Source organism: Mustela erminea, chromosome 13 (genome assembly GCF_009829155.1).
Source record: "Mustela erminea isolate mMusErm1 chromosome 13, mMusErm1.Pri, whole genome shotgun sequence".
Taxonomy (NCBI): Eukaryota; Metazoa; Chordata; class Mammalia; order Carnivora; family Mustelidae; genus Mustela; species Mustela erminea.
In genome coordinates this window covers 77402098-77647850 of record NC_045626.1, presented here as the reverse complement: position 1 = coordinate 77647850, position 245753 = coordinate 77402098, and the positions used below count along the sequence as shown (strand labels likewise).

Genomic DNA, 245753 nt, shown 5'->3' with positions numbered 1-245753 from the left:
AACAAGAACTCTATGATACTCTCAACAGATGCTGAAAAAGCATTTGACAAAATACAGCATCTTTTCTTGATCAAAACTCTTCACAATGCATGGATAGAGGGTACATACCTCAATATCATCAAAGCCAACTATGAAAAACATGCAGCAAATATCTTTCTCAATGGGGAAAAACTGAGAGCTTTTCCCCTAAGGTCAGGAACACAGCAGGGCTTTCCATTATCACTGCTGCTATTCAACGTAGTACTAGAACTCCTAGCCTCAGCAATCAGGCAACAACAACAAAAAAATAAATAAAAGGCATCTGAATTGGCAAAGAAGAAGTCAGACTCTCACTCTTTGCAGATGATAGGATACTTTATGTGGAAAAGCCAAAAGACTCTACGGCTAAAACTGCTACAAAACTGCTACAGCTCATACAGGAATTTAGTAAAGTGTCAGGATATAAAATCAATGCACAGAAATCTGTTGCATTTCTATATACCAACAATAAGACAGAGGAAAGAGAAATTAAGGAGTCGATCCCATTTATGATTGCTCCCAAAGCCATAGATACCTAGGAATAAACCTAACCAAAAAGGCAAAGAATCTGTACTCTGAAAACTATAAAGTACTCATGAAAGAAACTGAGGAAGACACAAAGAAATGGATTTTCATGGATTCTCATAGATTGGCAGAATAAATACTGTGAAAATGTCTATGCTACCTAAAGCAAGTTATACATTTAATGCAATCCCTATCAAAATACCATCAATTTTTTTTTTTCAAAGAAATGGAACAAATAATCCTAAAATTTACATGAAACCAGAAAAGACCCTGAATAGCCAGGGGAATATTGAAAAAGAAAACCAAAGTTGGCGACATCACAATTCCAGACTTCAACCTCTATTACAAAGCTGTAATCATCAATACAGTATGGTATTATCACAAAAACAGACACATAGATCAATGGAACAGAATAGAGACCTCAGAAATGGACCTTCAACGTCACGGTCAACTAATTTTTGACAAAGCAGGAAAGAATATCCAGTGGAAAAAAGACAGCCTCTTCAACAAATGGTGTTGGGAGAATTGGACAGCCACATGCAGAAGAATGAAACTGGACCATTTCCTTACACCACACACGAAAATAGACTCAAAATGGATGAAAGACCTCAATGTGGCATAGGAATCCATCAAAATCCTTGAGGAGAACACAGGCAGCAACCTCTTCGACCTCAGCTGCAGCAACTTCTTCCTAGACACATCACTAAAGGCAAGGGAAGCAAGGACAAAAATGACTTGGGACTTCATCAAGTTTAAAAGCTTCTGCACAGCAAAGGAAACAGTCAACAAAACCAAAACACAACTGACAGAATGGGAGAAGATATTCGCAAAAGACATATCAGATAAAGAGCTGGGATCCCAAGTCTATAAAGAGCATATCAAACTCAACACCCAAAGAACAAAGAATCCAATCAAGAAATGGGCAAAAGACATGAACAGACATTTTTGCAAAGAAGACATCCAAATGGCCAACAGACACATGAAAAAGTGCTCAACATCACTTGGCATCAGGGAAATCCAAATCAAAACCACAGTGAGAAACTACCTCATACCAGTCAGAATGGCTAAAATTAACCAGTCAGGAAACTGACAGATGTTTGTGAGGATGCAGAGAAAGGGGAATCCTCCTCTACTGTTGGTGGGAATGCAAGCTGATATAGCCACTCTGGAAAGCAGCAGGGAGGTTCCTCAAAAAGTTGAAAATAGAGCTCTCCTGTGACCCAGAAATCACATATTGGGTATTTACCCTACAGATACAAAGGTAGTGATCTGAAGGGGCACATGCATCCCAATGTTTATAGCAACAATGCCCACAATAACCAAGCTATGGAAGGAACCTAAAAGTCCATCAACAGACGAATGGATAAAGAAGATGTGGTGTGTGTATATACAATGGAATACCAAGCAGCCACCAAAAGAAACAAAATCTTACCATTTGTAATGACATGGTTGGAACTAGTGGGTATTGGGATGCCTGGGTGGCTCAGTGGGGGGAACTAGTGGGTATTATGCTACGTGAAATAAGTCAATCAGAAAAAAACAGGCATCATATGATCTCTCCGATATGAGGAATTTGAGAGGCAGGGCAGGGTGTTGTGGGGGAAAGGGAGGGGGTAAAAATGAAACAAGATGGGACTGGGGAAGGAGAGAAACCATAAGGGACTCTTAATCTCAGGAAACAAACTGAGGGTTGCTGGGAGGGGTAGGGGGAGGGTAGGGATAGTGTGGTTGGGTTATGGACACTGGGGAGGGTATGTTCTATGTTGAGTGCTGTGAATCATGTAAGTCTGATGATTCACAGACCTGAACCCCTGAAGCAAATAATACATTGTATGTTAATTTAAAAAAATGTTTAAATAAAAATGGGGAGGGACGCCTGGGTGGCTAGTGGGGTAAGCCTCTGCCTTCAGCTCAGGTCATGATCTTAGGGTCCTGGGATTGGAGCCCCGCATTGGGCTCTCTGCTCAGCGGGGAGCCTGCTTACCCCCACCCCCCTCCTGCCTCTCTGCCTACTTGCAGTCTCTCTCTCTCTCTGTGTCAAATAAATAAATAAAATCTTTTAAAAAAAATGGGGGAAAAAAAGGTCAGCTCAGGCCTTTTTTTTTAAATGTCTTCTGTATGATTCATGGAATAACAATAGTCGGAATGCCAGTTTTAAGGTACTTGTTAGCTAATTCTAACACGGGTGTCTGTTCCGCGTTCATTTCAATTGACGGATTTTTCTCCTCATTGTTAAGTTGTACTTTCCTGCTCCTTGCCGTGCTCGGTAACCGTCCACTCGATGCCAATCAGGAGTAGTCATGTGACCTAATTTTGTCTAACAAGTACTGGTCGAGGCCCATAATAGAAGTCCTATCCCTCTAGCAAGTGAGTGGCTCAGGAGTGAGCACGTAACCCAATTCTGGCCAATGAACCATAAGGGAAAATCTGCAGGGAGACTCTTGGAGAAGGTTTCCTCCTGTGTAGAAAAGAAACCAGCTGTTCTGGATGTGACCATTTCCAGATGGAAGCCTAGGAACCGCTCCATTACTGAACACTCCGAGTGTGCCAGGCCCTGTGAGAAATGCATCCAGTGTGACCCTCACAACATGCCTTTGCGGTATTCATTACCATGATGATCATTTTAAAGATAAGGAAACTGATGTTCAGAGTGGCAAATGCCCTTTCCCAAGGTCACATGGGGAGCAAGGGGCCAGGTCTCTGACTGCAAAAGTACTAACCTTAAAATCCTACTCTATACTGTCTCTGTGTTTAAAAAAAAATAAAAATTAAATAAATAAAAAAACAACACCCTAATCCACATGATCCCACTCCTCCCGCTGATCCATATTCATGCTGCTCAGAGCCGGGTAATTGGGGCTGCCAAAGGGTGCCGAGACACCATCCTAATGAGCTTTGCTCAGTTCCTCGGCTGAATCTGCAGCCCCTGCCGGGCAGTGGGGCCTCTCCTGTCAATACTGATGCTTCTCTGAGACACTCAGAACCCGCCATGGACGGAGGAGCAGCTGCTGCTGAGATTTAAAAAGAGAAGGGAAAAGAAAAAATACAAATGCCCTCCAAAACCTCAGCATAGCAGACCCAGAACTGGGGTGGAAAGGGCCAGAGCGCATGCCCGCTGACCTGCAAGGTATGCGGCCAGGCTCCTACACCCAGGGTCTGCTCACCTGCCTGTCCAGCGGCCCCATGGAGCGCCAGGGAAATCTGCTCCGGCAAAGGGATGATACCTCCTTGCATGGCATGCCTGGGGGCAGCTGTGATTTTAAGCTCCTGGACCTGCTCCCAGGCCCCAGCCAGCCTGCAGCCCCCTGAAGAGAAAAAGTCATGCGCCGGGGGGACCTGTCTGGGTGGTGAGAAACCGGGGATTGGGAAAACAAGCCTCCTTTTTGAGAAGGACATTGCAACCTCAAAAGCACTGGTTGTAAAGTCAAATGGTCCCAGGTCTGAATGCCCTAATAAGCGGCAAGTGGGATGTGTTCACTCAACGAATATCCATGTATCTGGAGACAATGACAGTCCAAGGTCTTGCAATGTAAGTAAAATGCCAAGCATACAGCCTGGCACTTACTGTGTAAGAAATCCAGGAACTCCAGATGGATCATACAGGTGTCACCAGACCGTGGCTGTCTTGTCCAAAGGGACAGTAACATGTCTGCATGAAACCAGGCTTGGAGACAGCCTTCGTGCTCCAGCCCTGTCACCAACTGGCATGCAACCCTGCATAATTACTCCCTGCGATGTTTCCTTTTACGGGTCTGCTTGACTGGGCCACTGGGTGCACAGACTTTTCGCCAGATGTTATTCGAGGTCTGTCTGTGCGGGTGTTTCTGGATGAGATGAACATTTGAATCAGCAGACTCAGTTAAGAAGACTGCCCTCCCCAGTAGGGGTGGGCCTCTGTCAGCTGAAGAGACGAATAGAAGAAAAGTCTGTGTGTTAGAGGAAACTTCTCCCTGCCTGACTGCTTGAGCTGAGATATTAGTCTTTTTCCAGCCTTCAAACTTTACAGAAACAGCAGCTTTTCTTGGATCTCAAGTCTAGCAGCTTTCAGGCTAGAAATGTATCATTAGTTCTCCTGGTTCTCTGGTCTTCAGACTCAGATGGGAAGGACACATCGGCTCTCCTGGGTCCCCAGCTGGCCAACTGCAGATTCTGGGACTTCTTAGCCTTCCTAATTGTGCAAGCCAATTCCTTATATCATCTATCTGCCTATCTCCTTCTGATTGTTTTTCTGGAGAACGCTGACTAATATGCTCCACTTCCCTAGTTCTGTTTCTTCCTCTGGCAATTGATAATAATCAGCCCTGCTTAGTGGAAATCACAGTATACATTGCAGTATATACAATGTATTTTGCTGAGCACTAAGAAATGGATAAGTACAGATGGCTGGGGAACCCAAAGGAACACATGAGCCAGGCTTAAAGAATATCTTCTTACAGGAAAGTAGTTAGTTGATACCAGAAGAGGGTACGGAAAGGAATTTCAGGAAGATAGAACAGCATGTGCAAAGGCCCAGTGGCCTTCTTGGGACACTGAACATAGCTCAATATGTCCAATGCCAAAGCACAGGGCAGTTTTGCATCACATTAATAGCCTGGCATTTGTTTTAAAGGCAACTAGGAGCCACTGCAAATTTTTTAGGCACAGCCGTGACATAAATCTATGGGACTTTCAACAATTCATTTTGACCTCTCAGAGTATCAGTCTCTTATGACTAACATCAAATAATTCCACCTGCCTCACTGCGTTTTTGTAAAGCTCAGCTTGAAGCTATGTACCATAAAAGCCCTTGTAAATCATTGAGTGCTTGGCAAATAGAAGGCAGGGTTATCAGCCAATAAGTCAATATTGTTATATCAACTTCAAGGCTTTTGTGTCCTCGGCAGTTTCTGTAACCAAAGCCACAAGTCAAATAAGATATGCGGGAAGAACTTATGGAGCAAACCCGAGAACTTTTGTTTAAAGGCAGAGATTTGTTGGGGTGGCTCCAACGGTTAAATGTCTGCCTTCGGCTCAGGTCATGATCCCAGAATCCTGGGATCAAGCCCTGCATTGGGCTCCCTGCTCAGCAGGCAGTCTGCTTCTCCCTCTCCCTCTGCCTGCTGCTTCTCTGCTTGTGCTCTCTCTCTCTCTCTAATAAATAAATAAAATCTTGAAAAATTAAAAAAAAAAATAAAGGTACAGATTCGTTAGTTGCCTCCCTAGGTACCTGTGTTATTCTGGGTCTTCCAAAAAAACCATGCTAAAATGGGGTTAAACGTGCAAGAGATGTATTAGGGGAAATGGAGAGGGAGGCCAGAGAGGCCAAGAGAAGCTGGGAGAGCCATCACCTTGATACAGGTCAAATGCCAGGTGAGGTATGGGGAGGAGGAAAGAAAGAAGGGTATGGGGAAGATCTCACACTGCAATGCAAAGACATTCAGTAAGGTCCCTGGGGAGTCCTTGAGCCAGAGGCACGTGCGACAGGAGGCCTGTGTCTCTGGGGAATGGGCCTGCCTTAGTATTCCTTCCTCACTCAGCCGCCGGCTGGGAACAGCCCCAGGGAAACATGACCTCACACCAACAAGGCAGTGGGTTTCAGAGCACAGCCGCTGAGGCCTCCATCCATCATGTTTTCTGTAGCCAGAGGTTTGTTCTCCACAGTCTGCATTGCCCTTCTTGTGACCACACTTCTGAACTGCTTTAGAAATCCGTCCCCTTTCTGCTCTTGCTCCACAGGACTCAGATCTGAGACATTCTGAGCGTGGTGGTTTCCTGGCTGCAAGGCTGGAGTGTTCACGGGCATGTGACCTAAGCTGGCCCGATTAAAGTGAGGTTCAGAGTTTCAGGAAGACCACAGGGGAAAACATGCCGATTTCATCTCTCTGGGTCTGATCATAGAAGGATCAAGTCCAGGAGTGGTGGCAGCCCCGTTGGCCACATGAGGACGGCCCCCCTGAGAGAGGCCACACAACCAGAGAAATTACAGAAAGAAGATAGCTTGTGAGCTCTTTTTCATTTTTTTTCCCAGACACCCTTGACTGTTCAATTTTTTCAAATCTGTGTATTCACACTTTTTCTTTTTTTAATTTAAGGGCTCTATTGAGATATAATATGCAATAGCCAGCACAGACTTAAAAAGCACAATTTGAGATTTAAATGTATGTGTACACCAGTGAAATCATTACCACAATCAAGATAAGAGCATTATCCATTACCTGCCAAATTTCTTTCCTCCACTCCTAATCCTCCCCCACCCCTTGCCTTAGGCCATCACTGATCTGCTTTCTGTCACTAAAGATAAGCTTTACATTTCCTGAATTTTATTTAAAGAATCACACAGCATATACCTTTTTTTTTTTTTTTTTTTTGGTCTCACTTCTCCCACTCAGCACAATTATTTTGAGATTCATCTGTGTTGGGTGTATCAACACTTCATTCCTTTCTATTGTTAAATAGCATACCATCATATGTATATCCCGGTGTGTTTAACCATTCATCTGTTGATGGACCTTCAGCTGGTTCCCATTTAGGGCTCTTACCAATAAGGTTGCTACAAGCATTGTGTGCAAGTTTTTATATGGACATATACTTTCGTTTCTCTCAGGTAGATACTTAGGAGAACAATAGCTGAATCATACAATAGATATAATTTTTTTTTTTTAAGACTGCCCAACTGATTTCCAAAATAGTTGTGCAATATTCCATTGCCAAAGGCAGCATCTAAGAGTTACAATTCCTTCACTCCTTGTCAGTGCTTGGTAGGGTTGGTCTTTAAAATTGTAGTCATTCTATAGCTGTGTGTCGTGGTATCTCGTGGTTTTTTTTTTTTTTTTTTTAGCTTAATGACGAATGATGTTGCGCATATTTTATTGTGATTCTTTGGCATCCCCATAGCTTCCAGGTGAGCTGTCCAAATAGTTTGTCTATTTTTATTTATTTATTATTTTTAAAGATTTTATTTATTTATTTGTCAGAGAGAGTGAGCACAGGCAGACAGAGAGGCAGACAGAGGCAGAGGGAGAAGCAGGCTCCCTGCTGAGCAAGGAGCCCGATGTGGAACTCGATCCCAGGATGCTGGGATCATGACCTGAGCTGAAGGCAGCCGCTTAACCAACTGAGCCACCCAGGCATCCCAGTTTGTCTATTTTTAATTGGATTATTTGTTTCCTTATTATTAAGTTTTGAGCGTTCTTTATATATTCTGGGTACAAAGCCTTTATCAGATATACGATCTGCAAAATTTTGTCTTCCAGTCCGTGGCTTGTCTTTTAATTCTTGTAATAGTGCCTCTGAAAAGCGTGCAAGCATCATCTCTGTTAAAAATCCCATGGAATCTGCCAAAAAGCTACTGTATCTAATAAATGAGTTTAGCAATGAATTATTTTTTTTTAAAGATTTTATTTATTTATTTGAGAGAGAGACAGTGAGAGAGAGCATGAGCGAGGAGAAGGTCAGAGAGTGAAGCAGACTCCCCATGGAGCTGGGAGCCCGATGTGGGACTCGATCCCGGGACTCCGGGATCATGACCTGAGCCGAAGGCAGCCGTCCAACCAACTGAGCCACCCAGGCGTCCCTAGCAATGAATTATTAATAACAGCAAAGAATTATCTAACCCAACATGTCAATAAAAACTGAGTGTTTCTGTGTTCTTAAAATTCGTATGTTGAAATCCTAAGCATCAAGGTGATGGTATTAGAAGGTGGGGTCTCTGGGAGGTGATGAAGCCAGGAAGACATGTGGAGGTTGAGAAAGTCAAGGCCATCCCACCTCAGGTTTAGCCTTAGCATAAGTACAGTCATCTTAGCTCCGACAGCCATCTCAGACCCCTGTGCCCAAGGGCTGAACTTACCCGCACCCTGCTTTAGTAACCCCCACCCTGTTTTGGTTTCAGGAAGCCCCACAATGCTTTAGTTCCAGAGACACCCCCCCCCCCACCCTGCTTTAGTAAGCCCCACCCTGCTTTGGTTCCAGAGACCCCCCCCACCCTGCTTTGGTTCCAGGAATCCCCACCCTGGTTTAGTAACAGAAACCCATAAATACCCCTGCCTTAACTAAGCTTAGGGTCCAAGTCCCTACTCCACTGCTTCGAGTATACGTCGGCCCAAGCTTAAGCATGTCACCTTGGGGTCCAAGTCCCTACTCTGCTGCATCTGGTATACTTGGGCCCAAGCTTAAGCTTGTCGAATAAACCTTCGTGTGATTGCATTGGTGCTTGGCTCCTTGGTGGTCTCTAGAACGGTAAAACTTGGGCACAACAAGACAGAGCCCTGTTGAAGGGGATTAGTGCCCTTACATCAGCCCAGAAAGACAGCTCCCTCTCCCCTCTTACAGTGGGAGGACACGAGAATGTGCATTCTATGAACCAGGAAATGGGTCCTCACCAGACACTGAATTTGTTGGCACCTTGATCTTGGACTTCCAGCCTCCAAAACGGTGAGAAATAATTTCTGTGGTTTATAAGCCACCCAGCCTGTTGTACTTTGTTACAGCAGCCCCATCAGACTAGGAGCAGAAGATTTTAATTTTGACATGAAGTCTAATTTGCTCATTTTAGGTCATGCTTTTATGTCATGTCAACGCATGTTTTGCTTAAACCAAGGTCACAAAAGTTTCCTCTTATGTATTCTTCTGAAACAAGAGTTTCTCTACTTTCATACTGTTGACATGTTGGGTTAGATAATTCTTTGCTGTTATTAATAATTCATTGCTAAACTCATTTATTAGATACAGTAGCTTTTTGGCAGATTCCATAGGATTTTTAACAGAGATGATCCCGTTGTCTGCAAATGAAGATCACTTGCTTCTTCCTCTCCAATCTGAGTGGCTTTTATTTCTTTGTCTTGCCTGATACTCCAAACTGTGTGAGCTATGATGTCAGTCCAAAGAACATCAGGATCAACAACAATTTAATTTATTTGATCAAAGCAGAATACAGAGACACAGGATCTGGTCCCGTGTGGATACGTGGGCTCTGAATTATTCAAATTCTTCGATTGGACCATTGTGCTGAGGATGTCAATCATCGTGACTGCCCAGCCACAGAGCCTCAGAAAGGCAAATGCCTCTCCCCCATGCCCTGATTAAGAGATGGCCCCAAGGCAACCTTGATCTTGGCCCAGGGCTGATTGGACCACACTTGACTAGACCCACTTTATCTGATCCTATAGACTGGCTGATGACACAGGCCACAGCCTCCTGAGAAAGAGACAAGCCAGACCACTCATCGTCTCCCTCTGGGAAGTGCGGACTGAGGTATATCCAGAGACCAAAATAGTCAGAGGGGGGCATTATAGTAGCAGGGTAGGTCTCTGGCAAGTGAGGCTCTGATGGACCAGGAGCAGGAAGAGGCTTTGGGGAAGCAAAACAGAGGGTGAGTGGAAGGCAAAGTGTGAGTGGGGAAGAACCCAAAGAAAAGAAGCCATGCCCGAAGAAAACCCAGCTAGTTCCTAAAGCAGCTTCAATTCCCAAATGTTCCCATTCCATTTCCGGCTGCAATTCACACGTATCCCTTTTGGAAATAACTTTTTTCTTTTCTGAACAGAAAAAAAATCGGCACAGAAAAAGCTCAGAAAAGAATGTAAAAATAACCCTCATTCTCAACTCCTCACACTGCTTCTATATATATCCCCCCCCCCAATAAAACTGAGATCATACTATCCGCTACCCTGTTTGGTTTCTTTCACTTAACAATGTATCATAGACATTTTGCCATTCAATACTCTTCTCAAATATGCTTCTCAATGATCTTTTTTAAAAAAGATTTTATTTATTTATTTGACAGAGAGATCACAAGTAGGCAGAGCAGCAGATTGGGGGGGCAGGCTCCCTGCTGAGCAGAGAGCCCGATTTGGGGCTCGATCCCAGGACCCTGGGATCATGACCTGAGCCAAAGGCAGAGGCTTAACCCACTGAGCCACTCAGGTACCCTGCTTTTAAATGATTTTATTCAAAGGCTATACCATCATTAATTTATGTAATTCCTTGTCATTGATGATTAGGTTTTTCAAGGCTTTTTGTTTTTTCCTTTGCTTTTACAAATAATGTTGCAAAGAACACAGCTGTAGTTGTCTTCAAACACGGTTAAGTGATTATCCTCTTATAATAAATGATTAGAAGGCTAATTGCTGGGTGAACGGGCATGCACATCTCTTAAATCTTTTGATAGATATCGTTACATTGCACTCCAGGAAGGCTGCAAAAATTTATATTCCCACCAATAGTGTATGAATGTGTCTGATCCAAGTTGTATTTTCATTGATATTACCAGATGTTGGACACCCTATGGCCACTGTCTGGCTAGGTGTCTTGGTATACATCAAGCACTCAATCCGTGCTTGATGGCCCAAACTTAAGTCACAAGGAGTGATTGAAGAATCTTGTTTCTTTCAAGTTTGGTTGATGATGGCTCTTGTATTTTCTGCAGCCATCACCCAGCTCCAACACACTTACTGGCCAGGTCTTCTCTGGGAAAACCGTTTTTAATTTCATCAGAGAATGTAGAACCCTTGGGCAGAGACCCTCCCATCCAAATTTGAGTCCATGGTCGCCTAAGAGTGGAGCCTATCCTTTCTTCTCCACAACCCATGACCGGATAGAGAAAGACAGAAGAAAATAAGACAGATGGAGGGCTCATTAAAACAATCAATTATTTTGATGCATTTGGACATGACAAAGTACACCGGGGCGTGTGGGTTTTTAATAAGGCCTATGCCGGGAGAGCAGCCGCAGGACCGACTGGCAGAGAATGAGACATTGCTTTCTAGAAGGCACCTACTGTGATAATGTTACCTGCCGTTTATGCTGTGGCAGAAAATAGACACGGAATCAGAGAACGTTAAATCTGAGATAATGGGTTTTTTAATTGTTTTCAAATTTTGGATGAGCATTTTAATTGAAGTGGTTGGGAGGTTAATATAACTTTTGTATTTGATTATCTGGCAAGGAGAGGGGGAAATGAAGAAAAGTGGGGTAAATGGAAGGAGTGTTTTTTTTTTTAAACAAAACCTCTCATAACACATAACATGATAAATTCCGTTTTTGTACAATCATTTTCATTATACGTGGCAGAAGCAAAATGATTTCTGTATATAATTAGTGCCAAGATTAGAGAAATGCTAACAGCCTGAGGTTCTAAGTTAACCCTCTGCCTGCTGGGAAGAAGAAATGTTCCTTCTCTCAATTTTTGTTAAGTGTTGAGAAGGATCTGGTATTTTGGAGTGGCCACTGTTGACAGACACAATGCCAGCCAACTTCCATATTTTCTTTTCCTGTCTCTCACCAAGTCAATGAGATGTCTTATTACTCTTATTCTATAGATGAGGGAAATGTGGCTCAGAAAGGGTAAGCGAATTGCTGAAGGTCACACAGCAAGTAAAAGCTCTGACCCAAACCTAGCTGACTTCAAGGTCAGCATCCCATCAGAAACAGAGGGGAGGGCCCGCAGCCTGGGTTCAGATCCCCCCTCTAGGTCCTCTGTGACTTTGGGCTTTACTTACTCAACTTTTCTGAGCCCCCAATTTCATCTTCTATCAAATGGTAATAACAATAGAAAATTATGATAGCATTTACCACCTGGGCTTTGTATTTCCCTTTGTTTTTGAGGATTTACTGAGGTAATGATTACTAAAGCCCTCAGCGTGGTTCCCAGAATACGGCAAGTAAACAGTGGCTGTGAGTATTAACAGGAATCTGCCTGTCTCTGTATAAAGCGTCTACCTATTAAGGAAAAGAAGTTTCTGAAGGCATCGTTTGCACCCTGGGGGAGTTTACAGTATGTTGAGATGGTGGACCAGATTCCCCAGATTTCCAGGCAGGTCCTGTCTGGTGAGTGGACAGGAGGTTGACAACCAAACATCCTTCCCCCAGTTTTTCTAGAATGTCAAATAGTCTATTTTATCATCAAAACATGCCTGCCCCTACCCGACCCTCATGAACTGCATGGATCTCAATTCTTCATTTTGGAAAAATATGATCCTTTTCTAGGTGATTCCATTCTGGCTTACTTTAACGAATGGCTGCTACAGACAGAGCCACAGTGCCCATGCTCTATTTCGAATATTCTGTTCTATTAGCAAGGCATCTTTTGCCATTTTGGATGGGGGTGGGGAATGGGCACGAGGGGGCCTGGATCTTTTATGTTGCAGAAGAAAAGGGAATACTAGGGTGCTTGAATGCACAAGAGATGGCCTGGGGCAAATCACTTAACCTCTCTGAGCTTCTGTCTCTTCCCCTGTAAACGGGGACGAGAGCTGAGCAAACGCCCACCTGGCACCCACGGCTTTCTTCGCTCCCAACATACGACACGCACCTTCCCTCTCTTCCCTTCCCTCTCTCTCTCTCTCTTTCTCTCTCCCTCTCTGCTGTCCTCTAGGATCTGTTTTGGTCACACCCAGGGAAGCAGGATGAGGTTAACTGGGGAGGAAGAGGGAGTGAATGGAGCCCAAACCTGGAATGAGCTCCCAGGTCACGAGAGGGAGTGAGGGCCAGCCGGAAGCCGATAGAAACATACATGGGACTCTTTGTGCCACATGGGCACAAGCAGAATAGGGGAGAGGCCTTTCTCCTTATCACCGCAGGGGATGGCACCCCTGAGATCATCAGCATTACAGCGTCTCCCTGGCACGGACACTGGTGTTCTTGTAATGAGCACAGCAGGGGCCATGTCCCCACTCCGAGTAGCTTCAGTGACTGAGGACGTGTGGAACCAGAATGGAATAGGACAGCCTCACGGCATGTGTTGGGTGCACCCGCCTTTTGGGCTTCTGGGCACAACTGGGAGTTGGAGAACATGGGACGGGGGCCTTCCATCATGCATGAGCAGGCTGGGAATCATGCCAAGCCAGGATGGATATGGAATCCCACCACTTCTCACCAGCCCCACGGTTGCCCCCTGGTCTGAGCCACCATTGTCTGTCATCCGGATGCTTGGAAGAGCCTCCTGACTAGTCCCCTGCTTCCCTCTTTTGCCTCCCAGACTGTTCTCAACACAGCTGCCAGAACTGTTAAACCTAAGTCAGATAGAATGACTTTTCAGCTCCAGACTCTGCAGTAGATAACCATTTCATTCAGAATAAAAACCAGAGTCCTTACACTGGCCATGAGGCCCACATGATTCAACATCTCTGCCTTTCCTGCTCCCGTCTACCTTTACTCTCCCCCTCACTTACTTAGCTCCTGAACACTGGCTTTCTTTCTAGTCTCCAAACATACCACAGGGCCTTTGCCCCTGCTATTCTTCTCTTCTTGTTATACTCTTCTCCAAAATTTGCGCATGGCTCACTTTTTGCCTGCAATATTGTAATTTATAATAAGAAATATATATTTGGTCTTCATCATTTCTGGCACAGAGCTCCTAAAACCCTTGGAATTTCCTAAGTAATGAGAGGATACAGGTGCTTTTGTCATGTTAATGAGTGGCTTTTGGATATCTCTATCCACCCACCTAAGGATGGGGGCTGGTGGCCAGGAGAACCAACCCTGTCATTAGAGGGTTACAAAGTTCAGTCCCACCCATGACCTCCCAGAAGTGGAGAGCTGAAGTTTGAATCAATCACCAAAGGCCAAGGCCTGGATCAATTGTGCTTATGTCATGAGGCCTCCATAAAAATCCAAAAGGAGAGGGTTCAGAGAACTTCAGGGTCAGGGAACACATGCAGATTTGGGGAGAGTGGTGTGCCTGGAAAAACCATGGAAACTCCACACCTTCTCCCCATACCTTGCCCTATGCATCTCTTCCTGCTGGCTGTTCCCTCAATTATATCTTTTCGTAACAAACCACTGATCCCGTAAGTGAAACGTCTTTGAGTTCTGTGAGTCGCTCTAGAACCTTAATCAATCCCAAGGAGGGGTTCTTGGGAAAGTCGGGTCCACCGAAAGTACAGTTAACAAACTAGGCTTGCGCCTGGAGTCCAGCGAGGGGGTTAGGGGCACTCTCGAAGGACTGAACCTCTAACCCCTGGGATCTGATGCTACCCCTGGTAGACAGTGTCAGAATTAAGTTGAATTCTCAGACACTCTCCTGGTGTCTGTGAATCGTGTGGTGGTGTGGGGAAGCCGCCAACCACATATGTTGGAACTGCCACAGAATCCCAAAGAATTGGCTTTTTTCAGGTCTTTTCTCAAATGTCACCTTTTCAAGGGAGGCTTTTCCTGACCACGGTTCTTAACATTGCAAGCTCACCCTACCACACCCTGGCCACCCCCCTCCCAATGCATCTCTTCCTGCTGGCTGTTCTCTCCTCGTCTGACACAAAAGGTGGACTTACTTGTTAGCTGCTGTGGACCCACAGCCTTTGAGAACGCAGAGTGTGGTCTTTTGGTCTGTCTGCTCTTCAGTGGGATCCCCAGCACCTAGAACAGTGCCTACCATACGCTGGGTGCCCAGGCAATGTCTGTTGAGTGAGTAAAGGAATGTATGAATGAATACAGAAAGTGTGACCTTTCTGATCATCACAGGGCAATGAGGCCTGACACAGGCGGGCTAGGCTGCCTCTTGGGTCATCAGAACATCAGCCGGGCTAAGGGGCGTGAATGTGGGTGCACAGTAGGCACTCAGTGAGTGGGAAGTATTATTCTCCCTGTCACTGTTATTGTCCCTCTGTCCTGGACACTCCCTGGTCCTATCCTCTCTGCACAATATTCCCAGCTCCCCTTATCCCCTGAACTTGTTCTCTATGGGTCTCCTCTCCTCATTTATCAGCTCCTAGCAGCCCTTCAATTTTCCTCTCTTTCAGCTACTCAGGGAAGCAGGCCAGCCCAGCGGGCTCCTGGGACCTCATTCTGTGTCTCCGCTGGGTCTGTCTTGCTCCCTGGGAAAGCGAATCGTCGTGAATCACTTCCTCCCTGGGCCAGAAACCCAAAGCATCCTTGACAACATGCACTGGTGCTGGCTACCGACAGACCTTTTCAGATGGGACAAGCTTCAAATCAATTTTCATTTCTTCCAGGCGAGAGAGAAAGGCTGTTTGGTGACCCAGGGGGCCCCTGTGAGCCTCCAGCAAGAAATCACTTTGGCTTCTACTTTTCTGCTTAGGTGAGCTGCCGGCCTCTCTGCAAACTCGGATCTTTCTCCAAATGATTCACAGAAACAAATGCTCCCCGAAGGCAGAGGCAGGCCCATGCCTATGTGCTGTACGGGCATCCCAAAAGAGAGCGGCCTTATTACTTATATTTAAGACAATCACTAAGTAATGGTGGTAATCATGAACCCTCACAAGCACTAACCAGGTGTCAGGCCCTCAACTGGTTAATAGTTGCTTATTTAACCCTCTCCACACCCTATCTCTTCATAGAGATAGGCACAGAAATGTTCAGTAACTTGCCCAAGGTCACACAACTAATGAATAGAGAAGCCAGGATTTCAACCGAGTCAGTCTGGCTACATTACGGAACACGTATTCTATGGCCAGACGCTGCTGGGTGCTAGGAATGCAGGAAGGAAGAAGAGAAGACACAGTCCCGGGGTGCCTGGGTGGCTCAGTGGCTAAAGCCTCTGCCTTTGGCTCAGGTCGTGATCCCAGCATCCTGGGATCAAGCCCCGCATCAGGCTCTCTGCTCGACAGGGAGCCTGCTTCCTCCTCTCTCTCTGCCTGCCTCTCTGCCTACTTGTGATCTCTGTCTGTCAAATAAGTAAATAAATAAAACCTTTTAAAAAAAAAAGAAGAAGAAGAAGAAGAAGACAGGGGCTCTCATGGAGCTTATGGTCTACTGGAAGGCAGGGGCATGAAATTCTTGTAGAGCTACAGGTTGTCATGAGGCTGGGAAGGGAAAAGAGCCCAGCAGTCCCTTGGGCATCGTCTTGGAACAAATGATAACTGGAGAGTTCACTTTCACCAGGGCCCACCGGTAGCTTTTAATCCACAAAGACCTGGGCTCAGAGAAGCTAAGTAGCTCTATTATTTCTTGAGCACTAGGTAACAAAGGGCATGATTCCTACCCAAACACCTTTCATTCATTTCATTTTCATCCCCTTTGACAGATGGGAAACAGACTCAAAGAAGTCCAGGCCTTCTACTTCAACAGTCAGAGCCAGGGCTGGATGCAACAGAGTCCAATGTTTTCTTCTGGATTGTAGATCTGATTTCTCAACCTCGAAACCAATGACACTGGAGACCAGATAATTCTTCACATGTGGGACTGTCCTGTGCATTGCAAGACGGTGAGCAGCGTCTCTGGCCTTTACCCATTACAGGTCAGTTGTAGCCTCTCCCCAATCATTATGACTAAAGAGGCCTCCAGACTCTTCCCAGTGTGAGGGGTGGGGGTGGGGATCGGTCCTGTTTGAAAACCATGGCTGTAGATGCCCACCCTTCCCTACCCCGTGAAGACTGCCTTCTTCATCCTCGACAACCTAACACCCAGCACAGCGTCTGGCCCACAGCTGGTGCTCAACAAAGTTTGTTCAATAAAAGGAAAGGAGGCAGTGAGACAGGGAAGAGGAAGGACAAGGGACGGAAGGTGCCCTACTACGGACAGTCTGTAGATGATTCAACGCCAGTTGATTTTTTTTTTTTTTTTAATCTGACACAAAGAGATCACAAGTAGGCAGAGAGGCCTCTCTCAGAGGAGGAAGCAGGCTCTCCACGGAGCAGAGAGCCCAATGCGGGACTGGATCCCAGGACCCTGGGATCATGACCTGAGCCGAAGGCAGAGGCTTTAACCCACTGAGCCACCCAGGCGCCCCTCAACCCCAGTTGATTTTGTGACCCAATCTATTCGAAGTACCCTGAGGGTAAAGTCAAGGTTTTAGAGAGTCTTGTGAGAAATTCTTACATGAAATGAACAGTCTTTTCATGATATGATTTGGTGCATATATACGAACACACACACACACACACACACACACACACACAGGCAAAGTTGCCTTGCAGGTTTGACTTTCCTGCATGGTTCAGCCAGGGACCACCACCCTTGGCTCAAAGTGGGTTGAGCCAAGCCATCGCCACTCCGTTCAATGGGAATTCAATTACCCGTTTGGCAGAACACCCCAGGGCTCATGGAACAATATTTGTCACTGATTGCTATTATGACCAAGAGGGTCCCAGTTGGCCTGGGAGATGTGTCTCACCACCCAGGTTCTCCCACTTCCAGGATATGGCTGGTCATACCACAGTCTCCGCTCAGAATGTCCCTGGACGCAAGGACAACTTTTCTGTTTGCACGTTTCAATCAACAGAACCTCCACTATTTCCAGGGCAGATGTTTCCTGTCCGTACTTTCTGTGTCCTGGGCGGGTGGCCTGTTAAGACTGCATTGTTGGACAAGCCTTTCAATCAGTTTTTTATTCCTGGATATGAGTGATGGGCAACAGGAAAGGCCATTCTGATGTCAGAGCCAGGCAGGAGAGAACTGTGCAATCCACCGTCTCCGTGTGCTCCCACATGAGACCAAGACACATCCCTGCCTTGGGCGCCTGGTGAGGAGCCAGGCACGTGAGAGCACGCACGTGAACTTAAATCCCAACTTCAACATCTAGTACTTGAGTGGCTAGGAGAACATAGAAAAAATAGATATATATTGGCCTCTGCCCCTGGTTCCTGACACAAGAGTCCTAAAACCCTTGTAATTTTTTTAAGTGTTAAGAGCATGAGGAACATCTTTTGCTCTGGTAAGGTGACTCTGCATGGGGGTTGGTCCCAGAAAGACCAAGCCATGATTAGAGGCACCCCCCCATCGCCTAGCAAAGGGAGAGGATCTGGAAATGGAGTTAATGATTAATCCCACCTATGGGAGGAAGCCTCCACAAAAATCGCAATAGCATGGTTTTGGGGGAGCTTCCAGGCTGGTGAAGACATCACATACCGATTGGGATGATGAGCCTCAACTCCCCAGGAACAAAGCCGCTGCGCCCAGGATCCTCTCAGATCTCCCCCTGTGTACATATTCATCTGGCTGTTCATCCGTTTCCTTTATCTTGTCTTCTAACAAGCTGTAAACCTAAGTGTTCCCCAAGTTCTGTGAGCCATTCCAGCCAATTAATAGAACCTGAGCAGGGGGTCATGGGAACCTTCGATTTGAAGCCAAGTCTGACAGAAGTTGCAGGTAACCTGGGAACTTACTATTTGTGGTTGCATCTGAAGGGGTTGGGGGCCAGTCTTGGGGGACAGAGCCCTTAACCTGTGGGATCTGATACACGATCTTCAAGTAGATCGTGTCACAGTGGAGTTAAACCACAGGACACGCAGCCGGTGTTGCGGAGAATTGCTTGGTGTGGGGGAAACCCTCCACATGTTTGGCGATCCCAAGTGTCTGAAGTGAAGAGTGGTTCTGTGTGAGCAGTAAAGGAAACACACAGGAGGGGAAAACTGGGTTTTGTTTAATGCAGTGACTTCAGAGTGGCTGCTTTAGCTCTCTGGGTCACAGTGCCCTTGTTTATAAAATAGAAATGCTAATATTACCTACCTCATAGGCGGCTAGATATATTGTTAGCCAGTTCCAGGTGCTGTAGGCATAAACTATTTTTATGGAAATGAATTGGAATCCTGGAAAAAGCAGTGTGGCCAGAGTGGGGAAGTGATAGTCACAGTGATTTGATTTCTGACACAAGAATTCACTTGCGTATGTTAAACCTGAGTCAGCTTGACTTAGAAGGGTGTGTGCAGGGCCTTGAACAAAGCACTTGAAACTTGCTTCCATACAGCTATTTCCCCTAACAACACTGGAATTCCTATGCACTCAAGACAATGTCACGTACACCATCGCTTCCTCTGTTATCTGGAGTTTGGGCTGTCTGTATTGAATGGGCATGGACAGGAAGTTCCTGGCTCAGAATGATGGGCAGGAGTTTTCCGGTGTTTTTTTTTAAAGAACAGAGCTAGTAGATTAAGTATGAAGAGTTAATTCTCCAGATTTTTTTTTTTTAAGATTTTTATTTATTTATTCGGCAAAGAGAGACACAGCGAGAGAGGGAGTACAACCAGGGGGAGTGGGAGAGGGAGAAGCAGGCTTCCCCCTACAGAGCAGGGAGCTGATGCGGGTCTTGATCCCCAGACCCTGGGACCATGACCTGACCTGAAGGCAGACGCTTAACCACTGAGCCACCCAGGCATCCCTAATCCTCCAGGTTTCTAGAGAAGCCTGGCATTTATCACATTGGATTTGAGACAGAAACCCTGAATTTATATCTTAGTCCTCAAAGTCGGAGTCTGTGTGATGGGCAACAAGCCCATATTTGTCACAAAGTTAGGTCTCCTAACGTCTCTGAGCAGACACTTTGGGTTGTTTCTCCATACCACTTTGCCCTTTTCCACCAGAACATTCACATTTTTTTCTGAGTCACTCCTTCCAGGCCATCTTCAGCTCCCTTGCTGTCAAAGGAATTGATTCGGCCCTCAGCTCTGTGGTGGCCTCTGATTGGCTTAAAACAATTAGTGCGTATTATCTGTCATCCACTGTGATTGGTTGAAGGATAGGTCTCTGACCAATAAGACATGAGGACAGGTTTTCTGAGGTTTGGGGGATGAACAAGTGCACTGCTCTACGTAAGACTTATTAGACATCATCTGTGTTCCTTTGGGGCATTGTCATGTGAGGATATAAGAACTGGAGGCCTCGGGGCACCGAGGTGGCTGAGTCAGTTAAGCATCTGCCTTTGGCTCAGAACATGATCCCAGGGTCCTGGAATTGAGCCATGCCTCAGGCTCTTTCTCAGTGGGGAGGCTGCTTCTCCAGCTCCCTCTGCTGTTCCCCCTGCTTGTGCTCTCTGTCTCTGTCTCTGTCTCTATCTGTCTGTCTGTCTGTCTCTTTCTGTAAAATACATAAAATCTTAAAAAAAAAAAGAAAAAGAAAAAAAAGTGAATCAACTCGAGAAGGAAGCCAATGAGGCAGCAGAGATTCATCCAGAAACAAAGCCAGAGTCTTAATGACAGTGTGAAGCTTGGGATCAAACCATTCTTGAACCAGAACATCCCAGGGCAATTCAATTATATGAACCAACAGTCTTCCCAGCCCCCTCCCCAATTTCTTTCTTTCCTAAGCTAGTATAGGTTGAACTTTCTGTTGCTTGCAACCACAATATTCCCAACTAGAGCACTGTTTTCTCTGCCTTACTCCCTCCTTAACTTTCTGGAAAAACAAAATAAGATAATAAGGTATGGAAAATGATCTGTAAACTGTAAAGCACTGTACCAAATAGATGTGACAAAAATCAGAACAATTACTGTCACTGACTCAAGGACTTCCTAGCCCAGAATAATTCAATTTGCAGCAGTTGTGGAATATTTCCTCCCATTCCTCTGAAATATATTAGTTTCATTATGTTGAAATTATTAGATCACACATTGATAATGGTGCTTAATGGGGCCAACAGTATTATTCTCCTGTAAACAGAAATGTATGTAATTAATAACTCTTTAAGACTTCTTCTGTTCATGGGTACTAACTACGACTCAGTCTTTATTGATGTGAGTCTAATCTGAGTATTCTGCATGGAAATGGACACCCCATCCTTGAGGAGAGAAATATGAAGACTGCACATTGGCACTGACTGCCAACCGGCAGCTTTGTCTGAAGTGGAGAGCACAAGACTGTGTTCCAGCTCTGCCACTGAATCTCTCTGTGACCTTGGACATGCCCCTTAACCTCTGTAGGCCTCAGTTTCCCCAACTACAAAATAAGGAAGTTAGACTTACTGGAGATTTCTAACTTTCGGTGAACACCCGCGAGAAGCTGCTGAAAATTCTGGGTCTTCTCCAGAGTAATGCTCTTCTGCTTTTTATTTATGGAATAATATTATATTTTATTGCAGAAGGCCCATGGAAGCTTTATTCCCTCTCTCTTTTTCATCAAGCCAAACCAACAAGAAATCTAGATAAAATGGCCTCTAGGGGCCCTTTAAGCTGTATTAAGTGTCCATAATTCCATGATTCCCAAGTAGTTATATTTGGGTTTTAGAAAGATTACTTAAAAAAAAAAATGGAAATTCTCTGGGCATAGGTGTCAGTGAGGAGAAGTTAAAATGGGAAATCAATGAAGAAGTTGCAGAAGAAGAAGAATGTTTCTTTCTCAGGGTAAAGACATCTGGGGATAGACAGTCCAAGGCTTTTGGGCAGCTCTTCAATATTTAGAGAACTTGGTTCTTTCTACCTGTTCTGCCACCCTATCACATAAGTTCTAGCCTTAGGGCACAAAATGGCTGCAGGAGTTCCAGCCATCACACCAGTGTTTCAGAGTATATGAAGAAGAACTAGTGGAAGTGTAAAATGGAGCCCCCCTAAACAGCTTTCCAGGAAGCAAAGTTTCCACTTGTACCTCACCATAGAATAGAGTCATGTGGCCACACCTACCTGTAAGGGAGGTGGAGAAATGTAGTAATTAGTGAGTTGCTAGGCATATTGCTCAAAAGGGAAAAGGCTTGAACCAGAGCTAAAGATTTGAGAACCACTAGGATAGAAAGGACACATGGAATGAATCATCTCAAAGCAAACCTGATGGTCTCAAACTTCCATGCCATCCTCAAAGGAGTTCATGGTCTTCTCCCAGCTCTCAAAGGTGAAAAATCCTTCAGGTCTTCTACATTGATTTGTCATTTTCCAGCCCCAACCACTTCATGCCACTTACCCCTTTGCTTTCTAGAGCCAGGACACGGTCATCCCTGCCAAGGCCCTTGTGAGTGTCGGCCAGCCCCCCTCCTCCATCTCCAGCTCTCACATTCTACTTGAATCACTTTCGTTGACCTTTACGAGCCTGGTGGAGTTGGAAAATGAGACTACTCTCCCCATTTTATAGTAAGCATAATACCAGCTCAAAGAAGGACAGGCTATCTCTAAGGTCACAGAACTGGTAAACAGCAGAACCAGAAATCAAAGCTGAATCTTCTAGCAGGTGGTACCCTGTTATCTGCATCCAGCATGCCTGACTGCTACCATTGGGGGCCTCTCCATTCTCTGATAAGAAAGGATGGACAGAGAGAGAGAGAGAGAGAGAGAGAGAAACCCAGGACATTCAAAGAGCTGATTCCAGTGATGAGCTTATTCAATCAGTCTGGACAAAACCTTGCCCCATCACTCTCTTCCCCGCCCCCTGCCCCCACCCACCTTTCCTTCCCACTTCCCAGAAAAACTTGATTAATCCATTAGGTTTAACCTCTCTTTAACTTCCTGATTAGTTACATTTATAAACTCCATTTGTTTTTGCTTTCTCATCAAGCCAAACCAACACCCCCAGAAAAAAAAAAATAGGCCAATTTTCAGTGCCACTGATTTACTGCAATTTCTGAAAATCAGACCGAACTGAGGAGAGACACGACTGGAATTTCAATTTCTTGTGTTCACATTGCAGGGCTCTTTCCTGAATGCGAGGTAAGAACAACAGAGAAGAAAACTCAGTGATGGCAGGATCCCAGATTTGACCAAGGCAGCAAAGGACCAAGCCTGTTCATAAGGCAGATGAATTAATTCTGTAATATCCACCTCCTGGTTGAGGGACAAAGCCACAAAGTACAGTAACAACCACAACAGCAGCTAAAGGTAAGAGATGATATGTTTTCATTGGCAAAGCAAAAGACTCAAAGTGGTGGTTTGAATGGTTGGACGGATGGTTGGTTTCCCTGCCTCTATTTCCCTCCCTGCAACCCACGGTGCCCACAGCAGCTAGAGGGGATATTTAAAAATTAAACTCGTTCATATTTTAACAAGAATGATGCATGTACATAAAGTCCAATTTTATTGTAAAATTAATGACAAACTTTCAGAAGTCCCTTCTACTTCCTCATACACCATCTTTCCCACACCCCACTCCACCAAGGCAATACCCTTCAGTCCTCTGCGCTGTCTTTCCTGGTACTTAGCTCCATATTTTAAGTAACGTACCAATACTGTTATTTATTGGCTTATCACTTGTAAGCACTATTATAGTCCTATTATGAAGAATGAGAATTTGATTCTCTTATGTCATGATGACTCCCCCTACATCTCTCTCTCTATATTTGTACATATGTAATAGTTTAAGGCACTGATGCATTTATATCCATCTTCTAATATTACTGTTAGCTGACTGGTGCCATTCAGATTCTTGCATGTAACCTGTATTTCAATTTTTCTTCCCCTCTGGATGCTTTTATGATATTCCTTTTATTCCTTCCGTTTGAAAACAGCACAGTCGTATGCCTTAGAGTGGATATATTTTCCCTTTCCTGATATAGATCGCTCAAAAGAGCCTCTTAATCTGAAATCCCATACCCTGTGGTTCTTGAGCATTTTCTAGTACTGTTTATTTAATGATCTTACTGCCTCTGTATTTTTTTTAAAGATTTTATTCATTTATTTGACAGAGAGAGATTACAAGTAGGCAGAGAGGCAGACAGAGAGAGAGAAGGAGAAGCAGACTCCCTGCTGAGCAGAGAGGCAACTCGGGGTTAGATCCCAGGACCCTGAGACCATGACCTGAGCCGAAGGCAGAGGCTTAACCCACTGAGACACCCAGGCACCCCTACCTCTGTATTTTAAATATTCTCTTTCTAGAACTCCTTTTATTCACATTTTGAACCTCTTACACCAAATCTCTAATGTCCTTACCTCTTCCTACTTTCCAGTTCTCTTTTTGTCCACCTTATAATATATTTTTTTCAACTTTTCCTCACAACCACTGTATTGATTTTTTCTTAGCAGTGTAATTTATTTTATTCTATTTTTAATCTTTTTAAGTTGTAAAATATAATATATATATATATATATATATATATATATATATGTTGAATAGTGTACAAAACAAAGATTGTACCCCCAGTGATTTATCACAAAACATCCATGTTCTCTTAAATTATTTTAATAACTCATTCTTGGGGCACCTGGGTGGCTCAGTGGGTTAAAGCCTCTGCCTTCGGCTCAGGTCATGATCCCAGGGTCCTGGGATCGAGCCCTGAATCAGGCTCTCTGCTCAGCAGGGAGCCTGCTTCCCCCTCTCTCTATGCCTGCTGCTCTGCCTACTTGTGATCTCTGTCAAATAAATAAATAAAAATCTTGGAAAAAAAAAAAAAAACCTCATTCTTAACTCTTACTGTCCCTTTTGATAGTGTCCTTTTCTTGTTTCATGGATGTAATAGCTTCTCTGAACTCAAAAAGGATATTATGTATTTCTTTCCTTTTTGCTTTACTGTAGTTTTCTGTTCCTCTATCATCTGTTTTCATCCAGTTTCTGATTTCTGTGTGTTAACTTTGTATGATTCATGTTAGAGATTTTTCTTCAATGTTGGCCAATCATTGTATGTCCTGACTTATAATGTCATGTAACATATTTATCAGTTTAAAATAAACTAGACAGCCAGTTGGAATTCTTTCTTGTTCACAGGATTTTTCAACCCATGGACTTTATAAAAAGTGTCTAGATAGGAATTGGTCCCATCTTCTGGGTCTGTGTGTTGGAGGTATGGGGTGTCACCCCCGGTGCCTGATGCATAGTTGATTCTCAACAATTACTTGTTGAGTGACTAATATTAATTCCTGTATTGTTTATGTTGGTGAAAAGTTGGAATTTTAAAACTTCTTTTTTACCTTTTTATTATGGAGATTTCAAAGATACATAAAAGAAAGTTATCACGAATGCTGTGTATCCATCAGATTTTGACAGTTTGTTTCATCTGTATTCCACTCTCCAGAGGATTTTCAAGGAAATACCTGACATCAGATCACTTCACCTGGAAATAGGAAACCCTTTTTGACATGTTGCCTTTGCACATGGGAGGAATATCTCTGGTTAGAACTCAAGATTGTGGGGATTTTCATTCTTCAGTTACCCCTGGTTTCAGGGGTAGCTCTTTGTCTCCTTCTACAATGGTGGGCCAACCCCACCAATGCCTTTGGGCTCAACCCAAGGAACAGTCTTAGGAATATTAGCCCCAAGGAAATAATAATTCATTTCAGCAGAATCAAGACCTGTCCTTACCAGGTCTTGCTCTTTGAGAAATAAGGACAAAGGAAACCCTGCTAACAGAACTTTTGGAAGCTTTACTGTCCTCAGGAAAGCCCACGATATCATGGCAGCAGGCGATGAGATGTTTAAATCTAAGCTCCCACAAGGAAAGTTAAACCAACTTTTGTGAAGCTTAATCTGCAATGCCACCTTGCACAGTCCCCTGTACCTCTCCTGCCACTTTAGCAACCCATAATAAGTAGTCAGGACATTATCAGAAGAGACAAAAGGAGCTAGCCTGAAAATCTAGACTTCATTCCCGATCATTCTCGATTCCTTGATGCTTTCTTCCTGTAGGTGTTTGGCATCTTGTGATCCACAAGACCTACCTGTTGGTGTCTGGAAACAGCCCCAGATGAGGAAGGATGCTCATAGCATCTCTGCATCAGGCTCATTCAACCCAAATTTCCCAGTCCTACACCCATTAGTATTACATGATTCTTAAGAGTTTCAGCTCGGACTTTCCAACCTGCTAACAGTGGTCAACCCACAAGGCACAGTTTCTAACCCAATGCTTCTCAACTTATCGTGAAAGATTAATTAGTTTTCCTAATCCTTCATAAGCCAAGACTTGTGGTCTATACTCTGTTCAGTAAGATGAATTTACTTATCACACACTTGGATGTTGTAATAAATGTTAAATTGCTCTGTAAGTTTTTAAATGCTTACCCTTGATTTCTGTGTTTATCTTGTCATGGCAAATAACAAACAGTTCATGAACCAGTGTACTCTCTATCAGTGTGTTCTGCCATTCGTGGATGGAGTGGGCATCCATCATGTGGCCAGGCTATCCCAGCATCTGTCTCTTCCTCCCACTTCTTTCCAACAGCTCTTAATTCCCATTTGGGGATCCACGTTTCTCTGGGGAGGATGACACCATTCCTGGCTATAGGCATGGGACATGTGACCTAAGAGAAGCCAATCAGTGAATTCCATCCCTCTGGCCTCAGAGATTGACTCCAGGGTTGATACGTGACCCGAATCGGTCCAACTGGCCAAGTGGAATGAATCTCAAAACATTGCGTTGGAAGGCTGGGGAAAAGATGCTCTCTTCCCCTTCCCACACCCATTTGTGGTGTGTGGGTATGAGATCTGATTCTGTAGCTGCTAATTTTACTGTAATGAGGCAAGCCCTCCTAAGGACAAGGACACAAAAGATGGCAGATCTGAGAAAATTAGAGAGAAATGAAGTCATAGTCCAGATCACACCCTGAAACTCTGGACCAAAACATACCCCAGCCCACCTTACATCTGAACACTTCTCTCTTTTTGTTAAACCAGATCAAGGTGGATTTTCTGTCCTTAATAACTGAAAGCTTCCTTTTCGATTCCCGAGTTGCATGCATTTTTCCTAACAGGCACTTATTAAGCATCTACTGTGTGCCAAATACGGTGTTAGGTCTAGGAAAAAAGCCCTCCCCACAAAAAAGACTATGAATGAGTCCAGGGAGCGTGGGTGGCTAATATAGTTGGAAGCATTCATGGATAGCATCCAGCTTACATCAAGAGCCCCATGCAATTTTAAGATAATATTTAAAGCACAGGTGTTTGCATTTTATTTGCAAATTATTAACTTTGAAATTAAAAAATAGAGCCATTTTAAGGTTATCCCTAGAAAGACAACCTGACTTCCTCTGATGACAAAATCTGCTAATTTTACCATCTTTTCCATTTTTTGCATACCATCTATTCATTTTTATTTTAATACTTTTAAATTGATTCACTCACAGAACTTAAATAAATGTATTTGAAGAGGAAACTTCTATAATCCTCTCTAAATGGAAAAACGTGAATAGAAGGTAAGCGTAAAATAAATTCAACAAAATTATAGAATGTTAATAAATTCTGAGTTTTGTAACTTACCAAGGTCCTACTCCTCTGTCTTTCATGAAAGGAGAAATTAGCAAGTGTTTAAAAGATGTGTTTAAAGACATGTGAATACCAAAGCTGAATTTTTTTCTTTGTTGTATTTAGATGGATTGAAAAGAAATTGAAAAGGGGGGATTAATTTCAAGGAATTCACTGTTATTTGACACTGCCTCTGTGTATAACCGCAAATTCTCTCCTCTGTATAAATGTTTTCTCCTTACCACTTTTCAGGAAACACTATTCTGGCCAAACCCCATTTTGGACTCTACCAAGGCTTTCTGATTCCCAGCCTGCTCAGCTACCCAATATTCACTGATATTTGATGACTTGCATTGAACTCATACTGCGGTTACCTTCTAATCACGACAAGTGGCTCTGGTTTTTTTATTTATGGTCGTAATATCACATTTCCTTTCATCGTAAGCTTTGGTCGCTATGAAAGCTTCCCACAGTTGAGGCCAACTTGAAACAAGGCCCTTAGCATTGTTGCCAGCTATGTGTCCGCCAACCACCCCCCCCACCCCGCCCCAATCCCCATCACTCCCAGCTGTCAGCAGACACAGAGGACTTTCACCATCCTCTACTGCCCCTTGTTGGCATCCCCAGAAATGCCCCGTGATTTCAGCCCTTCCCTCCCTAGGCCTGTATGGAAAACTAAAAGCTGAGATGCAGAGGTCCTCTGAAGCGGGGTCTCCCACTATGGCCATTTGGGGCTGAATAATCCTTTGTTATAGAATCTGTCCCGTGCCTCACTGGGGGGTTAGCAGTGCCCCGGCCTCTGCCCGCTAGATGCCAGCAGCACGTCCATCCAAAAATGTCTCCAGACATTGCCAAATGTCCCCTGGGAGCAAAATCATCCCTCCTCGAGCCACAAACTTCTCTGGCTGGCTGGCTGGCATGTTCTTATCCCAGCCCTACAAATTTTCCCAATAAACTTGAACTACAGAGCATCCCTTTGCCACAGCGTTGGGGCAACTGAAGTTATTTTTTTTTTTAAAGGCTATTTTCTAAGAAAGGGATATATCCCTTTCTTAGAAAATATGGGGAGCTCCTATATCAGCTCCCCATAAGTTCACTCCCTTTAGACCATTCATCTGTCCTCCCAAGAGAAGGAAGTCTATGTGGTAGCACCTTCAACAACAGGTCCTCGCCCCTGCGCCCCCCCCCCCCGCCTTCTCCACAGGGCCTCCTGGGGTGGGTATTTATTTCCTCTGAACCTTGTACAACTTTTGAAATTTAAAACCAGGGGCATTTCCGGGCCTCATCCTGGCATTTGAGGTCTGTTCACGGCGATGGTGTTAATGATGAAATGTACCTGAGAAAGTTCAAGAAGGTCTTAGGGTCCCAGAGAGCTACGTAAACTTCTTAGAGGAATAATCGATGTTAAAATACAGGTACTCTGGTAAAACGCGACTGAGTGACTGAATGAAAGCATATGGGTGTTTACCCATTCATTATAAAATGCCATTGTCGTCTTTGGGGCTCCTCTAAAAAGAGACCCTGAGATGAGAATGGGTGCAAGGAATTGATCTGGGACTGATCCCAGGAGGTGCAAAGAGAAAGGAGGCTGGGGGGACAGGAGACAGGGAAGGGAAGACAGGGAAGGGAAGACAGAGCCCATGAATGGGCTGGTTCTTACTGTGGGCTGCCGGGGCTCGGCCCTGCTGGGGACTTGGAGGAGGCGGGGCAAAACCTGCTGCCAACTGTCCCACTGAGGGGCATGGGAGCTAGGTTATCTGTCCATCTCTTCCTGTTCCTCACTGGTTGAGATGTCTCTCCTCTGGCTTTTCCTGCCTCCTCTAAGGGATACCCAGCACCCTGCTGTAGCCAGAGGACCCCCTGAGGCTGAGAGACCAAGGAAGTCATCAGAGCTCGCAAGAAGTCATCAGAGTGCCTAGGAAGTCATCAGAGTGCACAGAAACTGCACAGTCTCGGGGGTAAGCCTAGGGGACACAGGTGGATACCAACAGCATCTGCTTGGAGTAAGCACAGGAGGCTGCCAAGCTTGGAGGAGGTGACACTTGCACCTGGACCACCGCCCCATCCATGCACAGCCTCTGGGATCATTATAACAACTTCCTTGTCCTCATGTCTCCAGTTGTCCCCTCTCCACCCGGCAGCCAGTGCGATCTTCCTAAAACATGAGTCTGGGTATACGCCCATCCCCCTTAAAACTCCTCAGGGGTTTTAAGGGTACCTTAGTGGCTCAGTGGGTTAAGTGTCCAAGCCCCGTGTCCAGCTCTGCATGGGAGTGGAGCCTGCTTAAGATTCCCTTTCTCCATCTCCCTGCCCCTCCCCCCTCTAAAAACAAATAAACAAAAACAAAAACCAGAAAAACTCCTCAGAGGATTCAAGATGAAGCCCAAACCTTTCAACCATCCAACCTCATTTAACCTTGTAGACCACACCTTCTCGACTGAACTCCTGCAAGTCCCCAGACAGAGCACCTAGTAATGCCCAGAATTGTACCAAGCCTTGGAGATGAAGGAGACAGTACAGCCCACTCCCCATCCTCCATGACATCATGAGGTCTATGGAACAGTCTAGCAGGGTGGTGGGGGGCCAGGGAGACCAAGATGGAAACAAGGAATTCTACTACTGTATGCCCCAAGAAGCTACTATGGAAAGATTGCATCACCTAGATGGAATCCACAAACACAGACTCACTCATTTCAGGATGAACCCTTTCCCCTTTGCAGTGACCTCCCAGAAAGTCAGAGGAGGGAGACACAGGACAGCTATGTTTGCAAAGAGAGTCTCTCCTAAGAGGTACAATAGTCGGCATATGAGCCCAGGAAGCAGTGGCATGGTGCCAGCTCTGGATGGAACCCAGAGGCAGAAACAGAGGGTGCAGAGTTTTGCCTCCTTATTAGCAGGCTTTGTGGCCCCAGGTGACAGCCCCTCCAGGGAGTGTCTCGGGATCCTTGGAGTTCAGCAGCCCCTACAGACAGATGAGCCTCAGAGGTAGCTGGGCAGCTCCAGGAAGCTATAAGCAGAGCAAAGGGGGGGGGGGGGGGGGTAGTGGGAGGGTGGATGGGTCTAATTATGCAGGAACCATTTTCTGTTTACATAAAATATCTCTAGTAATCAGCAGTGATGAGCAAGAAGAGGAAAGAGCCTGCCTGAGAGTCTGAGGATGTTATGATCAATTAAATACCATCTTTGCAAGCATTCGCAGAGGGAAATTTTAAGGTGGAACTGACTTTCACTTGGCCAAGGAAGATTTGAGGTGCTTCTCCTTGGGGCTCCCAAATGTAGACATATCTGCCTAGCCTCTGTTGCTAGTTTCACGAAGGTATATATTCCCTGGGTGTTATCACCCTACAGTTATAGGATAAGTTTAAAAAAAAAAAAAGAGTAAATCATGTTGCCTACTCCATGCCAGGGGTTTTGCAAATATAATGTCTGAACTCGTGAAAACCCCTATAAGGACGAGCATTCGAATTCTAAAGAAACAGAGGCTTCAAGCGGTAAAGTGATTAAGGGGATACAAAGGGGCAGAGAGGTAAGGTCCATTTTCACAGTTAGGCAAAGTTGGTGTGACTGCCTCATTTCCATTTCCAAAGTCAAGAACAAGGGTTGGAGAGCTGCCAATGCACCCCTGTCCCAGAAGACTGAAGCTGGGCTTAGCATGAGGATACCAAGATCTCACACCAGTCTCTTCTTCCTCTTCACGGCACAGCAAGACAGGACTTCATGAGAAACAGGCCCTACTAAACTCTTGTGGCCTCTGCTGGTCGGTAGGTTTGGTCATGGCCTTGTTGCTGTGGAAAGGAAGTTTTCTTTTCTTTTCTTTTCTTTTTTTAAAAGATTTTATTTATTTATTTGACAGAGAAATCACAAGTAGATGGAGAGGCAGGCAGAGAGAGAGAGGAAAGCAGGCTCCCTGCTGAGCAGAGAGCCCGATGCGGGGCTCGATCCCAGGACCCTGAGATCATGACCTGAGCCAAAGGCAGCGGCTCAACCCACTGAGCCACCCAGGTGCCCCGGAAAGGAAGTTTTCTGAGCAAAGAGCAAGGTGGAGATTATGCGTATTTTGGAGCCAGACAGGGTCCACTTGCAAGCTGGGTGATCTCGGAGAAGTTATTCAACCTCTCTGAGCTTCAGTTTTTACACAAGTGAGTGGGAAGTGAACAGACTCGGAATTACCAGTGCAAAATTCAATGTGATGATGTATGATCATCAATGAGGTATGATCCTCAAATGATCAATGACGATGATGATGCCATGCCTGGCACAGAGTGTGTGTGTTAAAGTGAGCCACCTTCCCGGTCCAGTCTGCAACATCCTTCCAGGCCAGCCCTGAGTTTGGGGTCCTTATCCCCTTCATGCAGGAACGCCTGTGTTGTGTTTAGAATGGGTCAGTTCTGTGAACTCCGCAAGTCATAGTCAGAGCACGATGATAAGAACTGTTATCATAAGGACCTTTCATTATTTTGTTATCATTGTTATTATTCTTTAAAAGTGTACCCCTGTTGGGACGCCTGGGTGGCTCAGTTGGTTAAGCAGCTGCCTTCGGCTCTGGTCATGATCCCAGCGTCCTGGGATCGAGTCCCACATCGGGCTCCTTGCTCCGCAGGGAGCCTGCTTCTCCCTCTGACTCTGCCTTCCACTCTGTCTGCCTGTGCTTGCTCTCGCTCTCTCTCTGACAAATAAATAAATAAAATCTTTAAAAAAAAAAAAAAAGTGTACCCCTGTCATCCAAAGAGGGATTAATAGGGATTCTATTAAGATTTTCACATATACCCTTACAGATACATAGAGTGTAAGAGAGAGGTCATACGGTACATACTCTTTGCCCTGAATCAGCCACCTAACTTCTATATTGTCAACCTCTTTTCATGCCCATGAATACCCATGCACACCATTACTTTTAAAAAAACTGTACAGTATTCTAGTATGTTTGCAAACCTGGAACCTTGCTGGACTTTTAACTTTTTGCTCTTTTAAAGCTGCCATGAATACTACTATAACTAAGCCACCACAAACTTTCTTACTTCAGTTTGAAAGCGCAGAATACAGGCAAGTCATCAATTATACATTTATCGATTCATTTATTTAAAATGATGTCCTACAGCTGGATACTTAGGTCGTATGCACGTTTTGGCTCTTATAGATAATATTGATCCGAATGTCTGCAGATCACATCATAACTTATCTGATTATTTCCTTGGGATAGATTCTTTTTTTTTTTTTAAGATTTTATTTATTTATTTGAGAGAGAGACAGCAAGAGAGGGAACATAGTTGGGGGGGAGGGGACAGAGGGAGAGGGAGAAGCAGGCTCCTCCATGAGCAGGGAACCCAATTCGAGATACAATCCCAGAACCCTGGGATCGTGATCTGGGCAGAAGGCAGATGCTTAATGACTGAGTCACCCAGGTGCCCCGTCCCTCGTTGAGAGGAATGCCTAAGAAGGGGAATAAAGGGAGCCAGAAGGAATTTATATTTTTAAGGTGTTGCAAACACTCAGCAAAATTGCCCCCAGAAAGGCTCCCAAGGGCTCATTCACCCATGGTCTTACTCAAGCACTTGCATTCATTCAACAAACATTCCCTTTGTTGGGAGGGGCTCCTAACCCACACTTTCCTTCTTAATAATGCACTGCTGCAACCGAGCCCCAGCTAGATGTGCACTGGAGACTTGGCTCTGTCCCCTTTTTGGCTGCTTGACCCTGGGCAAATCTTTTCCCTTCCCTGAGCCCCTCTCCCCACCACCTCTCCAACCTGCAGGTTCACTGGAACAATCACTGAGAAGCAGGTCTTTGAAAGAGCTTTGGGGACTGAACAAATTGACAGGGACATGTTGCTAACACAAAGGGACTTTCTCATGCAGAGTTCTCATTATTGTGGTTTTTTTGCACAGAAACTTTAAGTTTGCCAGGAGACTCCTTATTAGGTTTTCTTAACTCTCCCTGCTGTGGTTACCAAGACACAGATGGAATATAATTTCTGATGGAGAAAACAGGCCCAGAGAGACTCGTGGTTTTCTCCAGATCACATCAGCCTCGGGACTGCTACCCAACTTGCCATCAGCCCGCTCTCTGAGACGTATTTCCTTTTTCTAGATTAGCAGCATAAAAATGGCTATTACCCCCAGAAGATGCACTTGTATTCATAGTGAATCTGATGGTGCCGGCAATTTAAAATGGAAAGGCAATTTACCATTTAGTGCTTTGTAGCCAAATAAAATGCAGTGACCCTTTCTTTCTCTTTCCAGAAGATTTGGAATTGTCTCTGAGGGTTGGAAGGGAGGAAAGAGAAATTATAAGACTGTGAAGGTTCCTTGAGCATCAAGTTTGCTATGTTTTTTCTGTGTTTACCATGGCATCTGAGCACAGCCCTAGGTCCCCATCGGAGGCATCCGTTGTGCCAAAGAATAAGCATTACTGCCAAAGCCTAAAACCTATAGCCTAAATGGTTTTGCCACTTACTAGCTGATCAATCAATGTGTAACTTACCAGTTGTCTGCTTGGTGTCAAAACTGCCCTTGGTGGAGCACCTGGGGGGCTCAGTGGGTTAAGCCTCTGCCTTCAGCTCAGGTCATGATCCCAGGGTCCCGGGATGGAGTCCCACATCAGGCTCCTTGCTCAGCAGAGAGCCTGCTTCTCCCTCTGCCTGCCACTCCCCCTGCTTGTGCACTCTCTCTCTCATTCTAACAAATAAATAAAGTTAAAAAAAAAAAAAAAAAACTGCCCTTGGTGCTGCGCAGCTTTGAGCAAGCTCATTCACCTCTCTGCAACTTTGTTTCCTTTTCTAGATACTGGAGATAATTTCTACCCAATATGAGAATAAAAGGAAAAGATCTAGAGAAAGACTTGGTCATGTTGTGGAGGTTCAATAACGAGTCTGAATAAAACTCATAAAAAGACTGTTCAAATGACACGGCAGGACTGCTTTGAGTAAATATGTTAATTGAGCCCAGGACGTACAACCCCCTGAAATTTTGACAAAGGGAAGTGTGACTGCCCTCCTCGGGTGCCCCCCTCCACGGCATATAAATGATGCGGGGTCAGTAATATAGGACATACCTACCGATATATTCCTGCCCTTGCCCACAGCAGACATTATTAATCAAACACATTGCTCTTTGCCAAAATCCTTCTCAAATAAGGACTTCCAGCCAGTTACCGCCAACAAAACAGGATTCACTGGTGTGATGAAACTTAGCCAGTCCCAGATTTAATTGATCAGAGCAACAGTTGTATTAAATAATCCTCCCCGGAGGATTTTCTTCTTGTGGTTGCTAAGTCACAATGCCCCTTTAAGGATTGTGCTGGTGAAGTAACACTTCCTCTCCGCTGACGATCATCCCAGTACTCCTTTCAAGGGGGTTCATACTTCATAAACAATGGACCACAACAGAAGCTTCTTACAAATGCCGGGAATGCCAGAGACTTCTCAAGCCAGAAACCTCCGAAGCTCGGGCTTAATAAAGATGGGAGTTTGCTGCCAGTTCTGAGTGGCTCTTGGTTCTACCCTCTACCCCCCCTCCAGAGAATGTATCCAGTTCAAAGACAAACCAGCCTTCCTACTAGATGTTTAACCTTGGACAAGTTATTTACCTCTTTGTCCCTCCATTTGCTCAACTGTAAAATGGGACAATTAACAGTATCTACCTCATCAATTTGAAAGAACATTAAATGAGATGATGCGTTTAAAGCCTGGGCATATGGTTGGTGCTCAGTAAGCATTACTTATTAGTCGTCATTATTATTAAGCACTTACCAAGTGCTAGGCATCGTTGAGCATTATCTTAATTGCATCTTGAAAACAATCGTACAAGGCAGGTTTCCTGTTGTTACATTTTTTTTTTCAAAAACTAATTGTTGATTGATTTGCGCAAGCATATGGTGTTTGTTGGTAGAAAGCATTTAATGAGGAGTGTGTTGAGTTTCATGCCCCTTCGTTCCTGGGAGTCCTTGCCACCGCCGCAGGAACACCAAGCTGGACATCGAAACCCTTGAATTTTACATGGCTTCGACCAAACAAAGCGGCCATCATGTGGTGGGGGTCAAGATTTGAACCCAAGGTATGTGATTCTGTGGAGCCACGAGGCCCCCTCTGGGTCTCTACCACCCCTCTCTTCGTATCCCCTTCCATACAGAAAATAAAGACACAAAAACAAAACAAACAACAACATCAGAAACCTAACCTTTGTGCTCTTCTGGTGTACCAGGTAATTTCTAACATGTTTATCCTCTCCGCTCACATCATTGTTACAAGAGCAACCCTTGAAAATACAGTCTTCCGGGGTGCCTGGGTGGCTCAGTGGGTTAAAGCCTCTGCCTTCGGCTCAGGTCATGATCCCAGGGTCCTAGTATTGAACCCGGTGTCGGGCTCTCTGCTCTGCGGGGAGCCTGCTTCTTCCTTTCTCTCTCTGCCTGCCTCTCTGCCTACTTGTGATCTCTGTCTGTCAAATAAATAAATAAAATCTTTTAAAAAGAAGAAGAAGAAGAAAAAAATACAGTCTTCCTGCCTTAGGCCCCTCCCACCGCTTACTGCCTATGGGAGCTAGGGCTCGTCCTAGATCCTCCACGTCTTTGTCTTTTAGAGATGGGAGTAATTACCCTGAGCCCCCAAGACTGCCCTTCATTAATTTGTTTGCTAAACATGTATTGGACCTCTAATGCCAAGAATTGTGTTACATGCCTGGTATATATAATGGAGGGAACAAAATGGGCATCATCTCTGACTCAGGGAGCTTCCTGTCCAGGGTTAAATGAGATTATTTGTATAAAAGTCTTAGCACAGAGCCTGGCAAAGAAAACATGCTCGGTAAAAATTCACATCGCTGTTACTGATACTGTCGGGACCCAGTCAGGAGGCGAACAAACATATTTTGGGTTCTAAAATCCTTTCCATAAAATAGAGTTTTGTAGGAGGCCAGCAGATGAGAATAGAAGAGGACTTAGGGATGTCGAGAGAGGATTTCAGATGCTCACTTTTTAATATGTATAATAGCAGAATGCATTCCTTATCCCTCCCAAGCATTTTTTTTTTAGGTATTCTCACTTTCTTTCTCATCATCGAGCCCAGCCAGATGTATCCATCTTTAAATTTCCATAAACACACCCCTCTCTGTGGGAAAAAATGCATTTTTCCCTTGAATGTGGACCCCGTGTGTTTGATTTGCCTGGAAAGGTGTGGAAACCACCCAGACACGGTGCTAATGGGATGTGACAGAACTCGCAGCTTCCCCGGGCCTGGAAGGAAGAATGTTGACGAAGGGGAGCTTAATGAGCTTCCACCCACATTTCAATTATCCTAACAAGCTGCCAAAGGAAGCCCTGTTTGCAGTACTGTGTTCTGGAAAGTTTTGACAAGCCCAGGAGGAATCTATCTGGGCCGAAGCTGAGTATGTCTAAGGAAGGAAAACACTCTTCCTCTGGGAGAGAGGTATACAGCTGATGAGGCCCAGGTGGCAGTCAGCTTTGTCACCTGGTACTTGAGAGGGCCCTTCTTGAACACAACGCCCTCATTAGCTCTCCCCAGGCAAGTGTATCAGCTATCCACTGCCGCCATAACGCCACATAACAAGGGACCACAAAACCTCAGTGGCACAGCATAGCATTTTTTAATCGGTCAGCTAGGTGTTTCCAATCATCTGGGCTGAGTACAGATGGTTGGCTAGGTGGCTCTGCTGATCTTGGTTGGGTCGTCTCACTTGTCGGGGCAACTGGGCTGGCTTAGTATTTCTCTACACGATCTCTCGTCCTAACCACAGTTTTCCTGACAGGGTAGTGGGAGTGTTCCTAGAGGGAATCCAACATTATGCAGGGTCCCAATGAGCCACTTAGGCACCCCCGGATCCTACACATAGGAAAGGTGTAATGTCACTTCTGAGTTCTGTTGGTCAAAGTAAAAACAAGCCGAAATGAAATTCAAGTTTTGGGAAGTAGACTCCATCCCTTGATGGGAAAGACTACAAAGTTACAGGGTAGAGTGTAGATACAGAAAGAACACTGATCGGGTCCATCACTGCAGTCAGTCTCCCACAACAAAACACAAAATAACAACCACCATCATTGAACGGCAACTCTGGGCCTGCTTTCTGTATATAAAAGGACGTTAAAATGGAATGTTTTGGTCTTGGCTTCAGCTGAAGCCAAGAGTAAAATGAGACGTTCAAACACCTGACATTTCAGAGCAAGATGCTGGCTGGCCCTGCAAAGATCCCAGGCAAAAATAGGTTTGTAACCCTCGGTCCAACACCCACCTCCAAGGCATAAAAGGGTTGAGTTGAAAACCAGGGAGAGAATTTTTGGAAGGAGTAGTCCAGTGCGAAGTGAGTCTCTGTCCCACTCGAGAAGGAGAGAGGCAAGGAGAGAGAGGGTAGCCATGGAAGCAGGTGCCAAGGATGTGTGAGTTTCCCATAGGTCAAGGAGATCAAGTCATCTTAAAAGTATCCTGCCCAAAAGAAGCAGGATGTCCCCCACCTGGCATGGAAGCTGGGAAGGAGGGGAGGAAACTAAAAATCTCCACCATGTCAAGGGACTGGGTCACACAGAAGGCTCTACAGGGGGCCCCCCAAAATCCTAGAAGAATACACTCAGTTTTGAACACCTGCCAAACCCAGAAGAATTTTAAATACTTGCCAAGCAGACTGTACCAGCACCAAATTGTGACAGACAGTACTAGCCACAGAAGGCCTTCCCTGCCCTCACCAACTGTCCCTCTGTTCCTTCAGGCCCTTCGGGAGCAAGCAGGGAGGAGGTAGAGACAGAGGGAATCCAACCCCCTTCTCTAATGCCTGAGCTAAGAAAGGGGCAAAGCAGAGATACCACTCATGAACACTAATACTATGCCTTTGAACTAAAAAAAGATGTCCTACAAGAAGTCCTACTTCCATCTGCCTGAAATTTGTCCTGATATACTATAGTAGCTATCTATTAGCAATAACAAGGTTTCCCAAAACTTGGTGGTTTAATACAACATTTATGACTTCATGGTCTCTGTGGATCATACCGTCAAGGCATTCGCTGGGCTATGATCTCATCTAAAGGCTTGACTAGGGAAAGATCCACTTCCCAGCTCATCCGCATGGTTGTTGGAGGGCTGTTGGCTAAAGGCGCTCTTCAGGCCTTGCCATGTGGGCCTCGCTGTAAAATAATTCAACATGGAAGCTTTTCTCATCAGAATGAGCAGGGAAAAAAGCAACGAGGAGAATGCCAGCCAGATAGAAATCAGTCGTTTATAATCTAATTTCAGAAGTGACATCCCATGACTTTTGACTGGATTCTATTCGTTAGACACAGGTCACTAGGTCCATCCCCAAAGCAGGAGATCACACAGTGTATAAATACCCAGAGGGAGATAACAGGGTCATCACAGAAGTCGGATGCCACATATACTGATTTTATTAGCACTGCATACCACTGCTATTGCCAAAAGTCTGTCACAACAAACACACAGATCTACAATGCTACAATAAGAACAACAGCCACTAGTCTCATGTGCTGTACAACTTGCCAATCAGATGTGGTTGCTTTGTGCGGATGCTTTAACATTTAAAAATTATTTTTTGGTGGAAGTTTTCAACCAACTACAAAAGTAAGGGAAGTAGTAAGATAAAATAATAAAACAGAAGTGGTCATTCTTGCTTCACTTACGCCCCAACCCATTTGCCCCGTTGTCCCCAGTTGTTGAAAAGCAAATCCCAGACATCACCTTATTTCAGCGTTAGGAATTCAACACCAAACCACATACCACATTTACCATTACACCATTAACAAGAATCCCCTAATTTCATCTACGAATTCAGTCAGTGTTCAAATTGCTCCAATTTTTTCCAATTTCAGAAGTGTCTTTTTTACAGTTGGTTTGTGTGGGGGGAAGAGCTTCGACATAGATTTTTTTAACCATGACTTAAGAGTGGGCATTTTAATTACCAAGATGGAACTATTCTGTGAGTGGAAATGACCGCAAGGCATTTTATTATGCAGGAAAACCAGTGAAGTGATGGAGATTGCTCGAGATTTTACCCGGCGGCTGACAAAGCCTAGCTCATCATGGCCTCATTCACGGACAGGGCGGAAAAGAAGGCCACCTCCATTTTGGTACCCGATCACATGCTGTTTCTTCATCAGGGTGGCGACACACAGGCTATCTCGAATGCTCACTGGAGTCCTTCAGGCTGGGTGTTCTAACCCTCATGTTCACACGTGAGAAACTCTCATGCAAGAGAAGGACCCTGCCTCAAGTCGCACCGCATTCTCCTGAGACAGCCGGTGCCCCAGCTTGAGTCTGCCCACCCTCCCCAAAGGACTCTGGGAACAGGCTCCTAGGATGTGAAGATACCATCAGTGCCTTGTTAGTTGACCACATCTCTTCCTCATGAAAGCCTTTCTACCTCACGTTGGCAAGAACCAGACCATATCACTTCTGTTTCCTAGTACTCAGCACAGAATTGGGTACATCGTAGATGCCTAGCAAATGTAGCCCATGTAAGCCTGGCTAGCCTGCTTCAGCTCTGAAGTCACCATAACACAGAACCTCATGCAAAGAAACCCTATCTGACAGTCCCATAGGTCAACGAGATCAAGTCATCTCAAGTCATCAAGTCATCTCCAGTATCTGATCCGGTCTGAGGAGAAATTTATGTTCCCTGCCCCAGCCCTGTCAGCCACAGAAGGGCAATGAGACAGATTCACGCCCCCACTATAGACATTTACCTGGGAACATTCCATTTTCTTGGCTTTCTGGAAGCTGGGTGTTGGGAAGAATCTGGTGGATGCGTTCCCAGCAGCGAGATCACGGGACAGCTATCGTCCAAGGGAATGGTATTCTCCCACCACATGAAGCTTTCTCGAAAGCAGTTACTTGGGTCTGAAACCATCCATACACCCTACCCCGTCTCTTTGCCTGACACACTCCAGTTCCTTCAGGGTTCAGTATAAATCGCATCTGCCCTATGAAGCCTTATCTGTCTTTCCAAAGGAAGCATCACCCCCCTCTGATGTACCCATCACGTGCTCATCCGTCTTTCCCTCAGAACTACAAGCCTGATAAGGCAAAGACAGAATCTGTCATGCCTGGAACATATTAGGTACTCAATAAGTATTTGTTGATTGATTGTTTCATTTTAATTTTTTTAGGTTTTATTTATTTAAGTAATCTCCACACCCAACATGGGGCTCGAACTCACAACCCCGAGATCAAGTGTCTCACTTTCCCCCAAATGAGCCAGCCAGGTACCCCTCTTTTTATTTAAAAGAAAAAAATCCCACGATTTGAAAACTGCATTTACTGTCTCTTAAAAAATACCACAGAGCCCAGATGCAAGGTCTCCAGAAAACAAGGCAAAACTTGAAATGGACTTTTTTCTCCCCATCGCTGTTGCCACAGTTCACTCTACCAAATCCCTCTCCTCTATTTTGCCAACTTCCTAAACTCTCCAAACCTAACCGAACCAGCAGGCTCTCTAGCCTCGTCTTTCGATGCAGCCTTTTCTCCTATAATTAACTTGGCCCCCCTGTCTCTATTGACCCATTCACCCATTCATTCATTCTCTGGATCCCAGAAAGCAAAGACGGTCTTGAGAGTGAAAAGAATCCTCCCTCCTTAGAAGGTGAGAGAGAATAATAAACTGAGGAAGACATGGGTTCTGGCCCATTTTCTTACCTGCTGTGCTTTCAGTGTTTCAGCCCTTATTACATAGTTGGTGCTCAGTCAAGATTGCCTGGTTGGGGGGTGCTTGGTTGGGGGAAGCCTTTGCCTTCAGCTCAGTTCATGATCTCAGGGTCCTGGGATCTAGCCCTGCATCGGGCTCTCTGCTCAGCAGGGAGCCTGCTTCCCCCTCTCTCTGCCTGCCTCTCTGCCTACTTGTGACCTCTCTCTGTCAAATAAATAAATAAAATCTTTTTTTAAAAAATTGCCTGTTTGGGTAATATATTTTCTTTTAAAGTCACATATTTTCATTGTTGTTACATGAGTGGGTGACTAAATAACGAGGTGTTTCGTGACAGAAAGAAAGCAAGGGAAAGACGAAAAACAACAACAAAAAAAACCCACAATTCTTTTTTCCCCTCTATTTGGAGGACTGAGATGGGATGCTTGCCTGAAGAACCAAGGAGCCATAGCAAGTAGGGCACGGCTCCCGGTCACTCTCAGACTTAAAGGGCCGTCTGCTGCTGAATCAGCAGGAAAACAGCAATGGGGACTGGGGCTAGGTGCAGCCTGGCAGCGTGGCAGCAATTTAGCTGACAATTTCCTTCTATGTTTCAGCATAATTGAATTAGCATCCATGGAGACTGTCTCCCAGACATCGGCGAATGCAATCCTGTGAAGCAGGCGCCGCAATTCATCTGGCATTATGAGGCACTGAATTGCCATCCAATCCCGCACCTCTCCTCGTTGCTTTGTGTGTGCTCGTTAGAGGAAATTAGGTGGATGCGACGAGCCTGGGAACAATTAAAATCTTCCCACTTAGGCGATTCCCAGCAGTGGTACCCAAGTTCTTTTGAAAAGCACTCAGGTTCGCTCAGCTACTGAGCCTGCCCGACGTTCTGCATGTGCTTTCTTGTTTTGAGCAAAGGATGGCAAGTCACTTTGCTCCAGCGAAGGCTATGGACCGGTAGGGGACAGAGCAAAGAAGACATACAGGGACAGCTGTGATACGAACTGGCCAGAAGAGCATCCATAAGGGACAGTGCCACGGCTGGGAGTCTTGGGACTCAGTCCAATGGGGAAGAGTATTGCTCAAGATGAGTGTATTGGAAGGGGAGGTGAACCATGAGAGATTGTGGACTCTGAAAAACAATCTGAGGGTTCTGGAGGGGCGGGGGGTGGGAGGTTAGGTGAGCCTGGTGGTGGGTATTACGGAGGGCATGTGTTGCATGGAACACTGGGTGTGGTGCATAAACAATGAATTCTGGAACACTGAAAAAAATTTTAAAAATAAATAAATAAAAATAATTGGGAAAAAAAGATGAATGTAAGCAATGGGGCTTGATGGTGGCCCACAGACCAGGACTGGGAAGATGGCACCCAGGGCAGCAAGTTAAGACTAGACACTGGGGAGACTAACAGTGGGATTAAGTGGGGGAGTAAAGAGTGGCATTTGGGCACATGGTTCAGAACCAAGGTCCTGAACATCAAAAGTGTGCTAGATTGAATATACTTTGAGGCTAGGAGTGGCCACTTAAAGGACGGTGTTTTACTAGCTGGAGGGAATGGCTGATAGCTGCTGGGGAGCAGAGTGGTATGGGAGAAAGAGAAGAGTTTTGGAGAAATATGGATTTGAGATTGCATACCAGTCCTACCCTGTTTGGTGGTTAAACCACGTCACCCCTAGGATCTTCCACCTCCTCGATGGAGAAAAGAAGACCTCTATCTTGCAAGGCTTAGAGAGGCTCAGGGTTGTGCTAAGTGATGCTGGAAGGGATCACGTGTTACAGGACTTTGTCTTGGTTTGGGTTCCACAAGAAAGGGACCTTGAGATAAGGATTATAAGGATCTGAGTGCAAGCAGTTTATCTGGGAGATGATGGAGGAGAAGTGGGAGAATGAGGCAGGGAAAGAAAGAAGCCAAGTGAGGATCTGTGATAGAGCCAGCAACCACTGAGAGCTCCAGAACTCATCCGCGGGTGACTCTGGGAAACCACACAGAACACAGGGCTTAGTATCAGCTTAGTGAGCAATCTGGGAATTTTAGACACTGACTCCCATCAGTCGTTCGCTGAGGGCTGCTCCTGGGGGCTATTCACTGCCAAGCACTTCTGGTGTGCCTTGGGAGTGGGCAGACCTGCCTTCCTCATCTTCAGAGAAAGCCCCCAGGCATGAAGGAAGTTGGCCTTTTCTGCTCTGAGATGGGGAGTCCTGAAGGGGGTACTGACAACTTCTGCTGGTGGGTGACATGTTGTCTCGGTTTGGACTGGGCTCCCTAAGCAAGCCAAGAACGAAACAGTAAGTACCAAGTGTTCCCGTGTTTCAAAGGCAGGTATAAGACCCCCAACAAGACGAGCAAACTATTTCGTGACCCTTAGCCTTTCACTAAATTTGAGAATAGGGAATGGGAAGGACGGTTTCTTTAGAGAAAGTAGATGGAGCATCATCGTTCTCTGCCCAACCCCACAAGGACGAGAAGAGCTGGGCTCCCCTCACCTGCAGCCTAAAGGAAGAAGCTAAGAGGGGAACACATGAGAGCGTGATTTGCGTCCTCTGAAGATTGGAGTCCCTACACGCTGGAGTTTGACTTGTGCCTGAGAAATCTTAGAGATACAAGGCAGGCTGAAGAAGGTTGCAGTGTGACAGCTGCTCTCCTGCCAAGTGTTTTCCTTGGGGTGGAGAGGGAGAGAGAGAGTGCGCGTGCGTATGCACAAGAGCTGACCCAGGGATGTTTAAAAGATGCATTGCCTAATAAGGCCCTCTAGAGGAACGATGAGCCCCCAGTCCATCAAAGACAAACCACGAACAAGGAGAGCCAGAGGTGATGTCATTACTGGACAGTTAGAACACTTCTCATGCCAGACAACAGGTGACAGATGTGCACCCAGGGTCCCCGCGGACAGATGCCCACTCAGTGCACTGAACAAGGGGTTGGCTCAAGAGGATGCGTGTTGCAGAAATACAGTCACGCTCTGCTCTTAGGGCTTGCAAAAACCTAGAGAACTTCCAAAAGACAGCATCCATGAGCCAAACTAGGCACCCATGAGACTACATCTGAAGGCAGGGTAGATCTTTTTTCTAATTCCCACAAAGTTTTTGCTGTGTTTCAGAGCCAATGGAGACACATTCAAAGTTCACACAGCAGTCCAGGAGAGAGCAGTAGCCTGCAGAGCTCAGCTCATAGCAGTCCAGCCACAAGCAACCTTCTTCTCTTTTGCTGTCCCCACTGCATCCTCGCCCACCTCAGAGAGGCAGAGCAGCCTGGCTGGGGTCGGGGTTGGAGGGCAGAATCACCACTCACTTAAGGGCAACTCAAGAAACTGACTGGTCCTTTTCCCACAGCAGCTTCTGCCTGCAGCCAGCCTGAGCAAATGAAACCCAGGGGTTTGACTCTTGCACCAGACTGGACATAGGAATCACTGAACTGCCAAAGATGTTTTTATAACCGACAAATAAGCAGATGAGCTAAAGGGTCTGTCCAACATTCATTCAGAGACAGAGAAGGTCAGTCCTGGAATTGCACAAGGGAGACTGGGGAGAAAGAGAAGTAGCTCGATGATTGTACCCTGCAAGTCCTGCTCTTTCAATATACGGATTATTGAGAAAGCATCCAACAAGTGCTGTATATGGGAAGCATCTAAAATGTATCAATAGGGATGCCTGGGTGGCTCAGTTGATTAAGTGACCGCCTTCGGCTCAGGTCATGATCCTGGAGTCTGAGGATTGAGTCCCACATAGGGCTCCCTGCTTGGTGGGAGCCTGCTTCTCCCACTGACCTCTCTCCCTTCATAATTACACGCTTTCTCTCTCTCAAATAAATAAATAAAATCTTTAAAAAAATAAAATAAAATGTATCACTAAACAGCCACTCTTGTCATTATGAGCCAATTGTTCAGGTGAGGGTTAAATCACAATTTTCAGACCATCAGGGCCAACTCCCAGCATCTTAGAACTTGGTACAGCCCTGGGCTGTACCAGCTCCCGGCACGGTGGGAGGAAATGAATGAGAGAGAACAGGGTCTGTGTTACCAAGCAGAAGATGAGGGGCTCCCACACTCCACCCATGCTGTGGGGCATCAGCCCCAGGAAGACTACACTGGCTGTGCCCGTGATGCTGGCTCCTGGGAAGGCATTTGCTTATTCCCACTGGACAGCAACTATAGGAGGAGACTTGTTCATTGTTCTTCCGGAAGTTAAACCTCAGTGTACATTGAGGAGAGCAGTGGGGGTAGGAGCCAGGACAGCCTGCTGCCTACAGCAGCATCAGAGGACAGCAAACTGCTCACCCTGAGCTCAGATCCCAGGCAGTTGACAGGCCTTGTGAGAGAGGAGTGAAGGCTTATAAAGGCAAAAGCCACAAGGTTCCATAACTTGTTTAGAAAGAATTACGATTGGTCCTGACAAGGTTAAACTGACCATCTCCCTAACAATTGGCCATTTAGTTAACAGATACTACATTATCTCTGTTTCAGTCCTAAGTAGAAAGATGTGTTCTAGGATGCCAGTGGAGATGCAACTGACAAGATACAACTGACAACCATCAATTCCTGGTATTCCAAGAATTGAAACAGGGGAGTTCATAGGACCTGCTTCCACCACATCCTCCCAACCCTATGTTGAGGGGCTCTCTTAGCAATGTATACTTCACTTTGGAATCTGCTTTCATATACAAATCCCGGGACCTAGACCAGGGCTGATATAGGAGGAGAGTGTTTCCCAAATCATGGTTTGAATCCTAGCTCTGCCACTGACCAGCTGTGTGACCTCAAGTAGGTCACTTCGCCTCTCGAGGGTCAGCTTCCTCATCTGAACCGTGAAAAAAAAATACCTACCACCCAGTCTGGAGGAAATATAACCATATTTAATGCACTGATTCCAGTGATGGGCCCCCAGCAAAATAGTAGCTGTCATCATCGTCATTATTTTCTGTGGACATCCTCTCATTTCTTCACAGTTATGTTAGACAATTCTGGTTCTCTTACAGAGTTTTAGTACAAAAATGGCTGGATCATTCATCTACTCAAGATGTTTGCCATTTTTGGTAAAAATCCATAGACATTGTCAGAGCTGAAAATGCTTTTTCATTATCAGATAAGAAGATCCCTTCTGCAGTCTCCTCCTGCTCTAACTCTGCCTCCAGTTGTTCCTAAGGGAAAGTAATCTTGCGTGACACTTTAGCTTTGGAGCTAAAATCAAATTTAGCATCCCAGTTCCCAATGGGGCAAACCCAACATTTTCACACACTTCTCACATCTCAAAGAGAATAGATGCTTCTTTTGTTTCATGCCAATTTTCTCCAAGTCAATTTTCTACTTAGTAGTTTATTTGAGCCTTCATTGTTCCATCTGTGAAATGGAACCACTGATACCATCCTCTTTCATAAGGTGCTCTGAGGATGGATTAGTGACCAGAGAACTCGGGTTACTCATGCTGTTCCTTCCATAGACACCCCGCTGTGTCCGTGGAGGAAATGTGTGGTTCTAGTCCATTATGGCTGCTGGCCAACATTATGTCCAGGATGAATTGGAGCTAATTTGCTCTGTTCAGCAAAACTGATCAACTAGCACACTTTTTGTGAATTCTGATCAAATATCCATCTGGTGTAACTGGAAAGGCCTGTTTAGTTTTCAGTGTTGTTAAACTCAAAAACAAAACTCTCAGTTTATCAGCAAAAATGGGTTTATTCGGGACTAGCAAGACAATCGCAATTAAGGAGAAGCAAGCTAAAGCAAAACCATAGGCAAATACCCAGAACAAAGGAGAGGAAGTCTCTTTTATGGGGTTGGGGTTGGGGGTACTGGGAGAGCTGCTGTAAACAAAAAGGCCACAGAGGAAATGGGGAATTTGAAGTATAGTGGCTTCTCATTGGCTGGGTTGTGATAGTCTCTCATTGGCTGGGCGGTCGCTGGGGGAGGGGATAACTTTTCTTCCTCCCACTGGGGTAGTAAAGTAGTATAACTTACAAGGTGTCTCTCTTCCTGTCGGGTTTGCAACTGACTGCAAGCAGTAGGGCATGAGAGCTCCCCCTGTTGGCCTCTGGACTCCATTTTAAAGAGGTTTCCTTTTATTCATTTTCACAGTGTTGGACCATTCAGAACTCTAATATATACAAAGAATATGGAAGGGGGAGGCAGAGTGCTTTAGGGGAGTGGTTAGGGACAAAGCTAAAGGAAAACAGGAGAGGACCTTGAAGGTGAAGCTGCTGGCTGCCAAGTGGAAGAGCCTGAATGTTCTCCCCTAAGCATCAGGGACTGATCAGAACAGGAAAGAGTGCCTATCCCTTGTGCAATTCAATCAAGTGACCCCACATGGAAAAGTGTTCATTTCTGGTGTGGAAAGTCCCCAAGGAAAGACAAAGGAGAGGTCAGAGAAAGTAACAGTTGCAGCTACAATTGCTATGTCTACACCTTAAATATGGCAGACATGCACCCCCTCCCGATAACCCAATGATGTAAGTCTTACTGTCCTCCTTATATAGAGATGGTCATCAAGCCCGGGGAAGTGCATTTCTCAATATTCCCCAAATGACTCTTTCTGCCCCGCCTTTCGCGTTTCCATCTTTTATTCAAGCTTCAACAAGTATTTACGGAGTGTCAGGCCCCATATCAGGCACTGGACAGATTAGTGTCAGGAAAGCAGGAAACAGAGAAGACTTCAAATGAAGGGTTCCGGGGGAACAGAAGTCCAAAGCCAGAAGCTGGTTTTGTTTTTTTCCAAAGTGCCCACAATGATGGTGCCAGCAGCCTGTGCCTAAAGGCAATCAGAAACAAAAGCAGAACCACAGTTCCTGGCAGGGAGAGGGTGTTCCCTCATCCTATCAGAGAGACCTAACTGTCCTTGAATCAAAGACTTCCAGGAAGCACTCAGAGTAACAACAACCAGTAACACTGAACAATTTGCTTTATGCTGAGCGTTTTATAGGCTCACTTCACCCACACCAGCCCATTTCACTGTCACAATGATCCCATGAGGCAAAGAAGATTATGAGCCCCATGTAACAAACGTGCTGAAGCCCAGAGAGGTGAAATCACTTGCCCAAGGACACACAGATTGGAAGTGGGGGAGTGGAGATCCAACTCCAGATCTACACAGTTCTAAAGGCTGTGTTCTGACCTTCCCCATGACAGTAGCCCTCCCGCAGCTCGGGACTGCCCTCAGGGACTCACCCCACTTCTCTGTGGACAAGGGCTGACCACTCCTGGGAGGGTTGTAGCACGAGAGAGGCAAGGGCAACCACACCACAGCTGGGCCACTTAGGAGCTGTGTGACGTTGGGCAAGCAACTTCACCCACGGCAGCCTCAGTCCCCTCATCTGTAGAATGGGAACTACATCAGAGAGGAACTGTGAGGACTTTACACAGGGCCTCATCTGCAGAAAACGGGCACACTGTCCACACTCCACCTCTCTTAAGGGTCTCCCAGCCCATCCTCGCTGCTCACAGGAAAACAGAGACAGAAGTCCCTGGAATAACAAAGAAAAGGCAGCAGCTCTTCTGTTACCAGGGGACTGTGGGACCCAGAGGCTAGGGAGGTGTCTCATCTGTTTTTCTCACAGGGCTGGTCACATGACAGGCAGGTAATGACTGTTTCTTGTGAAAACACACACACACACACACACAGCACAGGAAGGAAATACATCAGCATGTTCATCCTGGTTATCTCTGAGTTATGGCACCTTATCTTGCTTTTTGCTTATCTGCATTTTCTGACTTTCCTATAATAACATGTATTATTTGTGGCATTATCTAAGATCTTGAAAGACATACACCCAACTGGTACTATAGGTTACCTCTGGGAAATAGGGATGGGACGACCTAGTTAATTGGGGGTGGGGATTTTTTTTTTAAACTTTATGTACAGCCCTACTTTTTGTGTTACTTTTGTAGTTTTTTAAAAGGATTTTTATTTATTTATTTGATAAACAGATCACAAGTAGGCAGAGAGGCAGGCAGGCAGAGAGAGAGGAGGAAGCAGGCTCCCATGGACCAGAGAGCCTGACGTGGGGCTTGATCCCGTGACCCTGGGATCACCACCTGAGCCGGAGGCAGAGGCTTTAACCCACTGAGCCACCCAGGTGCCCCTACTTCTGTAATTTTTTAAAAGAAAAATATAAGCCATGTAGCACATAATGGCAGAAACAGCAAGAAGGTAAGTGTGAGAAAGACTTGCCTTTAAATACGGACTCATCTACGAAGTAACCGCTCTGGATCTCAGTTTCTCCACCTGTAAAATGGGGTAAAAAATGCTGGTTCATTAAGTTTGTTGTAAGGATTAAAGATAACTTGTGCCAAAACACCACATTTCAGCACACAGTAAGTGATCGATAATTGAAAGCAGTTATTAGGGGCTTCTTTGGGGGTTATCTTGTCCATGGGTTTATTCTACATAAAGAGATGCTTTTCCAGGAACAAATACGGTGAAAAATAAACCCTTACTAATCACCCAGTCAAAACTCTACATCTCACTACAGGGAAGCACATTAAAAAGGAAGCTATGGGGGCGATGGGTGGCTCAGTGGGTTAAAGCCTCTGCCTTCGGCTCGGGTCAGGATCCCAGGGTCCTGGGATTGAGCCCCCACATCGAGATCTCTACTCAGTAAGGAGCCTGCTTCCCTCTCTTTCTCTGCCTGCCTCTCTGTGTGTCAAATACATAAATAAAATAAAAAAAAAAAGTAAGGTGTTTGTGAAATAAAATGTCTATCTACCTTCTCTAGTATCAAATTTGACTCCTTAAGCTCCCTTAACTCAGCAGTCAGTGACAGATCTTGGACTTCTCTAAGCTGGGCAGAAAAATCTGTTTTGTTCAGATTTCCTGGTTCTTTTTCTATTCCTCCACAACGCCATCCTCTGGCTGGAAAATTTACTAGAACCCCTCCCCATGCCCAAAAGACCACAGGGAAGTGAGATTTACCTCAGACACAATGGGGGAGCCCAGCTAATGTTTTCTTCTGTCTTTGGGAATTTGCTTGCCTGTTGACCCAGATGCCCTACACATGCTCACAAAACCCTTCTGCCAAAATTCATTAGCCATTTAGGCTTCTGTGGTGTTATTCTGAGTCCCTTATTTTCTGGCATTAATTTAAAGCAACATTTTCTCACCTCCACTGGCGTGCTTCCACGAGTTAGAGGCTTAAAAAATGAATTGCAATGGATTTTGTCACAAATTGCCTAAAATCAAAATGTTTGGTTTCATCTCCTATTTCATTTCCAAATGATTAGCAGAGGCTGCCTGCAGCACCTGTTAGCAGGGCTCAGAGACCATTCCCAGGCAAAGCAAAAAACAAAAAACAAAATAAAAACAAAGTAAAATCATCATCAACAACCAAAAAACACCACAGTCTTGTCAATTCGTGTTTTCCACTAATGAGTTACTGATGTCTGTCATGGGCAGGAGATCAAGGACTGGTGACAATATCTGACATCCCAAATCTAATAAGCATTTTTTTTTTCTGTTCACCCCAAAGAAACGCACTGGTGGGAATTCCACATGGTTCAGCGTGACAATAGGGACAACTATTATTTATAGAGTGCCACTGTGAGCTAGGGTTTTTTCTATACATGATACCTCTTATAACAAGTTCTCGATTATCAGGACAGTCCAGGTTGCAAGTATCAGACAACCAGCTCACACCAGCTTAAACAAAAGTGGAACTGTTTGGGCTCATGTAACTAAGAGGAGAATAGACTTTGTGCTTAGAATCACAGGAAGTTTCAGGAAACAGCGCCAGCAAGAGGCTCCAGAAACTTCTTTTCACATGTCTCATTTTTACTTCTCTGTTTGTCTTTGCCTGTTGATCACGTTTCCTCCTACTATAGACAGGGCTACTCCAGCTGAAGAGGAACATGGCTATCATGTTCCCAATGGATATAAAATGCTACTCTCTTAAAAAAAAAAAAAATGCTACTTTCTCCCAACTTGTGTATATTGGTCCCAGGGAAAAACTCTGATTGGACTGCCTGGGTCACATGCTTATCCCTTGGACCAACCACCATTTGTGGTCAGATGATTTGGCCAGAAATGGGTTATATTCTCATCCTTTTGGCCAGGGGTCTGCGTCTATTCATAGGAGAAAGGTTTTAAAAGCTTAATAAGGGGTTACCAGGGTAGCTCAATCAGTTAAGCGTCTGCCTTTTGCTCAGTTCATGATCCCACAGTCCTGGGATCGAGGCCCATACTGGGCTCATTGCTCAGTGGGGAGCCTGTGTCTCCCTCTGCCTGCCACTCCCCTTGCTTGTACACATTCTCCCTCTGACAAAGAAATAAATAAGTGCTTGGCAGTGAATAGCCCCCAGGAGCATCCCTCAGTGAACGACTGATGGGAGTCAGTGTCTAAAATTCCCAGATTACTCACTAAGCTGATACTAAGACCTGTGTTCTGTGTGGTTTCCCAGAGTCACCCGCGGATGAGTTCTGGGGCTCTCAGTGGTTGCTGGCTCTATCACAGATCCTCACTTGGTTTCTTTCTTTCCCTGCCTCATTCTCCCACTTCTCCTCCATCATCTCCCAGATAAACTGCTTGCACTCAGATCCTTATAATCCTTATCTCAAGGTCCCTTTCTTGTGGAACCCAAACCAAGACAAAGTCCTGTAACACGTGATCCCTTCCAGCATCACTTAGCACAACCCTGAGCCTCTCTAAGCCTTGCAAGATAGAGGTCTTCTTTTCTGACAAAGAAATAAATAAATAAATAGCAAGAAACAGCAAAGCTAGGATTTGAACCAGGGTCTCTGGCTCCAAAGCTCATGCTTTCCATATAATAACTCACTCAGCCACCTGTTGGGGTGTGGGGCTCACCAGGCTCCTAACAGCATGAGGAAGAAGTGAGATGAGTGAATTCTTTGTGCCTCTTCTCTTCGCAAAACCAGCTATCCCCATAGGGATAATCTAACTAAGAAAGCCAAGCCAAGCCCAAGATAAGACACTTCACGAAAACTGTTTGCAAACAGCTTGGAAGTCATGGTGTTTCCCTTAAAAAGGTAATTTCTTGCTTGGAACAGTGAGAAATTAGATGCAATCTGTTTTGATTTCTTCCCAATTTAGGACACGCTTTAGTGACCAATCTGAAGACATGCCAGCATCCTTCTGTCTCGAGGATATGTTAGCTTCGTTTATGTCTCTGTTCATAAAGGACATCTAAATCATCCCAGAGGAAAGGCAGCCCAGAATTGATACAGCAGACATGGAGACAGACTGAGCTGCCTCTTCCTGGGTATTATTATTAATAAGAATAATAATAATTACCATTCACTGGGCATTTACTGTGTGTCATGCCTGATACTAGAGACATCCATCACTGTGCAGCCCTATTAGAAAGTCAGGGCAGGGTGTGGTTATTTTGGCTCCTCAGCATCTGAACATCTTTTCTGTTGGAGAAAAATCCTCCACTGGGTGATTCTTGGTGGAAGCTTGACCTGCTTCCTCCACAAAACCAGAAGAGATAGAAGAGATCAAAACTCTGTGAATTCCCCCGTATCCTTCCAGAACATTCCATGTTTGCTTAAATTAACCAATGTCTCGGGGCGCCTGGGTGGCTCAGTGGGTTAAGCCGCTGCCTTCGGCTCAGGTCATGATCTCAGGGTCCTGGGATCGAGTCCCACATCGGGTTCTCTGCTCAGCGGGGAGCCTGCTTCCCTCTCTCTCTCTGTCTGCCCTTCCGTCTACTTGTGATTTCTCTCTGTCAAATAAATAAATAAAATCTTAAAAAAAAAAAATTAACCAATGTCTGTGTCTGTTTGCATCCAAGTGCCCTGCTACCTGAGTGTTCTTATCCCCATTATACAAGTAAGACTCTGAGACTCAGAGTGTATGAAACTTGGTCAAAGAGTTAAAAAAAGTGGGGGGTAGAGGGGAGCCTAAAGGCACAAGGAGGGCATAATGCGGTCAATACAAGCATGTAGTCAGGCTGACTTGGGATATGAATGCCAGCTTCACCCTCTGGGGGACCCCTCAGCAAGTTATTTAACCTCCCTCTGTGTCTCAGTGTCTTCATCCAAAAAATGCAGATGGTTGTGCCAATACATGGAATTCTCAGGAGCATTCAAAGAAACCATCTAAAGAAAAGAAAAAAAAATCACCTACGTACTGCTCTCAACATCATGTGTGGCACACAGAAAGTGCACAACACATGTTTAGCTGTTGTATCTACCGCTATGACTCGTACTCATGAACCACTTTCTATCATGTCATAAGTGGGACTTATCTGACCATCTAGTAGGATTGTTTGCTTTGTCTCATCATCCCTTCCACCCCCCAGGGACATGGTTAAACAAAGTAGAGGGTGAATAATAAGTCCACCTGGAGTAATATTCTACCTCGCGGCACGGGGGTGACTTCTGAAACCAGACCTTCACTCGGGTTCTCTCCGTGTCTCAGGAGAATCCTGGCACAGACCCGCAAAGGCTCAGCCTGTGCTCATCCATCACACTAATGACGATGGATTTCCACCCCTTTGCCACTTGATCACCAGCTGCCCAGAGTTTTATCACCATTTCCCAGGGCAGAGCAGACCACCCCCAACTCCTGCCCACAAGTGCCTTTTTTTTTTTCCTTACTCGGAGTCACCCAGAACAGAGCCAATTAAAGAACTCACTCATGTCTCCACCCTCCACCCCTTTAATTACAAACAGTGCTGAGAGTTGAATAACACAGAACAAAAGACAGATTTATTTACCCCGGGATATAAACAAGATTATCAGAAACAAGCATTCAGGAGCCCTGAGCTCCTGGGAGAATTTTAATGGGCTGACCCCCTGCCTTACAGAAATCTCTGTTTTTTTCACATAATTATAAAACCCCAAGAGTTTCGCCCGTTTGAGTTATTTGTTGGCACACATTCACCATCCTGGCTCCTTGCTCTCATTGGCCAATCCTAAGTATCTCTGCTGGGGCTTTAAACCAGACTCTTCCGAGACAACGCAGGAAGCCTGAAAGAAATTACCTTTTCCTAGTGAAATTTCCCTTTCCTATTGCAGACTACCTGGGATGACCAGGGTACGCGAACGGGAGCAGCGAGGAGGCAACGCTACCCTGGCTTTCGGTCACGAATCATTTAACCTCGCATGGAAAGGACATGAACCAAAAAAAGGGAATGCACGGGCTCCTGGAACTAAAAAGTCGACCATAAAGCCTCGTTCAGGCATAGCTCAATTCAGCGGCTTCAAGCAAGTCACAGGGCTCAGGCTCTCTGGACACGCCTCACCTGTCTTCCTGAGCTAGCTTCCTTCTCTTGGGAAAGAGGGTCCCCAGAACTCTCAAGCTCCCAGCCTCTCAGCTCCTAGAATTGAACGCCATTGGATCAGTTTGGGTCACGTGCCCATGCTTGAGCCAATCACTGTGGCCGAAGGAAGAACTACACTGATTGGCTAGATCTGGGTCACATGCCCGATGTCGTCTCTGGAGAACGAGGCCGGTGTTGTTTGAAGGAGATGGACTGAGGATGTCAGGTGGGTGAATCCCCAAGGAGAAATCTGGGGGCTGTACCCAGAAGAGGGGAGATGGATGCTGGGCAGATGAAAACAGTGGATGACCGTCAGAGTGTTCCGTGGGGTAGGGATTGTAGAACACCCCCAGACGTCCAGAGGCAGCTTGGAAATGGTCCTTCAGCGTCTTCCCCTCCCCCCAAAGATTTTGTTTATTTAATAAATAAATATTGGACAGTGAGATAGAGAGAGAACACAAGTAGGCAGAGCAGCAGGCAGAGGGAGAAGAAGCAGGTTCTCCGCTGAGCAGAAAGCCAGAATCAGAGCTCGATTCTGGGACTCCGAGAACATAACCTGAGCCACCCAGGCACCCCTAGCAAGATGACGTTTTTAGCAGGAGTTTGGGGTGTTGGGAAATATCTCTCGGAGCAGATGAAAGGGGGAGGGGCTAACGTTAGAAGAAGAGAGAAGGGATGAGCCACATGAAGGCGGAAGGCAGAGAGGCGGGGAGAACGTTCCAGGTATTGAGACGCTTGAGAGGAGGAGGACAAGGCCCCCCGGGTCACAGGGAGGTTAGGAAAGTGATCCCAGATCTCCGGAGCTTCCTCGCTTTTAGCAAACTCCCTTCCTTACCTAGTTTTCTTATTTCAGAGGCTTATTCATCTGGAAACTGTTGAGTATGCCCCAGGTTCTGCTCTGAGGTTGTCTGGTACAGATATCACACTGGTCACATAGTGCACTTTTAGACTTTTCTAGGAGCCATTTTTAAAAAGGGGAAATTGGTGAGATTGGTTTTAGTAAGATATTTTATTTCACTTAAGATACAGAAAGTATTGTCTTTGGACATGTAAGCAGATAAAAACGGTTGAGATATTTTGGCATCCCATTTTTTAGTACTGTCTTTGAAGCTTGCCTACATTTCATCCTTACAACATGACTTCATTAGGACTCACCGCATTTCAGGTGCTCAGTAGCCAGATGAAGCTATGGCTACTGCCTTGGACAAATTCATCCCTAACCATCGGATGGGAGGAGAAAAGGGGCCCGTGGGGAAATTATTTCAAGAATGTAGTAGGAGCGCAGTGCTGCAGGTGCACGTGGCCAGAGTATGGGAATGTCATCCTGACTTCATGTCTCTTAACCTCAGTCTAAGAAAAAAGGTATAGTAATGATATTAAAGTTGTCCAGCAGAGAGCCATGGGGCCCATGATCTACCTGATAGTGGGGTGCCCTTTGAGGAGTGGAAATTCCCACGGACAGACATCCTGGAATGAGGTTAGGCAATGAGGAAGCAGAAAGGCCAGTCTTAGGCCAGGCAGGCCATGTGAACTCCCTTTCAGGCAGGCAATGCCAAGAACACTGTAGATGCTCACAGGGTAGAGGGAGCTCTGTAAATGTCCATGGGGTTGGATCCATGGTGGGCTCTGAGCATGGTACCTCCGGCAGGTAGCTGGAGCATTCAATCCTGGAACAATCCAGTCAAGTCAGCATAAAAGATGGAGCCTGTTCTTACTGTCACCCTGGGCAGCAGGGTCCGTCCTGTGCTGGAGGGGAAGCGCACAGGGCACAGCCGCAGCAGCTGAAGGCAGAAGGAAGGGAGCTGAAGCAGAGAGAGCAGTGCCTCGTGGGAAATGTGAAGCAGTGGTCCAGAGAGCAGCGGCTGGCTGAGGTGACAAACAAGATGAATTTGTGAAACATGCACATGTCCTCCAGGGATGGGGGGAGAAACCTGATTTTACAAAGGAAAATAAAAAGAAAATAAGAGGGGAAATAGAAAGGAAGAAAGAGAAACTGAAAGGGAGAGAAGCTTCTAGAAAATGAGAGTTTAAGCATCACAATGAAGGCCTTAAAAGGAGAAAGAGCACAACAGACTGGTAAAATCTGGGTCCTGTTGGTGAATGAATGAATGAATGAATGAATGAATGAATGAATAACTGTGTGTCCAGCTGCTGGAATGAGCCCTTTCCATGGCCCATTTATTTACTCCTCACAACAGCAGTGAGGCCAGTATGATTGTCTCCCTTTATAGATGAAGATATTGAGGCTCAGAGAGGTTAAATAATTTACTCAAGGTCACACAGCTAGAATCTCCGTCAAGAACTGAACCCAAGTCTGCTCTGAAGTGCTACACTCAAGCTTGTTAAGAGGTGTTCTGCAGAACAGCACACCCAGAGGTCTCTGTTAAAAAAGACACATGTAATACAAAATAGGGGGAGGGAAGGAGGTTGGGAAGTTTGACCAAATAAAACTGCACAATGTGGCGTATTATCATCCACTTGGAAAGTCACAGCACACAGCAGGAGACTGCCACAGGCTGTTCCGTTATCTATTGCTGCACAACAAACAGCCAATGATGGTTTGGTTAGGCCACAGCTTGGCTGTGCCCACAGTACCCAAGTGTTTGATCAAACACTCATGTACATGTCACCATGAAGGTGTTTCTTAGATGAGATTAACAGATCAGTAGTCTTTAGGTAAAGCAAATTAATCCTCCATAATGTGGGTGGGCCTCACCCAATCAGTTGAAGGTTTTCTCACACACACACACACACACACACACACACACACACACACACAAACTCTCCCGAGTAAGGGAATTTTGCCTGCAGACCATGTTGGGACTCAAGCTGCAGCATCTACCCTTCCCTAGGTCTCCAGTCCCACCCTGCAGATTTTGAAAATCACGTATACACTTTACTGGTTCTGTTTACCTAAAGCACCCAGACTAATACGTTATATGTAAGATATTACATAATACTAATGTTTTCTATATAATTATATAATAGTCTTCTATATAATACTATATAATACTATGTCTTCTATATCACTTACACCTTATAATACTAATACTTTATGTATATGTGACATATATAAAGTGTGTATGTATGTGTATATGCATGTACTTATATACAGGAGGGACCATTCATCTTTATTCCACTGTGGCTGGGCTTTCAACTCCAGTGCCTCCTCCAACAGCTGGAATTATAACAGCTACAGCCAGAAGTCCCATTTCCTAGTTAACTTTGCTTTCACCTGTCTGGCAACTCAAACGGATACCCAGAGGGGTGGACTCAGCTGGGACTGCTGACCACAGAGTCTCCACATGTCCCTTAGGACAGGGCAGCCTAATATGCCAGCAAACAAGGTTGAAGTGGTATGTCCTTTTATGATCCAGCCTCAGATGTCACACAGTGTCATTTCCACCATACACTGAAGGCCTCAGTGGTGGTGTGTGTGTGTGTGAGAGATTGTGCAGCGAGGTGGTGAAACCTCAACAGAGGCCCCAAAGTAAAGACACCTGTTTCCTCTTGCTTAACCTGGCTTTTCTCATGATTCTGCTTATATATCATCACAGGTGAAATTGTGTGTCAAAATTCAGAAGCCAAAGTCTTGACCCTCCCCCCCACCCCTGGTTTGGAAATATGGTCAGAGCAGGTACAATCAGTTCAGTATAGATGAGGTCAGACTTGAGTAGGTGGGTCCCTAATCCAGTATGGTCAGCTCCTTATAAAGGGGGGGAATTTGGGCCCAGACAGACATGCACACAGGGAGAAAGACATGAGAAGATGAAGGCAGAGGTTGGGGTTAGTTATACATCAGAGACTGCCACCAGCCACCAGATGCTAGGAGAGAGGTGTGGACCAGATTCTCCCAGCCCTGAGAAGGAACCAACCCTGCTGATGCCTTGATCTTGCCCTTCTCGCTCCAGAACTGTGCGGGAATACATTTCTATCGTTTAAGCCACCTACTTCCTGCTACTTTGTTACAGCAGCCCGAGCTGACTAATACAAGCATAAACTCCATTCGTGCATTCACTGACTCATTCAATCATATTCCAGACCCTTCACAATTCTCAATACCAATACCATTGCCATCTCAATACTCAATACCAATGCCATTCTCAATACCAATTCCCCTCACTTTCTGTTTCCTGAAGATTAAATAAAATAATACACTAAGATATATACTAAATAGGAAGTGCACAATAATCAGTCCCCTTTCTACAGCAGCATGTCCCCTCCTGGTTACTCCTGCTTGTTCTACTGATGATGATGCTTGGGTTTGCCTTTCTTCTTAGATCTTGCATTCTGAGCCTCTCTTCCAGACATGTGAGCTGCCAGTCTCCTGAAAAGACTAGAACCCGACTCTTAAATAAGCTTCTCCTTCAGGTGCCATGCAGAGCCCCCAGGCAGCCCCAAGGCATGGGTGCGGGGCTCATGAGGGCATGCACTCAGGGAGAAAGAGCCTTGGGACATTTTCAGGGTTTGATGGGGGCAGCGGAAAAGAGGAAATGTTGCATGAGCGGACACACTGCTGAGCCTCAGCAGGAGACTGCGCTCCATCTGGGCTCTAATAAAAATTAGATATAATGTATATATTGTATATGTATACACACACATAATAAATATAATATATATTATATTTTATTATATTGTATATATTATAAAATATAATAAAAATAAGCTGCGTGATTTGGGGCAGGTTTTTGAAACTCTCTGGGCTTCAGTTACCCAGTTTATGCAACCCGGATATCCTCAAGGATCCTCTTTCCTTCATGATCTAGACAAGCTTAAAATAGTTATCTTTGTACAGGATACAAAGGAATTCAGCTCCTTCCTCAGCCTCCACCAAGCTAACTGCTCATTTGAAGCCCATATAGCTTATTTGATGCCCACCTCTGACTCTTCCAATGTGAACCGAATTTTCTGGAAACCACTCTACACCCACCTCAAACCAAGTAAATATGGATGCGAGGCCATCTCTGGCTCTGAGGGTGAGCAGGTGATCCAGGCCTGGCCCATCAGAGCATCCCATCGCCATAGCCACAGTGATTAAGATGGCCAAATCATCAATCAAAGATGGCCCTATGATCCTAGTCAATCAAATGAGAATTAGCTGTGGGCCTTTTGGGGAAAAAAAAAAAAAAACAAAGAAAAAAAAAACTAGGAATCAATAGCTGGGAATGAACAGTTGGCCTAAAAAATAAAACTGCCAATTAATTTAGCAGCAAAAAAATGCATTTTCTGAGGAATAGCAGAGGATTACAATAAAGGACAAGCCAGCTACTGCAAAACCATAGGCAAGTCCTCAGGGCAAAGGAGAGGAACCCTCTTTCATAGAGGACAGTGGGAGTTGGGAAGGCTGTTAAGCGCCTGGGTGGCTCAGTGGGTTGAACCGCTGCCTTCGGCTCGGGTCGTGATCTCAGGGTCCTGGGATCGAGTCCCGCGTCGGGCTCTCTGCTCGGCGGGCAGCCTGCTTCCCTCTCTCTCTGCCTGCCTCTCCATCTCTTGTGATCTCTCTCTGTCAAACAAATAAATAAAATCTTTAAAAAGAAAAAAAAAGTCCACTGGAGTGGGGCACCTGGGTGACTTGGTGGGTTAAAGCCTCTGACTTGGGTTCAGGTCATGGTCGTGGTCCCAGGGTCCTGGGATCGGCCCCACATAGGGCTCTCTGCTCATCGAGGAGCCTGCTTCCTCCTCTCTCTCTGCCTGCCTCTCTGCCTCCGTGTGATCTCTGTCTGTCTGTCAAATAAATAAATAAAAATCTTTCTTTTAAAGATTTTTATTTATTTATTTGATAGAGATCACACGGCGGCAGAGAAGCAGGCAGAGAGAGAGAGAGAGGAATGGAAGCAGGCTCCCTGCTGAGCAGGGAGCCCGATGGGGGACTCGATCCCAGGATCCTGGGATCATGACCTGAGCCGAAGGCAGAGGCTTTAGCCCACTGAGCCACCCAGGCGTCCCTAAACAAACAAAATCGTAAAAAAAAAAAAAAAAAAAAAAAAAGTCCACTGGAGTAAACTTGGAGTTTGAAGTACAGTGGCTTCTCATTGGCTGAGTTGTGACAGTCTCTCACTGGCTGGGCTGTTGCCAGGGCAGGAGGAAAGCCTTTTACCACCAAACTACTTTACCACCTAAGGCAAGGTTCCTCTCCTCTTTGGTTCTGTAATTGACAAGGAATGGTAGGGCACCAGAGCTCCCCCTACTGGCCTCCCAACTCCATTCTAAAGGAGGTTTCCTTTTTCTTAATTTTCACAGAACCAAAAAAAGAGATAGAAAAGGACTCCAAATGTTGGGGCACTTGGGTGGCTCATTCGGTTAAGCGGCTGCCTTTGGCTCAGCTCATGATCCTTGGGTCCTGGGATGGAGCCCCTAATCGGACTCTCTGCTTCTCCCTATGCCTACTGCTCTTCCTACTTGTGCTCTCTTTGTCAAATAAATAAATAAAATCTTTAAAAAAAAAGAGAGAGAGAGAGAGAGATACCATTGTCAATAATGTAAGGACCTATTTTACTGTCCCTTCTCCCCTTCCCCCAGGGGACTTAAAAACAAGTCCTGGAAACCAGCTCCAGGTGTGGAGGCCAAGAAAAACAAGGCTGTACCCACCTCGAGTCTAGCCCTGACATAAGTACAGCCATCTTGGCAAAGCAAAAGCTGGTACCTTGCACTGTAAGAGTGGGTTAGCATAAGAATGGCCATCCTGAAGGCCGGGAAGCCATTTTACTGAGCGTCCCTAACCAGCCCACACTGCACACGTAACTTGAGATAAGAGAAAGTAGCTAAAACCTAAGAAACAACTTAATCATATACCACCAGGGCAGTTAGGTGATGGCGCCACAGGGACCAGATGTTAAAGAAAACAAATAGTTAACTTGCAGAAATCACAATCCTGTAAGACAAGAATCTCCCTTGGTTTGCAAATGTCCTCAAAAAGGGCTATCTCTTCAATGGCCCAATTTCCAGAGACAAAGGGCTCAGTTCCTCAAAGCCTAAGGTCGCCCTCCACACCATAAAACTGAGGGAGGCTGAGGCAGAAGGAAATGTAAATAAAGTTAAATTTCTTCTAAACCTAAGTCTCACTTAACCGCCAGGATGGCGCCAGGATGATGCTGGGGTGGCAAAAGGTTAAACAAAGTTAAACTGTCAAAGTGGGGCGCAAGATATGTATGTAGCTATGGAAAAGTGCCTTGAAAATGCTATATAAACCTTGGCTTTGAGTGCTCGGGGTCCTTGTTGAAACCCGCTGTGCCGGGCGGATACTTGGACCCCAGCTAGCTGGAAATAAACCTCGCTGTGTGACTTGCATTATCGAGAGTGTTCTCTGTCTAATTGAGGGGTGGTCGACTCCATACCCTAACAAATAACATGATTTAAGGCCCCGGACTCTGAACCCACCCATGTCTCGTGTATTCAGTTCATAAGCAAATAAACATTCCCAGCTTATTTTTTCTTAATCCAATCTGATTTTTTATCTCTATCACTTCCTCCCAAAGACACCTGATACTAAACTTCACTGAAAACTTGAGAGAGTAGATGAATTCACAGGGTAGCAATGCAAATAATATAAATTCAATATCAGATAGTTTAGTTCCTAGACATTCTTTGTTTTGCTAACTAAGCGTCTGCCCACTTCTGCCACCGGGCTCAATGATCTCCATTCCAAATTCCTGTTTATTCTTTGTATAGCTACTCCCAATGCAACATCCTTTCCCACTATAAGCAGTTATAAAGTATTTCCCTAAACAAAGAAAATTCCCTCCCTGAGGAGAATTCTTGTACCAGCTATTGAGAAAATAAATTTTCACTCCCCTGCCTATTCAGTGAAGAGGCAGGACAAGACTTCCTCTCCATTCCATGCAACTTAAAAACTCTGCAGTTCAAAACACAATAAAGCCATTAAAATTGTGGCCTAGGAGAATGTTTTTCAAAATGTAAGTCATAACCCATTAGTGGGTCTTGAAATCAATTTACTGGGTCATAACCAGCATTTTTTTTTAATGAAAAAGAACAAAATAGGGAAATAACCAGAGTACATCATATATAATAGAGGTGAGTAGTGGTTCATGAAACTTTTATTCCAATTAGAAACTGAGAGGTGCTGGACACAACAGTGAACTAGATCATAGTTGCAAATGTATTTCTCACCATGGTACAGAAAGTATGAAAGCTAAAGGTGAAAATCAGTACTTGCTGAGAGTGAAAGATGTCAGTAAGTTAAAAAAAAGTAAAAATCTAATTTTTGTCAAAGAAAACAATAGAAGAGACAAGACACAGATGTAGATGTGGATATGATGTGGGAAACCAAGGCAGAAGAAAAATTAATAAATTTCCTTACTACCTACAGTCCATTGACAAATCCTTGAAATAGGCCAAGTGACATTCCTCTAGGGACTCCACTGCCTCAATGTTAATACTTTGCTAAGGGCAAAATGCAATCCTAGCTTGAGCCCCCCTTCCCCTTCTCCCCAATCCTATAAGTGTACTTTAATGTATAAAAATTCCTTTAGAAATTTCCTGCATCTCCAAACCCCCTAAGATACGTCTTGGCAATCACCCCCAAAGCCTGTGGCCCACCGCTACACATCTGAAGGGTCTTGTCACTAAGGTTTTACTACACAGTAATAAATAACCTTTCCCAGCTATAGCTAGCCCTTCAACGTCCTGGAAACCTTGCTTCCAAAATTCCTTCGAGACTTACACTGTCCCTAATCCCTTCCCAACTCCAGTATCTGATGCGCCCCTCCTCATGACCCCAGGGCAGTTCTTTCTGCCCTTGGGTCCTGTTCCCCTGCTTTAATAAAATCACCTTTTTACACCAAAAACATCTCAAGAATTCTTTCTTGGCCTCGTCTTTGAGCCCTAATACCTTTCCCACATCATTATGTGTACCGAAAGACTAAATTACTATCCCTACATGGGGGAGGAGGGATTTTGGTGTTTTTCATTTTCCTTGTATACCTTTTAAATCTTGCTTTAAAAAGAAAAAAAAAGTTTACTTCTATGATAAATTTAAATTTAACTTACTCCTACAGTAATTTTAAAAATTCATTAAAGCCTATTTTTTTTAATTTTAAAAATTTATTTTATTTATTTATTTGACAGACAGAGATCACAAGTCAGCAAGAGGCCGGCAGAGAGAGAGGAGGGAGCAGGCTCCCCACAGAGCAGAGAGCCCGATGCAGGGGCTCGATCCCAGGACCCTGGGGTCATGACCTGAGCTGAAGGCAGCGGCTTAATCCACTGAGCCACCCAGGCGCCCCTCATTAAAGCTTATTTTTGTTTTGAAAGGTAAATATACTCCTAAAACCCTTCCAAGAAGAGAAATATACCCAAATATTAACAGTGGTTTTGTTTGTTTGTTTGTTTTCCTTAACTCTTTGTTTTAAATGTCCTCAGCACAGACAGGTGTTGCTGTAAAAAGAAGAGGGAAAGGGTCTGTCTTAATTTCAGGATTCTTTAGTGGGAGAAGTTTGCGGACAAAACTGGGAATATCAGAACATATAAAGAGGTGGGGGTCAGGATGGAAGATATGCAAATCCTTTGAATGGATTTTCCACACCAGTGAGGTCCCTTTCTTCTTTTAGCTACTGTCTGAAGAAGGTGTATATTCAAATGCAACTATTATATATTCCAATATGTCATATTCCTCAACACCTGTTTGAAAGAGCACATTATATCAAGAAGGAACTGTCACCGAAGCTACGAGAAGGACAGTTTCTACCAAAGTGCCGGAAGTCAGGGGACTGTCAGACAAGAAACTGCTGTGTCCTTCTGAGGCTGTCCTTGACCAGGATGCGGACGGCAGCAGAGGACAAAACCCAAGAGGGGTGGCAGAGAGAGTCTTCAAGGAAGATATTGTCAGGAAATTGAAAAATTGGGCTACCCCATCCAGACTGTCTAAACAAGGACGCCTGAAAGAAGGTAAGAGCGGGAAAATTGCCTCCCAAATGGTGAATTGAATTGTGAGCTCAAAATTATAAGTTATAAAAGGAAATTACAGGGGAAAAATGGGAGGGAGGGAAGAGAGGCACGAGGGAGGGGGTAAAGGGAACAACAGTGGTGGATGAAACTCTTACCTGTCACTTTTCAGAAGAACAGGGGGAAACGCAGCCTGGGGAAGAGATGCATTTGGGGTCAGAGAAACACAGATCTGGACATTTCCAACTTGTCGTGGTAACCATCAATCGAGCAGCCTCATCCAGAATGCTGAGCGCTCTGGGATCCGGGGAAGAAGCTGTTATGCCCAAGCTTTGTGCCTGGGATGAGAAGCCGCTGGTTCTTGCCTCTTCTTTTCAAAGGGTAATACTCTCAGCTTCTGGGTGCAAAACGGGGAAAGGAACCCACAGTTACTTTTATTGGTGTGTTTTTAAAGTGACTCGGGCACACGAGTTAGGAAAAAATTGAAATACAACAAAAGGCCATCCCCTGTAAAGGAAGATAGGCTTTAGGCTATACAATGGCTTGTGCCCCTGCCCACCCCAGCTTCACATCCACTTTCTACTTGTAGGGCCCCAACTGGCTCCTGTGCCTTCTGGCTTCTAGGTGGGTCGAGCCAATGGGAGCCCCCAGGAGGAGATCAGAGGAAAGAAGTGGGGAGTGTTTGGGGCATCCTTAGTGCGAGTTTGCCTCAGTTTGCCTCAGACTGGCTAGGTCTCTCAGCTACAGATCACCACTCCTCCCAAGGCCCCTTTCTCTACAAGATCTCTCTCCTTCAGACCCTCCCCTCATCCCCTAGAGATGGCCTCAGCTTCAAGGATTCTAGCCCGCGGTCCCTGCACTTTGTCCTTGCCCCCCACACCCATGCTCGTGGAAATGGCCACATGGTAAGTACACCTGCTTCCTTGACTTTGCCATCCTGACCTGCTGGGCCCAGACCTCACCTTGACTCTGCCATCCTGTCCTGCTGGGCCCAGACCTCTCTCAGTCCATCTCTCTCCTCTCTCTCTTGCCTGAAAGTCAGCCTGTGATATACTTTGTTTTCCTCTCTTTGGTTTTTTCAAACTTCACGTATGTTGAAGATCCTGCTGGATGTTTTCTCTTTGCTCAGGTTCTACCCTACCCATTCTCTACTCCTCACCACCACGTTCAGTGCTTCCGGAGGCTGACCTGTATGGACTCGTCAACGGGCTCCTTCGCCCTGTGGCATCTAGTTGGACCTTGCTGTTGGGGGGCCAATTACAGATCGGAGGTATCTGCAACAGAGAAGCAGGCAAGAGGAGAGTGAGCCTTGGGGTTCATCCTTCTGCCCCCTCCCTGCCAAGCTGCTGTCATTGACTGTTTCCCTCTTCAGAAGGCCATAAATCCTCCAAAAGGACAGCTCTCCTCTACGAAAAAAAAAATTATATAAATATCTTGAGGCTTTGAATAACATCACTCTTCAGAGAGCGATACTTTTGATTGATTGCTAGCAGTTAGGAGAGGGAAGACCACCCTTAATCGAGTCAGAGATTGAGCGGATTTCAAGGTGATTTTTTAGTCTTGGCAAAGGAGGGTTCTTGTCCTGTTTACTCTTATTCTTATAGTATTAGACCATCAGGGGATTCTTTTTTTTTTTTTTTTTTAACTTAAATTCGATTAGCAAACATAGGGCACAGCATTAGTTTCAGATGTAGTGTTCAATAATGTATCAGTTGCTTATAACACCCAGTGCTCATTGCATCACGTGCCCTCCTGAATGTCCATCATCCGGTTACCCGTCCCCCAACCCACCTCCCCTCCAGCAACCCTCAGTTTGGTTCATATACTTAAATGTCTCTCATGGCTTTTCTTCCACTCTGATGACCTCCCATTCAGTTTACCCTCCCTTCTCCCATGATCCTCTTCACCGTTTCTTATAGTCCGCATATGAGTGAAACCACATAATTGTCTTTCTCCTATGATCTCCCTGATATGAGGAATTTGAGAAACAAGACAGAGGATCACAGGGGAAGGGAGGGGAAAATGAAACAAGATGAAACCAGAGAAAGAGACAAACCATAAGAGACTCTTAATCTCAGGAAACAAACTGGGGGTTGCTGGGGGTGGGAAGGTATCGGGTGGCTGAGTGATAGACGTTGGGGAGGGTATGTGCTATGGTGAGTGCTGTGAATCACAGCCCTGTATCCCTGTACCCCTGAAACAAATAATATATGTTAATAAACTTATATAAAAATAATTATCTTTCTCTGATGGACTTATTTCACTCAGTATAATACCCTCCAGTTCCATCTGTGTCAATATAAATTATAAGTATTTATCCTTTATCCTTTTTGATGGCTGAGTACTATTCATATATATAGAGTACTATTCATATATATAGAAGATTACATATAATCTTCTTTGTCCATTCATCTGTCAATGGACTTCTAGGCTCTTTGCCTAGTTTGGCTATTGTGGACGTTGCTGCAATAAACATTGGAATGCAGATGCCCCTTCGGATCACTACATTTGTATCTTTGGAACAAATAGCCCGTAGTGTAATTGCTGGGTCGTAGGGCTCTATTTTTTACTTCAGAGGAGCCTCCATACTGTTTTCCATAGTGGCTGCACCAGCTTGCATTCCCACCAACAGTGTAGGAGGTTTCCTCTCTCTCCACATCCTCACCAACATTTATTGTTTTCTGTTTTGTTAATTTTAGCCATTCAGACTGGAGTGAGGTGGTATGTCATTGTGGTTCTGATTTTTATTTCCGTGATGCCAAGTGATATGGAGCATTTTTTCATGTGTCTGTTGGCCATTTGTATGTCTTCTTTGGAGAAATGTCTGTCCATGTCTTCTGCCCATTTCTTGACTGGATTATTTGGTTTTTTGGTATTGAGTTTGATAAATTCTTTTTTTTTTAAGATTTTATTTATTTATTTGACAGACAGAGATCACAGTAGGCAGAGAGGCAGGCAGAGAGAGGGGGAGGGAAGCAGGCCCCCTGCTGAGCAGAGAGCCCGATGCGGGACTCGATCCCAGGACCCTGAGATCATGACCTGAGCCGAAGGCAGCGGCTTAACCCACTGAGCCACCCAGGCGCCCAAGTTTGATAAATTCTTAATAGATCTTGGACACTAGCCCTTTCTCCATCAGTGGATTCTAAGGAGAAGGAAGAAAGGAGGGAAGGAGGGAGAGAGGGAAGTTTTCCAAGACAAAAAGCTGATTATGTTAGCCAGAGTTTATTTTGTACCTATTATGTGTTACATTTCTTACCTAGCATATTCATTAACATATGTTTTGTATCCAGTATATGTAGATCACAGAAAAATATAGGCAAAGAGATACATAATTATGTCGTTTAACCTGCTAATGGCCCTGTAAGTTCAGTGATTCGGTTTTTATTCTTTATTATAAGGAAACTGAAGCTTATATAAGTTAAGAAACTTGCCCAGGGTCACCCAGCTAACATACAGGATTAAAAATCAGGATTTAAACTCAGTTCCATTTGGCGTAAATGAATGTTTACATCTTATGTAAAACAGCAGCTTACAAACAGGATGTGTGGCAGGGGTTCCTTCCCCCATCCCTGTGTGTTAGAATCACCTGGGAATTTTCTTTTTATTTAATTGAAAATTCAGTGATGCCTAATATTATATTTTAAGTCACTACCTCTACAGAGCCGTGCAGAGCCTCCTTCTATGATCCTAAGCCCTCAGAGCCGTCCTGCTATCCCCAGGCCTGGGAAAGTCACATTTTGAGAAGAGGGAAGTGAAACCGAAGGAAGATGCGTGGTGTGCTTGTTTTGTGGGGCTGCTGGAACAGATTATCACAAAATGAGTGGATTAAAACAACAGAAATGGATTCTGTCGAAGTTTTGGAGCTGAAGTCCAGAATCAAGGCAGTGGCAAGGAACATGGTTCCTCCGAAGGCGCTAGCTTCTGGCTGTTGCTGGTAACCAAGAGTGTTCCTTGGAATCAGAGGCATCCCCGAAGTCTCTACCTTCGTTGTCACATGGCGTTTGCCTTGTGTGTCTTCTGTCTCTACGTTCAAATTTCTTTCCTAAGGACACCAGCCATGGGATTAGGGCCCGTCCTAAACCAGCAGGACCTCACCGTACCTTGATTTTATCTGCAAAGACTCTTATTCCAAATAAGATCACGTTTACAGGCACTGAGGTTTAGAACCTGAACACAACTTTTGAGGGGGACACAATTCTATCCATTTAGGAAGGAAGCACGTACTGAACAGCAAATTGAGGGCGACTTGAAAATCCATGGGAATACCTGGCAGGGGAGTGTTTTCCTACCCAGGATGGGGGTTGGAGAAGTCTTCTGTGGATAAAACAAGGCTGCCCCCACCCCCCCCCCCCGGGCGCCAAGGCTAGCAAGGAAGTTTTCCAGATGGCTTGGAAATCCCAGTTGTCTCTGCAGGGCTTGAGGATATGACCCCCGCATGTGCGCGTGCGCGCGCGCGCGCACACACACACACACACACACACACACACACCCCTCTTCAAAGGGAAGAGCGTCCAGTCTGTGCGACAGAGTGCTGAAGGCAATTGCTGAGTCACTCATCAAATCTGGGTTAGTCTCAGGCAATCTCCACCGCTAACAACGTGCTCAATCCCACTATCTTTGATTTTGACCTTTGTAAAATGGGACTAACAATTCCATAATTCCAACCTGTCCCCCAGCTCAGGATGCTGTGAGATGAAGCATGGCCAAGTGGGGAGCAGTATTCATGGTGGAAGCTTGGGCCACATCCTAGAATCCAGTGCGGGGGAATTCACTAAGAATATTCCTGAAGCCACTACTTCCCCCACGACTGCGCCTGGTACACCAAAGCAAAGAAAAAAAGAGGAGGGAGACGATCCTAAACATTGCATTTTCTTCTCCTCATTTACAAAGATCCATCCTTCTTGGGGTGGAGCTTGGAGGGTAAGGCAGAAATGGGGTCCGGGATCACAAACCTCCCAAGGGTCCATGCAGCAAGTAGGAACTCTTCTTTAATCTCACGAAGTACAGGTGTCGTCGGAGGGGGGTGCGAATACACATTAGCCAGTGATATTTCCTCCTGGCATCAGTTCATTGATAGACTGCCAGCTACCAGGTGTCAAGGGACCCCCAAGTTTTCCTTTTGCCCTGGGCCCCATAATTTGTAAATCCGGTGCTGGCATTTCCGTAGAAACGCCCAGAAGGAGTTCTCTGGGTGCTAGCTGCAACACAGAAAAGTATATTAAAGATATTCAGAAAACGATGACTTTTCCAATAGGTTTTTAATGCCAAACATATGTACTCCTCGCCAAAATTCGAGTGTTTAGCAGATCCTGAGATTTCACTTCAACTACCCCAGCTGGCGTCCGACACTCCACAATTTTTCTTCTCCTTGATACATCTATTTTTAATCCCTTCAGATGCCTTTCTTTTTGGCAAATTGGGAGGAGAGAGTGCCTGTCGTTCCGCGTCTTTCAATTCGTATTTTGCATAAATCAACCGGGACTTAAGAATTAAACAATCACTTCATATCTTAGTTGTCAAATATTTCACTGTTGGGAGATGCATTTGCATATCTGAAAACATGTTGGCCTCTCGGTACGTCAGGGATGTGGGGAATATATAAAGAAACTCACTGGGACACGGATGAGAACAGCAAGACAGTGATTTGGGACCAGGTGGTCAAAGAAGGTGGCAAGTCCACGGCCCCGTGTAGGTGAGGGGGAGGGCCCGACCTCCCTGGTTATTCCAGTCAACATTGACCTACGTTCCTCAGACGCAGACCCAGACCAAGAGTTTGGATAGAAGGGGTTTCCTTGGGATGGGGGCATCCAAGCAGACCTCAATGGGGGTGAGGAAGCGAAACACGGAAAAAGAAGAAGCCAGTGCTGGGTCATCTGTGAACAGGCAGTTGCTACCAGCCCGTCAGTCCTGAAGGAGACCTCCGGGGGAATACAGAGCACACCCCAGAGATGTCCCACCCGAGAGGCCAGCAGGTAAGGCATTAACCACAAACTCCTGCCCGTCATTATTTCCATCTACCCCTGTGCATGTTAACTTCTCGCACATCCAGGCTGCTCAGCTCAAAAGAAAACACAGGCTTATGGCCTTACGGTTCCCAAACTAGGCGCCAAGGCACCCCAGGGTGCCACAGAAAATTTGCAAGAGAGGATAGGGACATTTTAAATATTTGAGGGAAACAAAGCAATATCTATCCAACACTGTGTGAGCTATTAAGGGGAGGTAACTCAGTGGTATGGGTTGATTTGTGACCCCCCCACCTCAAATTCATATGTTGACGTTTTAACCCCCAGTACCACAGAATGTGACCTTATTTGGTTGAATACCTCCAGTGCTGGGGAGCTCATTCTCTCCCTATGGAACATACCCCTTCCTAAACAGAAAAGGGAAATAGCATGCCTCAAGCCTTTACTGGGTACGAGGCTCTATAAATTATTTCACTTGGTGCTCCCACCTGTATAATAAGGAGGGCATAACCATCACTGTTTACATATGTGGTGAAACTGAGACTTGGAGAGGTAAAATCCCTTGGCCAGGATCTCTTTACCAACAAATGGCAGAGCCAAAATTTGAACACAGGTCTTTTCAATTCCAGAGCCTTTCCTACTTGCAAATGTTACATGGCTCTTACAGGTCAGTAGAACAACAAAAGAAAAGAGGAGCTGACATTTACTGAGCACTTCCTTTTCACTAGGCCTGGTTCTTCACATGGATTATCCTTTTGGTTTTCTTCATAGTCCTAGAAGATTACCGCTGAGGCTGCTCAGCAACCAAGTACGTCTGGCCCCAGAACTTATGCCTTTTATTTATGTATTTATAACGATTTTATCTATTTATTTTAGATAGAGCAAGCGAGCCAGGGGCGGGGCAGAATTAGAGAGAATCTGGAGCAGTCTCTGCCCTGAGCACAGAACCCGATGAGAGGCTCAATCCTATGACCCAGAGATCGTGGGTCTCGTGACCCAGATGACTGAGCCATCGAGGTGCCTGGAGCTTATGCCTTTTAAAGGGTAATCTGCTATGCATTTCCTCATATTGAGCCTAAACCCTTTTCCTGTTCTCTGGATGCATACAGAGCTATGAGTCCTTCTTCACCAAGCCTACCTCTCAAAGCTGTATGAAGACAGCCCTTTGTCTTTCTGTTCAGAGCTAAACATTTTTCCGTCCCATCTCGCTTCTCATCCCAGCTCATCCCCAGCCCCATCTACAGAACACGGCTTGGTTTATCTGCATCTTTCTGAAAGTGCTTTCTGGTCGCTTAATGCTGCCCACAAAGGAAGCGAGAGGACTTCCTGTGGAAGGAAAGGTCAGACTCAGTCTTCAGACGATGGTGAAAAAATGATGACTTCCAAGCATCAGCGTCTGGAGCTGTGTGGCAGGGCATTTTGTACTCGATGGAGGGTCACCTTCCAGCGGATGCCTTCTAAGGAGAAACTGAGGTCATTGCGCAGCCATGATGATATCATAACCATCGGCAGCTCAAGGTTTGTAGATAAAACATGAATCAGATTGATTTCGTGTGAAATAATGCCAAGGATAAAAGGATGCAAATCAGAACATGTGCCATAAATCTTCTGCAGGCTGAGAACCCACCCCATAGGGTTATTGGAAGACTTAAATAAATTAATGTATGGAAAGTGCTTAGTAGAGCACCTGTTACAGAACAAGCGATCAATAAATATTAGTATTAATATCAGCTGTGAAAAGAACACTGCCTGTAAAAATGAGTAATTCTTTCTGGGGATGGAATGTGAGGAAATAATAGTTGCCAATAGGCAACTAATAGTTGCCAAAAGGATTCCTTGTGTGCTCAGCCTTTTACATAAATTATCTGTTTTAATCCTTGACAACCTGTAGAAAAGTTATTTCCCCATTTTAAAGATATGGAAGCCAGGGCTCAGAAGAGTTAGGCATCTTATCCTGGGTCATGCAGCTAAATGGTTAAGAACTTGGGTTTTAGGGGGGCCTGGGTGGCTCAGTCTTTAAGCGTCTCCCTTCAGCTCAGGTCATGATATCATGGTCTTGGGATCAAGCCCTGCATCAGGATCCCTGCTTCCTGGGAAGCCTACTTCTCCCTCTCCCACTCCCCCTGTTTGTGTTCCCTCTCTCTCAAATAAATCAATAAAATCTTAAAAAGAAAAAAACTTGTGTTTTAGCCTCAAACAGGTCTGGAGGTTTTTTTTTGTTTTTTTTTTGTTTTTTTTTTTTTTAGATTTATTTATTTTGGAAAGAAAGAGTGAGCACAGGGGGAAGGGCAGAGGCAGAGGGAGAGAATCTCAAGCAGTCTCCCCATTGAAAGGTGAGCACAGAATGTGTAGGGCTCCACATGGGGCTTGATCCCACCACCCCAAGATCACGACCTGAGCCAAAATCAAGAGTCTAATGCTCAACTGAATGATCTACCTGAGTATCCCAAATGGTTCTGGTTTTGAATCCCAACCAAGGAGATTTCTGAGTGACTGGAAGCATGTCATTCAATTTCTCCGTGCCTCAGTTTCCTAGTCTGTTAAACAGGTTAATAAAATACTTTCCTTAAAGATGTGCTGTGGAGAGTGAATCAATATATGTAAAATGCTCAGAGCAATGTCTAACACATTCTAAATACTCACTAGAAATATACATGTATGGGGGGGCTTTGAAGTATGCATAGGAGTTTGTCAGGCGGAAAGAGGAGAGAACTGCGCATCTCAAGTTAAAGTAATTGTGGGGCTAAAGGCAAACATTTAGCTACCCAAGCTAAGGCACAAGAAATCACTAGTGGGTTAGTGGCAGGACAGAGTACAGTTTGGAAGGAAGGAGTTGCTTGTAGTTTGGCAGACAGAAGAGGTCAAGGTCCTCAGGTCTAAGAGGAGAAACCTGAGTTTGGAGAATGTGGCTCCCTGGTTAGTGGCCAGCTCCCAGCCTCCAACCCAGCAGCTCAGAGGAGTTCGCGACTCCGCCCCCACCAATCCCAGCCAATGAGCAAGCCCTGAGCCGCGTCTCGTTGCCAGGCAACTGAGTTGGCCCCTTCCTGGCAGTTAGCCGGCTTTCTCTAACTAGCAGTGGAAACCTGAGCCTCACGCCTGGGCCACCTTAGGGTAGGGGTCTGGTGGCCCTTCTGTGGGCCCCCTTCAGATTTTGTCAGTGGAGTGTTTTTTTGTGTTTTTTTTCGTTTGTATTTTATTTTTGTCTGTAGGAAAGATATCTCCTTACAAAGAAAGGAAAGCTCCTGAAAGTCTGTAACTTTCTAAAAACTTAAGTAATTCCGGACTTGCCTGATTCCATCCCCTCTGGACTTCCTTATCCTGTTTGTGGGAAACCCAGATGACTTGCTTTCCTTACTCCTGGGTCAGAAGCCTATTTGGAATCTGTGTAATTGGCTTTACGAATCAGGAAGAAATTGCTGGAGCCTCTCATACCAGTGGCTGCTGAGGTAGAAGACTCTGGAAAAAGAAAAAACAAAACTTTTGAGGGGCCCAGGCTATGCCTGAAGGATTTCCAAGATGACCAAGATACCAGCCACCAAGAAGATGCAGAGTGCCCCCAACACAGGGGCCCTCTGGCCCTTTTATGCCTCAGAACATCTAACACAGGTAGGTCTTCCCGCTCTGCCGAAACCAATCATGTTTTCAAGACCAAGTGAAATAGGAATTAGCCTTCAGGCCAACAAGGGACAGAGGAAGAGAGGAGTCATGGTGTAATTAAATTGTCGAGACACATCCCTGTTGCTATCAATGGTTGGTTTCTCGTAAAGAATGAAAATGCCAGGCAGAACACTGAGCCGGGCCATCCTATTAGCCAGTAATTCCAAAATGATAGAATAAATCAGCAGTGACACGGTAGAACATCAGAAAAAAATTAAGATGAATTGTAGGTTTGCCATTGCAGAAATTATTTTCAGAGATCCACTGGGCTCGAGGTACGGGCACACCCTCTCCCTTACGGAAAGACTGCAGAGTCAAACTTTCAGTTGTGAAGCCTGAATTTTCTACTCACCAACTACTGAGATAAGACCGGTTGCTTAGCGTCCCTGAGCCTTTATTTCCTTGTGTCTACAAAGTGAGACCAGGAACTAGGCAGAAACAGTGTTAGGACTAAGGAAGCTATGGAAGTTGGTTAGCAGGATGCTAACACTTGATAATGTATATATGTGACATAAAATACTTTTGTTGATCAAACACACACACAACAGAAAAATCATTAATAGGTACTCAAAGACCACAGTCAAGTGTTTCTGTTTTCAAATGATCATTCCTGGACAGTTCTGTCTTGGTTAAGTGTGTCTTTGTTATTGTATCCACACACGGTATGTTCCCGCTGACTGGCCAAGGTAGGGGAAAGTGGGAAGGAGGGTCCCAGGCAACCCCAGTCCACTGTGGTGTATCTTATGGCTCAGAGTCCTGCCCCATAAAGGAGGGCCTGGGGAGAAGTCAGGGCACAAAGGAGAGCTTAAAAATCACCCTTGGTTCCCCAGTAGTCCAAGGTGTTTCTGAGCGCCTCCCTTCTAAGAATTAACACATCTGTACCCGCCCCTCATTTTTCAGCTCTCTTAGTGAGCTCACTCTGCAAGACGCAGTCTTCCTGTTACTCCTTTCATCTCAAAACGATACACAGAAGTGAGTTCCATCTGGAGCCGTCCCCTCTGGGACTGAACTTCCTTAGCAGTGGGGGAAGAGGAGGAGGAGTGAGGTGGGCTTTTTGGAAGCAGGTGGAGTGTGAGAGCATGGGCTGTGGACCCAAACAGCCCGGATCTGAACCCTGGATCTGCCCCTTAGCAGCCCTGTGACCTTGGGCCATCTCCAGAATGTCTCTGCTTCTGTGTTACCACCTGTCAAACGGGGAAATCACATTGTGCCTTCGCTTGATACATAGCAAACACTCCCTAGAATGCAGTTACATTGTTGTTTCATTCATTCAGCAAACATTTATGGAACCCCTATTATGTGCTAAACACTTGCTCTTGTAACAAATGGGGCTTGATTTTTAAAATTTCATGATCTATAGTGTGTATGTTTGGGAGGTGAAGGATAAGAAATAGATAATGATAATGCAGAGTGAAAAGCATCATTGGGTATTGTGAGAACTCAGAGAACACTAACTCGTGTGTGTGTGTGTGTGTGTGTGTGTGTGTGTGTGTGTGTGAGAGAGAGAGAGAGAGAGAGAGAGAGAGAGATTTGAAGAACTAATGTACCCAAGTAAATGCAATAGAGTTTTCCATCCTGGGATAGAGAGATGGAGAAAAGTAGAGGAAAGTGCAGAGGTTGTGGAATGGCCATGTATTTCTTGGGAAAAGGGTTGGTGGAACTCAGGGAGGTCAAGAAAAGGGAAGGAGGTTTCCAGGGAACTGCTGAATAAACTAAGACTTCAGACAGAAAAGGTTCATTGAAATCCCGCTGCCCTTGCCCCACTTTCTAGGAAATCATAACGACCCTAGGGAGTCACTGGCTCACATCTGAATTATCATGCTTTTAGAAATTGCAACTTTTTAGAGCTACTGTAAAGCACTGGTTCACCTAAATGAGGCTGACTAGCAAGAGACGAGCCACAAGGAAATGTGTACAAATTAGGATCCACTTCTGGTGTCAAACCAAGTCAAACCAGTAATAACTACAGAGATGTTAACGCTGATGGTAAAAGCTGGCATAGCCTGAGTATTTACCACCTGCTGGATTCTGAGCTAGATCTTCCAGAACCATCTGCAACACTTCAAGGTGAGCTGTTAACCTCCTCACAAGATAGACGGCAACATGAAGGCCCAGAGAGAACAGATCCCTTATCCAAGGACACTGGCCAGCAGGGAACGGACTTGAACTTGGATCTGTCTGTCTCCAGGGTTCCAGTGCTCCCTGCGTCCGCATGCGAATCAAGCAGTGAGAGAGAGGTTAGCCTGCACCACAGGGGGATAGAAAAAGAGGGTCACCGGCCAGTCACTGGCTTCAGATCACCTTCAGGTTTATTGGGGAAGGGAGGCACAGGGAGGGGGCACATAGAGCCCCCCCCCCCACTTGGCCAGGCAGCCAAGTGAGTGTCCGCTGCGGAGTGATTGAGGAAGGAGTTAGTTTCTCAGAGGAGAAGGGTGAGGCCACATTGGGCTGCATGGGAATCCCACCAACTATGGGTCCACCATGCTCTAGTGCAATGACATGTGGGGGGAATCCCTCCCCAAGGGGTCCTGAAGCCCTCTGAAGCTAGGCATTGTCCTTCCTCCAGGAAGGAAGGTGCTACGTCCTAATGTTATAATGGCACCGTGCCTTGCACAGTCTTCCTGTAGTTTTGAAAACCACAAATATGATATGCAAATCCTCTGCTGGAATGTCTTTTGTCCAGCAAACCTTATAGTTCCCCTCACCCCCACATTGGGCTCCCTAATCTTTGGGGGAGTTCCTTTTCCCTTTATTTCCCAAGGAAGCAAAGAGAAGACTAATGGGATTAGCCATGGGGAAGGGAGGCCGGCCTGGAGAGCATAGCGTGTGTGCAGATTACCAGGGATACATTCTCTTCCTTTAAAGGGGCTAAAAAAAGAGAGGCACTTGGCAACCCCCCCCCCCCATATTCTAGAATGGAAATGCAGAAATGGCATTTGGCAAAAATTCTGAAGCTGTGGTATCCTTTAGACAAGCTCTGTCTCTTGGTGCCTTAAATTTCTACCACGCTGTCATTCAACACCCAGAGAGAAAAGTAGGATCCCTAATTTGGGCAGATCTTGACTCTGCCAGCATTCCTACTCGGCGCTCTGTTCATATCCTAGCTTAGCGATCTAAAGAGAAGGTCCTTCAGCAAACAACGTGAGTTCCAAGCCCAGCTTTGCCACTTGTGGCCTTGAGCAAATAAATGAGGCCCCTGAGCCTCAGTTTGCACATCTGTGAAATGGGCGCATCGCATTTTTTTTATCCAACTTAAGACACCTTCCATTTCAAGATGCGTCATCATCTTTTCGTGCCACTAAGAAGGAAAACTCTGCTGATTAAACTATAACCTACTTTCAATTATGAGATGTGCCCCAGTTTGAGAGATGCTAAATGCGGAAAGAAAATGTGTATCTTAGAATAGATGAAACAGCTAAAAGTGCTCCCCTGTCGCAGGGTGTCTGGGGATTAGATGAGCTGATATGGGTAAAGCTCTCAGAACAGAGCCTGGCACAGAGTAAATACTATGAACTATGAGCCATTATGGCTTTGTTGAATCCTCTGGCGGCTCTGTGACAGAGGTGTTCTTATTAACCCCCTTTAGCACCTGTGTAGACTGAGGCTGAAAGAGGTCCAGGATCTAGTTCTCTGCCAAGAGGGGAGAAGGGGGCAAATTAAGCAGAATCCCAGGTATAGAGGAGATTGGCCTGAGCATCTCTGCCCCCTCCCCCACTCTCCAGCTCCACCCCTGTCCCGTTCATTCCCCCCCACCCCACCCCTTGATGAGAACAGAACTGCCCAGATAAGATCTCAGGGGTCCAGCCCAGTGTACCGCCAGTTGGGCTGCCTGGAATCAGAAAAGGAGAATGAAGATATTTCAGAAAGAGATCCTCCAACAAGAGAAACCTGGACTCTCAGCATAAGACGTTCCTAGCCGCACAAACTTGATATGATTTTCCTCCTTGTCCAGACAGGAGAAATTGTGGCCTGCAGAGGTTAAGTGGCAAGTCACCACCCATCTTTGTTGGAACTGGTCTCAGCTCTGGGTGATTTCTCTGGCCTCTAATCACAGAGGCCACGCCCCCTGCCCTGAATCACTGATTATGCCAGGGGTGGGAGGAATAAAAGCTCCCCAGACCACTCAAGATTCAATTCTGAAAAATGTGGCCAGCTGCACCTTCATTTTTTATACGACTCATGACTTAGGCGAGGGAAATAGCAACCAGTCTTTTTCTTTCTCCAAGGGATTCTTCTGGCTCCGTTGTTAACTGCCCGAGACAATTGCAGAATTCAAGATGCTTTGTTTTGTTGTTTTCTTTCTGCCCTGATGCTTCGGACTGGTAATGCCTGCTTTGGTGAATCTTGCTGTGTCTAATTGCAGGTCCATGTGGCAGTGAGCTCCCCTCCATGATAAATTGCTGGGAAGGTGCATGTTCATTACCTCCTGACACGGGAAGAGCGATAGGCACTTTCTTTATGCTGGACAAAATGAAGCAAGCTCTTTGTCTTGGCTCCAAAGAGGCAGCTGCTCTGCATGGCAGGGTGGGGGAGGTAGAAGAAACACATCAAAGAACCTAATGGATGTGATATAAAGTTAGTGACTAGGGAGGAGCCCTGCCTTTGAGGTCCTGGAAAGGGGGGTTCAAATCCCCTCTTTGACAGTCTCTACTAGGTCGCTCTGTGAAGTGGGTCCAATTATAATCGGGTCTACTGCATCGATGTTTGGAAAGATTCAATAAAACGACACATGTGAGATACTGAGCATAATATCGGGACACAGTTAACACTCCCTAACACACACACCCCCGCAGCCCACTGGCCAGTAAGTGATGGCAGTAGTTATTTCCAGTGCTCCTTGTTCTCGGACCAGACAGGAGTGTCTCTGTCACCACTTGGGAGATGTGTCAGCCCAGACATGAAGTCTGGAGGAGGCTGTGTGTTAACTGCAAAGTCACACAGTGCGGCCCATCATTAGTGAGGCTAAGTCCCAGCTTAAGGGGGGAAGGGAAGAAAGGGGTCGAGGGTTATTTTTTAGAACTGGCCTGAGAGTAGATGTGCATGAAGGGTGGGGTGCTGTTAACTGGAGGAGAAGGGTCATTCTGGTGGCAGAAATGTTTGACTCAGTTAAAAATCCGAGTTGTAGAAAGGGGAGGGTGCCCCTATCATAATTTGAGTTTCTTGGATTTAATTCTCAGCCCATGCTTGAATCCCATGAAGACCCAGAAGGAAATGAAAAAAAGGGGAAAACTCTGTGTATCAATTGGGATCATTTTGAAAAGCAGTGACATAAACAAATATGAATTTATTTTCCTCATATAAGAAATCTGGAGGTGAATGCCTGCTAGCATTGGTTCAGAAGCTTGCTAATTTAGAAACAGGCAGGTCTTTTCCCCTCATGGTCATAGAATCGCTGCCCCAGCTCCAGGCATCACATTCCTACCCCAGCACAAAGAGGAGAAGGATAGTGTGAGCTATGTTTGTCCCTTTCATGAGGCAAACAAAGGCCTTCCAGGAACTTTCCTATTTCCTCTTGTGTTTCATTTGCCAGAATAGCGTTGCCTGCCTTTTCCTACTGCAAGAATGCAGTGTGTCTAGCGTGAGTGTGGAAAGCAAGGGCAAAGGAGAAACGAAAGTATGAGAAATAGGTATGTTGGATGGAGTAATCAGCAGTGACTGTGAATCCCAAATGATTTTCTTAAATCTCAGATATTGGGTGTCCCAAGCAACCCAGTGACTGTGGGGTTCTGGGGCCAGGGGAAGATAGAAGCCCTCAGTGGAATCATTCAGTCCTTCAGGGAATATTTGTATATGACAACCATGGTGCTAGGTGTTGGGGATAGAGAAGTGAAAAAAGACAATCACATGGGACACCCTTCTGGAAACTCTGAAAAAATATGTAGAGGGATAAAAGGAAGAGAGAGAGCGGCACACATTTGTGGGGGAGGGAAGCTTAAAGAAACTCGGGTTATATACAAGGCTTTGCACAACTATGGAATGAGCCCTGCCCTCGACACCCCTTCAGCAATCTCATAGCCTCCAAATACTCAGCCATGAGCTGTGAAATTCAGAAGCTGCAGTATCCATGCGGGGTTCGGTGGCAAGTAAGCACTTACAGAAAATCTGACAGAAGCCAATTAAACCTTTATTGGACTGAATAAACCAACATATTTTTCTCGGAGATCTTTCTGACAGCTAAATTCAAAATCATGATGGTCGGTAATGGGATACCTTCTATCACGAGATGGTGGCGTTTTTCCTTTCTAAATTCCTGTGTTCAAACTCTCCTGAGAAAATGTCTTGCAGGGCTCAATTTTGATCGAATGCCTTTCTGCCTAAATTGGAATTTATGCAATCAGTAGTTTCATTTAATAACTCGAAAATTAGCCATGTCTGGCGACCAGCTTGCAAGCCTGGAAATGCCTCGGGGTTTCTGGGTTTCACAAACGGAGAAGATTGTACTGCTGGGATGGGTTCAGTGTTGACAGGGCTTCAAAGAGTCCATGGTGGGCTGTGGCTCAGTGGTAGAAAAGACAGGGACTAATGCTCCAGAAACCTGTGTTCAGATCTTGCCGGATGTCCCCTTGAGGGCAAGATCATCTCCAGTAGAGAACCATGACAGTGAGGGACTACTAGTGTCCTCAACACCTTGCCCCAAGTTGAATGCTTCTCTGATGGGGAGATATTTCCCATTGCAATAAATGATGCCATTGTGTACCCAACTGTTCAGGCAGAAACCCAAACTTTCTCTTTGACCCCTCCTTCCCCAACAGCCCTAAGTCCAGCCAGCTGCCTCAGGGCAGGTGTTCTGCAGGACTCTGGCTCCTTCCCCAAGGTCACTGTCTGGTCCAGCCCACCACTGTCTGTAGCCCGGCCTATTCCACCGGCCCCTGACTGCCCTCATTACCTTCAATTTGACCTTCTTCCAACCCATTCTCTTTCAGTGCAAGTAGGATATGGTCATTCCTCTGAATAGAACAATCAAATGGCCCTCCATTGCCCTCAAAATGAAGATTAATGTCTTTAACGAGGTTTAAAAGGCTCTGCAGGACCGGGTCCCTGCCAACTCTGCCTGCCTGTCTCTCATTACTTGCCTCCGACTAGGAAGCCAAGGTAGTTTCTGAATATGTCATGCTCTCTGTCTTCTTCCTCCTCCCGAAACATCCCCTGCCCTTGTTCCTCTGGGTTTCCATGGCAAGATGTTTCCAGAGCTCTGGACAGTGGTGGGAGAGGTATGGCCAGCTTCCAATCCCAGCTCTCCCACTACCTGGTCAGATCATTTAACCTCCTTTGCCTTCTTCATGTTTATCTGCAGGAGCAGGAAATTGAACCTCACAGTTTTGGGGTTCCCATCCTGCCATGAGACTCTGGAGAGCAAATGATGGCCATCACTTGCTGAGTATCTGTGGTGCATCAGGCGCCTTGCATACACTGTTAAAATACACCCATGCCACGGGCAGGTGCATTTATTACCCCTATTTGCAGAGATAAAGAAACTGAGGTGTAGAAAGGTGACTTCCTTTGAGACGCCCAGAAAGTAGACGGTGGAGTCAGGATTTGAACCCAGGACCGATTCACTAGACAGACCCGGTGCCCTTAAGATAAGCCTGTCGACTGCAGTAACAATGGGCAGTAAGTAGACAAACAGCTCTCAGAAAGAGGCACCTGTCGGTTTGATTTTTAAAGCATATATTCTTGAGTGTCTGGCATGAAAAAGGAGAGTGCCAGTTTTAGCTGGAGGCAATGCAAGCAAGAATGTGTCGGTGCCTGTGACCACAGACAAGGACATTTGCATTTTCTTGAGCTCTTGCTAAAATATGCCAGTGAGCTTTTCTGGAAGAGAAATACAGCTAAGGATGGAGTGGGGGGACCCCTGGATGTGGCTTAGACTCATCTTTCTAAATAATGCTCATTTCAATGAAGATTTATAAGTCACTTCTAATTAAAGCCGCATTTCTAAGAAAGGCATATTTTGATCCCGGGTCAGTATGCTGCCAAGACCTGCTAGATAAAACAGAATGGAAGACAGGCCCAGCTAATGAGCAACGAGGTTCTAGTTTGTATGTGGCTAAGATGTTAAGAAGCGTAAGCAGCTTAATTGGGTTGAATAATTTGGGCAAATATCTAGTTAAATGGATTCAGTTTGAATCCAAGCTCTGACCCACTGAATTTTTTATTTTCTACCAAAAAAAAAAAAAAAAACCCAAAAAACTCTGCATCGTAATTGCCTGTTGATTTGTTCAACCCTACCCCTAAACTTGGAGCTTTTTGAGGGAAAGGACCGTGCCTTGCTCACAATTCTATCCCCAGAGACTAGTGCGATGCCTGGCAATGGGTAGAAGATCACTTTTCTTTAGCGTCTGTTCTCAGGATCAAGAATAATCCCAGGTACCAGGTACATCCCTCAGGGAACTATAAATCCATCCGGACCAGGGCCACAAATGTTTTACTTACAAGTCATCCGCAGCATGTGCTGGGTGTGCCATAAATACGGATACCATTCTGGTACTTGCTAGGTGTGTGACTTTGGACAAGTTATGCTCTGGTGCCTCAGTTTCCTTGTCTCGCATATGGAAGTTGTAACAATCCCTGTTTTGCAGGGTTGTTGGGAACATCAACGGATGATGTTCAGAAAAGCCCCTGGCTATGAGTAAGCCCCTTTCCCCTGTAGTAAGTGCTCCTTATTTAGTGCTCCTTATTATATAGCACTGTAGTAAATGCTCCTTAAATGCTGTCTTTTCATATTCCCGCTTGAGGATCAAAGCCATGGGCTCCCAAATATCAAGCATTAAAACATTTAAATACTGACATTTCCAAAGACGATGACTCTCATGCTGCTCATTTTTATGCATTCAGAAAAAGGCAGCCCAAAGAGTAACAGGACAAAAATGTTGCACTTCCGAGAGCCCTTGAAGAAAATGCCCAAAAGGCAATTAACGCGTGACTTGCCTGTGTTGTTATGGCTTATTAGCTGATCCCATCCTCTGCGAATCATATTGCTTCTTTGATATTTTTAGACCTTTTAAAAAAGGCCTTTCAAAACTCAGGAAGCCAAGCTTGTTGATAGGTACCAAGGAATGTGAGCTATGAATCTGGCATCTTCGTAGAGATGGAAATGGAATGGACAAATGGCAGACATGGGGAGCATTCTCTGCGGGAGCCACGGGAACTGCCGTAGGCAGCCTGAAGCCTTCTGTAGCCTTAACTAGCTCTCCTCACCTTCTCCCTCCCTGCCTCAAACCAACAAATCATCCCCTTGTCCCCCTTTTCTGTAGCTCCAAGGTCTGCAATTTAAATGATCTCAGTAAAGGGCAATTCTTGAGTTTCCTTGGCCTAGCACACAAACTCATGTCTTAGCATGATTGCCTTGGAACCGGGGCCATGAATTACCCAGGCTTCTAAGGCTTGGTTCTGCTGCCATTTGCCTGCTCTGTGACCTTGGACTATCTGCTTCACCTCTCTGATGCTGCATTTTCTCAAATGTGATTCAATCTTGTGAAGATTCAAGATAATGTCCCTAAAGACTGGGTCCAGTCGGGAAGGATGATTGCCCACGGTTTGCATTGACATGGATGGAACTGGAGGGGATTATGCTAAGTAAAGTAAGTCAAGCAGAGAAAGACAATTATCAGATGGTTTCACTCATATGTAGAACACAGCAATAGCACGGAGGGGAAGGGAGGGAAATCTGAGGGGGGAGAAATCAGAGAGGGAGAGGAACCATGAGAGACTATGGACCCGGGGAGACAATCTGAGGGTTTCAGAGGGGAGGGGAGTGGGAGGAAGGGCTAACAGGGTGATGGGTGTGGAGGAGGGCACGTGTTGTGGTGAGCACTGGGTGTTATATGTAACTAGTGAATCACTGAGCACTGCATCAAAAACTAATGATGTACTAGACAGTCGCTAACTGAACATAATAATAATAATAATGATAACTGAGATTGATTTATGATGAATACCATTCCACATTTTGGTGCTTTAAGTACATCCAACCACCCCCAAGTGCTGTTGTGTGTAATGCCGATTTTTTGTGTATAAAATTTTTTGTGCGTAATGACAGTTTTGTTTTGGTGTTTTTGTTTTTGTGGGGAGGGATTTTTTTGGTCAAGGAAAAATGGTATCACATTGAGAAAGAATTCTATCTCCTCATGAATTGTCATTCTTTCAAGGTTGTGCTGGGGATAGCCAAATGAAGTATACTTTTGTATCCTCCATGGGGTTAAAAACGGTATGATGTTTTAAAATTAAGTAAGTGGCACATGGTGTAGTCGTGATGATGATATTAGAAGTAACTGTTATGATTGGTTAACTACTTCCTATGTCCCACGTGCCCTGCCAAATTCTTCAGTGGATTATCCAATTCCAACCACTCGACAGTGCCAAAAGCTAGGCACTACTTACCCCATTTTGCAGGTGAGCAAACTGATACATAACTTGACCAGATTCCCAAGCTAGTTGGTGGCCCCTCTGCCTTTCGGACCCAACTTGGGTCAGACTACAAAGTCCCCATCCCTAACCATGATGTATTACTTTGCAGAGTCAAGCCTGGCCATCCACGGGGGCTATGGGTTGAGGGCAATTATGTCCCTACTCTCAAAAGAGGAATGAAGAAGGAAAACCACCTCCTTGGAGGGGCTTTGGGGAAGGAGAAGGAATACTAAGGGCATCTCATAGGCTATTCTCTTCTAGCTTGTCCTTACCGGCCAAGGTCAAAGTTCAGGGGGATTTCAAAGATACTCTAGTCACCCCAGAAGTCCCTGAACTCAGCAGCTGACAAACATTGTACAGGACTCTCATTTCTTTCCAGCCCACTGCCCCAAATCTCACCAAGTCTCCATCCCACCTTCTGTAATACCAGCATTACGAAAGCCCTGTCCATTGAATGAAGCCTGGGATCCAATCAAAACAAGAATTTTATTTATTTATTTATTTATTTATTTATTTATTTATTTAGGGTGCCTCCCCAACTACCTTCAGTGATTTTTAGCAGGAGAAGCTTTTCTCCAGCCCCAGCATAAAGATGATGTATCCGGTGCCCTTCCTGCTTGCCCTTGGGTGGTACCAGCCTCACGGTCTCTCCAAGTCACAAGACACAGTCATGATTCACAAATTACAAGCATTGATTCTCGGTACTAATGTATTAAGCAACACTTCCACCTTCCTTCAAGGAGAAGAATGTGCTGTTAAGGACACCTACCTGCGGGGCGCCTGTGTGGCTCAGTCGTTAAGCGTCTGCCTTCAGCTCAGGTCATGATCCCCAGGTCCTGGGATCGAGCTCCACATCAGGCTCCCTGCTCAACAGGAAGCCGGCTTCTCCCTCTCCCACTCCCCCACCTGTGTTCCCTCTCTCACTGTGTCTCTCTCTGTCAAATAAATAAATAAAACCTATTTAAAAAAAAAAAAAAAAGAACACCTACCTGTTAAGGACAGCTTAGGACGGCTTCCCGCAGGCCACTTGCCACGAGGGAGGGCAGTGTGGGGCAATGCTCTTTCCTTCACCCACAGAGGAGCTCCTGCTCCCCTTAGCTTTCTGTGTCAGCTGGAAGGGAAAATAGGGAGCACAGGAAAGTTCTCAGTGGTACCGCCATAAAAGATCTGTATTCTTGTGTAGGGCCTAGCAAAGGTCTGAAGCTGGCTCTTTTCTCCTATAGGCACCTCTGTTGGTCCTTTGGAAGTTCTCTACTGCGGCCTCCCAGATAATTCCAGCTCTCTACACATTGTCTACCAGATGCACATCCCGCAGATTCTGGTTTACCAGTAGTCCGCTCCACCCAGACTCCCAACCTTGGTGTCTCCCGGGCTTCTGATAGGAGTCACAGTGGGCAAAACCCTAGGTTAATATTCCTGCCTGGGGTGTCCCTTCTGGTGCCCAGGATTTACACCCGCTTGACACACCATCGAAGACAAACACCACTTGCTAACCCAGCACCAGCCCCAGGAGCACCCCCCGAGCCTGCCTCTGTCCTCTGGATTTGCCCGGAGAGGGTCCGGGACCCGCTCAGCAGTCCCCCAGCTGCTGGGATCACACTTCAGACTCGTGAGCAGGCCCACCAAAGCCTCTCTGTTATTCCCTCTGAAGTGAAGGACAAAGCTTCCTCCTCCCTTTGGGGTCAGGATTCAAAGCATCCCGGCAGGTGTGGTTGAAGAAATCCCTCCAGAAACCCCTTTCTCCCTTTCCATTCTCTGTTTTTTTACATTCTCAAAGTGGATAAGGATCGAGGGATCCGTTCTCCTACAGCCACCTCGGAGATGCCGTCAAGGTGGTCTCTCCCTTCATTTGGAGTGTGACTCCTGCGGCATCTTACCTCCTCAGTCTTCACCATCCTACCTGTTGGCCATCTTGCTATCCTGCCACCCTGAGGCTTCATGATGCGCCAGGTGATTTACAAACACTATCTTGAGGCTCTCTGACAGCCCCGTGAGGGAGGCGCTACCTCCTGCATTTTACAGGTCCAGACGACACTCAGTCCCAAAAGGTGACTCGGGTGACAGAGAAGCCGAGACTCAAACCCAGGCCAGCCTGGCTCCGAAGTCCCATCTCGTCCTCTCCGCTCCGTGCCCAAGGCTGCTAATATTCGCTGGGACGGGGACCCGGCTTCACCCTCAAGTCTCCACATTCAGTTCCAGGCCCGGCTTCCACAGCCACAATCTTCTTGTCGCCGAAGCCTTTCTGAGCTCGTCAGAAGTCACAGGAGCATCCTGGGGAAGAACGTCACACTGTCCACAGAAGTCACCTAAATGCAGCCGTCTCATGGTTACTCACAAAACAAAATGTCCTTTTTCTTCCTTTTTGATATCGGAACATGGTCCTACTGCAAACTGACTTGAAAGGAAGCCGGCCTCTATTGTTCCTTGTCTGCCTGTGAAGGATGATCGCTACTCCTGGCTCCTAAAGGACCTGAATGTAATACAAGGGTAGGGCCCTTAGTGAAGGGGCGGGGAGGCTGGTCAGAGGTCAGACACCCGCCCCTGGAAGCAGCCAGCCCCAATTCGGGGAGAATCAAAACCAGCCACTCCCCAGAAAGCAGTTTTGATTTCACTGAAGTTCTGGAAGCTGTTTCTTCCTCGCCCCCTCTCCCTCCCTCCCTCTCTGGCCTTTGTATCCTAACTTCAGCAATATCTGTTAGCTCTTCCTGTGCTTCCTTTGAGCTTTGTTAATTCTTATAACAATTTCACGTGTTTAAAAAAAGAGAAAAGGGGCGCCTGGGTGGCTCAGTCGATTAAGCCGATACCTTCAGCTCAGGTCATGATCCCAGGGTCCTGGGATGGAGTCCCGCATCGGGCTCTCTGCTCAGCAGGGAGCCTGCTTCTCTCTCTGTCTCGGCCTGCTTGTGCGCACTCTCTCTCTCTCACGAATAAATAAATAAAATCTTTGGGGAAAAAAAAAAAAGAGAGAGAGAGAGAGAGGGAAAGAAAGCCCCAGACAGCCTGGCCTCATGGACACCAGGGGGAGGTGGCATTTCAGACCAACCGCTGAGCCATCCAGTCCCACTCAGGGTTTTATTAATGCTCTTTTCATCTCCCCTGGATTGTAATGGAGCCTCTTCTGTAATTGTGTACTCTAGGTAAATAGATCATTGGGTAAGATTGATAGCAGGGTGGCCCGAGTAACATTTTACACCAGAAGCAGAAGAGTACGAGGGTGTCTCCAGCTGTAAATGACAAGACCACAATTCATGCCATGTCATTTAAGGGTGTGGCGGGCTCTTCCAGCATAAATCAACATTTTCTGAAGCCTGGCTTTTCTGCTTTCACAAAGAAAAAGGCGCTTTCTTACCAGCTAGACACATAGCACCAGAGATTCAGGCAAATGGGGGATTTGTTTTGATAATGAACTTGATACCCAGTTACAACTCATTAATACAGACCACGTGATGTCACTGCAGCGAATTCCTGCATTTTACAAAGCCTGGATCACAACAAAACATATTATGGGCCCCAGATGAATTTTTTAAAATGAACAGACCTCACAAGGGCCCAACGGGTTCAAGGCTGAAACAGTACAGTCGTGTGGAAAGCGCGAATTCACTGGTGTGCCTTTGCTGCTGATTCAATCAGGGTCACCCAGCACTCAGACACGTCTTTGTCTTCATGGACAGGTAGATTGCAGGCCAACAGAACCCAAGCTGAAGAATTCCTTCTGTAGGTTCAGGAAGCAGAAGAACCCAGACCCACAGTTTCTCCAGCTGAGAAGTGCTGAAAATGAGGAGACGCCACCCAGAACCATAGAGCCCTAGGGATGCCTTGAAGGGCATCTGTCCAGCTGTCTGTCCAAAGCCAGAGCATGGGATGATGGTATCGCTGGCCCTGGAGTCTGCCTGACACAGGATGAGCCCTGCTCTGCTACTTGTCGGCTGCAGGACTCTGGGCAAATTGCCTCTTGCTCCAAGTCTCTGTTCCCTTTTTGGCAAAATGGGGAATAAAGGCAGTTCCTACTGTTAGGATCCTCATAACTTAGGTAACCAGAGTATCCTGGTCTCAGAGAGCGCTGACCAGAGGTGGGTACAGTACTTAGATGTTTTCTGATCTATATCTTCTTCCTGCTTGTTAATAAAATTGCTGATGGAGACCAGGCTGATATTTAGGGCTTATTACAAGAAGACAAAGTAGGATCTTCTCTTCAAGAAGCCTTCCCTGACTCCCTTGTCTCCTCCCCAACCCAGTTCTGCAGGGCTCCATAGTCCTATCTCCTGTCACACACCTGCTCATGGCTCTTGTGTCACTACCCACAAAGAGGGTCACTGAAGCAGGGACCTCCACTCATGCTTTTTGAATTCCCTGATTCATCCAGCAGCTATTTGCAGCACATCTATTATGTGCCAGTCTCGGGGAAGACAATAAATATTTGTTGACTGTATTATTTCAAGATCTTCCCCAAAGAGAGAACCTATTATCTCCTTGTACATCTACTTGCTCTGAACAATACAAATCCTATTGGAAATGTATTGCTCTTGGTACACATTTTTTTTTAAGCATCCACTCATTCTTGCCTGTAGGTTTTCTGACAAAATTCGAGGAGCCTGTTCACTTCTGGGAACATGCCCTTCCTGCCATCTTTGGTGATATTTCTTTGACTATTTCAGCTCACGGGTGCTTTACAGAAGACTAGGTTTCCTTAAATGCTGCCCCTTCCTTTGTTGTTGGAACTTTGCTTGCTTCTTCCTTTCATTTCAATCACATTCATTCATTCCCTCTTCTCCATGTGATTCATTTCATTTAAAATTTCATTTTCCAGAATCCCCACCCATCTAACTCCATGTTTCTTTCTAGAGCCTTTCGCCATGAGTTCATATCAACCTTTTTCATGAGATTTTTTTTTTTGAGATTTTTTTTTTTTAAGATTTTGTTTATTTATTTGGCAGACAGAGATCACAAGTAGGCAGAAACGCAGAGAGAGAGAGAGGGGGAAGCAGGCTCCCTGCTGAGCAGAGCCCGATGTGGGGCTCAATCCCAGGACCCTGGGATCATGACCTGAGCTGAAGGCAGAGGCTTTAACCCACTGCGTCACCCAGGCACCTGAGATTTTTTTTTTTTTTTAAGACTCTTTCTCTCTCTCTCAAGGCTAGTGTAGAATGTGGCCAGAATTCTCTTCTGTCACAATACAATACCAAGCCCCAGATACATACACTGTGGTCAGCCTTCCCAGCGTTTCTCTCATTCATTGCTTCCAAGTCCATTTTTCATGTTATTCCTCTGTCTGTCCAGAGAATAAATTCCTGGCAATGCAAACGAGAGAGATATCAGATGTTTCTCTTTGGATTTGGAACAAAGGCCTGAAAAATTGGCCTCTCATCATTGCAGTGTCTTGTGTCAGGACTGGTTTTGGTGTTTCTAGCATTCACCTGTGTGTTGTGAAGTCTTTTCCCACTATTAGATTTTTTTTCCCAAATCATTTTATTCTCACCCAAGTGCTTTTTAAAAAAAAAAACCCACTTTAAAAAATTAAAGTATAACACACATAGAGAAAAGTATGCAAATATAAGTGTACAGCTTGATGAAATTTTACACAGTGAAAAAAAAATCTATGCAACTTCTTCACCAAGGTCAAGGGTTAGAGTATTACCAAAGCCCCAGAAACCCCTTGAAGTTACCTCACACAAGCCCCTTCTCCCCAGTGGTAATCACCACCCTGATTTTGATCACCATCAGTATGATTTGCCTGTTTTGTTTTGTTTTTTAAAGATTTTATTTATTCTAAAGAGAGAGAGAGAGCACAAGTAGGGGAAGGGCAAAGGGAGAGGGTCACGCAGACTCCCCACTGAACAGGGAACCTGAGTGGGGCTCGATCCCAGGACCCCAGGATCATGACCTGAACCGAATGCAACGCTTAACCGACTGAGCCACCCAAGTGCGCCCCTGGTATGCCTGTTTTTTTTAGACGTTTAGGAATCACACAGTACAAACTCTTTTGGACCTGGCTTTATTTGTACATTACGTTTACGAGATTCACTTATGTTTTCATGTGTAACTGTCAGATGTCCGTTCTCATTGCTGAATCATATCTACTCTCTGAATTACCACAATTTATTTATGCATTTACCTGTCGAACGACTTATGGGTTGTGTTGTTTTGGGGGAAGGTAGAAGGAGATGGAATTATTACGAAAATGCTGACCTTTGTACATATCTTATAAAGAAAAAATGCGCAGACTTCTGTTAGGTCTGTGCACATGGTGGGGATCACTGGCCACAGGGTATGTGTATCCATTCAACCTTAGTAGATGACCTCCATACCGTCATCCACAGTAACCACAACCATTTATCCTCATACCAGCAGTGTATTCGAGTTCCAGCTACGCCACATCCTCGACAGTCTTGGTGTTATCTTTTTTTTTTTTTCCAAGTGGCTTCATGCCAGCACAGAGTCCAACGTGGGGCTTGAACTCACGACCCTCAGATCAAGACCTGAGCTGAGATTAAGAGTTGGACACGTCACCGACTGAGCCACCCAGGTGTACCCCCCTTTTTAACTGAAGTAAAAAGTTGTATTATTTTCAGATGTACAACACAGTGATTCGACAATACAGTACATCACTCAGGGCCCCCCACGGTGAGTGTGGTCACCATCTGTCTCCATAGAACATCGTGGTGGTGTTGTCAACTGTATTCCCTTTGCTGTACTTCTCAACCCTGTGACTTAGTTATTTTATAACTGGAAGTCAGTCTTTTCTTATTTTAGTTATTTGAGTGGGTGTTTAGTAGGGAACACCTTGTGGTTTTAATTTGCATTTCCCTAGTGCCAAAGGAGGTTCCCATCTTTTCATAGGTTTATTGGCCATTTGGATACACCTTTCTGGGGAGTGCCTGTCCAAGTCTCTTGCTCACTTTCTCACTGTCACATACATCTAAGATCCACCGCCAGGTGTGGGGAAACTGGGACTTTCGAACAGTGCAGGTGGGAGTGGAAATCTGTCCGTGTTTGGAGCATGGTTTCAAATACATTAAGATCTTTTATGCAGTCATTTCACTTTGGGTACTGATCATACGATAATGTTCCTGTAGTATCATGCTAAGCGAAATAAGTCCATCAGAGAAAGACATATGGTTTCACTCGTCTGAGGACATAAGGAATAGCGCAGAGGATCATAGGGGTTGGGAGGGAAAAGCGGAATGGGAAGGAATCAGGGAAGGAGACAAACCATGAGAGACTCTTAACTGTGGGAAAGAAACTGAGGGCTGCTGGAGGGGAGATGGATGGGGGCATGGAGTAACTGGGGACGAGCATTAAGGAGGGCACGTGATGTGATGAGCCCTGGGTGTTATATGCAAGTGATGAATTACTGAACTCTACATGAAACTCTCTCTTTTTTTTTTTTTAAGATTTTATTTATTTATTTGACAGAGATCACAAGTAGGCAGAGAGGCAGGCAGAGAGAGAGAGGAGGAAACAGGCTCCCTGCTGAGCAGAGAGCCTGATGCGGGACTTGATCCCAGGACCCTGAGAACATGACCTGAGCCGAAGGCAGAGGCTTAACCCACTGACCACCCAGGAGCCCCTGAAACTCTTCTTTAAAAGATGTTGGCTAATTGAATTTAAATTTTTAAAAAATGTGTTCCTATAAGTACTGTTCTCAAGAATATATACATATATATATTCAAAATATGCATGTATTGTTGAATATATATACACATGTATGTGTTCTTGAGCTTACACACACACACACACACACACACACAGAAGGATGCTTATGATAGTTATATTTTGTCAGAAATCTTTCAGTCGCCAGTGACAAATAAAAAGGTGAAGAGGTGTTAGAGACTCACATTACAGAAAACTCTAGGGGATTTGGCTTCCATTACAGCAGGATCCAGTTTAGACAAAGTCATCAGGAATCTGCCTACCTGTACTCACTCTCCCACTTCCATCCCAGCGGATTTTATTCTAATGCAAAAGCCTCCGTTGCGTGTCCAAATGGCCATCAGGAGCTCCAGGCTCCAATTCTTCTGGTTTAATAACATTAGGAAGAAAGAAGCACCTCTTTCCCAAATGAGTTATCAAGAGTCCCATCCCTGACTTTTCCACTTGGATACTGACCACCCCTGGAGTTGACAGAACTGGGGTCACCCACACCCACACTGAGGATGGGGGAAGGGTAAATTCTTGAGAAGAAAACCCGGAGGCTTTGATACAAAGACGGGAACCCAAATGCTTAAAAAGGCAAGACAGAAAAATGCCTCTTCCAACAGCATCAATATATATTTTTTTAATATTTATTTATTTATCAGAGAGAGAGAGAGCGAGCGAGCACAGGCAGACAGAATGGCAGGCAGAGGCAGAGGGAGAAGCAGACTCCCTGCCGAGCAAGGAGCCCGATGTGGGACTCCATCCCTGGACGCTGGGATCATGACCTGAGCCGAAGGCAGCTGCTTAACCAACTGAGCCACCCAGGCATCCCATCATCAATATTATTTTTAAGACTGGAAACAACCTAAAATCTCCATCCATAGGAGAGTCAAATAATGTCATGGACATGCATACTATATGCAGCCACTAAAATAAATAAGTAGATCCATATGTGTAGACACGAAAAGACAGCCATTATGGATGTAGTTTGGTGGGGGGAGGGAAGGTGATTGCTATATGTACATTATAATGAGTGTGACCATGTGATTTCTTGTCCAAACTGGGCACTTATTCAGGGTGAAAGAAAGTGGTATAATGAATTACGCTGGGACAACACACATAACTGAAGACTGCCCTGGGAAAACATATATGAACAGTGGCCAGAATTATAATCCCATATTTATTCAAATTTCTATATAGCGATGTCTGTAATCTATCTACCCATCAGTATACATATATGTATATGTTTGTGTGTATATATATATATATGTATATATATATATAATAAACATACATATATATATATGTTTGTCTTTATTTAAGAAAGACTGGGAAGTTGGGTACCTGGCTGCCTCAGCTGGTAGAGCACACAACTCTTGATCTTGGAGCCGTGAGCTGAAGCCCCACATTAGGTTTAGAGCTTACTTTAAAAAAAAGAAAGACTTGGAGGTTGATTGTAGGAAGCATGAGAAGGGGAAAACAGGGGTACATTTTGTTATTTTATTTAAATTGTTGAGGTAAAAATTACACGCAATAAACTATTTAAATCTTAAGTTGCACCTCAAAATTCAATTAAAATGTACGTATCTAGATAAGCTGTGTAACCACCACATCAAGCTAGGAATCATGCCCTTCCTCCCAGAAGATTCTCTTAAGGCTCTTCCTTATCCATGCTGCCCTCACGCAGACGTCATGGCTCCTCTAACTTCTTTCACCAGAGACAGGTTTTGCTCATTCTTGGACCTCATATAGTGAATCATACAGCATGTTCTCTCTCACATCTGACTTCTTTGCTACCATTACATCTGTACAATTTATCAGTAGTTCATTCTTTTTAAAATCTTTTAATTCAATTATTTATTAATAATTATTAATTAATTAACCATAATAATAAATTATTTAATTGTTATTTTAAAAGATTTTATTTACTTATTTGACAGACAGAGATCACAAGTAGGCAGAGAGGCAGGCAGAGAGAGGGAGAAGCAGGCTCCCTGCTGAGCAGAGAGCCCGATGTGGGGCTCGATCCCAAGACCCTAGGATCATGACCTGAGCCAAACGCAGAGACTTTAACCCACTGAGCCACCCAGGCACCCCGGTAGTTCATTCCTTTTTACTGGTGGGGAGTGTTGCATTGTTTGCATATACTGTGATTTGTTTATGCACTGTCCCATTGACGGACATATAGGGTGGTTCCAGTTTGGGACTATTACGAATAAAGCTGCTTGGACATACTTTTTTATTTTGTGTGTGTGTGTGTGTGAACATACATATGCACAACTGTTTCAGGAATTGCTGGGTCACAGAATAGGGGTATGTTTAGTTTTATCAGAAATCACCAGCATCCCGAAGTGTCAGCCATGTGCGAGCGTTCCAATTGTTCTCCATCCCCGTCTTTAAAACAGCCTTGTTCATTTGAGCCCTTCTGGTGAGATGTGTAGGGAGAGCTGACTGTGACATTAATTTGCATTTCCCTGATGAGTAGTAATGTTGAGCATCTTTTCCTATGTTGATTGGCCATGTGGATTCCTCTTTGGGAAGTATCTGAGTCTCTCTTTTTTCAATTGGGTCGTCTTTTTATTATTGATTTGTAGGAATTCTTTATATACCCTAGATAGGAGTCCTTTGCCACATGTATGTATATGCTATCTGGGCTCCTCTTACTCCTTCCATGGTGCCCACTGATGAGGAGAAGTTATTAATGAAGTCAGATTTATCAACACTCTCTTATTACAGTTACTGCTTTTTTTTTTTAAGATTTTATTTATTTATTTGACAGACAGATCACAAGTAGGCAGAGAGGCAGGCAGAGAGAGAGAGGTGGAAGCAGGCTCCCCACTGAGCCTTCCGATGTGGGGCTCGATCCCAGGACCCTGGGATCATGACCTAAGCCAAAGGCAGAGGCTTAATCCACTGAGCCACCCAAGGGCCCCACAATTACTGCTTTTTAAAAAAAAATATATTTAGGGCACCTGTGTGTCTCAGTTGGTTGGGCCACTGCCTCAGGTCGGGTCATGGTCCCGGAGTGTCCCGGGATGGAGTCCCGCATCAGGCTCCAGTTCCGCAGGGAGTCTGCTTCTTTCTCTGACCTTCTCCCCTCTCATGCTCTCTCTCAAATAGATAAATAAAATCTTTAAATATATATATATAAAATATTTATTTAAATATATTTAAATATTATATATTTAAATATATATTGAAAGATTTTATTTATTTATTTGTTATTTAAATATATATATATTTAAATAAAGCCACAAGACATGGTTATTAACATGGCTTTAAACAGTCAATTTTCTACCCATGTGAAGAGACTCTGGTCTCTCTCTGCATCTGGGAACAACTTCCTCAGCTAGGAGACTTGTGTTCGTGTTTCTTGTGGTTCAGGATTGCTGGTGACAAATCCCCTCAGCTTCTGTGTGTCTGCAATGTCTTTATTTTGCTGTCATTTTTGAAGGGTATTTTTACTGGCTGCAGAACTAGAGGTGGGCAGGATTTTTGTTTTGCTTTTTCATGGTCTCGAGATGTTATTCCATTGTCTGATGGCTTTCATAATTTCTGGAAAGGACCCTTCTCTCCCTGGAATTTTAGTCCATCTACTCTTATTTCCATGGCTTTTCAGTGTCTCTGAAAATATTACTTTTGTCCTTTATCTTTTTATCTTCTTGTTACAATGAGAACAGTGGGTTTCCACTAACTACTGCATCGACTCGGAAACTGGAGTCAGCCTCTTACCGGGGAGAATTCAAGCTGCCACCCTTCTTCCTTCACCTGGTTTTTCATTTGTTTGTTCTTTCTTTCCTTCCTTCTTTTTTTTCCATTCTTTGTGCTTTTTGTTTCCCTAGTTTATTTTTTAATCAACTTTTTCGAGTATAATTTACATACACTAAAATGCAAACTTTTAAGTCCACAGTTCAGTGAGATTTGACAAACATATGCACGCCCCCCCATGCACCCACCCACCTGCCCAATTAAAACAGAGAGCAGTTTCATCATCATTTCCTGCTCCTCTGGAGTCAATCCCTTCCTCCCACCCCAGCCCCAGGCAGCCACTGATCTACTTGCTGTCACCATAGATGACTCTGGCCTGCTCTCACATTTCCTATAAGCTGAAACCTACAACACATACGCTTCTATCTCTGGCTTTTTTTCATTCAACATGTCCAAGACTCATCCCCGTTGCTGGATATACCCATACGTGGCTTGCTCCTTGTTACTGGTGAACTGTATTCCATTGCGTGACTGTATCAGAGTTTATCCATTCTCTTGTTGGTGGACATGTGAGTTGGTTCCAGTTTTCCTTCCTTATTAAAATCCGAAACGCTGTCAGTAATTTGCCAGTGCAGCTCATAACGGATGCACGTCCTAGTGATCAGAGCCCAGTCCTGGCGCTCGTGCAAACTTCAGCCTCGATGTCAGATCCGTGTCAGAAAAGTAATCACAGGTGTGGTGAGTGTTGCAGAAAGGCACACCCGGGCTGCCCCAGAGCAAACAGCAAGAACACCCTGGAGAAAGCATTTGAGATGAGAATCAGGGATGGCAGGGAGGGAACACAGTGAAGTTTGAGGCAGGGTCTGGGTACAAAAGAAAACTCAGCAGACATAGAAGGCAGACGGAATTAGTTCATCACTGAACGTCTACCTAGTGACAGAGAAACCGTGGTAGACATTTTATTTTTTCAAAGACTTTATTTATTTATCAGAGACAGAGAGAGAGAGAGAGAGCACACACATGAGCAGGCAGAGTGGCAGGCAGAGAAGCAGGCTCCCTGCCGAGCAAGGAGCCCAATGTGAGATTTGATCCCAGGATCCTGGAATCATGACCTGAGCTGAGGGCAGTGGCTTAACCAACTGAGCCACCCAGACGTCCCTGTGGTAGACCTTTAAAAATATATATGTGTTATTTCATCTAATCCTCAAAACAACTGTGGGAAGTATTTATGGCTCCATTTTGGCAACGAGGAGGCTGACGTTCAGGTAAATGAGCTAATTCGTCCCAGGGGACACCCTTATTGGTCAACTAGGATTCAAGCCCAGCTCTGTCTGGCTCCAACCTCCATGCCTCCCTCCTGACCTGAGGCCCAACCCTGGTGAGACTGAGTGCAGGGGAGATGGAAAAACAAGAATACATTAGAGAAAGATCAATGAACACATAACACACACAGAGAGAGAGAGAGAAAACACAAAAAACAAAAACAAGCCAGAAATATATTTATTAGGTGAATAAATATCTAAGAAAAAAAGCCTTAGCATATTTTCTCATTTGTATTAATTTAATCGCTTAAAGATAAAAATAGGCCTCTCTACCACATTTATCAAATCCTATCCATTCTGCCCCACAATGTCACATCATGTGAGTGCAGGCTTTGGTGGTGTGGTGGTGGCTGGGGGTGTGTGTGTGTGAGTGTGTATGTGTGTGTGTGCGCAGGTACGCATGTGTGTTTTGTGGTCAGAGGCAAGAGCTAGAAGAAAGCAGGATCAGAGAAATACCAAGAGGTGTTTACAAACTAAAGGGCAGAGAGATCTATCAGTTAACCACAGTGAGATAAATAGTACTGCCAATTAATTTCCTATTCTCAGAAGCGGGGAGCAGAGAACGCTGCCGGAACAAGGAAAGCATCACTGGGAGCTTTCATATTTGGTGGCGTCTGCCATGTCATTTGTCCCCTTTTTCCACACAGAAATGTGTGGTATTAACTGGGGGATGTGATTGGAATACCGGCGGAGGCTGACTTTGATGGGAAACACACAGGCGGGTGCCTAACAGCCGATGGAGATCAGAGACGGTCTCTCTCCAGTAAACTCACAAATTGCGATCTGCTTAATAAGGGAAGGGCATTGGGGCCAAGACCGCAATGCGTACAAGGACTGTGCCTCCCACCGGGCTTCCGGGCCTCCCAGTAACATAGTTAAGATGCACTGACAGCTTACCGGCTCCATGCAGAGGGCGCGGTGGTCCTTCATCTGCACGCATCCATTTCATCCCCAAACAGACACAGAAGGGAGAGGATTTTATTACCCCCATTTTAGAGAGAAGAAAACTGAGGATAAAGATGCTCGGTGACTCGGTTGAGGATGTGGAGCCAGCAGTCCCGTCTGCCTTTCATCAAAGCCCTTGACTTTAAACTTTTGCTTTATCCTGGATCCGTAGGGGAGAGGGAGCACCGGCGGGGGAGCACAGGATGACAGACAGTCCCTGCCAGAAAGCCTGAGAAACCCCACTCCCATGTGGACAGAGAAACTGCGCTCTGCGGGTGGAGATGATGCTCCGTGAGGAGATCCAAGCAGTCAGAGAGAATCGTAAACTCCCAGAACGCATGCGCCCATTCTCCTCTAATTTGAGGGTTAGGAAAACTGAGGTCCAGAGCAAGGCCAGCGGGCCTCGTGTATGTTTCGCACAAGAAATACAGTCTTGGGGTGCTTGGGTGGCTCAGTGGGTTAAAGCCTCTGCCTCTGGCTCAGGTCATGATCCTAGGGCCCTGGGATCGAGCCCTGCATCAGGCTCTCTGCTCAGCAGGGAGCCTGCTTCCTCCTCTCTCTGCCTACTTATGATCTCTAGCTGTCAAATAAATAAATAAAAATCTTAAAAAAAAAAAAAGAAAGAAAGAAAGAAAAGAAAGAAAGAAAGAAAGAAAGACATCCTTCAGGGATCCGCCCCTGTGTCCCGGTAGGATCAAGGTGAGCCACCCCAGAAGGCATCTCCTAAGTAAGAACAGAAGTAATAGCAAACACTTCTACTGTACTTCCTATGTGCCAGGCACTGTCCTAACTACTTTCACAAAGATTAACTCATTTAGCTTCCATGTGACTCAAAAGGGCAGGTACTGTTCTCATTACCCCCAATTTAGGAAACTAAGGCACAGAGAGCTTAGGAGGCTTCTCTGAGGTCCCTGGGGCCCACCTCCCCACCCTCTGAGTTAATTCCATCTGTCACCATTCACACAACAGCCTAGACCTCTCTGGAAAGAGCAGTGACACCTTCCCCCTTATTCCTCTGTGGCCGCTCATGGCTTTCCTTCCCCACATGGTGATCCTGCGTCGCACACTCCCTGAGTGCCCCCCGCCCCGCTCCCCGACTTGGCATTTGACGTATAGGGGCGTCCCATCTTTCCTCAGTGACATGGAACGAGTCTCCATGTTAGTGTTTGTGTGCAGGAGCTCAGGAGGCAGACCTGGATCTGAGTCCCAAGGTTGCCCTTCACGGTGACCTTCGCTAAGCGTATACGGACACCCCAATCAACACTTGAGCTCTGCCCAAATGTCCCTCAGCTGACGGGTGGGTGAACAAGGCGTATCCGCACAGTGGACTATTACTCGACCACAAACAAGGATCCCACCGATGTGGACAAGCCTTGGAGCCGCGATCCCGAGTGAGAGAAGCCGGACACGCCCAAGGACTCAGCATAGGATCCACTCATATGGGATTCCAGGAAAGGAAAATCTATAGAGACAAAAGATGTCTGTGGCTTCCAGGGCCTAGGGAGACCGGGAGGGTAATGGAGTGATAGCTCAAGGGTTTCTTTTTGAGCGGATGAAAATGTTCTAAACGGACTGTCGTGATGGTCGCCCAGATCTGGGCATTGATACAAAACCCATGGAAACGCACACTGCAAGGGGGTGAACTGCGCAGTACGTGGATTACATCTCAGTGAAGCTGCTGAAGAAGAGGAGGAGGAAACTCTGAAGCAGGACTGCTCAGGTTCCAATAGCGAATCTGCCACTCCCTAGCTCTGCAGCCTCTGGGCGCTCCGCCTGCCTCCCTTTTCTAATCTAGTAAGAGTGGAGGACTGTGGTAACTGATACGAAAATGTTTAGCAATCAGCATAGAGAACTTTGGACCAGCCCTTAACCCTCTGGCTGCTGGATCGCGGGGAGGAGGGGTGCGGGGAGTGCAGGAGACAGGCTGGGGGTTGGGGGAAGGGGGGCCTTAGAGCATCCCTCCTTGCCCACCAGCAAAGAATCACAGACTTCTGCGCTTCGAGTTTGCAACCACAGGAGAAACCACCGGAAATTCGGTTTGTCATTAGCAGCCACTGAAGCCGTGACTTGCAGGAACACAACAGCGCGTCTGGAGCACTTCTCCTGCCCTCTTGGAGCCCCGTTTTCCAGGGCAGAGATTTCCATATAATTAACGCGGGTTCATAAATGTGCCCAACTTGGGTTTCCATGGAGACTCCCTGAGCTTAATTAACGTGGCCAGGGTTGCACCGCTGCTCCTCAGTTCAGGCTAACCTCCACTTACTCTCCATTTTATTTTTAATACCCCCAATTTAATAGGCGCTAATTATTTCTCCTCCTCCACTGGTGTCACCCTGCTCCCTTTGCAGTTCTTTTCCCTCTTTCTTCTCCTTTCTTGCTTTCCTAATTAATACCTCCGGAGGAGGAAGAAAAGTGGGGAGGTAAGACAAAACCCGTTTCTCTTGGGCGACAGAGGAGGAACCCATGCAAAAGAAAATCTCACACTGGGGCACATGGTCATGTATCGGGCTGATAAAACTCAGGGTTGCAAAAGAGGAATGCAGTGGGGGCAGGGCGGGGTTGGGGGGGGGGGGCTGCGGGGATAAAAGCCAGGCAGGCAGATTTGTTTGAGGATATGCAAACATTGCAGGCGTGACCTTATATGGGGCCTTCCTCGCCTCTGGTGGGGGATGGACCATGAATCCATGCTGGTGAAGTCACTATATTTGGAGAGGAAGATGCTTGCCGTGTAGTTTTTAAAAGATTTACAACGCACAAAGGCTTATCTCCGGACCAGTCTTTCTTGAATTCCAGAAAGGGGTGAAGACTGCAGGTGGAGGCCTGACAAATTGCATTCCTTGGCGGGGAGGAAGACCTTTCCAGCAGCACCGGGTTAAAAAAACATTTGCATCACCTTGCACTTCTCAGATCTGCGGAGCGGGTAGGGATTCAGAGAGCGGCAGGAGTTTAAAGCCAGACAGATTACTGAAAGCTAATGTTAGATCCCCAGGAATCATTCTTTTCCCCGAGAATCAGTGATGTTTTAAGAATACGGCCTCAGCGGCTGTGCAACCACGGGCAAATTACTTCACCTCCCTGAGCCTTAGCGTCCCCATCTGTAACATGAGGACAGTAGTAATACTTGCCCCGAGGGTTTGTTACGCAGATAAATGGGTCAGGCATTGAAGCAGCGTCTGGCAAGTTAAGTAATCCTCACGGAGTGTTAATTACCATTGCCGGCCTCCGCCCTGGCACCCAGCACTGGGCCTGGCATAGAGTAGCTGCCAGTTAATGACTGTCAAATGAATGAATGTGATTAAATGGGGGTCCAGAAGCCCGCCGAAGGAATCAGTAAGTGCCTCTGTTACGCTCACTTTTGCTTCTTAATCCACTTCCTAAAAGCAAGGTTTTCACATTTAAATGCCACTCCCACCCACCCACCCCTGCCACCACTAGGCAGGAAATGAAAATGAGCAACTTAGGCTTGCAGATGAGGACACATACCTCTCTTTCAAACACTAGGGAAGTCCTGGCCAGACCCAGCCTTGAGACCCGGTCAGAAACAGGGGTCGCTGGATCTGTCCAAACCTGCCCAACGTCTGGTTCCATCCCAGCCCCATCCCCACGCTCTTGACAACTCCAAACACCAGCACCCATTTTTAAAGTTCCGTTCCTCCAACCCAACGTACCCATCATGAATTACGGAAAGCAGATCACATACAATCACGTATTGTTGTTAAGCTCTTGGCAAAGTTGCCGGTGTCAGGCAGTTGGCGCACCCGTTCTGCGGTCCGTGCCTGGGACTGTGGCTTAAGTTGTCATAATAACGAATTGCCGCGCTCACTTAGGCTTGGGAACGGATCCAGAACATCATGTTGGGTTGAGACAAGCAGTACCTCGCAGAGGTGACACCTTGTACCTCATTTACAAGGCAACAATCCCAAACACACATCACAGTTGGATGCATGAGAGAAGCTTCTTTTCAACTCGGCTCTTTAAACCTGTACTCGAGGGTCTGAAATCTATTTTAAGGGGTCGCACGGGAGGAGCCTTCTGCTCCTTCCTGCCCATCTCTGCCATCCCCCTACTGGCCCAGGAATTAAAGGCTGAAATGCATATGTTGGGTAAGAACATAGGCCTGGGGGCGGGGGGTCATTCCTCAAAAACCCTTATGCTCCCCCTGTTTGGCTGAAAATACGTGAGCAGGTGTGTCATCAGCTTGAGCCCTAAAACCTAGATGCCTCAGCTGCTGGGGGGTTTCGCTCTCCCTACATGATTCCGTGTCTTGAAACATCCTCATATTTCTTCATTAAGCAACCATCCCTGGGGAATTGATTCTTTCTGTAAGAGAGTGAGATGGTGACGTTGTGTCTACACCAGCAAATAGATAATTGAGATAATCAACAAAAAAAATGCAAGAGCCCCAGGTGGTATCTGTGTCCAGTGGGGGCTGGGGGTGGAGGCCTTAAGGATTTCTGGATTTAAATCCAGAAAATTCTAGGTGTTTGTCTCCAGCGCCCCAATCTCAAACATTCCCAAGACCTCGACAGAGCCATGGCTTAATAAAGAGTTGTGAAATGAATGAATGACCCAGTGGTCTGTGTGTCAGGAAATACAACTGCCTTGTAGTCAGAACTGGGTTAGGGGCACCTGGGTGGCTCAGTCAGTTGAGCATCTGCCTTCGGCTCAGGTCATGATCTCAGGGTCCTGGGATCGAGCCCCATATCAGGCTCCCTGCTCAGCAGGAAGTCTGCTTCTCCCTTTCTCTCTGCCCGTCTCCCTGCTCGTTGTGCTCTCTCTCAAATAAATAAATAAAACCTTAAAATAAATAAATAAATAAAAGACCTGGGTTAGAATCCCAACTCTACCACTTATATGCTGTAAAATTTGGTCAACACATGACTTGTCTGAGCCTTCGTTTTCCCACTGTCAGAACCTCAGAAGCTGCCCTAAGCTGCTGTTCAGATTTTCTAAAGCAAAGCCAAACATCCACCCAGTTCTCTAAGCGGCTGTGCTTTCTTACCCCAGGGGCTGTTCATTTCTTCAGGAGTAGGCTATCCTCCAGACCTCAAGAAATACATTGCCTTGGAAAGCTCCCTCTCTGTTCTGCAGAACCTGGCCAGGGAACCCCATCCTCCCTCTGGCTGTTGGAGGTACCAGCCCAGCAGCCTACCTGCCATATCCACTACTGACAGGCACATCTGCTGATTTCCTATAGTGGTGATCCCAGCCAGAGACCCACCCAAATCTGCTGATCTCAGGTGGGAGAGGACATCAGGACAAGGGCCAGCATGACGGCTAAGCATATTTAAGAGTCCGGGTTTGGGGGCGCCTGGGTGGCACAGTCAGTTGAGCATCCGACTCTTGGTTTCAGGTCAGGTTGTGATCTCAGGGTCTCTCAGGGTCATGAGATCGAGCCCTGTGTCAGGCTCTGCACTCAACACCGAGTCTGTTTAACACTCTCTCTCCCTCTCCTTCTGCCCCTTCCCTCTCAAAAACATAAATACATTTTTAAAAGAAAAAAGAGAGAGAGAGTCTGGGTTTTGAAGGTAGGCTGAGCCGGGCTTGAACCTGGGCTCCCCTCCCTGCCTGCTAGCTTTGCCACTTTGCCTCTGAGTCCTCATCTGGAACGTGGGGGTATCATGTGAATCTTACAAGGGACTGTGAGTTTTAGGGATGGTGCATGGGAAACATGGTAGCCGAGAGCCATCCTCCCATAGCTATGGACTCTGAGGTCTCAGGGCACAAAAATCAAGACCAATGCCGTCATCTGGCAAAATCTGAGAGGTCTGATTGACCATGAAGGAGGCCCCACACCGCTGAAGTCAGGCAGTGCCTTGCTCCTCCCTTCTTCTTGAAAGTGCTCCCGTCTTCAGCACCCACCAAAGAACCTCCACGCTGGGAAACATCTCGGCGCTTGGGGCAGGCCACCCTGTCAGCCGGCGTGACATAAAGTTCACATGACACCCAGGCCATGCTGCCCAGAGGTTTCTAGACAAGCCACCAGCGGTAAGCAAGATGATTTTACGTGCTGCAACAATGTTTCCTCTTAATAATTATGTGTTGATTTTGACGGTGCATCAGGAAAACTCTAACAAGCCCCTGAAAGGCATAGCATCATGGGCATTAGTGCTTAGGAGAAGACTAAAGTAGATATTTAAGGAGTTTTTGTTGCTGTTGTTCAATGTTAATGCAAAAACAAACATGAATAGTAAAAGTAGTGCGTGGCTATCACAATCGACTGTGATGATTATAGGGGTAAGTCTAGATTCTGGAAAACGTGGGATCAGGCAGAGGGGGAAATGTCAGGTTTAAACTACAAAACAGGAGATGTGGCTTTTCCTAAGTCCTGAAAAGGGGAGATGTCCAGTCCCAGCCCTAGAGCAGTAGTGACTCCCCGATGCCAACGAGGAGTGTCCAATTCCCTGCCAGTCATGAAATGCCTAGCACATAATACACACGCCATCCATCACCCTGGCCCTCATCCTGGTCCTGAAGCAGAGGCACCCAGCCCAGGGCCCCCCATCAGCAGCTTTGTGACCCTAGGCAAGGCACTCAACCTCTCTGAGCCTCACTCCCTCCCCCCAGATGGGGATTTTCATCAGACCAGCCCTGCTTGTCTGAGCGAAGGCCCTTGCCTGAGAACTTGATTCCCCCACCACTTACTACCTGCGTGTTCGCGGGGGACTGTGTGCTCAGCGCTGTGGCAAACAATTCCACCCAACACTGAGCAGTGTGCCAGGCCTGACACACACTTTGCCCTCACGCTGCCACCAAAACTCCACGTTACCTTAGGCAAGATATTTCCCCTCTGGGCAGGGGTTTCCTCATCTGTAAAAGAGAGGAGGGTCCCCGTTCGTTTCCCCAAGTTCTCACTAAGGGAAGCGTGGCTTGGCCCCCTTTCCAGCCATCCAGATGTTTCTGATATATACCAGTCCTGACATCGTAGAGACCAAACATGTGGGTGATTGACTACGTTTTTCACATTTCATTTGTCATCTCGACAGGCTTTAAGTATGTGGATAATGAACTCCGAATTCCAAATGAACTTAAACCAATTCCTTTCGTGCTCTCTCTTGGAGGCGAAAAAGCTTTCTTTGAAGGGAAAGAGAACTTCATCTTGTTTTTCCCCACTCCTGGCAGAACACCAGGGCTTGCCGGAGGCTGCGTGGTGGGCAGCGGGCCTGCCCCAAAGAGAAGGCACATGCTGCAGAGGGAGTTCAGTGTGGTGGTTCAGACTCACAGGCTTTGGGATTCCAAAAGCTCTGGTTTCCAATCCCACATCTGTCTGTGAGCCTTCTATCCAGTTACTTGAAATCTTGAGGCCTTCCCTTGCTGATGTGGATAATAATATCAGTGTTACTGGGTTATCGTAAAGATTAGATGTATTAAAATGTTAGACATACACAGGGCTCCTGGGTGGCTCAGTTGGTAAAGCATCTGACTCTTGGTTCCAGATCAGGTCTTGATCTCAGGGTCATGAGTTCAAGACCTGCATCGGGCTCCACACTGGACAAGGAGCCTACTTAAAAAAAAAAAAAATAGCGAGTCCCAGAGAGGTTCACTGACGAGCCCGATGTCAGAGGTAGTGAGCGGTAGACACAGGAAGGGGAACATTACAGAAATGGTAGACACACAGATGATTACAGTTGGGAAAGAAAGAGTTTGATGAGAACTGCTATCAGTGATGGGGTTTAGGGAAAATGCCTCTCAGGAATGAGTCTATACAGACAGAAATTTTGCCCCAGTGATGTTCCCTAGAAAAATAACAAACAAAAAATGCTAGGTTTGTAGTGTTTGCCCATTTCTGTGGTGTAAATACCCACACTGTGGCAGATTCTGCACCACCAAGATGGCTGAGTTGGGAAGGAGACACACACAGCTCACAAGTCACCTTCACAAGCCACCACAGCCATTTTTGTCCCCACCTGACTTCCAGTAATCTTTCTGGAAAGACTCCCTTAGCTGTCCTTCCTGGGCCATGTCACGGGATATGCTGGTCCAGACGGAACACGTACATGAGGCCCCACATTAGCTCGCTCTGGGCAGCTTCCCGAAGGTGATGTCTGATTGGATCGGTCCGTGATGGGGTGTGGGGTCAGCCAGTGGGGGAACGGTGTCCTTGCTCGCCCTGAATGGCTCCCTGCACACAACAGTGCCAGGTTTCAGCAAAATGGACAGCGTGGGGCTGTGCAGAAGGAAGTGGCTCTGATGTCATTAAAATTACATGTATTTCTGGTGCACACAAACTGTAATGTGGGAGGCTGCCCTGGAGGCCCCGGAGCCCGTTTCCAAAATGAATCAAGTCCACGGCTCCTTCCCGCCGCGGCCACCCCCTCCCTCCAGAGTGCCTAATGTAAAGCCTGACAAATGTAGCGCCGCCTAATTAACTTGACTATTGTCTCCTAAAAATACCTCTTCTCCTGGCTTTCCTTTGGCGAAAAGAGCAGACTGGTAATCAGACAGAAAGGTCACATTATACCGGGAAATGGGACTGTGTTGGAAGGCGGCCCGCACACCCTCTCTCCGGCGCAGTTTTGTGTGTTGGACACATTTCCTCTCTGTCCTTCATTAATAACGAAGAAAGCGTGGCCGCCTTCAGAGGAACCCACTTGCTGCCGCCCCTCGTGAACCTTAGCCCTCTCCACCCGAGCAGCGGTGGCGGAATCGCTCCCTGAGCCCATGACTGGGTTCTGCGAACTGGCTCCCACCGCAAGGCTCTTCCTGCACCACCGCGCCTTCCCCCCATGACTCTTTTCCCCAAATACGTGCAGGTGTCCAAGTAACCAGAAGGGAGAAGCTGGCTCACTGGGGCCGGAGGAACATAGGTACTTATGTCGGTTCGGGTCCTTTGGAAAACAAGTACCAAGACAGAGTTAGAAAAGCAACAGATAATGTTGGGGGGAGCACACGTGATAGTCCGAGAGGAGAGGGAACGGGATGGAGCAGGGAATGCATTCAGACTGGGATGAGATCTGATGCCCGGGAAAGAAGAGACGGTGGGAGACCGGGGTTTTGAGTAAGTGGAACATCAGACTGCAGTGCAGCTCCAAGAGAGCTCCCTGGCCAGCCCCATGGAGAGTTCCAGAACAAAGCTGCGTGTTGGAGGCGTCTCACATGGGGCAGCAGTGCAGGCCCTAGGATGCTCATGGTGCTGTTACTGGCTAAGCCTGGCCAGGCAGTGAGGGTCTTCAGCTCCAATGCTTGGCTTTTTTTTTTTTTTTTCAAGGTTTTATTTATTTATTTGACACAGAGAAAGAGATCACAAGTAGGCAGAGAGGCAGGCGGGGGTGGTGGTGGTGAGCAGGCTCCCCACTGAGCAGAGAACCGATGCGGGGCTCACTCCCAGGACCCTGAGATCATGACCTGAGCTGAAGGCAGAGGCTTAACCCACTGAGCTACCCAGGTGCCTCCCAATGCTTGGCTTTTAACCAACTCAGGGGTTGACCTAAGTGCAAGGCAGTAGCATCTCAGGATGTTGGCTCTGTTCTGTCCATTCTCGATCCTCACGTAGATTCCTATCCTTTAAGCCATTTGTTCTGTATATTTCCAACATTGGGGCCCCACTGTAGATAATGGAGTGGCGGTAACTCGGAGTGGAGGTCACGTCCCCATTTCAGAATATGGGAGGGGGTTGCTCTGCAGCTGCCAGGACTTTGGGTGAGAGCGTATTAGCAGACTGCCACCCAATCATGTGTACCCTCCAGATTACAACTCAAGTCAAAAGAGACAGAGATGTAGAAGAGGAAGTATATCCCAGCCATCAGAAAGCCTCCTCTATGTGGCCCATGAAAATCTGGGAAACTCGAATAACCAGTTCTTTTTGTTCTCAGTGTTCACACACAGAAACCATATCCTAAATACATTAACCTTGTAAACAATTACAGTATTATGAATCAGGGGGAAGGCTTTGACTAGCATGCCAAGCCGGTTCTCAGCCAGACGTAGGTGCTGTTAACTACTTAGTGATTCCTTCCACAGTCCCCCCACTTTTATGCACAACTAGTAAAAGGGCAAACTTAAAATGAAGCCCGGACAGTTCGGTTCCAAAGTCTTTCCACGTTACCTCTAAACATTTTCTCCTATGCCACATGTAGCTAACACCATGAACACAGGCTCTTAAATGCTTTGCCAAGAAGCAGAAAGAGGTGCTGACTGGAGGCCAGGCACGGGGCTAAGTACCTCAGTTAATCTTTACAACAACACTGTGAGGGGTGGTGGTATTGATCCCACTTTACTGACGTACAAACGGAGGCTAAGAAAGGTTGTAACTGTCAGTGATGAGCATCAGAGATGGGATTTGAACACTGGTCCGTCCACACTCTTGACAACCCATGCACCTACCTCCCAGGACACAACTGAAATCTGATCTCCCTGCCAAAGAGCAGCAAGTGCATTGCTGAAATTGTTTTCCTTTGCCAAACTCCTCAAGACACAAGCCTAGATAATATCACGGCAAAAGCCCTAGGCCCAGGCCAGGCCCCACCAAGGCTTGTCAAGACCCAGGCAGCGGGACTGCGGGGTGTGTGCAGAGAGCCAGACCCTTGGCGGACTTCTCCCTCGGCACATGACGGCAAGCCAGTAACCTAAGGTGTTGGTAACAGCTGACACTCAGCCCAGCCTACACGTTCTGCCAGTCCTGGGATCGGGGAGTGAGGGGGGCAGGCATGGTCGTCGGATGCCCAGCTGTGTTCTGCGCTCGTCCCGGAAACCCCCAGCTCGGCCTGGTGAGGTCATACCAGACAGTGGCCAATTCTGACGATGAGGGAGGGGGAGGGGAGGGGGGAAAACCACGATAGGGCTCGTGCCAGATCTTTGTCTAAAAATAGCTGTTGCTGCGATCATGAAACACATATGCCAGACAGAGATCATGAAACACATATGCCGACATGATAGGCCTGTGCAAAACCGTCCCACGCGGCGTGTCTTCCGAGCCACTCACAATGAAGCTTAAGTGATGATATATAGAGCGTCATTTTCCAGGTGGAGGACACCCAACTGCCTTGTGGCCTGGGTCCCCAGGAGGTGCTGGGAGGGCCAGCCTGGACTGAAGAACGGCCAGGGCTTGCATCTGGAGCTCTTGGCAGCCCCATGGCCATCAGTGAGTGTTGATGGGTGGCCCAGGGCACCGTTCTGGGCTTTGTTAGGGCACAGGAAAAAAGAGAAAGCACGGCACGGCTTGGCAGAGGGGGTTAGCGTCTTATTTAATCCTTGCCGCTGCCGTTCTGTGAAAGAGACTCGTGGAAGGCCTGGCACTGAGTGGGCCCTTGACAGAATGTCCTCTAGGCCCGGTTCGTCCCTGAAAGTATTTACGGTGAAACGAGCAAACAGATCAGGTGAAGATTTAATTGCTGTAATAATGTACAATAATTCACCTGTATCTAAACTCTAGACACAGAGGGGACTTGACATGCAGGAGATGCTAGCCCTCGGAAGGTGGCAACAGGTGGGACTTGACCCGGAGAAACTACTGGAGCGGGGTAATGACCCTCGCGCTGTGGCTTCACAGTTAAGCAGGCAGGAGACCCAACACCTTGCAGGATACAAGGCAGGACTACAGTGGAGCTTCGACGGCAGGTGAAATGCAGATGTGAATCAGATATGGTGTGCAGAAAGTGGACAAAACCAAGTCCCGAATTGTCTGTCTGGGGGAGCAGATGTCCCTGAAATGGCACAGATGGAATCTGACTGTGGAGCTGGGATTGCAAGAAACTTCTAGTTCATTCTAGAACCAGTTCTGGGATCAGGTCGTCGGAAGCCCATGCTCATGCTCTGGGAGAGGGCCAAGGGTCTCAGAGGTGTTCTGGGTATTTCCAAGTACTGGATCTAAATCTCTTTTGTGCACTTTTACTTGATATCTTTAAGGGGACAGCCGCAGTTGGGTAGGGCAGTCCCATGCTGATGCCAGCTCACGCTGTCTCCCAAGAGCCCCTGTCCTCGTGTCTCCCCAGCTCTGCATTTGGTGACGTCATGTTGAAGGCTTGAAATCAGCCATGCTAGGAGTAGCGACACCATTGGAATGGACAAACAATACAAATCAGGGATTTTTTTGTTGTTGTTTTCTCTTCTGGAGAGCAGATTGTCCAACATTCGCTGGAATTGACTGGGTCGGAAGTTCATACCCTGAAAGTACATTGTGGGGTCATAAAATCTCCGACTTGGAAGGGATTTTAGATCTCTTACCTAAGTCTCAGGTTAAGCGCTAGAATTCTCCTAGACATTTCCCTAACAGGGAGAAAGGAACCACTGGCAAACAGCGAGATGAATTTTTGGTGTTATACCGACTGTAACATGAAATCGCATTGTGGAGGAGGTAATCATTTTTCAATTCTCTCCTGTCCGTTTCTATTATGCAAAGGAGAAAGTCTCAGTTTGGTGCTAGTTCAGTCTTTAATGCCTCCCTAACACTTGTAACTGTCCCCGTGGACAAAGAGAGGTCTGACCCCAGCCCAGAGCCTCATGCAGGCAACCCAGCCTTGCTGTGACTGCAAACATTGCTTTGTTTCTACCATATTTGCACTTAGAGTTACCTGCCATTTGTGACATGCAATAATGGCTTTCTACCTACTGCGGTGGCCTCGAGTTTCTTTTTTACCGTGTTTTGCAAGTGTGGGGAACACAGATGTACCCTAAGTCAGGCAGTCTTCCCTTGAATCCATCCAGCCACAGGGAAGCCACCACTTCTCAAAGCATCCCTGCTGTTACCATGATCAGTGAAATGTGCCATTCAAATAAAAAAGGTCTGGAGCACCTGGCTGGTTCAGGTGATAGATCACGTGACTCTTAATCTCAGGGCCCTGAGTTCAAGTCCCACACTGGGCATGGAGTCTACTATTTAAAAAAAAAAAAAAAAAAAAGCTTATTTTGTCTTCCTTTCCACAAGACCACCACTGTTTTCAAACTAAGTGTATTTCCTATACTAGTGTCCTATTGAACCAAAAACCCTTAGTCCCCAAGTTTTCTAATTTCCATTCTTGGAAATCCCCATTCATTGTCATGAACTTTGGGAGCTTTGTGGTGAACAGGGCCATAATGTCCCTAAGGTCTAGTTCTGTCCTTGGTGTGTCCACATTTCTTCCCCCAAAGGGGATCTGCCCCTACAGGATGAGTTGAGCAAGAGCCACAGGATACTTTGTTTTGAAGCATAATCGCTCTAGAATTACAGTCACTGGCTCCCTCTCTACGTCCTTTGGTGGACCAGCGCCCCCTGTGATGTCCTGATGCCGAGACTCAATGGCGGCCAAGACCTGCTCTGTATTGGGCCTCCTGTGCACTGGGTGCCACGCCGAGAGTCCCATATGCACCCTCTCATTCTCTGCCCTGCACCTCACCACAGCTCCGCGATCCTTTGCTGTCACTACTCCGTTCTACAGATGAGGAAGCTGCAGCTCCGAGACTGCAGCCACTCACCCAAGGTCACCCAGCCAGGGAGCAGGAGAGCTTGGACTCCTAGGCAGACCCATGAGCCTCCCAAGTAGTGTTCTTAGCTCATGACAAGGATTTCTGGCCTCATATCCTCAGACCTGCCGTGGGAAGCAGAACAGGTGACAAGGGGAGATGCCTCGGCTATGACCAGAGACCCTTGAAGAAAAGGTATTGTCTTCTACAGTCAGAAGAACGTGCAATAAGAGAACACAAAGCAGGCTGGCTCTCTGGGGCCTCTGGCACATTCGTGGGCTCATCGCAGGTTTAGCACTGGCGACTGCAGGGTGGGGCAGGGAGGGAGAGAAGAGGGACTCCACTTGACCCTCCCCTGGGCAAACGCTTACTTCTCTTCCACCTCCGCAAACGGAGAGCCAGTGTTCAGGTGCCTTAATCATAATTCTTTGCCTCTTGCCAATAGTCATTAAGACTTAAAAAAAAAAAAAAAGTGTGAATGGGCTCATTGCAGTTTGCCACGTGTTACCATGAGGTAGGATGGCTCTCCCAGCCTCTTTCCAACACTTCCCCCATTCAGCAGACACTGCCTCTCGCTGTCCTGTGTGGCAGGCATGTTTTGGTACAAGGGAAGCGAGGCGGGCATCCCTTCTGTCCTCGATGGACATCCCAACAAGCATACCGCTGTGACAGGTGTGGCAGAGGAGGGGGACAGAGTGGACAGAGTGCTGCGTTGGCACCTGACCGGTGCAAGGATAGTGTACCTTGTCTGTGAGGTCCCTGAGCCAGGAGAAGGCAGAAGGAGCTCAAAGAGGTCTAGGATGGCCCATGCTATGGGGCTGGCCCGTAGCAGGTCTTTAGGCAGGCAGGGGTGAATGAGCGAGTGAAGGGAGGAGCAGGGGGTACAAGGGGAGCAGTAGGAGGTAAAGATGGGAACATACACTCAGGTCGGCCATGATGTCTTTGAAGTTTGTTATGAGGAGTTTCAACCTTGATCTTGACTTTGAGGGGAAGCCATGGAAGCACTCTAAACCACAATGATGGATCATATTCATGCCTCTCCAGAAGCACTGGGCCACTGAGCTATGCCTACCCCATTCACCCTGACACCCTCCAATATCAACAGGAAGATTAATTTCTCCCCTGTGCCATGAGGCAGCTGGAAATGCCCAGATCCTTAGGAATTGTCTCTCATGTCCTCTCAGCCATCTATTCCTCCAACAGTTTTACACAGGGAGGAACTACTCTTTGCCTGCCTATTTGCCATTTTCTCAAGTCTCAACGTGCAAGAGTGACTCTGCTTGGGGTCCCCCTAGACCCTTCTCCAAGGTCAATAAACCAACAGACTTACTATTTAATTTTGGTTCCCACAAAAGCAGAGCCTGAGGCAAGGATTTGAGTTTATTTGGAAGGTGATCCTGAAAAGCAGGAATGGGGGGGGTGGGAAGAGGGAGAGCAAAGGAGGACAAATCAATAAAGAGTGCATCATTGAGCCTCTGTTACCATTGTGGGCCAAATGGCATCCAAGCCTTCCAGGAAACCGCCTGGGAATGGGAGGCTGGGGTGTTTACTTATTTGCACCCTCCGTTGGGTGGGGGTTGCCCCTGAGGTATTAACTCCCCCAAATTTGTGGACTTTGGAGAAAGACCAAAAGCAGAGAGGAGGAGACGCCGGTGCTGGAGGTGGGCCGTAGTGTACAGGAACTGTCCCCACCACAGCAGCTGAGGTTGGAAGAGGGCGAAGAGGTGGGGGCATGTGCTACTAAGTAACATTCCCTGGGCATCTACCTTGCGCCAGGTATGGTATCCCATACTTAGACGCACCTCAACCACTTCAACCCACCCCAAAACACTGTGAAGCAAATCTTCACACTATCCCATGCCAGACAAAGACACTGGGTCTCAGTGATATGACTTAATAAAGGCCACAGATTTGGAAGCAGTGATTCGAGTGGGCAGATCTGCTTTCTGGAAGTTCTAGTGAAGTCATTCCGGCTCCACCCCCATCCCCTGTCTTTGACGCGGGAAGGTCTCCATATGACATAGTCCCAGATGACTGGACCCAAGAAAACCACCTAATCCCAGCCGTACCAATCAGCTTCTCCTCTCTGAGAACTTGGACTTCACAACTACTCCGGATGGCCACAGAGGATAGAGATGACATTCAACCAAATCCAGGGTGGGGACCCCCGTTTTGCCACAGCTGGGAAAGAAAAGACACAGCTGTGCAGAAATCCGCAGTCTCGAGCGCTCGTGCTTTTTTGAAGAGCCCAAGAGACAGAACAAGTAGCTAAGTTTTCCTGCCATCGGATTCCATCTTCCCCCGCCTTCAGTTGGATGAATGCATTTCTATCTCCCAACCACAGATCCCTGAATAAAACACAGTCTTTAAAAAAAAAAAAAAAAAGACAAGAACCATTAAAAGGGCACAACATGAGAGGGCTGAGCGTTCTGTAGGCAGACGAGATCTGGGGTGTCCATGCCCCCATAAAGAGACCAAGCAAAGGTAGTCCTCAGACGATGGAGAAGAAAGGGAGAAAGGTGTCAAACGTGCCTCAAAGTGAAAGACATTTCAATAGGGGTCCGGTGTCTGCTGCTGCTGCTGCTTTGTTCCGATTCTGCTTTTTAATAAAAGTAAGGAGCTCAGCTCAGGCCGCATCCTTCACCACGGCTTTCCCGCGAATAAAAGCAGCCGGGCGATGGGCTTCAGCACCCAGAAGAGTCCCGGTTCATTTTTCGCCCCTCTGTTGGCTGCAGTGTAAGACAGCTCGAGAAGAAATTAATACTCGGAGTTGGTGTCAGCCCCGTTGACAGCAGATCAAGGCCGAAAGACAAATTGCTCATTAGAGTTCAGGCAGCTGGAGATGGGAGAAGACAGCCGGGCCATCCCCTGCCAGCTCTGGGCTGCTCCCACCAGAGACTGACTTCAGCCCGGGGACCCACCCTGGCTTCTGCCTGCCTGTGGGGTTGCAGGTGTTGTGGCGGAAGTAGGGGTGACTTCCTGCTTATGGGTGAGCAACTGCTTTGGTCCACCTCGTAGCCCCTCATCAACCAAGCTTGCATCATGTCGCCGCTGGGACTCAACCTAAAGCTCTGGAGAAGGTGCTTGGGTGGGTCACTCGCTCATCCCAGGGTCACGGTGGTACCCCTTGGTGACAACAGAGCCAGCAGGAAGGCAGAGGGGCCTGGAACAATGAGAAATCAAACGTGGACAGAAACCCCACCGTCATCCCTTTGGCTTCCACTCTCTACCACTGTGAAGGACACCTTCATAACACACAGAGCCTTAGACCCAAAGGGCCCCCAGGGGCTGATATCCAGCCGTGCTGCCTTCACTCACCACCTGCTCCCGTGCAGGGCTGCAGACCTTTGGACAGAGGGTAGCTTCTCGTAATCTGCATTAAGGTGCTGCCTGGATTCGTGCAAGTCTTGGCAATGTGACATCTGAGAGCCCTTGTCTTATTTATTGTTCATCTCCGCCAACCAGAATATAACCTCAGTCAGAACGGTGACGGTGCCGGGAAGATTCCACCTGCCTCTCCCAGTCCCCTTGTCCCCCCTGGTCCTCCCTGCTCCATGCTTGGGGAGGATGACCTCCACGGTCTACCTCAGTGAGCTCCCTTGCCCTCAGGCTTCAGGCTGGATTCAGCCCAGAGGAGGCAGCGCTGGAAGACCAAAGCGTGGGAGACTGGTTTCCTCCTCATGCAGCTGCAGCTCGACTGCTGGTAACTGGTCACCACGCCTGTCCCTCTCTCCGCACCTGTGCTCAGCAGACCCCAAAACTCCCCGTTCTCAACCACATGTTTCAAATGACAACCGGACCCTGTCTGAAAAATGTTGCTTTTCTCTCCCACTGAGGGGTAATAAATAAATAAATAAAGATAAGTGTTACACTCAGGGAAGCATCCTTTTCGATTTCCAGAACAATATTTCCTCTGACATTCTTTTTTTCTTTATATCCATTTGCCAGACCTCTTCTAAATTAGTGCTGGGGGGGTGGCAGGCTTCCTCTCAACCACGTTAATTCTACTCTGAGGAAGCGTGGGGCCGACACCAGACACAAGAGAGCTCTTCAAGTCCCGGAAGACACTGTGCCCTCACAACAAAGGTGTGAGTCTTCAGGGCAACCATGCAAGGGCTCTTGGGTATAATGACCAGGCGGTGGCATTCTTGTGTCCTGGGGACTGTGCGGTGTTCTCCAGAGAAGCATGACAGGAACCTTGGGACTAATGGTACTCAGCCCCAAAATCAGAGCCAGGCAAATGTAGGAGACAACTGAAAGGCAATTATCACGCAGCCCATGCCGACAACTCTGTCGTCACCATCTGAGCCTTGCAGGAAGGTCAGATTCAGAAGGTGCTAAGTAGTTGAAAGAAAAGAGCTGAGGACTGGGGACAACAGGACAGCTCTTTCAAGGAAGAATTTTCCAGAATTATACACAGAGCACCTTATCCACCTCCTCTCTTTCCCTCTCTCTCTTCTTCGCTTTCCCTGTCTCTCTCTCTCTCTCTCTCTCTCACAAACACACACACACACGCACACACACGCACACACATGCGCGCTTCAATCCCAATGATACAGCTCATCTGTTTTCCAAACCCAGTACCCACCAAGCTTTGTTTATGCAGGCTAGGAAAAGTGACATCGCCTACTCGACAAGTAGCTTTTGATTAAAAACACTGAACTCTGCCCAAGTAATTGTACTAGACACAAGAAAAAACATTTGAGGGCCTGAAGAGAAGTTTCCCTTTGTTCCCAGCCTGAACCACTGAAATAGTGGTTAAAAAGGAAAAGAAAAGAAAAAGATCTCCAGCTTGCATTGTTTGAACAAAACTTGCATCTGTACATTCTAGAATTTGCTCCATTTTTTCCACAATGAGCACGCAGGATGTTTTTCTATACATTATTTTTAATGGCAAATGTCATAAGTAAAATCCCTTTGTGCTGCCAAAAAGCCAACTGCTATACACACAAAAACAGAAGTCTCTCTTGAGGATCACTTCCCGTCCATTTCCCACCTCTGGAGGTAAATACTTTTGTGTCTGACGTGGCTCCTCCCACACCCTTTCTCTATAGGCATAAACGTATGCAGGTGAATCTTAACACATATTTTACTTTGAGGATAATTTCATTTTTCATGACTTGGATTCGACGACATATTATTTTGTAACTTTTAAAAACTTAAAAATACTCGCAGGGATCTTTGCATGGTGGGGTCAGTGCATATAAATTTACCTTTTGGTTTCCAATGCTTGGCTAGAATTCAGTAGTTTAACAAACAGCTGAATACACCATAGTTTACTTCACTAGGTCCCTCCCTATAAAGGCCTGTTCAGGCGATTCCTAACATCTGGTTATTACAAGTAGTGTTATGACCAATTACTTGTATGTTGCTGTCTTGGATGTATGAGTCCTTATTTCTATATGGGAGAGACTATTATATCAATTAGGACACTCAGGGCTTTATGTATGAGAAGTCTAATGTGGGTCAGTTCCCAAGATGACTAACGGGAGGGCTCAGTGCCATTATCACCGACATACGGGCCTCCTCTCCATCCTTCTGTTGCGCCACCCTCGGATGGGGATAATGCCTCCCTTCGGGATCACATGACAGCTGGAGGTGTTCTAGGTGACTCTGCAGAAATATGTGCACTTTCCTCAGGCCGAACTGAGCTGCTGGCTGACACATACACCGGCCCCTGGCAAGGGCTATGCACCCACCCTGACCCGCATGGACTGGCATGGACCACCATGATCCCTCCTCTGGCTCTTGGAGGAAGATAGGGGAGAAAAAAATTTTTTTTTAAAAATTCTATTTATTTGACACACAGAGAGAAAGATCACAAGTAGGCAGAGAGGCAGGCGGGGGCGGGGGAGGCGGGGGAGGAAGCAGGCTACCTGCTGAGCAGAGAGCCTGACGTGGGGCTCGATCCCAGGACCCTGAGACCATGACCTCAGCCGAAGGCAGAGGCTTAACCCACTGAGCCACCCGTGCACCTGAAAATGGGTTTTATTCATCCATATGCCATCCAGAAAACCTGTATCCATTTACAGGCTACCAACAGCACCAGAGTGCCAGTTTCTTCCCATATTCATCTGTTCTTAATAAGATGTCTAAATTATTGCCAATAAGATGGGCAAAGAGGGCATTTCATTTTCGACTTAACTCAATTTCTAACGAGGTGGGTGATCATCTATATATTTATTGCTCATTTTTATTTTCTCTTCCGAGACTTACCTGTTTGTATCATTCGCCTTACTTTCTATTGGAGAGTTTGCTGTGTTTTTCTATTGATTGGTTTGAGTTCGATATATACATCCTGGACACACATAATCAAGAAATTTTAAAAAGGTTGTTAAGAGTAAAGAACACTTAACTCATCTATCTTTGTCCTTCCTGGGATTCTCAAGGGTTTCCTATCACAGCTCAGGAAACAAAGGAAGAAATTGCATTTCACGGAAAAGGTTATGTTGATATGCTTTCCGAACTGCATGCTTCAGAACAAAAGTGCCTCGCCAGATGTTACAGTACATTTTGGGAAACACTGCATAAAATGTCTGTCTTTCCTAGTCTCGCAAATATGCCAAGAGCCATAGCGACTAGCTCCGTGTTTTCTTGGTGAGCGCCCCCTAGCTGTGGGACCATCATTCCATCTCCCTGAGCCTTGTTTTCCTTTCAGGGTACCGTGGACCTCACAGGGCTGGTAAGGAGCACAGCAGACGGGTCCACGCTTGGCTCTTCCCATGCGTGTGCACATCCCCGGTCCTCTGTCTGTGGTCTGAGGCACTCCAGAAGGGGAAGTCCAGAAGGATAATGCCCCCAGAAGCAGCCTTCCACCAACAGCAGATAAATGTTGATGGGTAAGGACCTGGACTGTGCGGCCTTCAAAGGCAACAACTCTGGAGGCACATTCTGTACCAAAAGGGGAAGAACCACAGCTCCCCGGCTAAGCCCAGCCACCACCTGCCGTTCTAAGGTTTCATTGGCAAACAGACATGCCCACTTGTTCATGCATTGTGCCTACTGTCTGTGGCTGCTTTCAAGCTAGGAGGAGAGAGTTGCATACACAACAGGGACTCTGTGCCCTGCAAAGCCTAAAATATTTACCATGTGGCCCCTTCCACACAATTGCTGACCCTCACTCTATTCATCTCCTGGGGTTCCAGCGGTTTGAGCGCAGCTCACCCACAGTGGGTAACCCCCTTGCTCATCGGCACCCTTTTCTTCTTCTTGTTCACTCCCTTACTGGTGTTTTCTGGGATCACCTCCCAAACGCATTCCTTGTGCTCATAAAGCTGTGATGTCCTGGGAAGATCTGGAGAAGAGTGGACTGAATAGAAAAAGGCAGAGAGGGTTGTAGGCAATGATGGGTCTGAGATGTAGGGCCAAGACGTCTTGAGGGTTAGAATCCTCACCACCTTCACTTCTACAAGTACTACGTGCATGCGCACGCGTGCGCACACACACACACACCTCCCCACATGCAAGCACATATGTACCGCAAGCCTGTCATCTGTTTAGGGATGGCTGGCTCATGTTATGTTCATGGACGGAGACTTGCAAACTGATGGAAAATGCAAACAGGAAGATGAAGATGCATTTCTCTCCCTGGACCCTGACTCCTGGCTAGTGAGCCGCCACATGAAAGAGTAGACTTTCTCCACCCAGAAATGTCTGTTTAGTCTGTAACCACGTGTATGTGCATGCATGAAACAAACAGGTCACCAAACATCTCTCTGAGGGGGAGAGGGCCTCCTAATGTCTTCCCCATTACTCGCAGTGCTACAATAATGCCACTCTCAAAATTCAGGGAACAAGACTGTAGTCTTCAACGTACCCAGCCTCATCCCACCTCTGGACCTCTACACCAGCTGCCGCTGCTGCTGGAATCCTCCCTTAGTACATGCGCTTGTGTCATTATTTGAATCTTAGTTTAGACGTCACTTCCCCCAAAGAAGCCTTCCCTATTTCTCCCTCCAAGGGTCGCTAAGCAGTCCGGGTGCTCTGTAACACCGTGTCTGCTGTGCTTACCAGACTGTTCCATCATGGTTCTTAACCATAATAACTCAGTAGATGTTTGCTGAATGTCTTCCTCTCTGACCAGACTCAAAGCTTCATGTGTATAGAAGTTTCTTTTGAGTACATATATCCAGAAATGGAATTGCAGGATTACATGCTAGTTCTAGTTTTAATTTTTTTTTTAAAGGAATGGCCATACTCTTTTCCACTGCAGCTGTACCATTTTATATTCTATCTTCTCTCTCTCTTTTTTTTTTTTCTATCTTCTCTTAAATGCCATCTGCATTGGGGTGCCTGCAGGATTTATAGAAGATAGTCTGAGAACTTGGACACTAGCTGTTAAATTACTGGGGTGCCAGACAGAGATTCAATGCTTTAGGCATAGAAATAAATGCTAGAGCTTGGACTGTAGTCTCACACTTATTTGCACTGGAAGACCCAACTCCCACACATAAGAGCTGTGTGACTTTGAGCAGGTTACTTAACCATTCTGATCCTCAGTTTCTGTCTCTATACAATGACAGCAGTAATAATTCCTACCTGAAAGGGCTGTTGTGAAGGTCACCTAGAAAAGTGTGTGTAGAGTGTGTGCTGCAGGATTGGGCACATAGCACGTGTCAATAAATGAGAGTGTGTTCTTATTGTTACGTTATTATTGTTGATAGCCCCCGGAGAAAGCTAAGACAATTTTGATGTGTAAGTTGAAGAAACTTTTCTGCATGAGGATAATTGAAGGTCTAGTGTCTTTTCTTCCTTCTGAACCCTGGAAAATTGCTTGGCCTCAGGTTGCTACTTGTAGAAACTTCTGCCGCAGGGTCCTGCAGTGTGCCTGTGGGATGCTTGGCAACTCTAAGAGCTCAAGACACTTATTTGCACACTCACCGGTGTGCTCCACTGCAGGGCATGTTATTGCAAAGGTACAGAGGTCAGAATTCAGGGCAGGCCCTTGGAAATACTCAGAGATCTGTGACTTCAAGATCAGCTCACCCATGCCCTCTTGGACATAAGTAATACATACCTCTGCAGAGAGGTTTGATCAAAAGGGGAGAATTTATCCCAAGGACAAGGGATGTCCTAGGGAATTCAACAGCAGAAGTTGCAGTGGAGCCTCCCAAGAAGGATCCCAGAACCTAGGACATAAGACATCGTCCCTTCATCTCTCCTCACATCCACTCTCCACAGACCAGCATACGTGGATGACGGTGGCTGCTCCCAGAGACAATGCTCCTCTGAGAACTGCCTTCTGCTGGATGGTAGCCAGCTTTGAACCACGCACCCCGGTTGCCCCCTCTTCACCTCCTCGGTGAACAGAGGTAGAAACGTGATCCACGCTGGGCCAATCAGATTCTTCCTGGGGAATCTCCGATCGAGGCTGATTAGTCTTGGCTGATTTTCTCCTCTGCAACACGGTGCTGATAATAATAATATTTACCTTGTCAGATTGTGGAGGCATAAGCAAAAAGAAGCCATACCAAGTTCTTAGCACTCAGTACTAAGCTTTACTGGTATTATCGCTGTTCTCCAAAATACCGAGCTCCGTAGCCTCGCACACAGTGGTGCTCAATAAATATTTATTGGATGAATGAATGAATGAATGAGTCAACAAGAGGATGTCATCAACTGCAGTCATGCTAATTGATGGTGCTCAGTTACAACAATACAAGGACCTCATGTTTGTGCAAAAGGCTCCTTTCTTCCAAACACGGGACTTTGCTGCCTAAATAAACTCAAGTCAAACATCCTGCAAGCCCGGGCCTCGTGTTGTGAGGTGCAGGTGCTTATCTGAGGGTTCTGAGAGTTGCCAGGTGCTCATGATACATTTTACAGGTCGTTAAACCTCTAGTTAGACAAACTCCATCATGTGTATTCGTTAAAATGAGATTTGGGCCATTTCGGAGACAAGGCTCATAGTGCAGGAAATATGGTCTGAGTTTTCCTTTGACAGCGAGGTGGGGGGAAATGCATTCCACAATCGCATCGAAGAGTTCCACAGCCAATTTCTCATTTTATAGTTTCTGTGGTCGTTCTCCCTCTTCTGAATGGTTCCTGTTCTGTGTTCATGACTCCTAAATAGCATTTATTTTGTCTGAGTCTCCGCCTATACCACAGGCTCAGAAATGCACATCCTGGAGATTTGTACCTGCATTAAACACGGAGAATGTTTATATTTTTAAAATGGAGCTGGCAATAAATGACTTCTGAAATGTACCTTGGACAAACACAGACAAACACGATTCATCAACTCGCCCTCAAGTGTGCAAGTCACCGGGAAGAATTTTGCAAAGAGGAATCTTTCTCCTGGTGTTTGAGAAAAGAGCCTTAGAAGTCGTCGCCGTGTCCACACCGGGGGCAGGTTTCAAGAGAAGGGAAATATCAGACTGTAGCTTCCTACGTCCGTGTGACATTTGCAGCAAAGAAATCCAGCAAGGAAATAAGGACTCATTTAATGGAACTCTCGTCCCCTCAGTGTGGACAAGATGACAAAAGGTCAGATGACCTTTTCTGTCCAGCGGGGCTACAATGGAGCCATCGGGCATTAACAAGCACCTTCTGGAAGAGAACACTCGCACACACCTCCTTTGGTCTGGCAAAGAGCGTTTCACAGCCCCAAGCATCTTGAGCTTAAACGTGTTTGAGTCCCAAGATCTGGGAACAATGACAAGCCTTTAATGGGTCCCCAGAAAATATTTGCCTCGTTCATAATATTCATGCTAGACAAAAGGAAAAAGACAGTTACCATTTACCAACAGCTGGCTACATAACAGACACTCTGAATAGACTAGTTCTACCGGTCACAAGCACCCTGCGAGGCAGGCCTTGGGATGAATAACTTCCCCGTTGTAGGCGTAAGAACACTGAGGCTCGGAGAAGATAAAGCCCCTGTCCAAAGAAGACCCCACCAGCAAGTAGAAGACTGAGGTTTTGAAATCTGTGTCTGGCCTTAAAGTCTGCACTCTTGGCCTCTTGTGCTCTCCAGCCCTCTCCTCTAGCTTTCTAAGTGCACCTGCTCTAGCTCCTTCTGCCGGCCGTGATGAAGCAGGGGATAAGATCCCTGCGCTGGGCGCTGCCCCACCCTGTGGTAGTCCATCCCGGGACCCTATTCCTTAGCGCCTGCTGGGCCTGAAGAGGCTTCTGCCTGCTTCCAAGCATGCCCCCCAAAGCACAGCTACACCTTCTAATTGCTCCCAGAGTGGGCAGCCTCCTGGCTATATAGAATACAGTAATTCTCACGGGCGAGCAGGGCATGGTGTGAGACAAAACACGGGCAACTTGTCTCCCCGAGACTGATTAGGAAGACTGATGATCTTGATCCTCCGTACCCTTTTCAAGCTGGCGTATATTCTGCGACCTTCCAGCTCTTGCAGCTCCTATCACATGACATCAGTCCCCTCCCTCTTGCAAGACGCATTCCAGGGAGTCATCTGGTCAACCCACAAACACTTCCTGATCGCTTGCAAAGACAAGACCATCTGGGCACGGGTAGCACACAAACAGCTCCGGTGCCTGAGCTCAGTGTTCCAAGGAGAAAGACTTGTCAGTATGCAACGGGAGCAGAGAAGCATGCCTAACGTGGCCAGGAGAGGGAGAGTTAAAGAAGGGGGTTCCCGGGAAGGCTTCAGAGAGGTAGAGATATTTAAATTGAGTCTCAGAGGAGGAGTAGAAGTTTTCAGAGTGGGAGAGGAAAGAAGGATCATTCCCTGCAGGAGACATAATGCGTTCCCAGGAGCGTACGTGCTTCCAAGGCATCCAGAGAGATTAAGCAGGGGACAGGGTGCTGGGGGGAGAGGTATAGCCAGCAGACGCGGGCATGAAAGGCTCCGTAGAAAACCCCAAAGAACTGGGACATTGCTTTGAGGTCAACAGGGAGCCATTGAAGGGTTTCAAGTAAAAGAGTGATAGTGAGTTTTGTTATAGAAAGATGGTGTGTTAGTGTCCTAGGGTTGCCTTAACTATCACAAACTTGGTGGCCTAAAACAATAGAAACGTATTTTCTCATAGTTCATGGTCAGGAGGCCAAAATCAAGGCATCAGCAGGGTTGGTTCCTTCTGGAGAGACTGAGCTCTCTCCTGGCTCCTGGGGGGTCATGGTATGACCCTAAGTCTCCCTGGGCTTGCACCTGTGTCTCTCTGATCTCTGCCTCCTCCTTCACACGGCCTCTCCTCTGCATCCTTCTTTACTTATAAGGACATCAGTCATCAGATTTAGGGCCCACCCTCATCGGGTATAACCTGATGACATCTGCAAAAACCCTACTTCCAAAGAAGGTCCCATTCTGTTGCAGGTGGACATGGGTGTGCAGGGGGACACTATGAAACCCACTACAGATGGTGAAGAGGCAAGAATGTCAGTGAGAACTCCCTCCTCCCCACCCCGCCCGAGATCAGGCAGGAAATCAAGTCCAGAGAGGGAGTGGGGCCTGGAAATAGAAGAGGGACCCATCACCACCCTGAGGACTTTCATGTGGGTCTTTTCCCAAGGGGAAGGGGGAGGTAATGGCTCAATGAGCCCTGTTGGAAAGGATCTGAGGAAGCAAAGCATCCACTCTTGCTCTGTTTACTGATGAAAGTGGTCACAGATGCCAGTAAGTGTTGGAACCAGCATTTTTACAACCAGATAGTCTGTCTCCCTTTATATTCTTAAGATTGTTTTTAATGCATTCTGGCTTTGTCTAGTAAGGTTTCGCTTAGACAAGGCCTTCAGGAGCTGAGGAGCTTATTGGCAGAACTCATAATTGTCTTAATAGCCAACATTTATTAAGCACACACAAAATGCCAGGTGCGATGTGAGGGGCCTTGAATTCATTAGCTGCGATTCTCACATCGTGTCTGAAAAGAAAAGCCATATTATGAATGTCCTCATTTGACAGGAGAGAAAATGTGTGCTTAGTGAGGTTATAACTCACCCAGGGTCACACAGGGGTAAAGCTGAACTGGCAAAAAAGAAAAAAAACAATTTTTTTTTTTTTTTTTTAAGAATCCATCATTGAGAAAAATATACAGGGTTAGGGAAATGGGGTACGAAAGTCTGATCAAGTAGCCCCCAATTTAACTCGGTCTGAATGAAGGAGCTTCCCTGTCCCTCGCTTGGGATAAAGAACCCATTCTGGAAGCCTGGATGACAAGGTGGGGTCACCCCTCCCCACCCACATCTGCAGGGGAGCTCAGAAGGAGATGCATATGGAACCCAGAAGGGCACCCTCCTGTCAAGTGAGGGGCTGGGGCTCTGCCTTAATTAATCCCCTTCTCCCTGCCAACATTTCCCTTGCCCTCCTGTCTGTTCGAAAGAAGCCTTTTCCTCTCTGGGGATTAAGGGACCTTTCCAACTCCAGCTTATTCAGAATAAGGTTCTTTCGAAGGAGTGGCCAACTTTTTTTTTTCCCTTTCAGCCTGACACGCAGAGCCAGCTGTTGAATCAGGAAACTGCCAAGAGAGCCTGTCATGCCCAGATATCTGGTGTCTGCTTGGGTGTGTTGGTGTTTTTTAATACTTGTAAGGTTTTTCCTTTTAATTATTATTATTCAAAAGGAATCTGAAACTTCTAGATGCAAAGATCAAGAGGGGCCTTGTTCCTTCCTAAATGCCCCGACAGGACTCTGAAGATAGAGAGGGAAGGACAGCCAGGAGGTTGACACCATCGTCCTGACTGATCTCAGCCCTCCCTCATCCCATAGCTTCCTGTGCTCCTTTGCTTTCACCCGTGATGGCTACCAAAGGGCATCCTGATCAGCCAACTGGTCTCCCTGGTGTGGCCAGAATATCAGGTTACCCATGGATTGTAATCAGCGTGGTCTCACCCTAAAACATATCCCAACCCACTAAATCTGGTGCATGCCGAAGTTACACCATTTTCCAAGCATACCATGGGGTTACCCACTGCCTGCTCCCTGCACTCCATTTTCAGGGTGAAAATGCTGCTCGGCTCAGTGACACCTCATGTCACTCCCACCTTGTATAAATTAGTCTACAGATTGGTTTCCATAAATCAGAGCAGCACAAGGACATTTGGCACCTTGGGGTGGAGAGAAGGAAAAGTTAATGGGGAAGAGTAAATATTAGACATCACTGGAGAATGAAAGAGAAGGAAACCGGAAGTTAGTAGGCACCTACTGAGTGCCAGTCCTTTCAATATATATTATTTCTATTCTCCTAACAACCCTCTAAAGTTGACACGAATATCCACATTTTGTAGCTGACTCACCAGCATCCATCCCAGCTGAATTGTCTAACCCTGGGTTCTCCGACTGCAGCAGGCGGAGGAATCCTCAGAAGAGTCTGATGGAGAGGATTCCTGGACCCCATCCCCAGAGGTCTTGTATGCGGTCCAGGCGTTTGCAGGTATAATAAGCTCCCAAGTGTTGCTCATGATACTGGCCCACGGACCACAGTCTGAGCAGCATGGGTCTGGTCATGGCAATCCTATTCACCTGGCCAATGATTCGTTCAAATGATGGACCAGCAAGCTCGTTTGGACCAATGGACCAGGAAAGATTCATCAGGGCTTTTGGGAAAGAAGCGTTGACCTTGACTGCTACCAGCAGCCATTTTACAAACGTGAGGAAAGATGTCAAAGGCTGAAGCTAATTCTGTGAAGGCTGACCCTGTGGGCAGCTCAATGCAGGACAGAACCTTAAAGCCAACCCCAGATCCTACTCTGGACTCCCTGATACATAAAGTAATGTGTTTCCCTATATTCTAAGCAAGGGTGGGTGGAGTTTACTGTTTCCTTCAGCTCAAAGCATCCTAACAGACATTACTATGATTCTCGGATGAAGAGAGAAATATTTGATTCAAGACCAAGATCACACAGGTGAACCCAGTTCTGGGAGGTGTCAAATGTCTTTCCAACCCATCATGTTGCCTGCATGGCTTTCTGTCCAATACCTAATGTGGCTCCCTGGCCACATCTACTCTGGCCATAGTTTTGGGGCCAGACCCACCTACTCTTTTATTATCAAGAGGTCAAGGATTATATCTTTCCATCTGTCCATCCTTCGCTTCATCAACTGTTCATTCCATGCTTGCTGAACATCATGCCCTGTGCTTATGATCCACTGGAGGACAAGATCCAGTCTTAGCCTTGAATGAGCTCAAATTGAGAGGAAGAGACAGCCCTACAGTCTCAGCATCTCCTTCTCCCTTCCCAAGACTTTAGCACTGCAGTCAGCCCATTGGTGCCCAGATGCCCAGTCTTGTTGAGTTTCTAAGCTGTTGGCAGATAATAAAAACCCAATCTTTTATTCAACTCAGACTGATTTATATACCTTTGGGAAATTGGAATTTTAAAAAAAAATTAGTAAAGCAATTCAAGATCCTCAGTAATGGGGATTATATAAATATTCAACCATCACATTTCTCTGTTTATAGAGCATCAAAGTGCACAGCACATTATAAAACTTCTAATTAATCCTTGTAACGCTCTGGTGTCAGGAGCAAAGGGCAGATAATAACCCTATTTTACCAATAGGACCAAGGGCCACTGTAATTCAGCAACTTGCCCGTGGTCATGTGGCAGACACCTGCGTTTTACACCTTCATTAACGGCACAGCTTATTAATTATAACAATTACATTAACAACTAGCATTTACTGAGAGACGCCATAAACCCGGCTCCGTCCTGAGAACTTGACACGCATTAGCACATTAAATCTCCATCACAACTCTACAAAGTAGGGTCTGTGTGTGAGAAAACAAGCGTAAAGAGCCGTTGCATTTGCCAAAGACTCTGTCTCCGAATCTCATGGCTGCCCTTCCATTCGTTGTGCCTGGTGGGCGGCCTCTTGGGAAGCCAGGCCCTGTGTATTCTTGTCCCGAGTCTCTGCTGCTTTACTGTGTGGCCTTAGGAAAGTTCCCAGCCTCTCTGGGGCTTGGACTGCTCATCTGTTTGTGAAGCATGGACAGTGCCCACTCTTGAAGCAAGCCGAGGCTTGAATTTCAGCGATTCCACCTCGGCCCCGTCCTGGTCACGTAAGCCGGTAAAAGTACCCCACTTCTCTGTGAGTCCCTTTTCTAACCTGTGAGACAGAGTTTAGAACAATCCTGTACAGTCCTGTACACAAAGCGTGTTGCAAGGTGAAATGAGTTAATACATGTAAAGCGCCTACAACAGCCCCCAACACTTAGTAAGCATTTGGTAAAGGCGGCCATTTTTAGTATATCTGTCGTGTGACAGAGGGGGCTATGCGGCTAATATCTCAACTCTTATGATCTCTGATGACTTTAACATTGTGCTCTCCCCGGGGCACCCGGGTGGCTCAGTCAGTTAAGCATCTGACTTCAGCTCAGGTAATGATGCCAGGGTCCTGAGATTGAGCCTCAGGTCGGGCTCTGCGCTCAGCAGGGAGTCTGCTCATCCCTCTGCCCATTCCCCCACTCTTGCTCTCAAATTAAAAAAAAAAAAAAAAGATTTAAAAAAGAAAAGCTGTATAAAATCAGTGCTCTCCCATAGGTTTTGGTTTAGACACAGGAAATAGTATAACTCTCCTGGGGTATAGTTTAGGGTCATCTAGACTAGTCACAATACAATAACCATTTGCAATATGAATCATCGTCAGGAGCTTTTGATCGCAAATGATAGAAAAACTCAACTCAAAGTGGCCTAAGCAAAAGAGAAAATTAATTGTCTCAAGTAAGCACCAAGTCTGCAGGTAAATCTCGTTAGGTCTGGGTGCTCCAACAATGTCTTTACCTTTCTTTCCTCTATGTCGGCTTCATTCTCAAGTAGGCTTTGCCAAAATGGTGACCAAGGTGACCAACGAAGAGCTCTAGGTGGACATTCTCCCAGGTCAGCAACCCCTACGGAAAGAGATCTCTTTCTTAACAGCTGCAGCAAGTATCCTGGGATTGAAAATCATTAGGCTGCTGGGTCTCAGATTAAAAGAAGCAAAGCCTCCCTAGGGGCAGGGAGATGCTGGCATATTTTCACTGGCCAGGGCTGCATCATGTGCCCATCCTTGAAGCCACATGGACTGAGGTTGGCAGAGGCAGCTCTCCTGGGAAGGTGATTACTGGGTCTGTGCCTAGGAGGAGGTTACTGTAGCTCTAGCTGTCCGCAGATTTCCCTGGCCAGGGCTCCAAGGGTCTAACTCTGAGCTTTAATCAGCTCAAGCTGCAAATAAGTTGTCCCATCTCCAGTCCCAGGGGGCTGGGTAGGCTCCCAGCTGCCATGCTTAAATAGGAAGGTCCTCTATCATCTCCAGATCTTTGGACACACTGTTCCTCTGCCTGGAGCAGCATCCACCTCGCTCTTCTTTTAGATCCCCCTAGTCCTTCAAGTCTCCACTTGGCCTTAGGAGTCACCTCCTTCATCTCTGACTGCTCCCTGCCCTGGCTGTATCACTAGCACCCACAGCACCCCCAGGCCCACTCCTACCCCTGCCTGTATTCCCTGCTTAATTATCTGCCTACACATTACAACTGTTGAGTGGGAACTTCGGGAAGGATGTGTATTTCCTAGCATGGAGCTGGAATCCCTAGAGGGACTCGGTAAGACTTTTTTTTTTTTTTTCTTAAGATTTTATTATTTATTTGAGAGAGAGAATGAGAGAGCGGCAGCATAAGAGGAGAGAGGTCAGTGGGAGAAGCAGACTCCCTGCCGAGCTTGGAGCCTGATGTGGGACTTGATGCTAGGACTCCAGGATCATGACGTGAGCCGAAGGCAGTCACTTAACCAACTGAGCCACCCAGGCACCCGGTGAGTCTTTTTTGAACAAAAAATATCCAGTGTATCCTGGACAGTGGGGATGACCCACTGACAAGTCCCAGGGAACAGGGGAGCCAAGAGTACGGCACAGAGTGTGAGAGGGAAGTGAGAAGGCCCTAGCCAGCTCGCTGTCAGGAGACCCCAGTGTTGATGGAGACAGGTAGGTCTGCATGAGGTTAGGCAAATGGTGCACACTTACATTCCAGCTCTAGACAGAATTTTAGTCCATAACAAATAACCATGTCCCAGAAAGATCTAGAAGGTGTGCCCAGCAGGGCCCCTTTGGAACAATGATCCTCACTGCCTCCCTAGAAAAGCGCATCCAAGATTGTTTCAAAGAAATCTGTGCAGTTCCCACACAGAACTTTGTGCTCTGAAAACAAAAACGCTCTCCCACTCACTACTCCTGGGGTGTTCGGTTCACCTCCCTCTAACTTACACGGCTAACTAGCTTCTCCCCTGGTGAGCATCAGCAAGGCACGGAGATGAACACCTGACACCATCAAGGGCATCCATGCTTTCAAATCTTTGGAGAAGGGCTCTCTGTGCAGACTTTCACCCTTTGAAAACATAAAATAAAAAATAAGCAGGTGACCCACACCTGGGCTGCCGGCCACCGTTCTCTCCTGCCTCCGCCCACCCTCCACCCAGGAATCATGTTTGCTGACTGTGAGAAGCAGGTGTTTTGCTATTTCAAACAAGTCTGAACCCCAATTTGTTTCTCAGTAACTTGATTCTCATTGGTGACGACTGTGGTTTCTCATCTAGCGTTGTTATTGATTTGGTCAGAAGTAATTAAGGAGATAATTCTTACTCAATTACATTTCCCTGAATTTCCTGAGGTTGCTAACTCTGCTCCCTGGCTGTATTTTCTTTTCTAAATTAATTTTGTCTTGACTTCGAAATGAGAATGGATATTAGGGGCTTGTTGTGCTTGTTGGTTTTCATAGGACAAAGTGGAGCTCTGTACTTTTCGTTCCTTCTGACTAGGGTTCTCAAACTATTTTAATATTTTTTTAAAAAATAATGTAAAACATACGCTGGTTAAAAAAAAATACGAAAGAGTAGGAGTCCCTCTTCCAAGCCCACTTTCACTACTGAAGGCATTCCCCAGGCTTCCACTTCTAACACTTTCCTATTATTTCTTCCAATGATCTACATTTCAAATTATTCAATTTGGATTGCATTTTATATGTCTCAGTTTATATGCTTAAGACTTTAAAGACTTCCTGTTATGAAAAATGAGGATCTGGCTTCTTGGCATCCTTACACACTCCCCACCTCCAAAACCCATCCTCCCCCGAATAGTACTACCTTTAGTTCTGTCACCGGTTAATGCTGCAGCTTTAAAAATATGTGTTAGGAGGGCAGTGAAGGTCTTCCACATGATACTATTGTGACAGATACGTGTTGTTAGACTTTCATCCAAACCCACAGAATGTGCATTCATGATGACCCCTAATGTAAACTATGAACTTGAGGTGATAATGATGTGTCAGTGTAGGTTTCATCGGTTGTAACAAGCGCCCTCCTTGGGTGCTGCTGACAATACGGTAGGCTGTGCGTGGTGGGGGCAGGGACTATACAGGGAAAAGTCTCTGTACCTTCTGCTCAATTTTAAAAAATAAGATACAGTCTTTTTACTATGTTACACTTGCATTTCGTTCCCCATTCATTCAGAGAGTATCTCTGACTCCTCACTTGGTAGAGGAGGAGCTCGGCTCATCATCTCTCCTTGGGTCTTTTACTACTACGTTGACATCATCAAGATGGCCAGCCTCCATCTGTTCTGGGCCTGAGGGTCAGTTTTCGAGGCTATGTCTAGGAGCTGAGTCGAAGAGTCGAAAATCAAAGAATATTACCGCTTAGTTTTCACAGGTTCATCCACCCACTCAACAGCCAAGAAACCACTCTGGTTTGGCTCCATGCCAAAGACCTAAGAGGCAATGTGACAGACAAGGTCACACTCCCTGCATGTTTTGCGAGACTCGAATTTAGAGGAGGAAGGGACAACACACAATCTACAACATAAGCAGTGGTTTTCAACTTCACATTAAAAATAGGAAACACGCTAAAGAGATAAGCTAAATGTAACAAATACTTTTTTTAGAAGGGGGTCCTTTGCCCCTCTTTTTTGTTTTTTTAAGATTTTTTTATTTACTTATTTGACAGAGAGATCACAAGTAGGCAGAGAGGCAGGCGGGGGCGGGGGAAGCAGGCTCCCCACCGAGCAGAGAGCCCAATGCGGGGCTCGATCCCAGGACCCTGGGATCATGACCCGAGCTGAAAGCAGAGGCTTTAAGCCACTGAGCCACCCAGGCACCCCAAACAAATATTTTAAATAAGAAGTGCTGGTTTTCCTTTTCCTTTGTGAACAGAAGTAGAGCCTTGGTGCTCAAACCGTGGCCCACTTGCCTTCCCCACAGTGATCCTCAGGCCAAAGCCAGAAGACTAGAAGGTTTTTATGTCCTGGGGATAATCTCCTTCCTCCAGGGATGGAGAGACAGTGAGATGCATCGTAGCTGCAGTTCCGTTCTGTGTTTCTAAAGCTCCTTCCTCAGTAGGGAGCCTTTGCAGCTTGGATGTATTGGTCCAGAACACACGGGCTGGAAATATCATTCTGATGGCAGCTGGGAACCCACATCTGCTAGGCATGACGGGTGCCAGACCGGTCACCCTGACGCCCGAGGGGCCAGTGCAGGACACCAAGGGGGCCTCTGGGGCTGTGGAGGGAGTGTTCTTCCCCACCCCCCGCCCCCGGCATGGCCGTCCCAGCCAGGTGGTACAGCGGGCGTGTGCATGTGTGTACATGCATGTGTGCATTTGCTTATTAGACAATAAAATCTCTCTGGAAGGATCCACAAGAACTTGATAACACTCATCCTCTCTGGGGTTGGAAATGAATAGCTTGAAGACAAGATGGAAGTAATATTTTTTAACTACATACCCTTTTGTTTGTTTTCAAACCATTTGAAAATCCTGCCTATTCAAAAGAAAAAACTAAGATAAAAAATGAAATAAAACTCAAGGCTTCATCTTCAGTCCTTAGCGAGGGCTCTCGTCTGTGAGCTTGTTTGCTGAAGTGGCTTCTCATGGCTTCTCAGCAGCATTACCAGCTTTGGGCATATTTTCTCCTGCCTGGGGACGTCAGGAGACCCTCCATCGCTCCCCCTTCCCAAGCCAAACCCTACAATCCCAATTCCTCATGGTTCGCCCCATCTGAAACTGTTCTTGCTCCAGTTTTTCTGTTCAGCTCAGTCAGGACCTCGGCCAGTAACCTTCCCTCACCAGCCTTGGGCTGGTGTCCATGAGGGCACATGTCACCGTGTTATAGCTGAACTGCCTGTTTGATATCTGTCTCCCCCATTAGACCGTGAGCTCCTTGAGGGCAGGAAGGCTGTCTCATTCCACATCATATACCCGATCAGTTTCTAATGCATAGTAGGAATTTAAGAAATATTTGAACTACTCCTGCCCCTCCCTCAGTGTCCTGACATGGTCCACGTAACCTGGCATTGGAAGGCATCCTGTGGACAGCACCGTAGAAGTCACATCAAGGCAGCCCTGGAGACACAGGAAGGCTCATCCCCAGGGGAATTCAAGCCCCCATCAGCAATTCTGCATCCTCGGTCTTTTCCCTTCTGCCACTGGCTTAATCTCATCTCTGCTTCTGCTTCTCACAGGAGAAATGAGGTTAAATGAGTCTAACCAACGGAAGGCTTGGGTTTCTTTGGACCGTCAAGGGATTCACTGGGATTTTGCGAAGATGTTGACTTCATCTGCCTCCAGACAGAGAGAGAAAAGGAACTGAAGACACATGTTGGACTTATCACCCCCCACCACACACACACACACACACACACACACACACACACGTAAAGTGCCTGGCATGGGAAGGGCAGTTGTCTGTCTGGATGCTACCTTTCCTTCCTGGAACCAAGGCAGATATTGCTAATCAATCACAGAATTCTTCTGATGAGATCAGACTGCAGGCAGCTCCAGAGAGCCACTGCTACGAATGGAGATTGAAGCTGGCACTCAAGGCAGAGCCCATGTGCCATCTCCAGCCCAACACATGGGAGGTCCTGAAAATTTAGGCATAATTATTTAGGCATAAATTTAGGCATGATTATCAAGCAGAACGGCTGCTGGCAAGATGGTTGATGCATCCTGGGGGCCTGTGTCCAGAAGGTCCAGAAGCTCCTCCAGGACTTTGAATGCCCATAACATGGATTCCCATTGGCTACTGCTGCCCAACAGCTGGACTGCTGGCCCCTCATATCTAGTCTTTCAAAAGGGTTTATGAGATTAATGTATTTCATTAATTTTTTTTTTTTTTTTTTTTTTTAATGGGTGGATATAGCACATAGGCTGCTGGCATGTCAGCTCAATCCCAGGGCTGATGGGGGCTCACTGATGCTGGCAGCCAATTTCCATTTCAATCAAGTGCGAGTGGAGAGTGGCAGAGAAAGACTTGAAGGAAACCCCGGCTTGACAGAAAGCTATGGCATCTAGCGCCACCTACTGTTAAATCAGCGCATAGCTGCCATTGCTGACTGTCTCCAGATGGGTCTTCATCCGTCCTTCCTGAGTTTGTCCGGGAATATTTTTGTAATCTCACTCAAATTATACTCTTCATCTTCAATTTAGGTTTCAATTCTGTAAAAATTCCACATACTTATGATATAGTGATGATGATAGTGACCTTCTCTGGCGTGTTTGGTTCACCAAGCTGATACACCAAGCTGCTTCTCACAGCATCTTGACTGAAGACCGGGCAGGTGCCAGTTGGGGGCCCTGATGTGCAGAGGAGAGTGACAGACCTCCGGCCACACAGCTAGAGGGGCAAGGAGCTGGGCCTCCGAACCCACATCCCCTCCCCCCTCTGTATCTGTCACTCCTCCACCCCTGATCTCCCCTGCACACCTTGGGGCCTGGCTTACACCTTGTCCAGCCCCTCAAAGCATAACTATCACTTAAAAAATTCCAGTGTGTAATGTGGATTTCACTGGAGGGTTCATGGAAGAGATGGAGAGGAGTGTTACTTTGAGCCCCACGGAGGAAAAATCAATAAAACGGTCCTTCACACTGGTGCATTTTTTCTGGATATGAGCTGCCCCCCGCCCCACCCCCAAGGCTCTCTCCCCACGCTTCATGATAGCTCACTCTACTTTTACCAACTGGAACCCTTCATCCTCCTGCTTCTCCAGTAGCCATCTTCACACTCATCTCCCTTCCCAACAAACCAATTACCCTCCTTAAAAACAAGGAGGATTTGAGGAACAAATTATGGAACAATGTTGTCTTTCCCTCCAACACGAAGGCTTGGACACAAGGCTTTGAATATTCAGGGAGGCTTAATGGTTGAGGACCCCAGTTTTAACCACAAGTTGTCTGGATGTACTCGAGTTCTCTGAAACAGAGCCAATAGGATGCACAGAGATAAAAGAGATTCCTTACGAGAATTGGTTCGTGCAATTCTGGAGGCGGACAAGACCCAAGACTTGTAATTTCCAAGCTGGAGACCCAGGAGAGCGGGTGGTGTATATTCTAGTCTGAAAGCCACCCAGCTCAAGACCCTGAAAGAGCTGATGTTTCAGTTCCAGTGCGCAGGCAGGAGAAAAACCGAAGTCCCAGCTCCAAGGATAGACAGGCGAGAGGAGTTAAGTCTTATGGGCCTGGGGAGATGAGCTTTTGTTCTATTTTGGCTTCAACTGATTGAATGAGGCCCACCCACACTAGCAAGCGCAATCTTCTCTACTCAGTCTATTGATTCAGATGTTTATACTCATCCAAAAACATCCGCAGAGAAACACCCGGAATAGTGCCTGACAAGCTCTCTGAGCACTCGGCAGTCCAGTCAGGCTGATACCTCAAATCAGCCATCGCCCTAGGGTTCTAGTCTCGGCTCTGAGAGCCAACCAGCTGTGCGACCTTGCATGACTTCCTCTGCGCTCTTCCTGTAAAATGGGTTTATTAATAACTATGGGGAGAAGCAAATGGGATGGATGGCATAAAACGCTGAGCACGGTGGTGATGTGTTACAATTCCACAATAATTTGTCCGTTTATGAGGCTTGGCCATTCCCCCTCCCCCCCCACCCCACTTTTAACGGAGAAGCAGCCTACACATTCCATGTTTTCTGCCACCTTTTATGTCATTGCACAACCAGAAATCTGAGTGTGCGTGTGAAAGATCCTCGTTTCTAGAGGTAGGAAATGAACTCCAAATGATTGTAAACACTGCACAGATCAAATGAATTCTTCAAGCCACCAGACTGACATTTCTGTGTCTCATTTATGAAACAGAGTCCCCTCAGTTTGCAGTGATATTAAAAAAAGGGCGTGAATGTGTTCTAGTAAGTTCCAGAAAAAAACTCCCAATTTACAAATGCCAACAGCAGGGCCTTGTTTGCTGGCCCCTGGACTAGGGAATTGTGGGGAAGGGGGAAGGGTGTCAAGGAATGCAAGCTACTGAGCTCCCCCACTGACGACCCATGGGCCCTTAGATAAACAGCTTAACCTCTAGGGTCCCGAGATTCCTTTCCAGCAAAACAGGAATAAGTAGCCTTATTCCTCACAAAGGTTAGTGTGAGGATTAAATAAAACTATGCAAAAAAAGGCCCCCAGTCCCAGACACCCATCCAGTCCCAAGGCAAGCTGTCTACATAGTTGGGGCCCTCTCCTGCTGAGGGGGTGACAGGTGCACATGATGGAAGTCACGGAGGTGTGTCTCTTGGATCTCTCTCCAAGAAAGAACTTGTCATTCAGCCCTAAGGAGTACAGGTAGCTGAGAGCCTCTAGTTACTGGTACTTTCAGAGCACAGGGTCCTTTCAGATCTCCTTCAGAGGCCAGGATCAACATGCCCCACCCCCAACTGATGAGCCCTGGTCATTTCTGCCATACGCTTGCTTGCCCTCCCTTCATGTGCAGCCTTTGTTCTAGAACTCCCTGTCGCATTGGCTGAGGCTCTGGCAGATCCCGTCGTGGTCTGAGGCTGTCTCTTCCCAGTGCTGTTCTCTCTCACAGGCTCATCCCAATAAACCTCCTGTACTCCCATCCCCGTGCCTGCTCCCCAGAGGCGCCGACTGACACAGGCGTTGACATTTTCCAAGATTCCAGGTTCATTTATTTTGTAGAATGACCCTCACCTTTTATTTTTCTCATCCTTCCTTCCTGACCACACTTGGACTGGGGTAGAAATACCACGTAGGTGACGCTGTGTCCTCCCCAGTGCACTGCTCCAAGGGCACGTGACATCGGTGTGTCCCATCACTGGTGACGCAGAGGGGACTCGCGCAGGTTCAGGTGGTATCCGCCAGGGCTTGTCGTTATGCAGATACCTTGTTCCCTCTGTAATTAACAATTAACCTATAGGGTTGAACCTTGAGACCGTGAGGCATTCATCTCATCGTTCAGCAACGATGGACTGAACTCGGGGTCAGACACTGTGTCAGAATCTGGAGATCAGACGCTCTCTTCCCAGGGACCATTGTCATCGCTCTCTTTTCCACCCCCCAGAGATTCCTGCTGCTTGTTTTGTCCTTCAGTTCCCAGCAGGACGCACTCCTCTCCCTGGATGACCGGCCCCTTTTCCACTAACCCACTATTCACCAGGACCCCAACCTCATTTCTCCAGGGTCCGTAAGAAGATGAGAAAAATAAGAGTAACTCAATCACTCTAAAGGATGGGGGCATCTGGGTGGCTCCGTGGGTTAAAGCCTCTGCCTTCAGCTCAGGTCATGATCCCAGGGTCCTGGGATGAGCCTTGAGTTGGGCTCTCTGCTCAGCAGGGAGCCTGCTCCCCACCCCACCCCTGCTCTCTGCCTGCCTCTCTGCCTACTTGTGATCTCTCTCTCTCTGTCAAATAAATATATAAAATCTTAAAAAACAAAACAAAACAAAACAACACTCTAAAGGATGCACCCTGCCTTCAGGGAAGAAATTCTTTAAGGAATTCAATAGCATACTTCATATTTCAGTTAGAAGTGTCTACACGGGGACGAAGTCCCTCATTCCGGGTTATCCCAATAGGTAGATATACCTATATTTATGATGACAAACAACAACCACAAAACAACCCTCCTTCTCCCCAAAGGAAGGAATGATCACCATCACAAAACCACCCAAAGCTGAAATATCAGCGTGCAAAGATGTCTGGGCTCACGCGTATGCTCTTGCCATAGATCCGACCCACTCTCTGCCCATTTTGTTCTTTACAGCTTCCCCATAATGAGCCTGAGATTTGCTAATCATCTTGCTTGCTCCTCAATGCTCTCAGCTTTTCACGTGGCCTCCCTTCCCCCTCGCCACTTGACGGAGCGTCCCAGCTGTTCTCCTGATATCTGTATCAGCCCAAGTACATTTAGCAGGAATTCATTTCCATCTTAATCTGATTCTAGGATGTAGATCATATTTTAAGAAATAACAAAGACGGGTTTGGAACATTCTTTCATAAAGAGACAGAGAACAACAGATATTTAAAAGATTGGCTTTCCAGCCATGACCTCCAACAAATCATTCTGATTTTTCGCCATATGACAATGTTTGTGACAAAATCCAATAAAATTCAGTGGGCAGGCTTTAGAGGTAGTATCTGTAAATTAATAGCTAGCACATGCAATCCTCTATTTAGCCCCCACGGTGTAAAAGGGGAATCAGAGTGAAGTCATGGTCAAGTATACATGCTCTGATGTCACTTGAACTTGAGCTCAGATCCAGACTTCACCATGGACAGAAGGTCCTGTTCACCTTTCAAAGCCTCAGTTTGCTTCTCTATAAAACAGAAACAATAATACGGCAAGGTCTAAATGGAATTATGTATTTCAAAGAAGAACACACTTAGAATGGTGTGTGGCACACCGATGAATAGTAATGTTACTGGTAGACAGCATTCACCCCATTTCACAGACGGGGAAACAGACACGGAGAGGGTATGCAACTTGTCGGAGTCACTCAACCCCCGCGGGACAGAGCCGGCACTCAAACCTGGGTCTTTCAGACAACAAAGCTCTTTCCATTCATTCCCACAACTCTCACTTCTCAGCTGTCAGGTTAAACCAAATCATTTCCAAATGTTACTAGTTTAAACAGTCCCAGCACATGAATATTAAATGTGAGGACACCTGCCCAAAAAACCATCCCCATCTAAGGCTTCACTTGAGCTGTACTCCTGCCCTCCACACTTATCAGCTTTTAACCTGACACATTACAGGGTGACACGCGGTATTTCTCACAGACCTGCTGTCAAAGACGCATTTACACATCAATCAGAAAAGGAAAATGTGGACAGGGCAGAGATTTGACTTTGTTTTCCAAGGAACAAAGATTGGAGGCATCTTCTTCTTCTTTTTTTTAAATTTATTTATTTGACAGAGATCACAAGTAGGCAGAGAGGCAGGCAGGGATGGGGCCAGATGCGGGGCTTGATCCCAGGACCCTGAGATCATGACCTGAGCCGAAGGCAAAGGCTTAACCCACTGAGCCACCCAAGCGCCCCGTGGAGGCAGCTTCTCTGCTCTGCAAGTCAATGGAATAACTGAAGGCTCTTAAGGCCGGTGGCAGTCCCCAGGGAGGCAAGGGCAGAAAACTGAAGTCCACTGTCCGGGGATGGTTTTTGTGAATCCCGGCTGGAAGTCGTCACAGCAAGCAAGGTAAAGGACATCCAAAGTGATGGTGATGGGGTGATACTTGGCTTTTATTTTCTCCTAGTTTTTCTATCTTTTGTTGATTTTTTGCAATGTTCATTAGTGAGTTTCATAACCAGAATACAATCTTAAATGTAGAATTGTATTGCAAATGTGGGTGATCTAAGAGTAGATTACCTGGGTAGGGAGACACATTACTCAGTGTCAGCAGGGAGGCAATAGTTTGCATCAGCTTGTTTATCCTATGGGACACAGGACATATAAATTTTGGAGCAAGCGGAAGCGGTCTATGAAGATTCTGGAATATATGATTCAGTTGACCCTTGAACAACATGGGAATTAGGAGCACCGAATCCCTCCCACACACACAGTCAAAAATCTGCACATAATTTTTAACCCCCCCCAACTTAACTACTAATAACCCACTACTGAAGAGAAGCCTTAATGACAAGGTAAACAGTTGATGAACACATATTTTGCATTTAGATGTATTTGTATATTGTATTCTTACAATGAATTGAACTAGAGAAAAGAAATTGTTATTAAGAGAATCATTCAAAGAGAACATATATTTACAGTACCGTGCTGTTAAAAAAAAAGAGAAATCCAAATAAGAGTTATGACATGCACAGTTCTTCCCAGGGAAAGAAACTGGGAGAAGTAGGTGGGTTCTGGGTACTTTAGAAACCTGGGTTTTGATAATGATTTTGAGAGAGAGAGAATGATTCCCAAATCTGGATATGTACTTAAGCCATGGAAGATTCTAAGAACTTCAAACTTAGGGTCCAAAAATAAGGAATATCCAACATTACCATCTGCAAAGGCATCCTTATTAATAGGAGAACCAGCTTTTTTTTTTTTTTTAAAGATTTTATTTATTTATTTGACAGAGAGAAATCACAAGTAGATGGAGAGGCAGGCAGAGAGAGAGAGAGGGAAGCAGGCTCTCCGCTGAGCAGAGAGCCCGATGCGGGACTCGATCCCAGGACTCTGAGATCATGACCTGAGCCGAAGGCAGCGGCTTAACCCACTGAGCCACCCAGGCGCCCAAGAACCAGCTTTATAGTCCAAAAATCACTGGTCAGCACCCAGAGCATAAACTATAACCACAGCCATTTGATTTTGGCCCTCATTTCCATTTTTATGTCCTGCTCCCCATAGGGGGCTAATCCTTGCAAACTACATTTCCCAGGTGCCCTCCACAGGGAGCTTCCAGGTAGGTTTAGCCAATAGGAGGTGTGAAGAGGAAATGGGCGAGTCAGAGGAAGGAAGAAGCCAGAGTATTTCTCCCCTTCCCTTTAGTCAGCTTCTGGCAGCAGCCCCAACTGAAACTACATCTCCTCCATGAGCCCACCTTCTGCCAGGACTCTTGAAAGTTATCTCTCCCCTCAGCCCCTCCATCCTTGGAGGTGGTAGAAGCTTCTTTCTTCGGCCAATCTCAAGTGTGTCATGCCATCCCCTATTTAGCTTTTCAGCTCTTCCAACACCTTAGTAACTGCTACCCTATATTAAATTCCTGTATTGAACGAGCTCTGCCACGAGCTCTGTTTCCTGCCTAGACCCTGCCTGATACAGTGTGCTAAAATAAACAATTAGCTTACATCACCCCAGACTCTCAGATGACTCAATTGAAAACAGCACTGAGGGGCTCCTGTTTGGCTCAGTCCGTAGAGTGCCTGCCTACAGCTCAGGTCATGATCCCAGGCTCCTGGGATCCCAGGCTTCTGCTCAGTGGGGAGTGTGCTTCTCCGAACTCTCCCTCTGGCCCTCCCTCCACTTGTGCCCTCTCTCTCCCTCTTTCTCAAATAAATAAAAATCTTAAAAAATAAATAAAACAGCACTGAAAACTTCCACTTAGTTTATACTGATAGAATCAATCAGAATTGCTCTACAGACCCCAAAACGCTGTTATTTTCTTAGATAATTAATACAGGTCAATTTTTAAAAAAGATTTTATCATTTATTTGACAGAGAGAGAGATCACAAGTAGATAGAGAGGCAGGCAGAGAGAGAGGGGGAAGCAGACTCCCTGCTGAGCAGAGAGCCCAATGTGGGGCTCGATCCCAGGACCCTGAGATCATGACCTGAGCCAAAGGCAGAGGCTTTAACCCACTGAGCCACCCAGGCGTCCCAGGTAAATTATTTCTACGAAAGTGAAAAAGATGACCCAAATTAAAAATTACTGCTTAGCCATAATTCAAACACCCTGAGATAATATCCCCATTAGCAATCTGTTATATTTACTTCCAGCTTATTATGCCATTGCATATGCACCTTGTCATATATCATTAATTCAAAACATAATTTGTATTCGTGCACATACGCTTTTAGAAATATCTATAGATTTCTATGAATATGAATCTCAAAACTCTCTACGATCTAAGTTCTTTTTATTTTAGTAACATTCATCTTCACTTGAAATTATATTCCTTTCCATAGCAACAAATATACGTCAATAGCAAGTTAAAGAGCAGCACCAAATTCAAACGCATCATTTGCCATCATCTGGATAGACAGTGATTTATCCCCTCAATGCTCATTGCTGGACATTTAGATGTTTTCCACTGTTATTCATACTGCTGTGATAGGCATCCTCATGGGTAAATCTTTTAATCCTTTCTGCAAACTTTCCCGGGATAAAAGTAGAATTGCTGGGGATATGAGCATATGCGCTTTGAAGGTCACATACACACAAGGCTAAATCGTCCTCTGGAAAGCTGTAAAGATAGTGATTTTTGGATGTGTTGTGTACTTTTAATTGTGTTAATATCAGGTAGTATTGGTAAATGTCCTGACAACCAGGACTCCCTCATTCCATAGCAATTATTACCACTGGCTTATTATAATTGTGCTTAAACAAATGGTCCCAGTGAAAATGGTTTCCTGAGACTCCACTGAAATGCTGACATAATCGCAGGGATTGAGGCACGGATCTTGTCCTGCTCAAGTTTTATGTCAGATCAAGGGGACAACTTGACTTTGCTGCTATGAATTGTTCAGCACCAACACCAGTCCATACAAATTCTCTTTTAGAGGCAACTCTCAATAGAGGCAAGATTTGGGGTCATATTTGGACAGTATCATATTTGCTTCCCGGGTGTGGGGGGGTGAAACTTGAGACATTTAAGAGAGTGATGTGTACGTAACTGTGACTTCAAGCAGCATCTCAACTGCGTATTTTCAAATTATCTGGCAGGGAAATTTGAGTGTGTTTGGTTTTATCTTTGTAAGTATTTTTAATTCACAATATGCTTTAAGAAAGTTACTTTGGTCCTGCAAGGAAGAGTTAATGAGGTGCTCAGAAAAAGAGAAGGATTAGGAAAAGGTAACCTTGACTTCAAATGTTTGATTTCAACATGACCAATCTCATTGTTTTCACTGCAAAATGCACCAAGATGGATGTCATTTGATGTTGGTCACCCAAGAGAGGAAGGAAAGGGAAGGGAAAAGAGGACAAGTTAAAATAATTCTTGATCTATTGGCACACCCAAGGAAGGACATATTTCAGATAGAAATCTTATGGTTGTAGGTAACAGAAAATCCAGTTCAAGCTGGCTTAAATAATAAGAGAGAAGTTCATGAAAAGTCTAGAGATGCTTGATTAGTTCAACAAGGCACCACGGGACAAGTTTTTCTTTGACTCTTTTCTCTGCCTTCCCCCACATCTTCAGCTGGAGGCTGGCAACCCTCATGGGCACAAAATGGCTGCCAGCAACTCCCAGGGATATCTGCTTCTCCAATTATAGTCAATGAGGAAAGAAGACTTCTCTGCCTGTGGTTCCTCAAAAGATCTAGGAATCATGCTTTCTAAAAACCCCTGGCAAATGCTTGCTTGCATCTCATTTGCCCAAACAACATCATAAGACTTCCTAAACCAGTCACTGTGATGGGAGATGGGCTGCACTGTTTGACTGCAGTCACTCAGAACAACCCAGCCGTTGGTCCCATGACTATCCACCATGGCGCAAGTGCCCCCATGGGAGAGGAGCAAATGGTCTAATGAGGGAACTAGTATCAAGGCGGAGGCTGAAGAGATCCTGGAGTGTGAGGAAAGCAAATGTCCATCATGTAGAAGTTCTAGAAAGTACTCCTGGAGATCCTTACCTGCTTCCTTGGGGGTCTGTCGCCGCCCCCACTTCACCCATCCTTCAAGGTCCAAACTGACAGGTGTGTCATTAATTTTCAGCCAAGGGGTTGAAACACCCGGGAGTATTAAGATATATTACCTGTAATTCATGGTTAAGAATACCCACGGAGATAAAGTTGATACATGATCCCACTGTTTCGTATCTAGTTGAGCTTATTTGAGGCTATCCTGGATGATTTTTTGGTACCTTAGAGTGGAAGAGAAGAGAGGCATGACTAGTATTTTGGGGGATTGCCAGAGACTCTCCATTCCCCTTTTTTTTTTTTAAGATTTTATTTATTTATATATTTGGAGAGAGAGAACATGCACAAGTGAACGGGCAGAGGGGCAGAGAGAAAGAGAGGGAGAGAGAGAATCTCAAGCAGATTCTGTACTGAGTGCAGAGCCTGACAGGGGCTCGATCTCACACCCTAGATCATGATCTGAACCAAAATCAGGAGTCAGATCCTTAACCAACTGAGTCACCCAGGTGCCCCGAGACTCTCCATTCTTCATCTATCCGCCTGGCACAGGACGTGTGCTGGGTGACCCAGGAGAAAAGCAGCTGGGGATCAGGCAGGCCAGAAACAGTCCCTTCGCCCCAGCTCCAGATGCCCACTCTCCACCGCGCCACACTGCCACACACGCCAGCCGCCTCCCATGCAGCCGCCCCCCTCCCCTTCCACGTTCCGTGTAAAATCCCCAGAGCAGCAGACATCACCGCACAGTTTCATTTCCAGAGAAAGCGGGTGATGAGAGCTGCTGGGTGATGAGAGCCTCCCCCCAGGCGTCAGGTGCCACACTGTGATTTCCGTCGGGTGAGCACACCGCCGGTCCTCACTCTGCTGTTGGGAAAACACTCTCCACACAGCCCTACCAGTCGGCCTTTGCCAAACTTCACTTGGTCACTGAAAGGTTTTTTGTAATCTTTTCTCTTTGTTTATCACATAGCCAAGTAATGCTTGTTGCAGAGCACTAGGAATTTCACATAAGCTTAGGAAAAGTAAAATAAAATTCGCCATAATCCCACCCTCAGAGAGACTCCCTTCATTGGTGGTAGGGGGGGAGGGGTAATGGCTTTCCGCATCTTTGGAGATATGCACATGCACACAGATCATTTAAAAAAAAAAAACAGAATTTTGTGATACATTGCAACATGACTTCCCGCTCGAAGAACTCAGACATCTCCGTATGACAGTAAATACATTCCCATCACTGTATTGTCACCCCACTTAACTGCTGCATACTATTCCACTGTTTACATGCACCATAATTATTTAGCCTGTCTTCTGTTGGGAAGACATATGGGTGGCTTCCAAGAGTTTGCTCTCACAAGCAGCCTCCCGGTGAGCAATTCTGTTGATGGATCTCCGTGTCCACGCCGGGATATTCCCATAGGATGCCCGGCAGCAGAAGGATCATTAGATCCGGAGGCAAGCACGCCATCGCAGCATTTAGTATGCATGGACGAATCGCCCTTCACAAAAGTCACTGCAATGCATTCTCCCACCAGCTTCCTCTGAAAGCGCCCATTTCCCCATAATTTCTTGAGATTTCCTTTGATTAAAAAAAAATTAGTACTGCTGGAATTCATTTCAAGACAGGGTAATCCAGATAATGGTCTTATTATTGTTTCGCAGAGCCGGGGCTGAGAAAAGTGGCTTTTATATTAGAATACAGTTAATTTAACTCTCTTCTTTACATTGACCTGGTATCAACCTCTGAGTAATGAATTTAAGTCTTGTGAGGTCTCCCTCATGGCTGGGCAAGGCAAGGCAAATGAATAGTGGAGAGGGAGGGAAAAACCATGAACCACCACCTGGATAATTTACTCCTTAAGCCCTGCTTGGGGATGGCGAGGGGAAAAAAGTGCCTGGGCATATCTACATTGACAAGACTCGGCTTTCCAAATCGGCTGCCTATGCCACCAACAACGATTATTTTTTTTACATGATTGTTAAACGTTTTTATTTTTTTACTATGTTCATTTAGCCAGCATACAGTGAGTACATCGTAAGTTTCTGATGTAATGTTCAACGATTCATTAGTTGCATATAACACCCAGTGCTCATCACAGCATATAAGGAGTAGAGCAGAGGACCACAGGGGAAAGGAGGGAAAATTGGGTGGGCAGAAATCAGAGCGGGGAGACAAACCATGAAAGACTCTGGACTCCGGGAAACAAACTGAGAGTTACAGAAGGGAGGGGGCTGGGGGGATGGGGTAACCGGGTGATGGGTATCAAGGAGCGCATGTGTTGTGACCAACAACGACTACTAACATTTAGTTCTTCGCTTTATTTTGAGTATGATGCTAATGAGAGCCTCCATTTATCAGATGCTTGCTATGAGTCAGGAATGTGGCAATGAATTTACTTGTCACAACAACGTAAAAATTACTCCTCCATTCTGTGGAAGAAACTGAGGCCCAGAGAGGTCGAGTAATTTGTCCGAGATCACACAGCCAGCCACAAGACAGAACCAGGGTCAGAGCTCGGGTCTGTCTCCAAAGCCCTTGCTAGTTCCACTGTGTACGTGGCCCCTCTTTGGTGTAGAGAAGGTCACTGTGTCACCCAGCACCCCTTCAACCTGGTCAGAGATCTCAGATGAACGCACGGGCTTCCTGAAGCCCGGCTCTGTTTGTAAGGGTTATACGAACACTTTTATCTTTCACTTCTTGCCTTCCCATCAGGTGCCAGACAAGCCAATGAGGAGCATCAAGTATATGGACAAGGAAATAATAAACCTCAAAAAAGACCTTGCACGAAGCCGGTGAGTGAGGCCATCAGGGAATAACAGATGGATAAGCAGGTGGTGGTGGTGGTGGGGGTCCTTCCAAGTTTTTGCCGAGCCCCAAGCCTAAATGTTCAGCAGAAGGCTTGCAGGAGAGTAGCCCTCGGCTGGAATTTTTGGGGAGTGCATACACTGGGCTGATGGCTGCACCCCTGCTCATGTCAGTCCCTGCCTAGAATTTCCTTCTGCTTTCCTTCCTGGACCTGAATCCAACTCGGGAGAGCTCCCAGTGCTCCAGAAAAATCTCTCCTTTCTACTTTAGGCCACAGCATGGTAGCCCAGAGTCAGACAACCTTCCCGAGTGTCTGTGTTCTCGCCTGTAAAATTAATAGAATATGTGATCGCCAGAAGGTCCGGATGAAATAATGTATATAAAGCGCCCCCTTGCGTAGCCTTAAACACAGAGCCGTCCCTTTCCATCGCCCGCCCTCCGCCACCGCACTGCCCAGCCCCTTCCTGTACTGACAGTGTGGACCAGCCGAGGTCCAGGACCATATCTTCGTCATCTCTGGGTGGTGAGCTGAGCTCTTTCTCTCTCTCACCCCTTAACTCTGTTCTGGGACCTAGAATGTTCCAAGGTAGGGTCATACATGGGACTCTTGGCAAAGCACTTGGAGACAGAGTAAGGGACAGAGACTCTCACAAGGATGTGTGAAGAGGGGGTCATACAGGCATTGTGGGCGGCCCGTCTCTCTTACTTGTCTCCCATTCTGAGCCAGACCACAGACAGTCAGGGTGACACATTTCCTTGTTTCATCTCCCTCCTCTGAAAACGTCTGTCTCCACTGCCCGCCTGCGTCTCCACACTTTCCCCAGCGTGCAGCCCAGCCGACGGGACTGGATGGCTGAGCCCAGCAGGAGGCTGGCAGTGTGGGCATGGACGGTGGGAAGGAGGAACGGCACGAAGGGACAAAGGCAGGTATCGCCACTCTCTGCACAGCAGAAAAGTAATGCGAGTTGTGCATGGGATTTCAAATTTTTGAGCAGCCACACTTTTTTAAAAAAGCAAAAAGAAACAGGCGGTAGTCCTTCTAATACCGTATTCTATTTGCCCCAAGATAGCCAAAGCGTTCTCATTTCTCATGCTGTCGATATAAAAAATATTAATGAACTACTATATTCCATTTTTCATACAAGAAGAAAAGTGACAAAATGATGCAAAGAGAGAAGTGATGAATTTATGTGTAGGGCCATGTCCGTTTGAACCACCCGAATTCCAAGCACTCCGTGGTTGTTTTGGAATGAATTGTGTTGCCCCCACCCCAATTCATATGTTGCAGCCCTAACCCCCAATGACTGTATTTGGAGACAAGACCACTACAGAGGTAATTAGGTTAAGTGGGGTCACAGAGATGGGCTCCTCATTCGTCAGGACTGGTGTCCTTACTAGAAGAGGAAGGGATATCAGGAAAGTAGTGTCCACAACCCAAGGAAGAAGCCCTCAGGAGAAACCAATCCTACCGACACCTTGATCTTGAGTTTCCAGGCTCCAAAACAGAAAAAATAAATGTCTGTTTTTAACGTCCCTCAGTCCGTGACATTCTATGATGACAGCCCAAGCAGACTCACTGAACAGTCGATGTTGAGATAATCCTGCAGAGAATGTCACCAGCTCAAGAGCTGATGGACCCCAGTCTCAGACCTCACGGGGAGTGGAGCTCAAGGACAGCATATGAATGAACTTGGGCCTCAGAACTGAGGGCTGAGATCCACAAGGACTCGCCTGTTAGTGGTGGACATATTGGCCTCTACGGTGTTTGAACCCAGGCTAGAGGGCTTTTGAGGCTGATGCCTTGGGAAATGGTGAGAGGTAGCGTCAGGAAGTCAAGAGTCACCTGAATGGGGAGAGCATCTGTGACAGGCAGCAGAGAAAGAGAATCACATACAGAGGATAAGCGCCTCAGCAGGGATCTGGACTCTGACCCACGGTCATGACTGGAGGATATTCAGGCTCCAGAAGGAATCGGGCAATGCAGCACAGAATTTGGATCAGAAGCAAGGTTCAAAATACAGAACCACCGTACGTCATGGGTGTCAATGAATCACGCCAGACCCTGGCCATACAACCATTATGACCGGGTTGGTTCTTACCAGCTAATTATGATCAGCCTTAATGTAGATGATTCTAACCCAAACCCCCAGCTGCAAGTGCCTACCAGTATCTCTAGAGTCTGAGAAATGACAGTTTCTACAATCATCTGTATTCTGTAGACAGACAGTTGATCACTAAAGGTACCACCAGATGGCTTGATCTATGTAAGTTCCAGCTACTGAGACTCGATCCAGACCAAGAAGGACCACAAGCCGTGTCGAGCCAGCTTGTAACCCAAACGGGGCGCTAAGTGTTCAGGAAATTTGCAAACCCGTTATTAAACACAGCTATGGTTAAAAATTATATAAACTTACAATTAAATACATCATATTAAAACAAAGGTCACGAAGACCCCCAAACCCATCACTTCCTGATGGTTCTGTACATTTCACTGCTACGTGTACTCCTGAGGTTATTTCTGGCTACGGCACCGGTGGGCGCGCCACCTAACAAGAAATCCTGTAAATGAATTCCCAGCTCGGTGTTTACGGACATCACATTGGAGGCTCAGAATCAGCCCCCGGGGAAATACTGATGGCACAGAAATCCACAAACGCCACAAATCAGGGCTTATTTTTCCCCCCTCACCCAGAGAGAGGATCCTTAAGCATTCTCCCGCACATCCCTAGGGACATGTCCCCCAAAAATGACCCGGGTTGAATTTTCTATTAATCCAGCAGCATATAGGGGTTTCGTCAAAAGGTGATGAAGACAGTGGCTTTCCTGCCACACTTGAACTGGCAAGCTGAGCCTGTCACTCCAGCCAGACACATTTACCACGGATCTGAGACTCGCTAGGATTGAACGTCCTCATTGGACAGGCTTAGCCTGTCCACCTGCAGGACATGAAAGAGAATGGGGAAGAGGCCAGGCAGAAAAGCCACGAGCAAGAAAACGAGAAACGACAATAAAACGTTCCATCTGGCCACACTCCCGGATCCCACTGACATCTAAGGCAACAGCGTGCCCCCTTCAGTGGGAAACACCCTGCTTTGCTGGGGAAATCACCTCTCCGAGAGACACAAACCCAGCATGCCCATCTCCCAGGACTAAATGAGGCGAATTATTAGCAAAGGAAATGTTGTCTTTTCCACTTACTGTGTTTCAGACCAGCTTCGCCTCCTATTAGACGTCAGCTCCCCATGAACCAAACACCTTGACTACCTCTTAGATTTTATTTAATACTTCAGCCCTCTTATAATTCAGCTGCACCATCCCCAGTTTCATGGCCAGTTTAACATGACGCTAAAAAGAATAAAAGTCTAACTGCTTTCCTGCTCACCCGCTCCGCCAGACGTCTGTGGCACGAGGCAACATGCTAAGCGCTTACGTGCTGCATCCTAGCGGAAGTCGACAACCTGGGGCACCGGCCTGCACATGCCCCGTTCTTGGGTGACTCGTGCAGCCAATGGCATATCTTCTTCCAAAGCTGCTGGCGCTTTTTATTGTGAGAGTTTTAAGTAAAATAAACAACTCTGCAGCTAAAACGTTGACCTGAAGCCATGAGTTGCCCATGGCGAAGTTTAGTTGGGTATACAGGCAATAGCAAATAAATGGTGATAAATCACCCCCCTCCCCATGAGCCCCAGCAGACCCCAGCAGGGCACAGATTACAAAAGTGTTTTTGAGGCTTGAGATGCTGTTTTCTAGCTGCACTTGGCAGACGGCTAAAGCAAGGCAGTTAGAAATAACAAAGGTGGGGGTGCCTGGGTGGCTCAGTAGGTTAAGGCCTCTGCCTTCAGCTCAGGTCATGATCCCGGGGTCCTGGGATCAAGCCCCACATCGGGCACCCTGCTCAGCGGGGAGCCTGCTTCCCCCTCTCTCTCTGCCTGCCTCTCTGCCTACTTGTGATCTCTGTCTGTCAAATAAATAAATAAAATCTTAAAAAAAAGAAAAAAGAAAAAGAAAGAACAAAGGTGGAATTTTGGCAAAGGAAGAAACTTTTTTTTTTTTTTTTTTTTTTTTTATGAGGTCAGGCACTTCTTGGTTCCTCCTTAGTTTTCTGTGCTCATTTTCTTCAACAAATATTGAATATCAGGTACTTCCAGATGTAGCCAGACATCACCGCATACACTGGAGTCATGGCAGTGAACGCAAAGGTCAAAATTCCTGTCCTCAGTGAGTAAGGGGCAATGATGTGCCTTAAAATGGGACAAAGACAGCAAACAAGTTATCAAGTGCTTAGACAGGATTTGGGGGGTGTGTTGGCTATATATTATGAGAATATAAAACAAGGTGCTGGGGCGCCTAGGTTGTTCAGTGGGTTAAGCCTCTGCCTTCGGCTCAGGTCATGATCTCAGGGTCCTGGGATCGAGCCCCGCATCGGGTTCTCTGCTCAGCGGAGAGCCTGCTTCTCCTCTCTCTCTGCCTGCCTCTCTGTCTACTTGTGATCTCTGTCAAATAAATATACAAAATCTTAAAACAACAACAACAACAAGATGTTGGGCATAGCATGGCAATGGAGAGAAAGCTTCTACTTGAGCGAGAGTCAGCAGAGGAGGCCGTTCTGTAAAGGAGGTCTTGGGCTGACATCTGAATGATGAGAGAGAGAGAAAGAACCATCCCCATAAAGATACAGGAGGAAGAGAGGTAGAAGACCACGGGTGGATTCCAGACGACAGTAAGGGGAGGTGTGCCAAGGCTGGAACAAGCTGGAAGTGTTGGAGAAGCAGAGAGAAATCCAGAGGGACTGGAGCTGAGTGAGAGAGGGTGAGAGAAGCAGTAAATGACCTTGGAGAGATGGGCCTCGGGCTTCATACATAGGCCATGGTGAGCATTTGAGTGTTGGCCTAAATGTAATGAGAACCCACTGAACGGCCCTGAACAAGAGAAGATTATGATCTGATTATATATTTATTTATTATTTTTTAAAAAAGATTTTATATATTTATTTGACAGACAGAGATCACAAGTAGGCAGAGAGGCAGGCAGAGAGAGGAGGAAACAGGCTCCCCGCTGAGCAGAGAGCCCGATGTGGGGCTCAATCCCAGGACCCTGAGATCCTGACCTGAGCTGAAGGCAGAGACTTAACCCACTGAGCCACCCAGGCGCCCCTATGATCTGATGTTTCAGAAAACATTCCATCCACTACGTAGGGCCCAGCTGAAGGGTTGTAAGAGTTGACAATGGCCTGGCAGACAAATAGCAGTGAACTGGAGGGAAGTGGATGGATTCAGGGTTTATTAGGAGCCACGGGACTGGGTAATGGATCAGATGTGAGCGACAAAGGAAGAGCTGGGTCAAGGTGTTCCAATGACTTGTTCACATCTGCCTCCCTCACTAGGACGTAAGATCTATCATAGTCTACACTATACACGTCTGCTGTCATGGTCCCCAAGTAAAGGTTTGTTGATGGGATGAATTAATTCTTTATGAGCTGACAGTGTTCAATAAGGGACATTCATTTTGAGATATGGTTTGCGTCTGAGTTGGTAGGTACAGTAAGTCACCCAACTTTTTTTTTTTTTCGGAAACAAGAAGAGATGAGACTAATAATTTAATTGAAAGTTAGATCCAGGATGATAGCTCTGTGGCTGACATACCCCCACTTCTCTCTCCTGTGTCCAAGGCAGACATCGCGAGTGGATCACAGCATTCTTCATTTAAGCCCAGATTTGGTTTTGAAAATCCTTGCAACCCAGCACCCCAGACAAGCAGCCCTACTGATTAGAGTTGCTACCCAGAATGTAATTTATTTGTCATCTCTAAACTAAAAGATTCAAAAGGAGGCTTTGGTGTCTATAATGACACCTTGTTGATTCGATTTGAGGGTTGGTACAGAAGAGACCAACAGGAGGAACAGACCTCACTCAAATCCCTTTATGGATGAGGCTGATTTTTTTTTTAAGATTTTATTTATTTATTTGAGAGAGAGACAGTGAGAGAGAACATGAGAGGGGAGAAAGTCAAAGGGAAAAGCAGACTCTCCAAGGAGCAGGGAGCCCGATGTGGGACTCGATCCCAGGACTCTGGGATCATGACCTGAGCTGAAGGCAGTCGCTTAACCAACTGAGCCACCCAGGCGCCCTGAGGCTGATTTTTAATCAGGGAATCTAAATAGTTTGAAGAATTATTGTTGACCTCAGACGCCCACTGACGGCTCTCAGTAACTTCGGCATCTCACCATTCAACACCCAGGACTTCCATGTCCAGAGCCTGGAACTCAGAACTTCTTTGTTTAGAAGTTCTGATTCTTCCCCGACCCCTCCCCCTGACTTGAGACTTACCTCAAAGCCCCAGAATTATTCAAGATCATGGATTTATATGCAGGTCAAAGTCTTGGATATAGGCGAAGTTAAGGCTTCTGAACTGCACCTCATGAATCATTCAAAAAAGACCTTAGTCCTCCCCGCCATGTCCCCTCACCCCCACACTCTGCCGCCAGCGCGTGGATATTAGTGAGTCCCCGACCTGTTCCATAAAGGCAAGCACTTGGCCCCGCGTCCTTAGGCTAGAACTGATAAAAGAAAAAAAAAAAAAAAAGCCGCATACCCAACGGGTAGGTCACTGCTGTGGGCTGGAGGAACCTGCTCAAGTTAATTGCATTTTTATCATCTTGAATGTGACCCAGAGGCCCTGCCCATTTTTTTCTCTGTTACTGATGTCTTCGTGTCTCTTTGACACGTCTAGTTAACCATAGTTCCAGGGCAAATTTTCTTTGCTTTTCTTGTGCTGCTCTCCACTGAGGGTAAATATCTTTTTAATTCTTTGTCTTGTGGCTAGGGCTACCTTAGAAGATCCCACATAAAAAAGAATTTGACTATAAGACCATGTTTTCAAATTTAAGTATCCAAATATCTTGAACCCTTGGTTACATAAAGGTTTGCACAAAACCTTGTTTTCTGAAATTATTTCCCTGATGGCTGGCGAGGTGCTCAGTCTTCTAGCTAGGCTTGGAGGGCTTACAATCAGTAAGATCAATTACAATCAATTACAATAATACAATCAGAAAATCCATCGGCTTTGGAGTCAGTGTGATGAAGTTCCAGAACCTAAGTCAGGTTCGGTGGGGTGAGGTTCGGAGCTGACGACTAAAGAAAGAATTCTTAAGACATCTTTGGTGCAAAATGGTGGTTTATTAAAGCACAGGGACAGGACCCGTGGGCAGGAAGAGCTGCTGCCCCGGGTTGTGAGGAGTGGCTGGTTATATACACAGGAGTTGGGTAGGTGAGGACAAAGGGTTGTTCAGAAGGGCTATTGGGGTAAAGAAGACTGTCAGGATATTGAAGGCCTGGTTACTATCAAGCCAAGGCCACTTTCCCTCTAATGAGGCACTAACATAAAGACAATTGGGAGTCTCCTGGTGGAATGTTACATTCCTGCTATCAAACGTCCTTGTTAGTGAGATTTAGGTTTTAAAAGAAATTTAACTTTATTTACTTTTCCTTCTACCTCCGTCTCCTTCGGTTTTTTATGGAGGGGAGGGTGACGTTAGGGCTTGAGGAACTGAGTTATGTATCTTTGGAAATTGGGCTATTGATAAGGCAACTTCTTTGTTGTAAATCTCAAGGACATTTGTAAACCAAGAGAGACTCCTGCCTTGCAGGACTGTGATCTCTGCAAGATAACCATTTGCTCTTCTTTTAGGGCAGTCAGGGGTGCCTGTGAAATGTCACACATATTACCAAGGGGAGTGTGTGGAGAGGGGGTGCAAGGCGCCAGCCCCTGCTCCGTTCTCAGCCAGCCTCCTGCTCCCTCATCATTCCCCCCTGAACAATTTTGACCCTTAAATCTTTAAGGTGGTTGAAGGTGGAAGGTCTCATCTTCTGTAACTTCTTCCTGCTGAATAGGGGTGTAGAGCTGTCCCTACCTACTCGGGTCAACATTGATCAGTGGAGGAGTCACGAAAGGCGGAGGCAGCTGAATCCAGCGCTGACAGTGAAGGAGTGTCTTTGCGCGTGGTAAGGATCATCTGTCGTGGTGAAGTCATTGCAGCAATGGAGTCTCGGCACCAAGTAGAGAAACACTGAACAAAGCAACATATTAAGGTTAATAAGGCGATAAGAATGAGAAGCCCGAGAAGGAGATTTGGCCATAGTCCTCCTTCAAACCAGGAACTTAACCATTCACTGAGAGAGAGAGAAGGATCTTGTAGGGCCTTAATTTGGGTGTTCATATCCTTTATTATTCCTGTGACATTTTTGTGATAGTCTGGGATGTACACACAACATTCTGTCTTGATAATTGCACATGTGCCACCCTGGGCTGCTGTCAGGACATCTAAGGCCATCCTATTTTGTAGGACTGCCTTGCGTATCTGTGACACTTCGGTATTAAGTAGGGAGATTAGCTGGAGTGGTGATAAGTTTTAGTAATGCACCCATGAATCTAGGCAAATCCTCTATAGAGAAAGAAGTACAGTGGTCAGGTTCAGGCATACAGGTAACTAGGTTTAAAGTTTGACAAGTTTTAAGTATTATTTCTGGCATATCTGTTAGTGTAGCCCAGTATTTAATAAGTCGGCCTCCATCATCCATTGGTGGCCTTTGGCTTCTAAGACAAATCTGGACCTGATGTGACATCATTACAGTCAGGGACTGTCCCATAGTGAGCTTTGAGGCTCTTTTTATGAGGGCTGTTCTATGCTTAGCTAAAGCATCTGTTTGCAATCGCACCTCAACAGAGGTGGCCTCTAGGATAAATATGACTAAGGGATGAAACCAATAAGATGACCTTTGAGTGGTCCAGCCTTAACAATATCCTGATTACAGAGGATCATTGTCAAGTGGGAGAAAACTTGTCAAGAGATAAGGGGAGTCCCCCATGCATTATACAATCCACTCATAAAGAAAGTGGGGTCATCCATTGTCTCCACAAGTCCATAGTTAATCCTATGGAGTGCATAGGCTGGCTTTTAGGCAATTTCATTATCCCAGCCACACATAAGGTGTTAGTTAAGTTATACAATTGTAGGGGAAATCAATCCCATTTTCCAGTTGTTTAATCATGTGCCACGGGGTTCTGCTAATATCCCCACAAAATAGTAAGATCGACTAAAGAAGCTATTGTGCAACTTCTCTGAAGTTTACCTCAAATTGTTTAGCTTAGGTAAACAAGCATTTAAAGACAATCAAATCTAGAATTTAACAACCATAAAGGTGTGTTACTAAGACATAATTTTTCTCTCTAAAATAACCCTCATTTACAGAGATAGCCAAATCAGGACTAATTCACTTGTGAAACAAGTCCAGTTTTAACAAACTCGGCCCATTATTTACATAAGCTCAGCAAGAACAGTGAGTGTGATCAATAGATCTTTTAGAATCTGCTTTGCTGGAACTTTGTATAAGGAATCTCTAGGTTGAACTTTTAGTAGCCTCTCCGGGCCAGAAGCCAAGCCCTGTACTTGCCATGAGGCATGCCTGCAATACCTTTGGCCGAATTCCTCTTCCCGAGACTGCACCTACCAAGGAGTGACATTCTTTACTCACCTGGTGAGGCTGCTGGGAACTCTGTAAGCAAGGTATCAGGCCAACAGTCCCAAGGGGCTTTATGGCTCCAGGTTTCATAAAGTCAACCTTAGTTCCTTTAAACTGTCTGGTCATATCTGTGTCTTTTCAAATATGACATCCCAGTCAAAGCCTTGGTAAAATAACCAGTTTCCAATGGTGTCCTGTTACAAGGAGAACAGATTCTTATTGAACTTATGCAAATGACTGATTGCCATGGAAGAATGCTTACTGAGACCTTTGGTTTCAGAGGGTTCATATAGAGAGAAAATTTGAATGCCTTGAGCACTTTTACATCTCTGTAAGTTACAGATAACTTAAGAAAAAGTATCCCTAGTCTGGAAGAGCAAACATTAGAGAGAACCGGCAATGTTTAAAATAAGACAAAACATTAAGAGACACAACACTATAATCTTTTAGTTCATTTAGTCCCATGTTACTAAATCTGGTGAATGCGGCTTTAGTCAGTTTTGGAAATTCTTACCCATTTCAGTTTTAGGATTTTCAAGTACATCAAATATCTGTATTTGTCCTGAAAGTCCTTTATAGGAATCTCCTTGAAGATAAAACTCATTTTACAAGAAAATTAAAACAATTATAAATGACAAAAACTCAGAATGGATATGGTTAGAGCTAAAGAGACACGGGAGTTTACAATTTAGCTGCAAGAAAATCAGGTTACAATTTCTGTGACACATAACGTTCCCATAATTACAATTACAAGCGATGATCTCTCAAAACATTAAAACTTTAGGAAGTGCATAGAATCTCTAGAATAGTTATAGCATTTTCCCAAATGTAACCCAAGGTTTATCACTGGTTCAGTAGTACTTCACATATCAAGGAAAAGCCTGAGTTAAAGAGATTTACAATTTAAATCTTGTCAACATTTGCTAAAACCTTAGAAAGTTTAAAAACACATGCCTAAATATAATTAGGGATGTTAAACACCTGATAAAACAAAACATAGAAACTGGTTTTTCTGAGCAGGCAAAGAGAAAACCATTTACATTTTCTTAACAGCAGATCAATTGATCTAAGAAAACATTGTCCTTTTGAACAGAGACAATTTCAGTCTTGTACCAATGTACCTTTAAAACCCATTCATTTCGATCTTAGTCCATTCTGGACCATAGCTAAAATTCCTTTTCTGAAGATTTCCCTTCTTTAAATCTTTCTTACATATCATCTACTTTCCTGCAGAGTTTCTCTTATTTCCATCAGTCTTAGTTACACTAAGCAGAACTTTGTATTCTTAGAAACACCTTTAGTTATTAACCGATTGTGAACTGTTACAACAGAATTCTTCAGGTGGCAATTTATGAATCAGTTAAGTGGAAAACAAATTTACCAACAGATTTAAATACTCTTAGTTTCTTTGCAGTAAGAAGTCAAAAGCACAAACCTACATTCAGTAATTAACGACTTAGCATTTTATCCTGTTTGGTTAAGACCTAGATGTCCACAATTTAATTCCATTTGTCATCCAAGCAAAACTTTAAAACTTTCAGGTTACCAAAGACTTTGAAAGTTCCTTCAGCAATTACCCATTAGAACTTTGAGACAGACAATTAACCATCAGTTTAGTCATTTCTTTACTAACAAATTTTAACAAATAACACAAGCTTATCTGACCTTCAGTAAACTTTGATAGAATAAAAGTTTCACATTTACTGCTGTAACTTCAAAGACACGTCTTATCTTAATTAAACCAACAAACTTAACTTAGTTCCAACTCTGATTTATGTTCCACCTGGACCCACTCCACTTTGAATGTTTACCTGAGACATGCGTGGGAAGATCTGGAGTGGGGAGGTGTTAGGTCCAGGGGGTGTTCTTCTTGCTCCTTGACAGTGAAGAGAGGAGCCGTGGTGCATGATCTAGAGGCTAGTCATGCAGGCTGCACGCACGTTGGTGCACAGAAACAGAAGGGGAAAACAGAGGAAACAAAGTGCTTCCAGGAGGCAGAGAAAGGATTCCCGGTTTTAGAGCTCATAAGGCCCAACAGAGGAGCAGACGCCATGCTTTCCCACCAGCAAGGGGGGAGGGGTTAGGCAGTCCAAGTTGGCCAGAGAACACAGGGAAACTTCCCCGAAACAAAGAGAGTTTCGGCAGCTGCTTGGGAATATTCCTTATGGTCTCTGTCTCGAGTTAGACTAACCCCAGTTGGCTCCAGTTATAGCCATTAACACGGGAAGTGAGTGAGGGAGAAGCCCCCACATCTATTAGGAGAAACAGAGAGAAATAAAGCCAGAGTCCCCTTTGCTAGGGATGGCCCAGCAACCTGGGTTTACTAGAAGAAGGCTTATTTACGTAATTATCATCGAATATGTCAGGAGAAAGTTTACTAGCTGACTTATTTGGGCAAACACATTCCGCAAAAGCCCCTTAGTCTGGAGTCCTGGTGCAGAGCAATAAAGACCTAGGTATCCTAGGTCCATTTGCCCTGTTTCCTGCAGAGGAGACCTAACTGATAGATCACACTGAGGCCATGCAGTGTTACAGGAGCTCAGTCCTTTCCTAAGTTTTGCAATCCAAATTATTTCCAGTGGGTTAAAAGGCACCCCAAGGTAGACTCCTTGGGAACTGAAGAAGCCTACTGAGGCCATGCTTCCAGAAAAGTAATGAAGGTCCATTACCAAATCCCCCGACTCCTGGGTGGCGTCCCACACAGGGTATGTCAGAGGTTTCTGTGTGTCAAAAGCGACCAGAGGCGTCCCTCAAGATATCGCTATTGATCACCATCCTGCCTTCCCTGGGAAGACATTCCTGCCATAAAAGGCCCTGGAGGGGTGCCGGCGTCCCTCCACTTCCCCATCGCATCCTAGGCTACAGATGGGTGCCTGGTGAATGGACCAAAACGCTGTGCCATGCCATGCTCATTGTCTGTCCTGAAGACTGCATACTGTTTTGCCATTTTAACCCATAGAAATACTAGAAAAGTTTGGCAAGGGGAAATTACCCAATTTCATATCTTTAGGCAGTTTGTAGAAGACACTGACAAGAAACAGTAAAGTCTGAAATCCATCATGGTCTAAGCGACATTCCAACACATGTGGTCCTTACAGCCAACTTCCCTAGGAAACGGTCCCCGGTTGCGTTTTAATTCAATCGGGTACTGGTTTCGGCCGGCTCCCAGTGGAGGTCTCGCGGCCAGAAGTGGCTAGGCCAGGGATGTGGAGGGGATCACATTAGATCAATCAGGAGGAAACCTCACACGGGAGTCTTAAGATTGGCAGCCGTCCTGGTGACTTAGGTGGCTGTCCCGTGCCCAAAAGAGACAACTTTCTATAAGAACAGGAATAAAGAGAGGCCATCAAGTTTCTGGGTCTTATTGCCATTCCGGCCAGGGTACTAACTTACAGCCAAAAGGCAGACGTTCTCCTCCCCGTAGAGTAGCCACGGGCTAGAGGATTACAGCCTGAGCAATTGACATGCAAGTGTTCCAATAAGACCATACTCCTTGAAAAAACCCTGGAATGAGAGTAAAGGAAAGGAGAGAAAGTACTCACCAATTTTGCACCGAAGCTCAGAGTCCAAATGTAAAGACTCATAAATCTCCTGGCTGGCTCGCCAAAAATGATGAAGTTCCAGAACCTAAGTCAGGTTCGGTGGGGTGAGGTTCGGAGCTGACGACTAAAGAAAGAATTCTTAAGACATCTTTGGTGCAAAATGGTGGTTTATTAAAGCACAGGGACAGGACCCGTGGGCAGGAAGAGCTGCTGCCCCGGGTTGTGAGGAGTGGCTGGTTATATACACAGGAGTTGGGTAGGTGAGGACAAAGGGTTGTTCAGAAGGGCTATTGGGGTAAAGAAGACTGTCAGGATATTGAAGGCCTGGTTACTATCAAGCCAAGGCCACTTTCCCTCTAATGAGGCACTAACATAAAGACAATTGGGAGTCTCCTGGTGGAATGTTACATTCCTGCTATCAAACGTCCTTGTTAGTGAGATTTAGGTTTTAAAAGAAATTTAACTTTATTTACTTTTCCTTCTACCTCCGTCTCCTTCGGTTTTTTATGGAGGGGAGGGTGACGTTAGGGCTTGAGGAACTGAGTTATGTATCTTTGGAAATTGGGCTATTGATAAGGCAACTTCTTTGTTGTAAATCTCAAGGACATTTGTAAACCAAGAGAGACTCCTGCCTTGCAGGACTGTGATCTCTGCAAGATAACCATTTGCTCTTCTTTTAGGGCAGTCAGGGGTGCCTGTGAAATGTCACACATATTACCAAGGGGAGTGTGTGGAGAGGGGGTGCAAGGTGCCAGCCCCTGCTCCGTTCTCAGCCAGCCTCCTGCTCCCTCATCAAGTGGTGGGTTCAAATCCCAGCTCTACCAGTTATTAGCTAAGTGGCCATGAACACATCAATTCATTTCTCTAGACCTTGGTTGCTTTACCTGTGGTATGGGGTACAGGGGTAACAAGACCTACTTCACCCTGGTGCTGGCGTTTGCGAGAACAGATATGGGTGAGGAATGTCAGAATAAACCAGTAAAGGGTAGTCTTGGTTTTTCAGCTGGTTTTGTGAGATCACCGTAATACAGACCAAAAAAAAAAAAAAAAAAAAAAAAAAAGACACCCCAGTCCTGTCTTCCTTGTCCACGGAGTGACCCTGCTCTGGTCATTTTACCTCCCCCAACCTCAGTTTCTCATCTGTAGGATGAATCCATGCCTCCTTCCAAATATTTCTTTGATGAGGACAAAAGGAGACGACACGTATCAGATTTCCTGATGTACTTCACTCCCTCCCTTTGCCCTTCTAATGCTCCAAGAACAGAGATGAGACCAGGGAATTCAAAGGCATCACATATAAGCCACATCGTGATGAGCAAACTGCCCAATTTCTTGGAGCCCCAGAGTGGGCATTGCATAAATACTTCCCCCCTCTCGCAGGGCTCCTGTGAGGATTAAATGAGTTCATACATGGGAAGCACTTAGAACAGTGCCTGTCACTTATCCATGGTAAGTGCTTGATAAACGGTAGCGGTATATGTTACATCACCCATGTACCCTGAGTAACTGTAACTATGTTATAATACAATCATGATCTCATGGATTCCTCCCAGTCCCCAGTCAGGGGGCTCCAGGCCGAGCTCAGCATGACATGAGGAACATCACACCCAAGCCCAGGTTTTGAACCTTGGAGGGTCGGTTTTTAGGGAGAGCTGAGCAAATATGATTGGGGGTGAGGGGAGTCAAGATGGACAGTTCATAAGTGGAGACTGCAAATTAGCGGTTAGTACTGGATTTCCATATTAATTTTAAATCTCTTCCTATGGGGATTGTTGAACAAGCCATTACTCTAATGGATGTAACCACAGGCTACATAATAAAGCACTCATCCACCACTTAGAGCAGACGCTGCATGCATTAAGCCCTGTAACTTTTTTGGAAATTTTTATTGAAATATGACATAATACAGGAAAGCACACAAATCATTAAGCCTCCAGCTCAACAGACTTTGACAAAGCGAACACGCCCAGGTTACTCACACCCACCTTAAGGAAAGGAACATTACCAAGGGCCCCCAGAAAGCCTCCTCGTGTCCCCTCCAGTCACTACCCTACCCTGCCCCCCAAAGTCACCATCCTGACTTCTAAGACGGAGATCAGCTGATCCTGTTTTGAACTTTACATGAAGGAAATTGTATATACTTGGCACTCTCACAGCATCTGGTTGCTTCCATTCAACATGATTCTTTTGAGTTTTATCCCCACTGTCTCGCAAAGAAATATGGATAGAGTCTGTGCTCTCTCTCTCTCTCTCTCTCAATTTCTATCTAGTTTCCATTCTGTGAAGATAGCACGGTGTATCCATTTCAGTGCTGATGGACACTTGGGTGGTTTCCACTTTGAGACTATTATGAACAGAGCTGCAAAGAACATTCTTATACATGTGTTTCACTGAACAGGTGTATTTCTGGTGAGAATATACCTAAAAGTGGAATTGTGGGCTCACAGAGCTGGCATATGGTCAGCTTTAGAAGACACGTCCTATATCCCAAGCCCTGTATTTTAAAGAACTTTAAAAAAATACACAAATAAGTCAATCCTGAAACACTAGAAAACACAAGTCAGTAGACATAAATAAGTAATAGAATCGTGCACACACATGATTACATCACTGAAGAACGATTATTCATATTCTGGCCTATCCACTTCCAATATTTCTCTATATGGACATGTAATTTTTATAAGGGAAAAGAACCATTCCGCATATACCATTTGGTAACCTGATTTTTTATTTAGCAACAGATTATGAACAACTTCTAAGTCAACACATACACATGTCCAACTTCATTTTTTAAGCTTTTTAGTATGAAAATAAGCTTCTTAGTATGAAAATGTTTAAATAGCCATAAAGGCAGACAGAATAATATAATTAACCTCTAAGATCAATAACCATCATCTCATAGCCAATTTTTTTCATTTACATATCATCTTCCCTCATTATTCTGAAGTATTTGTTATTTTATCTGTAAATATTTAAATGACTATCTCAAGAAGGATTCTTTTTTTTAAGATTTTATTTATTTATTTGACAGAGATCACAAGTAGGCAGAGAGGCAGACAAAGAGAGAGGGGGAGGCAGGCTTCCCGCTGAGCAGAGAGCCCAATGTGGGGCTTGATCCCAGGACCCTGGGATAATGACCTAAGCCAAAGGCAGAGGTTTTAAACCCACTGAGCCACCCAGGCACCCTGAGAAGGACTCTTCTTTAAAACCACAACCACAATAACATCACTGCATCAAAAAAAAAACAGCAATCATTCTTCAATATCAAATATCCACTCAAGCGTACCAACCATTTTAATGGCTGTATAATATTCCATTGTAAGAATATAGCATAATTTATCCAACCCATTTCCTGCTGCTGGACTTCGATGTTTTCCATTTGTTCCCATTATATAAACAATGCTGAGATGGATATATTCAGAGTTAGATCATTGTTACTTTAGTTCCTTAGGATAAATTCTTTTTTTTTTTTTTTTTGACAGGCAGAGATCACAAGTAGGCAGGGAGGCAGGCAGATAGAGAGAGAGCTAGAAGCAGGATCCCTGCTGAGCAGAGAGCCCAATGCAGGGCTTGATCCCAGGACCCCGGGATCATGACCCGAGCCGAAAGCAGAGGCTTTTTTTTTTTTTTTTTAAAGAGAGAGCACAAGTAGGCAGAGAGGCAGGCAGAGAGAGAAGGGGGGAAGCAGGCTCCCCGCTAAGCAGAGAGCCCGATGTGGGGCTCGATCCCAGGACCCTGAGACCATGACCTGAGCTGAAGGCAGAGGCTTTAACCCACTGAGCCACCCAGGCGCCCCCTTTAGGATAAACTCTTAAAGCATGCCAGCAGCTTTGAGGTCCTGGACCCTTCACAGAAGTCTTTACACTTACAGTGTGTTTCAGTTGCTAAAAAGTAGCTAACTCGGGAATGTTTGATACATAATGAGCTCCTCTTAAGAAATGAGAGAAACGCAAGAACTACAGGGTGAGAGGATGAAAATATGAGACATGACTCTGCCCGTTTTCCCTTTAGCATCATCTCCAGCAGCCAGTAACAGCAGTTTATGGAAAGCACAATGAAAACGTAAAGTATTCGTGAAATATGACCCCCCCTAAATTTACTGGCCATGTCCAGCTGAGCCACAGGCAGAGCCAGCCTGCATCAGTGAGGTCATTTCCCAGCCCCAGGATTCCTCACATAAAATACTTGTCCTACTTAGCACTTCCTGTAATCCCAGCCCCCACCTCCCGGAAGTGACGGTTCACATTAGATGAACCAGACTGTTTGTGCCAAGATAAGCCTATTGCCGGGGGGCTATATTCCATTCACCCTTTGCGATGCAAGTGAAAACTTCCAATTTTCCGGAAACAGGCTATAGCCTCCGACCACGTCTCTGCCCAGGTCTTTTCTCTTAGTGTTTATTGACATGCTGCAGTCATGATTTCACTTAAAAGTGAAAGAAGACAAAATTGCATTAAAAAGCCAGAAACAGGTTTGCCAAGCTCATCGCAGAACACCTGAACAGTGCTTGGGCGCAGCACTTGGGATGCTCGACCCAAAACCACGAGAGAGCCCACTGTGAGAAAAGTGACACTCTGTCATTCGTCCAACCCACAACCCACAGGAGCACAACACAATAACAATAATAAAAAATAGCAGGCAGCTTAAACCCTGTTATTCCAAAATTAATGCTTGTAAATATATTTCCACAGGTATTAATTTCCTCATGACTCTATTCCAGAAGTGGATAAGAACAAGAAACATCTTTAAAACTGGTTTCCCGGGCACCCACCCTTCACCTGATCTAACGTACCGACAGATAGTTTAGGGCATCGTGACTTTGGGAGCCTGCGGAAATCCTGGCTCGGCCCCTGATAAGGTGTTTATATATGGGCAAGTGACCTAATCTTGGAGTCTCATTGACCTCATATGTAAAATGAGGAGAATAATGAAATCTCCTTCCCAGGGCAGTTATGAAAATAAAATGAGTCAAAATGCACATGTCTGGCACTTGGATTGCTTAAGTGTTAAATACACAATACAACCAGAAAAGTTGATGGCCAGTGTGTATCCCTCATACAGACTGCCTGACCACTGTTTAGGTCAGACTTTCTGATCACCTGTGAGGGGACCCGGAAATGTCTCATTCCCGTCCGATTGGAAACCCAGGTGTTGGAGAGCATGCAACTTGTAAGAAATTAAGGATGCTATAGTTTGCTCTTAACCTTGAGAGAAAAAGAGCTACCTGGATCCCTTTTGGACACTGTTTTTAAAAGATTTTATTTATTTATTTGAGAGAGAGAGACAGTGAGAGAGAGCATGAGCGAGGAGAAGGTCAGAGGGAGAAGCAGACTCCCCATGGAGCTGGGAGCCCGATGCGGGACTCGATCCCGGGACTCCGGGATCATGACCTGAGCCGAAGGCAGTCGTCCAACCAACTGAGCCACCCAGGCGTCCCTTGGACACTGTTTTTAAGATAACATTGGTCAGCACATAGAAAGTACTTAGAATAGAGTCGCCACAGTAAGCGCTGGCTCTTATTGTTATTAGCGTTTTTCCTATTACTATTACTTTGATTGGAAGTGGAGTAAGCTGCTTGAATGAGTGGAAAGAGAAAAGGATGGATAACAACCGAACCAGCCTACGTCCCTCCTCCACACCCACAAATCCCATCCTCAAGAGCAAAATAAGTTACAATATCATCAGACCCTGTTTTGTAATACAAAAGAGGCTACAGATTTAAGTCCCACTTCTTTTATTTTTCCAGTTAGCCATCACAGGAGGTGTCTCAGGAAGTCAAGTGTCTGCTCTGGGAGCTTCACTTTCCCTCTTTGGGTTGTCTAACAAACAGAGATTTACTGGTTACCTCTGGATACCCAGAGGAGAAGCAAGCTAGGCTCACTGCATCCTCTGCTGCCATTGCTCTTTGCTACCACAAGGTGTCGTTGTAGAGAATGGGTCCTCCAATACCTCACAGACCATACTGGCCATTCTTTGCTGACATCTCTCTGATCCCATCACCATAGCTCTCAAAACCCACCGGGTTTCATTAGACTCCTTGTCCCAATCAGTTTACCTACTCATGGCAGGTTACCTTTAAGGACTCTAAGATGTTCTATTCCTGTTCAATATGAAGGAACCTGCCCAAGTGTCTGACTAAAGCCATTTTCAGGCCCTTTTTTGGAAAAAAAAAAAAAAATACAGGGAGAATACAATTTTTTCCCTATGGAGGAGCCCAGATATGTCATATAAATCATTTTCATAGATGGGCAAAGAGTTGAAGTGAAATGTTTCTCCAAAATCAAACCCCACCACAGCCACACTTGTCATACACCACAAGATAAGGGGGACTCCTTAGAAAATTACCCGGACTTCATCCTCTCAAAATTTCCCACAAAAACAAGAACAAAGCCACCAAGAATGCTCACAGAAGCACTTTCCTGCCCTGAGCTGAAAAAATCCAGGACAGCCACATCAAACAGCCTGAGAAGTGTCTAATGATGTTCCAGCAAGTTCTCGCAGGGTGTGTCTAAGGCAGACAAAAAGTTTGAGGGTCAGGGATTTCTGAATGTCTTGGTGCTGCTCTGTCAGTCCCATGGGGGCCGTTTAATGGCCTGGCCCTTCAGCACCTCTAACTGCATGTTTAGCTTTAGGAATCATTCTGGGTCAGTTAGCTCCCAACAAGAGTTTCCTGGCAGCATATGGCTGCAAAATTGAAGAAATCAATCAGAACATTATTTTGCAAGATAATTCTCTCCCCCTCATCTTTTTGTTTGTTTGTTTTTGAGAGAGAAGGAGAGAGAGCACAAGCAGGGGAGGGGCAGAGGGAGAGACTCTTAAGCAGGCTGCACGCTCAGCATGGAGGGCTGGATGCAGGGCTCGATCTCATGACCCTGAGATCATGACCTGAGTCAAAATCAAGAGTTGGGTGCTTAATTGACTGAGTCAGCCAGGCACCCCTTGCAAGATAATTCTTTAAATCAGAAGAGCTTTTGCAGGAGTCTATTCGATAAAGTAAGATCCAAACAACCACTTACAGCAGGACTCTGAATCCCCATCCCCGCCCTGAGACAGCCCAAAGTGCACGGTAACTGCAAAGCAACCCTTAGATCCTGTGGACTTTACATGAAGGTCTACTTCAGGGAAGCTCAGGGACTCGCAGGGAGGCAGTATATGTTCAGAGCAGGTTCTGCCCCCTTGAACAATTCCAGGGGCACCATTCACAATGTGTGCTCTGGGGGGAATGGTGTCCCCAAAATACCATTTGTAGAATACAATGTTGATAATGCCCCTGGGGTTGTACAATTGAGCAGCTCTTTATTGGTAGTCATAGATAAAAATAAGAGTTTAAAGAGCTCTCAGGGCTTGGGGGAGGAAGTATGTGTATGGATTGAAAGAGAGAGAGAGAGAATGAATCACAGAGCAGATTATTGGTAAGAGTGTCTCTGGTGGTTCGCAGACTAGATACAGCCTTAAAAAGGCGTCTGTTCGGGCTCGTGTACCTTTACCTGCAATACCCTTGGAGGTCTTTGAGTTTGTACTTACTGGGAGTGTTTGGCCTAGAAAAGTGAATAGGAAAAGGCCAGGTAAAACAGAGAGAGGGAGCAGAGGGAGGTAGAGAAAATATTATGCACATGGTCACAGTCAGGACAGGACCTGGAAGGCTGGGTGACTACAGACATCCCTTACCAAGCTCCTGCTCTGTGTCAGGCACCAGACTATGACTTGAGCTCAGGTTGTCTCAAAGGTGAGGGGAAGATGAGAGATGACAGCTTAACTCTGGGGACCAAACAGTGATGGGAACAGCAGCACCCCTGCTGCACCGCGCCTCAGACCCACGCCCTTGTCCTGATGCTTAGTGGAACAGCCGCTGTGAATTCCTGAGGAGTGTTCCCTGTCTCCAGCAAGTCAACCCCGCCATCCATCAGGCAGGAGAACTTGGGTCCAGAGATGGCAGGCAGGTGGTCTTGTGCTTTATTCCATTGTCTGGGGTTTGTTTCGAATTATACGCCAGGAGGGCTCTGGAGATTGCTGGTGTGTTCTAGAAAAAGCCTCTCTCTGCCTGCTAATGCATTTTTTATGTCCAGGCTGGCAGGTCCATGAAGAACGTCGTCCCATCCCATTCAGTCATTAAGCACAATGGATTACCTGTTGTGTATTGTAGGGTAGGGTAGGGTTTGCATTCCTTGGGGGGGAAAAAAAAAAGTCAACCAGTTTATCTCCAAACTGAAAGCAGACCAAACTCCCTCCAGAGAGACTGTGCCCAGCTTCTGCCTTCTCAGCGCCTGTGTGCCAACAGGGCAGCAGGACAGCACAGCAGTCTAGACAGACCAGACCGAGACTGCCACCTTCTTGTAGGGCGACTTTAGGCCAGTGGCTTCCATTTCTGTGAGACTCAGTTTCCCCATCTTCAAAATGATAGTGCCGGCCTCGCAGGGCTACTGAAGGATGCGGTGCGCTAACACGGGTTAGGCTCAAGGACCCAGTATGACCCTCAGAAAGTGCTCTGGACCTCATGGCTAGCATTCCGATGATTTGCCAAGCCTTAGTCCTCCCCAAGGTTCTGGCCCTCAAGGATATTTAACTTCTTCTGCCCTCCCCCTCCAAAAGCCGTAATTTGCTTCTAAATGCGAGGAGCCCAACAGACAAGAAGGAAGGGGAGCGGGACGAGGCACATTAGACTCCCGCACATGCACACTTACCCACATTCCCTCCCCGGTGAGGTTCCGAACTCCTAATGGCAGTTGCCTAGAAACGGAGCTGCGGTGGGCTTCTGCTCCCTTCCAGAAATCACCCTAATTGGGATGCATGTAGAACTGTTTGTTGACACTTGGCAGGTTTTTCTTCTTCTTCTTCCAGAAGAGACGCAGTCCTCTCATGCAAATGCTCACTCACACTCATTAAAGAGTAGCCCTTGGTCAGGCACCTTTTAACCACACAGAAGCCGGTGGCGGGGGGGTGGGGGGCAGCGTTGGTCCATGTCCTCTGACAAAACGGCCAGTTCAGGTCCCCCTCACCACATCTGCCTGTCAGGATGGGCACAGGGTCGGAGGCGACTTCCAGGGGCAGGACGGTGTGCGTGAGGGTACGTGTGCGTGAGCGGCGAGGTCACAGGAAACTTGCCAAGTCCAGAAAATTCAATCAAGGGACGACATGTGCATACTGTGTCACCTGATATTAGATGCTGGAGGTGCCTGCCTTTTGGGGATTTAAATACCACTTGTAGTCATTTGCCACAGGTAGGTCGGAGACCACATTACAAGCTAAAGAAATAACTTTCCTGAGAGGCACACGGGGAGCCTGTTTCATTTGTTCACTTCTTAGAACACAGCTATATTCTAGCTCCCAGTTGGAAAAAATATATATATTTCAAAGGCATCCATTTATCTCTTTCCTGTTTGGATGATTCAGCTTCTGCACAGACGGTTCCAAACGCATGCTCCGTCCAAGGTGAACGTGCACGGACCCCGTCAGACTATGGCTGTGGTGGGGGTTCGGTGCCAGAAAGCCGCCGTGTATTTAATTAGGTTCTGAAATGCAAGAATTTCAAGTGATTTAGTTATTCATGCAATCGATATTTTATGAGGATTTCCTTTGTGCTGGTTCTGGGGTGGGGGGAGAGAAGATTTAGAAATTGGCCCTGCCCTCGGGGAGCTCAGTCTGGTTGGTAGGGCGGGAAGAGGAAGCACGTGGGCAGACAAGTCAGTCAGCAGCTCAGGGAGCCTAACACAGCCTGGGAAAAGCAGAGGTGACTTCTGGGGTGGGATGGGGTCACCTGAGCAAGTTCTGAAGGATAAAGTAAAATTAGCCATGTGAAGAAGAAGGAAAGAGCATTCCAGGCAGGGGAGCGTATGAGCAAAGGCACTGAGGTGGAGAAGAGCATGGTCTTGCGGCTTGGTAAGGCTAGAGAGGCACTTGACAAGGAAGAAGCCAAGGAACTCGGACGAATCCAGCTCATGCAGAGCCACAGGGGGCTACCCTGGGAAGTCTGGAGATGATACGCAACATTGGGAAGGGCAGAGGGGGGAAGAGGTCCAAGGCAGGGAGGCCAGTGAAGAGGGAGGGGCAGATATCCAGAGGAGACAAGATGGCAGCCGGATTTCAGAGAATGGCGACTGGGAGGGAAGACTTTGGTACTCAGTGCCACAGAGGGGTAGAGCCCTGAGACAGAGCAGTGAGGACAGAAGGGGGTCACTGGAGGGCTTAGAACAGCAGAGCGGTGCACTTTTCACAAGATGCCCATCCTCACATCAACGAAGTTGGGTCTGTGCTCCAGGGAGGACCAAAATGGCAGAGGAGCAGAGCTAAGAAGCAAAAACATTTTGGTCCTGCTGAGATTTTCAAACATCCAGCCCCCAGCTAAACAGATCCTGCGTTGTGGCTCTTCGAGTGATGCCTGAGGTGACAGAGGGTTTAGACACGTTGCATTGGACGACTGGGAATCCAGAGACCCCATTATGGTCTTGGCTCTGCCTCGGACTTCCTCTCTGGGCCTGTTTCCTCATTTGCGAATCAAGGGTTTGGAGCTTCCCTAGCGGTCCTCTCACCTCCAGAACGCTCAGTCTAGCTTCTGACTCGGGGTAGAAGAATGATTCCCAAGGTCAAGCTGCAGACACCGGGAGTTAGGGTGGTTTGGGGGGTGGTGGGGAGTTCTGGCGCCAGACACCAACTAGAATGCAAATTCTCGGAAGACAAAGGGCAAATAGCTTGATTCTGGCATCCTTCCTCAGCCCCACATGGCACCTTGTATACCGTCCATGTCCAAGAAGGATATCAGGAAGAATACATAGAAATGGCATCGGTCAGCAGTGAAGGGATTTAGATTAGGTAAATACTCACTGACAGTCAGTTTGGGAGCCATGAAAATGTTGCCTGAAAATGCTGGTCTCTAATTCTAGAGACAGAGAAGGAGAGAACTGACCTCCACCACGAAACAAATAATCCACAGGGCCCTTCTTCTTTTTTTAAACTCACTGATTCAGCTCGCCTTGTTTTATATTGGCCATCAAAAATAGTATTATATTCTTATCACGTGCCAAAGAATGGGAAGGGGGTGTGGAGGAGAGGTGGTGAGTGTGATACGGCGAAAGCCTTCGAGGAATTTCATTTCTGGAAGTGCGCTTAGCCCACACTCCGGAGACATTATTGCACAGAGCTGCAGCTTCTTTGCAGCTCAGTTTCACTCCTCACCTCCTAGTCCATGCCTGTGTGTGTGTGTGTGTGTGTGTGTGTACATGTGGGCATGTGCCCTACCCTGATGAGAGCGCCTGCTTTTCCAACCGCGGCCCTGGCAATTAGCAATCCTGAGATTAGGCGGGAAGGGCCAATCCTTCCTCTTCACAAAGCTCTTCGGAATCTCCAGCTTCCAAACGCCGCCTGTGCTTGCACGATCTCTTCTTTAAATGCCTTCATGTCTATTTCTCCATTTCTCAGCTTTCATAACAAGTCAGATAAGACAATATTATCTCAAGGAACAGGGGAGGAGGACGGGCGCAGGCCTCCACTCCGCCCCCGATGGGTAACCTTCCGCGAGGTCCCTGACCCCTCTCTGTCCTTCATGTCCTTATGATGATGAAATACATGAAATACGCCTCCCGCAGCTTCTGCTCCCAGCTGAGCACAGAGCCTGAGGCAAGGCTTGATCTCAGGACCCATGAGATCATGACCTGAGCCAAAACCAAGAGTCGGTGGCTCAACTGACTGAGCCACCCAGGAGCCCCAGAGCCTAGCTTTTTATTTATTTTAATTTATTTAGTTTTTCAAAAGATTTTATTTATTTATTTGACAGACAGAGATCACAAGTAGGCAGAGAGGCAGGCAGAGAGAGAAAGGGAAGCAGGCTCCCTGCTGAGCAGAGAGCCTGGTGCCCATCTTGATCCCAGGACCCCGGGATCATGACCTGGGCCAAAGGCAGAGGCTTTAACTCACTCAGCCACCCAGGCGCCCAAGCCTAGCTTTTAAACTGACGTTAATGTACATCCCACTTTCGCCTAAACCCATAGGTCTGATGTGAATTCATTGTTATCAGCAGTCACCCTCTGAAACACCCACATGTCTATGATATGGGTCCCTTAGATGATGCTTTCCATCTTTTTCCTCCTCCTCTTTGTTTTTCTCCTCTTCCCCTTCCACTTCCTTCATTTTTTTCCCTATTACTGAAGATCTGAGATAGAGATTAAATAAAAAACCCAGAAAAGAAAACCACTTAAAATAATTAGAAGATTTCTGCATATAATTTCTTATTCAGCAGAGCAGAGGTTAATTCCCGGGCCCTTTAGCTTAATAAATTTCATTACTTACATGATAACCAAGTGTTTTTCCCACCACCACTATGGGCAGTCGATTCATGGACTTTTTTTAATGAATTACTGCATAATGCAATTTACCAAATCCCAAAATAATTGCGGTCTAATTACACTGTTCTTGCCACCACCCTCAAAGCACAGAACCTCCTAAGCTTGCCACTTGAACCAAGTGCCACTTCCTAGAAGCCTGGCAGGGCTTAGAGCCAAACCACCCCACCCCCCGCCGGGCTGTGTGCACAGCAAGAGAGTTTTAACAGCAACCATTCATGGCTTTGACCGTGACGATGGTGATGAAATCATGATTGCTACCATTTACTGAATAGCTCCCAGGTTCCCGGCACGATGCTAACTGCTTCTCATGCACGGTCCTAGGCTGGGTATTCATTTATCCCAGTTATGCGGATGAGGAAAAGTGAGTCTGGGGGAGGAGACAATGACCCACCCACAGTCACAGACACTGAGACACAAGGAAACCATAACTAGTTAAAACTAGAACAGACCATTTTCCAAAACCAGTGCATGTTCCTCCTGCAACACTTTGGATCAAACCACCTGGGTTTAAATTCCAGCACCACCACTTACTGACCTTCGGTTAGACTATTTGACCCCTCTGAGCCTTAGTTTGCTCCTTGGCAAAATGGGGATAACTACCTAGTCCCTGGGGGTGTTGCGAGGATTCAAGGAGATGATGCGTGTTGGGGTCCCTTGCTCAGCACCTCGCTTGGATGCTTGCTGGGTACAGTCTTCCTCCTCTCTGAACCTAGCTGCTTCTCTTCCACAGCACCCACCGCCCTGCCTCCCAGTCCTCACTCTAACAGGTTCAGATCCTCCTACATCTGGTTCCTCACTGCCCTGACGCCCTCAAGGGCGACTCTCCGAGACCTACTTCTTTTGGCAGAGTTTCAGCCAAGGATGATGGTATTTTAAAGGCGGGAACCTTGGGGCGCCTGGTTGGTTCAGTCGGTTAAGCATCTGCCTTCGCTCAGGTCTGATCTCAGCATTCTGGGACTGAGCCCCGCTTTAGGCTCCCTGCTCAGAGGGAGTCGGCTTCCCCTCCCCATTCATGTTCTCTTTCTCTCTCAAGTAAATGAAAATAAATCTTAAAATAAATAAATAAATAAATAAAAGTGAGAATCATGACAATTGAGTCAGGGGACAGAGACAGAGAGACACTCAGCTGGGACCACATTCTGCAGCATAGTGAACAGAGCTGGGAACTACCAGGACTCGAGGTAAAGGCTTACCTCCCTCACATAAAAGAGGTTCACCTTCAGGAGGAAGTACAAATATGGAGGCCTCATGATCATGTAGGACCCAGCTTCCATCTGCCTTTCAGTCCACTATTCTTACTACTCGCCTCCAACTGCAGAGCTTCCTCACACTCACATAATAGCTGCTGGGGCTGCAGTCATCACCCCTAAGTCTTAGGCAGCAGGAAGGAAGAAGGCAAAGGTCGAAGGGCATATCCCCTCCCCCCACGCCTTGTTAACTCCCTTCAAAGTGGTTTCCCAGAAGCCCCTCCCAATACAGTGTTGCCTGTTGTTCTCTCGTTGATTTTTTTTTTTTTAATCTAGGCATTTAAATGCCCAAGATAATGTGGTTTGTTACCAAGGAAGCTGGGGAAGTGGGTATTTGGCAGGTAACCAGCACTTTCTGCCGTTAGAACGAAGGAAAGGAGGCCGAGGAGGAAAACCAGCAAGTATAGATCGCCTTTGCTCTGTGAGGCACAGCCTTCAAGGAGCCCATGGTCTAGTAGGAAAAGCAGACCAAAAGACAGGCCATCAGCATGGAGGGTGATGAGCACAGTGGGGAGCACGTAAGCAGGAGGAGGGGTGGGTGGGGGAAGCCTGGAGGAGAGACTTGAACCAGCCCTGAGCTGGGTGGGGAGAGTGGGAGACCGAAGGGTCCACAGCTGACAATTTTTCCCAAACCTTGAAGGACAAGTAGCGATCAGCCAAGTGAAGAAGCAGAAGGTAGTGCCGGAAGAAGCAAAATCGGGGGCCATTTAAAGGGGTAGCGAGTTGCAAAGAAATGGCTGGATAAGAGGTTGTAGATTGCTGGGCAGGAAAACTCTTCCCTTCTTCCCGTCTAGGTTCTTTGGCAGGCCTAATAATTACACTGACAGGAGACAGATCAATAGGAGCAAAAAGAAAAATGTAATTTTGCATATACAGGTGTCTGCAGAAATATGATACTCAGAAGTCCCCAAAGCAGGCACCTTTTATACCTTCCGGACAAAGAAACAACCTATCAGTGAAGAACTGACCAGAGCAAGGGGTTTGGGCTTGGGGTCGCCAATTAGTGGAGAAGCACCAAGGGCGGTTCACACAGCCTTCTGGGCCTTGAATTTTCCCTCCCTGGTGATAAGTGGTGTAGGAAAGATGTTAGGGTTTGAAGACAATGGTCAAGAAAGAATTCTTGAGACATCTTCGGTGCAAAAAGGTTTTATTAAAGCACGGGGACAGGCCCCTTGGGCAGAAAGAGTTGCGCCGGGGTCATGAGTGGCCCATTTAAGGGTGGAAGGGGGTTCGGGGTAGCGTAAGTCTCGAAGGAATTTGGAAGCAACGTTTCCAGGACCTCGAGGGGCAAAGTATTGTTGTCTAATAAAACCTGAGTCATGAGACCCTTCAGACGTTTATCGGTGGGTCATATACTTAAGGGTTGACTGCCAACATGTATCTTGGGGGAGTAGCGATAAAGGAAGTTTCCAAAGGAATTTTTATATGTTAAAGTAGACTCACAGGTTCTTAGGGGTTGGGCTAAGACTGCCTTTTGGCTTTAGCAAAGTATCAATGTTGAGGCAGTCGAGTTCCTGGGGGAATGTCACTCTGCCTGTTTGGAGGATTTGTCCGTGGGCTGCAGGTCGTAAGGAAAGTCAGTAAGTTTTCTTCTGCCTTTGTTTCCCACATCACTAAGGATGCCTCTCTTCCTCCTGGTACATGGAGCATGCCTTTCACCGGGAAGATTTATTTCCTGCTCTCAGGGGGACAAAAGAGGGTCAGAGTGTCCTCGCACTGGCTGTATCTTAATACAAAATCATCTTAATTCTAATCATCTTAATTCAAAACCATCAATATGCCACAGAGGCATATTTGGGGACGGCATATTCTATTTCCCTTCAAAATAAGGCCCACATCTCAGCAGGCCTTACTGTCATGGAAGATTCGGGACTTTGTCCTGAGGACAGTGGAGAGCCGTGGAAGGGTTGGGCGTGCTCTGATGGGAATGAGGAGCTCTGCATTTTTATTTTATTTTATTTTATTTTAAGATTGTATTTATTTGTCAGAGAGAGAGAAAGAGCACAAGCAGGCAGAGCGGCAGGCAGAGGCAGAGGGAAATGCAGGCTCCCTGCTGGACAAGGAACCCGATGCGGGACTCGATCCCAGGACCCTGAGATCATGACCTGAGCCGAAGGCAGTGGCTTAACCGACTGAGCCACCCAGGCGAGGTCTGCATTTTAGAAAGCGCCCTGTGGCATCCAGGTTTCCCAGGCTGGGAAAAAGGAAAAAGACCAGGAAGCTACTTAGAATAACAGAGGCAAGGAAGGACAGTTTCTGACTCAGATGGCGGCAACAGGAAGGAAGGCAGTCAGGGGCTGTTGAAGAGGTTGAGCTGGCATCGCTTCCTGAGAAGCTGGTGGACATGAAGCGGGTCAAGGGGTCAGAAGTCATCTCCCCGTTTGACAGATGAAACACGCTGCTTTTTGCCACCCTAGCGGGACTCCTGAACAGCACACTCACCCGCGGCCAAAGAAACGCTCTACGTCATGCCTCCCTCCACCTCAAACGGTGTCTGCTAGGGGCAGGTGCACGGTGCCACGCCTCAGAAATGCCACCTGACTTTTGCAAAGGAATCAGAGAGAATAAAACCGAAGGAGGTACTTGGCGATGTCTCCACAGACGATCGGGTCCCAGCCGTGTTTTCCTTCCACCTGCTTTAGAGACCAAAAGGAACCCACAAACGGGACCCCACAAACGGGACCTCTTTGCAGGCTGAGTCATTCAGGCAGGACCAAGATCCGAATGGAAACTTTTGATCTGAGGGGTAAAATCCTGACTGGGCAAATCTCCCATTGTTGGGCATTACAATTAGCAAATGACCCAGGGACAGTAAAGAGATGTTCGGGTGTGATTTAATAAGAATGTGGTTGCCATAAGTACCCAGAATATGTTTGCCGTCAATTTGCTGTATACACAATATGCTACCAGTGCAATCTTTTGTGTATGCAGTTGACCTTTATCTCTGGCAATCTTGTCCTATAAAGAAGAGTGAAATCCTCCATTGCAAATCATTAGCACTCAGGAAATGGCTTTAATTTGCATGCTGACAAAGATATTAACTTGGGTGGTGGTGGAGGGGGGCACACTACAACACGTCCTTTTGTCTGAAAGGCAGTTCAAAATCTGTGTTGTGACTACAGTTGACTGAAGTTCAATTGCTGTAATAAATGTATTCCAAATTTCATCTCAATTGCATTTGCATTTTAATGAATGATTCTCACCTTCTTGTCAATTTGGCAGCCAGGCTAGATTTATTAAGTTATTGTATAAACAGGGCATTCTAATGCGGGAATTTAAATGCAAAATATTTGCTGGGTGCGTGTGAACTGGGGCTGCGTTATTAATTTTTTGCCTGTATGGGTTGCCTGAAAATTCAAGAATTTAAGGATGGCATTTCAGATGCCTTCTCTCCATCAGGTTGGCTCTCTCCCTCTCGGAAATCAATATGTCTGGGTGGGCTGACAAAGCAAGGCGAGAGCCAGCCAGATGAAAAGGGCTCTCCAAGTCTCCAGGCTCCACGAACTGAAAAGAAACTTGATTTCTTTGCTATCCTTTGAAAACAGTAAAATTTGCTTAAGTGAAAATTTCCCGTGTAGGCGATTCCCGTCTTTGAGAGCAGGACAACCCCGAAATCGGATTGCCGGTCTTGTTTGTTCATTTTAATGTCATTCTGCCTTTCCCCATTGAACCACTCCTGGTTTTACAGCCTCGTATTTCTTGCAGACAAGAGACGGAAAATATGAGTGAAAACCAGCTGGAGGAAGAGCCGTAATGCCATTAAAAGTTAGGTTTTGGTTTTTTGGATTTTGTTTTGTTTTGTTTTGTTTTTTAAAGTACATCTGGGGGGCCCCTGGGTGGCTCAGTGGGTTAAGCCGCTGCCTTCGGCTCAGGTCATGATTTCGGGGTCCTGGGATCGAGTCCCACGTCGGGCTCTCTGCTCAGCGGGGAACCTGCTTCCCTCTCTCTCTCTCTGCCTGCCTCTCCGACTACTTGTGATTTCTCTCTGTCAAATAAATAAATAAAATCTTAAAAAAAAATTAAAAAAAAATAAATAAAATACATCTGGGCTCTTGGTTTTTAACAAAGTGATTTGCGGAGGTTAATCCCCCCCACCCAGGAGAGAGCGTGACCATGAGTTAGTTCCCTTTGCTACTCCCCCAGCACCATACCGCAGAACTCCACAGTTTCTAGAAAGGCCCCTGTGAAGGGAGCTGGGCTGCTTTCGATGCTGTTCAGCCCTAGTTTCCTCTACAGCCCTCAGGATGGAGCGGATTCTGTTAAAAGGGAGACTTACGGCAAGCCAAGCGCCCTCAAAGGTTGACAGTGTCTACTACCCATGTGCTTCAGGAATTTTCTGCGATGAAGTGATCGCTAGCACGTGTTAAAGTTTTACTCCAAACCTGGGCAAGGGAAGCAAGCTTCTAATAGATCAATGATTTGTAACCGGAATAGAGTTCTAATAGTTCAAAGATTTCTTCCTGGAGAATTCTTTTGTTATGTTGGGGGTTTTTTGTTTTGTTTTTTGTTTTTGTTCTCTCTTTTTTTAGGATTTTATTTATTTATTTGACAGACAGAGATCACAAGTAGGCAGAGAGGCAGGCGAGAGAGAGGAAGGGAAGCAGGCTCCTGGCTGAGCAGAGACCCGGATGTGGCGCTCGGTCCCAGGACCCTGGGATCATGACCTGAGCCGAAGGCAGAGGCTTTAACCCACTGAGCCACCCAGGTGCCCGTTTTTGTTTTCTTAATAGAGGAAAGGGGACAGCCAGACTAATGCATCTCAGACCTCAGTGCATATATGAATCACCTGGGGGTCCTCCTAAAATGCAGTTTCTCATTCAGGAGGTCTGAAGGGGACCCAAGATTCTGCCTTTCTCACAAACTCCTAAGTGATGTGGATGATGCTAGTAAAAAGACCACCACACTTTGAGTAACAAGGAGCTAGTTAGATAGCCCTGCCCAAGGGAGGAATGATTTGTTAAAAGTTAAGAGCCTTGGGGTGCCTGGGTGGCTCAGTGGGTTAAGCCTCTGCCTTCAGCTCAGGTCATGGTCCCGGGGTCCTGGGATCGAGCCCCACATCAGGCTCTCTGCTCAGCGGGGAGCCTGCTTCTCCCTCTCTCTGCTTGCCTCTCTGCCTACTTGTGATCTCTGCCTGTCAAATAAATAAAATCTTAAAAAAAAAAAAAAAGTTAAGAGCCTTGTTGCAAGTCTGATGGGCCAGTTGTGTGGGGCAATCTAATATCCCGAAAGGGCTCTTTATGTCATCAAAAGATATCAGAAATTTGCACAAATATTTTATTAAGTATGCTAGATACTTCTTAGAATGAGCTATAAATTATTTTGTGATCTAAGCTCTATTCTGGACCATCTTTTCTCAAGTCTGAGGCGATTTCTTTCTTATTACCATATTTTATCTTATCTAAGAGGGACATTATCCCCCACACATTTGAACATCTCTGAACTGGGGATGTAATATACAATTATTTTCTTAATTTAACTGGCATGGGTCTTTCCTTCTTTGTGATTCAAAAATAAAAGTGCAGGGGCACCTGGGTGGCTCAATGGGTTAAACCTCTGCCTTCAGCTCGGGTCATGATCTCAGGGTCCTGGGATCGAGCCCCGCCATTGGACTCTCTGCTCAGCAGGGAGCCTGCTTCCCCCCTTCTCTCTCTTTCTGCCTCTCTGCCTTCATGTGATCTCTGTCTGTCAAATAAGCAAATAAAATCTTAAAAAACAAAACAAAACAATGAGAAATTCAAAGCTTTAAAAAATAAAAGTGCATCTTATAATAGACAATGTGTTGGTCAGCTATTTTCACCATAACGCTATGTAACGAGCTGCCCCAAACTCAGTGACTTGCAGGACATATTTCTTCCTTTGCACATGTGTCTATAGGTTAACTGAGGCTTGGCCGATCTTGGCTGAGATTCAGTGGGTTTAGTTCTGTTCCTCATGCCTTTCTCATTCTTCCGGGTTCAGCAAAAGAGTGGGGTTTGTTATCGTCATGGACCCAATTCAAGCTTCTGTTCAAGTGACATCTGCTAACATCCATAGGCCAAGGAAGTCACATGAAAGGCAAAAGCCAAGGTGCTGGGAAAGGGGGAGTGTGAATAATGACTTCAATCTGCCCCAGGTGGTATCTGGGATTGGGTGAAACATGGTCTAAAAGCGGAAAATCTAAGCCACCAGTTTCTATTCTATAAGCCTAGAAATGACCTCTGCACACAACATACAGCCTGGAGATAAACTAACTCCAAGCTTTACAGCTTCCTGCTGAATGTGCTTGAACTGGCAGCGCACAGGTGGAGACGGGAACATTTTGGAACCAGCTCTCCTGGCTTCCAAGCCCTGCTTTTCCCACGTTCCAGCTGTGATGGACCCTCATCGTTTACCGACAACTTTCCATGTTTTCTCACCTGGAAATCACACCAACCCCTCGGGAATGTTAGCAAGTCGGCAATAACAATGTTAGCAGTAACAGCTCCAGCTCCCAATCATTGAGTCCTATGTACCAGGCACCATTCTAAGCTCTTTATATCCACCAACTCACTTAATCCTCTCAAAGGCCCTTGAAGGCAAGATCTAAGATTTTTCCCATTCAAAGTTGAAGAGACTGTAGTTCAGAGAGGTTTTTGGGGGTGTGTGTTCTGTGTGTGTGTGTGTGTTTAAGATTTTATTTCTTTATTTGAGAGAGACAGAGCAGGAGTGAGAGGAGGAACAGGAAAGGGAGAAGCTGAGCAGGGAAGCTGATGTGGGGCTGTATCTCAGGACTCCAGGATCATGACCTGAGCCAAAGACAGATGCTTAACCAACTGCCCCTGTAGTTCAGAGAGGTTTAAAACCTGCCAAAGAGAGGGGTTAAAGTAAAGGTCCCATGCAGAGACTGTCCCCAGCAAGCCTCACCATGTACTTATGGCTCCTCAAGTCTGAAGGTTCTGGGGAAGAAAAACCTGGGCTTCCTTACTGGACAGCAGGACTCCATAACCAAAGACAGCCTCTGGTCTGTCTCAGCTAAGCCCTGCTCAGAACATTCCCACTGCCGAAGTGCGCAATCTCCATTCACGGGATCGCACGCAGACTCCCGTACCGAGAACATATGTCCCTTAGAAATAAAAACCCACCCCCATGCACTGGTTAGGAATAAGTGGCGCTGGGTAGAGGAAGCTTTCCATTTTATAATCGGCTTCTTCCTCCGCTTGCCTGATGCAGTTAATTATTTTACTCCCCATCGTTCCTCTTGCGATGTTAGCCAGGGGAGTTTTACAGCGTGGAAAGCGGTGAACAGGAGGCCCCGGGTGAGTGGATTTAAAGGCGAAAACTGCTCTTCCCTGCAAATAGCTCCCTTCACACAAATAGCCTGGTAATCAGCAATAATGATGGAGAAAATGTAGGGAGCATACAAGGGAATTAGATGGGAATTTGCTAAAATATTAAGTATTTTTAAACGGGCCTCCATGGTACCGTGGGAGCGCTTCTCGTTGTACCGAATGAACATCCTATAGCCTGAAGTTCCCAGAATAGACTGGAGTGTCTGACGTGAGGGCCCAGACCCCCCTCCCGAACCACGCTTGTCTCTCTCCCGGCTCTTTCCAGAAGATCTAGCAGCTGGGAGTCTGGCTGCTTTGGTTTGCTTTGGTTTGGATGGTAATTCCAATAGAACACCTGCTGACTAGATTCCCCAAGCCCGGTTCCCCTACCCCATTCTGTGAGTTACAGAGGCCTTCGCCACTCTGGGCATTTAGGGTTCTGTTACAGACGTGGTTTTACACAGGACCCTCCCTGTACAGGTCCTTGAACGAAATCTCTTCCCAGTTTCAACACCAGGAATAAGGAGGCATCTCCCAAACAGTTCTCTAAAAACTGTATGGTCATTAGGAATCACACGAGGGATTGTGTTTCCCTCCTTGCATTAGCCACCAGGATGCTCAGGGCCAAACTGGCACCCCTGATCACGTGGTACAGGTTTTGACACCTGTCTGACCTGATGTTGACCTTCTTGTTTTCCTTGCCTTTTTCACTTTTTAAAAAATGTTCTGTCTCTAATACTTTTTGGAATAAGGGCATCACTGAGTCAAACTGAGTCTCACCAACCTCTTCATTACAATAAAAGGACAGCTCACTAAGACTACAGAGGGAAAGGCTGTGAATTCTCTGAGGATGTGTTCACCTTTGTAATGCCAGTGCCTCGAACACGACCTAACACAGAGTCAGGGCCTAACACAGAGTCCAACGCCTAACAGGTGTGCAGCCTAAGGCGTGCCATGTCATAGTCAAGCCCTTTTCATTTGCTGTGGCACGGATCATCAGCGTGGCCCTTTCTATAAATTAATTTAATCGAGATGTGGTGGACCCTCACAGCCAAAGACAATAGAAACAGTAAGCAGTTCCATGATCGCACTGCAACAGTTTGAGCAGAAATGTGCTGTCTCACACTTCTGGAGGCTGGAAGTCCAAGGTCAGTGTGTTGGGGGATTGGTTCCTTCGAAGCCCTGTAAGGGAGACTCCATACCATGCCTCCACCCAGCTTCTCAAGACTGCCAAGCCATTTCTGGTGTTCCCCATTGCCGGTGGAAACATCACCCACATCTCTGCCTCCATCTTTATACGGCCTTCTCCCTGTGTGCGGGCCTCGGTCCAAACTTCCCCTTTTGATAAGGACACTAGTCCTACTGGATGAAGGCCCACCCTACGCCAGCACCACCTCATCTTACCTAGTTGCCTGAGCAATGACCTTATTTCTAAGTAAGGTCACATTCTGGATACTGGGAGTTAAGGCTTCAACCTACGCATTGTAGGGGGACACAGTTCAATCCATAATACACAGCCTCCATAATTCATAATACACAACTTCTTCAGGGGAAGACAGTGGCTTTGAAATCAGACACTGAAATCCAAGCCCAAAGCCCACCAAACTGGCCAGGTCTGTTCCGTCCGTGGGACCCTCCCCTTGTCATGCTCAATCATCAGACATGATGAGTCTTCCCCACACCTGCCTCCGCTCTTTCTGTCCCTGAAGACCATGGTCTGTCCTGGGACAGACACCTTTCAATGATGACCTTTCACTCCCTAAGAGAATCTGGGCAACTCCAAGGGAGGTTTCATAGGTAAAGGAGCTCTGACACCTGCCAGTCAAGGCCAAGTCACTCAAGTTAGCCAAGGACCCAGTGACCCACAGAGTCTCTAAAGTTGATGGACCTCCGGGGTAGGCAGGTGAGACTTCCCGGGGGAAGTCTATAACCCAGCGCACCGGACAGCAGGACTCTGTAGCTCAACCTACTACCAGGTTCAGACCCAGTGATAACGGCAGCGTCTAGATACAACACAGAGCTGTTATGAGAATACATAAGTTAATCCACGCCTCCAGGAGCAAGGGGGTTGGGGAGGGGCAGAAACAGAGGCGAGCAGGGCTAAGGTCTACCACAGATGTGAAACCCTGTCACTGCCTAGTTCACTTCAAAGGCCTCTTCTCTACATGGTTTGTTACATCTCGAGAACACACTGGAAGCAGGTGAGTCTTATTGAACTCCAGCAGCAGAGAGGGGCCTCTACAGCTCTGTTACTGGGTTCCTGCACAAGAGGATGTTAGATTGAGTTAATAGCAATGAACTTCTTAATTAAAATGGTAAAATCTACTGCCTCCTGGAGTAGCGCCCTGGAGCAAGGCTGTGGGGAAGGAGCAGGTGGCCAAAGCAGCAGAGCCCCTGGCATTTTCCTGCACATCCCAGAGTCCAGGACACAGCACTCCCTTTCTTCCCCTCACCTCTCCTTCCCTCTTTCCTTTTCCCCTTCTTTCCTTTCTCTCTTTTTCCCTTCTTTCCTTCCTTCCATTTTTAGAGCAGGACCTTTCTACCACAAGTCTTAAATAGAGCACCAATATCTAAATCGAATACAATGCATCAGTAGCAAAAGGGCATTGTGCAATATCACACTTTATTCCATGAAAATTAAACCTCCTTACTCTAAAATTGTAACTGCCCAGGGCCTTTGCATATGCTGCTCCCTTTACTTGAAACACTCTTCCTCCAGAAACCTGCATGCCACCTTCTCAGCAAGACCTTTTGTTGGTCATCTATGTATTTTAATTTTATTTACATTCAATTAATTAACATAGAGCATACTATTAGTGTCAGAGGTAGAGTTCAGGGATTCATCATTTGCATATAAAACCCAGGGCTCATTACACAACGTGTCCTCCTTAATGCCCATCCCCCAGTTACCCCACCTCCCCACCGACCTCCCCTCCAACAAGCCTCGGATTCTTTCCTAGAGTTAAAGAGTCTCTTACGGTTTGTCTCCCTCTCTGATTTCAACTTATTTTATTTTTCCCCCTCCCTTCCTCTATGCTCCTCTGTTTTGTTTCTTAAATTCCACATAGGAGTGAAATCATAAGATAATTGCCTTTCTCTGGTTGACTTATTTTGCTTAGCATTATACCCTCTAGTTCCAGCCACATTATTGCAAATGGCAAAATTTCTTTTTCTTGTGGCTGAGTAATATCTCATTGTCTATATACGTATATACCACATCTTCTTTATCCATTCAGCTGAGCTTGTATTTCAACCTGCACACACTCTCCCCCTACCCCTGGCAGCCATTCCCCTCCACGTCCCGACTTTATGATCTTCCGCAGCACCTCACATACTGTCTAGAGCTCACTTCTTCGTTTTCATCATTCTCCACCTGACTTTCCCGAGCGCAGGAATATTGCGGCTGTTTTGTTCGCTGCTGTATCTCAGCACCTAGAGGGAGTGCCTGGCACACAGTAAGAATTCAATAAATTACCGTCTGATGGTTGATAATGATGCAGTTATCCAAGCAGACAGACAAAGATCAAGTTGGGCGTGAATCACTGCAATGAAGAATCTAACAACATTTTTGAGGAATGACTCCCGCCAGCCTTCAAGCTCCCCCCCACTGTCCCTTTCCCTTCTGTCCACCCCTGGGCAAGCTAACAAGAAGGTCCAGCTGCTGCTGCTTTTGGTGCTGGAGGGAAGCTCAAGCCACAGACAAGGGACTGCTCACCCCAGCCCCACTCCCTGACCACGATAAAACCCTGAGGCAGTCACCGTCTCTGCTCTCGCAGGCTGATTTCAGACCTGCTTGGGAACCTCCCTGCTCTGCCCAGAAAGTCTCATTATGTGAGTACAAAGTTGCTTCACACCTTTTTAGTGCATCTGTGATGTCTGTTGCAAACTCGGAACCAAATTTTGAGCAAGGGGCCTCAGTGAAGTAACACAACAAAGGTTGCTGTCACATCAGCCCCAGCCCCCAGGTTGGCTCTGCAATTGCTTTGCTTGTGCTACAGCAAGAAAACCGTCATTTGTGAAATTAAGAGGTTGCCAGTGGTAACAGTTTTCTTTTTTATCAGGTTATCCTGTAACCTCAGGACACTCTTTTGATTAGTGGATTCAGAAGCTTAAAAGCAAAATAGAAGCACACTGTTGTTCCAAACACGAATTCCACATCATATCAACGGCTCGCATTCCTCAACCTAAAAATAAAAGCCAGGCAAAAGCACCTAGACAATTAAGGGCCAAAGTTATCTGTCACACAGTTTCACTGGGTTACCCCAGGTTACACATTCATTTATTTTTGCACAATTTTGTCCGAGAGGAAACTGAGAGATTATTTTGCTATGACAAGAGTATGAACTGGGAGAATATATGATCCTTGCCTGCAACTGGCTGGCTGGGTTGGACACGTGACACGTAGTATAGACATTCAGAAAATGTGACATGAGCCGAGAAGCAGGGTCTAAGTGTAGAAAAAGATGACTGATGTCACCTGTCAGTGACATATTTGTAAGAAACTCAAATACCATAGGCTGTCATTGAAGCTAAGACACATCACTTAAAACAAAACAAGATAAAAAAGACTGCCAATTAAATTAAGACAATGCTTTCTTATCCCTTTAGAACTTCTATTTCATAAAAATATTATGTCACGATTTTTAAAAGCTTCTCTTCACTCTCCTAGACAATTTTTAATATATCACTCTCTGCATTAAAGGGAAAATGTAAGAGAAATACATTGCTTAAGAGATTCTTTTTTTTTTTTAAAGATTTTTATTTATTTGACAGAAAGACAGAGAGCGTGCATGAGAGGGGAGAAGGTCGGAGAGAGAAACAGAGTCCCCATTGAGCAGGGAGCCCAATGTGGGACTCCATTCAGGGACTCCAGGATCATGACCCGAGCCGCAGGCAGTCACTTAACCAACTGAGGCACCCAGGCACCCCACTTAAAAGATTCTACAAATTTTTTCATATTTAAAATCCAGCTCCTCTGAATCCCATGTTTTCATTAAAGTCAACAGTGCTGTATGCAACATATCTTAAAAAGATGCTTTGCGGGGCCCCTGGGTGGCTCAGTGGGTTAAGCCTCTCTCTGCCTTCGGCTCAGGTCATGATCTCACGGTCCTGAGATCGAGCCCCGGGCTCTCCGCTCGGCAGGGAGCCTGCTACCCTCTCTCTCTGCCTGTCTCTCTGCCTACTTGTGATCTCTCTCTCTCCCTCTCTCTCTCGTCAAATAAATAAATAAAATCTTAAAAAAAAAATGGATGCTTTGCTATTATTGCCAGATTTTCTTCCTAGCTACTGATCCCCGGTCTGCAAATTTTCATACTGTCACTATCTTGATTTTATAAGAGTATGTTTTTAAAAAAATGTACATTTCAGACCCCAACTCATGATCCAGTGGTTTTGTGGTCTAAAACATCAAGGGAGGCTATTGTGTGGTCAGGCTGTCCAGAGTCACAAAAAAGTTAGAATGTGTAGATGATGACAAACACAATAAAATGAGACACACACTCGTCTCACACATGTTAAGATGTGAAAAAAATGTGCTTTGCAGAATTGGTCAACACAACAGAAACGGCAGGAAAAGCTTATACAAAATGAACCAATCTGGTATCTAACAGGATGTTTTGTAGTTTTGTACTGTCATTAGCTTGAAAAACTGTTTATAAAAACTCAAACATTTGCAGATTCCTGAAACATTTCTAGAAGTTCTATTTCTAGCAACTCCCAGATCAGGGCTCACTTCAATCCAGACCCCAAAGCCCTGAACCACCTGCTCCCTGCCAGTTGCCAGCTTTCGCTCTGGCCACTCTCCCGTATTCCTTCTGTGCTCCAGCTTTTTAAAGACACTTGTAGTTTCCTAAATGGGCCATCTTCGGATTCAGCCGTCCTAGTCAGTTCCAGCTGCTATAATGAAGTAGCATAGACTGCGTGGCTTGCAAATGACAAAAACTTATTTCCCACGTTCTGGACACTGAAAGTCTGGATCAAAGTGCCAGCATGGGCAGGTTCTGGTGAGGACCCTCTTCCGGGTTGTGGACTGCTGGAATCTTGTTGTATCCTCACATGATGGGCAGCAGAGAAAGGAAGGAAGCTTTCCCATGACCCTTTTAAGGGTACTAATCCCTTTCATGAGGGCTCCACCCTTATGACCACATCTAATCCTAACTACCTCCCCAAAACCTTACCTTCTGATACCATCACATTGGGGGTAGGGTTTCAACACATAAATTTTAAGGGGACACCAACATTTAGTCGATAATTCACCTCTTCACATGTATAACTAACTGCTATTCCATCCACTTATATGCCATTTCCCACGTGTTTTCCTACTGGTAAATCCCTACTTATTCCAAATGTCACCTCCCCCAGGAAGCCCTCTTAGATTTCCTCTAGGTCCCTGTAGCTCTTTCTACATTGTGCTCAGAGTGTATGTTCGTGGGTGTACTTCCTCTATCATACTGTGAACTCTCTGGCCGCAGATGCCTTATCTTATTGCTGTGTGTAACTTCAGTCTCCTCACAGTGTCTGGACTAGCAGGTTCTCAGGCAATGTCTGCCCGAGAAATAAATGAATGAAAAGTTATCCCTGTGTGATGCAATTTAAAAAAATACTGGGAAAGCTCCACCCTCTGCCTCCCAGCATATTTTTCCCAGTGGACATTATGAGAAGCCACTGCTGATGTGCAAATGTCCTCAGTAACACCTAAACTCTTCGTAGAAAATGAACAAGGATTAATTAATCCATCAAAATCTAACCAAGACAGCTTGCTGAGAACATTCCCCTCCAAAGCTGAGCACGAGAGAAAGACAAGGAGACAGAAAGAGGTTACTCAGAACAAAGGAAAGGAGGTCTCGCTTCATGCAGGAAGATGTCTCCAACCACCCCCTAGTCTGAATTAGGTGCTCTCTTCTTACAAAGCTCAGAGTCCTTCTCACCTCTGTCATTCTTCACCATCATTGGTTTACTCTTAGAGCAGCATTCTGTTCATCACCGTGTCCCCAGTGGTGAGCACAGTCCCCAGCACACACTGGTTGCTCAAGAGGAATTTTGAGAATAAAAGTAAATCTCGGAACCGATACTCACGGCTGGGGAAACATGGTGGTGGTTCAACACGGTGCCTAACAACTTCCCAGAGAGTCAGGACAGACAGAGAGATGGGTTCAGTCCTTCTCCACCAGAGTGCTTCAAACTCCAACCCCAAGGTGACAAACGGCAAAATGGGGGAGGGGTGTAGACCAGTCAAGCCAGTATCAGGACGTCTGATTAGGAAAGAGTGGTGGGGTCACGAAGTCTCAACGTATGTCACATGACACAGCAAACACCTATACACCTTACTGCCTCCATTTTGCAGCCCTTGTGAAGCGTGTGAAGCAAATGTGAGCATTTAGGTGAATCTGAGAGAAGGCAGCCTTGGCCAGGAGCCCAGGCCCTACAGGACTGATCTGCCACCGATTATCATGGATGAGCCCCTTCCCAAGCATAAAGGCGTCTCACCCTGCGGGGTGTGGATTATTACGCTCATTTCATAGCATCTAACAGAGTGCCTGGCACATAATAGTTGCTCGATAAATATTTGTTGAATAATGGACTGAAGAAGGAGCTGAGACCAGAGAGGTCCTTCTGGCTCTGGAGTTCCAAAGGCAAAGAGGTCCCTGCCCTGGAGGTATGAGGGACTGTCCTTCAGAGATGATCAGTCCCAGGACAATGTAACACTGTCTTTGGGGCACCTGGGTGGCTCAGTTGGTTAAGCATCTGTCTTCGACTCAGGTCATGATCCCAGGGTCCTGGGATCAAGCCCTGCTTCAGGCAGCAGGGAGCCTGCTTCTCCCTCTCCCTCTGCCTGCTGCTCTGCCTCCTTGTGCTCTCTCTCCATCTCTCTAATAAATAAATAAATAAAATTAAAAAAAAAATATATATATAGCACTGTCTTCACGATCAGCTCAACTTTGTTGCTCTCTCCTCCCCCCGCCCCCCAACCCCCTCCAGCATGCTGATCCAGTCGGCGAAGATAGGCCGCGGCTACTTCAGCATGCTCCGAGAAGAGAGCGCCTTGAAAAAGAAGCAACAGCAACTTCAGAAACTCAAAGAGGAAGAAAGACACAAATTCCAGCCAGCCAAAAAGATGTCAGACATCCATTACGGCGAAATTCTTCTGGCGTAAGTAGATGCGGCAGCTGCAGCGCCCACAGTCTGGGGAAGGGCTGTGCCAAGCGAACGCCGCCTGCCTGGGCCGGGAGATGGCAGTTGTCTCTCACCAGAAGCCCCCTCTCAGGCTGGCGTCTGACCATTGCTTTTAGTCTGCTCCTACCTACCTCTCAGCCTGACCTCCTGGGACTCTGTGGAGTATCTTCTGCTACAGATGTCTGCTCTCATGTCTGATGTCAAGAGCTATCCAAGAACTCATGTTGGTTCCCAAATGTGTCTCTTTCCCTCCCTCTACAGGGCCTGCCCCTCGCCCTAGGTCTCTCCTCATGCTGTTCCTTGGGCCTTCAATAACAGCCTTTCCCACATCCTCTTCTGACTAAAGTTCTACTTATGGAAAGCCCAAGGTGAATGGCGCCCTCTCCTGATATTTCCTGGACTCCAGATCAACCCCTTCCGAAACCTACTCAGACTCGGGGTTCCTGTAACATGTTTGTGTGCTCGTTTACTTTAACCCACATTAAGATCTCTATTCTAGACCTTCAGCTGCACCCTCAAATCCTAGCTCAGTGCCCACCCAAAGCAGGTGCACAAGAAATGGTTGTTGGCTTGTTGACTAAAGTAGCCCCCACTTTCTGTACCGCTCTGTCCTCTGGTTGGGAGAGGACCATCAACGGACCGGTCCATCACGAAATGTCCGTTCACGTAACAACAGCAATGGGGAAGATGACAGTAACAACCACAACAATAATTATAACGAGTGTCTAATCTGTGCTTTACGCACATCTTCTCATCTAAATCTCAAAATATTCCTTAGATAGGTAATACTTTTACCCACCCCCTTTTTGAGATTAGGAATGAAGTTTAGAAATGCTCACATAATTCCCCTGTTACTAAGGTCATAAATTAAAAAGCATCCCTGAGGGGTGTCTGGGTGGCTCAGTGGGTTAAAGCCTCTGCCTTCGGCTCAGGTCATGATCTCAGGGTCCTGGGATCGAACCCAGCACGGGAATCTCTGCTCAGCGGGGAGTCTGCTTCCCTTCCTCTCTCTGCCTGCCTCTCTGCCTACTTGGGATCTGTCAGATAAATAAATAAAATCTTAAAATAAAATAAAATAAAAAGCATCCCTGAGTCCCTGAGTGACACCAAAATTCCTAGGCTATGCCATTCCGCATGGACAGACTCCTAGGATACTTGGACTTCAATAAGGCATGAATCTGGGATGGAAAGGAGGTATTGAGGCAGGTGGGGAGGGAAGGATGGTGGAAATGGCCTGCCCCCATAGCCATTGTCCTGTTACAGCCGTGGTCTCAACCCTGGCTACACATCGGAATCACCTGGGCAGTTTTATTTTTTAAATACCAATGCCCAGAGAAAGATGGCAGAGTAGGAGGACCCAAAGCTCACTTCATCCCACGGATACAACTAGATAACACAAAATACCAATGCCCAGGGTGCTTCCCAGACCAACTACATCAGACCCTCTGGAGGTGCTGCTTGTGTCCAGGTATGTTTGAAAGTATGTTTGAGTATGTTTGAAAGTTCCCACAATGACTTCCATGTGGAGCCAAGGTCGACAGCCACTCTGCTAGGGCTTCCAGGACCCACACTGCCAGGCTGCCAGCTAAAGAGGAAAGGAATCCACAGCAGACACCCCCTTTCCTCCGCAATATGTCCCAAATTCTGTTCTTCACTGTGTTAACTTAGAGAAGTATCAATATGTGCTTCTTTTTTTTCTTTTTTTAAGATTTATATATGTACTTGAGAGAGAGAGAGAGAGAGAAGGAGGGGCAGAGGGAGAGGGAGAGAGACCCTCAAGCAGACCCATTCTGAGCATGGAGCCAGATGTGGGGCTCAATCCCAGAATCCTGAGATAGTGACCTGAGCTGAAACCAAGAGTCGGATGCTTAATGGGATATGCCATCCAGGCGCCCCTCAACATATGCTGCTTAAAAACAAGGGTCCTATCAGTGAGATCCTATATCACGTGACCTTTCTGCGTATGGCTCCCTTCACTTATCAGAATGTTTTTGAGGTTTATCTCAGACAGAAAGCAGGTTGGTGGTTGCCAGGGGCCGAGGGAGTGAGGGAGCGGGGAGTAACTGCTTAATGGGGAGGGGGCCTCCTTGGGGGTGATGAAAATGTTCTGGAACCACACTGAGTTGATGGTATCACAAGGCATTCCTACCACGCAGGAAATTCCAAAGGGTTAAGGAGTTCGGTGCCAAGAACCAGAGTCTAAGATCAAATATTAGAACAAAGGATATTCCTAGTGCTGTTACCACTTAGGAGACTACAAGGGTTTGGAGAGCCTTATGCCGGAAGCTGGGGGGCAGAGAACATAGATAGCATTTCTGTGATTTCACTAATGCCTATCCCCTCAAGGTTAGGGGGAAAAAAGAGAGTCTTGATAGATACTCCAGAAGCGTGGCTTTTGAGCAGGATCATTAATGCTGAATAGAAAGAGATGTGGTGGGGCGCCTGGGTGGCTCAGTGGGTTAAGCCGCTGCCTTCGGCTCAGGTCATGATCTTGGGTTCCTGGGATCGAGCCCCGTATCGGGCCCTCTGCTCAGCAGGGAGCCTGCTTCTCCTCTCTCTCTCTGCCTGCATCTCTGCCTACTTGTGATCTCTTTCTGTCCAATAAATAAATAAAATCTTAAAAAAAAGAAAAAAGAAAGAAAGAGACGTGGTTAGACCCATCAGTATCAGCCCAGCAGAAGTTCCTACGGCCAGCATTTCTGGTTAGGAAGACCAGAGCTGAAAGTGGACGGCGTTGATGGTGTCATCTTTCGGAAACGTGATTTTCAGAGTGAAAAGAAAGCAGGCAAGTCATGACCTGAGCCACCAGCATCCATCCACTAAATGGGCCACCAATAACGCCTGCTCATGGGATAGAGGCACATGATAGAGAGAAGGCCAGCCACTCAATGAGGAAGGCAGTTCTTACTTTACCCATGAGGGTTCCAAGAGCTTAGTGCAAACTCTGCTTTCCCTGAGCCCAACGGTGCTTAGAGCCCAGGATTCTTTTTTTTTTTTTTTTCCATTATGTTATGTTAGTCACCATACAGCCCATCATTAATTTGGGGGGCTCCTACTGAAAAGCAGCCAGCTGGCAGACTTTCCATGACATAAGGAGAAGGAAAGAACTCGGGATTCCTTCTTGCAGGAGCTGCACTCAGATTAACGGGCCAACGAACAGGCGCTGGGGAAGGGGGGAGAGGCGTCTGTTAAAGAGTCTCCTGCAACTTTCTCAAGGCTTCTGTTGCCACGTCTCCCTTGTTTGAATGGGGTTTTAATCCACGGTCATAGAACACGATTCTCTCTTCTCCCATCCATGTTTCAGAGCGTGAGACACGGTTTATTTAAAGTTTAATAAGCTTAAATATGCATGAGATCTTTCTTCTCATAGACATTGGTCTCCTTGTGTCTTATCTGGTGGATTCTAGGAGCAGCACAAGTGTGGCTGTTAAAATAAAAGGGGAGGCCATGACTGCTGTGTAGCCATCAAATGCAGGTGGAGAAGCAAGGGTTAAAAAATAGCAATGGGGGTGCCTGGGCGGCTCAGTGGGTTAAGCCGCTGCCTTCGGCTCAGGTCATGATCTCAGGGTCTTGGGATCGAGCCCTGCATCGGGCTCTCTGCTCAGCAGGGAACCTGCTTCCCTCTCTCTCTCTCTCTGCTTGCCTCTCTGTCTACTGTGATCTCTCTCTGTCAAATAAATAAATAAAATCTTTAAAAAAAAGAGAGAGAGAAAAAAAAATTGCAATGGGGAATTCTCCATACCAGGACCACCAGTGGATAAGTTGGGTTGGAGTCAGGACTTCTCCCATACAGCTGTTCAACTCTGGGCCAGTCACTGCACCTCTCTGAGCCTCCTTCACCCAGATGCCTGGTACCAAACTCCCAGGTTTGTTACGAGGACCCAATGAAACAGGGCTTAGCGTAGAGCCTGGCATACCAGACAAGAAGCCCTCAGTAACTATTAGCTATTATTATTCAATAAGGTGAATTTGATCTCTCTGGGCCTCAATTACCAAAAATCCTCAGATTTATGGCAAAAAATCTTCCTTTCCAGGCAGGCCCGAAAGCATCTCTCATCTAAGAGCCGCGTGCTACAAACATAATTCCAGTCACAGAAGTATCAGAAAGACAAGTGTTCATTTATAATACTTTTTTAACAAGGTATTTGATCTTGCACATTATAAAAGCGAGAGGGATTACTCCACTCTCCCCCCCACCCCCCCCATCCCCACCCTGCGGATCCAAGACCATAGGATAAGTTCTTTCAGACAGAAGTTTTAAGTCTGACAAAGTAGGCAAAGGGATAAAGAAAATCAAGCATGTCCCGAAAGATTTCTGCCTGCTAGCGGCTTTCCCACCGTGCTCAATGACCTCGTTTTTCAGTTGCAGATTTAGCTGAAAAGGTGGGAAAAAAAAACAAGGGTGGAATTTTTCTTGTTATCCTGGTTGAAGGAGGACAGAAAACCAGAGCTTAAGGACTGGAACAGTTGGGTTAATGTCTATGTCGTCTAAACCACTGGAGATACAGTTGCCCCACAGGGGCAAGCCTAGGTATTTGCTTCTGGCTCCTCAGCTCTAGGGCTGAATAAAGAGCGCGTGGAAATGGAAATCAGTGGACCTAGATTCTGGTCCTGTTTTTCAGTTAACTCTGTGACCCCAGGATCGTCCTCGAATTCTCAGGAGGAAGGTAAATTCCTAATGTGTGTCCCCACGCCACCTCCTCTGTCCTACTGCTCAGCCTCATTCCCCGCACAGAACCAGAGTGATCTTCTCAAGACATAAGTTGCTTTCAGCTTAAAGCTGAAATGGGGTTTTTGGCTGCCATTCCTAAAAGGATAAAGACCAAAGTCTGAGCGGGGCCACAAGAGTCTGGATGGGCTAGTCCTCTCTTTCTCCCCCTGCCCCAGCCACACACACTTCACCTACTCCTGCACTCATGATATGTCCCCCCACTGGAGGGCTTTCCCCTATCCCATGCACTTACTTAATTCCCATTCAACCTTCAGATTTTAGCTCACTGTTTGTTCCAGTTTCTGCTGATGGGAACAACCACACCAAAATTTAAGAACTCAAGGCAACAAACCTTTATTTCACTCACAACTCTGCAGCTTGAGCTGGGCGAATGGGCAAGGACTGTCTCCAGCACCACTAGCTAGGGCAGCTCGAAGAGTCCATTTCCAACACTGTGTGTCCACACGGGTGGCCCCTCGGAGCTGGCGGTTAGCTTGTGAGCTCGGCTAGGGCTGAGACCCAGCAGCTATGGTGCTTCTCCCTACGAGCTTCAGGCTGCCAGCTTCCTCACAGCACGCCCCTGACTGGGCGCTAACAGTGAGCATCCGGAGAAACAAGAAGGAGACGCTGCCAGTTCGTGGAGCCTAGGCCCAAAAATGGGCATCACGCCAATTGCTTTTGACAGACACGTTCTAACAGCTCAACCACTCACAAAACTAAGATTCCAGGGGAAGGGCCCATAGGGCCATCTCTCCCTTGGAAGAGAGTCAAAGAACATGGGGCTTGTGGTTCTAAATGGCCACGACCTCCTCCAAGAAGTATCCCCTGGCTCTTTTTCAGCCAACGCCCCTATTTTGTGCTATCAAAGAACCATCTACTCTTCCGCTCAGCCTCATCGCCACTGCAGGTTTCGTTGTACCTGTTTCTGCCCCTAGACTCTACGCTTCGCAGGGGAGAGCTGGGTCTGTCTCGTTCATTCATTGCTGGGTCCACAGCCTCCAGCCATCCAGAGACGTTCAATAAATCTAGGTGGAAATGAATGAAGCAGGGAACCCATCAGTGATTCAATCAATGAAGGTACTTAGACTGAGACTCAGAAAGTAAAAAGGCCCAAAGGGAATTCGCACGTAGCAGGAAATAAGAAGGCTGATGAGGAGTGAGAAGCCAGATGTGCATGAGTCTCTAGCAACCCTCCGAGAAGCCCACAGCACATGTAAAGCGGGCAGCGGCCTTGATCTTGGGCCCCACCTGACTCTAGCCAGCCAGAACACAGGCCCAGAGGAGCAAGAGTTTTCAAGTTTTCAGAACGAAAACGTCTCTATTTTTATGTGAAATCTCACAGTTTTAAAATACAATCGATCCCATTACACACCCAGTAGGCTTCTTAAAATGTGTCCATGGGCTAGATTTGGTCATGGGCATATATATATATATATATATATATATATATATATATGACTAAGGCCTGCTAGAAAGGGAAAAAAAAAAAAGAAACTATTTTTCTATAACTGAAAGGACTTGCTCCATGATGGTGGAGAAAAAAAAATTTTTAATATGGCATCAAATGTAACTTACTCTGTTTCATTTTCTAACAGTCTTTTTTGGGTAAATGGCCAGGGGTTTCAAAGATGAACTGCCTGTCTGGGCTGTGTCGCTTCTCTAAGCAAGCCCCCTCCTTCCCTTTCCCAGATGGTGTCTGGATTGACAGGAAGTTTCCATATTCTCCATCTTCTCTATGGGGCAGAGCATGGGGTTCTGGTTTCCCACAGCAGCCTGCCTGCTGGCTGTGGGGGCACGACTGGTTATGGCTGAACTTTGGGGGCACAATTGTATCTGCTTCTAAAGTTTGAGATCCCGATATTTCCTGGCTGATTCGACCAACCAATGAGTCAGCAATCTGTAGAGTTGGATGAAGTCTTTAAGGAAAGGGCCAGAAACAGGAGCCACAAACTCCAAGCAGTTCCTTGCCTATTGCTACTTTTCACTGTCTCCATGGCCAGGACCCCATGGCCAAGCTGAAGCCACCTTCCTTTCTCAGGCTGGAATTATTACAACGCCCCTAACAGGTCTCCTTGCCTCTGTCCTTGCTCTCCACCCCCACCACAGACCATTTTCAAAACAGCAGTGAGAAGGATCCTTTCTGAATGCAAGTCAGACGTGTCTTCTCTCAGCTCAAAATCCTTTACTCTCATTTAGAGAAAAGGCTAAGTCCCCGCAGTGATCTGTAAGGCTCTGTTCTCTCTCTCTCCTCCTCCCCCTCACCTCCCTATTGTCTCTGAAACACAGCCCCACCTCAGGACATTTGCACCTGCTGTTCACTCTATCCAGTGCACTGCCCCAAGACATCTGAATGCCTCGCTCCTTTATGCACTGCAGAATTTTTATCAAATGTCACCTTCTCAGTGACACCTCCCTTCATCACCCTATTTAAAATTGCAATTCCCACCACTCCCAGCCCTTCTGAATTCTCTTTCTGTTTTTTATCCCCCAGAGCGTGTCTATTTAGTACAGCAGGGTTAGCAAACTCCAGCCCATAGGCCACCTCCAGCCCCTAGACTGGTTTTATAAATAAAGTTTTACTGAAACACTGACATTTACATATTGTTTCCATAGGCCAACGGCTGCTTTCATTCTACTAAGTAGTTTCGACATAGACTGCATGTCCAACAAAGTCATAAATACTTACCTGGCCTTTTCAGAAAACATACCCCACCCCTAATCTTTGTTGACATACCACAGCATTTCCCCACTTATCTTGTTAATTCTATTTGCTCCTCCGCTAGGATATACGCTCCAGGAGAGCAGGGTTTTCATATGATCTGTTCACTGGCTGCACCTAGAAGCCTCATCTCTTGAGCTGGAATTATTGCCTGGCACATAGTAGGTGCCCAGTCATATCTGGCATAAAACCCTGGCAAGAGAAGAAGGTATTTGAAACGGCCACTCCTTGGGGCGCCGGGTGGCTCAGTCGGTGAAGCGTCTGCCTTCGGCTCAGGTCATGATCCCAGGGTTCTGGGATTGAGACCTGCAGCATCGGGCTCCCTGCTCAGCCGGACACCTGCTTCTCCCTCTCCCTCTGCTCCTCCCCTGCCTCGTGTGCTCTCTCTCAGATAAATAAATAAAATTAAAAAAAAAAAAAAACCCAACTGCTGCTCTTTGCTCACTCTGTTTTTCTCTTTCTGCTTCTCCTCCAACACCAGCACATACGATGACGAGAAGGTTAAGAAGACGGGCGCTGGATTCATTCGCCCCTTCATCCCCGTGCACAGCTGTATCATACTGCCCTCGCTGCCCGAGGCTCACGTGTAAGTAGTCCCTCCTCTGGCTCGTCTGCCTCGCTAGCTTATCAATGGAAGCCAAGGTGAAATGACTCAAGGGGCTAACGAGGCACTGGGAAACTGTTGAGCTGTTCCCGTGTCCTCCTGAAAAGGACATGGAGCCTGGAGCTGGCAATGCCATTTGGCGTACAAAAATAACAGAAAAGCAGACACGGTGCTTTAGAGCTAAGTGGCAAATCAGCTGGGACTGAGTCATTCCGTTCCTTCCCAAGCCAGACGCTCTACTGTCAAATAGTTTGCAAAGCCTGATAAAACCCATCTGCAGCCTCCCTGAGCGTGTGCAACAATGTGTCAGCCTGGGCTCAGGGGACATGTTTTCCCCAAAACTCAAGGAGCTCTATTTCCCAGAGAAGCACCTGCTGTCTCCTGACCCGAGGCATGAACTCATCATTGCATGGTGTACCAGGGGCTAATCAACCCTCTACAAAGAACACTCTGGCTTTCTAAAAACCTGGGCGTCTTGTTCCTCTTGGGTCTATTCCAAAGAATTCCAAACCCAGTGCTTTCTTTTGTGCTCGTTAGCCCTGTTCAATTGGAAGATTTCAGGTGCACAGACAGAAGCTTTTGACTTTAGGGCAGGGTTTCTCAACCTCCACACTACTCACATGTAGGGAGGAATAAATTTTTGTCGTGAAGGACTGTCCTGTGTACTGTAAGGTATTTGGAAGCATCCCGGGTCTTGACCTACTAGAAGACAGTGGCTCCCCCCCTGTGAGTTGTAACAACCAAAAATGTCTCTGGATGCTGACCAATGTCCCACCCGGGGGGGGGGGTGCAAAATCATGCCCACCCTTTCCCCCCGTATCTGCCCCCCGCTCCCGGCCATGTTAAGACACATGGCTTTAGGGCAATGAAAATGGTACAATGGATTGTAGACTTCTCTGCTCATCTGTCAAATATTTATTAGGTCCCTAAGGGGCGCACAGTAATACTGGCATTACTGACTTCTCTGTAGGCATATCTCATTCGGTTCTCCCAGCAGCCCTGTTATACAGGTGTATTGTTACCCTCCCTGCAGATGAGAAAGCAGCAATCAGAGAGGTGTGCTCCTCTGCCCAAGGTCACAGAGCTCAGCGTGGTGTTGTGTTGGGGTCTTCAGCCAAGTCTGTCTGACTTCACAGCCCAAACACTCGTCACCAGGCACCACACAGAAAGTACGAGCCTCTGAGGAGCTTGTGATATATTTGGAGAGCCAAGTCTCATGTACTGAAGAGTAGAACAATGCATTGTCCTCCATAACCCTCCCTAATATTCCAGCTTCTGATAAGTCCACTCCCCACTTTCCTGCTCCTCCCCTTCCGTTGACCTTATGACTGGATTCTTGATAGCGATCTCTTGATCTCTTGATCGAGAAGTCCAATTCATTTGTTCAGGGACTTTCCAACTGGCAACTTGAACTTGATGATCTTAAAACACCTCCTTGCAAAAAGAGGTTTTGCAATTTCTCATCATGTCCCTTGGAAACACTTCCCCTTCTGCCTGTCTCTCCTGTGGACAACCCTTCTGAAAGCAAATGGTATAGATCAGTGGTTCTTAAGCTTTCACTTGCATGTGGATCCTCCGAGGTCCGAAGTGGGGATGACGCCTGGAAAATGCAGATTCCTGGGCCCCACCCTTGGTTCATTTGGTCTAAACAAGCTGAGGCTTAAATCTACCTTGGAAGTAACTGGAGAGTTTCTAACTCATCCTCCTTCAAGACCCAGTAAGGAAACCGAAGCCCAGAGCAGGGCAGATTCTGCCCCAATTCTTACAACAGGAATTCTGACCTCCTCACTCCTAAATCAGATCTTTATAACCAGGTTTGTTAGATAGGCCAGGATGACGACGATGATGATGGTGATGAACAGTGGTGGTTGTCGGTGTCTATCGCCCCCTAGACCAGGGGTCAGCAGACTTTCTCCTAAAGGGACACACAGTAAATACCTTAGACTTTGCAGACCAGATGGTCTCTCTTGCAATTACTTAACTTCGCCATTGCAGCGTGAAAGTTGCAATGAATGGATGTGGCTGTGTTCCAATAAAGTTTTATTTGCGAACAGACAGTAGCCCCCCACTGGCTAGAGTTTGTAAAGCTGCCCTTTCTTCTCCTTGGCTGTTAAAAGGCTCTGGCTGCCTTTAGTGAGTGTATCAGTCATTTGTTGCTGTATTACCGAATACCTCAAAACGGAGTTGCTTGAAACAATAACCATTTCCTGTTGCTCTCAAGTATACAGGTGAACTGGGTGGTTCTGTCAGTTGGGGTTGGCTTGGCTAATCCTGCCTGGGTTTGTGCATGTCTGTGTGCCCAGATGATGGGTATGCACGATGCTGGCCATCGAGGTTGGCATCACTCACAGGTCTGTTGGATGACTGGTTGCTAGGGTGACAAGTATAACTGGGCCCCATGTTTCTCATCATGCAGCAGCCTAGCCCAGGCAGTCAGGATGGGTTCCAAGAACAGGAGCCCGAGCAACAAAGTCTCTTGAGGCTGAGGCTCAGAATGGACACAGTGCTGCTTCCACCACATCCTACTGGCCAAAGCATCAAGCCAGCCCAGATACAAGGAATGGGGAAAAGATTCCAGCTCTTGATGAGGAAGACACAAAGTCACATTATACAGTGTACAGATACAGGGAGGGACATTACTGTATTCCGTCTACCAAAAGGCATCAGGGCAGGGCATGCCTGATCAGTTCTCAAATCCTCAGTTGTCACATCAGCTGACACAGATCAGAGCCTGGCCAGTCTCTTTGCTCCAAGGTAACTGATCCCCACACTGGCTGAATATTCTGGATTGACTGTACAGGGATCAATTCAATCATGTCAAGGGAGCCTTGATCTTTATCTATAAAAACGTGGGCAGGATGGTCTCTAGAAATGAGAGAGAGCTCCTCCTTTCCTCTCTGAGAGGCCGGCTGCCCTGCACAGCCTTCCCATAAGCGAGGGAACCACAGGAGCCGTTCCGGCGCCCTGTCTGGGGCTGTCCTCAGCAGTTGGCAAGGGGTGCGTGAAATGGCTTGGTAGGTATTTTCCGATTTCTCTTGGTAGAAGCACAAAACCCTTTCTTCTCAGGGATGTCTCCGCCCACTCGCATTCAATAGAATGGGCTATTCAGCTGTGCTCCCCTGGAGTTCTGAACAAGGGAACTTCAGAAGCAGCCTCCGTGCACCCCCCTTCGGTGTTTTCATCTATTATGGCCCACGCTTCAGAAAATAAATGCCTTCTCTTTTAATTCGGGAAAATCCAAAACACTGCGCTATGACCTGACATACAGTCATTATGAGACAGTACTGATTTCTATCGCACCGGTCTCCAGGGACTTTCTTTTTCCCCCCACCCCCCTCTTATTTTACTGCACATGAGATGAACAATTGTCAGGTTTGAGGCACTTTTTTTTTTCCATTAAAACGTCTTTTTTTTTTTTTTTAGAACAGCCTTAGTGTGTTGGAGATACAGAGACTCTCATTATAACCCCTGCCCTGTCTGTGCTCAGCCTCTCCCGTTAAGCAACATCCCCCACCAGAGGGGGTGCAGGGGTTACCACCAATGCATCTACACTGACAAGGTCATCAGCCGAAGTCCACAGTTTCCGTTGGGACTCACTCGGGGGTTGTGCACGCTGTTGGTTTGGACAGGGGTGTAATAGCATGCATCCGCCATCGGAGCGCCATACAGAGTGTGCTCAGGGCCATAAAGGCCCTCTCTGCCCCACCTGTTCATCCTCCTTCCCCCAGGACCCTTAGCAACGACTGATCTTCCCACCATCTCCATAGTTTTGTCTTTTCAACAATGTCGTACGGTTGGAATCACACACGATGTAGCCTTTTCGGGTTGGCTTCTCTCACTTAGCCATAGGCATTTCCCCTCCATGTCTTTTTCTGGCTTGAGAGCTCATTTCTTGTCAGCCCTGAATATTCTATTGTCTGGGTGTATGTACCACTGATTATTTATCCCTCCAACTACTGAAGGACATCTTGGCTCTTTCCAAGTTTTGGCAGTTCTGAATAAAGCTGTTATATATAAATAACAGGTTTTTATGAGGCATTTCTTGTAAATGGAGGTTTTCACGAGGCACTTCTTGTAAATGGAGACTAAAGTCCAGACCCATTGGACGAGACACTATTCTAGTGAAAAGGGAGGGCTCTCCCTGGTGACAAGAGACAACATCAATATCATAGATAAAGCACAGATTCAAGAACCAGACTGCCTGGGCTAAGATTCAAGCCTTGCCATTTGCTGGCTGTTTTGAATCTGAACAGGCCACATGGCCTCAGTTTCCTTATCTGCAAAATGGGGATGCCAATAATACTATCCTCACAGGGATGATCTTAGTCAACATACGTAGAGCACTTGACACTGAGTCTGCTGGCACAGTGTAAATGCTCTGTGGGACATGTTTGCTATTATAATGTTGTTGTTGTTGCTATTCTTCATTATTTCAGTGGTTCTGCAAATGAGAATTTTGCCCAAGTTATCAGCTCCAGAAGATGTCAGATTTGAACCAGTTCACTGCCACCACCTTCCATTCAAGAGACAGCAATATATTGAGCCTACTCTGTGCCCAGCAGTAATCTGCAGTGGCCAAGACTCTGCAGCTTGCAGGGCTAGAGAGACAGGTAAACAGATAGTTACAGTAGAGCAGGGACTGGGAATGTAGGGGCAAAGAGATACACTATAAAGATGGGATGCTTTAGGACACCGGAAGCGAGGGTAACCCAGACCTGGAGAAATCAAGGAAGTCTTCCTGGTTGGGGGAGGGGGCATCTGAGCTGAGAGGCAGAGAAGGAGAGGAAAAGAAATATATATCAGGGCAGAGAACAGTACCAACCACCTCTTTTCACCCTCAATCTAACAATTCCTGCCATTTTATAGGTGAGGAAAGTGAGGCTCGCGAAGTGATTTCACCAAGAGCACATAGCTACTAGGTGGCAAAGCTAGGATTTTAACTCAGGAGGTGCTAAGTGAGAGTGCGGTGAGCCTGAGCGACTGAGCAGAATTTCCCTAGACTGCAGATGACGGAAGAGGGGCCGTGCGGAGACTTAAGGCACGTGAGATGGATTGGAGTCTCATAGGGGACTGTGTGTTAGTTTCCCAGGGCTGCCCTAACAAAATGCTTCAATGGCAGAAATTCATTTTCTCATCGTTCTAGAGGCTGGAAGTCCAGGGGTTGTCAGCAGGGTTGGTTTCTTCTGAGGCTTCCTTCTCCCTGTATCCTCAAATGGTCTTTCCTTCCAGCATGTGCATCACAGATGTCTATGTGTCCTAATTTCCCCTTCTCATAGGAACACCAGTCAGACTAGATTAGGGTGCACCCTAGTTAGGGCCTCATTTTTCAAAAATTTTTTTAAATTAATATATAATGTATTATTAGCCCCAGGGGTACATGTCTGGGAATCATCAGGTTTACACACTTCACAGCACTCACCATAGCACATACCCTCCCCAATGTCCATAAGCCCACCACCCTCTCCCTACCCTCCTACCCCCAGAATCCCTCAGTTTGTTTTGTGAGATTAAGAGTCTCTTATGGTTTGTTTCCCTCCCGATCCCATCTTGTTTCATTTATTCTTTTCTTATCCCCCAAACCCCTCACGTTGCCAACGCCTCCACTTCCTCATATCAGGGAGTTGTCTTTCTCCAATTGATTTATTTTGCTCAGCATAATACCCTCTAGTTCCATCCACGTCGTCGCAAACAGCAAGATTTCATTTATTTTGTTGGCTGCATGCATAGTATTCAATTGTGTATATATACCACATCTTCTTTATCCATTCATCTGTTGATGGACATCTAGGTTCTTTCCATAGTTTGGCTATTGTGGACATTGCTGCTATAAACATTCGGATGCACGTGCCCCTTTGGATCACTATGTTTGTACCTTTAAGGTAAATACCCAGTAGTGCAATTGCTGGGTCATAGGGTAGCTCTATTTTCAACTTTTTGAGGAACCTCCATGCTCTGTTCCAGAGTGGCTGCACCAGCCTGCATTCCCATCAACAGTGTAGGAGGGTTCCCCTTTCTCCACATCCTCGCCAGCATCTGTCGTTTCCTGACTTGTTCATTTTAGCCATTCTGACTGCCGTGAGGTGGTATCTCATTGTGGTTTTGATTTGTATTTCCCTGATGCTGAATGATGTGGAGCACTTTTTCATGGGTCTGTTGGCCATCTGGATGTCTTCTTTGCAGAAATGTCTGTTCATGTCCTCTGCCCATTTCTTGATTGGATTCTTTGTTCTTTGAGTGTTGAGTTTGATAAGTTCTTTATAGATTTTGGATACTAGGTTAGGGCCTTATTTTAATACAATCACCACATCAAAGTCTCCATCTCCAAATATGGGCTCATTCTGAGGTCTCAGTGTGGAAGAGGTTAGGACTTCCACATACAAATTTTGAGAGGGACACAATTTAGCCCAAAACAGATAGTGTAGAGAGTTTGAAGAGTTTAAGCAAGGGAAGGGAAGAGTTGGGTTTATGCCTGTGCTTGTCACTTGCAGAAATTAATCTGATGCTCACATGCCCACATCCTCACACCCACCATGACCAAGCAGACCCCACCTCACCAATTAACACCCTTTGCTTATCCCTTCCTCCCAGTCTCCACACCACACAACCCAAAGCCCGGGCTGGCAGGGGCTCTCTATGGTGAACAGAAGAGGGGACATGTCCCAGGGACTTTTGCAATGTCCTGGGTTATGGTGAGGGTAACATGGGGTGCCAAGCACATGGCAGAACTAGCTGCTGCTCTGGGCGAAACGCTGAACATGGCCCAGTGCTCAGAGCTGCGAAATGCACCTGTAAGGGCCTGGGTGGTGCTAAGGGGGAAGACAGACCAGAACTGGAAGGGTGAGAGGCTTGCAGTACCTTTAACTTAGAAATGAGGGAATAGTAGGTGTTCGTAAACAATGTATGGAAAGGAAGGAGGAAGGAAGGGCTCCAGAGCAGAAGAAAGAGAGCTGACGACCCTGGCTTTCCTGAGACCCCATGGTTTTCCTAAGACCCCCAAGGGATGCCTCTCAGGGGATTCACCGGGACAGCCCTGGGTCAGTTCCACACTTGGCCCCCACCTTCTGAAGTGGGGCCTTCCTGGAAGCAGAGAGGGTGGATCCCTTCCTGCCCCTCTGCCCATCAGGCCCAGGAACCCTGGGGATTATTGATCAAGATCAACTTCAGAGAAGAGCAATTACACAGGTTCATAATGGAGGCATCTCACCCATTAGTGTAAGAGGAGAGATCATGTAGGGAGGGGGTGACCTTGTTTCCAGGAAAAGTGCAGGCAGCAGGTTAACCCTCTCCTGAGCGTGTGCCCCAGGTGACCACTGCATCAGCTTCGTCAGCACCATGGACAGAGCTAGGACAAAGAAAGCATATACTCTGAGGTGAAACAGACAGGGCTTCAGATCCCCACCATCCCTAGCAATGTGACCTTGAGCAATTTCCCTTACCTAAGCCCCTCGCCTGCAAAGAGGGCACAGTAACAGTACCCTTCCTATGGGGTTGTTGGGAGCCCTGAATGAGATATTCAGATCCCGCCTCTGTCACCCACAAGCTGTGTGACCTACTACAAAGTGACGGTGTCTCTCTGAGCCTTAGTTTCCTCTTCTTTAAAATGTGGACAACAATTCATACCCCTGTAGATTGTTGGGAGAATTAAATAAAGTGTGTAAGGTGCCCTACTCAATGCCTGATTTCCTGTAATACATGATGCCACCCTAAATCAGAAAATACAGGTGAGATATGCTTATATACAGTGTTTAAGCTACTTTTCAAATAATACATTCATTGTGATTTTCTTCAACATCCAGCTACATTTTAAGGCAAAGGACCTATAAATTTAAAACAATGGGTCCATCTGTTGATCGGGGAGAGGAGGAAGATTATAATAAATCCAGTTTCCTTGCATGTCCAGCCCTCTTTGACACTCTTAGTGTATTTATTGTACTTTTATCAGATGAACAGGCAGATACCTATAGGATATAAATGTCCCTCAACCTACTCACTTTGCCTGAATCAAGACCTCTAGCTGGGGGACCCCTCCATTGTTTCTCCTGTCCCACACAGAAATCTCCCCACCCCATGACCAGCACATGATCATCTCCCATCAAATCATGGTTCTGCCACCTGCCAAGTCAGCAAACTGCCACACGTTCCTTCACTCCGCTGAGCCTCACGTGCCTCATCTATAACATGAGCCCACGAATGCCTCATGGACACATTGCAAAGGCTCGATGAGATGAGGAACGGGAAATACCATGCCTGGAACGAACATAGATAGCAGCAGCTCTCTAACAGGAAAGCCAGCACAACTGTCTCGGTGCCTATTATTGTGAAGGATGTAGTTCCAACAGGATCCCGCTGTGCTCCCCCCTCCCACCTCTGTCTTTGCAGGGAGCCCCTCTTCCGCCAGCTCTGTGCCCTCCACTGGCTTCTGGAGGCCCTGACTATTGACCACACCCACCACACCATGAAGCCCGTGATCACCTGCTGGAATCCAAAGTAGGTCTCAGTCCTTGAACCTGCCATACTAGCAGTGAACTATGTCATGGGGGAGGGCTTCTTATCTGTTCTTCCCCTCCTTTTGCTGTTTTTGTTGGGTGGGTTACACATCCCTGATGTGCTCTGTGGGATCCAGTAAGGGGTGAGCTCAGAGCCAGGGCATACAGGTCATATGGGCTCATGAGAGCCAATGCTGTGCGCCTCTCCTCTCAGGGGAGGGTTCATGCAAAAGCCCTGCGGCCACTGTTGCAGGAGCTGCATTGCCCCCACATGGGCAGGTGGACCATGAACAGGCAGGCATATAAGGCCTTTATGTTCTTTATGGAGAGTCATGTTGACTCCAAGAATAGTGCTAAATGGTAAGGGACCCTAACCTGAGGAATCAATTTGCTCTGTGAAAATCCCATGCTGAGTAATGAAAAATAGTTCCCCTTCCCCCATAAGTGGGAACCCCCTCAACTCCCACCCCAATAAACTGACAATAGCCTCTTTCTCACTGCCCTGCCCACCCCCCCCAGCTGAATTCAATCTTCCTTCTCTTCCCAAATCTTAATTAATTCCATCTTCCTAAGGGTGTTTTCCACCCACCTCCCAAACACTTACCCTACCCCCTGCTCTAATTCACCCCTTGCACCAGAGCCCAGATAAACTAACATCAAATGCAACCAGAACTATAAATCATGCATCTATTGATAGACTAGTAACTCTAACTGATTCCATGTTTGGGGGTGAGATGAACTGAAAACTGTAATTTCCCTTGGTGCTCTGGTTTATAACCTTGATGATTTTTTTAAAAGCACCAGAATTTTTTTTAATGGAAACCCCAATAATGTAAAACAAATTTTTAAAAATGTAACTTCTATACAAAGCAGGAAGTTGGGAGGCCAGGGGGACCTGGGGCCCCTCCAGCTCTCTCCCACCCCCACAAAGACACCCCAGTTATTTCCAAAATATCTATGTGGTTCAAAGAATTTGTTTGAAAATGACAGGTTTAAAACATTTCCCATACATTACTCATTTTTCTTAGAAAAAGTTCCCTTTAAATGTCTGAGGTAATGACCTTCCTCCTTCTAGACCTAATGCCTTTCCCTTATGAATCTATGTAAGTATACCCCCCTTTTTTTCTTAACAGAATTGGCATCATGAATATTGTTCTGAATATTGAACATTTTTCTACCTTTCCCCCTTTAAAACATCTTATGCAGGCACCTGGGTAGTTCGGTCAGTTAAGCATCTGACTCTTGAATTTGGCTCAGGTCATGATCTCAGGGTTATGAGACTGAGCCCCACACAGGACTCCACACACAATGGGGAGTTTGCTTAATATTCTCTCCCTCCCTCTGCCCCTCCTCCCATTCACTCGCTCGCTCTCTAAAATAAATAAATAAATCATTAAAAATAAGATAAAATATCTCATGGACATCTTTCCATGATGGTACGTACAAAGTTCCTACATTCTTTTGACAATTTCCACCGTCCTTTAACAGAATACCATCCCTCATAAAGAATAGTTATCCACGGTCTACGGCAGGGGCGGACCACAATTTAGATAACCATTTCTCTACTGGGGGACACTAAGGTTGTTCCCAAGTGTTGGCCATTTCAATTAGTACTGCACGGAACACCCTTGTACATATATTTATACCCAGTTGAAAATATCTCTGTTGGCCAGATTCTGAGAAATGGGATTTCTGGGCCAAGGCAACATCTAATTTTTTTTTTTTTCACAGTCGATGGCTTAGATTCTAAGAAAAGAGTCCCTCAGCCAGTGGACTTCTAATAGCATTTCATCTCCCCGAGCTTCCAGCAGCAACACTTTGGCCTCCCAACATTTGGGCATCCATTCTCCCAAACTGAGTCAAGAATATAATGTAGGGTTTGGATTGAGAAGATTAAAAAAAGAAGCATCTTTATTTCTTTTGCTGGGTTTTAGAAATGTCCCCAGCACGTGACCAAAAACTCACCTGTGGTTAAAAAAAAAAAAAAAAGACATGGTGGTCACACTGGGAGTTATGGAGGTTCCCCCTGTGACTTGCCAGGGCAGAATTCCGTCAGGGATCCACGGAGATCCATCAGAGCAGAACAGGAACCAGAACCTCTGCCTGACAGAAAAATGCATCCAGAAAGATTCCCATGGGAAGTCAGAGCATTTGCTGGGGCTTGCTTTTTCCTAGTGAACCATTTGCTCCTGATGGTGGTTTTGGTTTGCTGGTTTGCTGGTACATGTTTAATAAATGTTTAATAAACAGAACAGTTCTCCAAGAAGGAAAACCCATGATGTGTAACAATGTCAATTTCCACGGTGGACATCATCCAGCCATGGCTGACTTCAGGCTTACCAACATGACCCTGGGGCTGGGGACAGGGGCACATGTTCAGTTTTTGTGAGCCAACAGAAGCCAACTCCAGCACACCATTTTGGGGGATCAATTGATTTTTTTTTAAGATTTTATTTATTTATTTGTCAGAGAGAGGGAGAGAGAGAGAGCGCAAGCAGGCAGAGCTGCAGGCAGAGGCAGAGAGAGAAGCAGGCTCCCCGCTGAGCAAGGAACTGGACGCAGGACACTATGCCAGGACCCTGGGATCATGACCTGCGCTGAAGGCAGTGGCTTAACCGACTGAGCCACTCAGGCATCCCTGATTTTTTTTTTAATAGATAAATCTGAGGGTGGGGGTTGGGCAAGGGCTTAGGTTTCCTAGAAAGTGCCAGAAAATGTCTTTTTAGTTAGCAAGAAAGGAGAAGGTTGTCTTGTGTTTAATGTCCAATTCCTGTTTATGTTGTTTCATCCTGTTATCTTAACTCAAATGTCTCTAAATCTTCATATGCATTTTTTAAAGCCCAGATGAATTGAGAGGGAGTAAAAGCAAGGGCTTGAGCATGAGATGGACCTGCACGAGTCCAGGCTCTGCTGCTTGGTCACTTAACATCTCTGGACCTCTATTTCTTCGTCTATCATATGGGCTCCTGCTCAGAAGAGTTATTGTGAGCATCAAGAAGATAAAGAACACGGAGCATTTAGCCCAGTGACTGGGAGCACTGTGAGGGCTCACTGAAAGATAGCTATTCTAGATTAAAACCCCCATTTCCAAGAGCAGTTGGCTCTTTGATTATCAAAGCCATTGAGACTTCAGACAAGGAAAGAAAGAACCTTCTGAGTAGAGTTTTAGCAACAGATGAGATCCCCGTTCACAGGGAGAATGAACAAACACACAGACAGGAAGAAGGCTAAGCAAGGTCAACCCAAATCTGGATGCAAAGACAAACAATCCAGGGAATGATGCCAACAGAGTAATACCAAACTTCCAGTCCTCCTGACTGTGCTGTTCTGAGTTTCCTTCCTCAAGCAGCCAGCATCTCCTGCTTTTCAAGCATCTGAAACACAAACCCGGAGCCCTGACACCTACCATGCACTTTCCAAAAGGAAACATCCATCATCAGGGACCTGTAGATCCCAGAGGTTTCTCCTCTATTAGGCATGATGATGGCTGTGGATCCAACCCCACCCCCTTAGGGATTTTATAGCAAGGAAGTGGGGTGGTTCAATATCTCAACACAGACTTTCTACAGGCAGCAAAATTTTTACTAACTGGCATCTAGTGTGCCGCAAGCAGAAGATGACCTTTGTTCATTATAGGAAGATCCTATATTTGGCTAGAACTGGTGGATGGTGGGATGAATGGACAGATGACAGATTAGGATGTCATTATGAGTTTCATCTGAGGCTGTGCCTTAGTGGGAGGGGGAGGCCGTCCCAAATTCATCATGTGGCAATTCAAACACCTTAACATTTCCCAGCATCCTCATTAATCCCATGGCTCGCAGGGAGAGTTTATTTCAATTGACAAGATGATCGGGTCCACAAGAGAGCAGAAACTGGGCTTTCAATACCAGGTGTGCTAATTACCCTTCTCTGAGAGACGCAAGGCTCTATTCTGCAAAGTAAGACTTATTTTATATATAGTTACCCAAGTCTTTATCTAAACGTTTGGGACCACCTGAATTTCAGAATTGCTTTTTTTTTTTTTTTCTTTTTTGGCATTTTAGAAAGGCAATATGGGGCATACACTGTAGAAAACATCACACCCACAGAGGGAACTGGAGCAGCAGACTATCATCCAACACAGTATTTCCGCAGGGGAAAAAAAAATGAACATTTACACTAAGTGTATAATAAAAATAAATAAAGGTCATTGGTAGCCGCCCATCAGTTCAGGTCATGTTTTGCTGCCAAATCAGTTATTAAACTTGTCCTGGTTTTAAATGCCTTTTGGATTTGGGGGTTGGATTAGGGCTTATGAACTTAAATTGGTATCAGTTTGGTTTTTTTTTAGAGACTAATTTTCAAAGGATTGACTAGAAATGAGTGACCAGAGATGCAGAGGAGATGAGGTGTAAGCGAGCACCTCTCCTCCCCAGTTCCGCTCAACCCCAGCCAACTGCCGCCATCTTCCCTAGTTCCCATGGGAAAGAACCTGGCAGGACCCCTGGCCAGGCAGAAGAGTCAAGAGCCCCCTGATTCACCTTCTGGGCAAGGCACAGCATACAGCGTGGAGTGAAGGTGTGAGGGGCTGTCCCCTGGGTAGCAAAATCATCTATGTCCTACTCCTAGGGCTGTCCTAGAGAGACATCATCACAGCCACTCTTAACTAGGGAGTCCAGGTGGGTATATCTTGACTCTTATTAAGGGAGTCCAGACACTCAAGGGCCAGGGTACCCAGGCACAAAGAACCTGCTGTTCCTTTAGAAAAACGTGGGTGGCTAAAAGGCAGCCACACTCCGACGTTCCAAATAGGACACAGGCACCTAAATCTAACAATTGTGTCCTGATGGAAACAGCTGGCTCTGAGTGCTCCCCACGTCAAGCACTGCTCTGAGTACATTCCTCCAGTTGGCCTCATTCCGACAGAAGAGGAGCCCGAGGCACAGAAAACTTAAGTAACGTGCTCAAAATCACATGGCTCGTAAAAGCTAAGGACTGGAATTCAGGTAAGCCCAGCTGCAGAGCACATGTGCTTAATCACTAAGAGACGGTTTCCTCTGTGCCCAGCAAAAGCCCGAAAGTCTTCCAATTAATTTAGGGCACAATGTGGTGTCCAAAAACGAAAAGAGTAACTCATCACAAAGCAGGATTTGCCAGGCGACCCCAGGATACAAAAGGGACTGCCCCTTGCCAAGATAATATGATATGTGCAGATACAGTTTTCTTTTAAACAACAAAGAAGGCCACTCCATACTTCTGGCTTTGGTAGTCAAGTTAATATATGGGAACCAAATCTCCATAGCAAAACCTCTTTCGATGACTGCGGAATTCATCACCATATTTAACCAATTCCTGTAAGAACTTCTAATTTGCCAGACTGTCAATCTCAGGGCGGGGCGGTGGGGGGGCGATGCAACATCATTCCAAGCAATACGCAAAATAACAATTATTATATTGAAGTTGTTGTTTTTTTCTCTGTCCCATGCACCCCTCCCACCCCCAGAAATGCTCCTTTCCCTCAAAAACCTGCTTTTTTCAGGCACTACTGGGGATAGAGCAGAGAAGGGAGCAGACATCCCTATTCTCTGGAGTGTCTGTTCTAGGCGACGTGGGGAGAGCAGCAGATAATAAACATGCAGTAATCAAGGTGTTTTGAGGTAGCATTAAGCGTCACGAAGAAATTGATGAGGGGATAGGACAGGGGCAGGTGGGGGGTGACTTTTAAATTGGGTCGTCTGGGAAAGACTCACTCAGGAGGTGACATTTGAGTGAAATCTCTGATTCCGCCCGTCTCCACTCTGCACTGACTTAATTGCATCGTGCCTCCACTGCTTTACTCAAGAGGACATCTCTGCGGGAGTAGGGGACCGTGGCAGGATGATCAGTGCACCTGCCACAAGGGAGGCGACCCGCTTGGGAGGTCCCGGGAGCTCTGGTCTCTGTCCCCTCCCTGGCGCGCCATTGGCAGCTGGCTCTGTCCTTCCAACTCGGTCGTGGACACACGCATGCCTTCTAAACCAGCCAACAGACTTTCCGCTCTGAGAAGCAGGTGTTTTACCCCAAATGACAGTTCGCAAAGAGAGAGAGGGAATTATTGGAGAAGACGACTCTGATTGCTACTGCAGGGAGACATTTCAAGTGACTCGCCGGGAACAAAATGTGCTTGGCGGGTACAGTTAAATGAGATGCGACGGCGCTCCATGCTTTCATCCCCTGATTTCTGGCGACTAGGATCCCCTCCCCCGAAAGCTTCAGCAGGGGGGAAATTATGGTCTGAAAATCACAGCCACTTCTCCCCCATGGATCTGTCCTACTGCCTTGTTCCCCACCATCAGCCCCTCCCCCAAGCCACGCTAAGCTGTCTGTCCGAAAAGCACGTGGTTCATCGTTAAACTGTGTTCAGTTCTCTATATGAGACACCCCCCACAAACCCTTAACAAGCCCCTCCCCATCCTCACACCAAGCCTCTGACGTAGCTAATATTATTCCCTCCATTTTACAGATGAGAGCACTGAGGCTTTGAGAGGCTACATAGCTTACACCAACACACACCTCGGAAGCAGCAGGGCAGGCACAGGACTCGAACACCCAGTCCACCTGATTCTCAAACCTGCTGATAACCACCAACATAGGCTACTTCTCTTGCTTCTCTCAAAGAGACTTGCCTAAGGTCACACAAACAGTGCATCAGGGACACCAATTAGATAAACTAAGTTAAGATGCCATAATGAACAACCCGAAAATCTCAGCGGCTTAGTGCAACCCAAGTTCATTTCCTGCTCACCCCACCCATCATCGACACGGGGCTGTGCTCATTTCGGTCAGTCGAGGACCCAGGCTGATAGGAGTTTTTATCTCAACACAAGCTTTCACCATCAACAAGGCAGAGAAAGGAAACTGCCTTGAGGGCTAGCCCTTAAAGCACCCACTCTTGATGCCATATGTCACTGTCACTCATGCATTTTTAAAGAAAGCAAGTCACAGGGCTGCCCCTGATGCCGAGGAGCCCAAAAGACCCGGGACTACTTGGTAAACAGCACTAATGACTATCCCACCAAGCCCTGGGGAGGAGCGTCCCCTTGCCGTGTCCATCTTGGACAAAGTGTGCACTAGGCCCCTTGTGGACAAAAAAACTCAGGTGGTTTCTTTCTTTTCCTGCCGCTATCTGAGCTTCCTTTTTGGTTTATTCGCTCCTGAGAATGAAACATCAGAGAGACCGATTCTGTCTAACCAGGCCCTTTCTTTATCAGTGGCTTTGCATGAGCAAAGGTGCAGGGCGATTTTAAGATCTCGGGGAGACTTGCTGTATTTTTAGCTCATTTACCTGCTGCCTCAAGTCGCAATGGATTTCGGGTCACCTAGGATGCGTTAACAGAAAACCTCCATCTTCTCGATTGGGCTTGAATATTTAAGATTTTGAAAGCTTGGCTAGGACCCGATTTAATTTTAAAAGGGGAAGGGGGTTGCTTTTGAACTTCAAGAAGGAGGCTGGAGGCACAGCAGGAGCTGCGTGAGCAAAGGGAAGAAGCCGAAAAGCCCTGTGGTCTTGAAAGAAATGCTCCAAAGCTGAACCGCGAAAGCTTCCAGTCGGTGAGCCTTAAATCAGACTTCAAAAGTGCCACTAGTTTAAATATTGTTTATAGGACTGGTGTATTGCTAGTCCTTCCTCTGGCTGGATTTTAAATATTCCCTAATTTGATTACTCGGGGGAGAAGCAGGCAGAACCAACGTTAAATGAGCTTCACTGTTAATTATTCAGAGGGCTTTTTATTGTGTAATCAAACATAAAGTCTTCCAAAAAGCTTGGAGGCACATTCTCACCCCGCCCTCCCCAGCCCGACTTCCATCGCCTGTGTGCGATGCTTGCATTGTGGCCGTGGGCTGCTAGATGCTCAGCAAAGTCCTGCCATCCACGAGAGCATGACTTCCTCCACGTCTGTGCTGGCAAAAGCCTCCGACTTCGCTACCTAGAGCCCCGTGCCACCAGAAGCCAGTCTGAGGCAAGTTTTAGCTCCCATATCTTTTACCTCCTATATCTGAGCATCTCCCCAGCACTGAGCAGCTCTGCCAATGCGTCCCTTCATGAGTCTGGTCTGGCCATCTCATTCCCTCATGTCCCTGCTCCGTGCTAAGTGACAGCCAGCTAAATGATCTGAAGGATCCCAGCCATCCAAAACCCTTTCGCAAGAGAAAAAGGAGATAAAGAAAGGGCTGGATGGAAAGATGGATCGATCAGTCAATCTACCAGTAGGAAGGTAGAGGGATTTGAAAGCGCACATGCTGAGTCTCCCCACTTGCTTATCAACTGCCCTATAGCCCCAAGTTCAAAATCCAAAAGGCTCTGAACACTCAATTTTTCCATAACCCATTTGACAGTAAAACTTGACATGAACCAAACTAGATTTGGTGGCAAAATTTGACCTGAAGCTATTTACATTCTTTATCCCACTTAGTGTAAATATTTATATATATATATATATCAGTGTGTTTGGTTCCAGGATGCTGTCCCCGACCCCACTGGGAGGATCATGTTAACATATGGTATATGCATATATACCCTTTCCCAAAATACCAACAGGGCAACACATCAGGTCCCTTGGGTTTTAGATGAGGGATTACAGGCATGTCACCCACAAAACCTGCCGGAGGTTCAGTCTCGTACTGAGAAATTTCCCAACCCATGCGGGGAAGACCCAGGATTTAGGGTATCTGAAGTTTAATTAATTGGGGGGGGCAGTGCTTTAAGAAAAAGAATATAAAATTACAACAGAAAATGATTCACAGACCTGTACCCCTGAAGCAAATAATACATTATATGTTAATAAAAATAATAATAAAATAAATGAAAATAAATTTAAAGAAAAAAAGAAATTAGGTACAGGGCCCCAGAGGAACCCATTCCAGTGAGGGTCATTAGTTTCACTGTGAATCTGTATCTGGGTGAGTGACTTGAGCCCTGCCCCCGCCCCACCCAGTGTGTTTTCGCATCTATAAAATGGGATGGCAACAATGTAATGTTTTATTGAGAGGATTCAGTGAGAATGCACAAAAGCATCTTGCACATAGCATCGTACAGAGTTCTGTTCAGTACACTCCAAACCAGTGATTTTCACCATGGAACCCACCCCACAGGCTGTCCCCAGTCCCCCCGCCCCCAGTAACCCACCCTCTGTGTTACTTGGGAGTGTCCCTCGTGGGGGGATTGTTAAGCCCAAAAGCTGAATGGGCTTTTCAGCTCACTCCCAGAAGTACCTGCTCTGGAGTAGACCTGCCTTGGGGTCTAAGAGAGGACCCAAGTCCTTGAGGGGCCTGGGTGGCTCAGTGGGTTAAAGCCTCTGCCTTGGCTCAGGTCACGATCCCAGGATCCTGGGATCGAGCCCGGGATCGAGCCCCACATCGGGCCGTCTGCTCAGCAGGGAGCCTGCTTCCTCCTCTCTCTGCCTGTCTCTCTGCCTACTTGTAATCTCGGTCTGTCAAATAAATAAATAAAATCTTTAAAAAAAAAGAGAGAGAGAGAAAGAGGACCCGAGTCCAAAAGGCAGACAGACGCAGATCACACACATTCTGCCTCTCTCACCCCACTGTGTAAGCAGGGGTCCCTCCTAACCTCAATTTCCACGGACAAGACCCAGCTATGGCAACGTGTCCCTCTCACTTCCTCATCCACACAGGGGGTGGGGGGAAAAGAGAAAAGCCCATCACAGAGAACGGCCGCCATCCATCCTCCATTTATTGCATTTCCTAAAAGAACTTGTAGTAAACCGAGGCTCTGGGAACGGAAAACTCATTAAGCTGTTTCTCACTCAGGGACCCGGGTGGAAGCAAGAGCACAATAAAAAAAATCAATAAGGACAAGTCCATGGGACAGAGGTGGGAGCACTTCGTCACGGCGCCTAAGGTAACTGCCAGCACGCGACGCGACAGCTTGGCTGCCGCGGCCCCCCCCCACTTCGGTGGGAGGCGTTTCTGCCCGTCTTTTCTCTGAGGGAAATTTTTTTCTCATTGGTTCTCTGAGCAGGGAGAAGTCAGAACCGCATGCTGTTGGGGCAGTTTTTGTAAATTTTAATTAAAATGGTTATCTGGGGATTATAGGAGAAATGACATTTGGCTGGACGCCACTTGGTGGGGAAGGGGAGGGGTGGCTGAGGCGCTGGTCCATAAGACATCACCAGACGGAAGTGGACTCACCCCACCCCCACGTTTTTTAATCAATAACAGTCAGTTCTCTGTCTCGAGCTCACTCTCTCTTTAACTTGGCCAGAAAATAAGAAACGGGCGATTCAACAGATAGGGTTTTCTATACACTAGAACGCGCAGTCACCGCTAAGAGAACATCAAGAACTCTATTCTTTTCACTCGAAGCTCTTCCTAACCCTAAACTCATCTACCCAACAAACAAGCACCATGAAATCATAACGACAAGAGATCGAGTGTAGGGAGGCAAATGCAGTTGAAAAAGCAGGTTGCTGCACCTGCGCCTTTACCTACAACATGAGTATAATGCCCATCCCCGCCTACTTCATAACGTTAGTAAAGAACCTCAGGAAACAACATGCAAACTCACTCTGAACATGTTAAAAGGCTGAGCATTACTGCTTATAATTTTTAAACACCACGTTTTAACATAATTGTCATGTGCCAGGTTCTATGCTAAAGAAGTGCTTTGGGGTCTGTTAGCCAGCTCTGCCTTCCTACTAACCCCAAGGGGCACTATTTTAATCGCCAGTTGGGAGAGGAGGGAGTTGGGGCTCAGAGAGGTTAAGTGATTTGTATGAGGTCACACAGCTGAGTCATGGCAGAGCCAAGAGTGAATCCTGGGCCTATTCACTGAACACTGTTTATTAAACACTGAGCTCATCAAATGCATACTTTCCATGGTGTCACAACTACAATTGCTCTCATGAAGAGTGTCATTATTTTCTTGCTCCTTTATCAGGGTGTGCCTAGATCTGAGAAGGAAAAGCCTTTGTTTTTGTCACAGAAAGTTGCTATGGAGACACTGTGTGCCTCTGTCTCCAGAGAGGCATAGAAAAAGCAGCAGAAGCCGCAAACCTTTAAAAAAAAAAAAAAAAATCCTCCAGGAATATTCCTAACAAACATTGAGGGAGGGAACACAGCAAATCAGTGCACTGGAACTCTCACAAAATTGAATTCCCCAGGAAGTTTCTAGATCAAACTCGGGGCTAAAGGGTGGTCCACTCTGACGATGGGGGAGCACTCGATTAAGAGTCAGGAGACCTAGCTTAGCCACGGTGACCCAGTTCACTGGGTGGCTTCAGATAAGTCCTTTTCTCTCTTCCGACTTCGGTTTCTGCACCTACAAAATGAGGACTTTGAAAGCAAAGCTCCAATCAACTCCACACAGCAACTAATAATTCTTCTGTGCATTTAGAGCTTGTCAGGGCCAAGACAGCACTCGCAAGAGCCGGGCAAATGGAGTAAATGAAAAAAAATCAGGCTGGGTCTAATGCAATAGGGAGGGGCGAGGTCTGTGGCAAATGGCCTATACAGCTAAAGGGAAGAACTTCTGTCCAGCTCTAGCCACTTTGCCATGTGAGAATGGGAGTCCAGGGCTTACTGTTTTCAAGAGAGACCAATAACCTAGGTGGTTATATAAAAATCTCCCCAATTTGTAAAATTCTGGGCAGTTAATCATGTCTCCCCATGGGCCACCAGTTGGAAATTGTTCCTTCTGAGAAAATGTAAGGAATCTCTCAGGGAAAGCTTTTCCTTTGTTGCCCCAAAGCAGTCCCTACTGAGGTAGAACACAGCAGCTAGTTAACACTGCTTCTAAGTGAAATATAAAAAAATAGAGAGGCAGCATATGGGGATTTAAGTCAATTCAGACTGAGTCAGTTCAATAAAGGGCAAGCGAGATGCTGAAACTGCCTGTCACATCATCCCCTGCATTTTATTTTTCTGCCACTCTCAATTAATCAAAAGTGTCAGCCCTTCACTTTGGATTTCCTGGCTAAGGTTGTTAATTGAATTTTAATTAATGGCGACTTTAGGAGCACAAAATGAAATCCTGGCCCAAGGAAGATGCACACGGAGCTCTGGATATGGAAAGCTCTTCCGAGACCATCCCAACCCGTCCTCCTTGTTTGCTAGACCAGGAAACGGGGGCAAGATGGTAACTTGTTCAAGGGCCCGCTGAGGTCCCTTGGCTCCGAGTTCAGTGCTCATTGCAAGACTCCAGGCTTCCCCTGGGACACAATGTGCCGAGCCTTCAAAACAACATGGAGCTAGAGTCTGGTTTCCAGAGTCGGGGATTCATATGGGGCCAGAGGAGACAGGATGAGGAGACTTCCACATACACATATTACCCCCCGCTGCAGTGTCAGGACAAAGGGGACCCTGTACCAAGCTCCTGATCCGTCAAAGGAGGGAACGTGCCATCTTTGGGCATTTGCTTTTTATCACAGTCATTTGGTAGCCCATGTGCTCCCTTGGAGAGCTGGGTAAACCCGCCTTGTCCTTCCCCTGTGCCACCAGGAAACCCCTCCCCTTTCCCAGGGCACCAAGGTTCGACCTGCCATCATGGCCCCACTAGGTAGCCAATCAAAACACTACTTCTGGGGGCGCCTGGGTGGCTCAGTCGGTTAAACATCTGACCGGTTCAGATCATGATCTCAGGGTGTTGGGATAGAGCCCCACATTGGGCTCAATGGGGAGTTTGCTTGTCTTTCTCTCTCTGCCCCTCCCCCTGCTTGTGCTTGCTCACTCGCTCTCTCACAAATAAAATAAAAAATAAATATATTTTTAAAACAAACAAAAAAACCCTCTACCTCTGACCCCATGCAGTGGACTCCATGATACGAATCCTGCTGGAGACAACGATCTCCACCGGTTAGATAGTTATGAGAGGTAGGTGCAGCCTTTGGTGCTGTCTCTTCTCCCTCTCTGCTTTCTGAGGGTATCACAACCCTATGATCAAAAAGGGACCTCAGTGGGCCCTGCAAGAACTTCCCTTTTAAATGTTCTCAAACAGAACTGTCCCTGTTGATTGAGTATAAACCACAGCCCAGGGTTCTAGCCGCTGAGGGCCTACTTTGCCCCACCGTGAGCCTGGCATTTTCAAAGTCACGAAATATCATCAGCATGGGACCAAGGACACTTTCAATGCCCCCCAAAAGGGCATTGCTGAAAGAATTTTTAAGCAAGGCATAATAATTAGCGTTGGTGTTAGCCTGACTTGGACTGGAATCCTGGCTCTGCCCCTCGCTAGCTGTGTGACCTTGGGAAAATAAGAAACCCTCTGGAAGACTTGGTTCATGAGTTAAATGAAGACATGACCCGGCACGGTACACTCTGAAGTGATATCAGTCATGCAAGAGGGCGGTGTGAACACACACACACGCACACACATACACAACCCATTCCTTTCCTCCCAAAAGTCCACGTTCTCCTTACAAGATTTTCTCTATCTACCCCTACTTACCTTCTAGGACTTGTCGTCTAGGCCCTTCCATCCACCACAACCATGGCTCCTCTCCCTGCCCGGGAAAGAACGCTATCCTATCAGACACATCCACTTCTCTAAATGTCAGGTCTAGAATTTTCTCCATCTTGTACTCTTCAGAAGACCCCAGTAAACACAAATCCTGATTCTTTGAGGGCCTGGTGTCAACTTGGTGAACAAGAAGTTGATCCATGGAATTTGGGGTCAGACCACCAAGAGGTAGCTAAAGAAATGAGATCCATCCTCCTACAGTTTTAAAAAATCAACTCCCTGGGTGCCTGGGTGGCTCAGCGGGCTAAAGCCTCTGCCTTCGGCTCGGGTCATGATCCCAGGGTCCTGGGATCGAGCCCCGCATTGGGTCTCTGCTCAGCAGGGAGCCTGCCTCCCCCGCTCTCTCTGCCTGCCTCTCTGCCTACTTGTGATCTCTATCAAATAAATAAATAAAAACCTTAAAAAAAAAAGTCCAGAACTCCTCTGGTCCCTCATAACATAGTTGGAATATGTGTTTGGTCCCCTGAGGTGACTACTTGGTCAACCGTGGTGTTCACTGAATAGAATTAGTCCCATCGTGTTTGCTTCAGATAAAACCCATTTTAAATTATCTTGATTTGGGACAGAAGGTCACCCAGACCCAGGACATGTGTCCCGGTGTTTGGAAAGAACCAAAAGCAATTCACATTCAGAGCCAGGTTTTTATTTTTTTTTTCTTTCTTAGTTTCCTTCCTTCTCGCCTCCCTTTTTTCTTGTCTCCCTTCCTCCCTCTTTCCCGTCTAGTCACCCTCCTCCCTCCTCCTCTCCTTCCTTCCATCACCCTGTTCTCCCTCCCTTCTTTCTGAGATCTCTCTTCCCTCTCTCCTTCAGACCAAGAAATTCAAAATTCCTGTACTCCGCGTCACCAGCCGCAAACCAAGCCGGCGAGCCTCCACACTCAGTCTGTCTCGGACCAGTGGGGGATCATCCCCCCAGAGCAGCATGGTCTCCATGAACCCCGGCTCAGATGAGCCCCCGAGTGTGATCACCCAGGCGACAGGCAGCAAGGACATTGAGGACAATGAATCCTCTTCAACCAAGCCTGATGAAGAACCCCTCCATGTCAGTAAGTCCTACGCGAGAGCTGACCAATCCGCCTTGACTCTTTGCCTCGAAGCCAGACATCAAGAACCCCTCCTGCTCCAACTCTGACCTCCCCACATTTAGTTAGTTAAAGGAGACACAGGGGTCCCCTAGCCCTGTTCAATTTCCTTGGTCCCTTTTGAGTCCCCCCCAGTGAGGATCGGAAATATACCCTCTAACTTGGATTATTCTGAGCAGTTTCTCTGTGAGAGACAGCCCATGGTCATCAATTGCTCTCTTTAAAATTTTAGTAATATATTCCATTCGGCCCAACTTATATAAAATATTGCCATTTCAACACGTAATCAATACAAAATTATTAATGCGATATCTCATATCTTTTTCATACTGAGTTTTTGAAATTCAGTATTGACTTTTTCAAACAACTTTATGGAGGTCTAATTTACATACGATAAAATTCATTCTTTTTAAGGGTGCAACTCAATGACTGTTAGTCAATTTACAGAGTTGGGTAACTCTCACCATAATCTAATTTTAGAACATTTCACTCAAGCTAAATAATTTTAGAACATTTCAGTCAAGCTAAATGAAAACTCGTATCCGTTGGCAGTCCCTCCCCTTTGCCACCCCCCAGCCCCAAGCAATCATAAATCTACTTCCTGTCTCTAGGAATTTGTCTTTTCCTACCATATTACATATGGAAGTTGTATCACTCTGTGACCCCCCACCCCCAACCCCCATCCCCACTCTGGAACAAGTTTTTTCAGTAGTTCACAATTTGTGGGACACATGTTCTTTAGAAAATCCATTAAAAGCTATAGGTCCTTTCCCCAGAAGAAAATTTATACACACATATATGCACAGTTTTGCATGCTCTTTTAGGAGGAGCCTATGGATTTCCACTAGACAGAAGCATAACTAAGGGGCACCTAGATGGCTCAGTCCATTAAGCATCAGCCTTTGGCTCAGGTCATGATCCCAGGGTCCTGGGATCCCTGCTCAGTGGGGAGCCTCCTTCTCCCTCTCTCTCTGCCCTTCCTCCCTGCAAGTGCCTGCTCTCTCTCTCGTGCTCTCTCTCTCTCTCTCTCTCTCTCTCTCAAATACAATCTTTATTTATTTTTTTTAAGATTTCATTTATTTATTTATTTTTCAGAGAGAGAGAGATACAGAGAGACAGAGCACAAGTAGGCAGAGAGGCAGGCAGAGGCAGAGAGAGAAGCAGGCTCCCTGCTGAGCAAGGAGCCCAAGGCAGGACTCAATCCCAGGACCCTGGGATCATGACCTGAGCTGAAGGCGGAGGCTTAACCAACTGAGCCACTCAGGTGTCCCCAAATACAATGTTTAAAAAAAGAAAGAAAGAATTGTAACTAGATTCCCTAAGTCATGTTAAAAAAAAATTATTCTCCGAATTTTCTGGCCTGAGCAGGTATAGTCAAAGGAGATAGGAAAAGAAGGGATTTATGCAGAAAGAGTATGTAGAAGGGGGGAAAAAAGAGAAAGGATCATAAAAGAGGCTGAGCAGTGCAAAATTATTGCTTTCTGGTGCATGGGATCTCTTCCTTAATGCCACATCTCCTGTGTCCCCTCAGTGGCACCCAAGCTGAGGCCTGCCTTCTTAGCCAGGGCTCTTTCACACCACCTAGAATGTCCATCACAACAACCAAGGCCGGGTTGGGCTGATCCGAAAAAGATTGGGGTGGTACAGATTCGAGGAGGTTGAACAAGAGGTGAAGGTAGACCAGAAAGCCTGACTGAACCCTTATCATCAAAACCAAAAATGGGCGGAAGGGCAAAAACCCAGTTAGTGGTCAGGACTCAGAGCAAGGACTACCAATGAAAAACAAATCCTACCCTTATCCACAGGCAACCATGAAAGGCTCCACGCCCTGAAAAGCTGTTTGCTGAACAGATTATCTAAGATAGAATGGCACGAAGATCAACCCTCCATAGACGTGTAGCTTTTACAGATATCTTGAACCTTCTTACATTTCAAAACCTATCTACTGATCAGCTGCTGAGTGCCTGGAACCGAGAATTACAGTTTCTGCCCTCCCCCCAAGCTTACATTTTATTTTATTTTATTTTTATAATATTTTATTTATTTATTTGACAGAGATCACAAGTAGGCAGAGAGGAAGAGAGAGAGGAGGAAGCAGGCTCCCTGCTGAGCAGAGAGCCCAATGCGGGGCTTGATCCCAGGACCCCGAGATCATGACCGGAGCCGAAGGCAGAGGCCCCAACCCACTGAGCCACCTAGGCACCCCGCCAAGCTTACATTTTAGAAGGAAGAAGCAGGGGTGCCTGGGTGGCTCAGTGGGTTAAGTCGCTGCCTTTGGCTCAGGTCATGATCTCAGGGTTCTGGGATTGAGCCCCACATCAGGCTCTCTGCTCAGCAGGGAGCCTGCTTACCCCTCTCTGCCTGCCTCTCCGCCTGCTTGTGATCTGTCAAATAAATAAATAACATCTTAAAAAAAAAAAAAAGGAAGAAGCAAATGATATGTGATCGAAAGATCATAAAACCAAGGCATGGGCTAGAGACAGACTGGTGGCAGGAATGGGGCTAGCCAGAGTGGTCAGGAAAAGACCCTCTCAGCTCTGACATTTAGGCTGAGATCTGAGGATACAAAGCCGGGGAAGGAGGCAGGAGTCAGAGTGGGCATCGTCTTTGTAGGGTCAGGTAAGGACTTCAGAGTGATTCTGAGTGTAAGAGGAAGTCTCTGGAAGGCTTTCAGTATAGGAGTAACAGGATCCGGTTTTCTTTTCAAAGGTGTCTGTGTGGTTATTAGTGTCATATCCATGCTGTGTGTCTTTTAACCCTGAAAGCCTTGCAAGTAAGAAGCGTCTCCAGCTTCAAGAACGGGCTTGGTCCAGAAGTGGCACCAGCGGCGGCAGGAATGAGGGAGGCAGCGGAGGGGGAAGGAGACTGTGATGAGCAGAGGGGTGGACGGCGCCATCTCTCCAGACACCCGAGACACCACTGAGCCGTCCCCAGTGGCTGCCTCCCTCCCACATCTAACCAGCTGACTTGCTCCCATCAGTCCCGTCTCCTAAAGTCTTTTGAACCTTCTCTCTGCATTTCCATTACTTCATCTTAGAAAACTGGGGCACATAGGCTAGTTTCTGACACTTACGTTTTGTTTCATACACAAGGGCTTTGTTAAAAAAAAAAAAGTGGGAATGATATTTTAAGATTTAAGAGATCTTATTTAAAAATTTAGATTAAAAACAACAACAATAGCAATGCTGCGACAAGAGTGGACCCTCAACCCTGCACAGTGTTTAACTAGAGCTGCTCTTCTTAGGTGGGGCACGTGCTGGCTAGTTTTCCCCAGTCTCCATCAGTCCCTACTACCCCCAATCACTGCTCCCAGTTGGCCAAGTGCATGGCCATTTACTGTCTCATTTGCCCCACTGTATTCCTGAGAATAAGGATGATAAGGATCACCATGACGACAGTACAATAGTTAATACTTAAGAAGATTTTATGTATCGGGCACTATTCTAACTTCTAATATATACATACTAAGTGTGTACACACACACACACGAATGTATATATTTGCATATAAATTCAATGAATCCTTGCAACAGTTTTACGCCTATTTTGTAGATAAGAAAATTGGAGCACAGAGAGATGACATCACTTGCCCAAAGTCACACATCCTGTAAGTGATGAGGCCAAAATTTGAACCCAGGCAATCTGGCCCTTATGGCACAGTCACACTTCATCTATATGCTTTACCCAAGTCTCTAGAAAAAGTGGGAAATGACAGACCAGGAGGGAAACTCGATTTTCCTTACACTAGCTCCTGTCACCATCTGGTGCCTGCCGCCTGTAGGTACCTGAGTCTGGAACACCGCTTTTCCCTGGCCCGCACTCCCATTTCCTCTCACCCATGTGGACTGCTACAGCCTCCTTGTCTTCTTGTCTTGCCCTCACATGTCTATGCACTCTTCTCCCTGTTGAGCCAGAAAGAACTTTCTGAATTAAAAATCCGATATAAGGGCACTAGAGTGGCTCAGTCCGTTAAGCGTCTGACTCTTAATTTCAGTTCAGGTCATGATCCCAGGGTCCTGACACTGAGCCTGATGTTGGGCTCTGCAGTGGGCATGGAGCCTGCTTAAGATTCTCTCTCTCCCTCTTTTTCTGTCCTTTCCCCCCAGCCTCTTTTTTAAAAAAAAGGAGGTGGGGTAACTCGGTGGCTCAACGGGTGAAGCGTCCAAGTCTCGATTTCAGTTCAGGTCATGATCTTAGGGTCATGAATTGGAACCCCTTGTTGGGCGCCATGCTCAGTGGGGCATCTGCTTAGGATTATTTCTCTCCCTCTTCCTCTGCCCCTACCTCCACTCTCTCTCTAAACAAATAAATACATAAGTATATAAGCACATAAAATATTTTTTAAAAATATGATATAGAGCTCCCCAGCTTAACATCTTTCAAGATTCCCCATTGCCTCTAAGACTTCGCCTCTGATCTTGTCCTAGGCTTTCATAATAAGCTCAGCTCTTACCACTTCTCACCTTACACCAGACACTCCAACCTCACCAAAATGCTTTCCTCTTCTTAAACAATGCACATTCTTTCATGTCACTGTCTGCAGTGTTCCTTCACCTGTGACCCTTTAGTCTGGGGGACTCCTACTCAACCCTCAAGACCCAGATCAAATGTTCCCTCCACTGTGAGGTCTTCCCTAACACTCCTGGGTTCCCCCCTCTCAATTCTCTTAGTACTTTGATCTTTGATTTTGCTTTTATTGAGCACTTAAATTTTAATTTACAACTGTGTCTCATATTAAGTAGGAACTCCTTCTGGCTGGATACAAAGATCTGAAAAATAGTGCCTTAAAACAGATAAAAGTCCATTTTTCTTACAGATTAAAGAAGACCAGTCCATGGCTGGTATGGCTTCCAGAGGTCACTGGGAACCCAGCTTCCTTCTGTTTTTCTTTGCCACTGTGCTTGGCATGGCTTTATAATCAAAATGGCTGGAATGCCACTCATCCCAGCCACATGCTAGGCTGAAAGCAGAAAAAAGTAGGTGACGTTAGAGAAGTGCTCACTCCCCACTGAGTGGAAGCAGTCTTCTCAGAAGCTTCATAAAACATTTCTACTAAACCCTCATTGTCCAGAATTTCATCCCAAAGGCACACCTGGCTGCAAAGATGTTGGACAATTGGTCTAGTAAATGCTTACCCTCACACACACACACACACAAGAACATAAACACACGCATGCACACTGATATACACACACACACATGCACACACATATGCACATATTTCTATCACTAAGGAAGACAGGGGAGAGGAACATGAGCTCGCTGCTGGTGTGGAACAATGACGTCTTATTCACCCTCAGCCCAGCACACACCGCGTTCACAAGGACCAGGAGATGCATTTCCACCAGAGACCTACGTCCCAGGGAGAAAGTCTTTCTACATTCAATTCCCCATCCGCCCCCTCTATTTATGCCTTAACCTCCCTCCCATTTGTCATAGCCTTGACAAAAGTAGATTAATTTCCCAGACTTCCACTGCCTTCTGAAACCTCCTCAAATTTTATTCTGAATTCATGAATCCTATTCTGAGAGACACACCATTTAACCAAGGTCTAATTTCCAGGCTGGCTGCATAATGAAGTCTTTGTGGAGGCAAATCACTGGGGACAGCGGGTTGTGGCCTCTCCATGGACTAATCCCCTCCCCAAATCAATGGCCAGGGGAGTCAAAAGACACCAAAGCCCAGGCTGTTCCTCCTGCCAGTCTTGAAGCTCCCAGTCCTGGAACTGTTAGAGGAGAAACACATTTGAATAGAAGCTCGGAAAGATGGCTCCTACGGCAGCGAACGTTCCCCCGGAACCCAACCCTATACAACAAAAAGACCTTCTCTGTTTTTCCCCAAAGAGGAAGAAACAAGATTAGTCACTCAAGAGGGAGGTTTATGGACTGGCTATGGATGAGAGAGGGAGGAAGGATGTCAGAGTTTTTTTGAAATTTGAAAACAGAAGGTGCCATTGTACGTAAACAATGGATAATGTCATCCCCACAGCTCTGGGAACTGAGGACCAAGCAGGTTTCTCTGAGTGTGGGTCTCATTATAGGGCCCTATTCCTCAGGGAAACATATTTTGTGACATCTGCACCCCCGGCAAGCAAGTGTCTGCTCCCAGGTAGCCTTGAGGGGTAGATGTAGACCTCCGGAGTCCCCAGGATTAATTTCAGTTCATGAGCTACATGATGGAGGGAGCTTGATACTGCTGGGCACCAACCTGCCCAGAGGTACTGTTGACAAACAGGAAGAAAAACCTTTAGTGCATTAAGTGAATGTGGAAGCTTCCTCGTGATTCTCTACGAGAGCTGCCCAATGTGCCAGGTCACCAAGGCCATCTGCTGGTATCCACTCAAGGCTGGCTTGAGTATGGGTGGAGGAAGAAATGCGGAAGCAGTCGGATGTTGCGCCTCGGTTCCCAGGAGATAGGAAGAAAGTGGAGGAACCAGCCACAGCTCCCTTACTAATAGGCTTCTAGACACTCCCCAAGAATTCTGGGATGTGCTACATAGGGGAGGTGGGTGTGACGAGACAATGCTGAAGACCGGATTCAGGTCAACTGGAATCATGCCCACAAATGACTAGGAGGATACAACACTTGGGAATGAGGAAGGTGGAGTGGAAAATGGCTGAATGCTGGTGTTCACCATAGCCTAGAGGGCTCCAGGATCATTAAGGGGCAGCACCCTTGCCCTAGCACCCAGTGACCACATTCGTAAACAAGGCTGGATACAAATGGTGGTGGGAAGCACTGGGCTTCGCTCCCACAGGCATGGCTTTTGAGACCTGCACTTGCGTTGATGATGGGCACCTACTGAAGGGTGCAAAGTATCCCCACTGCCACTGTCCTTCTTTCCTGATACCCCAAATCCAGCTCAAGTTTTCCCATATCCTTCCTTCCTTTTCTCTTCTCTTTAGCATTCACTTCTGCAGTCAGCAAGTGTTGACTGGGACCCCTCCATGACAAGCACAGTGCCAAGTACTTGCAAACGTGTATCCACATAAAACGTGTAGGACTTCCACCATCCCACTTTTGGGAAAGCATACAGCTTACTCTAAGTATATTTCATTTTCCAACTTTCAAACCAGTGTATTAGCTTCCTGGGGCTGCCATAATGCAGTCCCATGAACTGAGAGGCTGAAAACAACAGGACTTTATTGTCTCAGGCAGTTCTAGAGGCTGGAATCCAAAATCAAGGCGTGGCAGGGCTGTGATTCCTCTGGAACCCAGATGGGGGTGCCCTCCCCTGCCTCTCCTAGCTCCTGGTAGTAACTGGCGACCCTCGGCACTTGGCTCTAGCTGCACCGTCAGTCCATCTGCCTCTGTCATCACGGGTCATCCTCTCCCTGAGTGTCTGTCCCCTCTTGTTATAAGGACATCAGTCATATAGGATCAAGGCCCCACTCCATGGCAGTATGACTTCATTTTAACCACATCCACGATGTCTCCATTTCCAAACAAGAATGTGAATACTTCACATTCTGAAATACTGGGAGATTAGGACACCCACGTGTCTTTTGGAAGACACGCTTCAACCGGTAACAGGCACAAAGATGTATTTCTGCACTAGGTAAAAAACAGCAATGTTAAGTATGCAAGGAGAAGTCACCTAGCGCAAGGAGGAGGGCAAGAGCACTGCGGGGGCGGGGGAGGTGGGGGGAGCGGCCGGAGCATGCGCACCGGCCTGAAGTCCACCCTTCCGCACGCAGCAAGAATGAACCCCATCTCGAAGTCTTTTCCGGAAAAGCAGAAGGTCTGGATTTTTACAGGAAACCTTCCAGTTTTAAAAGATTAGCCTCTATGTCTAATCAAACGAAACACGAGTAAGTAAGATTCAGCCTGTGGATCACCAGGTTGGAACTTCAGGAGCATGGGATCAGGAAGGGTTTCCCAAGCAAGATGATTTCTTCCCAGAATTGGAAACTGTTCTCTCTGGCCACACTAGGGAGGTCAGGGAGAGGAGTGGGAGGGGAGGCAGGAGAGAAAACAAGCAGCCAGATCCTGCAAAACCTCAGAGGCCACAGGGAGGAAGGCAGGTGTTATCCAAAGGGAAAATGACAAGTCGCTGGTTTTAAGCAGGGAGGTGATATCTGCCCTACAACATGCCAACCAGTATTGGCTGTCTACACCTTGATCTATCCCTCTCCAGCTCACCACACGCAGGAGCTGAGAGATACCAGCCCCGCCTGCCTTCTGGACAATGACCTCTCATGTTCCCATCAGATTTGCAGAAGCTGCTGGAAATGGTTCGGGAAGATGCCCGAAGGACAATCATGTTGGAAAATGGGATGCAAAGAAAAGCACCCAGGTACGTTCTCTTGACCCACGGGGCAAATAAAGGATGTCAGAATAGCAGTGATAACATTAGCCATAGAAGTTCCACGTTCCTGAACATTTTTCTTTGTGACAGGCACTGAGTCATATACTTTGTCCATGTGTCTCACCTCCCTGGGTTCTTACAACAACCCTCTGAGGAAGATACTATTATCTTTATCTTACAAATGAGAAAATGGGGCTCAGAGAGGCTAAGCAACTTGTCCAAGGTCACCCACTAATGAATGGTAAGGGCACAACTTGAATGCAGATCCTTCTAATTCCAAAAAATATCCTCTTAACCACCACGCTGCACTGCTTCCCAGGAATTGTAAGAGCCTTTGTCCACTCATTTACTGAATGGTTATGAGTATGTCTGGACGAGGTACTAATTATTGCAGGAAGCCTTATAAAAGGAAAGCTCAGACCTAAAAGAATGAATAATAGGAGAACCTCATCTAGTCTGGGACAGGGACGGGAATGGGGATCAGAGAAGTTTTCTCCAAGGAAGAGACTGTGACTCACAGCCAACATGGGGCAGGTGAACATTTCAGGTAGCACATGGGCAAATGCACTCAGAAGACACCATGGCACCTTCAAGGAAACTAAATGCGGCCAGAAAGGGGTAGAAAGAGGCATGAGTCTGTCCAGGGACCTTGAAGACCACATCCAGGATTCTGGTGTCTTTCCTAAGAACAACAAAGATCCTCAGAAGTGTCAAGCGGGTGACCTAGGTGATTGGCTCATGGCATCAGACTTGAACCTGAAGGGTCCTCCTTCCGGTAGGAAGGCTTATCCACGGGATTTCTGGCTTCGAACAGCCTCAGAGACCATGCCAGCTGGATCTGGAGTTTCCTTCCCAAGTACATACCCTCTGAGTCAGCTAATTACTTCCTGAAAATAAATGATGCTCTAGAAGAGCTTCTTCATCGCTTCCAGCCTACGGGGAGGCCGGTTATGACTTATGGGTTATTGTTATTACCGTAATTACAGTTCACCGAGCCCTTGCTCATGAATCACACCCACCGCTGCTTACTGATGACGAATTTCTGCTGCTGCTGCCTCGACTTGCATGGGGGGCTCGGAGGGTGGCCTGTGGAGGCATCCTGAGACCGTGTTGGCCCTCCGAGCCCTGGCTGCTGTTCCTGATTCACCAGCGTAGCTCCATGAGTCTCCCACCTTTGTAAGAACCCACGGCACGAACACCTGCGTTGGAGTCGGACTGACACGCATCTGAAAGCTAGAACAGGTCCACTTAGCCTTCCTCTAAAACCTTTCCTCATCTATAAGATGAGATTTTGTGACTTCAAAGCACTGGCCTTGGAACCACGTAGGCTAGGCTGGATGGATCTCCGTCCTCATCACTGAACTGCTGTGTGATGTTGAGCAAGTGGCTTCACCTCTCTGAGCCTGATTCCAGTTCTGTAAAAGGAGGCTCAAGAGCCATAATATTCTCTTTGTAAAGCATTATGATGGTTGTGAAAACGATGTCTATGCCAATGAGTCGTTTTAAGAATTTAGGTGAAATGATGCATTTAACATATGAGCACGGGCCTACCACATTACAAGCACTCGATCCATGATGGCGGCGGCCGTGGTCCCTTTATCTCACACACGGCCTCACGCAGAATCTTCCCAGTATGTTGCCGACGCAGACTTGTTAACAACCACCCGTTGCCAACAACTCACCATAGGGATGGAGAAGGGCAATGAGTGTTTTGCAGAAGGATCCTCCAAAGACAAAACCACACAAAAACAGAAAACTCGTGGCGTGGCCTCTGTGTTCACTTCGGTGATCCAATAACCATGGAGACAGACCAAGAACTGGTTGAAATTTCCCATCCTCCTCAATTCCTCCAGGATCAAAATCTCCCTAATCTCTCCCCGAGGCAGCAGATATTGGAGGCTTCTCCGTAAAGCTGCCGAGAGACCGTGAGGAAAAGTTGCACATTTTCTTTTGGCCTCCTCACATTATAATCTGGATTCCTTTTCCGATGTAGGCCCCAGATCTCCTCCCCTAGGGGCTGACCTAGGAATCCGGGGTTTTCCAGAACCCCTAACAGGCAACTGGACCAGTCCCAGCCTCAAAGCCAGACTGCCCTCTGGTCGTCTTAGTCTCTTTGGGCTGCTGTTAACAAAAATACCCAGGACTGGATGGATGGTTTACAAACAACAGAAATTTATTTCTCACCGTTCTGGAGGCAAGGAAGCCCAAAATCAAGGTGCCAGCAGATTCGGAGTCTGCTGAGGGCCATCCCCATAGATTGTTTTCTTGTTGTAACTTACATGGGGGAAGGGAGCTCCCTAGAGTTTCTTTTATAAAGGCACTAATCTCAATCATGAGGGTTCTGACCTCAGGAGCTGATCACCTCCCAAAGGCCCCTACCTTCTAACACCCTCACCTTGGGGGTTCGGATTTCAACATCCTCCTCAAGAGCCATAATATTCTTGGGAGGGATGCAAACATTTGGACCGTAGCACCACCTAGGAGGATGACCTTTTCTTAAAATCTTCTACCAGTATTTTCTAAATGTCTCTGAGGGTCAGAATTAGCTAGGACGCTTGTTAAAAATACGAATGTGTAGTCTTCGTTCCAGACCCACTGAATTGGAATCTGCAGAGGAAACTGTATTTTTTAACAAGTGCTTCAAGTGGGCACCATTTCTCAGGATGCTGAGAAATTCTAAGGTTTCAAAATGGGCTCTCTGCACACCTGTATCAGAAGCGTGCGTGTGTGTGTGCGCGCGCGCGTGCGTGCACATGCGTGTGTAGTTCTACATGCAGCTTGTGGGACCTCACTCCAGGCCTGATGCATCCCCCCTGGGAGCATGTATTAGGACTGATCTCTCCAGGTGATCCCATGCCCAGCAAAGTCCAAGGATCCCTGCTCTAGAAAGAGAATTCTCCATCCTCCCACAGACACTTCCTGCCTCAGGGGCCCCGTATGTTCTGTGTGTTACTAAGAGACTTGTCTTGCTTTGCAGTATCTTGTCTATGCTCAGACAAAACAAGAGCGATTTGGCCTATAAGGACATGCAGACCACCCGCAAGTCAAGGTAGGAGGCACCCCCCGATCCCAGGGACCGTTGCAGCGGTGCCCCTCACCAGCCCGTCAGAAGGAGGGCAGGGATGGGGGACTTTCTCCTTCTTCACTGGAAATAAGCCCCTTAATTTCTGGGGCTGGGGGGTGAGTGTCCAGGTGGCTCTTCCCCCAGTCAAACAGTATAAGGTTAAAATCTTCCAGTCGTGGTGAGACATGAACCAGGGAGGGCGTGGCATCCTGTACAGGACTACGTTTTCCCTCTTCACTTGGGGTGGCTGTGAATGAGGGAGAGGAGCTCCAGCCCCATTTCATTTATTCATCTTGACTGTTCTCATCAGTCTTCCCACCCCACCCCGTGCCAGGAACCGTGCTAGGTTTGGAGGGATTCAACAGCAAATAGGACATAGGTAGTCTGCCCTCACAGAGCTCACCGTCCGGACTGGTCCTAACTTTTGTGCTCTGGACCCTTTCAGAAAAATGTTTTTTTTCTTTTTTTTTAATATTTTATTTATTCATTTGACAGACAGAGATCACAAGTAGACAGAGAAGCAGGCGGTGGGGTGGGGGAAGCAGGGTCCCCGCCGAGCAGAGAGCCCGATGTGGGTCCCGATCCCAGGACCCTGAGATCATGACCTGAGCCGAACGCAGAGGCTTCAACCCACTAAGCCATCCAGGCGCCCCGCAGAAAAAATGCTTTTAAAGGCATGCTGTAAACCACAAAGGTTTGCGACAAAATCTGCAGCACTATAGATTATGATATTATAATCAAATTGGGGATATAGTCATCTATGGGCTCCTTTAGCAATGAATTATATAAAAAGACTTAGCAGCAGATCTAATGACTACTGTAATTTTAGATTAGGGTTGAGTGTAAATGACCTCTCGAAGTATCTGCCACAATTGCAACGTGTTGTGCAAATACATGCAATTTCTATTTCTGCTAAAGGTTGGTTGAAATAAAAATGTAACCCCTTTTCCATCTGCATTCATGGACGCCTTGAATCCTGCCTGTGGTTAAGAATCACTGGTCTAGGGGCGCATGGGTGGCTCAGTGGGTTTAAGCCTCTGCCTTCAGCTCAGGTCATGGTCCCAGGGTCCTGGGATAGATCCCTGCATTGGGCTCTCTGCTTAGCAGGGAGCCTGCTTCTTCCTCTCTCTCTCTCTCTCTCTGCCTGCCTCTCTGCCTACTTGTGATCTCTGTCCGTCAAATAAATAAATAAAATCTTTTTTAAAAACCTTTAAACAATTAATAAAAAATAAAATAAAAATAAATCACTGGTCTAATGGGAGAGCCATGCATTTATTAAATAATGCCACAGAGTTAGCCATATAATCGTGACTATGGAAAGTGTTCTGAAGGAAAAGTAAGGAGGACTGGGTGCATGGTGAGCACTAGAGGTCTAAGATTGAGTTAGACATTTAAGCTGAGACCTGAAAAAAGAAGATTTAGCTAGCCTATGGTGGGGATAGGTGGGGATAGTGTTCCAAGCAAAAGGAACAGCCTGTGCAAAGGGCCTGAGACTGGAGGAAGCTAAGAGGCACTGAACAGAAATCAATATGGCTGAAACTCAAGGAGAGTCAAGGAACAGGGAGACAGAGAGGAGCAAAGGGTCCTTTGTTATTTATTTCTGCTTGTTCTTTTATCACAGCTAATACAACTACTTCCCTCACTTTCCACCTTGTCCCCGAGTCACATTGTCAGTGCTAGAAAAGAAGAGAGCCATCTCCAGGAGGGAGGTCAAAGCCAATACACTCCCCCAAAGAATTCATCTGCAGGGGTTGGGGCAGCTGGTTGGAATCCAAACACAAGGACCTCTGCGTACTATTACTGGGGCCCTGGATCCCAGCAAGATGGGATAAGGGCTCCATCCATCACCTGTCAGAGATAAGACCTCTAGATCCAGCCCCCTGAGCCTCTAGGAAAAGCAGCAAAGGTCAGGACCTTTCCTGCAGAGAGGGGTCTGGGAAGTGGCGATCCTCGTGAAGCAAGTTCTAGGTGCTACAAGGCCAATAGGGAAGGGTCAGCTGCACATCACAAGGATAAAAACAAAACAAAACAAAAAAACAGGCTCATTCTCTAGAACCAGACAGAGAAGGCAGTCAAGTAAGCCTTCCAAGCATTTGGTAAAAAGGGAGACAGGGCAAGATAGAAGGTGTAAGACACTGGTATTAAAGGACCTGGGAGAAGGCGTAGGGGAGGGATGGACATGGGCAAAGGAGCTTCACCCCCTTCTAGGAACTCGGACCAGCAAAGTCACAGGAGGAAGTGGCCACTCAAGGGATTCAGTCAGCCCACACCTTGAAAGGGTTCAATGCCATGAAGAGTTGACTGATCACAGATGAGGACAGTGACAGTCCAGAGCCGAGGTGCTTGCCCGAAAACTGGGAGGTGGTGGTACCCGGGTTGGGCTCTGGAGTCAGCTCTGTCTTCAAAGTAAACCAAAGTGAATGGTCAGCTCAGAGTCCAGTTCAGAGAAGAGAATCCTTGAGTGAAGAAGTGGTCTGGGGTTGGGAACATCAACATCATGACTAGAAGGACTTGACCATCCCGTCACCAAACCTGTAACTCAGGCCGGGGGGTTACATGTTAATCGGTATAGAGAGGAAAATGGAAGGGGCCTAAGTAAACTTGTCCTCCAGAGGCAAAGATCGATTTTGTACAAATGAAGCTGGGATCCAGAAAATATGTCATTCTGACAATACACAGAGACAGAAAGTCAAACTCAGACTAAGAGTCAGAGCAGGAAGAACTTGCTATCGACCATGAAACAGTGTTGGATTGGGACAGGAGGAGAAGAAACAAGAAGGGCCCTCCAGGTGGGGCATATGGGTAGAAGCAAGGGCCAAGAGATGGGAAATATATATACTCAGTTCTATGACTGGTCCCTTAATTAGAGCCAGCTCCCTTACCTGAACCCGGAAGGCTAGCAGGTGTCATGGGAGTCCCGAAGACACCCTTTTTATGGAAAGCAGGCTCCAGGCAACCTGAAACTATCCTTTTGTGTTTCAGTGACAGATCCAGCAGTACAAGTGGAGAAAGCCACACCCAAGTCATCCAGAAGAAGTCTAAAAGGTAGGCCAGTTGGGCAACAGAACAAGCTGGGCAAAGGCACTGTGGCAACCACATTGCCTGTCTCCCCAGGGGTGTGGAAATAACCCAGTGCAGACCACACTCCCTGAAGTCATACACACTGCTTAAAGACAAGGGATGTCCAGGGCAAGGGGGTCACAGCCAAGATGGCAATGCATACAATGACAATAAATTCACCCCAGGCATGGGGTGAAGCATTCCATATTATCTTACTTATTCCCCAAAACCAATTCTATGAAGCGGGAGCATTATCCCATTCTATGGAGGGGCAAACTGAGACCTGGCCAGGTGAGATGTCTTGCCCAAGGCCAAGAAATAGTGGTGCTGAGTTAGAGCCTGAGTCTCCCAGCTCCAAATTCCATTTTCATTGCACTATCTTTAACATTTGCTGGGTTCAGGTGAACGGATGTCTCTCTGTGGGCTTACTTATTAAAGCCTGAACCACTAGCCTGATGTTGGGAAGATCTGTCCTTCCCACATCTAGGGGAATGTGAAGGGAAGATCCAGGTGAGGGTAGAGAACTGGGTGGTACAGAGAGTCTCCACAGCAGAGCACCTTGGGGCTCAGGGAGGCCAGCCTCATGGGTCTGATCCTGGGGCTCCATCCCTTAAGCCCTTTGTATCTGTGTCGACAGCCGCACCAACCGTGACATCATTCAATGCAAGACTGGCGTGTGCAGCTCCATGAGGGCCAAGTTCTACAGCGTGGCCCAGGAGGCTGGTTTCTGTCTTCAAGACAAGATGGAAATCCTTATGAAGTAAGGGCACACAAGCATCTATGCATCCAGAGGACACTCATCTAGTACCCAGGATGGGCCCGCTAATGTCAGGTGCTGGGGCTTAGCAGGGAATAAGGACATATTTCCTGCCTTTGGAGAGCCTAGAGTCCCCTGGAAAGTATGGGTAGAAACGAACAACATAGTTGATAAATATATAGGCACAAATTATAATCACTGCTATACAGAAAGAGAGCAGGGTACTGTGAGAGAAAGAAACCATGAGGACCTAATTTAGATTGGGTAATCCAGGAGGACATCTTCAGGGAGGTGACTTTAGGCTGAGCCCTGACAGATGAGGAGGAGCTGGTGATGTGGTAAGAAGGCAGCAGGAGAAGTACACACAAAACCACCGAAGTATGAAGGGATGTGGAAAATTTGAAGAGAAAGGAGAAGGAGGGGGTGAGAGCTGCATTATACGCAGCCATGAATGCCACACTTGAGACTTGAACTTGATTTTAAGAGTGCTGGTGGGCTACTGGAGGATTTACTTTCCTACTCTGACCACCCAGTAACTGTCTCCCTTCCCAGGCTCCCCCTTGACTGTGGTCACCATTCACCCCCATAAAACTCATCCATTCCATTCAACTAAGGTTATATGGTAACTCTCACAATTTTTGTGAGAGTTATATTGGATATAATATATTATATTATTATATAACATATTATATAATGTTATAATATATCATATTATTATATAACACAGTATATTATAATATAATATGCTTATGTTATTATATACTGTATTATATTATATTATATTATATTATATTATATTATATTATATTATATTATATATTGGTCTCTCACCATTTGAGAATGGAGGGGTCAGCTGCTCTGACTGTTCATTGGGAGATGACCTGCCCCCACCTTCTGGAAGACCCCAAGCTTATGAAGGAGACGAACAGACCATTACCACACAGGTTGATGAGGGCCAAAATGGGAGTGAGACTGGGACTAAGGGATCACGTGAAAAGGATATCTTGCCTAGCATGAGACAGCAATCAGAAGTCTTCCTGGAGGAAACATTTTCAGTTTAATAAAAATTGATGAGATTTCCAGGGTACATACTACATACCAGCCAAAGGGTGTAAGAGTTTTGTATTTATCATTTAGCCCTCACAAAAATCCTAGGAAGTAGGTGCTGTTATTAGACCCACCTTATAGATGAGAAAAGTGGGCACAGAAATGTCTCTTGTCAAAGGTAATAAAGGTGGAATTTGAGCCCAGAGAGTCACATAGGAAGAGGGAAGGAGGGTTGGGAGTTCCAGAGGAAAGCAACAGCAAAGTCTCGGAGGCCAAAAGGGGCACAGGGCACCAGGAACGGCCAGTAGATGTGTGTGGCTGGGGCTTGGGTTGCTTTCATGGTAATCAGAGAAAAAGATAGAGACCAGATCATAAAAGATCCTACTAGTCCAGCTATGGAGGTTGAACTTTACCTCAGAACTTTGTTCACTAGCCAAAGTATAAAATGCCAAGCTGGAAAATGCTGTAGAGGCTGAATAATCCAGAGCCTTGGAAGGCAAGTTACTCAGGAAACTTTATTGCAAGTAAAATGGAAAGTCACTGAAAGTTGTACACAGGTGAGTGGCACAGTTATGTTTATACTGGAAAAGCTCCTTAGAGAGCTAGAACATATGCCCAGAATGATAAAGGGGAGTGAAGAAGAGAGGAACCAACTTGAGTCAAACACCTACTTGCATCTGGCCCTAAGCTTGGCACTTCACCCACATTGTATCATTTAATCCTCACCTCCAAGAACCGGAACCATTATTACTCTCCATTTTACAGTTAGAAAGTGTGTCAGTGCAATCAAAAAGTAGTAGGGAGAGAATGAAGGTTGATTTTTTAAAAAAAAGAAAAAGAAAAAGAAGTGGTGACTGGATTTAGCACGAAAGGACCATTTCAGGACCCTGGAGAGAGTCGTGTCTCTTGTGGCCTAAGCCACGTTGTAAATTGAAAAGCATCTGAGAGGGCTGAGTATTTCATGAAGAAAATGGTGTTTAAGTCAGACCTCAAAAGAACAGCTAGGATGGACAATGAAGGAATGGGTCTGATCTTCTTCTTTTTCATACAACCTCTGATACAGGCGCCAAGAAGAGAGAGGTCTCCAGAAGTTCCATTCTTTCGTCATTGTCTCAAATTTTAAAAAGGATATAGCAAAAATGAGGCATCAAGTCTCCATGGTAAAAGGAGATGCAGAAGAAATTGCAGACCATTGGTAAAGATCCTGAGACCCAGATAAGAGGGTCCTTGAGGCGGGGGGAGGGGGAAGGGGACTGTTATTACAGAATTACAGAATTGATCCCATTATCCTTCGAGACCGTTCTTGGCCACGAACAGAGCCCCCCAAACAGGCAGTCATGCAAGAACCCCTCAGTTCCTAAGCCACAGATAATCCAACAACTGTGGGCTCCATACTTATCTTCTGTTTGATTCAGACTTGCAAATGAAAACTAATATGCCAACCCCTTGCAAGAGGCAGATGAGGCAACCACCTAAAAATTTCTACAAATTGTGAGGTCTAGGAGGCAATCCCTATACTCCCCAAATAGCCTGACCCCTGAAGGATATAAAACCAGACAGGCATATCCTAGGAGCACTGTGCCTCAGCATGGAAGTGATAATAGAATTACAACAAAAAGCACTGTGAATTGAGTGATTATAGGGTGGCAGACATGACCCAGGAAATTTTCCTAAATTATCTATTTTATTTCCCACAAAACTCCTGAAAGTTACATATGAATCCCCACTCCATAAACAAGGACACCTCAAGGTTTAATCTCCTGTCTGACCCCAATCTCTACGCTAATCTGCAGTACAGATTTGGAGTGTGCCACGAGCCCCATCATGGCAGGGTGGGGGAATGAGGATCTGCGAATAAGATGAGAACATCTAGAAATGCACCCCGAATCCTTTCTGTGATTTTAATAATGTGGAATGGGAGTTTTCAAGAAGACAAGAATACTATATACCGCAAAATATAAAATACAAAGCAGTGCACATCACCCAAAGTTAGACAATCAATTTCTTCTTCAAATCCCTCTATAATTGATTCAGCTCTATCAGGGTGGGGGTGGGGAAGAATCCTTTTTTCTTTTTTAAAGAGGAGCCATCCTCTGGCTTAAACCCTGGTCATACCTGAACCGCCTCCAGGTTGGAATCTACCTTATTCCTATCATCTCAAGAATGGGTTACCAGGGGCATCTGGGTGGCTCAGTGGGTTAAGGCCTCCTTCAGCTCAGGTCATGATCTCAGGGTCCTGGGATCGAGCCCCACATCAGGCTCTCTGCTCAGCAGGGGGCCTGCTTCCCTTCCACTCTCTCTCTCTGCCTGCCTCTCTGCTTACTTGTGACCTCTGTCTCTCTGTCAAATAAATAAATAAAATATTTAAAATAATAATAATAAAAAAGAATGGGTTACCAAACGACCCTCAGACCCTACCTCAGCATTCAGGAAGGTTCTCAAAACCCACCGAAACGCACAAAGCTGTGGGCCAGGCTTACTCACTAACAGGGATGTAGAAAATACACACACGATTTCCCCTTCCTTGTCCCCCTCCTCATCCGTCTTGGGCGTGAGAGCCCCCTGCATCATGGCAGGGGTCCCACAGATATATCTGCGACCTCCCTGGCCTGATAACTCTCAAAAGAGAAGCTTCAGAATCTCAGTGCCCCTTCCTTTCTTGTGGTTTTTCACACTGTCTGCTTGATTAGAAAAACCATAAATGCTTTAAAGCGTGTCCTTAATTTGTTTTTTTAATGAGATGCAAATCATGCTCCAGCTTTTACTACCCCCGAAAAAACAAAAGACTTGCCTGAGCTGTGTAGGCCCTTTACTTCAGGAGTGGAGACAGTCCTCCCAGAGAAGGACAGCACTGCCCTGGGGACATCCCAGGAGAGGTAGAAAAAGAGAGTGGGGACAGAAGACCTGAGATACACAGATTCCCCTCCTCCCCCCAAGCAGCTTCCTAACTGGCCCTCTCTCCTTGGGATCTGGATTTGAAGGTACTTTGACCTGCTGTCCAAACTCCCTGAGGATCTGAAGAATTTCCGCCCCGCCAAAAAGATCCTGGCGAAACTGCAGAAATTTGGGGAAAACCTGGACCTCAGGATCCGGCCCCATGTCCTCCTGAAGGTGCTGCAGGACCTGAGAATCTGGGAGCTGTGCTCTCCGGACATTGCTGTGGCTATCGAGGTAATCACTGTGTTCTGTCCGCTCCTTGCTATGCCTCCGGTGCCCTTATTCGGGCATCTCTCAATGTCCAGGCACTGGTTAAGCACTGCAGACCCAATTGAAAAGACATAAGGTCTCTGCCTTCACGGAGCTCATCATCTAACAGGCGAGGGATTACCATATGACCTTGGTGGTTCAACTCCAGGGGAAATTATATTCAGGTAAACGGTGCCCCCAGGGGAAACCTGGAGGCTTTAGAGAGACATAAATGCGCAAGTGAATAAAATAACTTAACAATCATAATAAGGAGCGCTCTAAATATGGCCCATGGGCCAGCAAGCATAGACCTCACCTGGGTGCTTGTTAGAAACGTGGAATCTCGGGCTTCAAACCATTATCTACCGACTCAGAATCTACATTTAAATGAGATCCCAGGTGATTTGTATGCACAATACAGTTTAAGGAGCACTGATTTAAGGTAAACATCTTAACTAGGGCGACTGGGAACCTTAACTAAGGTGACTTTTTTGAGCTGAAACAGAACTTGACTTGTGGGAAGGACTCATTGGCAGTCAATGGGTTGAGAAGGAAGCAAGCAAGGAGGGGCGAGGTTGCCAGGGGACTGGAGAGGTCAGTCTGTGCAGACTTTTGGAAAGTCAGGTTAAGGATTTAGATCCTTCTCTCGAGGCTGCAGGAAAGCCTCTGAATGGTTTTTAATGGTAACTTATCATCACCACCCACCCTAGACATTCTTAGGGTATCAGCAGATGACGGAGAGTCTGAGAGTCGCTTCCTTAATTTCATCAGATGGCCTAAGTACATTTTTTTTTAAGTGGGCTCCATGCCCAGCGTGATGCCCAACACAGGGCTTGAACTTATGAGCATGAGATTGAGACCCAAGCTGAGATCAAGAGTCAGAAGCTTAACTGATTAAGCCACCGAGGTGCCCCAGATGGTCTATGTACATTTTAATAGGGCTTTCAATGTCTCAAGATAAAAACGGGACTCAAACGGTGGAGTTCTCAGTCCTCTGGGTGTTTTCCTGCTGAGTTGGCCCTCTCACAGGCTGACCTGGGAGTGTATATGTGGTGTAAGGTCAGGAGTGGGGGAAGGGGGTGACCCTGTGGACAAATTCATAGGTCCAGACTGCACCCCCCACATCCTGTGAGGCTCCTTAAGGAAAGACTGGGAAGCCAGTCCAAAACTCACTCAAGGGCAACTCTCCACTCCCCACTTGCCAGTTATGGGGTCCACCATCCACCTGCCAATTATGGGGTTGTAGAAGAGGCAATCTCCAACTGGGTTACGTGTTAGAAACGTGGAATCTCAGGCTTCAAACCATTATCTACTGACTCAGAAGCTACATTTAAATGAGGTCCCAGGTGATTTGTATGCACAATAAAGTTTAAAGAGCACTGATTTAAGGTAAACATAGAGGGAACCTATCTTAACTAGGGCAACTGGGAACCTTAACTAAGGTGACTTTTTTGAGCTGAAACAGAACTTGGGGTGGGTGTATGCAGGCTCAGAGGTGAGTTCGCCACCCTGGCTAGTAAAACTCAGCATGCTCTTCTCCCAGTGAGAACATCACGGAATGTCCGATACCCAGGACATGGGAGTCTTTTAATCTAGAACTTGTATGAAACCACATTTTGTGTCCTAAAAGCCTTTTTTGGAAGTGAGCTCTTAGTAACCATCAATTCTCAAAGAGGTCTACAAACAAACAAACAAACAAAACTGTTTAAGGACAACTGACTTTTAAAGATATTAAGGATTAGGACAGAAAGAAAAATGCAGAGAGCTGGGGTTTTTCTGCCCCCCCCCCAATTTCTCTGGGTCAGCAGTAAAAAAAGGGGCTTACAATTAGTCTGCTGAACCAGGAAGCTGGAAGGGGATTCTTTTCTTGAGAGAACAACCCCCATCACAATGATCCAAGGCATTACGCATGCCTGGATGGTCAGAGGACTCCTGCAGCCACCAGCCTCAGTCACACATTTTGCAAGATCTTGGAGGTGGGGCAGGAAAGCGAGTCTAGCTTTCAGACCACATCTGAAGTCGCTACTGTATTTGCCCTGCAGTTTGTACGTGAACACATCATCCATATGTCTCAAGAGGATTATATCACCTGGCTGCAGACCCGCATCAATATCCCCATCCGATTCCAAAGTCTACGGGCATAGCCTGTACCTGGGTCAACCAGTTGTCCCAGCGGAGGAGGGCTAGACTACACTCTATTCCTGCTTCCTACCTGTGTTCCTGCTTCCTGCCTACTGTCACACACACCCACAAGAATATAGGAGGGTCTGACTTCTGGCAACATTCTAGAAGAAGATACTCCCAGATGGAAACTCCCCTCAACCTTACACCCCAGCCTTGAACTCCCAGTCTCTGTTCCTCATTGGTCCAGACTGACTCTACCCATTCCCTCTCCAGATGCCTCCACCTTACTCCTCTTCCTCAAATCTTGGTTAATAAAATGGAGCTGAGTGTTTGATGTCTGGCTGGGAAAAAGTTGGAACTGTGGAATTTGGGCATGGTATTCAGATCTTAATAGTAACCACGATTACTATTTATTAAGCTTTGGTTATGCAATAGGCCCAGTGCTGGGTGAAGTTATATTGCCTGCTACTATCATTCAATCTCACAGTATCTTGGTTAATTGAATAGGGAATGATGACACTGTCCCCATTTTACACCACCGGAGCTACAGCATATTTCTAAACATTATATACAAGCCACGGATGGATAGCTGGGTAGGTGGGTAAATGAATGGATGAGTGGATGGAAGGATGGATGGTGGATGGAAGGATGGATGGATGGATGGATGGATGGGTGGGTGGTTGGATGGATGGGTGGGTGGATGGATGGATGGATGGATGGGTGGATGGATGGGTGGGTGGGTGGATAGATGGATGGGTGGATGGATGGGTGGGTGGATGGATGGATGGATGGATGGATGGGTGGGTGGATGGATGGGTGGGTGGATGGATGGATGGGTGGATGGATGGATGGATGGATGGATGGGTGGGTGGTTGGATGGATGGGTGGGTGGATGGATGGATGGATGGATGGGTGGATGGATGGGTGGGTGGGTGGATAGATGGATGGGTGGATGGATGGGTGGGTGGATGGATGGATGGATGGATGGATGGGTGGGTGGATGGATGGATGGGTGGATGGATGGGTGGGTGGATGGATGCATGGATGGATGGATGGATGGGTGGATGGATGGGTGGGTGGATGGGTCATTCTCCAAAATGGCAAATGGTGTGCAAGAAAACTTCAGCCTGAACAGTTCTCATATATTTTCTGGTGGTCTTGGTTGCACAAGGAAACTTAACTTCCTGTCATCTCAAAATGTATGTGGACTCAGTGCCATTTTACCTCTTTCCTCGTTTTAGTCTTATGCTTACCTACATGCTCATTTAAGTTACGGAACAGGAAGTCATTTTAACTCACGGATGGCCCAGATGAATTAATGATTAAACAACTGGGTTTGATTTGCTCCTATTCCCAGATTTTCAGAGCACTCATATAGGCTGGCCTTCTGCATCTCTGCAAGATAATCTAGAAGGGAGGGAGGAAGGCCGAATGGGCGCTCCTTTCAGCTCCTTCCATTCACCTAGTCAAGTCATTTACTCATTCATTCAGTGAATGTTTAGAGAGCTCACTATGCATCAACCAAGTTCTAGGTTCTGAAGATACAGCCATGACTAAAGCAGACGAAGTCCCTGCTCTCTTGGAGGTTACATGGAGACAGATAAGTCCACAAAACGCAATGGGGTAGGAAGAGGGATTGCACAGTATCACACATCTCTTCACACGGACATCCTCTCCTCTGGACAGGCCACTGAGGTGGAAAGGTGAGATACTGCCTATGAGAAGTCTGCAAAGTTAAGAGACCCCACATCTTGCTGTGTTAAATAGGAATTTAGGTGAGGGGGAGGTGAGAAGAAAGAAGGAGGGCCAAGGAGGAAAAAAGAGGAAGGAGGAAAGGGGGCTGAGTAACAGAGTGAAAAGGAATCTTGGGGGAAAACCAACCAGGGGAAAGTTCCGAGGTGGGTCTGGCTAGGGGATCTCCAAGAGCTACAGGCCAAACCAATGCCCTCCACTACCTCACCCTGGGTCTTCAGTAATTTCTGACACATACTCGAGTTTCCTTGTGAATGGTGTTTTGAAGAAAAAGGAAAAGAAGCTGTGTTCCCTATCCGGGTCTGCCTAGGGGCAAAGAAAGGGCTTGAGAGGGGCGCCTGGGTGACTCAGTGGGTTAAGCTGCTGCCTTCGGCTCAAGTCATGATCTCAGGGTCCTGGGATCAAGTCCTGAATTGGGCTCTCTGCTCAGCGGGGAGCCTGCTTCCCTCTCTCTCTCTCTGCCTGCCTCTCGGTCTGCTTGTGATCTCTCTCTGTCAAATAAATAAATAAAATCTTTTTTAAAAAATTAAAAAAAAAAAGAAAAAGAAAGGGCTTGAGAGACCCCAAATGGAACACAATAAAGAGTTCAGTAGGAGCAAGAACCCCAAGACAGCCTACTATTCCCTAAGTTCTCTAAATCTATAGAAAACTTTGCTTTACGATTTTATTTATTTGACAGAGAGCACAAGCGGGGGAGTGGCAGGCAGAAGGAGAGGGAAAAGCAGGCTGCCTGCTGAGCAGAAAGCCCAGCGACATGGGGTTCCATCCCAAGACCCTGGGATCATGACCAGGGCTGAAGGCAGATGTTTAACCAACTGAGCCATGCAGGCGCCCCTGTAGAAATATTGAATGAACATTTGGCTTCCCACTAGATAGGGGATGGGACTCCGCAAAATTGATGTATCTCATACATCTCTCAAACGTCAGGTGACATTTAATTACACTAGAGAATCAGTGCAACGATGCCAAATTAAAGCAAGTACAAGATCATCTCAGGGGACACAGGGCTGGGGGTGGCCGGAGGGGGTGGGGCTCCTCCTACTTGAGATGTCAGGAAACACTTGCCAGAGAGGGTGATGATAGCTGTAAATGAGCTAGAGCCAGGGAGGGAAAGGTAAGCCAGACAAGGAGGGAGGGAAGAATGTTCCATGTGCGATGGCCTAGAGGCAAAAAGAAACTTGATGTTGTTGGAGGAAATACAATAACAAGGTCTGGCTAAACTGTCAGATCAGGTTGTTGGCAGGACAGGGAAATGGAGAAGACAGTAGAGACAAGTCTGGAAACGCTTTCTAGGCCATGTTACTAGCAACAGGGAGCCATGGAAGGATTCTGAGCAGGAGCATAATCGGGCTTGTGTTCCAGAAAAAAAGAAAAGGCTACTGTGTAAGTGCAAGGCAGGAGGCAGGGAGCTCAGGTCAGGCTGTCGCTGTGACTGTGGGGAGAGCAGCAGCAGTGGGGACCGAAAGTCTCTCAGAAAGAATCAACAGAACTTGGCGTGGTGGGTTACAAGTGGGCAGAAGGCAGAGTTATCAGGAACCATGTTCGGTTTTGCAGCTTGGACCTCTGTGTGGAGTACGGTGCCTTCGATGTAACACGAAGAAAGGGAGAAAAGAAGGTTCTGAATGTTCCGTTTTGAGCATATTGAGTGGGACAGTCGATTAGAAGGATCTGAAATTCAGGCGGGAGGACCGAGGTGGAAAGAGGACATCAACATCACGTGGGCCATGATGGTTAAGGTAGGAAGTGGGAGGGGAGGCAAGGAGAGCCGCCTGCAGGACAGAATGACAAAAGCCTCAAGCAGCCCAGTCACAGCCCAGCCCTGACTGAGGGACTGCTTTGTTCCAGACACTCTGGAAAGTGCTTGACACGGTTTATCTCATTTCATCTTCATGATCCTGCAACGCCAGGCTCCCCTGCTTTACAGACAATGAAACTGAGCTTCCCAAGAGTGTCCTGAACTCACATCCAGCTGACTAATTCCCTCCCGCCGTTTCCCTCTCGCCCTCCACCGCTGCCCTCTCTGACAAGAGACAAGGAGGTCATGAAAGTTATCTTGCTTTTGAAATCATACCCAAGGAACAGCCCTAACGCCAGGGCTCCCTGGCATTGTATTTACTTACATTTGCACAGTTTGCAAATAAGGTGATATTCCCATCAACAGCGTATTTGATGCTCACAACATCCCTGTTAGGTGGGATAATCCATATTTTACAAGGACAGTAAGGATGCCAGAACTAAAGGTCATTTGCCAACAGTCACACAGCTGGTAAGTGGCAGAGCCAAGTCCAGAACGGGTCCATCTTGGGCAGGGAGATGCTAAAATCACAAGACACTGGATCTTCCCGACAGCCACTTTCTGAGCCTGGTTCTCGGAGTTGTAGCTCCATCTAATGGTCCACATTAGTATTGCGCTCCCTTCATGCTCATCCGCAAGGCAGAACCTCCTACTTCAGTCAAGCTCTAACAGCCCCAACAAGACCAACTCTGCTTAGACAAGGGGTACTCACTCAAACAGGGAAGATATTTCACAGCTAAGAAAGACTGGGGACTCGGAGGAAGGACCACATCACCTCCCAGCTCCCACGCTCAAAGAACAGCCACAGGGAGAAACAGTTGTGCTGTGAGCATCTTTTCTCAGAATCATAATTAAGCACCTACTGAGTGCCAAGCCTGGACCAAATGACCAGGATCTGCTGTCCTGCTGCTCTGACCAAGCCACCTGCATGGCTGTCATGAGAGTTGTTAAAACCACACGTACCCTGCAGAAGCTTTCTCTGTAAAGGAGCAGAGAGTAAATATCTGTTGCATATTCTTTTTATGTATATAGCCCTTTAAAAATGTAAAAGCCATTCTTATACTGGAGTCCATATAAAGCAGACTACACCCAGATTTGGGCCATAGGCTATAATGTGCTGACTCTTGCTAGAGCGTCAATTGAAGGAAGAAAGGGAATTTTCTTCCCCAAAACCTGAGAGGAGGAGGGCTGGTGAAAATAATATGGTAAATATGTTGACAAAGTATTTTTTTTTTTTGCACCGTTCATAATAGGGAATATTACATTTTCTTTAGGAAATGGGGGAAAGGAAATGTATGTACATGTTAAAAAATTGTAACACTGTGGGGCACCTGGGTGGCTCGGTTGTTAAGCATCTGCCTTCGGCTCAGGTCATGATCCCAGGGTCCTGAGTTCGAGTCCCATATTGGGTTTCCTGTTTGGCGGGAAGTGGGCTTCTCCTTCTCCCACTCCCCCTGCTTATGTTCCCTCTCTCGCTGTGTCTCTCTCTGTCAAATAAATAAAATCTTTTAAAAAATTGTAACACTGCAAAAGGACATTTGCTAAATAACATTTCTTTCCCCTCCAAACCTCAGGCCCCACTCCCATCTAGAGAGGCAATCTCGCTGTGCCTAGTAGCCTATGTATCTTCCAGATTACTCTGTGCATATACAAGCTAAAAACACATGAGCAAATAAAAATGGAACATTTATTATATATTTACTGTGTGCCAGGTATTGTTCCAAGCACCCTGTGTGTTCATCTTGGTTTATCCTGAGAGCGGCTCTATGAGACCAGTATGACTCTGACATTAATATTAGAGGAAATTCGGGTGCAGAAAAGCTGAGGAACCTGCCCAAAGCTACATAATTTGGGTGGATATCCCTTTTTCTTTCTAACAGAAATAGTGAGCCTGGTGTACTGTTTACAATATATAATAATAATAATTATAATATATAAATGAATGTACTCATGCATTCATTTATGTTGGTGGGGATTTCACTTCCTACAGTCCTACTTTATATGAAGGAGGAAAGTGGCTGGAGTTTCATACCATGGAAACTGCTGCACTGTCATCACCCTTGGTCCTGACATTTCTTTTTTTTTTTTTTTTTTTTAAGATTTTAATTATTTATTTATTTAAGAGAATGAGAGAGAGAGAGAGAGAGCATGAGTGGAGAAAGGTCAGCGGGGGAAGCAGA

At 46.3% G+C, this 245753-nt stretch overlaps 1 protein-coding gene and 2 long non-coding RNA genes across 6 annotated transcripts; all 3 read left to right on the top strand.

The window, feature by feature from the left end:
* The first annotated feature begins 53635 nt into the window (after positions 1-53635).
* Positions 53636-64397, top strand: LOC116572013. 2 transcript variants are annotated; one of them, XR_004278088.1, is made up of 3 exons: positions 53636-54342; positions 63683-64019; positions 64189-64397. It is a non-coding gene; the product is annotated as an uncharacterized LOC116572013 (long non-coding RNA). The 2 variants fall into 2 exon arrangements; XR_004278089.1 differs by lacking the exon at positions 53636-54342 and adding an exon at positions 63345-63386.
* An 8625-nt stretch (positions 64398-73022) lies between these two features.
* CCDC60 (coiled-coil domain containing 60) lies at positions 73023-240672 on the top strand. Of its 3 annotated transcripts, none has more exons than XR_004278087.1 (14): positions 73023-73585; positions 145193-145272; positions 187191-187361; positions 195297-195401; positions 203799-203906; positions 213695-213785; positions 218211-218445; positions 226692-226776; positions 229766-229837; positions 232835-232897; positions 233550-233672; positions 235780-235911; positions 237698-238344; positions 239292-239658. XR_004278087.1 is itself a non-coding variant. In XM_032310644.1 (14 exons), the coding sequence occupies exons 1-14, from the start codon at positions 73496-73498 to the stop codon at positions 240044-240046; spliced, it is 1647 nt and encodes a 548-aa protein (XP_032166535.1). In that variant the 5' UTR covers positions 73023-73495; the 3' UTR covers positions 240047-240672. The 3 variants fall into 3 exon arrangements, 2 of the variants coding, with proteins under 2 accessions (XP_032166535.1, XP_032166533.1); XM_032310644.1 differs by lacking the exon at positions 239292-239658 and adding an exon at positions 239945-240672 and having other exon boundaries at positions 237698-237887; XM_032310642.1 differs by having other exon boundaries at positions 237698-239658.
* Positions 240673-241061: 389 nt separating this feature from the next.
* LOC116572312 lies at positions 241062-245080 on the top strand. The gene is made up of 2 exons (XR_004278219.1): positions 241062-241729; positions 243333-245080. It is a non-coding gene; the product is annotated as an uncharacterized LOC116572312 (long non-coding RNA).
* The last annotated feature ends 673 nt before the right edge of the window (positions 245081-245753 follow it).

Bases quoted from the DNA above. Each gene is read 5' to 3' on its own strand.
- CCDC60 (XM_032310642.1), top strand. From the start codon at position 73,496: ATGACCAAGATACCAGCCACCAAGAAGATGCAGAGTGCCCCCAACACA. The intron at 187,362-195,296 runs GTAAGTAGATGC...CTCCAACACCAG, and splicing joins TACGGCGAAATTCTTCTGGC to CACATACGATGACGAGAAGG. The intron at 218,446-226,691 runs GTAAGTCCTACG...TGTTCCCATCAG, and splicing joins TGAAGAACCCCTCCATGTCA to ATTTGCAGAAGCTGCTGGAA.